Consider the following 288,358-nt stretch of genomic DNA (forward strand, 5'->3'; position numbering starts at 1 on the left):
TTGATTTTTGGGGCAGGGGGGGCACAACATGTTGATGACCCTGAAACGCAGTGTCAGCAGTAAAATTAACTTACAAGAATATTTATAATAATAAGTTGACAATGAGGGTTTTTTGTTTCCCATCATTCTTGAAGGGAATTCTGAATCAGGTTGCTTAGGCAATACTTTTCGCCAAGATCGTCAACCATTGAATATTGTACGCCCGCTGGTGTCATGCTAAAGTAGTTACTCCAGACAAAAATTATATCCCCCTGGGCGGAGCCATATGGAGGTAGATGTGTGTCTTTATTATTCAATCAAAAAATGATTGCTTCAATAAAAAAAGTTGCTTCAATCAAAATATATATTTTCAATAAAAAAAAGTCGTTTCAATAAAAAAAAAAAAAAAAAGTGTTTGAATGCAAAAATAAATTTGAATCTCAAAAAAATGCATGTAAAACCCTTTTTCTTTTTTATTATTATTATTTTTTTATTGGAGTCAAGTTTTTTTGATTGAAGCAACTTTTTTGATTGAAGTAATGTTGATTTGTGTTTGGGCCACATTTTGGCTAGGATGTTTTTGTCTTTATTATTCAATCAAAAAAATAAGTTGCTTAAAAATATATATATATTTTAAAAGAAAAATCACTTCAATCCAAAAAAAAAAAAGAAAAATTTCAATCATAGAAGACGTTTTTGAATGCGAAAAAATATTTGAAATCGAAAAATTTGCATTTTAACACTTAATTTTTCATCGTAAAAGTTTTCTTTGATTGAAGCAATTCTTTTGTGTTTGGGCCATTTATGGATAGGACATTTGTGTCTGAATCATTCAATCCCCAAAAAAGTTGCTTCAACCCAAAAAAATATTTTCAATCAAAGAAAAAAAAACATTTGAAAAATAAAATTGCCCTCCCCCAATTTTTGGGGGGGAACATTATATGCAAAGCAAATGACCGTCTAATTTGCTAGTCACATGATCTGTTCGAAAAATAATTTTGACCTATTATAAAAATATATATTTTTTGTTCATTTAATTCATTTTTGTTTCAGTTTTATTGCTTTAGAACATTTATATATATAGGAAAGTCAATTTCATGCAATGACACTTTTCGGCCACCGGGTGGGGGGGCTGGCCCCCAGCCCCCCCCCTTAAAATCCGCTAATGGTAGGGACGATATAACAGCATAACCTGGCCTGGCCCCCCATTAAAATCCGCTTATGGTAGAGACGATATAACAGCATAACCTACATGTAAACTTTTTGCTAGGGACGGGACATTAATAAGACCAAACAGACTGGGTGAACGGGGGCTACATTTCTCACAAATATGAACCTAATTAATTGATAGGCTAAATTAACACAAAACAAATCTGTACTGAGTTATACTAACTTTCAAGTGTATTGGTAATTAGATTCAAACCTTTTTTTTCAAAAACTACTAAAGAAACATTTCTTAAAAATGCCAGAATAAATCATTGGATATTATTGACAAATTTAAATTGCAATATTTGAACATAAATTATATTAACATACATTTGTTAATAATCTCAACTATCCAGGAATGCAAAAAACAACATTTGTGTTAAGACAACTCAACATTGTTTAAATAAAGAAATTAAATATAACTGGAAAAACTTCTTAGTCAGGGAATAACAAAAATAAAAGTTTAGTAGTTCAAATTAACGTTAACATTAGAAAACACATACAAGAGGACATGTCTTTCTAAGCGGCTTCCTATTCAAGTTTGCAGTCTAGCAAATTCATACAGTTTAATGTTATGCTAACTCTGAGGTCAGACTTTCAATAACAAAATTAGTGGTGTGTTCCCCACCTACACAACATTGATGTCTTTTTACATACAGTGGCTGCTGCTGCTCGTCGAAAAAAACTTCGAAGTGGGCAGAGGAGGCGGCATTGTTGTTGATATGTTGTATTTCTTTCAGGGCTGTGAGTGCTTTTGTTGATGGGGTCAAGTCATCAGCCAAGCAAACGTGCGTTTGAGGAAAAAAAATGGACTGGCAAGTCAATAGATGTAAATGTACTGTAAATCTGAACATAATGAAAATAATTCACTTAATATTGGTAGGGTCAGTTCTATCCTTACAACATATGGGAAGACATTCTAAATTACCCATACAACTGAAGTCATATCAATGCAGATAAGGTTACTTAAAAGTTGGTGGGGACAATTTAAGTATCCTGAAAAGTCTGTAGTGTTATGTCTCTACCGTCCCTATGCAAACCCACGCCCTTGCTCAGAGGTGTATTCCATGCATACATGGAGAGCAAATTTTCCACAAATGGGACTGTGTTATTGAAAATGGTAGTCATTGTGAGGTAAACTTGATCAACAAAAAAATAAACAAGCAACGCTAACCCAGATCTTGAAGAGTTTGTGTACATCATCTCTCTCCAAAATTAGCCTTTACGGGAGAGGCAGCATAGGCGGAGTTTTGACCTTTGTGGTGGTGGTGGGGGGGACATCTTGATGACCCCAAACACGGTGTCAGCAATAAAATTAACTTGCAAGATATATGCTTGGTTAGTAGCTTAGCCCATGCTCGTAAATACAGGCATCCAGGATATGTGTGTGTGGTTGTGCGTGCGTGTGTGAGCGCGTGTTTTTCTGTGGAGAAATTGATGCCGTTTTTTGCGTTCCGCGGAGATATCCAACTTAAAGTCAAGTTTTTCCAGTCTATCACCCATGCGAGACAAATCTTCACCGTGGTGAGTTTGAAAATGGCGAAAACAGAGAACAGGAGCAAGAGCAAAACAGGAGACAGCATCCTTTTTGACTGAATATTCCAGCCAGGAATATCTATAATCATAATTTGAAAATGAACGTTTTTTTTGTTTCCCATCATTTTTTAGGGGAATTCTAAATCAGGCTGCTGAGGACAGCTATGCTTTTGGCCAAGGATGTCGCCCATTGAATATGGTACACCCGATTGTGGCTCTGTTGTACAATTAGCGTCTTAAGTGGGACAAACTGAAACTCCGTTCACCAATTTGGTGGTGCTCTCTGGCGTTTCATGGTCCACATCATCAATCCTTGGATCTCGCTGAGTACTTATTGTCGCTTTTGAAAGCTTAGGTTCGAAAAAAATTACGTTTATCCATCTTGTGTCTTCTGTCCTCAGGTGGTTTTGGCTAAGCAAAGCAAATGCTGTCTCCAAGGTGCTAGTCACATGATCCGTGCGAAAATTGATTTTGACCCATTATAAAAATGTATATTTTTTGTTCATTCCATTCATTTTTGTTGGTGGTTTGATTGCTTTACAACTTTTATAGACAACATTTTACAGGCAAACTCTTAATTTTAAATTCATATCTTGGAAAGTCGATTGCATGCAATGATATTTTCGGCCACTAGGTGGGTCTATTTCCCCCCCCAAATCCCCCATAATCTCCGTGTATGAAAGGCAGGCGAGAGGCTGGGTGCTGGGTGGGCACGCCCTGCCCTGCCCCGGATCGCTTGCCGTCCAGACTTCTGCTTCTCCAACTTTTAGTAAAAATCCCAAGTAACGTAGCAACTGACATTAAAAAACATTAGCCAGAAAAAAACGGTAATTTTTAAAAACTCATCTTAAATATTGCAACATCTATCTAAATACATTTGAAAATCATTAACGTCCTTCCAACTCCGTTATAACATCAAATAGACTGGACTGCACAAAAATGTTTGTTTTTTTTGCAACTTGACCGATTCTTTGGCTTAGCGCTAGAGGCACTTGGGCTTGTGTCCAGTCCGAGATTTATTTTGGAATGCGAAAGGACAACGCCGGCTTTTTTGCCATGTACATACGCTTTGCTCTCGGAACGGTGTGGACGTACATACCTTGACTATCTGGTGGTTCATTATGGCCCGGCCCACGAAGATGAGGATGAAGCCAGACAGTGCCGTTGCTGCCCCGGCCACCATGAAGCACAAAGCCACTTTGGACTTGTCTACAGCCATTTCGGGAGGAGGGATGGCTTCGTCTCCTCTGCTTTTTCTCCTCGGTTGGTGTCGACAGGGAGGGAGACGCCGGTTTGCGAGGGAGGTCGCGCGGGCGTCCCTCCGACCGACCTTTATACGCGCGCACGACAGGCCTCTCCCCCGACATCCTGCGAGGAGGGATCAACCGCACGTGTTCTTCTGCAGCTTCCCCTCCGGCAGATGTTGCGCCAATGACGCGCTTGCCGTCAACTACGTTTGACTTGAATCATAGAAAGGATGTCCTTTTTTCTGGCAAGAAAGCATCGAGAATGCTGGTGCCTGAAAATGAAAAGGTTAAAAAAGCAGGAATGTCAGGGCCCAAAAATGAAAAGAAAGAAAAACAACAAAGCTCTAGTGTAACCTTTGGATCGATCAGCAGCGACCCCAACTCGAATTGACGTTACACACGTCACGACACGTTAGCCGGTACCGGCCTTAATGGACTCTTTTATCAGATAGCGTCAGGGACGGCCCAGCCTGTACGCAGACTATGCAGCTGCTTAGGGCCCCTGACCACTAGGGGGCCCCCAATCTGGCAATTGTTTAATTTATATTCTATTTTCTTTACTACAGTTTGCTTTATTTGACTTTTGTGAATTTTGATACTTGATTACAAGCTTTAAAAAATAAAAGTTCTTCCTTAACTTCTTTCTTTCCTCTTTTAGAAAAAGGTTTGGCGCTATCTACTGTAAGTACTGACAATCATTTGGGGTGAGAAGTTTGAAGTATGCAGTGCAACAAAATCTGATTAATATACAAAATATGGACGTATGTATGGGTTTCACATTACACTGTGACGAAATGGTGGGCCAAAAATATGGGCCCCTTTGCATTATTTTGCTTAGGGTCCCCAAATGGCCTGGGCCGGCCCTGGATAGCGTAATGTTCTTTTCAACAGGAAAGCAAAGAGCGTCGCCGTATTGCGAGGACAGACGGCTCGGGGGACGCTCGACGTGCCCGCCCTGCGACACTTTGTGTGGCGCTTCCTTCTTGTGAGGCTAAGTGCAAACAACAACTTGTCATCTGACTTCAAAGTAAAGCAAAAGGAAGCCACATTTTCAAGGGACTGAATCCAAATTCGGGGCAGACCGCTGCCTTACAGGAAGCGCTTTAAGAACATATAGCCAGCAATTGTTTTTGTTTTTGCGGTCCCCCTCGCGGAGGGTTTTGCCCCGGGTCCCGGCCTTCTCGTGTGGTGTTTGCACGTTTACTCCGGCCAGCTTTGACCCCAAAAGGTGCTTGCGCGGCCGACGAAATGCTTGAAATTCTCCACTAGTGCCGAACCTCGTTTATTTAGGCGTGCCTGGCCATTAGCCGAGAACTGGTTCAAAGCGTACCCCGCTTCCTGCCCATAGTTTGCTGAGATAGGCTTCGGCACCCTCATGAGGATAAGATTAATGAATGTGTTTCAAGTAAACTGAAACGTCGTCATGAGTTTGAAGCACTATATCTCTGTCTGACATCCACACTTTATTCACGACCAAAAACACGCAAAGCACACTCTTATGTGGGAAGGATGTGGTGAAACGTGTCGCGGTCCTAAATTTGCCCACAGGGCCAAAAAAAAAAAAGAAAACTTGCCCTTTTTCTATTTTGTGGAACTTTCTTGACGAAAACCAAGGAAGTCACGTTGAAGTCATATGACAACCAATTTCTCATTTTTAAACCACACGATGCGATTATTCAATAATGCCGCGACCGCGCGACGATGTCCTTGGTCGAGGCCGGCCGCCACACAGCTTGATGACGGCTTCTCTGTGAGATGGTACGACGAGATGGTAAGGGTTATCTTGATGAAATGAAAACAAAGCACGCTGACGGAAAGAAGCCACGACCAGGGCCTGACCCCCCCGATTGACCTCCCTCTCTCCCATCTTACAAAACACAGTCCGAGAGCAAACGCAGGAGCGGGCGAACACTACGGGTGGCGTCGACCGCACCGTGTCCGGTTCTTTTTTTTACGGGACGCGGCCGACGACGCTACGAGCGTGGCTCGATCCCAATGATCTTGCGTGACGACGGTACGCGACGATGCAGCGATCAGTGTTGTTAATATCGGCGTTAGAGTATAACGGCGTTACTAATGGCGTTATTTTTTTCAGTACTTAGTACTCTAATTAGTTCATTTTCCCATCTTTGTAACGCCGTTACCGTTACTGAGGATGTAAAGGGGCGTTACTACAATTTGGTTGAATGAACCGCTTGTTGTCTGATTTTGTTACAGCTGCCTGGCAAGTAACAGAGTGAGATGGAGGAGGAGGGAAATGGGTGGTGACGCCTTTGCAAACCCGATGCTAGGCTCTAAGCGTAAGCATAGCATTTGTGTTCCTGTAAGCATTAGCATTTATCGTGGCGAGCGCCATTTGAAAACTCTCGGGCACTCATTTTTTTTGGATACAGTTCATGGCATCCAGGTGGGTACAATTAAATCGAAAATAATTTACTGTTTTCCTGTTGATTATGCATTATCATCAACAAGTTGGCGTTGTCCTTGTAGATGACACAATATAATAATACATATTTTAATTACCAAATATAGTCACTTGCCCTAAACCTTTCTTAAGTGACGTATCCATGAACCTTGTGTGATGTTTTTTAATCAAAACAACTAGAGCAAATACAGGCGATGCAGGATATTCAGAAACTCACCTGCATGTTAAAAACTATATATATGGCGGAAAACACAGACAAGACTGAAAAAGCAGTTTCTGCTCTTGCACTCCTCTTTAAAAGAAACTGCTGTATTTTAAGCCAAAACAACTGTTGTGTTTGATAGAACAATATGTCTATATGCTGCCATAGCAGATTCATGGCACATTAAGCCCCCAAACTATTTTTAATTTGTCCATTTTACCCCAGAAACCCCCGTTTACAGACATCGCGCAACCGCTTTTGTTTCAACCCAGCCATAAAACGAAGGTAATTAATGATATGTATTATTCAAAACGTCTGTCGTTTTTAGCTTAGAATCATTAATTGACGTCTAATATTTCGTTTTAAAAAAAACTACTTTAAAAAATTATTCACATATTTTAAACTTTTAAACAAATTATGTCACAATGAAAAAAATGGTGTAAAAAGTCAAATATCTACCTCATAACTATCGCTTAATTGTATTTTTTTCGTTACTGTTGCATTTCCCCCGATGTTAGATGATAAATAATCGATCCAAACAAAGAAAAGTTGGAAAAAAAAAAACATTTTAAAGCAAATATATGAAAAAGAAAATCTCGACGCCTCTTGATGTCTGCGATTTCTGCATCGCGACCCTTGTTATAATACTAAATTGGGGTCTCAGAGTGGAACTTTAAGTCACCTGAGTGTTTTCCGCCATATTCATTAGGTGTGTGACGATACACATAATTGCGAGCTCAGTACAAATGGAAAAACAAAAAGTTTTTTTTTTTCTCACAGCATTTGAAAGTTAGTCGTAAAGTTATTGTATACCATTACACTCTTAAATAGGTGATTTTTTTAAAAATGTGACTTATGTTTTTTTTAATGATAAAATTAGTCCAATTCAATCAGTTAATATAAACATATTTGATGTGAAAGATGTTATAGAATGTAACATGTAATAACGTGTAGAACATGAAAAGTAATGTCATTTACTTTGCTAAGTAACTAATTACTCTTACACTGAGGTAACTGAGTTACTAAATCAATGGCGTACCGCACGCATGCTATTTTTAGACCGTGACGTCGCATCGTAAAGCGGAAGTAAAGCCGAAGTGGGACATTATAGACCCGCCCTCGCATAGAAACGACGTAATTTGTGCTATTTTTCACCGGTAATCTTTCAAAAACAAACATGCCGATCACGCATTGCTTTTTTGGAACTTGTAAAAACGACTCTAGACATTACGACACATGAAGGATGTTTTCTTCATACGTTTCCGGAAACCAAAAACCCGGGAGGAAAAAATGTGAAGAACGAATCAACTTGCGCTGACTTTAACACCAGCTCGGTGAATCCATTCACGTTTCGTATGCAGTAAACATTATGTTGGGTTGGCATGGTCTTTCAGAGGACAAAGAGGTAAGCCATTTTTATATTTTTAACTTATTTTTTTTAGCGTAACGTTGTGCCGTACTGCTTCTGTCTGACAATGAATGACCTGAAAAGAATTACAATGGTATCTGACTGCCACTGTTACCGTATATATATAAAACAACTTTAGTAAGGGGGCAGTGTAAATAAGTTATAGAATTGAGATTTGTTAACAATGAAAAAATTAAAAGTGTTCGTTGGCTGTCACTGAGTAGCATTTGCGATTGCTACACAAAGCTAACTAAATTACCCCCAAGAACGGTCAGAGACGTAGGACAACCAGAGGGTATATAAGAAAGACAGGGCTGATGGTAAAGGATAGCTTGTTGAAACAGGAGAATCTCATTGTCAGTCGCGCCGATAAAAAAGCTAAGGCTATGCTTAGGTCGGCTCGGTTTTTTTTTCTCGTCTTTTTCAGCCTTCGACACTCAAGCCATCTGTTTAACTGAACATTTTTATGTTCTTCCACATCTTTGCCAGTGAATTTGGCACCAGGCACATCATTTTTGGAGACAATTGGTAGGTTTAGCTCTGTAAACATCTGCTTCGTACACGATTTCCATTCATTTCCTATTGGGGACAAACGGTGGCTTGTCCCTACTTAGCAACAGTAGCTAATGTCATGAATATTAATGAGCGGAAGTGACGTGTTGCTTGCAGTACGCCATTACTTTTTGGGAGGAGTAATTTGTAACTGTAACTAATTACTTTTTCAAGGTAAGATTAACAACACTGGCAGCGATGCGGCTGGGCGATCCGACAACAGACGTCAAGGCGTGAAGCCGCTACGATAAAGCGGACTACACGGTCATCATTCCGAAAAGTCAGGGCTGTACGGACCTTAAAAGAGGCGGGGCATAACGGTGCTCACATGTCCGCCGCTGGCCAATCGGCCGGAAGACACACATGTGTACAAAAGGTCCGAGTGTGTGTAAATGGGGGCGGGCCACCTCGTAGTCTTTCTCCACGGACGCGGCGCATTAGAGATGAACAGCTCCTCTTTTGGCGAGCGCGCACATGACGCCGGCCGCGGTTGCTCATCTGACTCGCCCCTTCGTACGTTCCTTTCTTCCTTCCTCTCTGCTGATGAAGGATAGAGGGCCCTAAAAAAAGAAAAGGGAACAACATTTGACCTAATATCGCCTTTCTAGCATAAGCGCAAACTAGGCCTGGAAAAAAAAAAAAAATCTTTCTGCGTGCACTGCAAGTGTTGCATGCGCTACACCGACGGCCCACTCGGAATACAGGTTTCAGATGATTTCACGAGCCGAATGAAAGTTATTTTGGGGCCGGAAAGCGTCGAGTGACAGTACTTGCTCGGGTGTGTTCTTCAATAATTCAAGTCAATTGATTTTGACTACTGAGAGTCAGGCCCACCTCTGGTACCCCGCCATACCATGGCAGAGGTCAACAGGTGAAGAAGCTGCGTGTTTTTCTCAAGCAGCGCAGTCCCCCCTCCAACAGGTGGTGTAGGCCGATTATGGAGATAAAATAGTGCCAAAAGAAGTGAAGTTGTAAAATGAAAACTTCCCCTGTAGTATAAAATGACAAATTTTAACTTGTAAAACAAACAAAAAAACCTTGTATTCCCAAATTTTGCGTTGTAAAATAAGCATGAAAAAATTCAATGTAATACATTTTTCTACAAGTTTTCCTCTGCTTGCAAGGGATTTTTTTGTTTTACGGGTGTTTTTTTTTTTTTTTTTTTTTTGCTAAAAATGACCAATTACAATTGCACAAGTTTTGTCACATTCTTGTTGAGTTTTTGGAGCCAAAAAGTTACTTGTAACCTAGTTGTAAAAAGAAAACTTTCCCTTTAAAATGACAAATTTTAACATGTTAAAAAAAACAACAACAACCTTGCAGAACAATGTATTGCTTTGTGGTTTTTTATATTTATTTTAAAATACAACATTTTCAAAAGTTTTTTTGTTTTGTTTTACAAGTTAAAATTTGTCATTTTAAGGCAAGATTTTCACTTTGCAACTTCACTTCTTTTGGCGCTTTTCTATCTTTATAGCCGACCTCCATGTGCTCAATTAGTCAACAAGCTTATTTAAAGACGAGGCTGCGGCCAGCTGGTGGCCATCAGCCAGCGCCAGCTAAAGACCCTGCGCCGCCATGTTGCTGCTGCTCTTTGCCGCACTTTTCTGCTGCTACTTCCTTCGATCAGGTAAAGGTGGCTGTGGTGGCCCTGTTTGACTCAAGAGCTTTTCTTTTTGTCTGACGGATGGAGGCATTTTGTTTTAGGCCACTGCTCTCCTACGCTGCTTCGGAACCAAGGTAATGTGAACGAATGTTAACCGCTTGCCTCACCTGGCTTGGCTCAGCTGGGCTGTCTTTATTGATCACTTGTCAACAATCCAACGCAGACGTGCTGGTCAAAGCGATGGAGTACATCAAGGAGAACCCAGAGACTCTCGCAGGCCAGTGAACGACGCTCCTCTCCTTTTAAAAATTCTTCATGTTCTGATCCACAATACTTGTCTTTTTTAAATCAATCGCTTGACAAAGTAGATGTAATTTCTAGAGAAATTGCACGGAATTGTTTTACGCTCTCCCAATGGTCACTTCTGTAGATTTTTGTTCACTTCCTATTCATTTTTGGGCATTTTTAGGTCACTTCCTTGTTAAAGCAACACTAGGTAACTTTTCAACCTTTATAAAATATTTTCACAACTTTTGTGATAAGTCGACTGACAACTAGTTGAATGACACCTATTTCATATCTTGAGGGGGGGGTCTGTATCACTTTCACCGGCACAACTTTGAAGAGGGTGGCAGGAACCCTGCCACAAAAAAAAATAAAATAAAAATGTGCTGACTGCTTTACGGCATACGTCACTTCCCCTTTCCCAATTCAATTTAAAGACTGAAGTCTGCTGACTCGTTTGCGCGAATTCTGCAAAGATGGCTGAGCAACGGACACTGTTTTGTCTGGGAAGGAAAAACGGCGGCTACCAGCTTATACAGAATAAACATTGGCCTGGCTTTCACTCGCTGGAGTGCCTGAAAAGTTACCAAGTGTTGCTTTAAGTCATTACTAGACGTCCTATCCATTTTGACTGACCCTCCCTCAAAACATTGCTGTCAATGGCGCTGAAACATGAGCATTCTTAGCAGCCAATCCTATCAGTTTATATGAATTGGACAGCTATCGTTGTCAACAGAAAGCAATCTTGGGTCGCTTTTGTAAATTTTAGGGTACTAATAAGTCATCCTGTTTATCCGAGGGTATTTCCGGGTCACTACTTGTACGTTTTGGAGCTTTTTCAGTCACCCACCCCGTTGATATAGGTCGACATTTTTTCCCCCCAGTGGATATAAATTGTAATGTTTTCACAATTTGGTGCAACTGTACATTTTGGACAAAAATCATACCACTTTCATGCACCTGGATTCCGCGATTGTTTTTGTGTAAATCATGTGAACTGGATAAAAAAATGAGATGCATTTTGCAATTTGAACATTTGAATGTTTGCGCCATCGGAAATGAATGGAGCAGTTTTGTTTTTTGGGATGTGAAAAAACATTGCATAAATGTGTCGACAGGCTTGATGGACGATGAGGTGGCGGAGGGCGACATGCTCCTTCTGGTGAGTCTCCGTTCTTCATCTCAAGGCACGCAATTTTTGGCGAAAGCGCAAAGGTTGAGATTGGCACACCACGCAGAGTGATCGCAACGCGGTGGACAGACGTTGGCCTTCCATCAAGATCCCGTATCTGATCGACTACACGTTGGGTGGGTGAGAAAAGGCGGGGACGTTTAACAGATGACTAAACACTAATTTGCTGCAGAATACCGCAGAGCTGACATCGAGACGGCGCTGAAGATGATCTCCTTGCAAACCTGCTTGTCCTTCTACCAGCGCAGCCATGAGCCAGACTACATCTTCTTCAAAAGCGGATTCGGGTGCGACCGACGGACTTTTTTTGCTCAGTTGTAAAGTTTTCCACCACTTGCGGGCCACTGTACTAAGAAGGCTAACCTGTAGACTTTTGTAGGGGTCTCGTCCCCAGTCAGGGCTCACCGCTAGTCGGGGCCCACGAGGCAGGGTTAGCGGTCAGGGAGGGTACCAGTTCAGAAATCCTACGTCTAAATGGTGACTACGGGAAATGGTAAAGTGGGCCGAGGCCAGACCCTTGATGTATGCCTCTTCCGATGTCCTAAAAGCAATGTAAATACTCCTAGATGTAGTAGGTTTCAAAAGTGACCTCAATAGCTCTCTTAAAAGTTACTGTGTCTTTACATGATAAAACCAATCCACTCAAGTTTCAGTGATTTCCGGCGTACTGCGAGATAGCCTGCTTGAACTATCTGCTTAGCTGTTAGGCACGGTCGCTCGATTGCTTTCGGAGGACTCCTACGTCCGCCAGGTGTTGGCAGAGGGCTAGGAAAGTTTGTGCTTTGGTGCCTTACGGAGTGCTCGCTTGTTAGTGTTACTTTTGCTGCCTGATTTTTGCCCCGTTTTGATGACTAGCTTTGCTCAGGTGCGCGTCGTACGTGGGCTTTGTGGGGGGCAAGCAGGAAGTGCACGTGGACACCACCTGCCAGGTGGGCAACATCGTCCACGAGGTCCTCCACGCGCTGGGCTTTTACCACGAGCACACGCGGAAGGACCGCTACAAATACATCACCATAGTGCACAGCAACATCATGGAAGGTGCGCAAAGATGGCATGCTTGACACTTGTTGCTTTCTGGTGATACAGGATTTCTAATAATGCCCCCCCCCCCCCCCAATCAAGGGCATCAAAAGAACTTCAGGATGCAAATGGGAAAAACCTTTGATCTCCCGTACGACATTCCTTCCATCATGCACTACGGCAGGTAAGCTAGGCTCACGGCGCCGGCCGGTCGAGTGCCTCGACTGACGTCACGCGACAGCAATTTCTTTTCGGCCAACGGGCAGCCCACCATCGTGGCAAAAGTCAAGAACAACCGGATGGGCCAGCGTGTGGCCATGACACCCATCGACGTCCAAAGAGTTCGTCTGCTCTACCAATGCGGTGGGCTTTTTCTTCCGGCTGTTTCGCGGAACAAATGTTCTGGACGTTAATGCTGGTCTCTTTTGCCACCCTCGTCAGACCGAGCGGACGGTATCGAGGAGCCTCAGGGGTGGAAACCTGTGGCCACGCCCGGGCATTTCTCGCATTAGCGAGAGGCTGGCGTCAGTGGATCCCCCGCAAGGGTGCGTGCTCGCCGTCGGAAGGCGCTAGAAACGGCAGCTCCACAGAAGCCCGCGTTTGAATAAAATCCCAACGTGGCAACTTTGTCTCACGATCGAGTCTTCTTCGGGCATATAGGCGGGAAGCGTCTGACGTTAATGCTTTACGCCATCTCTGGTTGTGCTTGTGACAGAACTTCCCTGGACCAGATGAGAGTGAGACTTTTGGAGTCCAGACTTCAATGAGATCAGATTGAATAATTGATACCACCTTTGAGAAGAAAATGATCAAATTCTCTTCCATGCACCAAATGGTCAACTCCCTTTTGGCAAGCTAGAACTCCTGGGTAAAAAAAAAATTAAATGGAGAAAGTTAAACTTTAAAAAAAAAAAAAAAAAATTTTTTTAAAATTTTTAGTCTGGAAAGATTTCTGGAAATCTGTGGATCCAGAAGCCGGCATAATGTCCAGGGGTGAAAGTGGGCCGGAATGGCCCGAAATGCCGTTCCAGTTTTTAATCTTGGGGTGGAATGATGTTTTGATCCTGTAAATATGATGGCAACTGTGAAACCTTCATGTTTATATAAAAAAAAAAAAAAAAAAAAAAAAAAAAATACTGCCAAGCTGCCACCGATGCATCTCAAAACAAGCCTAATAAAGTGCTTGTTTTGTCATCCGTTTCCAATATATTTCTTCCACTTCTCCCAGCATCTGACGAGTCGAGTCAATGCACGCAGCTAACCACCCTCCCTGGCATAGGGTCCATTTGGCTGTTCAATTGGCTGATGTGATCAGCATGTATAGTTAACTCCGAGTGGTTCAAATGCACAAGTTTTCTGGGACATAAAAAAAAAAAGGTTGCTTAATGCAATAAAAGGCAATGCAATGGAAAATTGATCTTTATGAGAGTTGAAACATATTCTATTTTCTCTGAAGGGGAGGTTCAGAACCTCTGTTAACCCTATAGTCTGATCCCAGAAATAGTTAACAAATTTTATTTGAAAGCCTTATGTGGTTCTTATGCATGATCAAGTTTTTTTAAATTTAAAAATCTAATTTGTATCACGATACATTAAGCATAACATGCAGTTCTCGTGGTAAAACTATAAAATGAGATTGAACACAATAAGGTTTTACATTTTTTTTTTTTTTTTTACTGCAATGAGGTCCAGAAATGTTTGTCTCAAATGTGATACATTTGACAATACAGTACTTTGAGTAGAGCACCTGAATTTGTCGCCAGTATGGGGAAACGCCACATACAAGTAACCACTTTGAAGTGGATCACGGTCACGTGATCGAAATCTCACGTGCCGATTGAAAAGACCTTCGTATTTAAAAAGGGTATACCCACCTTAACATGAAACCCGATGTGAGGCGCCTGCCCACTTCCTATTATCTTCTAATGTTTAGTTTTTGGAAACGAACGGGGGCCTGAAATTATACATTGGGAGGCAGGATTTTTGGGATAGTAAATGTTATAACAAAGTTATCAGGAAATTATTGATAAATTAATGTTATGCGAATCCAATTAAGAGGATATGTTTTGAAATTATTTGAGATTGATAAGATTAAAAGTATACGGAAAAATTGTTTCATTTCTGGTGCCTCCTAAAGCTAAGGTGGTCCAGTTCCAAATTTTAAATGAAATTTACACACCGAAAGAATTTTTAAGATTGAAATTTGGTTTTGAAGCGAATAACTGTACTTTTTTTCGATGTGGATTTAGAAAATTTAAGTCATATATTTTTTCACTGCAATGTTCATTCCTTCTGGAGTCAGTTAAACGAATGGTTTCAATCTAAGAATATTGATGTACCCCTGACAGAAGAAACAATTTTATTTGGTGTTTATCTAAAGGATAAAACAATTAGAATTTGTTTTAAATGTAATATTGCTTATGAGGAAATTTTTTTGTTCATAAGTGTAGGTTTTTTGAAACCAAACTGTATGGCTCACTGGAGAAATTATTTCTCTATATATTGCAAAGTCTTGAATGTGATCGATGGGAAGGCCCATCATTTGTTTTCTTTATTCAAACATTTTAAGTTGATTTAGTAAGTACTCTCGCAAAAGAAAAAAGTTGATTTTTTGTTTACTTTTGTGTTTGTTGTGTTGGTTGTTGTTGTCGTTGCTATTGGTTGTTCGGGTATGCTCAATCTATAATATTGTATTCAGGGGTGAAAGTGGCAAGAATTTCTTGCCGGAACTCCCCGATGCGAAGGTTACCACGAGAAATAAAAAAAAAAAAAATTCTTTCTTTTCATTTTATTTTCTTTGGGGGGGGGGGGGGGTCAAACCTCTTACACTACTGAAATGCAAAGAAAACTGTTTTAGCACAGTTATTTCTATAACACATACAAAAACGGATTTTCAATCAAAATTGTATTTTTTTCAACAAAAACAGCAGTAACCCCAACCTCCAGCTCCTAATTTTTATTTTCCCTCATTTCCTCACATACTAAATGCCAAATCTCAATTTACCTACTTAAGAACATAGACTGTATATTAATGTTGAAGTTAATGTAAACATTTACTTTTTGGTTGTTTTTAATAACAAAGATGAGCAACATACATTTAGAAAAGTAAGTACAAATGACATATTATGCAGTGAAATGGAATATATTTTGAAGATCGCGCAAACATTGACTCTTTTAAATCATAAGGAAATGAATAAATAGCCTAACATAAACGAACAAATTTAAATCCAAAGAGCACATTGACAGCTCCGATGTTATGAACCTCCCAATCAGAGCAAATAAAACTAAATATGATAAGTAAGCCTCCTCATGTCTTTCGTTGCTCTTAAAGATTTGAGCCATTTAAGTTGCATTGGCCTTTTTTGTCACATCAATTTTCTTTGCCGCTCCAGAAAACATGCACATTTGAATCAATTGTCGTTCAACCAGCCAATTGAACGGATAAATGAGTCCAGGCGTTTTGCTTTGCTGCATGTATTCGCACATTGACGTGACTCATCATCGTCAGACTCAGAAAACTGCAGCACCTGGGGAAATCTCCATGCCGTTCGTGGAATAAAATAAATAATAAATATAGGTGGAAACAGATTACGCTACACAAGCACTTATTATGTTTGTTGTTAACACTTGTGTATATAAATCTGATGTTGGTAGATTGTTTTCTTCTTGGAAATGAAATGTACGTGTAGCAGCTCACCATTAATTTTTTTTTTTTTTTTAACATAGCGTTTTGACAGTTGCCTTCATATTTTCGGAATCAAAGCAACGTGTACCGGAACAGCATTCTGGCCCTGTATCTTATACCGGAACTGTGTTCCTGACCGTTCTGGCCCATTTTCACCCCTGATTGTATTTGATGTAGATACTGGAGTACTTTGTTTTGTGTGTATATTGTTCAATTAAAAAAACAAAAAACAAAAAATAAAAATAAAAAAACGAACGGGGCGTCACACTCGGGAAACTGGAGGCACGGTGCTACACGCTCTTGTACAGTAGGTGGCAGTATGCACCTGATCGTGGCTTGCAATCCGCCGAAGGAAGAATGTGACGTCACCTACTGTAGGCAAAACAAAGCGTCCTGTGGCGTCTTGTTGTTCAACTCAAGACGACGAAGACGTACAGTCAGAGACTTTAAGGCATTAAAAAAAAAAAAAAACCAAAAAAAAACTTTTTTATTATTATTTGTATGCTGACTGTTGACTAGCTAAGGCTTTCTTGTTGAGTGTAGCTTGGCGAGCGGCTAGTCAGCCAGCCGAATTGCGACATGTCCAAGCAGAGAGGAGTCAACAGCCTGCAGTTCAACCAGGACCACAGTAAGTTACTTTTCCTTTCTGCATGGCTAGCTGACAGACAGACAGCAGCGTTAATTGTTGGGAAACGATATTGGTGTGACGAGTCTGTCGCTGTCAACATTGTCATAGAGCTAAATGCTAATCCGTTCGCCTCGATGTGGGGCGACGGCAGGTAACTTGAAGTGATCTACTTGCACTGGTGCCATTAACATAGGGTGACCATATACTCGAGATATTTAAATTTACTAGAAGTTCAAAGATGCCTTATCACTTTAATACATATCAAGTGTGCCTCCTCGAACTGGATAGAAAATTCAGTTTTATAACTATATAATTCAAATCCCAGAGGTTCCTCAACACGCTTTATTATTCTAAAATAGAATAGTAACGTAAAAAAACACGAATGAAATGATAAAAAAAAGCCTCTTCTATATAGCAAATCGTCCTTGAAAAAAAGTCTTTTCAAACCTTACTGTACAAATAAACTGAAATGTTCTAAATATATCTTCTGTAGAAAATCCAGTTTGAACAAAATGCTCATTTCTGTTAATGTAAATCAAACCGTAGTCTCACAACAATACTAATAAACTTTACACTTTAGTTTTTTGGGGTTTCAGCACTTTGGGGGACTATAGAACACTGCTCCGATGTCTGTTTTCCTCTGTTAGTGAGCACATTAGAGCCAACCGCTGGGCAGGCTCCTAATTTTGGCAAAATTCCACATTCACTGTACCAAATTTTCATGTTTTTGGAAAAATGTTTGAATTATACATGGACGATTTAAGTCTCTCCTTCAACATCAAGGCTATAAGGAACAAGAACAAACAATATAGCTTGTTTTGAAAAAAAAAAAAAAATCCCCGACCTTTTGTTTGATATCTGTATTTGTTGTGAATAAAGTTTAAAGAAAAAACAAAACAAAACTGCGCTCTTTGCACAGGCTTTCTGGTAACACATCACAGGCAGCACAGTACCGTATTATTCGGTGCAAAGTGTCAGTCAATTTCAACAATTTATTTGGTCCCGTGAAAAATAATGAAAACTGGAAATTTTAATGAATATATAAAACCCCGCCGGAAGCCCCGGATAGGATGTAAAAAGTGGGCATGTCTGGGCAAAAGACGTTTGGTGACCCTACACTGACAACACCCACAAGTTGGAACGTGGCAGAGGAAGACCAACTGATGGAGCCCTGACATGGCGTGCCATCCAAATTCCCGTCTTGCACTTTTTTTAAAAAAAAATTTGGTAATTTCAACATTTTTGCTTGACATTTTTAAGAACATGATTTCACCACAAATGTGATTGGCAGATATGTGAAAAGAGGCGGGACTATACACTCATGTAACTCTTGCAAGTAAACAGAATTGGCAGAAAATTCCGTCTACGGTATGAGCGTTTCTGCATTAGTAATCATGGCATTGATCAAATATTTAATTAGCAACTAAATTCTGGTGCCCCCAAACAATGCTCTAATTGGGTTAGTTTGGAGCCGTGAAATGACATTTTATTTTCAAAATGAAACCAATTGTAAATAAAGGCAATAAGCCCCACCCCCTCCCCGAAATTTAAAAAATGACTCCAGGCCCTGTAAATAAAAGTGAGATTCCTTTGACGTGATAATTTAAGTGATTCCATGAAGGAATGCATTTTTGAGCCAGATGATGAGCGTGGCTCGTGTCGGGGAACCCGGACAAGTGAAGTTTGCGGAGTGCGCTCATAGATATTTGGCTGGGGGTTTTTTTTTTTCCTTTCCCCGAGTTCAACAAAACAGTTTGTCCAAGGCTCAGGCTTCTGTCGTCTCCTTTTGCAGGTTGTTTCTGCTGCTCCATGGAGTCGGGCGTCAGGATCTACAACGTGGAACCACTCATGGAGAAAGGACATCTGGGTGAGCGCCGGGCTGTTCGGTGGATCCGCCAAACAGCCCGCTGACCGGCTCCGCTGTCTCCTTGGCAGATCGCGAGCAGGTGGGTGGCGTGGCGTTGTGCTCCATGCTGCATCGCTCCAACCTGTTGGCCTTGGTCGGGGGTGGCGTCAACCCCAAGTTCTCAGACATATCAGGTGAGTGGCTTTTCGAGACGACACGGACGAGGACGCTGACGGCGTTTTGCCACAGTGCTGATCTGGGACGATGCGCGGGAGTGTCGGGAGGCCAAAGACAAGCTTGTGCTGGAGTTCACCTTTACTAAGCCGGTGCTGGCCGTCCGCATGCGACACGACAAGTGAGCAGGAAACCTGCTGGTGCAGTACCGCTGGCTATTTTCGTTCCCTCCTAATTGCAGGCCTCCCGACAGGATCGTCATCGTGTTGAAGAACAGGATCTACGTGTACACATTTCCCGACAAACCGCAGAAGCTGTTTGAGTTCGATACGAGAGACAACCCTAAAGGTCCGAGCCGTCTTGTCCCGAGCGGGGTCCTTCTCTGACGGCCACCAATTCTCCCTTAGGTCTGTGCGACTTATGTCCTGGCGCAGACAAACAGCTGCTGCTCTTCCCTGGACACAAGTGCGGAAGTCTGCAGCTGGCGGTGAGTCACTGGTGTTCGTCTGTCAGTCTCGAGGCTAAAAAAGCTCCGTTTCCCTCAGGATCTTTCCAACACCAAACCGGGAACGTCGTCGGCGCCGTTCACCATCAACGCGCACCAGAGTGAGATCGCCTGCGTGGCGCTCAACCAACCGGGCAGTGTGGCCGCTTCTGCCTCACGCAAGGGGACGCTCATCCGACTCTTTGACACTAGCAGCCGCGACAAACTGGTGGAGCTTCGGCGAGGCACAGACCCAGCCACGCTCTACTGGTAAGCCGCCGCCGCCACCCTATTCCCATCAGCTGCCGGACCATTCTCGACACTTCACCCGCTCTGTTTCCCGAGAGCAGCATCAACTTCAGTCACGATTCCTCGTTCTTGTGCGCATCAAGCGACAAAGGGACGGTCCACATCTTTGCCCTGAAAGACACAAAACTCAACCGGCGCTCAGCGTAAGACCGTTGCGGGCCGCTTCGTCCGCCGCCCGCCTTGACCATGTCCGTTTGTGGCAGGTTGGCACGCGTGGGCAAGGTGGGCCCCGTGATCGGTCAGTATGTGGACAGCCAGTGGTCGCTGGCCAGTTTCACCGTGCCCGCCGAGTGCGCTTGCATTTGCGCCTTTGGGAAGAACACATCCAAGAACGTCAACTCCGTCATCGGTGGGACGCGCCGCTCGCCGTTGCCCCTTCCCGAGCTTTGCCCGGCTAACCTTTGTCGCCCCCCGCAGCCATCTGCGTGGACGGCACCTTCCACAAGTACGTCTTCACGCCCGACGGCAACTGCAACCGAGAGGCCTTCGACGTCTACTTGGACATTTGCGACGATGACGACTTCTGAGTCCCGCCTTTCCCGCCAGCTTGACGTGTTGTTTCCATCTAAGCGCCCACCCCCCAATGGTCAGCCGCAAGGCCGGCCCAGGCCATTTGGGGGCTCTAAGCAAAATAATGCAAAGGGGCCCATATTTTTGGCCCACCATTTCGTCACAGTGTACTGTGAAACCCATACATGCAATCCAACCCATACGTCCATATTTTGTATATTAATCAGATTTTGTTGCACTGCATATTTTGAATTTCTCACCCTAAATGATTGTCAGTACTTACCGTAGATAGTGTGAAACCTTTTTCTAAAAGAGGAAAGAAAGAAGTTAAGGAAGAACTTTTATTTTTTTTAAGCTTCTAATCAAGTATCAAAACTCACAAAAGTCAAATAAAGCAAACTGTAGTAACCAAAATAGAATATAAATTGAACAATTGCCAGATTAGGGGCCCCCTAGTGGCCAGGGGCCCTAAGCCGCTGCATAGTCTGCGTATAGGCTGGGCCGGCCCTGGTCAGCCGTGAACAAAATAGCTGGCGCTTGACAAATAACACCGGGCCCTTTTGATTTCACGCAAAGAAAACAAAACACTCACAACGTCCAATGATTAGACTACGCGAGTGGAGACGGAGAAAGAATAATGACGTAACAGGGCCCGACAATGGATTTGATTTAATGGTTGCCTATCTGAAAATTTTGCAACCTGCACCCCCCCCCGGTCACGGGAAACTTTGGCGAGCAAGCGCTATGTTGGTGCCGTTCTGTCCATGCTCCAGATGTTGGTGCAAACATACGTTTGCATGTAAGAAAGCTATTCGTTTTTTTCCAAGTTGGCTCTTTCTGCATACAAATTCCTCTTTTGAAAGTCATTTAACAGCAGATCCCTGTTCTGACAAAGTGGCCAAAAATTAAACATTATTGTTTAGTATTATCAGTGCTCACTTTTTTTTTTTAAATTTAAATTTCTTTGTCATTCATTCATTCATTTTCCATGCCTAAATTGCCTCTCTTAACAGTCACCAGGGTGGTTATGATTACCGTTGCCTTGATGTAGGAGTTGACCTTTCTCTGATTGCAAGCCAAAATCTGGGTGCCATGCATTTCATCTGTTTCCAAGCCCCCCAAAGTGTTAAAAAAAAAAAAAAAACCTTGCGTTTTACAAAAACATTATTTCAAAGAAAGTATCAAAAGACTAGTAAAGGCCTGTGTCATATGTGGCTTTCAGCGCCACCGGGAGCAAACGACAGCGTGAGGGATGGCCTACTGTAGCTCCTTGCCCTGGCAGTCTTATTTTGCCGCACGCAAGTTGCACGAAATGTCGCTAGACCGTTCGTATGAAAGGCCTGAGCGAAGGTATCGCCGCATCACAGACTGATCGCCAATCAAAGATACTGCCACGGTGTCCGATCCGCTTTTAAAAATGGGTGGGATCCTCTCCTTCTGGTTCCTCTGTGGGAAACATCTGCAGGGTCTCCAGCACCAGGCCCAGGTGCTCCAGGAAGGAGTTGACGGAAACGCGTAGGGCGCGAGCTTCGTCGGCGTTCCATCTCCTGAAAGAAAATCGGCAGAGATCATCGGCGGGCAGGGGGACGGAGAAGGCGGCGGGCGAGGTTTCTCACGCTGTCAAAACGCTCCCGTGGAGCACGAGACACTTGTGCACACTGTTTCGTCGCGGCTCGCGGTCGGCACCAAGTGACCGCAGGGCCACGGTGGCCTCTCGCGCTGACGGAAAGGGCACATTCAAGGAGCTCATCGCCGACTTGCGTCAAGGAAACTTCTTGGAACGCGACCAATTTCCGTGTGTCATGTTGGGCCTGATTTTGTGGTCCAAAAAGTTTTTTTTTTTTCACCCCAATGAACATGGATAAGAACCTATTGCTAAAAGCAGGAACCTAATTTGAAAGCATTGATTTAACATAGTACAGGACCAGTTGTTTTGCTTTGAACAGTTTTGATTTCCATCCGTCCGTTCAGTTGCACGTCAATCCAGAGTGTAACTGTGCTAACTCTCACGGAATATTGAATTGAAATCTATTTGCCCACGTTGTGTCGATTTGGACTCCACGTTCGTTATTGACGTCAGTCAAGAAATTTCCGTGTTTTCCTGCATTCGTCATTGCTTACATGTGTTACTGGTCCATAGTTACTAGAAAATAAATACAATTTATAAATAAGACTCACTTGTAGCCATGAGTGTCGCCAGACATTTTACTGGGGCACGTACCCCAGTATAAATGTTGCCAGAAAAAAAAAAACTTTTAAGTCGACATAGCATAACCTACAGAATGAACCTATTTAATATGGTCATATTACTCTATTCACTCCATAAACACAATCTGCACGATTTATGCATTGAACTTTGGCTGTGACAGGCATATGAGTTGACACTTCCGCAAAGCACCTTCGGGAGTTAAGCTGCGTTCAAGTGTGTCGGGAAGTTTGAGTTGGAAAATCGTTCTGATGTGTTGTTAAGTCGTCATGTGGGATAAAAACATGATTACTACAAAGAAGAGTAGCCTATTTTAATGCTCCAACGATACATCCCAAGGTGAGAGACTGGCGCTTTTTATAGACACTATGTAATAGAATATTTTTTCGATTACTCCAATAACACGTGAATGTAACATCAATATTACAGTGCAAATGACATCTTCCCACCTGCTTTACAGGGTAGTACCAGATAAACTGCCCATCATCTTGTTTTTACCTGTGTGATGTTTGTTTGGTCGCCTATTTCCATTAATAGTAAACTACCCCGGTCGCAAATTGAAGCAGATTTGCCGCAGTCGTTTAGCTAACTGGCTATGAATACAATAACAATCCAATTCGATTTGGTGAGAGGCTCTCAAAAGCTTTGTCTAATATTGTGTTAATACGATATGTGGTACTTTAACTGTATCAATATTGATGCTATTTATTGATATTTGTAAATATGACCAAAATGAATACAATCAATCTGCATGAATTAATTGCCCATGTTTGGGATATAACCTCTAACCATTTTGTATGTGTGCTCATCATCATTTCCAGCTTTTTTACAAGCATTTTGTTACTACAGTCCCTGTAATCTGTAACAAGATGTATTATTTTTTAATTTCTATTTGACTCAAACAGCATTACTTTTGCAAATGGATATTAATAGTTATTTGCTCGCAGCAAGGAGGAATGAGAGGTAAGCTAGGTAACCCACCTAGGAAACATAATTGTATAACAGTTGTAGTGCTAGATCTCCCTTTCTGTCCAGACAATGTTGAGCAACAGAGGTGAAGGAGAGATGGAAGTTGAGGAGCATGAGCACAGGTGACTTGACTATCAACAAGGGATGTCCCAATTTTGACTGGCTGAAAAAAAAAAAAATGCCACTTTTTTTTTTTTTTAAACAGAACACGTATTCTGGTTTGATTATACATAGTTTGATTCACTATTTATGACTTTTTATTATAGATAAGTGCAATTTTTTTGCTGTCTCACCAGTGCCCCGGTATTGTATTAGGTCTAGTCTAGTGACGCCCCTGCTTGTAGCAACGACGTCGGATCAAAATCGTAATTCATATCGATGGACATCAATTATTGAACGAGGAGACGAAATAGACAGCTGCTGAGAGTTCCACTTTTGTTCAAAAAAGTGCACTGCAACAGGGGTCGCGTTTGTTGGCTTGCCTCACCGGTTAGTGGACGACATAAGCCAAACGGAAGAGACACGTTCGAAATCCCGTTTGTTGTTTTTCTTCAGGGGTTTAACGAACATGCTCCAAACCAAGGGCGTAGGTTTAGTCTCAACATTGGTAGGGACGATATCACAGCATAACCTGCATGTACATTTTTTAAACGGGATGGGACATTAACAAGAACAAACAGATTGGGTTATCGGGGGTCAGGGCTACATTTCTCAGGAATACGAACCTCAAAATGAAGGAAAAAAAGTAGCAGCTTATTGTCAGAAAATTACGGTGCATAGCAGGGGTCCGCTAGCTAAAATGCTATAAAAAGCTAACTTTTTTTTTTTTTTACAACCCTCCTAACAAATGGTTCAAACACATATTCCCAAAAGATATTAACCAGTAACACTTCATTTGACAGCGGCATCATATGACTGTCATAAGACCAAACAAACCCCCATGTGGCTTTGAACCAATTGGCTGCAAAGTTTCATTGCTTCAAGAAGCTTCATTTGGCCATCACTATTCCCTTGGGGAGAAAGTCAACGTCTGCTGCCAACTGCTGTCAACACTGTTGTTGTCCAACATGCCTCCTCGCATGCATTGCAGCGCTACAGTTGTAAATAACAATCAAAATTCATGTTCTGTTCTCATTCAGTTACTATTGAAGTTGTTTTGTTACTAGTTACGGTATCTGGTAACACTATTTAATAGTGGCGCCATAAGACTGTCATTAGATAATCATAAGTATGACATTACACTGTCATGAGCATTAATGAATGTTAATGCAATAAACCGCAAGATTCAAAATGGAGAAAAGCGGTTAATAGTCCGAAAATTACGGTAAGTCTGAACATAATGAAAATAATTAACTTAATAATGGGTGTATTCTGTCCTTACAATATATGGGAAGAGTATCTAAATGACCTATGTAACTGAAGTCATTATAGAATGCAAATAAGGTTGCTTAAAAGATAGTGGGGACAATTTGAGCATCTTGAAAAGTTGGTAGTGTTACGTCCCTACCGTCCCTATGCAAACCTACGCATTTGCTCCAAACATAAGAGACTTTTGAAGCACGTTCCTTGTGCGAGGCTTCAACGACGTACGCCACCCTCGTGCTACTTGGTTGAACCAAGGAAGAAAAGGCTCCACTTAACGCCGTATTGTCATCACCACCGAGTTGAAGGGAAGAGTACGCTAATGCTCGTCTTCTTCTTCTTCTTTTTGTTTATTGGCAGTTTACCCCTCGGTGCCGTGGGGCATTACCGCCACCTACTGGACCGACGGTTTAGCACGAGATCTGGCAGTTACAGACTAAAAGTAATCCCTCCTGACAACCAGTGAAACACACCCAGAGTGTAGATAAAACCCGAGCCAAAAAATTGGATAAATGACATACTAACAACCGAATTAAATACTAATGAATAACCCTCTTCCTATATCCTGTCCAACGACCCTGTGTCCCTGAGAAACTTTATTAGCCCTTTTTGAATATTGGCCCTTTTCATCTGCAGAACATTTCCCATCAAAATGTCTCTTCTGCCTGGTGCAGCACCATTCTGAACCGATCCCTCTGCTCTCCATACTTCCCGCATACCATTAGAATGTGTTCAACAGTTTCACGCTCCCCACAGTGTTTACATTTCCCATCTTTGTGTTTTCCTATCCTATGCAACGAATCATTTAGCCCCGTGTGTCCTATCCTCATTCGACTCAACACCACCTCCTCCCTTCTGCTTCTCCCCAATCTCCTTCCCACACCCACCTGTGACAGTATTGAGAAAAAATGTCTCCCCGTTTCTTGTGCTTCCCAATACTCTTGCCACCTCTTTTGTATGTAGCCCCCAATAATGGATTTCCCTTCCGCTCTACCCAGGACGCCCCGTCTTTCTATCCCCAGTGCTCTCAGCGATTGCTTGGCCAGGATGTCCACTACCTCATTTCCCTCAATCCCCACGTGCGCCGGGACCCACACAAATTCCACCCTGAGCCCACCTTTCTGTGCAATTCAAATACTAAGTCAAGTCTACTGGACTTCATGGTTAAAATACTCGTGAGCGCCGACCAACTGTCCGAAGCAATCACTGCCAATTTTATCCCATTTGTTTGAACCCAACCAAGTGCCATTATAATTGCTGTTACTTCCACTGCATAAACAGACAAGTGATCTGTACACCTCGTCTAAAGCTCGTCCTTTCCAAACTAATGCTGAAGACTGAATGAAAAGGATACAAGTCCAGTCGGCTGGCTTGCCTGTCGCTTTGGGGCGCCGCCATGTTGCTGCTTCCGGGGGGCGGTGCCGTGTTTAGCGTTGGTAAGCTCTCTGTCCTGGTCTGCGCATGTGCAAACCTTTAGCCGATACGCTCTTAACATATGTCACGTACTAACCAAAGGAAAAAAAAAAATCGAGATGCCCTTGATGAAATGTAAAATGTATTTGTACTTAATTCGTTACCCTAAAAGGAAGATGAGCATTATTTCAAAATAATAGTACATATGTAAAATTGTGAGTTGTAAAAACTGTTTACAATGTATTGGTGTTTTTAAACACTCAAAACACACTTTGGATTCACCAAAACACAAATGTTATTTTTCAGAATACGCCACCGTAACAGCCATTTTCTCATTTATTTTATCTCGCTATATTACCGCTCTCGTATGCTCTCACGAGCTCTTGAGTGTGCATTTCAACTAACCTAGGAATTTCCATTGATTACAAATGCCTCTTTTTTAACAATGGTATTTCTTCCCCCTGCACAATGTCATCTCTATAGGCGGCTATTAATTGACTTTACTATAGGCTATGACATGACACTATTAGACCAAAAGATACACAAAAGTCATGGAATTTTGCCTAGAAATATATACAGAAATGAAACATCACCCATCCAAATAGCATGAGTACCACAACCATTTATTTAAAGAGTTTTACAAGTTTTATAGTCTATTCTTGCATATGCATCACTGTAGTGTTGGTGCTTAACGTAAGAGCAAAATTAAAGTGGCCGTTGTGCTTCGTGTTATTTGGAACAGAATCCACTTGGATTCTCAAGAGGTACTGTCATACGCAGCTGTGCGTCCAGACATTTCCCCGCTCGTTTCCGACCGTCAGTTTTTGTGCCTGTTTGAACAGCTGGGTTTCAAAGCCCCCAACCAAACCTTTCCAGACATCGCGAGTTGTGTGGTAAGGTAAGGCTGCTCTATCTTCCTCTTTCCAAATTGGTTATGCAGTACATGCAGTACCAGGCATGTGCAGGGGGGGTCGTAGGGTGCTTGAGCACCTGTCCCTTTTCCCGTATATGTCCAAAGTGCCCCTTTTGACTGGGCTTTTTTTTGTGCGTATGTGTGTGGTGGCCGACTGTGCAGACACGGCACTGAGTACTTTACTTGAACACTGAAAACATCTGTGTGCCGCTAAATCGCCACATAATCCCCCCCGCACGTTGTTCCTCCTTAAGAGTCTGAGTTCTAAGATCATGCCAGCCTGTTCAATCACATGGCGTCTTTAAAGCACCGTAAAAAATGTAGTATTTGACATAGTGCGCTGCCTTCAACTTGACTCGAAAGCGCGGATTTTAACCTTGCTCCCAGTTTTTATTCGGAAAACCGGAGATATGATACTTTTAATTTCATAATACTAACTATGAAGGAACTAATCACTATTAGAACTAGGAACTATTTTCTCCACTAGAGGGCACTCATGTTCTTTGGACGATGAAAATGCCATTGTTTAAAAAAAAAAAACAAAGACGTAAGCCATTACTTACAATGTTACTCATTGCTTGAGTATGGATTTTGTCATTTTTTTCCATCCGTGACAATAGATCAAGCACTGCAATCAATGATTCTGGAGGCAGCCTTAGAGTCATTGTATTTAGGGATGTCCTGATTGCATATTTTTGCACCTGAGTCTGAGTCACCTGACTTTGAGTATCTGCCGATACAGAGTCCCGATTCGTTATGGAAAATAATGTTTTTTTTGTTGTTTTTTTAAAAAATATGAACAAACATTCCAAACATGTTACAGTACTATACTTTTTAGAGCACTTCTTCTTCCGTTTTTTTCTGGGAGTGTTGCGGAGTATAAAACATATATATTTTTGTATCTTTTGACAATGCCATTGTATTTCTGGATTACCTTTTAGCCCTAAAAAAATAAAAAAGAAATTAGTCAATCATTGATAACTTTAAATACCAAACATAAGCTGCACTGGACAATTTGGTCGCACTGCTTAGTGTGGCGCTGTATGAGCATGAAGCAGAAAAACATGAATTTACTGTATTTTTTAAATTAAAACCCTGATCCTTTTCACCTGATTCCGATCATCTGAAAAATGACGAGATCGGCCCGATTTCTGATCACGTGGTCTGATTGGGACATCCCTAATTGTATTTGTCCATTTTCCCTGCTAGCACGCGTGTCGATGGCGGTGCCGAAGCCAGGTGGCGGCCTGCTGTGCGACCTGCAGGCGGCATTGCGGCTGAAGATCGAGGAGCTGATGGAGCGAGACGCGTTGATCGATGAGCTGGAGTCTGAGCTGGACGCCAAAGACCTCCTGATCGGTAGTCTGCGGACCGAGCTGGAGCGCCGTCACGGCACCGCCTCCGTCGTAGGTGTGTACGGCCTCATCAAATATAACACGGAATAGTCGATGTGAAAACGTGATCTCTCCCATGATGATTTTTCAAGTCTCCGAGAGAGTGGACCTCCGTCGCCAAATTCGACCCTTTTCTGACCTTTAACCTCATCCCAAAATTCAATCTTTTCTGTTTCATTTTATATACAGTGGGGCAAATAAGTATTTAGTCAACCACCAATTGTGCAAGTTCTCCGACCTGAAAAGATTAGAGAGGCCTGTAATTGTCAACATGGGTAAACCTCAACCATGAGAGACAGAATGTGGAAAAAACAACAGAAAATCACAGAAGAAATTTAAGAATTCAGAATTTATTTCCAAATTAGAGTGGAAAATAAGTATTTGGTCACCTACAAACAAGCAAGATGTCTAGCTGTCAAAAAGGTCTAACTTCTTCTAACGAGGTCTAACGAGGCTCCACTCGTTACCTGTATTAATGGCACCTGTTTTCACTCATTATTGGTATAAAAGACACCTGTCCCCAACCTCAGTCAGTCACACTCCAAACTCCACTATGGCCAAGACCAAAGAGCTGTCAAAGGACACCAGAGACAAAATTGTAGACCTGCACCAGGCTGGGAAGACTGAATGTGCAATAGGTAAAATGCTTGGTGTAAAGAAATCAACTGTGGGAGCAATTATTAGAAAATGGAAGACATACAAGACCACCGATAATCTCCATCAATCTGGGGCTCCATGCAAGATCTCACCCCGTGGCGTCAAAATGATAACAAGAACGGTGAGCAAAAATCCCAGAACCGCACGGGGGACCTAGTTAATGACCTACAGAGAGCTGGGACCACAGTAACAAAGGCTACTATCAGTAACATAATGCGCCGCCAGGGACTCAAATCCTGCACTGCCAGACGTGTCCCCCTGCTAAAGCCAGTACACTTCCAGGCCCGTCTGTGGTTCGCTAGAGAGCATTTGGATGATCCAGAAGAGGACTGGGAGAATGTGTTATGGTCAGATGAAACCAAAATAGAACTTTTTGGTAGAAACACAGGTCCTCGTGTTTGGAGGAGAAAGAATACTGAATTGCATCTGAAGAACACCATACCCACTGTGAAGCATGGGGGTGGAAACATCATGCTTTGGGGCTGTTTTTCTGCAAAGGGACCAGGACGACTGATCAATGTAAAGGAAAGAATGAATGGGGCCATGTATCGAGAGATTTTGAGTGAAAATCTCCTTCAATCAGCAAGGGCATTGAAGATGAGATGTAGCTGTGTCTTTCAGCATGACAATGATCCCAAACACACAGCCAGGGCAACAAAGGAGTGGCTTCGTAAGAAGCATTTCAAGGTCCTGGAGTGGCCTAGCCAGTCTCCAGATCTCAACCCCATAGAAAATCTGTGGAGGGAGTTGAAAGTCCGTGTTGCCCAAAGACAGCCCCAAAGCATCACTGCTCTAGAGGAGATCTGCATGGAGGAATGGGCCAAAATACCAGCAACAGTGTGTGAAAAGCTTGTGAAGAGTTACAGAAAACGTTTGGCCTCCGTTATTGCCAACAAAGGGTACATAACAAAGTATTGAGATGAACTTTTGGTATTGACCAAATACTTATTTTCCATCACGATTTGCAAATAAATTCTTTAAAAATCAAACAATGTGATTTTCTGTTTTTTTTCCACATTCTGTCCCTCATGGTTGAGGTTTAACCATGTTGACACTTACAGGCCTCTCTAACATTTTCAAGTGGGAGAACTTGCACGATTAGTGGTTGACTAAATACTTATTTGCTCCACTGTACATATCCTGTAGGTTTGATATTAAGCCTATAATTCTTTCTTGGGTTATATTACAGGCAGAAAGACAGACAAACAGACAGACACAGACAAACAAACAAACAAACAAACAAACAAACAAACAAACAAACAAACAAACAAACAAACAAACAAACAAACAAACAAACAAACACACAGACACGTCAGCGAATACTAAACCTCTGCCTTCTGTCGGTAACAAATCTAGCATTCCACACTTTTGGCATTGATGATGGGTTCATGCCCATCTTTTCCTAATTTTTTTTTAAAGAGATGGGAGATGCGCGGCAATGTTTTTAGATAAGTACATTTTTGCAATCCTGTTTGGGAGAAGGAAAATGGAAAAGAGCGGCCCAATGGCCTGGAATGTGCGTAGTAGATCGCAACGCGCAATTTGGCATCCCGCAGGCATCGCTCCGGCAGCAACAACGACATCGTTGTCGTCAGACGAGCCCCAGCGAACCAAGAGACAGGCCATCTCGGCAGAACCCAGCGCTCTGGACCCGTCCCGGCTGACTGACGTCGCGCTCACCAGCTACCGCAAGAGCAAAGAGTAAGGAAACGCCGCCTCCTTTTGTAAGGAATGTTGTTACATTAGAAAAACACTTAGACTGAGAGTTTCAGATTGGGAGTATCAAAAGCCTTAGCAGTACAGTCCTTAAAGGAAGGAAAGCCTGTTTTCTGCTTGCATGCGTTTGCCTGCTTTTTGTGACTCATGCTGGTGCGCAGATCCAGCGAACTGATCCAGCGAGCACTAATGGATAATGACTTCATGAAGCACCTGGAACACGGACAGGTGAGAAGCAGCAAAGTCCCCCATCCCGCCCGTCCTCTCTGACGTCCCGGGGTTCCAGATCATGACCATCCTGGACTGCATGCGGCCCGCCGTCTTGGACAAAGGCTGTCGCGTCATCAGGGAGGGCGACGACGGCTCCAGCGTCTACGTCCTTGAGGGTAAGACCCGTGTTCTTCTTCACGGCCGGTGGCGCGGGACACCCCACGACTCTAAGTGCGTGGCGGCCAAATGATTGGTTTGAAAAATACAGTGGGAAAATTGCAATTCAAATCAAGTCTGCTTCCGTTTAGGGGACGTGCAAATGTTGGTGACCAGCTTCTAACAAATTTCAATTTGTGTTAACAGAGGGCACGGTGGAGGTCAGTAAAGAAGGAAAAAAGTTGTGCACCATCGGACCCGGTAAAGTCTTCGGAGAACTGGCTATTCTATACAACTGCACGCGCACGGCCACGGTGACAGGTACTCACGGACACACTAATAACACATGAATACTCCACGGTGTGCGTCAGTCTGGCAGGCCGGCCGCCTCCAGAAACTGTCTGTGTGTGTGTGCAGCGCTGACCGACATCAAGCTGTGGGCAATAGACCGTCAGGGCTTCCAAACCATCATGATGCGGACCGGCCTCATCAAACATTCGCAATACACCGACTTCCTGAGGAGGTAACCTTCACGTCACCTTCCTTACAGTAAAAGTCCCGTCTGGCAAGCCGAGGTTTGTCCAAGAGGATGCCAAAAGATGCTCCCTTCCTCCCACGAGTCCTTTATTTGCTCTTCTGGTGGAAAGCCTTTGTCCAGACGCGTATGAATTCAAAGCACCCCACTTGAAATCACTTCATCAAGAGTGCTGATGAGAGATGCATAGAATGGCTGCGTGTGACCCGCTGTGTGTCTCTGCGACGGCACCTTATATTTTTTGACATCACGGTCTCCTCCACACATGCAAATCTGATATTTTTTTTGTCATGTTTTAATCTGTTGCTTTTGTGCCCACATTTTCCCCCAATTTCACATTCCCTGTGAAAGCATTATGTGGGAGTTGTCCCCCCTCCACGGGTTTTTTTTCTTCTCCCTAGCCAGCCAGCCCTGTAATGCCAGTTGTGTGGGTAGGTTGGAAATTAAACGAACAAGGAATTCCTCGGTTGTTTGTAATATACTACTATTATATACACTCACCGGCCACTTTATTAGGTACACCTGTCCAACTGCTCGTTAACACTTAATTTCTAATCAGCCAATCACATGGCAGCAATTCAGTGCATTTAGGCATGTAGACATGGTTTAAGACAATCTCCTGCAGTTCAAACCGAGCATCAGTATGGGGAAGAAAGGTGATTTGAGTGACTTTGAACGTGGCATGATTGTTAGTGCCAGAAGGGCTGGCCTGAGTATTTCAGAAACTGCTGATCTACTGGGACAACGCACAACCATCTCTAGGGTTTACAGAGAATGGTCCGAAAAAGAAAAAATATCCAGTGAGCGGCAGTTCTGTGGGTAGAAATGCCTTCTTGATGCCAGAGGTCAGAGGAGACTGGCCAGACTGGTTCGAGCTGATAGAAAGGCAACAGTGACTCAAATAATCACCCGTTACAACCAAGGTAGGCAGAAGAGCATCTCTGAACGCACAGTACGTCGAAATTTGAGGCAGATGGGCTACAGCAGTAGAGGACCACGCCGAGTGCCACTCCTTTCAGCTAAGAACAGGAAACTGAGACTACAATTTGCACAAGCTCATCGAAATTGGACAATAGAAGATTGGAAAAACGTTGCCTGGTCTGATGAGTCTCGATTTCTGCTGTGGCATTCGGATGGTAGGGTCAGTTTTTGGCGTCAACAACATTAAAGCATGGATCCATCCTGCCTTGTATCAACGGTTCAGGCTGGTGGTGGTGTAATGGTGTGGGGAATATTTTCTTGGCACTCCTTGGGCCCCTTGATACCAATTGAGCATCGTTGGAACGCCACAGCCTACCTGAGTATTGTTGCTGACCATGTCCATCCCTTTATGACCACAATGTACGCAACTTCTGATGGCTACTTTCAGCAGGATAATGCGCCATGCCACAAAACTGGAATCATCTCAGACTGGTGTCTTGAACATGACAATGAGTTCACTGTACTCAAATGGCCTCCACAGTCACCAGATCTCAATCCAAAATAGCATGTTTGGGATGTGGTGGAACGGTAGATTCGCATCATGGTTGTGCAGCCGACAAATCTGCACCAACTGTGTAATGCCATCATGTCAATATGGACCAAACTCTCTGAGGAATGCTTCCAGCACCTTGTTGAATCTATGCCACGAAGAATTGAGGCAGTTCTGAAGGCAAAAGGGGGTCCAACCCGTTACTAGCATGGTGTACCTAATAAAGTGGCCGGTGAGTGTATACTATTTGAATATACTACTATACAAATGCGGTTCTCGTGTTGTTCGACTTTCTTAAACATGAGAGTAGCCTTAACATGAGCCTTGTCGCCCCGTCGCTAGCGTTCCGTCCTTCCAGGCCCTTCCTGAAGACGTTCTCAGCAAGTTGGCTGACACTCTGGAGGAGGTGAGAGCAGAGCAGAGCGCCTGTCAAATATCAATTGAAAGCATCTCACGTCAAGTCACCTGTGTCCTATCAGACTCACTACAATGACGGCGATTACATCATCCGGCAGGGTGCTACCGGGGACACCTTCTTCATTGTCAGCGAAGGTCAGGTGAGGTAAGGGGGAGTGTCCCCACGCACCTATGTCCCAGCCAGCCTGAAGAAATCCTGCAAAATGCTGAAGTGTTGCAACGCAGGTGATCGTGTCGCAACAAAGCGCCTCCAGTGGCGAACAGGTGCCGCCCAAGACGCTGTCTACGGGCGATTGGTTTGGAGAGCGGGCACTGAAAGGGTCAGAAGCGCAGCTAGCTAGCTCTACCCGGCATCTCACGCTCACACTTTCCCGCCGTCTGCCTTTCGGTATCTCACAGGGAAGACGTGCGCACGGCCAGCGTGACTGCAGTGGGCGCCGTCACTTGTCTGGTGGTGGACAGAGAGTGAGTAAGCCTTTTGCTTTTTCATGCAAATGCATGGCATGTCTATCTGACGACCAAAAAATCCTAACTTGAAATGAAATGATGGTCCATCATTCAATTATTCTTATTCATTTTTGACAAAAAATACAATGAACTGAAATAAGTCCTTTCTTCATTCTTCTTTAGTCAAAAAGACAAAACGTTGATGTGTCACTGTCACTGAGGAACAAACTACAAAAAACAACAACAACAAAAAAACAGTGATATAGTCAACTTGGAACCATCAGTGAAGATGGCGGGTTGGACTGTTCACCAAAATAAATGGTAGACGGGTCAAATGAACCCTTTTACCCCGTTGGTTTTTTTTCATATCTCCACTCATCATCTGTTTTAGGGTTCATGTTGAATGAAGCCCCCCCCGTCCTCCCCGGTCCAACGCATATGTGTCGCTTTTAGTCCGTTGTCGATGTTTTCTGGAATGAAGGCCCCTGTTTAAAGTGTGTCACTCTCAGGCCGTCGTCATTTGCATTCAGGATTCACATGTGTTTTGCGCCCACCAGCCCCCATCCGACCGATGCGTGCACATGTGCGGCCTTCGCTTCACGCTGCAATGTCGCGCAGGTCCTTCAAGCAGTTGATCGGCGGCTTGGAGGAAGTCAACGACCAGCAGAGTGACGACGACGACGACTCGAAAGCCAAGTGAGTGCGTGGCGGAGGCATGCTGACAAGCGGCAACATATAAGCTAACACGCGCGGACGGGCGTGCAGACGTCTGGCGGACGACAACTTCTTCTCCAGACTGACGCTGGATGACTTCGACGTGGTCTGCACCTTGGGCGTGGGGGGCTTCAGTCGCGTGGAGTTGGTGGGCTGGCCAGCTGGCGGGTCAAGGTGAGCTCATCCGCCTGCCTGTGTTAACGTATGGCCGTCCCGCATTCCTTTAGGTGCGCCTGAAGAGCGACGGTGTGCGCTCCTTCGCCCTCAAAGTCTTGAAGAAGCGCCACATCCTGGACACCAGGCAGCAGGAACACATTCTGTCGGAACGGCGCATCATGATGGAGCTCCACAGCCCCTTTGTCATCAGGTCACGCGCGCGAACATGATTGCTCCTCTTGTCACACCGTCACTGTCTGTAATCCAAGTAAAAAGTCAAAGGAGATAGCAGAAAACCCATAGTATTTGTTTGACAGCCGATTTTAAATGACAGGATATGTGCCCGCCCGACACAGGTTGTATCGGACCTTCCGGGACCCAAAGTATTTGTACATGCTGCTGGAGGTTTGTCTCGGCGGCGAGCTCTGGACGCTTCTCCGAGACAGGTGAGCGCCGGCCACGGCCGTCCGAATCTGCGATCCCGCTTTTCTCGAGGAGCACCAAGCTTTCGCCAGCTGCCGTCGTGTTTTTTTTGTCAAAGACGACTGTATCCCGGCATGTTCATGTCGAGTCAAAGCTCCATCCGTCGCTCAAGATTCATCTAGGCGTCCAGAAGGACCGTCAAACGACAGTTCTCACGGTTTTTCTGTTTCTATGTGTCTGACGGACGGCCAGGGGCTCCTTTGACGACGGAAACACCAGATTCTACGCGGCTTGTGTGTTGGAGGCCCTGGCAGAACTCCACTGTAAGGGCATCATCTACCGTGACCTCAAGCCGGAGAACATCATCCTGGATCACCGAGGCTACGCCAAGCTGGTGAGTCTCTGGGGAGGGAGAGAGGGAGGTCAGCGGTCCAGCGTCCGACACTGACGGGAAGTGCCTGCCACCCGCTGTCAGGTGGACTTTGGCTTCGCTAAGAAGGTGGGCCTAGGGAAGAAGACCTGGACCTTCTGCGGGACTCCCGAGTATGTGGCCCCGGAGATCATCCTCAATAAAGGTCACGACAGCTCGGCCGATTGCTGGTCCCTGGGGATTCTGATCTTTGAACTCCTAAGCGGAAGGTCAGAGCGGCGTGCCGGCCGACCTTCCACCGCTTAGTTTAAACGTTCGGGCTTGACGGCCTTCTCTGTCTCCTCGGCCCCGCAGTCCGCCGTTTTCTGGCTCCGACCCCATGAAGACATACAATGATATCCTGAGGGGCATTGACATGGTGGAGTTCCCCAAAAAGATTACCAAGAGCGCCGCCAGCCTCATCAAGAGGCTCTGCAGGTTTACTTTTCAGAAAACAACAATTTACAGATGACTCATACTTACTTTCTTTCAAGTATTCTACGTCGTAAATAATGGAATTTACGTATGACGGCCACATTTGGACTGTTATTCAAAGTCTGGTTATGTTGATGGCTGGCTGGCTGCCTAATGTAAGGTCACATTTGTGCCTTGAACTAAGGACCACCGTCTGTTATTTTCAACGCATTCTAGTTTGGGTGGGAGGGGTTAAACCTCTTATCAATCAAACAACTGGGAAATAACCAAATTTTCAAGAAATGTTATGATATAGTTCACTTGAAGGTTGAGTTTTTCCCATGTATCTATTCCACATGAAAAATAATGTTCATCATCATCTATTTTAAGCACTAATAATAATAATAATAATAAAGTCTGTAGTCATTCAAAAGAGGCTAACCAATAGCCGGCCGGCGCCAGATATGGGACTATTTCCAAATGGAAGTGCCAGCCAGAACAGCCACTGCTCATTTCAGGGACAACCCTTCGGAGCGATTGGGGAACCAGAAGAACGGCGTCAAGGACATCCAGAAGCACAAGTGAGGAACGCGCTTTCCCCGCATCACTTCGTTTACGGGTGTACCTTCTCCTACTCCTCTGGTCAGGTGGTTCGAGGGCTTCAACTGGGACGGCCTGCGCCAGGGAACCGTGGATTCTCCCTTCATGCCGACGGTGAGTGCCGGCCAAAGTGTGTGGCACGTCGACCGTCGCGTCGGTCGCCGGGCGCGATGCTGTCATGCTGCCGTCTTTCCAGGAGTTTTGGATTTGCTATTACATCTGCGACCACAAGCTGTCAATTTCACAGGTTTAATGAACTGACTTTGCATTCAAGTCAGCATCCGAGTCACAGCGCCATCAAATAGGGAAGTGGCATTACTGTTTAAAGAGCATACGACAGGAGAAAAAAAGTCTTAAATAGCATTATTATGTGAATTAGAATCATATTTTGAGACGATTCGACTATATACAACAATTTAGCAAAGCGCAGATGACGAGAAATTAGTTTTTTAATCTGCCGGTTAGTCACGCCTACCATTATAGGGCTCTAGCGTCGCCAACAGGTGGATGACGTCAGCGGGAGAATGGGCTCATCGGTTTTACTATTCAGCCCATTGAGGGGAATTATTCAGAACGAGTAAAACGCGACGAAGAGCCGCAAAATGTCATTGTTTCAGTCTCTCTACTCCAATATTTTTACAGGATATTCTTTTTATCCAAGTATTTTCCCCAATTGCTAAATAAATGGCATGGTCATGACAAATAACAGTCTTGTGCTAAATGGAATATGAAATAATAAAAATGCACTTATTCAGGACGACATGGCAAAATTACTCCATAATGGTCAAAACTGTCGACTTCACCTTTACTGTCGCACCTCCTGAACGATATTTTATGACACCTAAATCGGACATATGTCATTTCCCTTCCCCGGCTTCGGAGAATGTAAATAAACCAAGAGGCGTGACAGCTAGGAGACATGCTAACCCGAACCCAAAGTCTTCGAAGCAGAAAATCACACATAACTAGCCCGGATTATTTGACATGACGACTGGGTTGTCGATCGTCTTCGCGGATCGGCAAACCGCCCGGCGGAGAGCAATTTACAGTTCGTTCCCCGGAGGAGGGCGGCTGCAGTTGTTGTGCAACTAACGTGCAGCTAATGTGCACGAGGAGAGCTTTTTACATGCCTATCAATGATCAAACGTAAGTAGTCCTTTATTTAAAGAAAGTTTGTAGTGTTTACTTTGTAATCGCTGTATTAATATTTGACATAATACAAAACAAGATGTTTACTCACTTCCTCGTAAGTCCAATGGTCTGACATTAGTAGGGCTTGGCCAATATCCAGGGTGAATGGGAACCTTTTGAAACTCCAAAAAGGCGCACACGCCTCTCCCTCATAAAGCAAGATTTTTCTGCACCCGATTGGCTGGCGTGATGCGAAAAATAAACGTATTAATCCGCAAAATCAGCTGAATCCTTAGTCCTCATACACAACAGTACGGCTGTTTAGTGAAGAGGACGCCTTCTCCCGTACACGTCACAGCGCCCTCCTCCTCAATGCAAGACTGAAGCTGGAAGTCACTCATTTTCATGGCGCGGGATGAAAAAAACTAACTAAATAAAGCGATCGCTTCCACCCACATCCAAGCGGTCCATATCATTCAGGAGCATAAAATATCGCGTGTATTATAAAATAAACATGCTTTTTCCTGTCACATGCACTTTAAGGCGTGTGGACTTGACACCGCTGTCCCTAACAATAACTTTGACATTGAAAGCGTGTCGCATCGTGTGGGTTTGACGCCATCATCTGAAATGTGTGCGCGGGTGTGCTTTTCTCACTAGGTGGATGGGCCACTGGACAACAGCAACTTTGATGATTTTCCTGCGGATACGGAGGACCCACCCCCAGATGACGAGTCGGGCTGGGACCAGGAGTTCTGACGACCACTCTGCCCACCGCCATGTGCCACCAAACCTGGATGACAAAAATCATGGATTGCCTTTCCTTTTCTTGTGAAATAAAGTTTCTGTAGTGGAAAATGAGCTGAGCTATTGCATTTACAGGGAAATATTTCCACAGGGAAGGTAGCAGGAGCTATATTTGTGAAGTCACATCAGTGTTGAAATTTGTAAGTGCATGACATAGACGAGAGACGGCTGTATTTTGTCGCTATATTTTTCTACGTACAGAGTGACACAGTCTCATCAGTTTGTGACCATTTACCACCATCTAATCCTGCATTCGAGGAAGGTGGGAAGTCACACTAACAAAGATGGCTGATCGTGTCAAGTTGTTTTTTATTTTGACAATCAAAAGACATTTTGACCTCTCGCAAACCTGCCTTACCGTAAGAGATCAAATAGTGGAGGAAAAACGACGGCTGAGGTACCCTGAAAAAATACATGGAGTCTGTACAGATAAACTTATTTTAACTTCATTATTGTGTCATCAATACATTGTTGAGCGCTTTTTTGTCGGGTGATGTCAGATTAGAGCAACTCCTGAAGTCGGGTACTTTTTTTCCCGGGACTAGGACCTCCCAGTTCGAGTGGCGTTCCAGTAACATTTTTTCCTGGTCGAAGGTTGGAAAGATTTGACTTCCCACCTCTCAACACTTAAAATTTGATCAAGGTTTGAGCAAACTGGTGCAGGAAAGGTCATGGCCTCCTGATCAAAAATGCATGATTATTGTCCACACTGGATTGCTCACTGATGGCACAAAGTGTAAGCCACAACTACAAAACTGATATTGTTAAAAAGGTGAGAGAGTGTACGCTTTGATTTGATATGAAACACTTTAATTTTGATTAAAGTCTAAACAAATTGGAGAAAGAATGTTTTGGATTCTGACTCCCAATCAAAAGGCCAATATTGTCAACACTAGATGACGTATTGGTGGCACATAGTTTTGAGCCACAAGAATTTGCTTTATATTGTAAATATGGTTTTAGCCACAACCAGAGGCGTAGCAAGGGTCCCCGGGGGCCCCAGGCAACAAGCAACATGGGGCCCTTCGAGCGTGTGCAAGTAAGGGGGACAGTTGGACTTGGAGCAATAGCATATTTAATAAATGTCTAATCACGCCTTGCTCTCATAGAGCGCTTTTTAGGACACTCAAAGTGCCCCCCCCATTGCCGCCCACTCTCACTCTGAGTCACGTGACACGCTTACATACTCGCGCACTATAATGAACACAAAGGTGGGGGGGGGGTGCAAGTGCGTGTTGCGTGCATCTTGGCCATAAAAGTGGCGAAAACTAAACACTTTACACTGACTCATATGGAAGTACTTACATTCGTTCATGGATGCACATATTTTAACAGGTGGCTGTCCTCTGCTCGAAATTCTCACCTTACGCCTATTCTCGCTCCCAGAATACACAGCGCTTGTGATGTAGGACAATAACAGGACTGGTTGCTATGGGAACGTACGCATACCCAAGGAACCTTGCTAAAAGGAGTATTAAAATTGCTAATAAAATCGTTTAGGATTACTTTAGATGCATATATGTTATATTTTTCTTCTAGAGTATTCGACAAGGAATACGATAGACCCATTAACAGACTTTTTTGGAAAAAAAATCACCATTTCTTTAAGCGGTCACATGAATAATGAGGTGGCCTGTGAAAATCATCGTAAAATGACTCGGCAAGGACTTTCCAGAGAGTATTTGGTGAGTCACTCTTTAAACAATCATGTGGTATTAATAGCTGATTGGACTTTCTTAAACATGTATAATCTACATGACATGGTTAGTGCTGATTGGGATTGATAAAAGAATCGTTAGATAATCTGCCAAATCATTTCATGGTATTGAAACACTCCCTACACTTGTCGCTGCATCAGTGCAGTAAAACTATGTGTGCTAAATCCGTTGGCCCTCTGGGGGCCCCTGCTAGCTGAGGACCCTAGGCAATTGCCTTGTTTGCCTAATGAGACGCGACGCCTCTGGCCACAACTACAAGATTGATATCGTTTTAAAGGTAAGACTAAGCTTTAATTTGATGTATAACACATTGAATTATTATGTTTTTAAAAGCAGGAGGCGTGAATGTTTTGACCTGCGAACTGTGTCTAAAAGTGCATAAATATTGTCCACACTAGATTTGCACACTGTTTGCACATGGTTGAAGTTACAACAAAAAAAATTGATATCGATTTATATCGGGGTGAGACTTAAGGGAGAAACAAGCAACAATAATGTACGAAATTTTAAATGATCGCGCTAATACGTTCAACACTCATATAATACTAGTTTATGTCGCAAAAAAACACGATACTGTATAGTTGAGGTGCAACAATTAATTGATTAATCAACACCTAATCGATTAGCAAATTAATCGACAACTATTTTGATAATCAATTAATCGTTTAGGGCCTTCTTTACCTTAAACCGTTCAAATTCTTGAAATTATAACATGTATATAACTTTTCGGTTGCAAATATATTATTACAGATTTCTACATTATATTCTTGTTAAGTCAAAGTACGATATGAACAAAAATCTGGTTTTGCTACGGATAACAACAATTCACATTTTTGCCAATTTTCGGAAATTTAACTATATGAACTAGCTTCTTAATAAAGCTGCAACAACTAATCGATTAAATCGATTAATAAATTAGTTACCAACGAATTTGATCATCGATACAGTTGATGGAAATTGTCATCCATTTTGTCTTTGTTGTGAAGGTATTTGAAAGAAGTGACATTTATACGATTAAGCGTTTAATTAATCATTTCATTAATCGCCCGATTTATCGATTATGATAATAATTGTTAGTTGCAGCTCTACTGTATAGTTTATTTCAGTGTTTTTCAGCCTTTTTTGAGCCACGGGACAGTTTTTTTTCTCTCAAACAATTCCAAACCGCGCCAATAGCAAAAAATATAAAAATCAATTTCTGTATACTATATTAACAATATAAAGTGTATTGAGTGGGAATCAAAGAAACACAGAGAAAAACACATTTTATAATCATTTTTTACTCACAAAGTGTAATACCTGGGTCCATATATTGGAGTAATATAATATATTTCCATTGAAAGTCAAGCATGCTAGCAGGCATGCAAGTATTTGATACACTGCCAATAGGTTTTCCCATTGTGAGTGTATCAAATACTTGTTCTCCCCACTATATGTTCAGTTCTTCTTTATGTTCTAGCATAAATCCCAATGACCTACCTTTTGCTTATTGCCTTACACCAGAGACTCTACGAAAGGAAATTGTCTTTCCTTCCTTTACACTGCTATTCAAATTTTTTTGTCCAGTTCTGAGTTTGCATTTGTCTTTTAAAAACTTTTACCATCGCTGTTACCATTATAGTTTCGCTAGCTAGCCGCTACCGCTAGCTCCAATGCCACTGTACCATCTTACACTGCAAAAACACACTTCATTAAAACTAGTTAAATTCCCTTGGTTTCAGTGAAAATCTACTAGAAAAAAGTGAAATTATCTGCCAGTGCTTCAGGTACATTTTACTCTCTTAGATATCTTGAAATATGAAAAATAGCTAGCTGAAAATAAGCTTAACAGCCTTATTTTAAACAATAAATTAGTATATCTAATAATAAAAAACCAGCTTATTTTTTTGTCAGAAATGTTCTTAATTCAAGAATAGGGCGGAAAACACAGACAAGGCTGAAAAAGCAGTTTCTGCTCTTGCACCCCTCCTTAAAAGAAACTGCTGTATTTTAAGCCAAAACAACTGTTGTGCTTGACAGAACAATATGTCTATATGCTGCCATAGCAGATTCATGGTGCATTAAGCCCCTGAACTATTTTTAATTTGTCCGTTTTAACCTGGAAACCCCTGTTTACGGACGTCGCGCAACCGCTTTTCTTTCAACCTAGCCATAAAAAGAAGGTAAGTAATCTTATTTATTTTTCAAAATGTCTGACATTTTTAGCTTAGAATCATTAATTGATGTCTAATATTTAATTTAAAAAGTAAAAAACGACTTTAAAAATTATTCACTTGCATATTTTAAACTTTTAAACAAATTACGTCACAATGGAAAAATTGGCGTCTGTAAAAAAGTCACGGATATCTACCCCATAAGTATTGCTTAATTGTATTTTTTTCATTACTGTTGCATTTTCCCCAATATTTTAGATGATAAATAATCGATCCAAACAAAGAAAAAAAAACTTTTAAAAGGGTAAATATATGAATAAGAACATCTCGACCACTCCTCGATGTCTGCGATTTCTGCATCGCGAACCGTGTTATATAACTATGTTTCACCCATAAAATCCCCCCCAAAATCCGGCTCTGGCCTTTCACATCTGTGTCTTGACACTCAGTGATACATGCTACATTGAGTTTTTGGATTGAAACAAGGTAAGTATGTGATAATATCTCATTAAAATCGTGGCATCTTTAATTCTGCTCTCGCGTGTTCTCATCTCCAGTTAGGGTTTTTGCTGTTTATTATTATTTTTTCTTTTAAATGCCCTCCAGTTCAAATTTTTTCTTCCCCCAGAAAATTGAGACTTTAAGATTTCCAAAGATGTATCTATCGGACAATTTTGAAATTTGGCCAAATTGGGGGTCTCAGACCGGAAAATCAAGTCACCTGAGTGTTTTCCGCAATAGATATTTTTCAGAATACTATTTGAAAACATTTTTTTCTCTTCTTGATTTAGGTGAAAAATACCAAGTTTTGGATGTGTGGGTTTAATAAGAACAAATACTACTACTACTAGTAGTACTTAAAGTAAGTGGATTAATCTGACACGTTAATCTGTTAACTACTTTTTAATGCCCAAAACAAAATGGAGAACATTATTTGACTAGATTTAAGAAAAAAAAGAAAAGAAAAAAAAATATGTAGACATTATGAATTAACACATCACTAAACAAAGTAATTAGCTACTACTGATATGGAAGAGAATTCCATGATTACCGACCATTGGACAGCAAAATTAATTTTCCAAAAACATTTATACATCAATTAGGTGAAAGTGGATGATTTTCCACGGCACAACAGTTACTACGCCAAAGCACAGTAGTGTGCTACGGCGCAGTGCTTGAAAAACACTGGTTTAGATAACGAATGGGGGAAGGACTGTTGAATGACGTATCCCGCGTCGATTGGGTCAACCGTCCTCGTTCAGGTCCGCAGTGCTCTTACAAATGCGATTCTCTCTTACGTGCTGCGTTAGACTATACCGTGAATAGTTACACAGCGTAGTAGCCACACTCATCATGTCAGGTAGAGGCAAAGGCGGTAAGGGACTCGGGAAAGGAGGCGCGAAGCGTCACCGCAAAGTACTCCGTGATAACATCCAGGGTATCACGAAACCAGCTATCCGTCGTTTGGCCCGGCGCGGTGGCGTTAAGCGTATCTCTGGGCTGATTTACGAGGAAACTCGCGGCGTCCTGAAGGTTTTCCTGGAAAACGTCATTCGTGACGCTGTCACCTACACCGAGCACGCCAAGAGAAAGACCGTCACGGCCATGGATGTGGTGTACGCCCTCAAGAGGCAAGGGCGTACACTCTACGGCTTTGGTGGTTAAAGCTCCTGTCGTGGAAAGATTGCATCGCCCAAAAGGTCCTTTTAAGGACCGCACAATTATTCTACATAGAGCTCTTGTTCTGTAGTGACGACTAGGGATGGGCTGATCGATACCAAAATATCGATATTTCGATCCCCAATCGAAAGTATTGATATCTGGAATTAATATGTATTTTCTTTATCAATTTTTGGGTATATTTTTATGCACACTTTTTGTACTACTTTTCCCTTTCGCATTCTACATAGTGTTGGGCGATACCAGTGATTTTAGATTCAATCTGATACCAAGGCCAAATATTGCGATACCGATCCGATATCGATACCGGAAGTTCATATTTTATATAATATATATATATATATATATATATATGTGTGTATATAGACCCTACCCACCGACGTCACAAAACCACGTGCTCGCTGTATGGTTCCGCCCACTTGTCCGTCATTTTGTCTCTGTATTAGCATTGGTTTCAATTGATCGAGGAATTTAAAATGCATTTCATGGAAGACCCGGTGCTTTCTGATGCCGTAAACTCACTGGATGTGTTGCATAAAAGGCGTTATGTGGAAAAGCTTCGTTCTATACAGTCGCCAGATCCATATTTGATGCCCAAATCGATGTTTTTCGACCCACTGTCTTCGCCCTGTCTGCCTGACATCTGCTACGCTGATATTTACAATTATCTTGTCCACACAAAATCAGCCTATTCTCACGAAAATTTGAAAAACTTCAAGAGCTTGGAGGCTTTTAAATACTTCGTTGCTGGTTGGGTGAAACAGGTCCTCGTCCACGAAAATTCGGCAGGAATCTATCTTGCGCTTGGAAAGGTGAGTTACGAAATTTTCAATTCAAAATCTTTTGTTATTGCTAACATCCACTGTCAAGTCTAATGTATTTCATGTCGTTTGTCAATGGAGTTAAGGCTTTTAATGTTTATATGGTTTAGTGAAAGCACTCTCACTACATACATACGTGTATGTTGTTGGCGATTAGCCTAGCAATGATCTTAATTTTGGTTATTTGTCAGCCCAAAACCCTCTAATCATCTTAAATGCATCTTACCGGATATAAAATGACTACTACATAGTCTGTGGTGATTTTTTGGTGCCCAGTTTTCACGTCGAATTGCAGCCGTCCATTTCGCTCTCCTCTTTGGATCCCTCGGAATACGGTAAAACTTCAAGTCTCTCCTTCCATCTTCTCTGTTAGTGCAACCAACAGCTACACACGCCTTCACCATTTTGATTATTAATGTTAAGGAGCAGAAAAACACGCCGTAAATAGGAGGAATGTACGTAGCCGTAACAGGTTAACACTATGTTTTGACGGACAATTGGGCGGTACCATTCAGGAGAGCGGAGTTGTGACGTCACGTGGGTAGGGTCTATACAACCCTGCAGAGTTCTCAGCCATTCTGATGATATCAAATGTACAACAACAGCAAGCACTCAAAAACTAATAAGTCTCTTTGTGTCAAACATGCATTGCAATGGAAAAACTGCTGCTTTTAATAACTAGCAAAGCAGTTTCCCTACAAAATCACTAACCAATCCATCAACAACAAAATCTGATTAGTCAGTCTCACTCTTTAAACATGACCCTTAAATTCATATGCACAGAAAATTTCCCTGCTACACGTTGTATTTGATCAAATATTAATCTACCTAAGTTAAATATTTTCAATCTAATTAAAGAAAGAATTAATAGTAGCATGTTACCGCCCTCTAATGATAGATCATTAAAAACAAATCCAATAAACAATAATCACTTGCAATTAAAAAAAAAAAAAAAAAAAAAAAAGAATAATAGCTAATGTTAGAAATACAGTAAGGGGAGACGTGTGTATTTAAAATGTTAAGTAATAATTCATATATTTTTTTTATACCCAACTTGCTTGCTTGTAGTTCACTTGACTATCCTATGGAATGTGATGTGGGCTGATTTGTCCTCATTGTATCAAAAACTAATAAAATGGAGACTCACATTTAGGTTACAGTAATACTTCACTGTTGAATATGTCACTATGGTCATTTTACTTTTTTTTATATAATGCGGTATGAACTTTGCTTTTCACAAACAAGATGTAGCTATAACTTGCCATTACAAAGCATATTCAATAGTGCTGCAAAGTTCTTTTTATGTGAGATGACAAAAACGCCATATTTATCATTTCATATTGCACATCAGCCACTAATGCTTATATCGTCTCTATCTATTAGCACCTGCGTTACCTGGATAAGTCCTGCCTTTCGCAATCGCCGCTTCTAAAGTACTTTGCTTTGCTTCGGCGGCGTGCTCTTGTCTTTTCTCGTGTGCTCCTCGGCTTGAGCGGCTTGTTTTTCATTTAATTCGTCGTGTGCTTTGGGATGCATGTTTCTTAAGTGTTTCGTGAGGCTTTTGGTATAACCAGAATATCTGACAGTTTCGGCACAAACTGTGCACTTAGCCTCGTTGCTATTTATTGAAATGAAATATGTCCAAACCAGACTTCTTTTACGTTCCGTCATCAATGCCGCAGCCATATGCTACCAGCCTACCAGCTTCCAAATGTTTGTTGTGGCTGTGTTGGTGCCTCGTAAGAGTGGCGGAGGAAAAGCATGCTGATCGATACACAGGATAGGGACGTAAATGGGGGCGGGAGCAGACGCCGATGCACTGCTTATGTGCGTGCATTGCTTACGTGCGTGTAGAACGCGAAAGGGAAAAGTAGTACATAAAGTGTGCACAAAAATATAGCCAAAAAATAGACAAAGAAAATAATAATACTGTATATTAATTCCAAATATCGATACTTTTGCTTGGGGATCGATAGCCAAAACTTAACGCGCTGGATTGAAATATCGATATTTTGGTATCGATCCGCCCATCATTAATTCTACACGCACATAAGCAGTGCACTCACATAAGCAGTGCACCGGCGTGTGCTCCCGCCCCCATTCATGTCCCTATCCTGTGTCGAACAGCATGCTTTTCCTCCGCCCCTCTCACGCCTAATTTCTTACTGAACATTATTATTTCTTATTCATTTATTGTGAATTTGTTTCATATTTTTATTTTTTCATGAAATGTTTTTCCATATTTTTTTTATGTTACAAACAATTAAATGCTTGATTTGTTATGTTTTGTTGCTACTTATTTTTATTTTGTTAAAGGTCTGTTTCAATTATTTCAAGATCTGTTTTTTAAAATTTATTTTTATTATTATTATTTTTTTTTAAATTTCAAAATCTGTTTGAAAATTGTGTTAGTAAAATAAAATTCAAAAACGGCAAGTGACTATTGATTATTGGATTTGTTTTTAGTGATCAACCATTTGAGGGCGGTAACATGCTACTATTAATTCGTTCTTTAATTTCAACAAAAATATTTAATTTAGGTAGATTAAAATTTGATCCAATACAACGTGTAGCAGGGAAATGTGCTGTGCATATGAATTTAAGGGTCATGGTTAAAGAGTGAGACTGACTAATCAGAGTTTGTTGTTGATGGATTGGTTTGTGAGTTTGAGGGAAACTGCTTTGCTCGTTATTAAAAGCAGCAGTTTTCCATTGCAAAGCATATTTGACACAAAGAGACTTAATAGTTTTTGAGTGCTTGATGTAGTTGTACATTAGATATCATCAGAAAGGCTGAGAACACTGCAGGGTTGTTATATATGTATAGAATATGAACTTCCGCTATCGATATCGCATCGGGATAGCAATATTTGGCCTTGGTATTACTTGGTATCGGATCAAATCCAAAATCACTGGTATCGCCCATTACTAGTGACGACAATGTAATATTAATAAGTAGATCAATGCCTTCCACGTAGGCAAAGAGCTACGTAAATGTTCCTCCACAGAAAGTATCTAAATCCACAGTAGTTTCCAGACAGGATAGTGGCGGGAAATGAAAGTTCTATTACCCCTTTTGTTATTCATTCATGTCCCTCTTTTGTCTCTGACTCAAGTTAACACTGGTTTTATCTGGTTTGAGCAAGTTTTGGGGTTAGTAATGGACGGGGGGAGAAGGAGCCGAAACCAAAGATATGTTACAAGTGAAAATACTCCTAAAATGTACCCGGGGTCTATTTAAACTGATTTCTAACTTCTTTGTTCCTAATATTTAAACATTGTGCTGGTGTTTGGCATGAGCTAATGACTTATTAAGTCTTTTTGGATAAAAATTGGTTACATTTTCAAACTATTTAAATTTTTCCCCCCTTGTCCTAATATCCACGTTACAATACTTTGTGTCAAGAACCGCTCAAAATCTGAGAATCTCATCTTTTCACTTGTACATGAACTTTAAGTCTAGAAAAATAGCTTGTTCTTGTGTGCAAATCGTGGTTCATATTTGTGGGACATGTAGTATCTTGAAATAAAAATATTCCTTATGAAATTAAAGACGTTTTTTCAACAAATATTGTTGAGTTGAGAATTATGCTCGCCTGGATACCAATATCGCTACTAAGACAGCACTCAACAATGATAATGTAAATTGGCAGACAATATATTGTTTAAGAAATAAAATGGATATTCTTTTTCCTCTATCACTTAAATTTACATTTGAAAGTAATAACGTGAAAAATTATGAAGCATTTCTTTTGATTAAGCAAATGTTTTGAAGACAAATACTGGTATTTTATAATGTTTAAAAATAACAGCTAAATGAAGTACAACAAATGTGCTTCTAAATTTCGAACAAGGACTGTTCAAGCCATCTGTCCTTTCAGGTCAGTCTCTGCATAGGCGCGAAAAGGACTTCGACAGCTGGTTCTTTGTCTGAGTTTGCTGAGCGGGAATGCTGCCAGCCAATCAAAGGGTCGCATTGACACAGCCTGAGATGCTGTCAGCCAATCATATGATCGCGTTGGTACACTGCTCTTTTGCTCGGGCCTTATATAAATACCACTGGCTCACGAGTCTACCATCACCTCAGTTAAATTTCAGATTTAACAGCAATGCCTGAGCCAGCAAAGACCGCGCCCAAGAAGGGCTCCAAGAAAGCCGTCGCCAAGAGCGTCAGCAAGTCCGGAAAGAAGAAGAGAAGGACTAGGAAGGAAAGCTATGCCATCTACGTCTACAAGGTGTTGAAACAGGTTCACCCCGACACCGGTATCTCGTCGAAGGCAATGAGCATCATGAATTCGTTCGTCAACGACATCTTCGAACGAATTGCCTCAGAGGCGTCCAGGCTGGCGCACTACAACAAACGCTCTACCATCACCTCTCGGGAGATTCAAACCGCCGTGCGCCTCCTGCTTCCCGGAGAGCTGGCCAAGCACGCCGTCTCAGAGGGCACTAAAGCCGTTACCAAGTACACCAGCTCAAAGTAAATTCGGTGTACATACAGCAATCCAACGGCTCTTTTAAGAGCCACCTACACCATCTTAAGAGCCAGCCAGTATATACTAAACCACGTCTGCGACAACGGTTAGAGGAAAAAATAGATTCTTGTGCGTAAATACAGCGCGTGTGTGTATATTATTGCCAACTCCCCATTAAGGATAGTAGCAATCTTAAAAAACAAAAAAAAAAACTTTATTCAGTACAAATATGGGTGAAGATGAATTATTCACACACACACACACACACACACACACACACACACACACACACACACACACACACACACACACACACACACACACACACACACACACACACACACACACACACACACACACACACACACACACACACATATAATAAACATAAAACACTTAAAATGAAGTAAGGGTTATTTGTGTTTGGGCCATATTTTGGCTGGGACGTTTTTTCTTTTAATATTCAATCAAAAAATAAGTGGCATAAAAAATACTCAAAAAGAAAAATCACTTCAATCGAAAAAAGCATTTTCAATCAAAGAAAATCATTTGAAAAATTTGCCCCTAATTAAAAAAAAAAAAAAAATTATATGCAAAGCAAATGACCGTCTAAGGTGCTAGTCACATGATCTGTTCAAAAAATAATTTCTACCCATTTAAAAAAATATATATTTTTTGTTCATTTCATTCATTTTTGTTGCAGTTTTATCGCTTTACACTTGTATGTATATATATTTATTAGGGCTGTCAAACGATTAAAATTTTTAATCGAGTTAATTACAGCTTAAAAATTAATTAATCGTAATTAATCGCAATTAATCGCAATTCAAACCATCTATAAAATATGCCATATTTTTCTGTAAATTATTGTTGGAATGGAAAGATAAGATGGATATATACATTCAACATACGGTACATAAGGACTGTATTTGTTTATTATAACAATAAATCAACAAGATGGCATTAACATTATTAACATTCTGTTAAAGCGATCCATGGATAGGAAGACTTGTAGTTCTTAAAAGATGAATATTAGTACAAGTTATAGAAATGTTATATTAAAACGCCTCTTAATGTTTTCGTTTTAATAAAATTTGTAAAATTTTCAATCAAAAAATAAACTAGTAGCCCTGTCCTCAATGTGTGTGAGCACACAAATTGACGGATAGCGAACATAAGTTCCAAAAAGAAATCAGACGGTGTGGCAAAGTTGCATGGGCTTTAATGAAGTCATCTCTTTTTGACAGGAGCACGTTTCTTGTATTTTTGTAAAACTGAAAATAACAAGGCAATGTGTCAATAACTTGCATAAATCACAAAATAACATAAAATGTACACACACGTGTCCATTTGAGCAGTAGACCTAGCCGATTAGCTCACAAGCATCTAACAATGTAACTGCATTTCACCATATATGTGAACAAATTCAAATGCACATCATCAATAACTATCTAATGCTCATGAATATAAACAAAGGAGGAATATTACTCACAAGCGATGCATGTATTAGACACAAACAGTGTGATGGGGCTATGAGAAGTGCCACTGAATACTGGATGCGGACGTTAGCTGGTCTGAATAGCACTGTCTATTAGTGTGAGTTCGCGTCGACATATAATCACGTCAGAAAAGCGCGCCGAAACCCAAATAATCAGCTGCACTGAATCGCCAGCAGAAGGCGACATTACGCCACATAACATATGCAAGTCACACCCAAGCGCCAGCAGAGGGCGGAAAAACTCCATAAAACACAATTAACAAGTTGGCCTTTCACTGTACTGACATTTAAATCTGTCTGAGCGGGCCTAGTGCGTTAATTGCGTCAAATATTTTAACGTGATTAATTAAAAAAATTAATTAACGCCCGTTAACGCGATAATTTTGACAGCCCTAATATTTATACATAGCGTAAAACAGACAAGACTGAAAAAGCACTTTCTGGTCTTGCACCCCTCTTTAAAAGAAACGGCTGTATTTTAAGCCAAAACAACTGTTGTGTTTGATAGAACAATATGTCTATAGACCCTACTCACCTACGTCACAAAATGACGTGTCGCTGTATCCGGCCGCCATATTGTACCTATTTTTTAGACCTATTCTCATTGTTTTCAATTAGTTGTGCAAGTTATAGAGCAATTCATGGAAGCCCCGGTGTTATCTGACGCTGTAAACTCATTGGATGTGTTGCATAAAAGGCGTTACGTGGAAAAGCTTCAGTTTATCCATTCGCCAGATCCATATTTGATGCCTAAATCGATGTTTTTCGACCCGCTGTCTTTGCCGTCTTTGCCTGACCCTGATATTTACAACTATCTTCATCCATCCATCCATTATCTTCCGCTTGTTCCGGGGTCGGGTCGCGGGGGCAGCAGCTTTAACAGGGAAGCCCAGACTTCCCTCTCCCCAGCCACTTCAACCAGCTCCTCCGGCGGGATCCCAAGGCGTTCCCAGGCCAGCCGAGAGACATAGTCTCTCCAGCGTGTCCTGGGTCGTCCCCGGGGCCTCCCGCCGGTGGGACATGCCCGGAACACCTCTCCAGGAAGGCGTCCGGGAGGCATCCGAACCAGATGCCCGAGCCACCTCAGCTGGCTCCTCTCTACGCGGGGGAGTAGTGGCTCGACGCCGAGTCCCTCCCGGATGACCGAGCTTCTCACCCTATCTCTAAGGGAGAGCCCGGACACCCTGCGGAGGAAACTCATTTCGGCCGCTTGTATCTGGGATCTTGTTCTTTCGGTCACGACCCAAAGCTCGTGACCATAGGTGAGGGTAGGAACGTAGATCGACTGGTAAATCGAGAGCTTTGCCTTTCGGCTCAGCTCCTTCTTCACCACTACGGACCGGTGCAGAGTCCGCATTACTGCAGACGCCGCACCGATTCGCCTGTCGATCTCCCGCAACTATCTTGTCCACACAAAATCAGCCTATTTTCACGAAAGTTTGAAAAACTTTAAGAGCTTGGAGGCTTATAAATGCTACGTTGCTGGTTGGGTGAAACAGGTCCTCGTACACGAAAATTCGGCAGGAATCTTGTGCTCGGGAAGGTGAGTTATGAAATTTTCAATTCAAAATCTTTTGTTCTTGCTAACATCCACTGTCAAGTCTAATGTATTTCATGTCATTTGTCAATGGAGCTAGGGCTTTGAATGTTTATATGGTTTAGCGATAGCACTCTCACTACATACATACGTGTATGTTGTCGGCGATTAGCCTAGCAATGATCTTAATTGTGGTTGTCAGCCCAAAACCCTCTAAATATATATTAAATGCATCTTACCAGATATAAAATGACTACTACATAATCTGTGGTAATCGTTTGGAGCCCAGTTTTCTCGTTGAATTGCAGCAGCCCATCTAGCTGTCCTCTCCGGGTCTCTCGGAATCCGGTAGAACTTCAAGTCTCTCCGTCTATCTTCTCTGTTATTGCAACCGACCGCCACACACGCCTTCACCATTTTGATTATTAATGTTAACGAGCAGAAAAACATGCCGCAAATAGGAGGAATGTACGTAGCCGTAACAGGTAAACACGAGGTGTTGACGGACAATTGGGCGGCACCAGTCAGGAGGGCGGAGTTGTGACGTCACTTGGGTAGGGTCTATTCCCCTGTTGCCGCATTGAATAATTTTATCTGTCATTGGCTCATCAAACTCAGTGGCGGGCATGAACTAGGCGGGGTTTAGGTTGAGTGAATCAAGCTACATGACACTGTAGTCAAGCTGTTACTCCTTCCGTCCCAGTGTGGCAGCAATTGCGGAGATTCTGCAGTACCTCTCTCTCGCGATAAACCGCTGTTTTGTAAGCCACGTGCTCAGGGTCCAAATTTCCTGCTTCAACATGGTCTGCCAAGTCTAACATGTCCCTTATTAATTCACGAGAAAGCTAATGAAGACAATGGTTGATTCTAGTTTTTGCTGCTGGCTGTGGTCACGGCAGTATGAGATTTAGGGGCAATTATATACTTTTTCACACACCAAATTTTAATACTATTTTCCCCCTTGATAATTAAAATCCCAACTGCATTTTATGGTGGCTGTGTCGCAGTTGATAGCTCGAGTTGTCCTGGGACTGAAGAGTCACTGGTTTGATTTATGACTACGACTGCCCACTGTCGAAATGCCCTTAGCTAAATTACTGAACCCTGTCTTGCCCCAGTAGGTTGGCAGCACCTTGCATGAACGTGCACATGAATCGTGAATGTGAGCGAATGCAAAGTACTTTGGGCACAGCAAAAACATGCAGATAAGTAAGCTAAACAAACAATATGGCAAAGCAGATGCATTGCTTTCAAGAACTTTAATAAATGTGTTAATTCTTTACACTTTTCCATAACTTTTAAGTACATAGCATTACAAAAAACAAGCCTGATTAAACCTGCTCAGATGAGAGGCAATGCAATCTGTCAAGTAAGACAACCACAACAGTTCTGTTGCAATCAAGTAATGCATGGGGTTCAAGCATCTTCATTTTAATGTCATGTTTCAGTGACCACCCCTATTGTAACCAACACACTTGTGTCTCTTAATCTTGCCTTTCTGGTAGAATCTTTCACCACAATTAAGGCAGGCATAGGGTTTATCTCCAGTGTGGGTTCTTGCGTGAGTTGTTAAGGTTCCCTTCTGAGAGAATTTTTGACCACAAATTGAGCAGGAAAAAGGCTTCTCGCCAGTGTGTGTTCTTGTGTGACTTGTCAAAGTTCCCTTCTGAGAGAATTTTTGACCACAAATTGAGCAAGCAAAAGGTTTTTCCCCAGTATGTGTTCTTGTGTGACTTTGAATGGATGCCTTTTTTGAGAATCTTTGGCCACAAACTGTGCAGGCAAAAGGTTTCTCGCCAGAGTGTGTTCTTGTGTGTGTTGTCAAAACATGTCTGCGAGAGAATTTTTGGCCACAAACTGAGCAAGTAAAAGGCTTCTCTCCAGTGTGCGATCTTGTGTGTGTAGTTAGAGCGTGTTTACGAGAAAATGTTTGACCGCATATTGAGCAGACAAAAGGTTTATCTCCTGAGTGGGTTCTTAGGTGGATTCTTAAGTTTCCGTTATGAGAGAATTTTTGGCCGCAGACTGAACACGTGAAAGGTTTCTCCCCAGTATGTGTTCTTGCGTGATATTTTAAGGCTCCTTTCTGGGTGAATCTTTGACCACAAACTGAGCAGGTAAAAGGCTTTTCACCAGTGTGGGTTCTTGTGTGTATTCTTAATTTGTCCTTTTCAGGGAATCTCTGACCACAAAATGAGCAGGTAAAAGGCTTTTCCCCAGTATGTGTTCTTGTGTGATATATTAGAGCTCCCTTCTGAGTGAACCTTTGATCACACATTGTGCAGGCAAAAGGTTTTTCACCAGTGTGCGTTCTGGTGTGTCTCCTTAAATTACCCTTTTCAGAGAATCCTTGCCCGCAAACTGAACAGGTGAAAGGTTTTTCCCCAGTGTGGCTAATCATATGATTTTTCAAACGACTCTTAAAACTAAAAGTTTTCCCACACTGAGAACATTTCCAACATTTGCTGTCAGCGTAACATTTCATATAACCCTCTTCGTAATCCTCCTCATTGTCATGAACATATGACGTTGAATCATCATGGTCTGATAATGGTGCTATGAGGCCATCTGCTTGTGATCTCCCACTGTTGTCCTCATCATCTTCTGGTATCACGTGTTGACCTGTGCTGCTGCTGCTGGGATGCTCTGCATTTCTGTTTTCCTCACTTTGACTATCATCTTCACTCTTCAAAGGGAAACCAGTCAGTAGAACCTCAATGATATCCTCCTCCTCCTCTTTCATGTAGAGATGATCCAGCTTCAATTTGTCTGTCATATGAGGGAACTCAGGCTCTCGCTGCTCAGGACTAAGATCATCACCGATCTCTGCAAGACACAAAAAGTCAAACACACATTGATTTTAATTTCTTGATTTGCTCGCAACCTTCTTGATCCTCATTTTACATGTTAGGGCCTCCTTCCTAGGATCACATTTGGGACACGGTGATAACAAAAGCACAGCAATAAGCGAAAATAAAGATGTAGAAATGAAACTTCTCTCTTTTCATTTAAATTAGGGATGCAAAAACATTAACTCATCACAAATGTATCATCTTGATGTTTTAAATTAACATCACATCATGTTAACATAAAAAGATTAGAGTCGTCCCGACTAGTCGAGGTGGTCGATGACTTAAATGAGTCGACTAGCGCAACATACCGATGGCTTTTCATGACTGAAATACAGTGCCCTCCATAATGATTGGATTCATAATAATTATGTGTTTTTTAGCTTCTAATATATATGTTTTTTCTAAATAATATGGGACCTTAATGGAAAAAAAGAGAAAAATCCAACGTTCAATACAAGTGCATTTATTCAGTGGGGAAAAAATCCCACATAAAGAAATAATTATTTGACATCCAATAATGTGTGTCACAATCATTAGCACCCCTGGAGTTAATACTTTGTACAACCCCCTTTTGCCAACAAAACAGCACCTAATCTTCTCCTATAATGTTTCACAAGATGGGAAAAGACAGAAAGTGGGATCTTCAAACATTCCCCTTTGCAGAATCTCTCTAAATCATCCAGAGACCTGGGTCCTCTCCTCTGTACTCTCGTCTTCAGCTCACCCCACAGGTTTTCAATGGGGTTGAGGTCTGGGGACTGAGATGGCCATGGGAGGAGCTTGATTTTGTGTCTGGTGAACCATTTCTGTGTAGATTTGGCCATATGTTTAGGGTCATTGTCTTGCTGAAAGACCCAGTGACGACCCATCTTCAGCTTTCGGGCAGAGGGCAACAGATTTTGATTTAAAATGTCCTGGTATTTCAAAGCATTCATGATGCCATGCACCCTAACAAGGTTCCCAGGGCCTTTGGAAGAGAAACAGCCCCACAGCATCACTGATCAACCCCCATACTTCACAGTGGGTATGAGGTGCTGTCTACACGCTAACAAGCTGTTTGGGAGGCATGCACGGAGAAAACCTTTCCTCACTCACAATCATAAACGCAAATGTCTGCAGTTTGCCAAGCGGTATTGGGGCTTCAACTGGGACCGTGTGCTTTGGTCAGATGAGACCAAGATTGAGCTTTTTGGCAACAAAACCTCTAAGTGGGTCTGGCGTGCCACGAAAGATGCGCATGCTGAAAAGCACCTCATACCCATGGGTCATCGCTGGGTCTTTCAGCAATACAATGACCCTAAACATATGGCCAAATCTACACAGAAATGGTTCACCAGACACAAAATCAAGCTCCTCCCATGGCCATCTCAGTCCCCAGACCTCAATCCAATTGAAAACCTGTGGGGTGAGCTGAATAGGAGAGTGCAGAGGAGAGGACCCAGGTCTCTGGATGATTTAGAGAGATTCTGCAAAGAGGAATGGCTGAAGATCCCTCTTTCTATCTTTTCCCATCTTGTGAAACATTATAGGAGAAGATTAGGTGCTGTTTTGTTGGCAAAAGGGGGTTGCACAAAGTATTAACACCAGGGGTGCTAATAATTGTGACACACATTATTTGATGTCAAATAATTATTTCTTTATGTGGGATTTTTTCACCACTGAATAAATGCACTTGTATTGAAGGTTGGATTTTTCTTTTTTTCCATTAAGGTCCTATATGATTTAGAAAAAAAAATATTAGAAGCTAAAAAACACATTATTATTATACATCCAATAATTATGGAGGGCACTGTACATCGACACCATACAGTCAGTTGAAAACACGCTTGTACAGCTGAAATGGCCAGCCTAGGGATACCAGGATTTCGAGCGAGGAATAAGATAGCTGCACAATTAAAATGCTGATATAGTGTATCATGATCATTTCCTGGCAATGTTCATCCACCTACTAACCAGTCACCCGTTTGGGCTGCACAGCCACAGAGGAGGGTAAAGGCAAGAACCTCTGCTAAGAGACACTTCAAGGCAGGCGGCAACAGTTAAGCTTGAGGTTTGCTTGTTTTGCTATAATGGTAAGAATTTTTTTTCTTGGCAAGAACGAATATGCAATGTTGCTTTAACGTTTTTAGGTGTTTAATGAGTGATCACTGCTCTGTAAATATAACTCATAGGGTAGTATAGCTTTACCGTAAGCATCAGGATGTTGAGCCTTCTCTTGACTCTTTCTTTACATATTGTCGTGATATCGAGTGACTTTAATTAATTTAAAAGAATGTACTGTTCCTGTATAATCATAAATGTAAGTGCTGTGTTTGCTTGTTTGGACACACCTAGCAGTAGACCAAATTAATCCTTTACATCTCAGATCATCATCGTAAAATGAGAAGCCGTTCTCAAATGATTTTACCTGTTCATTTAATAGGCAAAAAGAAAAACAATATTGACTACATATTTCTTGTCTGTAATTCATTAACAACTAAATAGTACCATTAATATTGCAAAACAAATTACTCATTTAATTCATTGTTTGCAATTGACGTTGCTAGACTTACAATCCATTTGAGCTTTTTAGTTAATAATTTGTTCACACTATTCTCCATACACACTTACAATTTGTATTAATATTAACAATTTGTTTTCATTTTTTTTGTATGCATTGGATGCACAAAAAGAGAATCCAGTTGTATTCTATGAAAACAATTGTCAAATAAGCCTTGAGATACATACAATATGTGAAAAAGTTAGTAAAATGTCCTTGTTTAATAAGATACCAAGCTATGTGTGGACATGACCTCAGATCCGATGCATAATTGGCAAGGTCTTTACTGGTGCTGAAGTTCATCCCCTCGTTTTGATTTTTAATTCTATAAAGTCAAAAAATTGTAAGTTCAGCCAATTACATGTAGTGTTTTGAAGCACACTTGCATTAACTAAGCCGCTTTTTATGTTTGGGGTCTCCTGAACCTTGATGTTAATTAGAGACCTATTGATACACTGATTTTTTTTTTTGGTAAGCCATAACAATTTAGATTTGACTGGTATGCCCCACCCCGCACACATAAAATATGATCTCATCCAAGGAGGTCAAAGACAAATGGTAATTATATTTTTGAAAAAGTAAGGTGCACGAATCACACTGAAATTAAAATGTAAGGAGGTAAATGTTACACACACATACAAAACAAGAAATTATTACTTAAAAGTACAGTAAATGTGGACTTTATTACTTACCACCTAGCATGAGCAAAAACATTCAGACACCCCCCCCCCCACACACACACACACACACACACAAAACAACAACATGAATTCACGTGGTCTTGGGTGATTTTGATTCCCCATCACAGACATACACAGATGAATGACTACATATGTGTTATTGAATGTCACACGGCGTCTTTAAATAATCACAACAATCTAAAAATCTTAATCTAATTTTGAAAATGGAATGTATTCCCGAACAAGCGAATAAATAAAGAAAAAACCTGCTGTGTGTTGTCGGCGTAGTCCTTCGTTTTCATCACTAGTTTCACAAACTTCCTCCTCGTAGTATGCTGTGCTTGTAGAACACATGTTCACAAAATCACGGCACTTGTCACGATCACCATGCTAATATAAACTAGGCTAGGCCAGGTAGCGAAGCCAAGTTAATGCAGAAACCAACTTGAAACGAGTTGTAATTTTACTCAATTGAAACACTGATAGACGTCTTGTGTGAAGGCTAGCGCATGTTTGGTGATGTTTCAAGAAAAAATGCGTATGGCGAGGTTGATAATTTCGTAAAAAGATGACTTTTGAGGGGCCGGTGCAAACATTGATAACACATATATGGGCCTAGATGCGAAGGTTGGAGTCGGTGTTGTCAGTAAATGGCGACCATCTTAAAGCAGTGGAATCATCTGGAAGGCTGTACTGCAGAGAATGTGAATTATCTACTTAAATACTCTTAACTCGGTGAAATAATTACAAATTGTCAAACGCTTTGGTTTACAACAAACCACATTAATGTGGCTTTGAGTCACGGACTGGATACTGAGAAAAAACAACAAATTTAAGTAGGTATTCGTGTGTATGTGTAGTCAATTTATTCTATAAATCATGTTTATGAAAACACAAGTTTGAAAACTTGTGCAATATATAGCTTTTTAAAATACATGCTCTCTCCGTATGTTTAACGAATAGCACTGGCACAAAATGGCCGATCCGATTGGCTCACAGTGCACATTTTGCATCTACTTCTACACGATGATATCTATGGGGAGTTGGGTCGTTGAAGGAAGTGACGGCACAGGACATGAATTATGTCATAAAATTAATTTTTGAGTAAAAAAAAAAATATGGCAGAGGAGGAAAAAGGGTTGCAGGAAAAATGGAGACCTTTTTATTAGCTTAAAAACAATATAAATGTTAGTAATAATTGACAGAAAAGAGCGCCACCATGTAAACAATTTACAAAGACGAAGTATTTTTCATAATTGTGTTTTTTCCTGTAGCTGTCACATTATTGACAGATCAAAACCAAACCAAAAGAAAAGAAAAGAAAAGAAAAGAAAAGAAAAGAAAAACAGACGTACTCTGTAACTCTTTTACCGTTTCCCATCATATTTTAATTTCATATTTCAAAATTCCAATACAATCTTTTTTACAGTGGAGTACTTGATAGGGTGTCCTTAATTCAAATTAGAAAAACACTGAGAAAATATAAAAGTCACTAAGTACACTGTACAAAATAAATAAAATACAATTTTCTGAAACCCCTAAACACATTGAAAAGCCTTTGACTCCTCTATCACAACTCAATTTGGCACCTCAAAACGAGTGATGCTTTGTTAAAAATGAATGAATGTATGGATGAAACTAGGCCATATTGTTGGCAAAAACGTTTATTGTGAATGCATTTCGGCAAGACAATTTCGTCATTGTCAACCTGTTGCCTGTCATCATCATCAGGCTCAAAATAAAGTACACAGGGGAGCTATTTGTCATATGTGGAAATGTGATAATATAGGCAAAAGATAGTAATTGGGTGTAATGTTTAAGTACAATTCCATCAGCACTGGTTTTATACAGTAGTCCTGATGTTTTTTTTTTTTAAGAGAAACGTTTTAGATCGTAAACTAGAGTAGTAATAAATGACGAGCTGTGGGTGGCGGTAATGTTTAGATTCAGTAAAAATTCAGTGTGAAGAAGTACGAAGAAGGAAAGCGAGACATAAGAACAAGGGTACAACGCATCTACATTAAATCTTCGCATATTACTGTAGTGCTGAACGCTACTTTACTGGACAAAACACAATTCGTGAAAACTTCGTGCCCAATCGAAAGCGTATTACTGCTTGTTGAAGCTTCTCTGTCTGGTGGATCTGAGCTTCTTTTAGTTTAGCTTAGGTTGGCTTGTTAGCCCGTCGAAAGAAATGAGCTTGTTTTCCACTGATCTCAGCATAGAAGTCAACTGTGCGTCAAATGTTATGAATGTCTCGTCAAAATGTTTGCAATGAGGGTAGCTGAGTTTGATGAGAGACTTTGTGGAAAAAAAGAAGATATCGAGCGACTACGTCAAGCACTGGACACTGCAGGTTGGTTCACTTAGCTTTCACTTGTTTTGGATATTTTCCTTTTTACCTCTTATTCCTGGGTTTATTTGCGGTCAGTGCGTGCTGTTAAATTAAATATAATGGAAGTGATCATCTCCAATAATCAAGGATTGCGAATTGTTATTTAAATTTGACCGTATGCCATTCATGATTTTGTGCATCCCAAGCCAGAATTTCACAACTAATTACATTGCTTGTTTGGAGAAAATGTGTGGCAGTTATGCTTGAAGGTGTTTTTGTGTAAGTGCAGTCAGTCATAAGTCAGAAATTGAGCAATGTTTTCGAGATGTTTTTCATATGCACAGTAAATTTCAACATTAACACTGACCAATGAAATGTATTATAGCTAGACCAGTAATGTAACATGATAAAAATGTAAAAAGAAACAAAGACCAATTGAGTTCAGTGAATTTTTGTTACTGCAGTGGGTTTAATAGAGGGGTACCAACACTTTTGATCCTGTATGTTTGCTATTTATACACTGAACTTTAAAATCGACATTGGACATGGACAGAAGTACCAGTAAATATTTGCCGGTATATGGAAGGGCAGATGCATCCCCAAATAGCAGACCGACGTTGAAAAGATGTTGGATCAACATTCCGCTGTCGATCTTATATCGTTGGATCAACATCACCTTTGCACCAATGTTGATTCAATGTTGAAATCATTACAAAACCTAAACAACATTTCAATTATTAATAACATTGATTCAGCGTTGTTTCAATGTTATGTTTTCGACCAAAACGCCCTCTCATTCATATTTCAATGACTTTTCAATCATACTTCCCTGTCAATCATAAATCAACTATTTGTCAACATTAGTTCATCAACTATAAAACAATGTTAACCCAACCATCTCCTGACATACCATAGAACAACGTTGTTTCAACGTCATTTGACGCCGAAAATTTCGATTTCAACCATACTGATGATTTTGATGGAAAATCAACGTTTATTCAATGTCGGTCTGCTATCTGGGTCCATTTTTGTTTAAATGTGTTTTGGACCATCTTGTGTCATGGATCATGTTTTATTTGTGAAACGTTTGGAAGTGTCAAAAGTGGAGTCGATTCAAGAGAATTACTGCCTTTTAGTAACATTAGTTATTGGAAGCAATAAAGAGGTTTTACATGTTAAATACGATTGGACTTTTGTCTGTACTGTGATACACATCGGAAAGGTTTAGCATGTGTGCCCCTCTATACTCCAAAATAGATTTTTTGGGGAAAGGCTATATATTTGAGGGTAAGCGGTTCAGAAGATAAATGCTTGTGGTGTTAACAGAAATGAAACTGATTTGGTGTTAACAAAATATAGTGATATACTTCAAATATTAGAATGATTTACCGTATTTTTCGGACTATAAGTCGCAGTTTTTTTTCATAGTTTGGGTGGGGGTGCGACTTATACTCAGGAGCGACTTATGTGTGAAATTATTAACACATTATGATATCATTTCACATGTTATTTTGGTGTTTTGAAGTGACACTGATGGTTTGGTAAACTTGTTAGCATGTTCTTTATGCTATAGTTATCTGAATAACTCTTAATAGCTATGGCCACGTTTGCGTTCTGCCTTTGGAAATGTGTGTTCAATTGTATTATTGACTTGTTCATATTGAAATGCATGCTTTTAGTTTGTGGCGCTTTCATGCCGACGTGAGGGCTCACTCGCACTTGTTTACGTGAAGACCGCTTACACGCCAGAAGAAGACTGACAACCACGCAGCTTGAGTGAGTGGGCGAGTTAGCGAGAGAGAAACACTGCTGCGAACCTACGTTCATTGTTTATGCTTGTAAAATATCTCTACAGAGGAAATGCCTGTGTGTATCATCTTTTCTGTTGTTGTGTGTTTTACACATGCTAACCGTTTGTGTCATTGCTTTAAAGGCACCTAATTATCGTTTATTTACGTTGATGCAAACCTGTTTGGTATTGAGGACGAAATTTATTCCGCAAATTATACGGATGTCAAGCATCGCCATTTGGGAGTTTAGCTCGCTGTATAGCCAGGACCGAGCCGTAGCGTCCTGGTGAGGACAGTATGTTTGCATTTCGTTGTTCATTACTGTACACTTATTCAGCATGTTGTTCTCTATTGTATTTTTATATTAAATTGCCTCTCGAGATGACAGATTTGTTCTATGTGTTGGATTTTATCAAGTAAATGTCCCCCAAAATGCGACTTATACTCCGGTGCAACTTATATATGTTATTTTTCTCTTCGTTGGGCATTTTATGGCTGGTGCGACTTATACTCAGGTGCGACTTGTAATCCGGAAAATACGGTAAATATAGTGTAAATAAATAATACACCATTACCATTAGTGACATTGCCTAACCATGTTTGATTTCTCTTCTTGTGTCTTGCAGATGTCAATGAAGATGTTTGTCCTGAGTGGCAGGAGACAGAGCCCCCTCCACTTAAAGAGGAAATAGGGGATGAAGAGGTGCCCTATATTAAAGAAGAAGAGCCCGAGACCCTGAGTATTAAACAAGAAGAGGAGCCAGAGTATCACAACGTTAAAGAGGAAGAACGGCTGGAAAAAGAGACAGGATGCACCAATATAAAAGAGGAGGAGGAGGATTTCCCCAACTTGCCTTCGACTGTTGTCCTTTTTGAAATTACAGATAATGGTGCAAGCGAACCATTTGGCGCCATTGGGGCGGAGCCTTCAGACACACTCTTAGCTCCACTATCCAATAATGACGACACTTCACAGTCTACTGATGGGGATGAAAACTCTGAACATCATACTACATGTAACTCTGATAACAAACCCTGTGAATGTTCTCAGTGTGGGAAAACTTTTGTCTATAAGTGGGATTTGAAAAGACACATGAGAATACACACAGGAGAAAAACCTTTTGCCTGTACAGTTTGTGGTAAAACGTTCTCTCAGAAAGGATCATTGAATAGTCACGCAAGACAACACACTGGAGAGAAACCTTTTGTTTGTTTAGTTTGTGGCAAAAGATTCTCACAACAAAGTCATTTGAAAAGACACAAAATGACACACACTGGTGAGAAACCTTATGTTTGCTCAGTTTGTGGTAAAAGATTCCCTGAAATGGTAAACCTAAGAGTACATTTAAGAAGACACTCTGGTGAGAAACCTTTTGCATGTTCAATTTGTGGTCAGAGTTTCACACACAAAAGAAGTTTAAGTATACACAGAAGAATACATACTGGTGAGAAACCTTTTACCTGCCTAGTTTGTGGTCAAAGATTCACTCACAAGGGAAGTTTAAGAAAACACTCAAGAACACACACAGTCGAAAAGCCCTTTGTCTGCTCAGTTTGTGGGCAAAGATTCGTACATAAGGGTAGCTTAATAAGACATGAAAGAACCCATGCTGGAGATAAATGGTTGTCATGTTTAGTTTGTGGTGAAAGGTTCACCAAAGAAAGACCTTTAAGAAAACACACTAGGACTCACCCAGGTAAAATAGTTTTTGCCTGCTCAGTTTGTGGTCAAAAATTTCCCTGTAAGGAAAGCTTAATGCATCACACAAAAACACATGTTGGTGAAAATCCTTTTGACTGCTCAGTTTGTGATCAAAGATTCTCTGATGAGGGAAGCTTGAGAAAACACACAAGACAACATACTGGTGAGAAACCATTTCCCTGTTCAATCTGTGGTCAAAGATTCACGTTCAAGGGAAGTTTAAAATCGCACTTAAGAACACACACTGGTGAAAAATATGTTGATCATTTCCAGGCCTCATAAGTCTGATGCTGGAGATAGCAAATGTGGATGCAAAAATGCTAACTTTTCTTTTTTTCTTTGTTTTTATAATATTCTGTGATATTTATTATTATTATTTTTAAACGCAAACAATTTCTATCACTGAGTATCTTTAAACTTACATTTTGTCCTTTATATTGTTAAAAATCATTGAGAAAATCAATGTATGTCTTGACAGTTTGTTGGCTTGGGGAAAATATTGGCTAGGAAGAGTTCAGTTATTTTAGTTTCACACCTCTAGAATGATTGTTTTATTGACCAAATATTAAATACATTTTAAGAGGATGGATGAGGGACATGTCTTCAAAAAAAAACATTTTTAGTTCTTGCGTGGATCAACAAAAAGATCTCGAGCATGTCTCTTCTTTCTTCACCTGATTGGTAGATAAATATTTTTTTTACTGATTTAATGGCAAGAATAAAACTCACCTGAATTGGATTCTTTGTAGCTGTTGTCTAATTCATCATGAAGTTTGAGCTATTTGTGATCTTTAACTTATATCTTCCTAAGCTACTCATGATTTGCTTCATCTCGTCCGCCTTTGTCGTCTTCTTCGATTCCTTCGGGCAAATCATATCACATTTTGTAATTGTCAGTGATTGTCAATGATACCGATGATGATGACAATAAAATTCCATTCCATTCCATTCCATTCATTTTCTTCATTTCAAGTAATTTATGAAGCAAATAATTGTTTTGAGAGCTAAAGTCTTGTTATTTACATAAAAACAACAACTCTTGAGCTATGTTTAAATACTTCATATACAAAAATACCAGATTCTTGATGAACTTATTTTTCTTTATTGATTTGACTCATTTTAAAACCGTAGTTTTGTAGTTACTGATGTTTGATCTTAGAGCTTTTTATCATCTTAGGCCTTTCTAACACTATTTGACAAATATCATTAGCAGATTTTGTGACCAATACAAAAGCCATGGCAAACATCGCCATTAAAAGTAAATCTATGCTCAAAATAAGGAAGTTCCAAAATAAAGCCAAATGGTAAATTTAAACCTATTAAAAACTAGGCCACATAATTTTATCAACAAAAATAAGATAAGCAAAGAAAATAACACGCTTTATTGTCATTTTCAACGTTAAACAACAGTGAATGTTTATTAGACAAGTCAATAGCGAGAATTAATTTAAGTGCTATAATATAAATATTTAATAAATAAGAGACTGTCGTTTTCTCGAACATTCATTATTAATTTAAAAGATTAAACGTTTATATGGATGGCATGTAGTTTCAGATATTTTGGCCGGGATGTGGGTAATTGGTGTGGAAATTAACTTCTAGTGCAAAGCTGTGGATAATAAAAACACAAATCTCATTGTGCTTAAAAACGAAACTAAGAAATAAAAAGGCTATTGTGTAAAAACCATGATGAAAAGAAAAAAAAAGTTCGTGAATAATGCTTTTTGTTTTGTAAAGTCTTTTTCATAACAGGCCCGGATCTAGGATTACCCACCAGAGTGGGCACTAAGAAATCTTGAGGGGGCACCCCCAATGCAGGCTTTTTTTTTTACCCTCTGTATTTCTCCGGGCTTGGGACTGGCACAAGTAGGACACTGGCTTGTGTCACGTTGAGGCTGCATTAATTTTTGGGGGGTTTATTTGTTTTTTTTTCATTCATCTATCTACTTATTCTCGCGGTCGGCGTAATGTCACGATGATGTCATCTCGCATAGCAAAGTGTCGCCATTTTGAGATGGGGGCACACACAGGTAAACATCCGTAGACAAACGTCTGAAATTAATATATTTCAGCTGTGTTTTGCGTCTTTTTTTCATAAAAACGTCTTAAACAGGACTTATTATTATCACGAGTCACTGCCGATAGACGCGAGGAGGCGATACAACTTAAAATAAGCGTGTATTGGCCTGCAAATCTGCCCATACAAAGTCGCAGCTGATAACTGGGTAAACAATCCAAAGGAATTGCCTGCAGTGGAGTTTGGAAACATCTACAACTACCTCATTAAGTCACCCAGTAAGTTGACCTTCATCACTTACGTGGAATATGTACTGTGTGGAACTAAGAAAACTGGTAGTATACACGGAGTGATTATTTCTGCCGTAACCGGTAATTCCCCTCCAAGCATTACTGTATTTAGCCGTGAACACGTCACGGCAAAATAACCAATTCCCACCAGGCCAATAATATACCAATTGACCGATCAGAGCAGATCACGGCAGAAAAAAAATAACGGTTTGCAAGTCATCGGTTACGGTAATAATAACCACTGCCTAGTCTATTGAATCCTAGCAGCTAATTGGGGCAAAAAATAAAAAAATCGATTAAAGTTTACTCACCAGTAATAAAATGTTGGCTGCAAATGTAATTGTGCCTGGATTTAGGTTCCCACTGGCGAGAATGGTCCACGGAACAGTCTTCTTTTACTGTTCCTCGATTGATTGCTTTCAGCCATTTGCTTGTCCTTTTTTTCTCACGAGGAAGAATGAGAACTTCAAATGCGGCTCTAAACTCTTCCTTGTGTTACAACCCGCAACACGGCAACTTTTAGTCATTCCGACGGGAAAAATAAAGACCGTAAATAAGACAAAAGTTCAACGCGTTTGTACTACAATGCACGACAGAGCAACTGCTCGTGACTCGTGTTTTTGCCCCCATATCAATATGGCGACGCTTTGTTGTGGCTGGTGAGATCATTAATGCCCGGATGTCCGACTGCGAGAATGTGTCTGGAGGAGTGAGAGGAAGAGCGCGGATAACAAACGAGGTTGGAAAAACAGCTTGTTTTGGTGATTGCTTGTTCGATGTGTGTGAGAATTTGGGGGTCGCTGACAATATTGCCAGCTGAATATAATTGACCTAATCCTCCGGTCAGAGAAGATGCAGCAACTTCAGTTGGTTTGATGAAATTAAATTACAGTTTTTTCATTCCTTTGAGCAGTTTGAATGCATTTGGACATTAATTTGAAAATGTGTGGTTTGTGTATCAAAAAGAAATAAAGAAAAACATCAATAAACGTATTATAGTGAAATAACATGTACAATTCACAATAAAATGAATTGAATGAATTCCAGCCTAAACTGAACTAGGCGTTATCCAAAAAATGACCACTAGATGTCCACATTGGACAGGCAATGAACCATCGATAATAAATGTCAATTCCCACAAACAAGAGGGCTGCTATAGCTGCAAGCTAAGCACTCGGTAGCTCAATGAATCAGAAAACTACCATCACAATGGACAGCGATCTCAAATCTGAACATTGAATGGGATTAATTTCGGATGTACCCTTAGCGATCCAATACAGTGCAACTTGTACATATATTATCACGCTCTAGGCGCTACGTTAGCAATAGAATGCTACGTTAGCAATGGGATGCTACGAGCGGAGCTAACGTGCTACGAACTACAAACAATAATAAAGAGTACTGAAACAAGCACAAGCATCACATATATGATTGCAGTATACGTGGAGAACATTATAACTTACTTATCGGCCGAGGACGAACTTTTTTTCCTCAACTGCGGTCTTTTTAGAATACTCTGCGCATGTGCAACAACACAGTTGTCCCAAAGCGAGGCAGTTAGCTGTCCAGCCCTCACAGCAGGGAATTCACAACAGCGTGGTTGCGGCCAACGGTAACCGTTAATCGTGCAATAAAAACTAGGTGAGACCAACTCTCCGTGCGTTCTCTATATCCAGTGTGAAGCTATAATAGATATTCCCGACATTTCTATTGGGTGGGCACGACTCACGTCTGGGTGGGCCGTGCCCACCCCGGCCCCCCCCATACATCCGGCCCCGTTTCATAATAACAATATTACCTTATTGTGTTGATCGCGTTAATTTACAGTCATACCGTTCCACCACTAAGGGGCTGTACTTGTTAAGACATTATAATGCAGAAGTAGAAAAGCTGTTGTTCAGGGCTGCGCAGCACCCACGTTGATGAACCCACGTCTCTGTTTTTATCTTTTCACTAAAACATAACACATATTTTACAATTTAAGGGTCATATTACATAATTTGTGTGTTATTTACCAAAATTGTATTTGTTTTCCAAATTTTGTTTTTATTTAATTATGACTCTTTTGGGTTTCTGTAGCCTGAAACATACTGCTGATCCGGTTTGTTGTAAACCAAACAATATAAAAATCCGTCCAGATATTTTTTAATGAATATATTCGCTAACCTCAGGTTCGGTGCAAAAGACCCTACCCAAGAAGTGTACTGCTTCAAGAAGGCAACCAGTAATTGACGCCGCCGTCTCACGCTACTCGCATCTAGCACTATATATGCGATATCTACAATGAAGCAGTTTCCGATGCGAATTTTTTCCCCACGCGTTTTGTTTTACCCCAGTCCCTCTCGCTTTACGAAACTTACGCGAATTAGCCTTGGTGAAACATAAGCTTCGACACGTGCAGCACTACTTTAGTGAGTTAAACATAATTCAGCGAATCTTAAAATCTTCTCGGTGCTCGTTGAAGCAGCGCAGCCTATCTTAGCCTAGCCTAGTCGCTAACAACGAGAGCAAAGGGTCGTCATCAATACTCCCGCAAGCGGACATCAAGTGTGGAAAATGTGCGCGAGAAGGACACCTTGAGAAGAAAAGTTCCAGGAAGAACTGTGTTGAACATTAGAGGAACCTTCAGGTTACCAAAACGCGACGGTTTCCGAGATAATTCAAGCTAAAGTTCTTCACAGGCTCGAAGGTTGGGTTACTTTTGACGTTCGTTTGTTTATATATAGGGGTCATTGTGCAGTTAGTCAATTAATGTTTGGAGGTCGGGATTAGCCATAAGGATATTTGGACAGATGTACAGAGGGTTGGGCATGTTTTTTCCATGATCAGAGTAACTTCTATTACTATGGGCAAAGCTAACCAAAAATATACTGCCCAAGTAAGAATTTCATTTTATCCATTCAAGTTATTGGTGATTTATGTGGACATCTTTGTTCTGTACTTCCTTAATCTAAGTACATGTAAGGCCGAGACATGCATGGAACAACACTTCTTTATTCAGTGTGCTTCTCAGCATATATATCACCGAAACATCACAGAAATTCCTTTTATACTGTAATACTACACCCACAGGAAGTGCACACTATGGCAACAACAGTGTGACATAAGTATGTAACGATCTTCAAATTTGACATTTTTCATCAAACATATGCAAACTGATATTATTCCCATTGTCCAAGGTCTAAATTAACTAAAAATACCAGTTACTGTGATCTTGGACCTTGGCTATGCCAGCCTCAAGAGCAGGGGTGGGCAATTAATTCCACAAAGGGCCGCAGTGGGTGCGGGTTTTTGTTCATACCCATCATGAGGACAGCCTTTCACCAATCTGGTTTCTTACAAGCGCAATCAGTTGATCGCAGTCAGGTGCTCCTTGTTTCCACTGAAACCTCATTGGTTATACTGTGTGTGCTGAATCAGTTGAAACAAAGACCAGGACCCACTGCGGCCCTCGAGGACCGGTTTGCCCACCCCTGCTCAAGAGTCTTGTTGAGTGTTGTGGACGTTTTGCAAAAAGTAGTACAAAATTCCTGTCCTTGTTTTCATTGTAGCTTCCCAAAGGTTAGTGCTATATATAGCATTGAAAGTGGTACCAAATGAAAGCTAAAAAAGTCTTATATGGCGGTAAACACTGAAACACATGCACACCTGTGTAAATTATAAATAATTTTAATGCACAAACATACATATTTTTAATGCTTGGGAGGGCTGGCATCATATGTTAAAGTAGTATCCCAAAAATGTTCACATAACAATAATTATGTTTTATGTCAATTTCAGATTGCCAGTTAAGATTGATTTGTTAAGATTTGGGAACTGTTGACATCACGGCATCTGGAAGACCACTATGCAACGGGAAACTGGTCAGTGATACAAGTGAACGGGATGAACCAACTGAGAAGAGAAGAAAGGTGGCAACTACTGCCACAAGGTCATTCAGTGACTAACATCAGTGACTCTCAACTTCCTACTAATAGGCATTCCAGGTGTGCCAGTATTTCCTACACTTGAGGAATGAGAATCCTAACAGTGACAATAGGTCTCTAGCCCATGATACAGTGGATGTCACTTTGCCATTCTGGAGAATGACAAGTATTAAAACACTAACTAGGCCAAATGCAGTCAACCGCTTCATGATCATCCATGAAAAGTAAAGGAAAATGGTCAAAAACAAGGGAATAGACAACAAACCAGAAGAAGCAAAACGAACTGACTTTTTGAAAGACTTAGACAAGTTGGTTGATATTGGATCAAATAGATGCTGTGGAGGAAATAAGAACCAACAGGCTTCTTAAAAAGGAGGCCGAGAAAGACGATGTCTATTTCTATATGGACGAACAGACTACTGGCCAGGCACACATTTCGGGTCATGACAAGGTGTTTGAGATGAAGTCTAGAGAGAAAAGCTTCCGAGAAGAGAGAACATCATCAGTGACTGCTGCAGCAGCAGAGGTTGGGGAAATTTCAAACTATGAAGATCCAGAGAACAGTCAAGGCAAGTAGGGCTGTCTCGAGCAATCATTTTTGTCCAACTAATCTATCAACTATCATTATGATTTGTTTAACTATGTTTAATTTTTTTTTTTCTTTTATAAACTTTTTTTTTTTTAACTTTTAGGGCAATTATTTTTTGAGCGATTTTTACTGACTAAAAGCAGCCACCTCCACACAAAGCATTATTATTTTGGGGGCGGCTGGTTGAGAATTCATTTATTTATGTATTAATGTTAAAAAAAAATTCACGTGATTTTTTTCCATTAAATGTTCGTATTAATGTAATTGAAGTAAAATATTTTTCAGAATTAAATATTTTTGTATCGAATCGTGATATAAATTATATTGTGAATTTTGTATCGGTACAGCCCTAGTTTTAGACTACACAATGGTGAATGTACACATGATCATTGCTAACGTAAATATCTAGTTTGTTAGCCTCTGTCTTTTCAGATTTAAATGGAACATTGGTATAATAACGTACTGTAGCATAATTCTTAACTTTGAAGTGGTTATCTGCAAACCCAAAGGGAAGGGATGTGAGCATCAATATTTTGATCATGGTTGAAGTACCATTTTTGGTCACCAGTCTTACATAATGCTCCTTCAATATTAGTGACATTGCCAAACTTTATTTGTTTTCTCTTCTTGTGTTTTTCAGATGTCAATAAAGAAGTTTGTCCAGAGTGGCAGGAGCCTGAGATCCCCCAACTAAAAAAGGAAGTGGGAGATGAAGAGGTCCCCCACATTAAAGAAGAGCCGGAGACCCTGAGTATTAAACAAGAGGAGGAGCTGGAGACCCTGTGTACTAAACAAGAAGAGGAGATGGAGACCCTGAGTATTAAACAAGAGGAGGAGCTACAGTATCACCACGTTAAAGAGGAAAGATGGCCGGAAAAAGAGACGGGATGCACCAATATAAAAGAGGAGGTGGAGGATTTCCCCAACTTGCCATCGATTGTAGTCCCTTTGAAAATTATAGATGAAGGCCAAAGTGAACCATTGGGTGCCAGTGAGGCGGAGCCTCCAGACACCCTCTTAGCGCCACTATCCGAAGATGACAACACTTCACAGTGTGCTGATGGGGCTGGACAGTCTGAAAGTCATATTACATGTAACACTGATAACAAACCCTGGGAATGTTCTCAGTGTGGGAAAACATTTGTCTATAAGTGGGATTTGAAAAGACATATGAGAATACACACTGGAGACAAACCTTTCGTTTGTTTAGATTGTGACAAAAGATTCTCGCAACAAAGTCATTTGAGAAGACACACAATGACACACACTGGCGAGAAACCTTTCGTTTGCTCAGTGTGTGGGAAGAAATTCCCTGAAATAGTGAATCTGAGAATACATTTAAGAAGACACTATGGTGAGAAACCTTTTGCATGCTCAATTTGTGATCAAAGTTTCACACACAAAAGAAGCTTGAGTATCCACAGAAGAATACATACTGGTGAGAAACATTTTACCTGCGCAGTTTGTGGCCAAACATTCACTCACAAGGGAAGCTTGACAATACACGCAAGAATTCACACAGTCAAAAAGCCCTTTGCCTGCTCAGTTTGTGGTCAAAGATTCGTACATATGGGTAGCTTAACAAGACATGAAACAACACATGGTATAATTAAATCGTTTTCATGTCTAGTTTGTGGTGAAAGATTCACTAAGGAGGGCGATTTAAGAAAACACACAAGGACCCACCCTGGTAAAATAGTTTTTGCCTGCTCAGTTTGTGGTCACAAATTCCCCTGTAAGGAAAGCTTAATGCATCACTCAAATACACACACCGGTGAAAATCCTTTTGACTGCTCAGTTTGTGATCAAAGATTCTCTGATGAGGGAAGCTTGAGAAAACACACAAGACGACACACTGGAGACAAACCATTTCCCTGTTCAACTTGTGGTCAAAGATTCACATTTAAAAGTAGTTTAAAATCACACTTGAAAACACACACACAGGGGCATTACTAGACCTACTACAATACTGGAGCACAGCGGGGCACTGCACTGGCGAGTGAGCACTTTTTTTTTAAGCAATCATCATAAAAAGTAAGAAATAGTGTTACTTCACATTAATTCCATAATCTTTTTGTACTTTAATGTTTGTTTCTTAATTTAATTCCATTTTTTAATTTACTGTTTGTAAGTTTGATCTTAGAGCTTTTTCGTTGTCTACGGTCATTCTAACGCAATTTGACAAATTTCATTTGCAGTTTTCATGGCCAGAGAAATAGCCACCATTTTTTCTTTAAAAAAAAAAAAAAAAAAAAAAGTCTATGCTTGGAATGAAGAAGTTCCAAAAAAGGACAAATGTTAAATTAAAAAATAAATAAGACAAAGTAACATGCTCAATTTTCGTTTTTTAATGTTGAACTGGAAATGTTTTTCGGAAATGTGACTAGGGCAAAATAATTTTTTTCACCAAAATAAGCAAATAAAATGACACACTTTATTCTCATTGTAATTGTTAAACAACAATGTTTAGAGACATGACTGAATCAGTAGTGAGAGAATGTAAGTTCTATGATATAAATATTTAAAAATCAAAACTCATCACATTGATATTAGAAAATAAGCAAAATCTTGTTTTGAAATTTCTGTGAACATTAATTGGTCATTGTGTATAGTAATACAACCCTGTTTCATTAATTTTTATATCTTTCAGTGCTATCAATTTTGAAAGAAAACTTTGGAGTTCCAGCTGATTTAATGCATTCTGACTGGGGCTCCAGGTCCATGGAATACAGACACATTAAATAACACTTAGAATATCATGGAAAACTTAATTGATTTGCACAATTTCATTAAAAAAAGGCACTTTCATAGATTAGTTTCAGGGCCCACAATTTAAGTGATTTCAAGGATTTATTTATTTCACATATTTTGAGTGTCCATCTGCTAAAATCCACGAAAACAAGATTATTGTTATTATTTAAATGTTGTTAAAAAAAAAAAAAATCAGTCAAGATTTTGCAGGGCATGATTTTTTAAAAAGTGAGTGTGGTCTACTAAACTGAAATCACCTGCACATGTTTCCCCAGGTTTCATTAGATTGCTTCAATTTAGTTGAATTGTTTCAGTTTGGTTTAACATGGGCTAGACTGAAGACAACAGACCAGAAGAACAATATTGATACTTTCCATAGGATGGATGAATATCTGGAAGAGATACAGAAAGCGTGAGATTAGGTGAAATCCACATCTTAAAAAATTAACCACATTCAGAGGCGTCCGGGAGATGGGCTACGCAAGTCGGGTTCCCCGGGTCAAACCCCTTCTGAGCCTGAGCCATCATGGCTCGTGTTTCACCTGGGCCAACTCGCTGGGCTTTAACCCAGTAGAGAATTTATGGAGTATTATCGAGGAAAATGAGGGACACTAGACCCAAAAACAAAAAAGAGCTGACAGCAAGGTTATCTGGACTTTAATAACCCCCGGGCAATACAACAGGCTGGTTGCCTCGGCGCATGGAGGTAGTTATGGCAAAGGGTATTGAAGACTGACATATCTTTTTGAAAGTACAATATTTTTGATTGATTTTGATGTAACCTTATTTCTTTTTCTATGAGAGGTAAATGTGTTTTCTTCACAGTATTCTCATTCTCTTCTTTTTGTTATCCTGGAAAATACAAATAAATACTTGAACCTGCTGTGATCCTTCAATTGTTAGTCAATGAAAGTTTTTTTTTTTTTAATGGAATTATGGAAATAAACTTTTCCGTAATATTTGAATTTTTGAAAATGGGTCTGTCTGTATTGTTTTGTATGAAAAACAGGGTGACTAACAAATGCAAAGTTACTCCATTATAAAAAATGTGTGTTTCCACATTGTTTTTTTAGTAATTTGTAGTGGAACATAGTTTGGTCTTGCACAACTGTTTTGGGACATGTTATGAAGACAACTCGCTTTATGTGAGATATATATATATTTTATACACATTGACAGTGAACGATATTTTTTCCCCCACTTTAGTGACGAGCTGATTTTTGAAAAATGAAATGCCAGTTCTTTTGGAGTTTATCTTGAATTATGCAATGTACAAACCCTGTTGCATATTGAAAAAACAGGTTTTTGACTCATTCCTTTATTCTATCAAAAACATTTTCTCATAACTATGCCAATCACGTCGAACTGATTGTGCATTTTTCTTGAGTAGAACTGTCTTTTTGAGGTGGTATAGGGTGTGGAGGTGAACTCAATGTTTTTTTCCCTTATCTTACATAGCTTGGTTCATTTCACTTATAGAAGAAAGAAGAAAAATAATCATAACTGTTTTTTTTTTTTTTGTCTCTAAACTCAATCAACAGGTGAAATGTGTCCACGAGGGTTCTTCATTTAATTTGCAGGTTGGTTTCATCAGACAGCTTAACTGTGCAGTCATGATACAAACTATTTAACACAGACGAGTTCATAGTGCAGTGTAAACATATTCTTATTTATTCTACGGATTCTTATTTGGAGAGGTATAATGTACTACCACCACCACTACAACTACTACTGAATATTTTTCCTGTTTTGTGTAATGGTGGTTTGCAGATTAAATACAGCATTACCACAACTACTTGTGTTGTAGTGATGAACGCTTTAGATTACAAAAATGAAGTGAATATACAGTATATTTTTAAGTTTACACACATTATTGTATTACATTTCTTCACAGCTTTCCTGACATGCCACACTTCATAACTATTAAATCTAAATGTCTACTTGACCATGTGAAGGGCATTACATAATTTTATCCTGGATAATTAATATATTCAAGTATTATTTGTCCATTTTTTTTTTGCTCTTGTAAATTTGTCCATAGTTCGTCACCCATGTGTTCCATAATTATTTGTTACTTTAATGCCAGCAATGTGAAGCAATTATCAGAGAATCCCAAAATTTGAAAAATAAGGTCCTAATGAACCCCCCCCAAATTTGTAAAAAGAAAAGTCAAAATGAATATGTGTAATAAGCGCTCAGATATCTATAAATCTAGATATCAGATATCTAAATCCTGTTTGTTTTTCTCATGAAACCTGTATATGCATGTGTTGACTTGCATCCATCATTTTTTTTCAAAAAGAAATGTCAAAATTCTGAATTAGTCTCAAAATCATGAAATTTTAGGTGTATTGAATGTGATACATTTGGCAATATAGGGTTAAAGTAGCACTTTATCAGAATAACCATGATTTGATGTATTACGATGTAATTTCCTTTAAATCTAGTTACATTCGTTTTTGTTACCGAATTTCTAATTAATTTTCTACTGTTCCCCATTTCCTGAAGTAACTCCAGCATTAATTGGTTATTACGACTGTAAGCAATTCTGATATAAGCATGATTCTACATTGTATGTAGTTAATACTAAAAATCATCATCATCAGTCATATCAACACAAAATGTGTATTGCCACCCCACGTCATAATATCAGGATGATGGTTAATTATATCGTTTGCCGTTAAATTTGAAATCGAGAAGTCCTGCTCTCAATGAAATATCTTAAAATGCATACACGTATGCATTGTTCATAAAAAATGTAGAAATATCAATTTAATTTTCAAAAGCGTGTATGTTTGTATATATAAATTTCCATGGTAATTCGGCAAAAATGGTATATTCTTCTCATAGTAAGATTTACAAACATATTTCCCACATTTGAAATAATATAAGTGCAGTTTGAAGACAAGAGCATTGTGTTGTGATGCCAACAGACACAAATCCGAGCTGTGTTTGCTGCCCTCAGAAAACGTTGTCCTGTTCCAAAACTATCGTCAATACACGCATGTATAGAGTTTAAGTCTTTTGGTGAACATGTTATTACCCATGTAAAACACTTTTTGCCAAATTCAAAGTTATTTTACGTCATTTAATCGAAGAAAAAACAGAGGAAACTCGCTGAAAGGTGCCGAACACGCTTGCGAATAGGTGGAATTGAGAAGCTCTGTGAAAAAAATGCAGGACGGATACGACTTTTAAGCAACTTCAATGTGTAGCAGCACAAGTGTGCTGTGTGTAAAAATCTTGTGGGGCTTTTAAAATAATTTCTATTGTGGTTTTACACACTTTGAAGTGAGCGGAGAAAACACAAGTGCGGAACGTTTGTCGGCGCTCCATGGAGCAAACTGCCTCGTTGAGTCTCTATGGTTCTCACGATGCGTTTATATGCAGCCCCCTGCGAGACGGCACAATATAAGTCCATTCAGACCTACGGTAGCAAACATGGCAGAAGTAGCTCCAGCTCCAACCACTCCGGCGAAAGCGGCCAAGAAGAAGGCAGCCAAATCTACAAAGAGGCCCGGACCTAGCGTCAGTGAACTCATCGTCAAGGCAGTAGCCGCGTCCAAAGAGCGCAATGGTGTCTCCTTGGCTTTCCTCAAGAAGTCGCTAGCCGCCTCCGGTTACGACGTGGACAAGAACAAGTCTCGCGTCAAGACCGCCGTCGTATCCCTTGTGAACAAGGGGGCCATTGTTCAAACTAAAGGCACCGGTGCCTCCGGCTCCTTCAAACTGAACAAAAAGGCCGAGGGTAAAGCTAAGGCTCCAGCCAAGGCAGCCAAGAAGACTCCAACAAAAGCTAAGAAGCCGGCAGCGAAAAAGGTCACTTCAAGCAAGAAGCCCAAAACCGCTGCGGCAAAGAAGGCGGTGGTCAAGAAGACCACAAAGAAGGCCGCCAAATCCACGACGCCCAAGAAGGCAGCTAAAAAGGCCACAAAGAGCCCTAAAAAGGCGGGAGCGGTAAAAAAGGCTCCCGTGGCAAAGAAGGCTGCAGCCAAGAAGAGTCCAGCCAAGAGGGTGGCCAAGCCTAAAACCGTCAAGAAGGCAGCACCCAAGAAGAAGTAGATATCTTATCTTCTCACAAAACGGCTCTTTTAAGAGCCACCACCTAGTCCACTATGAGCAATGTTTTCCAATAAGTACTTTAACTAGTATCAAATTTGTAAATTCTACGATGTATATTCCCTAATATTTGATTAATTTAATTTTCAGGTTTAATTGTTAGACGGCTACATTACTTTTTACTTATCATTTACTTATATTTCCTAATTTAATTGTTAGATGGCTACATGACTTTTTACTTATCACTTACTTATATTTCCTAATTTAATTGTTAGATGGCTACATGACTTTTTACTTATCATTTACTTATATTTCCTAATTTAGTTGTTAGATGGCTACATGACTTTGCTTATCATTTACTTATATTTCCTAATTTAATTGTTAGACGGCTACATGACTTTTTGCTTATCATTTAATTTTATTTCATGATTTAATTGTTGGATGGCTACATGACTTTACTTATCATTTACTTTTATTTCTTAATTTAATTGTTAGATGGCTACATGACTTTTTGCTTATCATTTACTTTTGTTTCGGAATTTAATTGTTAGATGGCTACATGACTTTTTGCTTATTATTTACTTTTATTTCCTGATTTGATTTGACTGTCTTGATTATCCTTGTATCAATTTTCATTAATTCGTTTTTTGTATTTTTATGTGACGTTATTACTTTGTATTGAGATGTGCTACACATTTGTCTCACCAAATAGCAACATTATAAAAAAAAAGTTTTCAGAATACTTTGTTAAAAAACTCAATTGTATAACCAATAAAGAACATCACTAAACAAATATTTGTATAGGTAATTTGTGGAGATAATGTGATTAAATTATATTAAGTTTATGCGAAAATTGAGTTGTCTGCCCTTCACCTTGAGACATGCCCTAGCCTTACTAAAATTTTTAAACTTGTCTAAAACTTATTACTCCTTGGCCTTTTAGCAGAGCAACAGCTAACTATTTTAGGGCTCATTTTATTGAACTATATATTGTTTTTATGTTCACTGTATAGCACTTTGAATTCCACTCTTATTTTCATGTGCTTTATGAATTGAGTTAAAGGGCAAAATAAGAAGTTTGTTCATTTAATCCCACTTGTAACAGTTGACGGCAATTCTTAAATTATTCTTCATAAATGGAATCATGTGCAATTCTTTTGAGTTTGATAACATGTTAGGAACTTTTCAAAAAAATAAATATAGTTTACAAGTAATAACCATTTTAAAGGAAAACTCTTTAAGAAGGAGTGTGTGGCTCTTAAAAGAGCCGTTTGGTGATTTCGTCAACGCCTGCATCTTTACTTGGACTTTGCAGCCTTTTCGGTCTTCTTGGGCAGAAGCACGGCCTGGATGTTGGGCAACACACCGCCCTGAGCGATGGTCACTCCACCCAGGAGTTTGTTAAGCTCTTCGTCGTTACGGACGGCCAACTGTAAATGGCGAGGGATGATTCTAGTCTTCTTGTTATCGCGGGCGGCGTTGCCGGCCAATTCCAGAATCTCAGCGGTCAAGTACTCAAGCACAGCCGCCAAGTAGACGGGAGCGCCAGCACCAACGCGCTGAGCATAGTTGCCTTTGCGGAGCAGTCTGTGGACACGACCGACCGGGAACTGCAGTCCAGCACGGGATGATCGAGTCTTTGCCTTTGCTCTGGCCTTGCCGCCGGTTTTTCCTCTTCCGCTCATTTTGCTTCGTCTGCTCTAGGTTGAAACTGAGAAACGTATGACTTGCAGTGGTCAAAGTCCTCCTTTAATAACTGGTAAATGCGCGGGACTTTTGAGCCAGTCCAACCAGGAGAAAGACTTTCAGCGCGGAGAGCGGCTATTGGGTTTTGCACTTGGGAGGGTCAGTTTGAATAGACTCCCCCCAATTGGCAGCGAGCCTCATCTCTCTTCAAGGCGGGGCTTAGCAGTCCACCAATCAGGTTACACCGGCGCAAGGGAACGTCATTAATTCGCAGCCGAACGAAGCGTTTAAAAGCAACCCGCGAACACGTTGGACTTCACTCCAAATTCTAGCGAAAGAGAACCATGGCAAGAACCAAGCAAACAGCTCGTAAATCCACCGGCGGCAAAGCTCCCAGGAAGCAGCTCGCCACCAAGGCTGCCCGCAAGAGTGCCCCAGCCACTGGCGGTGTTAAGAAACCTCACCGTTATAGGCCCGGCACCGTGGCTCTCCGCGAGATCCGACGTTACCAGAAGTCCACCGAGCTTCTCATTCGCAAACTCCCCTTCCAGCGCCTGGTGAGGGAGATCGCCCAGGACTTCAAAACTGATCTGCGCTTCCAGAGCTCGGCCGTCATGGCTCTGCAGGAGGCTAGCGAGGCTTATCTGGTTGGTCTGTTCGAGGACACCAACCTGTGCGCTATCCACGCCAAGAGGGTTACTATCATGCCCAAGGACATCCAGTTGGCTCGTCGTATCCGTGGAGAGAGAGCGTAAATGCTTGACTTTTGAACAAATCAACGGCTCTTTTAAGAGCCACCACATTTTCGACAAAGAGTACATTCCATTTGATGTAATACATGCGTCTAAATCATGCATATTGCTATAATTAATCATCAAAGTTATCACATTTAATTTTATACATGTGTCTGGAATATGCACATTGTAATTGTCAATACAGCGCTGCATTTACCAGCAAAAAACAGGGAGGAAAATGGCAAGTAATGATTGGACAACGATAGAGCAACTTCAACTAGCCAATCGATGAGTTCAAGCTACAGACACTGTACTAGCGCCGGTTTGTGATTGGCTAAAAATATTTCGCATGGAGCTGCTCGGATCCTGTCGAAGTTGGTCAGGCGTATTTGAATTTCCGTTTGACGACCTGAAAGAGAACTGCTGGCCAATTCATCCCGCAGCCCTCTACATTGAATGACCGAGACAGTACCTTATTTATACATTTGATAAATGACCACAAGATATTTTTGCGACTTTCATGTCAAATAGTATCGGACCTATATGACAAATTAACTGTAACGGTTCCCCAGTATTTAATGTTTAAGATTTCCAAACACCAGACAAAGGAAATACAAGTAAATAATACCATTTACAAATTTGATACTTTCCAGTTTTCTTACAAATGTGTTGCATTCAAACGCCTCATTCTCTTGGCGGCCAAGTCTTGATCCAAAGTTTCAAATAACCATGGTGTGAGATTGAGCTGTTTTAGTCACTGCGTCAAGGTGTGTTCATTGCTTCCACCGCCAACGGTTATAATATCAATGAACCCCACCTCCAAGAGAAACTAGCGTTTTGTCAAATGTTTACGGTTATTTTTTGTTGTTCGCAGCGAATTAATCATCGTTACGTAACCGAGGAACAACATCTAAAGCTTGCCTTATAATTGATAAATGACTCAGTTGCGATAATTACAGGTAAATGCCCAAATTCGTAACGCGTTCAACACCTCTATCACATAGGTAGATGCCAAATGCGCAATGTCAGACAACCTGGCTGGCTATTATCACTTGTCGGCCATTTTGTGTAAAAAAAAAAACTATACATTTCTAAATTTTCAACCAAATTTCAAACACTGGTTCTTCCAAAATGTCACTTTCCAGTAAATTAGCCACCTACATTAAAATATTTTTTCAACACTCGGCCTGAAACATAGCCACTTACCCTAAGATTTATTTGCAAAAGAAGTCACCGCTTCAAGATGCCGGTTACTAACGCCAAAGACTATTACATCTAGCTCCATATACATGATATCTACTGCGCCGCATATTCCGACGCAAATTTCTTTTCACCCGCTTTTAGTTTGTCCTCAATCGCACGCGTTTCACTAAAAGTGCGTGTATAAGCCTTGGCGAAACGTATTCCTCGACACGAGCAGCAGTATTTTATAGAGTCAAAAATAATTTGGCCAATCTTCAAGTCTTTTCGGTGCTCGTTGAAGCTTTGTGGCCTATTATAGCCTAGCCTAGCCGCTTACAAAGAGAACGAGGGGTCGTCATCAGTACTCGTCATGCAAGCGGACATAAAGTGGGGAAAATGTGTGCGAATAGGACACCAGCTGAAGCCAAGTTCCACGAAGAACTCTGCGGAGCAATAGAGGAACCTCCACGTCACCAAAGCTCGACCGTTTGCAAAATAATTCAAGCTAAAGTTATTTTTCACAGACTACAAGGTTGGTCCACTTTTGACGTTCGTTTGTTTATACATAGCGGTCATGACAGAATTTAACATTTTATTGCGCACCCTTAAAATGCTAAATAATCATCACACATTATACCAAAAACATGCAGTTTCTGAATGACTGTACTGGTCTTGATACAAAATCTAAAGAAACTAAGAGAAAACAATGCTTTAAAATATTAGGTATTATTATAAATAGGCCAACATGTTTGAAGTACCTCATAAAATCCAACTTTCTGTCAGTACCGCATGGGTGCAAGAGGGCTTGTTTCCATTCCATGCAAATAAATTGGTATGGTTCATTTATTCGAGGCCCCCCTTCTGCTACATTAAAATCAGTTATATTAAAATGCTAACTACAGAGCCAGATGCTTTTGCTGTGACGGGAAATGCATGGAAACTCACTTCTTCGCTGTAATGAGATTAAACCGCAAAACTGCAAGTAACAAAGAAGTGTTGATGTCCTCACTCCCAAAAAGCAATGTTGTCTGCAATGTTTGGAGGTCGAGATTAGCCATAAGCATATCAGTACATATTTATCGAGGGTTGGGAATGTTTTTCCATTTCCAGAGTAACTTCTTCTACTGGGGCAAAGCTAACCGAAATTTTAAATCTGCTGCCCAAGGAGGTTTTAAAATTTCATCTCGTCCATTCAGGTTATTTGGGATATACGTAGACCTCTTCAAATCTTTGAAAACACTGAACAATCTTGTGGCAGGATTTGCAATTTTTCTTTCTTCTCAGTTGGTTCATATCTTTCGCGTGTATTGCTTACCACTTTCCCACTGTGTAATTGTCTTCCAGGTGCCATAATGTCAGCAGGGTAACAATTTTTAGATAGTTATATATCATATGATGCTATCCTTTTCAAGCATTAAAAATATGTATTTTTGTCCATTAAAGTTGGTTAAAATTTATATAGATGTTCATGTGTTTACCACTATATGCAAGAAAATGTTATTAGGTTTTATTTAGTACAACTTTCAATGCTATTGCATCAATCTTTGGGAAGATATAGTGTCCTTGTTTGTCATTCTATTTCAAAATTTGCAGCGTTTTTGCAAAACGACAACAATAAATCTACATGGCCCTTGAGACAGGCATAGCCAAGGTACAAGATCAAATTATATATATTTGTATTTATACTAGGGCTGTCAAAATTATCGCGTTAACGGGCGGTAATTATTTTTTAAAATTAATCACGTTAAAATATTTGACGCAATTAACGCACATGTCCCGCTCAGACAGTATTCTGCCTTTTGGTAAGTTTTACAGCAAGGGTTTTTGTGCTGTGTAACAGCGAACTCCTGTGGTCGCTTTGCGACATGGTTTATTGTTTTCTTGCCAGTTCAATATGGCTGTACGACGTCTCGGGCTGATGCCTACGTTGTAATGTTGTGCTTATATGATCCTTGGACAAGATTTGTCCGTAAGTATGGTTGTTGTAAAGAATGTACATATTATTTTAGTAAGCTAAATGTTATATTTTTTGTATGAGACGCTTTTTGTTTATGTTTAGTGAACCTGTATAGCGTGCTAAGCTAACGTTGTTGCTAATGCAATGCATGTGTACTTTTTTTTTTGTAGTTTTACGACGGTCTAAAGAGGACAATGGTTTGAGGTCATTTTATTAATAAATCAGATGAAAAAGGAAGAAGTCTGATTATTAAGGCGTCATTCACTAGCTGTCTAGCTTTGGAAAAAGTAGACGCTTTGGAGTGAGGACAGCATAGACAGATTTAAATGACAGTAGAGTGAAATGCCCACTGCAGTCCTTATGTACCGTATGTTGAATGTATATATCCATCTTGTGTCTTATCTTTCCATTTCAACAATTTATTTTACAGAATATATATATAATTTACAGAAAAATATGGCATATTTTATAGATGTTTGAATTGCGATTAATTGCAATTAATTAGGATTAATTAATTTTTAAGCTGTAATTAACTCGATTAAAAATTTTAATCGTTTGACAGCCCTAATTTATACATTTAGTTAATTTAGACCTTGGAAAAATGGTATATCAGTTTGCATGTTTGTTGAATAAGGTCAAATTTAAAGAAGCAGGAGGTCTAATGTATCATTTCAAATCATTTATCTTCTTCTATCTTGTAGACGTCGGAGAAGATTTTTGTCTTAAGCAGCATGAGCCAAAGTCTCCTTGTATTAAGGAGGAAGTGGAGGCCCTGCAAATCAAAGAGGGGGAATCAATACGTCCTCACCAACAAAAGACGGAAGAGGAACTTCACATCAAAAAGGAGGCAAAACAGATACAGGACATTAAAAAAGAGGAAGATGATATTGACAACACCAGGTTGACTGGAGTCCCATTGAAGAGTAAAGATGAAGGGCCTTGTGAGGCAAGCAGAGGGGCAAGACCTGCAAATAACAGCTCAATAGAAGGATCACCTTTCATTTGCTCAGTTTGTGGGGAAGCATTTTCTAATAAGGTATACTTAAGAACTCACACAAGAAGGCACACTAGAGAGAAACCTTTTGCGTGCACAGTTTGTGGTAAAAGATTCTTTGTGAAGCAGACTCTGAGTATGCACACAAGAACACACACTGGAGAAAAACCTTTTGCATGCTCAGTTTGTGACCTAAGATTTGCTCAGAAGTGCAGTTTGAAAAGTCACACCTTAACCCACACTGGAGAGAAGCCTTTCATCTGCGCAGACTGTGGCCAAAGATTCACTCAGAAGGGAGCCTTAACGCGTCACAGAAGAAGACATACTGGTGAAAAACCTTATGCTTGCACAGTTTGTGGGCAACGATTTGCAGACATGGGACACTTGAAAAGACACTCAAGAATACACACTGGTGAGAAGCCTTTTTCTTGCTCACATTGTGGTCGAACATTCACTCATAGGGGAACTTTAAAAAAACACACAAGAACCCACACTGGTGAAAAACCTTTTGCATGCTCAATTTGTGGTCAAACTTTCACTAACAACGAATCCATAAAAATGCACAGAAGAATCCATTCTGGCGAGAAAGCGTTTTCCTGCTCAGATTGTGGGCTAACATTCACTCTTAAGGGAAACTTGAAAAAACACTCAAGAATCCACACAGGTGAGAAACCTTTCTCCTGCTCCGATTGCAGTCAAAGATTTGCTTGGAAGAGACAATTAGCAAGACACACCAAAACACACACTGGGAAGAAATCTTTATTTTATTGAGTTTATGGTCAAAGCTTCTCTTGGAAGTATCTCAAGTTACGAGAGCTGTGAGAGGGGTGTTTATTCGAAAATGAGTGAACAATGACGGTTTTGCCAATCCTCCTAGTTGGCCTTATTGTTTTCATGCAGGACCATTGTTATTCTGTGGACCTCCTACCATACCTTGCTTCTATGGTTGGAAGCATCCTCTGTCTGAGTGTAACGCCAGAGTTGTGAATTCTATCAACTTATCCTTGCTCGCGCTCACTCACGAACACACACACACTCAGGTTAATTCCACACTACGATGGATAGGTGCTCATAAAAGTCTGTCGTCAATACAAACCTACATCTACTCCAAAATATGCACGAGGTAGGTAGCCGTCCACGCAGGAATAATCAAGTAAATTCACAAATCTTTCTTATATGTCACGTGGTTGCAAGAAATATTAACTGATGCTAGATCATTTTATCATGTTGAATGAACAAATTTGAATGTCAACATAAGTTTATCCCGATTGAGCTAAAATATTTATGGCAAACATTTGATGTACAAAATCCTGTCCAGTCATTAAATCATTTTTTTTTTGTATTGTGTGACCAAGTTTGCTTCCTACAAATTGTTGGCAGATAGGAAGTCACGTTATCCAGCATCATCACCTGCAGCTTTTAGATATAAACACTGAATAGAGGCCGATAACAGGAACAACCATGTCCTTGCTGCTCCTCTTCCATGTGCAGGTGCTTTTAAAGATTACGCAGGACTACATTTGTTGTACCGATTGGGGAAATTTTGGATGCGTAGTGGCAACATATCAATGTTGGACAGCGGTTTTGCAATACTTGAACGGCAATGGACTTCAACAAGAGTGACCTACCATATTTTGGGTTTGTTTGTTTTGCACTTCATTATTACTGTGGATCTTTGAATGAGCCACTAAATGTACAATCTTTTAAGTTCTACTGAGAATTTCAGCACCCAAGTTGAAGCCTCCTTTTCTCAATTTAAAAATTATATTCAGCCATTTTTAGACTCAGGTAATGTTTATTTTGCACAAGAGAACTTTTGGATGTCCAAGTAAGCTTTGCTTCGATTTTCCAAAAGCCTCTGTCCATTTGTAGAAGAGATGTCAACATGTACGCTCCCGTGGATGCACTCTAAAAGGTACATAATGTGTACTGACCAGTTTTGACCCGTAAATAAGTTTTATTTAAATAGGTCATTTTAATATTACTGTTAATTATTGTTGAACACATTCATTAAAGATTTTATTCTGTTATAAAGCTCTGTGATGATTCACTGCTGTGACAAGAGAAAGTCATATGATCTCGCCAAGGGCGTAGGTTTGGTCTCCACATTGGTACGGACGATATAACAGGATAGCCTGCATTTCCACCTTTTGTTGTGGGCGGGACATTAATAAGACTAGATTGGGCGAACGGGGGGTAAGGGCTCCATTTCTCAGGAATTTGAACATAATCAACTGGTAGGCTAAATGATCAATGCAAAATAAATCTATTTTGGCTTATACTAACTTTCATGTGTATTGGTTAAGGTGATACACCATTCGATTCAAACCCTTAGTTGTTTTTTCTTTCAACAAAGAAACATTTTGATAACTTCCAGAATAAATGTATGGATTTTATTAGCAATCATAATATATAATAATAATTCACATAATAATGGTAAGGTTGATTCTATCCTTAAAATATATGGGAAGATATTCTAAATTATCTAGATAACTGAACTCATTATATAATGCAAATAAGGTTGGTTAAAAGTTGGTGGGGACAATTTAAGCATCCTGAAAAGTTGGTAGTTTTGCCACTACCGTCCATATGCGAACATATGCCCTTGGACGTTGCCAAATCCAGGCTCGTAAATTCACAAGTACCACTCTGTCGTACTTGATATTGCGAAAGGACCTTCTTTGCGAATTATACTTGAACAAACCAAAGCCTCGACACATCTAGCATTACATAAGTACTGAATGGGTGCTAAGAAACTGAAAACATTTACTAGTGTTATTTTAACTTTTAAAAATGTAATTTGTAATTGTATTTCTTATTCATTTTACTTTTAAGTTAAAAAATAGGGGAATTCATTTGCTCACATTTTGAAACCCATTAAAGTTTTTGTTCATTTTACAATTGCACAATGACAATAAAGGCATTCATTCACTTTCTAGTTAAAATTATAATTCTGTATTTGGAAAAATAATGCTTACTTTTCAGTTTTACAATGTATAAATTAACAACCAGTGATTGTATTTTCAATTCTTTTTTTCCTACATCATCTTAGAACAGCAAATAAAATGCAAAACATTAAAGAAATATAAAAACTTTACTGTTCATTTTGTACAACAATCGTGAAGTTTATTATTTTGACATTTTTAAAAGGACACGACAACAACGGCTATCAAGTACATTTTAGACGTCAGACGTATTGAGCTTGAATGAAAATGAACGGCCGAGTGGGTACAGCAGATGGGCGGAGCTTCCGGGCGGCAGCAGAACAGATCAGAAACAGATGGCCATCAGATGCCACGTCAGACTCACCATACACTCACTGGTGATGATAGTGATGAAAATCTGAAGGTTAAAGACAAATCGGTGATACCAATGTCCGGATATGCTGTCAGAGTGGGGAGGAGAGAGAGAGAGAAAAAAAATAAAGCATGCTGTGCAGCCACACTGGTGTGAAACCTTTCCTTTGCTTATATGATGCTGTACAAAAATTTTCGTGGCTACACGTCCAAACAAGTGAACAACACAGGCTTTCATGACATTTTCTGTGTAGCTGACCAAAATGAATTGTTTCAAACGTTGAAAGACATTCTGGGGTAATAGGCCCATATTAAGATATGGAACTGCTACAGTATCATCAGAGGATAGCTCTATAGATAAATTGTGTGGCCCTTAAAAGGGCCTTTGTTGATGGGTCAAAATGAGTTCTTAACCGCCGAAGCCGTACAGAGTACGTCCTTGTCTCTTGAGAGCATAGACCACATCCATGGCGGTGACGGTCTTCCTCTTAGCGTGCTCGGTGTAAGTAACAGCGTCGCGGATAACGTTCTCCAAGAACACCTTGAGAACACCACGAGTTTCTTCGTAGATCAGACCAGAAATACGCTTCACACCGCCACGGCGAGCCAGACGACGGATTGCAGGCTTAGTAATACCCTGGATGTTGTCACGGAGAACCTTACGGTGACGCTTAGCGCCTCCTTTCCCCAGTCCCTTACCGCCTTTTCCTCTGCCAGACATGATTACTATTTGCGCCTTAAGATAAGTTCGAGAGTGTCCCTTGCAGGGCGAGTAGTCTGTCTTTATTAGAGCACTGCGGACCTGAAAGAGGACAGCTGACCCCATTCGGCAAGAGGAACGTCACTTCGCAGCTCTTCCCCCATGTGTTGACGAAACCCAAATCATTTTCTTATTGGTAGCGACAGTCAGAATTGCGGTATTAATCATTAAATTACTTTAACGGATGTCAAATAAATGTTTCATTTTACCCTTACATCGTTTAGTTTATTACTCCGTTCATACAGAATTTGCCGTCTGTAGTTTCAAAACGAACAACGAAACAACAATGCCTTTATTGTAAACTGGACTACTCACATTAACTGTTTGCCATGTAAATAACAGCACAGATTATTGTTTTACTTCCTATGTGTGCTGCTTATTTATTTTTGTTTTGTATGACCAGTCCACATTCCCAAACAGCATAAAGCAAATTGAATTACATAATTTCTAGTTATATTTTGTTTTTAAGATATCCACCATTATATATTGTGCACAACACTAAACGATTCATTTAAAATGATAGCGACGCGTTGTTCGTGTTACAGAATGAAAATAATTTCGAACATCATTAGTTACCCATCGCAGTTGTAAACATTTGATCGACACCTTCTTTTAAAAGTCATTGCTCATTATGAAAAGTGCGTGGCTCTTAAAAGAGCCGTTGTGGGTATTGTGGCTTTTGACGTTTTTACTTTGACTTCGTTGCCTTCTCGGTCTTCTTAGGCAGAAGCACGGCCTGAATGTTGGGCAACACGCCACCCTGGGCGATGGTCACTCCGCCCAAGAGCTTGTTGAGCTCCTCATCGTTGCGTACAGCAAGTTGGAGATGACGAGGGATGATCCTGGTCTTCTTGTTGTCGCGGGCGGCATTGCCGGCCAACTCTAGAATTTCAGCGGTCAGATATTCGAGGACAGCCGCCAAGTAGACGGGGGCGCCAGCGCCGACACGTTCGCCATAGTTGCCTTTACGAAGCAGCCTATGGACACGGCCGACTGGGAACTGCAACCCGGCACGAGATGATCGAGTCTTAGCCTTGGCACGGGCTTTGCCACCAGTCTTTCCTCTTCCACTCATTTCGACGGATGTATTAACTTGTTCGACGTATGCGATACTCAACCTCACCGGGGAAAAGTCTTTATATACAGATCCTTGCTAGTGTCTGATTGGTCAACTAGTTTTTAGTCTGATTGACCAATCAGAAAATAGTTGGTATAATCGCTGTTGCTTCGCTTTGTTCTCGCATTTGTCTACCCTCTTCCATATTCGAAATATATATTGTCTTAAAAAACATAAACCATACACACATGTGCACTTATTTTGTTAAAAGAAAACAGCATGATTAAAAAATATATATCGAAGGTCTTTAGCGTGAGATACAACCAGAAAAAATACGAGGAAAAATGGGCGGAAAAAACATTTACTCGCTTTGTGTCTATGCGCGGCTTTGTAATTTTATTATATTATCAATTAATAATAATAATAAAAAAAAGTGCAAGTCATCTACCTTAAAACGTTTTCAGTGCCTTTTCAGGCTTCAGAATACAGTGTACGAATGCATCCAAATTCAATAATAACAAAATTGATCATTTTTTAAAAACTACTCTTTTTTTATATTTTGATTAAATACATCAAATTGATTTCGACCAAAGTATACACGACCATGTAGGTCGATTCCATCAGTGAAATACATATTACAACTACAGAGTACTGAAATAAAATTTCTTAAAAATGATTTTTAACACTGAGAAACATAACAGATTAGCTCCAATAGATCCTAAATTTGATATTTAAGTCGTCTTGGTTAGGCCTAGCGGTCCTGTTTATTTACTGTAAGAAAATGTTCTGTGGTTTTCACAAACCACCAAAACCAATCTTACGACAGGACCACTGTGCCTGAGGCAGTTTTGGGGTTTTATTTAATACCCTAATAGTTAATGTTCATTTTCAAACGGGCATTGTCATGTCAGAAAGGTTTAATATATGTCGCACATCCAACTGCGCGGTAATTAATATTGTACTATATTCTGGGTGCAATTTTTGCGGGTGTCTGAGCAATTTAATGATGCGTCAAGATGTTGTATCGTACGAATAGATTTAGCATTTATTGCAGTTCTATGTAAGATTTAGTCACAGACTACTTTGTCACATAGGAATATACATTCTTTCCGAGGAAGTAGGTGGCTCTTAAAAGAGCCGTTGGATTGAATTGAAGTAGCGTCTACTTGGAGCTGGTGTATTTGGTGACGGCCTTTGTACCCTCGGAAACGGCGTGTTTTGCCAGTTCACCGGGAAGCAACAGTCGAACAGCTGTTTGAATTTCTCTTGATGTAATAGTAGAACGCTTGTTGTAGTGCGCCAAACGTGAGGCCTCAGATGCAATTCGTTCGAAGATGTCATTGACGAAAGAGTTCATGATGCTCATCGCCTTGGATGAAATCCCAGTATCGGGATGGACTTGCTTCAGGACCTTGTACACGTAGATTGCATAGCTCTCCTTCCTGGATCGCTTTCTCTTCTTCCCAGCTTTACTTGCAGTCTTGGTAACGGCTTTCTTGGAGCCCTTCTTGGGCGCGGTCTTCGCTGGCTCAGGCATTTGGAAATATGTAGTGACCGAAACCACTGCAATACTGGTCGAACGGTAATGCCAATGTTCTTATAGGACCTTAATGCAAATATCGCTGCGCAAGCGCTTCTTTCTGATTGGCTTACACATCTCAAGCTAAAGCGTGTGGTCTTTTCTTTTCTCTGATTGGCTTACACATCTCAAGCCAAAGCGTGTGGTCCAGAGCGTGTGGTTTTTTCAGGTGGACAATTTGCGGACGTAAAAGAGGATACGTGACGTAACTTTACAGGGTAAAGTAGCATAGCCCCCCCCCCATAGTTTCTCTGCAGAATATTTTACAATTCTAGCGAAATTGAGGGCATTTATTTACGTGATTATATCTCGATAGTACAGTATCGTTATTTAGAAATGTCCATTATTCTCCCCCACAAACAACGAGGTTTAAAATAGTGTTAATATTAGGCCCACTCTTATTTGCTCTTAATTACTATAATTAAAGCCTAAAAAATAACGGAGTCAGTGAAGGCAGGGAAAAACTTGTAAAAGTGTTTATTAGTTCTCTAATGTTCATCTATATTTATATAAATATATATAAATATTCATCTTTTTTCCATTTTTCATAATTTTTTAACAATTAAAAATTCAATAGACATAATAAATAAAATTACAGACTCATTATGAATTTATTAGTCTTCATTCCGAGATGTTTATTGGGAGGTTGGGCAAGACGCTTGTCCAAAAATGTACGTAACGCATCCTCATCTTCTGTCGTACATAGTTCTTATCCATACTGTGGTTGATCTCCAGATATTGGTGTCCATTAGTAAATCTAGGCCAGGTGGTAGGAACGCTCAAGTCTCCTTTGTTGGGGTCTCTGTAAACATGAAGAAACCAGCACAATAGCAAATAAATGAAGGTAATCTTTCAGTGTTGAATTTTCATGAGCTTTCTTTGTATATTGAGTCTACTAATTATACCCAGTTTTCGCAAAGTTGGTCCAATAGGCAATCATGTAGCGAGCAAGATCACGGTGGCGAGGCCAGTATCCCAGCGGTGAGGTAAGAGGCTTTCCAAAGACATACTGCAGGTCATCAGCGTGGTCCGCTCCCATCCAGCTGGGATACGGCCGACCAATACCGCCCATGCGGTTTGGCTCAGAAAACAGATAGGAGTAGGTGCGACCAGATCTTTAATGAGAAAACAACCACAGAAGTGTAAAAATGTTGTGTGTATATAGAATACGGTTATCCATCCATCAACAATGTTGCTTTGGGATAAGAGCAACTTGACTTTTGTGTTTTGAGAGCATTAAGCTGTTCTTCAAACCTTTATTATTTTTTCTGCTTGGAGTTGCAAACAAACAAACAAACAAACAAACAAACAAATAAATACATTGGGAAATGGTTAATGTAACAATGAACTCAACTTGCTTCACACACAGCAAGCTGTATTTTGAATAAGTCTTCTAAAAAAGCTTCAAGATCATTATTATCCCTCCCAGTTGATGTTTACTGTCAAACTAAAAGTTAAAGGAAATGGCAGAGGGTAGTATGAATGAGCTAAAAGAAATCACAAACTTCCCAGACCTAAGATAACAGGGAAAATGATGTTTAAACACAATAAATGACACCGCTTGCGAGCACAACCATTGCGTGACAAGTCTGTTACACCAATGCTGATACACTCGAAACAAGTAAAAAGTAGCTCAGAAAATAGGCACACACTCTTTAGAGTTGTTGTACCTTTTCAATATGTTTGTAGCTTTCCCCTTTCTCTGTGTGAGACTCAGGTGAAGCCCACCTAACTCCCTGGCTCTATTAAAAGTTTGTTACCCTATTAAGCCAGCACACTACATTTGGTAGCCAATATGTGACGATTATCCCATTCAGCGTAGTGTATGCTGAAGGTATTTACATGACGGGGCACATGTAGACAAACAAGCTTTCGCAGTCACACGTGCAATAAACACATTGCAAATATAATTTAAAATAATAAGGGTATCGAAAAATGCTATCCTTACGTGGCATTAGCAGCATGAAGGTAAAGGGCAGCCTGTGTAGGGACCAAGAAGATGTAATCTGTTCCAACATCTACAATTGTTCTCTTAATGTCCTCCTTGCTAGGACTGGCTGCCCATGTTGAAGTGTACGTGGCGTATGCGTTATCCAAACCCAGCTTGCCCTGGTCTTTAGTATATGTAGCCAGCAGCCTCTTCATGTCATCACTACGACATTGAAAAAAGGACATTTGACAAAAAGTTAAAAGATGGCAACATTTTAAATCTACAAATCAAATGACTGCCTTAAATCAATGGGGTTCTTGGCAAATTATTTAACACCTTACGCTATATTAATAACCGGAGCTAAAACTTACATGGGTGTGTCCACTAGGTGGGAGTTGATTGAAGGGACATCAATTGCAGTGAAAAAATGTCCATCCATGTCATTGACTCCAGCAATGTAGTCGATAGCAGCAGCATTGTGGAACAATTTTGAAGGCTCATCAGGCAGGAAATCACCATCAATTACAGCTGATAGGACCAAGTTGTTTACAAGTGGGGCTGAAGGAGGGATAAACACTTAAAACACTTTGTTTCATGTCTACTGAAGATTGATAGTAACTTTCTAATCTGGGAAATTTAAATATACACAGATAGTTTAAGAAGTGTTGCATTTAGTTTTAAATTATTTTCTTAAGAACCTCAATGATTTCTTTTAATCTTTCATTAAATTATTTTTTTCTGTGGATGCTTCAACTACCTGGCCCTTCTGGGTGCATATTTAAATTAAGTGAAGTGTATAAAACTTGCACCTTTAGCTTGATTTTCAAAGCACCATTAAACAGAACATTACTGAAATTAAAAGTGTGTAGGTTTGGTGGCCTTCACAATGAAATAAATATGGTTATATTAGAATATGGAAAACACAGACAAGACTGAAAAAGCAGTTTCTGCTCTTGCACTCCTCTTTAAAATAAACTGCTGTATTTTAAGTCAAAAGAACTATTGTGTTTGATAGAACAATATAACTATATGCTGCCATAGCAGATTCTTGGCGCATTAAGCACCCAAACTATTTTTAATTAGTCCGTTTAACCCTGGAGATCCCTGTTTACAGAAGTCGGGCAACTGCTTTTGTTTCAACCCAGCCATAAAAAGAAGTAATTATATTTATTATTCGAAATATCTATCACTTTTAAAATCCTTTATTGGTGTCTAATATTTACTTAAAAAAACAAACAAACAAACAAACAAAAAAAAACACTTAAAAAAAAAACATTTACAGACGTCGTGCAATCGCTTTTGTTTCAACCTAGCCATTAAAAGAAGGTAAGTAATCGTATTTATTATTCAAAATGTCGGTCATTTTTAGCTTAGAATCATTAATTGATGTCTAATATTTAGTTAAAAAAAAAAAAAAAACTTTAAAAATTTTTCCCTCCCATATTTTAAACTTTTAAACAAATCATGTCACAATGAAAAAATTGTCATCTGTAAATACGTCACGGATATCTACCTCATTGCTATCGCTTAACTGTATTTTTTTCCTTACTGTTGCATTTTCCCCAATATTTTAGATAATCGATCCAAACCAAGCAAAATGGAAAAAAAAAAGTTAAAAAGGGTAAATATATGAAAATGAAAATCCCCCCAAAATCCGGCTGTAGCCATTTAAATTTGGGTCTTGACACTCAGTGAGACAAGCTACGTGGAGTTTTTGGATTGAAACAAGGTAAGTACGCTATAATATCTCAATAAAATTCTGGCGTCTTTAATTCTGCTCTCCCGTGCTCTCACCTGCAGTTAGGGTTTTGCTGTTTAAATTTTTTTTTTTTTTTTTTAAATGCCCTCATGTTCAAAAATTTTCTTCCCCCAGAAAATCGAGATTTGAAGCTTTCCAATGATGTATCACACATGCATAGAGGACAATTTTGAAATTTGGCCAAATTGGGGGTCTCAGAGCGGAACTTCAAGTCACTGAGTGTTTTCCGCCATATGTTTTAAGTTTGCAAAATTATCCACCTCTGTAGTAAGACAGAACATGGCAAGACACTGTGAATAAACATGAGTGATGCGAGTTGGATTGTTTACCATCAGGTGAGCTGGACAAGTTGAGAGCGCCTGCTTTTGTGAGCAACACTGGATCAGTCATCTTTAAACAAGCTGCCATTCTCGCATCCGTGGGGCATTTGACCTTAATTGCAATCTGAGCAGAGTAAAAATCGTTTGTCACCATTTTATAGCGATAACAAATGAGCAAAAGCAATGCCTAAATGTTTCACTACATTATAAAGACAAGTCAAAACAATTTCTGTATACCTCCTCTGCGATCTTGCGGGGGTTCTTGATGATACCCCAAGGGCAAAGGGCGACACCACTCTGGGAGATGGCTCTCTTGATCATTCCCTTGTTGTGGGGAGTGAGCGTCTGTGGGTAGACATATATATATATATGCAACATTTTTTAATATGTCCTTTAGGTGCGGGGATTTGTTAACAAGTGAGTAAAAATACAATCCATGTTTTTAGTCTTTATGAGAGCTGTCATTTTCTCTCCACACTCAGGAAATCAGTTGCTGTTCCAAGTGCCACTCTAAAGTTGGTCCAAAGTCTTACAGGTGGGTGGTTAGTAACCTCAAAAGGGCTGATTTTCAATTAACCCCCAAAAAGTATGAAGTGTTCTATAATTCTTTCTTTATTGTGTTTTTTTTGATGAAAGTATGCCATGAGACCAAGATACGATTAAATATGAAGGAATGCCTAATGTTTCCTTTAACTCTTTGGCTGCCATTGATGGCGAAAGACATGATCATTCATCACTGCCTGCCCTCCATTCAAAATGGATTGGACATTTATCGACATTAATAAGTGATTTTAATATAAATGTTACTAGTTACTATAACATACAATCTGTGAATACTATACATACACCTGGATTTCTTTGAGTAAATATGGTGATGTAATCATAAAAAATGTAGTTAATTTGTAAATAAGTACTGTAGTTACAATAAAAGTAAAATCATTATTGAAACATGAATAAAACAATGTGTGGAGTGCCGATTTAAAGATGATTATTTTAGTGAGATTAAAACTGAATTTTTAACAAGTGACTTTTTGTCTTCTTTTTTAAATTTATTATTTTTAAGTCTGTATCTGTTCATTTCAATGGTGGCAAATAATATTTTTCACTCCACTGTTTTGCTAGCCACAACCACTGGAAATTATTTGTTAAAATTTCCAAACAAATAAGCATCCCACCTGAAAGCTCACACTAGCACCACCTGCAGACTCTCCAAAGACCGTGATGTTGTCCGGGTCTCCTCCAAATGAGCGGATGTTTCTGTGAACCCAGGCAATAGCGGCCTGCTGATCCCAAAGACCGTAGTTCCCTGTTAAAAGAAAAACAGCTCAAACACCATTTGACGCTCTCGGATATAACATAATTTTATTTTCTACTCTCGTATCTGTTGCTCAAACAACAAAAAAACCTACAGTACAGTAGTACCTGGTAAACTTGAGTCTCCTGTGCTGAGGAAGCCTAGTGTTCCGACACGGTATCCTAGCGTCACCACTATGACATTTCCTCTGGCTGCAATCTCTTGCCCATCGTAGAGATAATTATCCAGAAAGTTAGCACCCATCGAACCTCCAGCCAGGAAGCCACCACCGTAGATCCAGACCATGACCGGTAGATTGGTGGACACTAAGGAGGAAAAAATTGTTATTATTCATTTGTGTCATCTACCTAATTCTTCAGGGGTGTCAAGTACCCAAGTACGTACAGTACATGGCCTTCTCTCATTTACCTGATCGGCCATGAGGAACCCAGATATTTAGGTAAAGACAGTCCTCACTTCCTCTCGTGTCAGTCATGATCACGTTCAACTGAAGACACCTCTTTCTGTATTCAGTTGCCTTCAGAATACCTGATGATAGAGATATGTAACAAGTTTGATCAGTTATCTAAAAAGTGTAGAAGTGTGTATCCTTAATGTTTTTTTCCCCCAGGTGACTCACCATCCCAACCAGGGTGACGGTGCGGTTTCTCAAACCTTCCAGGAATGTCGGCAAATGGAACCCCTTTGAAAATGTCCATGTGGTGACGGAACCCAAGACGGATATTTTCACCCTCTACCATGCCGCCTTCCGTGTAGACCACCCCAAGCTAAAGACAAATGACAGTTAGGTATTGATATATTGTGGAAGTTCATCAATGGAGTTACTTGAAAGGAATGCACATTTTATGACTTACAGAGGCGGCAGACACCGTCTCCAGAAACACTGCAACAGCAACCAAGATCCCCAGCTTCTCCATCATGACCACACTGAGATCCTCAATGACTGGCCACTGCACTTTTATAAAGCAGACCCTCCCCCTGACCCACCTATGAACATGTGATTTGTTTTCTCTGCTTTTGTAGTAATGTGCGGCATGGGAAATTGACACAGCTGTGTTTTTAACTCAAAGTCACACTGCAAAGTTAATAATCACTCTTATTTTTATCAGAGATTAACAACATCTCTTCCCCTGACACATTTCTTTCAGATTAAATTATTTTGATTAGTTCAGCAAAAATAATTCGGGAAAAGACAGCAATTCTTCAAGTTGGACAAAAAGATTTTACAGGGTTTGTTTACATTGATTTTGAGCCTCTGACTGCCACTTTGTGATTTGATAAAAAAATAAAAACAAAAATTGAATGTGAAATCATAAAAGAGGCTCAATCTCAATTTGCTAAATTATGTGGTGCTTTGCTGAATTTGATCTCTGCAGAGTACAATCAAAACCCAAGACTAAAATTTAAGGAGCAAAATGTGCAGCTCAATAAAACAATACCCAAGGAGGTGAAACCCAGACTACACACAGCTGGAACAGTTCGCTTAAGAGGAGGGGGGGGGGGCAAAACAATCTGTTTGAGTAGCAGTAATCATATGTTCTGATACCTCTCAAGGTTGCGCAACAGGTAATGTAATTTTTATCAAGGCCTGTTTAATATGTTGTCTTTCAAACAATATTAAAGTACAGTAATTTTGTTGTATTTATCGTAAAACATTTTAATCATACATATCCATCACAGCATATCTCACAGACCCAATGAAAGTGATACTTTAAAGCTACACATTTATTTACATTCAGAAACAAATACAGAGAAATATCAACATTTGTCACATGTAATCCAGTATTTCTGTCTCCATCTCATTTTCGCTTCCATCTGATGGTTGATATTCATCTTCCTCATTGTCATCCTCATAATCATTGTCTTCTTCATCTTCCTCATCTTCGGCATCCCCATTAGAACGCCGGGCTGTACGTCTCTGTTGCATCGCTAGGAGAAAAATACTCTTTTTATATTAGACCTCACATCAATGCTGTTGTGAAACCACAACAGCAGAACATAGCGGCATTAGGAATTTGCTTTAAATTTGTTCAAAATCTCCTTACGCAATTTTTGTGCTTTGATAACCTTTTTGATCATTGTTGAGATCACGTTTCTCAGCTTGTCAGTGGTGCCGACAGGACACCAGCCATCCCGTTCATTGCACACTTCCTCTGCACCGCTGTTCTGCTCAATAATTTCTTGGATACTGGAGACAGCAAAAAAATAAAGGACCCCACTCTTGGCTATTTTATAGTATGATACAACATTAGCATGTGCCAACACAAAATTTAATGACCCAAAACTGATTCAGGGACCTTCATCTACAGTAGCTATCATCTCCCACAAACTGTCAATCACTAATCTGACAGAGCTTCCGTTTGATTTTGTTGTTGTTGTTGCTGTATACTGTATGGCGGAAAACAGACAAGGCTGAAAAAGCAGTTTCTCCTCTTGCACCCCTCTTTAAAATAAACTGCTGTATTTTAAGCCAAAAGAACTGTTGTGTTCGATAGAACATGTCTATATGCTGCCTTAGCAGATTCATGGCGCATTAAGCCCCCAAACTATTTTTTATTTGTCCGTTTTACCCTGGAGACCCCCGTTTACAGATGTCGCGCAACCGCTTTTGTGTCAATCCAGCCATAAAAAAAGGTTTTTAAAATCATTTATTGACGTCTAATATTTCCTAAAAAAAAAAAAAAAAAAAAAAAAAAAAAAAAAAAAGGACTTCAAAAAAATTACTCTCGCATATTTTAAACTTTTAAACAAATTACGTCACAATGAAAAAAATGGTGTCTGTAAATAAGTCACGGATATCTACCTCATAACTATCGCTTCATTTGTTGTTGTTTCTGTCGCATTTTCTCCAATAATTTAGAAAAATAATCGACCCTCCCACAAAAAAGTTTAAAAGGTTAAATGAAAAAGAAAATCTCTGCATCGCGACCCTTGTTATACTACCATGTTTCACCCATAAAATCCCCCCAAAATACGGCTGTGGCCATTCACAGCTGTGTCTTGACACTCGGTGATACATGCTACATGGAGGTTTTGGATCGAAAAGAGTTAAGTACGTGTTAATATTTCGCTAAAATCATTGCATCTTTAATTATGCTCTCACCTCCAGTTAGGGTTTTACTGTTTAATTTTTTTTTTTTTAAATGCCCTCCTGTTCAAAAATTTTCTTCCCCCAGAAAATTGAGATTTTAAGCTTTCCAATGATGTATCACACACACATATAGGACAATTTTGAAATTGTGCCAACTTGGGGGTGTCAGAGCAGAACTGAAAGTTACCTGAGTGTTTTCCGCCATACATAAACAGATCTAGGTGTTCTTCCAAGATTAACAAAGGATACGTTCCCAAATACAAAACTTGTATACCGGTAATTGGTGAACTTGTGGATGCTGAACCTCAAAAACGCAGGATTCAACTCTCCTCTAAATTAGTCGAACCAAACCTTCTTCCCACCACTGACCGGATTAATGTATGCGTTATTATTACAGACAAGCATTCAAGGTATGACAGAAAAACACAGCAGCAGTAATATTTAAGGACCCGCATAAAATCAAATGTTAAGTGAATAAAGCCAACTCGACATAATGCTGAATCAATGCGACCTCTTCTTCAATGAGACTCAACAACCCTGGCTTAATTTGTGAAGGACAGTGACTTATTAATTCTCTTCAACAAGTTGTGTCTTAACATCCACAATGCTTTCAGTGTATGGAGACCACTGCATTTAAGTATAGTATAAGGCCATCATAGAATGGCGAGCATAAACTCTGAATGCACAGAACTGTAGTTTACCCCGGCACATGCAGGTCACACAGCTGGTAAAACATCTGCCGGTGAGGTGGTAGCATTCCCTCTCTGAAAATATAGGATGAGTCCTATGAACATAAAATTTAAACAATTAGTATAAACGTTTTAATTAAACATCTAATTCATTTTCTACCTATCACAAGTAAAAACATTATCAAACGATGATGTAAAAGATATGAAACAATACAATAACTTTATGTCGACAAAACGAAATATCTCTTCAAAATGAGAATGGGTTTAATCCATCTAAATTGCAATGGTCACTTACACCATACACAAGTATGACCAACTGACCTTTAACTGATAAGAAGTTTGGACTGGATCTCGACTGGTGCTTGAACCATCCTGGGTGGGAAGGTCTGTCACACTAGCTGGAATTGGAGCTGGACACAAGTTTCAAGGAAAACTAATCATGCTTTTTTCCAAGAGCGAAGTGTATTTTTATTTTTGACTGCATATTAGTTCATAGGAAAGGGTGTGTGTATTTTTTTGACTGCATATTAGTTGAGAAGAAAGGGTATAGACCCTACCCACCTACGTCACAAAACCACGTGCTCGCTGTATGGTTCCGCCCACTTGTCCGTCATTTTGACTCTGTATTAGCATTGTTTTCAATTGATGGCGGAATTTAAAATGCTTTTCATGGAAGACCCGGTGCTTTCTGATGCCGCAAACTCACTGGATCTGTTGCATAAAAGGCGTTATGAGGAAAAGCTTCGTTCTATACAGTCGCCAGATCCATATTTGATGCCCAAATCGATGTTTTTCGACCCACTGTCTTCGCCCTGTCTGCCTGACATCTGCTACGCAGATATTTACAATTATCTTGTCCACACTAAATCAGCCTATTCTCACGAAAATATGAAAAACTTCAAGAGCTTGGAAGCATATAAATACTTCGTTGCTGGTTGGGTGAAACAGGTCCTCGTCCACGAAAATTCGGCAGGAATCTATCTTGTGCTTGGAAAGGTGAGTTACGAAATTTTCAATTCAAAATCTTTTGTTCTTGCTAACATCCACAGTCAAGTCTAATGTATTTCATGTCATTTGTCAATGGAGTTAAGGCTTTTAATGTTTATATGGTTTAGCGATAGCACTCTCACTACATACATACGTGTATGTTGTCGGCGATTAGCCTAGCAATGATCTTAATTGTGGTTATTTGTCAGCCCCGTAGACGAGGCCAGTTTCTTTCACTTGGTACCAGCTAAATATTATTCAAAAAATAACGATGGTGGAAGAAAGGGAAGTCACAAACATCTTGAATTTGAAACTATGTCGTACTACGTCGTATGTTGTCGGCGATTAGCCTCGCAATGATCTTAATTGTGGTTATTTGTCAGCCCCGTAGACGAGGCCAGTTTCTTTCACTTGGTACCAGCTAAATATTATTAAAAAAATAACGATGGTGGAAGAAAGGGAAGTCACAAACATCTTGAATTTGAAACTATGTCGTACTACGTCGTATGTTGTCGGCGATTAGCCTAGCAATAATCTTAATTGTGGTTGTCAGGCCAAAACCCTCTAAATATATATTAAATGCATCTTACCGGATATAAAATGACTACTACATAGTCTGTGGTGATTTTTTGGTGTCCAGTTTTCACGTCGAATTGCAGCCGTCCATTTCGCTCTCCTCTTTGGATCCCTCGGAATACGGTAAAACTTCAAGTCTCTCCTTCCATCTTCTCTGTTAGTGCAACCAACAGCCACACACGCCTTCACCATTTTGATTATTAATGTTAAGGAGCAGAAAAACACGCCGTAAATAGGAGAAATGTACGTAGCCGTAACAGGTTAACACTATGTTTTGACGGACAAGTGGGCGGTACCATTCAGGAGAGGGGAGTTGTGACGTCACGTGGGTAGGGTCTATAGTACTGTTGAGAATTAAGTGATACATTAGATCTACAAAAACAATTCCCTTAATCAAACAGGTATCACTTGCTTTGTAAGGTGAATGGCCATAACAAGACATGACATGTAAATACTAGCACATTCTAATTTGACTGCATTTGTTTTTTGTTTTTTTGAACAAAGCAAATATGGTAACAATACTATGTGCTTTTCAAAAGGCAAATCCCCATTAAGTGACTATTCAATTTGCCTGTCAACCTTAAATCTACAATATTTCTTTTCAAACTGTAATGAAAACCTTCACTTGAATGGATGCAATCACTGACCGGTCTTGTTGACTGTAATTGGCAGGGTGTATTTCAGGGTGCTCCTCTTGGGTTTCACCACTAGGTTATTTATGAAATAGGCTAAACACACAAGACACAAGGAGACAAAAGTCAATATATTATCAAAAAGGATAATTGCGTTTTCATACCGTGACTCAGTAAGATGCTGTAATATTAGTAATATTTTGTAGAGAAATAAATTTGCCTTGCCTTCACTAATAAGTAAGACCTACGTAAGGGCGGAGGTTATGCATTCAGTTTTGTATGTCTGTATTTTACTGTTCAAGAATAGATAACTCAAGAACAAATTAAGGACTTCTCAAACATACAAGATATGTTTGTAATATGGCAATGCTTTTAATTTTGCTGCTGAGGCTGAGGCCTGCTCTCTCAGTTCTCCTCTAGTTAACATTATAACGTGTCTAAATGTGTTGCCACAAAATTTGTTAAAATATCTGTTGCTTTTATAACCGCAAACCTGCAGCATGTCAATGGTTTTTTGCACTGTGTTAGCATTAAGATTAGTGCCTATTCCTAAATCAAAGAAATGTATAATTACAAATGATTGTTTTATGCTTAATGTGACAATAAACCTTAACAATTAGAAAGCCTCTTTATTGATGAACTGTTCAATATTTGCCAAACTGCTGCTAAAGTGCTTCAAGAACGTTGATTGAGCCAGTAAATAATCTCATTCATTTAGTTCATAAGGCAGTGAATTGATTTTAAATTGACTGTTCTGGTTGTCATAATTAATGTTTTGTCTTTCATTCGAGTTGTCCTTATACTACTGTCATATCTTGTCCTAACTAATTATTGTTGCATGTACTGATGAAGCCTGCTTGGATGACAAGACAAGCAGACTAGCTGCAATTGATTAAATGCCTAGAAGTATGATGAGTTCACTGCCACGGTGCCATCATGCGGCGTTTTTATCTTAAATTCGCAAGTGGCCAAAGAAAATATACAACTGTCGGTATCTCGAAAAACTCCTGAGTCGGGTCATTTATAATCCTTAAAGCATAACTGTACTCGATTTAATTTGAATATAATCTCTAAAACAAGGCAATGCTTCAAAAGCTTTAACATTTGCAGGGCAGCAAAAGTGTTTCCTCTACTGATCGAATCGGTTTCTTATTCCATCTTTTTTGTTACCACTTTTGGTGCTACAGCGCATCCTGTAGTCAAGCAGCTGGTACTTCTTGGAATCAACTGTCTTTCGGGGATCATAACCTAACTTTACCCACAGACTTCTCCATGGTCCCGTGACCTAGGGGGGAAAAAATGGTTGGAATTTTATTCCATCACATTATTATGCAAGCATAGTATTTGCACTACTACTGTAGGATTGCATCATGTAAGACTAGTTTACATAAAGAAAAGCAGACACATGAAATATTGGCGATTGGTTGGCAACCAATTCAGTGTGTACCAGGCTTCTGGCTCACTGTAAAATGGGACTTGCTCCAGCACCTCGTGCCTTTCGTGAGGATAAGTGGTATGAAAAAATCAGGCATGAAAATGGGTCAGGGGTTAAAAAGGTGAGAAGAGTGTGGAAGAAATATGTTCCGGTGGGGCTTTCCGAAACGACTAATTTTCTCCCGAATAATCAGCCGACTATTCTTACAATTAGTCGACTAATAATTTTTTTTTTTTTAAACTAATTTAGCAATGAAATTTTTGTTGACGCTTATTATTTCACAAAAGTATTTTGGAACACTTAAATTCTTTATTAAAGTACAAATAAACATGTAAATAACAATAATTAATCACACATGAACAATGAGGTCAAATGCTGATAGTAAGCCTGAACGATATTGGAAAAAACTATCATTGCCATTTTTGGGGAGTTTGCAATATTATATTGCGATATTAAAACGAGAAAATTTTCACCAAATAACTTGAATAGCTCCATTTGGGATAGCTGCACTGTTGACGAAGAAAAACAGTTTGGTCGCGCTGCCTAGCAGGAGGGAGAGTGAGACGCTGTGGTGCTGTATGAGTGTATATAATATATAGTATACTACTATTTATAATAGTATTATAATAAGTATAATATTAATTGCAATCATATTTTTTAAAAAGGGTGTCATTTTAAAGTTATTCTTCTGAATTCTGTAGTATTATAGTATTTATTTGTCAGTAATAGATGTTTTTCATTTTTTCGTTAGCAAATGCTGTTAAAAAGCGATTTTTCATGTTTGAAGTGTCACCTTTTAACAGCAAGAAAAGTAAAGAAAAGGAAAAGAGCTGTCTTTTTCCCCCACTTAGTCTCAGTGTAGCAATGCTAACGTTTACAGTGTTTAATAATAATGCGTTTCCTTGTTTTGTATGTGTGAACTGTAATTCTACGGCGTGTTGTTGACCAATAAACATCTGGACACAACAATTGGAGTCTCATATGTCATCTACACGCACGCACAAATGCACGCACGCACGCACGCGGTGATAAAACGCAGCCGTGAAAATTACTGCCCTCATTTTTATTTACCTCGCGATAAATGGACTCATTGCATATCGCGACAGGCTTAGCAACTTCAATAAAACATGTCGTTAGTTGGATGGACTTACAACCCCCCCCCCCCCCAAAAAAAAAAATTCTCCTCAGATCTACACAATTCACGTAGGTCACCCTTTTTGACTTCAAAACAGCGAATTTCGCCTGAAAAATATTGAACGAATTTGAAATATTCCAAACATGTCTTACAATGCCACAAACAAAATACCACAGCTTGTGCCACATTAAATGGGAGGTGTCTATAGCACCGTAATTAAGGTGAATGCTGATAAACTGACACTGGCCTAAAATGCTTTTGAATGAATTGAAATATTGATATGTAGAAAGAGTTGACTTGAAAGTGTTTTAGTTCGTTCATGAGTGTAAATCTAGAGACAAATATTTAAAAATGTCTTCATTTTGAAGCATCATTTTTATTTCACAGTGAAGGCTCACAAACAGGTGACAGAGGAAATACTACTCAAGTACCAAACATACAAACACTCCCACAGAATGCTTTGATTTTCAGATGAATGAAAAAAAAAAAAAAAAAAAAAAGAAATAGTGCATATAAGTGAATAAGAAAAAGCTTATACAGAAGGTATTTTGTTGTTTAACTAAGGTGGCTGTGGGAGTAAAAAAATGAATGTGCAAAAAATACAATGTTTGTTCTTTATCAAGCACACTGTGTGCTTTAAACTTACCATGTAATATGCCAAGACAGGCAGGAGCATTTTGAGTTTATCCGGGTGGATGTTAATGTTGGCCTTGAGAGCATTCCGTGACCAGATGGGGCGGCTCTCAAACATCTAAGAACAAAATTTGGCTTAAAGATAAGATAAAAGCACAGGAGAATTATGGAAAGTTATATCTGCCTGACTTTATATAATATTACAACTAAATCAAGGTCAGTGATGGTGCCGCCGTGCACTCGGCTGGCTTTTATGCAGTGTGAAATCACACTCGATGGCAATGTGAATGTAAGTGTTAATAGTTGCGTTTTTACAGTACATTATAGAGGATGTGCCCTTCCATAGGATGGGAACCAGTCTATGGTGGACAACATCAACTCAACCTCAACCACAGTAAAATGTCATGGAAACCCAAGCTAATTTGTCCCTTCTTCAATTTTGGTACCAGCAGATTCTCAAAATCAGGCGACTCAGGCTCGGGTGCAAAGATATGCGATTGGGACATTCCTACTTATAATTGCTTTAAATTAAAGAAAGCATAATCAGTATTTTTTGTTAGACATTTTGGGGCCTAAATTTTCTACGGCCGCCAAATAATAAGAATGCTTCTGTCGAATGCTAATGTACGTGGCGGGTCTCTCTCTCTCTCTCTTTTTTTTTTTAAACTTTACCCTGCCCATTGAGATTCTCTGCCTGACACTCAGTATTAATGCTCAACTTCTGCAACAGAAGTTGAGACGGACGGAATACACTGTATGTTTGTTCCTTATAATCAGAAAGCAGATGAAAAATGTAATTTCAAGTATACCGCAACAAGTCTTTCCTCAGCTTGCTTGTCATGCGCCCTCACACCGATTCTAGCCCAGTGAGTCTTAGCTGCCTCCAGTGCCTCGGTAGGAACACTAGGATCAGTGTAGCTGACGAAAATGGCGTTGTGAGGTCGACGGGGTCTGCTCATACCAATAAAATTTGTCTTGCTCTGGACATCTGCTTGCCTATACAAACATATGAGGAAAGCAAAAGTGAGCTGATTCCTATTAATCATTTAATCAACTACTAAATGATTAACAGATCAATTATTAAAATGTGGAATAATTGCTCCCTTGAAGAGGTAAATTCAACCACATAAAGCACTTACAGCTTTTGTGCAACATCAGGTCTATAGAAATAATCCACTGGCGTGTCAAGGCGTGAGAAGATGGCTGGGGGAAGGAAATATGGCGTTGGCTGTTTAAAAAATTCTTGTTTCTCAGGTTTCTGAAGGATGATTTTGTTGTATAGAGATGTTTGTTTCCCATCTTGGCAGTGCACGGCAAGACATTGATAGTCTGCCATCCCTGGAAGAGACAAGCATAATTTACTGAATATATGAACGTAAAATATAGACAGGGTAGTAATTTTGACTGACGTTGTCTAAGAGGGTTGAATATAATTGTATTCATTGTAAAGGATGTAGTTTCTCGTGGTGTACAACTGTGTTGTAAATAAATTGAATAAACTGTATAGTTAGCTAACCTGATTCAACAATAATTGCATTGATAAACATTTAATTCGCTCTCAGACGTTCAGTTAAAAAATCCTTTAATGTCTTCTGATTTGAAAAAAAAAAAAAAAAAGTCAAAAATTTAGAATCAAACCTTGAAATTTATATGTTGTTCCAATGACTCCAAGTATTTCCGTATTGAGCTCAGCAACTTTGGCATCTCTTTTTCGTATTCTCCTTCTCACACGGAGGAGAAGGTTGTTGGAAGAGAAGCGGTTTCCGCACAGAAAGTGACAGAAAGGATCCTGAGGTCGATAGCGCAGCTCTAATCGTAGGTTCGGATTGGAGTATGTCTAAGGAATGAAACAAAAACAATTAGCTAACCACCAAAACATAAAAAAAGTTTTTAATTTGCCATAAATCATGCCACATTTTTAAGTGCATACCTACCACAGAAATAAAACACAACTTGACCATAATGATGTTTATTTTAAAAAGTTACAGAACTTCCAATCTACCAAGAGGTAATGGAGGCAAGACCCCAATACCCCTGCTACCAAAGTACTAAAGCGACCTTATGTTTAATGGTATAACACTAACGGTTTGTGCTTGCTGTGTGGAATTGCGATAAGTTGGATGCAGAGAAGAGGTTATAGGTCAATCTGCATTCAAAAGAATGATATTTTTGATGAATGTTAGCACCTTAAATAGCGTACCGCACGAATGCTATTTTTAGACAGCAAGGCTGCGTGACGTCACGATCGTAAACCGGAAGAGGGTCAAAATAGAAGTGCACTAGCATACAACTCATGCTGGTACTGCTTGTTTTCTGCCGGTAATCTTCCCAAAAAAGAACATGCCGAGTAAACACTGCTGCTATGGAACTTGTAGAAACGACTCTAGACATTACGACATATGAAGGATGTTTTCTTCATACGTTTCCCGAAGCCAAAAAAGAGGGAAAAATGTCAACAATGGATCAACTTGTGCGAACGTCCAAAAGACCAGTTTAACGCCAGCAAGGTGAAGCCATTCACTTTCATATGCAGTAAACATTTTGTTGGGGGCCATGGTCCTACAGATGACAATACTGATCAATTGCCTGCCACGAAGAGGTAAGCCATTTTGATATTTTAACTTATTTTTAGTGTGGCATTTTGCCTGGCTGGTTCTGTCTGACAATGAATGACCTAAAAAAAATTAAAATAGTATCTGACTGCCACTGTTATCTTTTCTGTTGTTAAGAAACAACTTTAGTAAGGGGGACGTGTAAATGAATTAATGAAAAAATTAAGTGTTTGTTGGCTGTTACTGAGTAGCATCTGCTATCACTACACATAAATAGCAATATAAATTACCCCCAAGAACGGTCAGAGACACAAGACAACCAGAGGATATAATTTATAAGAAAGACAGGGCATATGATAGTAAAGGATAGCTTGTTGAAATAGGAGAATGTCATTGTCAGTGGCGTAAGGCAATGCACACAAGAAAAAGGTGTCGATAAAAAAGCTACCTCTGGATGAGGTCGGCTCTTTTTCTGTCTTTTTCAGCTCTCGACACTTAAGCCATGTCTTTAACTGAACATTTGTATGTTCTTCTACATCTTCACCAGTGCATTTGGCACCAGGGACATCATTTTCGGACAGAGTTGGTAGGTTTAGCTCAGTAAACATCTCGTTCGTATATTATTTACATGCATCTAGCATGAGGGACAAACGCGAGTTTGACCACCCTAGCAACCGTTGCTAACGTCATGAATATTAATGAGCAAAGGTGACGTGTTACGTGCGGGACACCACTGGCCAATATGTTTTTTTTTCAATTAGAAAAAATGTTCCCGTAGGCATGTATTGAAAAAAAAAGTAGTGCATTGTCTGATCAAAATGCATTGATGAAAGCAGGGTTGTCCAAACGGCAGCCCGCTGCTCAGTTTTTATTGGCCCGCAGCAAATTATAAAAAATATCACTGAATATGGCTGGCACATGAAGTTTATCTGCTATACTTGATTTTTAACACGAGATGGCGCTAGTTTACTTAAAACAGTTCTCCATTAGCCAAGGGGTCCAGACCTGCCAACATGTTGAGAGTAATGTAAGAAACTATATAACTTCTGTATTTAAATGTGTTTAACATGAATAAAGTTATATGAAAAATAATCCAATGTTTTAAATTGAGCTATCTTGGTTGTGCGTGTGTTTTTTTTTTTTTTTTTTTTAACTGCTGCTGCATGCTGGAAATTTTGTTTTGGTTCTGCAAACTATGTTTTATTAGTGAAAATATGTATATTTTGCAACATCCTTACAACTCTGGATTATTTTTTTCGCTTGTAGCCCTTTATTCATTCACTGCTATTGACAGTTCTAGACATCAAATCCATTCTAACTGGGCAGGCTTGTATTGAGTGATCATGTTTTACTGCCCAATCCATTTTGACTGGGAGGCCCCAGTCGCATTTGATTGGTTGTCTATCGCCATCAATGGCAGCCAATAAGTTAATATTTAAATAAAATATGAAAAAATGAATGAATTTGGAAGGCGTTCGATTTTTCTGAAATCGTCCCTCAGAGAAAAAATTTAGACACCCATGGATTAAAGGAATGGTTATTCTATTCCTTAATCTGCGATAAAGTTTGAATAATCCTGACAGGAGTGAAAGGCCTGAATGATTTTAACACGGACCTTTGTCTTTAGTCTGACCATATAAATTCAAACTCTAATGGCATCAAAGCCATATTGTTTGCATCACAAACTACTTGATGGCTTAATGCTTCATGTTAATTCTCTTACTTGAGACAGTGTTTGTTCACCGCCAAGAGTCTCCAGCATCTTGTCCACGCTAGAAATGATCGCTGGATACTCCACACAAACCAGTTTGTCATCATGCAGCTCCAATGTGGTCGAGTTGCGAGACGCTTCGTCCTGTTCATTCAAACCAGAAAACGTCAGTTCTTTCAGTGTAAACCCCAACTTCAAATCTTCCTCCATTGGAAATATAACAATTCTATTGCAGTTACGCCGCAAACCAAAGGAGAACGTGTCGGAATATTAAAAAAATGTTGAGGGGGAGCAAAATATTTCCGGATAGAAACACTTATGGTCACATAAAGTTCCGCTGCATGTTTTGACCTTTTACAGTCGAAGGTTTAAACAAACCACTACAAAACATTATTTAACGAGTACGTGTGCCAATTTTTTTTTATATGTATTTGTATGGTACTATGTTTTTTCCCCCACCGGATTATTCAAAAATCTCAACGCAAAACAGTTAAATCGAGTCACTAAAGTTACAATAAGGTCCTTTGTTATGTATTCGACTCCTCTATTAATTTTCCAGTCATTATAAAATATGTATATACTGTATATAGAATTGAAATGTGACAGTGATCGGTTAAATATTTATGTATAAAACAGATATTTCATTTAAAACGACATAATCGCCAAAGAATTAGCCACACGATGGCGTTGCAGGACGCTGTCCAATAATTGCATTCAACGGTGTCAATTACTATGATTATTTTCATTGTTTTGTATCACACGTCATAAATTAACTACAGTACATGTATTTTATGATGCCGTGTCTTTCACAATAAAGCTAAAATATAAAATTGCATGATTTGGAGACAGTTTACAACAAGAAGAAAACAAAAGAGAATAACAATCCAGGCGAATTTTAGAGGAGTAAATAAATCATTAATAAATAAATAAATAAATAAATAAATAAATAAATAAATAAATAAATAAATAAATAAATAAATAAACACTGTTGGTTTATTTGACCTATTTTAGTGTTGGCTATTCTTACTTTAATTCAATTTACTCCTGCGTTGGCCTGAAGTTAGCTTTCTTTATTGAAAGTATTTTAAAAAAGAGGATTTGTGGTCTGTCGTTCACGAATTTGTCATCACTCACATCGCTTAAAAGAAGAAAGGAAACAGTTGTGACTATGTTTGCCAAATTAGTAAAATGTTCCTGATATAGAGGGGCAATTATTTTAGCTGCATGTTTGCCTTCTTTCAAGTTAGACTTCTTTTAATTGCCCGGGGTTGTACAGCATAACACTTTGGGAAAATACACAGTATATCACTTGTTCAAGATCCTCTCTATCACTATCTTGAATGATTTTGATGAAGGCACTGTGTCAAATTCAAGGCCAATTGCCTTGTTTAGTTGGCCAAATCATAATTACATATTTAATATTGCTTGCTAGAATGTACCAGGATTTCATTAATGTTTTCACTTTTGAAGATGTCCATATGTACAGTGGGGCAAGTAAGTATTTAGTCAACCACTAATTGTGAAAGTTCTCCCACTTGGAAATATTAGAGAGACCTGTAATTGTCAACATGGGTAAACCTCAACCATGAGAGACAGAATGTGAAAAAAAACACACACAAAAAAACAGAAAATCACATTGTTTGATTGTTAAAAAATTTATTTGCAAATCATGGTGGAAAATAAGTATTTGGTCAATACCAAAAGTTCATCTGAATTTTTTTTTTGTTATGTACCCTTTGTTGGCAATAACAGAGGCCAAATGTTTTCTGTAACTCTTCACAAGCTTTTCACACACTGTTGCTGGTATTTTGGGCCATTCCTTCATGCAGATCTCCTCTAGAGCTGTGATGTTTTGGGGCTGTCGTTGGGCAACACGGACTTTCAACTCCCTCCACACCCCGTGGCGTCAAAATGGTGACAAGAACAGTGAGCAAAAAACCCAGAACCACACGAGGGGACCTAGTGAATGACCTACAGAGAGCTGGGACCACAGTAACAAAGGCTACTATCAGTAACACACTGCGCCGCCAGGGACTCAAATCCTGCGCTGCAAGACGTATCCCCCTGCTGAAGAAAGTACATGTCCAGGCCCGTCTGCTCTGCGGTTCGCTAGAGAGCATTTGGATGATCCAGAAGAGTACTGGGAGAATGTGTTATGGTCAGATGAAACCAAAATAGAACTTTTTGGTAGAAACACAGGTTCTCGTGTTTGGAGGAAAAAGAATCCTGAATTGCACCATACCCACTTTGATGCATGGGGGTGGAAACATCATGCTTTGGGGCTGTTTTTCTGCAAAGGGACCAGGACGACTGATCTGTGTGAAGGAAAGAATGAATGGGGCCATATATCGAGAGATTTTGAGTGAAAATCTCCTTCCATCAGCAAGGGCATTGAAGATGAGACGTGGCCGGGTCTCTCAGCATGACAATGATCCCAAACACACAGTCAGGGCAACAAAGGAGAGGCTTTGTAAGAAGCATTTCAAGGTCTTGGAGTGGACTAGCCAGTCTCCAGATCTCAACCCCGTAGAAAATCTGTGGAGGGAGTTGAAAGTCCGTGTTGCCCAACGACAGCCCCAAAATATCACTGCTCTAGAGGAGATCTGCATAGATGAATGGGTCAAAATACCAGCAACAGTGTGTGAAAAGCTTGTGAAGAGTTACAGAAAACGTTTGGCCTCCGTTATTGCCAACAAAAGGTACATAACAAAGTATTGAGATGAACTTTTGGCATTGATCAAATACTTATTTTCCACCATGATTTGCAAATAAATTCTTTAAAAAATCAAATAATGTGATTTTCTGTTTTTTTTTTCCACATTCTGTCTCTCATGGTTGAGGTTTACCCATGTTGACAATTACAGGCCTCTCTAATATTTTAAAGTGGGAGAACTTGCACAATTAGTGGTTGACTAAATACTTATTTGTCCCACTGTATATATATTTTTTAATTGTTCAACATACCCCTTTAGAAAATGACTAAATATTTCATCTATTTTTTGTGACTTTTTAACTTTATTATGAGTGGAATAAACATGATATAGATTCAGCATCAACAGCCTTCTGACCGAAATCATAATGTACTAAGTCTAAGCATAATTATAACTATTTGAGTGTTATGGTCAAATCCAATAAATCTAAACTAAATTAGAGTAACATATACCACAGCAGCAATTATACATTAAGTGTAATATTTGTGATGATCATCATGGCATATTCAGAAAAAGTTTCATGAGTAAATACTGTAAGTCATAATATACTACAGTTGTTATAGGGGGATACAATTTGACACTTTAGTTTTATTTTAATACAAAATATTTCATGATTCAGAGACAGAGATGTTGCAATTAAGTGCCTGAATTGAGGGACGGGGGCATGATTGGTCAAGAGGGGACCAAAGGCACTGACTGACAATCAGTTGTGTGCTGTGGTGACATGTTGACTTTTTTTAGTTTAGTTTACAAGGAAATGTTTGACACTCCTACGTCTTTTGGTGCTATCTCACCTAAAGCCTTGTCCACTCCTCCCTGCCTCTTAGCTGGCCTGGTCTAACCGTTGAAATGTGTTGAGGCTATGATAGCATTATCAGGCACTCTTTGCTGTCGGGGTTTCACTGGAAAAGCCTGTTGCACTCAGATTTCATGTTTTTTTTTTTCTTTTGCCAACCCTTGCTTCGCAATTAGCACACTCCCCTATGGCTTGTCTCAGCTTTTGCGAGGCCAGCCTCTGAACCTGCAGCTGGCTGTTCGACAGTTGGGAAAGTAAAATGTTGTAAATCTGCCCATATTTGGCATGTAAGATCAGTCAGACAAATTGGGTCTCTTTCTATATTGCAGTGTTTCTAAACCTTTATTGAACCAAAACGTCAATTTCATAGGGGGAAAAACTCTCATGACAAACATTCATTCATTGATCCTAACAAAAAAGTAACTAATTTTACATATACAGAAATAATCACTTGACCCTTTCAAAGAAAAGCCATCTTGAAAACAGATCAATGGACATCAGGCCAGTAATTATGATGGTTATATCAATTGTCATGCTTTGGAACCTGGAAGACTACTGGGAAATAGTTTTCTCGTAAATATGCGTCAATAATTAATGCTCATTTTTATCCCAAAATATTTACATGAATTTCTGGTTTTACACGGTTATGTTGAACGTCTTCTGTGGTGACTAAACAGGAAACTTGCCTTCAGTGTCGTCACTCTTGTAATGACACTGCAGCAGTGTCCATAAGCATTGTCATTGTTGCACTTATCTGTGGACATGCTGGACCACAACACAGTGACACTGGCAATCAAACAGTATCACAGCAACAACAGCAGACATGTCCGTACAGCAACTTCCTTGTCTAGTCATATGGAGGAAATCTGGTGACAATTTCTATTTGTATTCACAAGACTGATAATTAGAAATTCCTCTCCGGCCCCAAATGTGTAGAAGTAACATAAAGTCTATTTTAGATCCAGATATCTAGCAACATTTTAAACTGTCATTTAATGAGTCTATCTTTGGAATGATAACCTTTCTCTCAAATTACCTGCTCTGCATTCCATGAATTTGCCACCCCTTGGGACATGTGGTTTCACAAACCGGACACCGTTCATTTGCATGGAAAACATTTGCATGACAAATCTGCATCTATGCTCCAACGCCTTGTTGCCTTTGTTTTTGGGGGACATTAGAACACTTACAGCTGGTCCAATTTTACAAAGTGTTTTATGTGTCAAGAAAAAAATGGTGTCTTTCTTTCTCTTGTTGTTGTAATAATTGTTTACTTCTTTCAGATTTATTTAAAAATGCTAACACTTTTAATTATACAGTACAACTGTTTTAAAAACTGATAGAAACTTTGAAAATGTTTCTCTTTTCTGCAGCTTTATAACTGAACCTTTCAGTGACAGGCAGCTGCACAGTTAGAAAGCAAATCAAGTACACTATATTTGCAACTTTTACAACACCTGGGCAAATATGCAAATATAAAGGGGTGTACATGTAAATTAACAACTTTAAATTAGGCTAAGTTAGTCTGATTTATCCAGCAGAAAGTCACAATTATATTTGTAAAAAGGCTTTTAAACCAGCTTCATGTTTCTAGTGCACGCTGCACATCTTTTACCTTTTTCTCCCGTTTTTCCTGAGGCTATACGTAACCCCTCCCCTATTCACAACCTCTGTCCTGTTTGCACACCACACCCACAATGATCCTCTTCTTCTTTTTACTGTTGGTTTACATGTGTTGGATTTTGATTAGCTCAGTCCCACTCGAACCAGGATGCCGCCGCAGGCCTGTAACTGTTACTCAGACACAGAGGGTCTTGTTTCCTCTGTGATATCCACAGGTTTTGCATAAAGACCTCAGATTTGTTTGCGAGACAGTAAACGTTCACATCTTCTCTGTTGCCTACGCAGACACTGATTTCTGAGGAACTATAAATCAAATGCTCCCCCCCCCCCTTTCACTATTTTAATTAAACAACATAATATTCTTTTATTGGATGGGACCAGCAATATACATATTTATATCAAATATATCAACAATGATTTACAAGTCTAATCATATTACACTACTAACTGTGTGCACCAGTTCATTGCGAGTCTTTTTGGTTGTTGTTCTACTTTTTGTTTTTTGCATTAAAAAAAAAAAAAAAAAAAAAACATGCATGAAAGTAGCTGGTGGTTAATCGCATGTACTGTTCCAATCTTGCAAAAGTGCTTCATCCTGTTTCTGAAATTAAATAAACCCTGGTGATGATCAGATTTGCCTGAAGCATCTTAAAGTGCTAACTGGTTTGGTGTTTGAGGAAGGTGGTGAGTTTTCCTTAAAGATTATTTGTTAAAGTAAATCCAATGTGCTGGATGGGTGTGGTGACAGTTGACTAAGCAATCAATCCCTCACAGCCTATTTGTTAATCCCCACATCCCAGTCAGTAACCTCAGTGAACTCCTAAAACCAAGCAGGAACAGTGATCGTATGGGTGCGTACGTGCGTGCATGTGGATGTGTATGCATTTGTGTGTATGTGCGTGCGTGTGTCCAAAGTTTAATAAAGCCTCACCTGATGGTTTGTGTAATTCTGATTTCCAGCTGTGATTACAGTTGTAGCTGTCAAATTTTGGAGGATATGTTGCTTTTTGATTTTTTCAATTCTTGGCTATTTATGTAACATTTAATGAAGGATCATCAGCAACATAATTCGTTTATCTTCCGTGCAATTATCCGCAGAACACTGTTTGGGGTGCTGGAGCTTATCGCAGCTAAAGGACAGTTGGCAGGGTGCACCCTGAATTGGTTGCAGGGCTATCGCAGGGCACAAAGAGACAAAAAAACTTCCACACACACTCTCTTTCCGAGGACCAATTTAGAGTGTTCAAGAAGCCTACGATGCATGTTTTCGGGATGTGGGTTGCCACTGGAGTATCTGCAGTAAACATATGCAGGCCGAGGAGGAACATGATTACTCCTCACAGGAAGGCCAAGGCCCAGGATTTGAACCATTGATCTCAGAATTGTGAAGAGGTCATGCTAAATCCTCAGCCACCGGGCAGCAATTCTTAACGTCATCTTTTGTTAAATTGACTTTAATTTTAAAATGATATATCATTACAATGGATCTTTTTTTCTTTTTTTTAAATCGTTTCAAGTGCTCTTCCTTCAAGGGTCGGTTATTGTTTTTAATATTTTGCCATCCTCCCTTAAATATGGTGACCAAAAATAATGTCAAATACCTCTCAGTATGCAATCCAAAACTAAAAAACCTGTCATTACTTAGTTTATGATTAAGTGTCACTTTTTTCAGTTTCAATTTAAAGGAGGGGAACCTTTTCTAGGGTGATAGAGTGACCTAAAAAGACTGAGAAAAAAAAAAAAACAGAATGAGCTGGAAGAATTTTATTGACAGAGTCAAGTCATTTTACTAGACTAACAGTCTGCACACATGCTCTTATCCTTGCAGGGAAGAGGACAGAACAACCACAGCTTCAGCTCGGTCTTAATTTTCATAGATCATGTAATACTTCATTCAGACAATTTCCATTTTTCACATTACATTCATATGTAGTTTAAATGTGATAGCAAAAAAAAATATATATATACATAAATGGTATTATTCTGGGACTCAAAAGACAACAACACACCTCCCACCAAGTCCACATATCTTGAAAGCAAATAACTTATAATTCATTAACTTAATGCAGCGCTAATTCGAATGCATATTATATTTATTTATCTATTTATTATCATTAGAAAATGTAGAAGTAGGAGTTGTAGTATCACAACTAAACATTGACTTCTAAGAATGCATAATAAAACAAATAAAATGTGCTTTTAATTTAAGTTAAAAGCATTTTCATTATAAACTGAACATGGCAGTTTGTATCTAATTCAAACACAGAATAGACTGCAGCAGTTTCACACAGTTGTGCGCTGCTTTTCCGTTGGCAGCAAACGTCATCTATTTGAACAAAGAGTTGGTAGATTTTATGACACACAGTGTGTTATTTGGATTTTGAAATTCTAGATTAATCTCTGATAGACCTAAATTCAAAGGCCTGCATGTGATTTAAGATATTTGGCAGCACAATTGTGATTGTCTAGTTCAGGGGTGCCCAAATCCGGTCCTCGAGAGCCCCTATCCAGCTTGTTTTCCATGTCTCCATCCTTGAACACACCTGAATCAAATGATCACCTCATCAGCAAGCTCTGCAGGAGCCTCATAATGATCCTGATTATTTGAGTCAGGTGTGTTGGAGGAGGGAGAAATGGAAAACAAGCTGGATAGGCGCTCTTGAGGACTGGACTTGGGCACCCCTGGTCTAGTTGATATTCCTCAGTCAGCGAGTTCCCAAAAATAGGATATGAGCTTTACCTGTCACCATATTGTCATCAGTTTCTGTATACTAAACAAAAACTATTTGGAGCAAGTTATTTGAAAATCATCTTGATCATGTATATTATATTACCATGATCAAAATGAAAATTTTACCTCCTTCAATTTACAATTCACCCTGTCATGGCTGGGTTAAAAAAATGATAAAATAAAAAAAGATAAAAGGATGGTGATACCAATTTGAATTATGGTTAGCATGTGGTTTTTAATGGAGGCTGAAACACTGGATTATAAAATAAATAATTTCACTTTTTTTCCCCACAAAATTTCCATTCATATGTATTTGCTAGGTATATAGCGTTCCGTCAAAGTGAAATAAGAACAATATAAAAATCTATATAACGTATTTTTCGGACTATAAATCGCAGTTTTTTTAATAGTTTGGCTGGGAGTGCGACTTATACTCTGGAGCGACTTATGTGTGAAATTTTTAACATATCATTATATCATTTCACATGTTATTTTGATGTTTTGGAGTGACACTGATGGTTTGGTAAACTTGCTAGCATGTTGTTTATTCTATAGTTATCTGAATAACTCTCAATAGCTATGTTACTTTAACATACCGCCCATGTTCACATTTCGTTGTTCATGCATAAAGTAACATTATCATACTGTACACATAGTCAGCATGTTGTTCTCTATTGTATTTTTATTTTAAATTGTCTTTCAAGATGACATATCTGTTCTATGTGTTGGATTTTATCAAGTAAATTTCCCCCAAAAATGCAACTTATACTCCGGTGCGACTTATATGTTTTCTTTTCCCTATTCATTGCGCATTTTTGGGCTGGTACGACTTATACTCAGGTGCGTCTTATAGTCCGAAAAATACGGTAAGTATATTTATTAAATATAAATTAGCTTGTTAAATGAATAATGTTGCCAGATTCAGGTATTTTTGATAAGTAAACAGTAGCCTTTCCCTCCAAAAGTGACCAACCTGTCAGAAAGCTCAAACATTTACACTGCTGTTATCAAATACATTTGATGTTTATAGTTAATTTAAAAAAAGAAAGGATGTACATACATGACTAATTTGCACTCTGATGTATTATAATCTACTCAATTAATTGGCTGCCATTGACGATGACTGATCATGGATGCCTGTCACCAAAAATCGCAGTCAGTAAGTTAATACTTTGTATATGAAGTTCATTAGAAACTCAACTACTGGAGCGTGAAATTGAGAACTAGAAAAGACAACGTGCTGAGGCAATAATTCAATAAATACAATGTCAAGTCAGGTTTCATCAACTAAAGGGTCCAGCCCAAAACAGGTGTATTTTATTGAAGCCTGATGTTATAATTCCTTTAAAATTAGCTTAAAAAACTACGGCAATTAACACAAACTAACTCAGGCTTATTGTAAAGATTACCATTAGATTGCAATGTGCTGTTCTGATTTGTGGGGATGAGCACCCTTAAAGTTCATAGCTTAGGCCCGCACCTGGACAGGTAGTGGGACTGGTCGCCTTCGACACATCACTTGATGCTGTGCTGACTTTCATGGTGCCTGCGAAGGTCCACTTTGCGTTGAAAGCCCTTGGAACATATGTCACATCCAAATGGTTTGAACCCCGTGTGTTTTCTACTGTGGGTGATCAGGTTGGAGCTCTGGCTGAATGCTTTGCCACACACTTGGCACTTATGGGGCTTCTCACCTGTAAAAGATGATTCAACATACAGAAGAACTGCTGAAATAAAAAAAAAAACCTGGCACCATAAAATCTTTGATTCTTTTCTAAATATTTGTTTTAAGATGCTGCCTGCTTTATACAAATCACTCTGTCTCTGGAAAATCTGGTTTTGTCACAACACCTAAGGTGGAAGGAACAGACTGTACACTCTAGATAAAAGTTTCTACGTATGCTTTTTTTTTCAACCAGAATTATTGTGAAGAGCTATATTTTGTTTTTAGATATTTTTTTGATTCATCTGTTATATCAGTCTTGGATAAATTATTGTACGATCATAACAGCAGCATGATTAATTAATAGCATTATACTGTACACATGTGTCCATGTAACAAAGTCATACCTGTGTGAATATATGTATGTTTCTTCATGTCAGACTTCTGGTGAAATCTCTTGCCACAGAACTGACATGGGTATGGTCTCGTGTCAGAGTGGATGAGGAGATGTGTGGAGAGTGTGGATGAGCGCTTGAAGGACTTTCCGCACATTTTACACTCGAAACTTTTTTCCTGGGAAAAAAAAAGGAAAAAACCTACAATGTCACACATTTGTTGTAACTGTTTAATATGAAATAAATGTGAGATGTCATTGGCCAAAAACCCCCAAAACATTTTGAAACATTTATTGAAAAACTGGAAAAGAAAAAAACACATTAATTTGTCCAGCAACTGAATTAATGCAATCTTTATGGTGTGCCAGCATGCAATGAAATTATTTCAAGTGTTGTAAGTCGCTTATAAAGATTTGTGATCTGACATATCCTGTACCATATAATATAATGTGTGTGTGATAGTTCATGTCTTAAAATTTTGTGCAATAGTTCAGGAATTGTACCTGAGAGTGTACATTCATGTGTTGCTCGAGACTGACGGCGTGGCCAAAGGTTTTTCTACAGATGCTACAGCCAAAAGGTCTCGTTCCACTGTGGGACCTCCTGACATGAACCTCCAGGCCGTGAGATGTTGAGAACACCTGAAGCACAGTTCATATGATCAATTCAGGATGCTGTACACATACACTACTATAAAGTTTTAAGTCTTAACGGAAAATGTTTATAGAATGATCTTTAACGGGTTTGCAACTGCATGTACATTCTTAATGAAGATTCAATCAATTTTCAGCTAGCTAAGAAAAGTATGTGACCAACTGGTTGCCAAATAATAACAATAATCATGATAATAATGCTGTCCAACACACAACATGAAAGACAGTTGTCAAATAGTTATGCCATTCTTACTGTTGTAACCTGTTAACATAACAAACCATACCTTATCACAAGTGATACAGTGGTAGGTGTTGGAGCTTGGAGAGTAGTGTGTACTACAGTCCAGGGGCTGCTGGTGTTGCGGGCTGCGGCTGATGTGTGTGTTGTACAGACTGGCGGCATGCTGCAGTACCGTGGGGCTGAAACCCAACTGATAAGGAGAGGGAACCTGATCCCAAGAATATGTCGGTTTATAGTAAGGAGGGAATTCTACCATCTGGGGATCTGACAAGCACAGAAAAAGTCTGTCAGAAAGGTTCAAGGGTGGGTGAAACAAAAGATTTCAAATTCATGCGTTCCTCACCTGTAGGGAAGTACGACTTTGTGGGAATCACTGGGGGTCTGATAGGCTCAGCATGTACAGGCAGGGGACTTTGCAACTCTGTCTCTTTTTTTTCTATTGCTCTGTGGTCTGTTTGTGGATTCAGGCTCCTAGATTGAGGCTTGTCTGAAGAGTCTGTGCTCTGGGGTGAGACACCTGCAAATCCACAAGAATTTGGTTGACTTAAGTCTTCCAGACCATATCGGTAATAAGTAAAAAATAAATTAATACAGATTAAAATAGAAGTGTTAACTTCAGAGTAATTATTGAAAGATTTGAAATCTTTGTCCGTGAATTGCGGAATTATTAAAACAGAGTTAATGTATTGATCTTACCTGTCTCATCTTCATACAATCTATGCATATTAAAAGATGTGCTTCGTTTGTTTTTCACCAGGAATGATCGGGGCATGGTGACTCTAAAAGCACAAATTAAAGTGTTGCTTTAATGTTAAAAAGCAGTCGAAAGCTCGTTTCAAATTTCTCAACACATAAATTGTCAAAATACAAAATTATAAAAAGTTTCACAAATGATTTTAGCAGAATATTTATATAAATCGATGTAAATATTGAGAAAAAAATAATGATTTAATAGCATTTATATTCATTTAATAAAATACAGCTTTAAATATCATATTTTAGAAAAATAAAATAAAACTAGAACTAGAAGTGTTTGACCTTCTCTGGCTGTAAAAGCAACTCACCTTTATCTCAACAAGATCCAATATATAAAATACAAAATCCTTATTCAGACTTCACCTCTGTTTCTCAGAAGAAATCCTTTCCTTCAAGTCCCAAAAGCAAACCAACGTAAAAGCATCGACTTGTTGCTCTTTCTTTGTCTGCCCTCCCTGATTTCCAATCAGATAATTTCGCCGGGGATTCTGACTCTGCTTTCAACCAATGGAAGAGCCGACCTGCAAAAGGCAATTTGCGTATATGACACACGGGGCCTCCTGCTTGCACAGTTACACTAAACACACAGCTGAAGGGGAAAATATTAAATAAAAACTTAAGTTGTGTAAACCTTTCTAAGTTTAATACAGAGGCAATATAATGAGTCATGGTAGATGCGTTTGTGTCAATATATACTTACATTTCATTGATGTAGACTGTCTTTTTTTGACAGCACAAATAAATTGCACACACCTCATATACATACGAAATTTAAAAAATATTATTAAAATCTACTGCTTTATATTATTATTATTAATTCAATATTTGATTGACAAAACGTCACAACTCTCCATGAGTCTTGCACTTGTGATTTACAGTAAATGGTGATAAGGTCACTCCGAAGCACCTCCAAAGATACACACACCAAACCAGTCTGTTAGAATGTGTTGACTTTTAAATTCTCTATTTACTGGTGTAAACACTATATAATAATAATAATCAATTGCGACAGATTTCCTCGCACGCCAGGGTAGTTCAGTGTCCAATATACAATAAACAAGGATGGAATTAAGATGTAGCATTCCCTTTAACAAAAATAATAACATGAACATTTTTGGTGGCTGTACTAACTTTTCATATGTGACAATAAATCCAATACTTATTTAGGAAACGTGCAACTATATTGGCGCTTGAGGCTGACATCTGAGAAAGTAAAAGGGCGACATCTTGTGGAGAACGTCGTTAATATGTATTTTAGTCCGCTACTACGGAACTCGATTTTGCTGGGCTTGGAGGGGTCAACGAATAAATCATCATCATCATCATCATCATCATCATCATCATCATCATCATCATCATCATCATCATCATCATCATCATCATCATCATCATCATCATCATCATATTTTTTTAAATGAAAATTTAAAAGTGTTTGGTAAAAGAAATAAGATTAATTGACTTGGAGAAGCATAATAAATACATTAAGTTATTTTGTCTGTTGCTCTGGTATGCCGTCTCAGTTCATATGTTGACTTTTCCTGCTCTGAGACCGGCAATTTGGAAAAATTTCAAAACTGTCCAATATGCATGTGTGTTACATCATTGGAAAGCTTAACATCTCAATTTTCTGGGGGTAGAAAAATTTTGAACAGGAGGGAATTTTAGAAAAAAAAAAAATTTAAACAGCAAAACCCTAACTGGAGGTGAGAGCACGCGAGAGCATAATTAAAGACGTCATGATTTTAATTAGATGTTACTAACCTACTAACCGTACTTACCTTGTTTCAATCCAAAAACTCCATGTAGCATGTATCATCGAGTGTCAAGACACAGATGTGAATAGCACCAGCTGGATTTTGGGGGGATTTTATGTGGGAAACGTGGTCGTATAACAAGGGTCGCAATGCAGAAATCGCAGACATGGAAGAGTGGTCGAGATGTTCTTTTTCATATATTTACCCTTCTAAACATCCCCCCCCCCAATTTTTCTTTGTTTGGATCGATTATTTATCATCTAACATCGGAAAAAATGCGACAGTAACAAAAAAAAAAAAAAAACAATTAAGCGATAGTTATGAGGTAGATATCCATGAATTTTTTACAGATGCCATTTTTTTCATTGTGACATAATTTGTTTAAAAGTTTAAAATATGCGAGTTTAAAGTCTCTTTTTTTTAAAACGAAATATTACACATAAATTAATGATTCTAAGCTAAAAATGAGAGACATTTTGAATAATAAATATAGATAATTACCTTAGTTTTATGGCTAGGTTGAAACAAAAGCGGTTGCGCGACGTCTTTAAACGGGGGTTTCCAGGCTAAAACGGACAAATTAAAAATAGTTCGGGGGCATATTGTTCTATATAACACAACACTTCTTTTGGCTTAAAATACAGCGGTTTATTTTAAAGAGGGGTGCAATAGCAGAAACTGCAATTTCAGCCTTGCCTGTGTTTTCCGCCATATATATTTGTTTTCACCAGAGTCCCAGCCAGGCTGGATAGCATATAACGCTGTTATGCATGATCTTTCAGATACTTGTGAAGTTGTAAATTTCTAAATTGAGTTCCCACATGTCAGAGCACAATGTGCAAACCCATAACAGAATGATCTGACCAGAAAAATGGACCCTGCAAGAAAGGAGGCTGCCACCCGACCCATCTCCGACAGCACAGGGCCTGAGGCCAAAAGTTGCCCTCATTCTGCTGGTGCCTGTCGAACGACCACCAACCAGCCTTTTTCTGGCGGTGTGAATCTTTCGGCCGTATCCGACTCCAAACCAGCGGTGTATGTCCAGCTGCCGACATGCACCAAGTTGTGTCCCAGTGGGGCCCATCCAGTGCATGACAGCTATAGTACGTGCCTAGTTCCCAGTGGCACCCATCCAGTGGCTGCCATCTTCTTAGTCTTAGTTACCCACCATCATTTATAGCAGAGATGTGAAACTCATTTTTTCGTAGGCCACATAATAGTTATGATTTCTGGGGTATTATGATTGTGAACCAAGATGAGACACTTTAAAAACAGAAGCAGTAGTTGTAGAAATAGCTTATGAATGAATACGGAATAAATACATCTGACTTTTTTGTCTAAATACTTTGTCAAATTAGATAAACTAGTGCACCTCCTCGGAGCTGTGCGCACAGTCCTGTCCCATCGGCTGCAGCATTACGGCCACACACAAATAATCTTTATAACCGAGACGTCTATGATTTATAAACCATGACAGGCATCGAATTATCACTGACAAAATTTGTGCATACTTTCCACTACAATTGTTAATCCAAATGCAATAAAAATCATTGGATGGTTCCTGAGGAGATAGTGACTCCTGGTGGGTGCAAGATTGGAGAACAAAAAATTTGTTGCATTGATGCAAATACCAGACCGCAAGATGAACAGTCATACTAAGTTTTGTTGACTGTGCTTCTGAATATAGCTGGACTGAGAGATTTGTTGTGGTGAATTAGGATGGACTGATTCTGATGAAATATGATAGAATTTTTGAACTTCAGAAGTTCATGTCTTTTTACATGATACAGTGCTTTTACAATGGAACTTTTTGGAGCAGGCAACATCTAAAATCACTGCACGGATGGAGAACATCTTGCTTCTTTGAAAGTAATGGTGTCAACATAATGCTTACTCATTTACTGCGCTTAACATCGCGATTGACACAGTTTTTATCCGCTTTTATGACTAAGATCTTGTTCTGACCTCAAATGACTTGACTTTTCTACATCATGTCCTCAACAGCGAATGTTAGAAAAGTAAGAAGTTTATTTTCACAAAGAAGTTGCCTACAGTACATGTCGATTTATATTTTCTTAACATTTTTTTTTTAAATTTGCAACTATATAGGTATCATTTTTACAAAAATTATATATCATAAATTATTTCACTGCCAAACAAATTGTGGCCACTTCATTTCCAAAAGACATGATCAAGTGTCTGCGCGTGCGCTGTCAACATGTGGGTCACGCGAAACCGCATCACACAAACTTTAGACATCCGCCAGTGAGCAAATGGGAAAAACACTTGCGACCTGGCAGGAGGAATAATACTCATATTGAGTAAAGATTGAAAAAAAAATGGACCACGACGAATATTATTCACTGTCACCTGTTAAACTGAAACTTTCAGTATATGAGAGAAGTAGTTTCGGTGGTGGGATTTCTGGGCGCTAATTTGTGGGATTAATTTGCAATGCAGCCTTTCAGCGGAAGCCTACAGTGGTGGGATGGGCTGTGAGGTGTTCAAGATGGCGGCGCCCTGTGGAGTGAAGCTACTCTAACAGGTAAACAGCTGCAAATATTTTACTTCAGGCTTACGCCAATACAAAGAATCTCAACGCGTTTGTGTTGTGGTATAAACGGATGTTTTTATGGCACGCTTTCAGTCGCGTTACAGTGTCTGTCATGGCAGATTAAATTCGGACTCAGTCTGGGTCGCTGCTGCCAGCTAACGTTAGCTCTTGGCGGTGGGACTGACTTGTTTTTTTAAAGAACAGTGGTAATGGCATTTCACCAGTGGTTGACCCTTCACATATTTCGTGTTACTTTCCCAGCGTGTAGTGTCGGGTTTGAAGCTAGGCTCGCTTTGCGGAGCCCTGGTGGCTACATATTTGTATAATCGGATGAAGTAAACCCAACCCTGGCCATTGTTCTCTGCGAGTTGTTTACGACAAGCAGCAGCAGGCAGTGGTCAGTACTCTGAACACCTAGTCAAACATGCTTTGGCATATTTTTTTTGCAAAACGCAGTTTAGCCTAACCACATGTATATCTCTTAAAATGTGCGTCTATATTGGTTTCCGGCGTGTACATTCAACCGCTTGTTTGCTGCACCTCACTCCGATATAGCACGCATGGCCATGCGTCATTACTGTGATGTTTTAGGTCTGCTCATAATTATCTTGACAGTTGATCCTCAGTCTGTATTAGAGATGCAGCGGTGTGAATAGCATTGACCAAAATGGTATAAGTACAAAAGTAAATGTTTTCACAATAGTGCTGAGATTTGATTGTGACTTTAGATACTCAAGAAATGCTCTCATTTTGTTTAAAAATTGCCGTCTATTACTACTTTTAATTGTCAGTTAACTTTCCTTGAGCCATACAAAAAACATGCATAGAAATCCATTATGAAATGTGTTATATTCAGTGAGTTTATAGTCTAAACTTCATTTCGCTGTATATCACCAACTCCAGAGTCTTGCTTTTTACCCCTTTGTATTTAGATTTTGTCCACTTAAATCGATCAAGTCTTTCTACTGCACCCTGTTCACCTGCCATCAATCTTTGAATGCCAGCCAGGATAAGAATACTGTACAGTGACGTGAAATAGATTGGGTAAAAACAGTACACAAACTTTTGCATGCCGCTATATGTTCCCATTGGTCTCCTGTCCAAGTATAAAATATAGATGCAAAAGTTTAGGCACCTTAGGTATTCCCAAAAGCATTTAGCTTTTGAGACTATAAGGGCAAGCAACTCAAAAATAATGGTCCAGCATTATTCCATTCAAGAAACCACATTACCATTTCATTTCGATTGGGTGATTCATGTTTTCGTTGACATTGAACCCTACTCCTGTAGCTTACTTCAAATATCACTTAACTTTATTCTTCTGTTGTGTCATTCCATAAATACAGTACAACTGCCACTACATTATTGTATCTTATTTAAAAAATGCATTGCCAAGACATGTTACTGAAGAAATTAAAAATGAAAACTGAAACAAAAAAATGTCGGCAATTAATATTCTGTCAGAACTACTCAAAGAGACGTTTTTGAGAAAGTCATTGAAGCACATTATTATCTTGGCATATGTCATGAATGTGTTGGGCAGTGCCCATTGAGGGGTTACCACAATTTGACCCATGGTGGTCTCAGTCAGAAAGGCTTAACGCCAGAGCCTATTAAGAATAGTCCGGACATGTACAAGCTGCTAAATTGAGCTTTTCAATGTATGCTTTTAGTCACAGTTATTTCAAGGGGGACAAATACCTTTTCACACAGGTCCAATTTTACATTTGTTTGAAAATTAAAGTGAACTGCAAGAATTTCAGTGAGGATAAAAAACGATTCACGTTTGTGCTCACATTCACATCTATCAAAAATGTCGAGTCTTTTATTTATTTATTTTTATTTATTATTTTTTATAAAATGTCATTTGGGTAGTGGGAAAACTTGACAGCACTTGCAAAGAATGGCGAAAAGGACAGTAAGTGACTACTTTCTTAACAAACCCGCTGGCACTGTTTCAAAGGAGGCAGATGGGGGGAATAAGTGCGACTCAGAGGCTCGACACGCGAGGCGATGAGCGATGGCGAAATGCGAAAGTTATCGCCATTCAGCTGAAAGCGAACACATGGGTGCGATGCAACCGCAGCGGCAAGCTACAGCGACACGCACCGCCTGATTAGCTATGAATTTGGAGGGCATTTGAAAATTTCCGGTCTTTTCTGAGTGCCAACAACTTCCCATACTGCTGCTTTTTTATTTATTTCCCAGAAATTATGCCGAGAGGTATCATAAAGTATGTGCTGGTCGCACATTGCTATAATGATACGCTCCATGTTGACAAAGTGTGGCGTGTGGAACTGTGGATGTCAATTTCCAGGTTAGCCTGTGTCCTCACAGGTGATTTGTCGATCAATAAATCCGTTGCTGATTGGTTGTAGTGCCAACTGATAGAACAAAATTTCCATGTTAACCTAATTTCTAAGCAGTATACTGGTTGATGTAAAAACTGATAGAGAATAAAATATAGATTCAGAAGTTTGTAGTTTTTTTTTGCATTTATTATTAAAGTATTTATCGGTTAAACAGTGAGAAGTAGAGGAAAACTTTGCATGTCGATTTACAGTGCGCGCCACTGAATCTTCTGCTTGCGCCCCTAAAATTTTGAGTTAGTGGCCACTGTTCTCCTAGTAGCTCCAAGTAGGAGCCCTGTCCCAGGGAAAAATGCGATATTACGATATACTATATTGTAGTGCAGTATTAAATGTCTACTGTAAGCCTTTCCTCAGCTTTTTTTGCACCATAGCCCAGTTTCTGTTAAAGCGATACTTTGACGGACTGGCATGGAAACAAATCAAAACAAAGTATTAAATACTTGAAAGTCAGCATTGAGATGGATGTTGTTGTGATTAGTTGGAAAAAAACATTATTTTGTGTGTGACATAGTAGCTAATGACTTGCAACCTGGTGTTTTGGGGTCACTGCCATTTGATTTAACATTTCCACGGTCTATAGTAGGGGTCTCCGAACTATTCCACATAGGGCTGCAGGTGGTGCACAACTTCATTTCTACCAAAAAAGACATCTTTTCGCCAATTTGGTGTCTTCCAAGTGTAATCATTTGATTGCAGTCAGGTGCTGCTTTTTTTTTTTTTTTTTTGGTTTTCTTGCACAAACCTCATTGGTTAAACTGTCGGTGCTTGATCTGTTGGATCAAAAACTGCCCTTAATGCTGACTCGCCACTTTTGGTTTCGGAGCGTTTAGTCACTCTGGAGCTCCTTACCACCTGAACTTCCCAATATAACTTCTCTTTTAAAATCCACATTTAAAACACATCTGTTCAATTTGTTTTACCCACCTTCATCCTCAGCTCAGTTTTGTTTAGTCTCTTCTTCTTAATTCTCTGTTACTTTTATCTTGTTCTTAATCTGTGTTTGTAAGACAAGTTGTACAAGTTTAATTAAAATGGTTAACTGTATAAGATTAATTACAGTGAGCGCACACCCAATCAGGTCGCGTTCTATTTTCTACTAAGGTTGTAGAGTCCGATGCAGCAAGCAATGTGTGGCATAAGCAGCTCGACCTCGTCTAAGGCTAGGTTCATACTGCCGGTATTTATTTACGATTTTATTCGTGTTTTTCCGGAAAAGTCTGATAGAAGTGGACCATTTCAAATCCGATATGGTCACTTTTGTATGTGATTTAAATCCCAACTGGGCCAGATTTTTCCAGAATGTGGCGGCGGTCTGAACTGTCAAGTCTCCCAAATTGGAATTCATGCAGCATATACGTCAGCAAAGAGCGAGAGAGACGGGTCGCTACGGTAGCGTTGCAGCTGTGCATTAGCGCCTAGTTCGAATGGGGCTTTTGGGGAGTGGGCTTGAAAACAGTCATAAAAAATAAAATGGGTTGAGGATAAGCCTGAGAATGCTTGGTTTTCACCCTGCTCCAAATAAGCAATATTTTAAGATTGCTTACACGGCTGGGAGTTGGCGCAAACTGTCAGTATGTGTGTGTGTGCGTGATGTGTAGTCATTTGTTTTGATGCTCCTGCGCATGCGGGTCAGTTTGCTCAATGCGTCTCGGACTGCGAATTAGTGAGCATGCGTGATACTTGAACGGGCTCGATGGACAAAGGAAGTCTGAATGGGCATGCCAAAAAACAAATATGACAAAAAAATCGGAATTGTGCATTAAGACCAGCGGTATGAACCTAGCCTAAGTTGCTGAAATCAAGCTCTAAATAAGCTCCATAAGTCACATCAACTTACCTCTTTGTTCACTAACCAAAGTGTTCTACGGTTTGTATATGATTTAAAAGTAATACTACAGTAGCCATCAGTAAAACAAAAACTCTTGTTTCTCCAATTGTTAACAAGCCGGCATACTAAGTGTACCTTTTTCACCATCCACCAGCATTGATGGTAGGTACAGCATCTTATTTATTTTATTAATATAACGCATAATGCATGATTTTGGATAGTTTTGAAATTTAGGGTGTATTTAGGGGTATGTAGAGGGGTTAATTCCGACCTACGCAAAAATTCGAACTACTTCGCCAGTAGGCATGTGTCTTTTACCGGTTTCACGGTTTACCGTGGTATGAAAACGTTGCGGTTTCAAAACCACTTAAATTTTCCGTCATACTCCAGTACGGTATTCGCTATTTTTCATGTCCCAAAAATTCAGCCAGAAGTGGTTTGGCGCAGCAGTGCTCACCCCTTCCCCTGTTTGCTGCTGTGTGTGTCAGTGACGCTATTCTGCTAAACAGCCAACGAACCCAAAACCAAACACTCCCAACACAATACGTACTTTTCTTCAATTTATTGAGCTCTCAAATAGTGGTTAGTGAAATCTACAAAATGAATACATTTAAAACATTGTACGATTGTATTTTTCCACGTATGAGTGGCTTCAACAGGGTAGCACCATGAAAAAGTTCGCAAAAAACAAAACACACATTTTCCTTTCAACTTTAATATACAAACTAACTAAAAACTTACAAACTTTGTTAGGCTAGGCTTAGCTGGGAGAGCAACTTCGTCGAGGTTTTAAGTCTCACAGCCGCTGGGTGAGAAACAAGCTTGAATGAAGGGGAAAAAAAGGAGAGCGTCAAAGATCGCTAATTGAGAAAGATGAGAAGAGGTCTCATTCCCAATGTTTTTTTTTTTTTTTTTTTTTTTTTTTTTAGATGAAACCTTTCCACAACGATATTTACATTTTAACTAACTTATACATTTTTAACTAATTAACTAATTCTTTATGTTCTTTATAACACAAAGGCATGACATCATGTGATCATGTGCATGACTAGAGTTGACACAGTGGCTGAAAATGGCGAAACTCACCGGCCACTTTGTTAGGTACATCTGTCCAACTGCTTGCCAACACTTAATTTCTAATCAGCCAATCACATGGCGGCAACTCAGTGCATTTTGTCATAGACATGGTTTAAGACAATCTCTTGCAGTTCAAACCGAGCATCAGTATGGGGTAAAAAGGTGATTTGAATGACTTTGAACGTGGCATGGTTGTTGGTGCCAGAAGGGCTGGTCTTAGTATTTCAGAAACTGCTGATCTACTGGGATTTTCCTGCACAACCATCTCTAGAGTTTACAGAGAATGGTCCGAAAAAGAAAAAATATCCAGTGAGCGGCAATTCTGTGGGCGGAAATGCCTTGTTGATGCCAGAGGTCAGAGGAGAATGGGCAGACTGGTTCGAGCTGATAGAAAGGCAACAGTGACTCAAATAACCACCCGTTACAACCAAGGTAGGCAGAAGAGCATCTCTGAACGCACAGTATGTCGAACTTTGAGGCAGATGGGCTACAGTAGCAGAGGACCACGCCGGGTGCCACTCCTTTCAGGTAAGAACAGGAAACTGAGGCTACAATTTGCACAAGCTCATCGAAATTGGACAATAGAAGATTGGAAAAACGTTGCCTGGTCTGATGAGTCTCGATTTCTGCTGCGACATTTGGATGGTAGGGTCAGAATTAGGCGTCAACAACATGAAAGCATGGATCCATCCTGCCTTGTATCAACGGTTCAGGCTGTGGTGGTGGTGTAATGGTGTGGGGAATATTTTCTTGGCACTCTTTGGGCCCCTTGGTACCAATTGAGCATCGTTGGAACGCCACAGCCTACCTGAGTATTGTTGCTGACCATGTCCATCCCTTTATGACCACAATGTACCCAACTTCTGATGGCTACTTTCAGCAGGATAATGTGCCATGTCCTAAAGCTGGAATCATCTCAGACTGGTTTTTTGAACATGTCAATGAGTTCACTGTACTCAAATGGCCTCCACAGTCACCAGATCTCAATCCAATAGAGCATCTTTGGGATGTGGTGGAACAGGAGATTCACATCATGGATGTGCAGCCGACAAATCTGCACCAACTGTGTGATGCCATCATGTCAATATGGACCAAACTCTCTGAGGAATGCTTCCAGCACCTTGTTGAATCATCTATGCCACGAAGAATTGAGGCAGTTCTGAAGGCAAAAGGGGGTCCAACCCGTTACTAGCATGGTGTACCTAATAAAGTGGCCGGTGAGTGTATCTATATATTATTTAGAAGTGGTTTTACTTTTTTATAGCAATTATTTTGTTTTTGCTATAATCTTGAGCAACTTGAGCTGTGGCTGTGGGTGTAGTCTATAAGTTCTATTTATTTTAGTTTTATTTAAAATATTTGTTATTTTGTGTTAATTTAATATATTTTAACATTATATTCATGTTCCAATTTGCAAATATGTTCTGAAAAAAAAAATCCTGTTCAATGGAAAAAAGGTTTTATTTTTTTGTTTAACCAATACATCTCAAAATAACACATTTTGGAGCTATAATTGCGTGAAACCATGGTATTTTTGCTCACGGTTATCATACCGTCAAAATCTCATACTGGCACATGCCTAGTTGCCAGTGAAGAAACGGAACTCATTCGTTACCAGGGAATTACCTGTAATGACAATGTGTGCTATATTCTGCTGACAGAGGAATTCTGTTTATAAGCGCTTTTAGATAAAGGAATATACTTCTCAATAAAGGGAATTTAAATTTATCCTGATATCACCTTAAGTGAATTTTAATTTTTCTCCTCTTCATCAAACAATACAACAAAATTAGGCAGCATAGCGCTATGCATGAGTTTAGCCTGTAAGAATTGAGTAGTAGAAGAAGAAAATGGAGGTGAAGAAGATGACTGACAGCAAGGCTACCCAATAGAGGCACAGAATAAATTTTATCTGTGGATTAAACATGCTGTAGAGCAAGCTAGCTTGGGGCTCAGTCGCCACGGATACTTGTCCAGAATCTGATGTGAATGGAATCATGCTGCTTTTGTGCAACCAATTTGAGGTTTAGATCATCAGGATTTACCAATAATAATAATAATAATAAAATTATCACAAACTTGGGAGTTACAACAAGTACAATCAAAATTCTCATGGCACAAAAATATTTTTGGGTACAGTTTTAAGCATTAATATTACTTGGACACAATATTCAAGACAATTTACGTGAGAACCATCTTCAGGAGTACCTCGACATACGTTCGCTTCGACAGACGATCTTTTCGACATCCGACTTAAAATTTGTCTCAACATTTGTTCCTACATCCGACGACATGCTCTAAATACGATGATCTATGACAGCACCACAGTTTCCTTGTTTTCCCGGAAGACGGACTCATGGCAGATTTTCTTGAGAAAAATCAACATGGGTTCCAACCATGTTAGTGCAGGTGGTGAAAAAAAAAAAGAAAAAAGATGATGCTTGCTTACCGTTACAATTGACATGAAGATAGATATGATAAAAAAATATGCGCGTGGGGTGCGCATCCGTGATATCGCTCGCTCAACAATACAGCTGCAGACTGTCTATGACGGTCCTCCTCTGTTCGCTAGTCTTTATAAGTTAAGGTGGCAATTGTTATTGTGGTAACATCGCCAAAGAAATCGCCAGCTTTGTCAGGTTATTGTCATGTATTTGTTTTGCTCTTTGTAATTGATATTTGCAATAGTAACATCAGTAGTTATTGAGAATTTAGTGTAGGTTTTCGGGCTGTGGAACGAATTAATGGAATTATAATGTATTCTTATGGGTAAATCCTGCTCAACATACGACCATTTTGACTTGCAAACAAGGTCCTGGAACTAATTAACTTCCTATGTAGAGGTACCACTGTATTAGGAAAAAAACAAAACTGTAGCCTTGTGAGATGTTATGTTAGTGCAGGAGCAAAGGCAGTTGTTACAAACAGCTCACACCCACCCAAATGTAATTTGGAAGCCCTGGTGCTGTATAAAGGACCGTTGTGTATTCTGAGCATTCCTAGGCTGTTCGAGATCACAGCAAGGGCATCTCTTGTTGGTTGTACTGAACTCTCCCTGCTGGTTGTTCATTCACATGTTTCAAAGTAAGCATGACGGGCAATTCCTTCCTTTAATGACCAACCCATAACTAGGCATGTGCCGGTATGAGATTCTGACGGTATGATAACCTTAAACCAAAATATAACGGTTTCACGGTACCATGGTATTGCAATTATACCTCTAAAATGTGTTACTTTGAGATACCTGGATTTTTATTTTCAAAACATATTAGCAAATTGGAACATAAGTATAGTACTTACCATATGCTGAACTTGACTGCAAAAATCCTTGATTGCAGGCGCGATGAGTTCTTCTCCAATCGTGAAAGGTTTCTTGGCTATAGCAATATGGTTTGCCACGTGGTATGTTGCTTTCAGTGCATTCGGGGATGGTGTGGCTCAGTGGTAGAGTAGTTGTCCCCCAACTCAGAGGTTGTGGGTTCGATTCTCTGCCCTGATGAACTGTCCTAAGTATCCTTGAGCAAGATACTGAACCTCACAGTGCTCCTGGTGCTGCGTCACCAGTAGGTGGATGGCGATGTAGTGTAAAGCGCTCAGAGCGACTTGAAAGGTGGAAAAGCGCTATACAAGTATAACACCATTTTTTCCCTCGTAAAAAGCTGTCCAAAGACATATTTTTCAGTCATCTTCGCTAACGTGAGGGCTTATTATATCTAGGAACAAATCTGATGTGCCTATCATTATCGAGGACAAACGCACATAGTATAAAAAATAGATAATAGATGCTAGCCCTAATGGATTACAATGACGACTTCCTATCCAGTTTTATCATATCTATTGACGAATCCGAGCAAAATGACCGGAAGTACGCTGTCCACCATTTCTGCCGCCCGCAGCACACAGTCAACAGCAGCTAACATTGGTGTTTACATTGACTGACACTGAGGTGCTATAGGTGTGCAAACATCCCAGTAATGGCGACCAACCACTGGAGGACGACGGACACAAATCTCTACTCGAATTAGTCATATGTCAAGAGGCACAGGCCAGATTGCGGTCGTTAATAAATTATTATTTTTCTGCGGCCTTGTAGCAACTGCACCATGGACCGGTACCGCTCCCCGGCCCGGTGGTTGGTGATCTATATGAACTGTTTTTACTACACTACAGAGCTGTCCCGAGTAGTTGACATAGTCAAAATAAATAAATAAATATGTCAGCCAGTACAACATACTGTCGAATGTCGATGACATAAATACATTGACACATGCATACCATCAGTTGTAAACAAGTACGCACAGCTGAAATGGCAGAGGCTCGGAATCCCTGCATTTCGGCTGTGGAAAAGGACAGAGGCACCATGAAGCAGCCAAAAAGCGGTCAAGAAGGTCCAAAGTACGGACATATTTCTTAGACAAAAAAACAAGGCAGTCGTCTCTAGTCTTTGTAAAAGCCAAGTTGGCATCCCACAGCAGCACATCAGCGATGAACGATCACCTGAAGGGCCATCACCCAGGTTTAATGCTGGAAGACGACAGAAAGCAAAAAGCTGGAGGATCAGTCCATCTAACATGACACGGTTTTACTGAAGTTGCTGTAATGTGCTATGTATTAATGTGCCTCATTTAGTTTCATTTCTCGAAGCAGTGCGTTGCAGTTTAAGTTACAGTGTTGATTTTCAGCTTTTTTGTGCATTATGCAGGTAACATTAATGGAGCTGTTTCACTCCAGTCAAATTGTGTAAGGGCTTATAGGTAACAGTTCTAGTCCCGCTTCTTTATGTACCAATAAACAGTACGCTTCAGATCTATGTATCTACTCCACTGCTGCTTTTAATGTCTTCAGCATTTGACCATTAGTCTTTGTATTTAAGAGTTATTTATATTTTAGTTGCACTTACAACTGTGCTTACACATTGTTTTACATTAATGCATTAACATACATATTACAAAATGAGCTTTGCAGTAAAAAAACTACTGTGCCTGAATGTTGTTGATGCATGAAAAAGAACTAGTCTTACTGAATGGTAATGACGCATGTAAACAAACTTATGTAAACAGGCATGAAAATCTCTCACCTTTCGGCGAAATTCGCCGTTTTGAAGTCAAAAAGGGCGACCTACGTGAATTGCGTAGATCCGAGGAGAAATTCTTTTTGGGAGGAGGGGGGGGGCAGCTTCTTTTACGTCTCACAGCCGCTGAGTGAGAGAAAAGCTTGAATGAAGGGGGGAAAGAAAAAGAATCGGGTCAAAGATCGCTAATTGGGAGAGGAGGTCTCACTCCTCACTTTTTTTTTGTTTTTGTTTTTGTTTGATGAAACCTTTCCTCAACAATATTTACATTTTAACTAATTTATAAAACTAACTTATACATTTTTAACTAACTTATTAACTTATGAATTCTTTGTTCTTTTTAACACAAAGGCATGGCATCATGTAGACTAGAGTTGACACAGTGGCTGAAAATGGAGAAACTTCACTTGAGCTTCCCCCCTCAAAAAAAAGTCACACAGTATATATTTTTAATTTTATTTAGAAGTGTTTTTACTTTTTATAGCAATTATTTTGTTCTTACTCTAATATTGAGCAACTTGAGCTGTGGCTGTGGGTATAGTCTAGGTTCTATTTATTTTAATTTTATATAATATTTGTTATTTTTTGTTAATTTATTTATTTTCACATTATATTCATGTTCCAATTTGCAAATATGTTTTGAAAAAATCCTGTTCAACGGATTTTTTTTTTTTTTTTAAACCCATACATCTCAAAATTTTGGAGCTATAATTGCAATACCGTGATACCGTGAAACCGCGGTATTTTTGCTCACGGTTATCGTACCGTGAAAATCTCATACCGGCACATGCCTAGTGCAAAGTTTTTCTTTTTATATATATTTTTTTGTTTGAAGCAACTTATTTGATTGAATAATAAAGACACAAATGTCCTAGCCAAAATGTGGCCCAAACGCAAAACATTACTTAAATGGAAAAATTTGTTTCAATCAAGAAAAATAGTTCTCAAATGCTTTTTTTTTGTCTCAAATTTATTATTGCAATCAAAAACATTTTTTTTCTTTTATTGAAGCTACTTTTTGAGATTAAAAGTATATACTGTATTTTGATTGAAGCAACTTTGTTTTTGATAGAAGTAACTTTGTTTTTTGATTGAATAATAAAAACAAATCTAACTCCATCGTTATTGAGTGAGAAAGAAATTAAAAAAGCTTTAAAACTAAAAGCTACCGGGGAGTCTGTTTGTTTTTTTAAATATTTATATTTCATTACATAGACATGCGTCGTAGGGAAGGGAGATTGAGGGATAAAAAAAGGAGTTAGATGAGGCTGCTAAAGGCAGTGGATACCTCATCAGCTGGGTGAATAGCAGACCTGGTAAGAACAAGTTTGCAAGGATAGTCGGGTATTAAATCCAATTATAAACACAATTACAATGTTATTTTTCTATAAGATTTTTATGTCATTGCTTTATTAATCATTAGGTGCTAGAGTTGTTAAGTATGGATAATAATGAAATAATAGTTTTAAGAAAACTGTGCTGTTGGTGGCTCAGTGACCATTTGATGTGGTTTTTTCTCAGATGAACAAGTTGAGGAAGGAAGTTTTGATACAGAGGTTGAAGGAAGAAAAGAGGCAGACTGACTGAGTCACAGCCAGAAAGTGTTGATGACAGTTTTGATTTCTATTCACTGTTGCCCCCTCCCAATTAAAGTATGTCACAGTCGCAGCCAATTATTATCTAAAGCTGGTTAAAATTTATGTTGTTTTAAGGTGTATTAAATACTTGTTCATGTGCCCCTTTTGATCTACGAGCACCCACCCCTCCACCGGTCTCTGCATGGCCCTGCTGAAACACAGTGTGGGTCGACAGAGCTCAATATTTTGTTGGGGTGTACAATACAGTGTACTGGAACATATTTCCTCCACACCCTTCTCACCTTTTTAACCCCGGACCCAATCTCATGCCTGTGTAAAGAAGCACACATGTGTTAGGGCTTCTGCACCTTCCCCCTGACCTTGGCCAACCTCGGGCAGGTTTGCGTGTTTTATCCGATTACAGGTTGGACGTCAGACAGGTGGAACTGCCACAGGTGCAGGTTGTCTCGCCACCAGCCACCTTTAAAAGCCGTGGATGCCTCACCTCGTTGCCAGAACAACTTGTCGAGTTCCGCTGTCAGCTGCATCACGCCTTGTTTGCATTTTTTCTACAATTCTCGGCTCATGATTTTTACTCTCATCCCAGGACCTGTCTCTGCACTCCTCCCGTAGGATCCTTGAGGTTGTGTCTTCCGTGAGCCTTGTCTGCCTCTCGCCGGTCTGAATGCCCCAGGCTATATTCTTGCAACAATTAAACGTTTGTTGATCACAGTCTGTCGTACCGTTGTCTGCCTTTGGATTCCCTCAGTTCCCCAAACCATAACAGTTTCATCATGGATCCTGCAGACAACACCACCGGTTCACTGAAACCGCCTGCTTTCCTCCGAGACCACCACCAAGCCATAGCAGTTCTCTTCAACAAGGTAACTGACATTTCTCAAGCACTCCAATCCCTCAAGGCGCAACTCACTCCTTCCTAGGCACAAACGGCCCCGTCACTCCCTTGCTATGTGAGCATTACAAACCCGGCATGTTCGGCTTCCAAGAGCCTCACTTTCCCGTACCGGCGCCTTACGATGGCAACTTGTCCTGCCTTTCTTTTGCAATGTAGCCTTGTGTTTGAGCAACAGCCATCCACATACCACGGCGATAGAACGAAGATCGCTTACCTCATTGGTTGCTTGTGGGGTGCTGCGCTTGTTCACCCCTTCTCTTAATGAGTCCTTTAAAGATAAATTGGCAACTCAAAATAAACCCGCTTCTCTGGACGGTCTCATAAATCTCGCCATTCATATTGCTAACTGGCTGCGTGAGCTCTGGAGCAAACAACCGGTCACCCTGCCTCCTTGCTCCACTGTCTTCCGGCGCACTGCTCCATGACCACAAGGCCCGTTTTACTTCGGCACCTGTAGTAGTCCGCCGTAACCTGTCTCTTCAATTCATTGTGGAGATCAACGCTTCAGAGATAGGGTGCTGTGTTGTCACAACAGTGGCCCGCCAATGGCAAGGTGCACCCATGTGCATTCTTATTCCTGCTGAGCGTAATTACAACATTGGAGACTGCGAACTCTGGGCTTTTAAGATGGCCTTGGAAGAATAGCACCACCATGTGGAGGGAATACCACAGCCCTTTCTTTGTGCGGAACACAAGAACCTAGAATACCTCAAGTCTGCCTGGAGACTAAACCCACAACAAGTTGGCTGCGCCATGTTTTCTGCTGCTTTAATTTTACTGTCTTACGTTCCAGGCTGAAAAAAAAAAAAACAGCAAGACCTGCTTCCTTGCCTCGATAGAGTAGGAGATTGAAGGGAATTTGAAGGAAGCCCGTGGTGAGCACCCGGAACCTCGAGAGCGTCCTTAATCCTGACATTTTTGTTCACAAGTCCCACCGTTCCCAGGTGGTGGAACGGGCTCACTCGTCCCGCCTGTTCTGCCACCCCAGCATCAAAAAGGACGCTGGCTGTGCTGCTTCAGTGGTTCTGGTGGTCTTCCATATCAGAAGACATCATCAGATCATTTGTCCTTACCTGTACAGTTTGTGCCCGTAGCAAGACATCCACCAAGCCCAGCTCTGGTCTCCTCTGACCCTTACCCATTTCGAGCCGCTCTTGGTCACAAATTGCTTTGGATTTTGTCACAGGTCTCCCTGCTTTCAGGTACCACAGTCATTGTCACCGTGGTTGACAGATTCTCAGTGGCAGCCCATTTCATCCCCCTTCGCAAGCATCCTTCGGCTAAGGAAACAGCAGACTTACTCACCCACCACGGTATATGGTATCCCGGTGGATAGTCTTTGACCGAGGACCGCAGGTCTGGAGGGCTTTCTGCGCAGCTCTTGGTATCAGTGTGAATCTTCAGGGCACCACCCGCAAACTAATGATCAGGACGACCGTACCAACCAGCAGCTCGAAGCAGCCTTCCGCTGTACCACACAGGACCGTCCAAACACCTGGAGCGACTAGCTTCCTTGGATTGAATATGCACACAACCCTCTGCTAAACGCCTCCTCTGGTATGTCCCCGTTTCTTTGCTCCTTGGGTTACCAACCACTTTTGTTTCCCTCGCAGGACCACGATATTGCAGTTCCATTCGTCCAGAAGCACGTAGAAGGGGGACGTCCGGTTAGGGCCACTGCTCTCTCCTCCTGAGACCTGCGCCAACCTCGGGTAGATGTGTGTTTTTAATCGGATTATAGGTTGGACATCAAATGAGTGTAGTGGCCACAGGTGCAAGCTTTCACCATCAGGTACCTCTAAGGCCAGTGGACGCCTCACCTCGTCACCAGATCAACTCGTCTTGTCCTGTCTCTGTCTCTCTGTCCCCCCTTTGGATCCTCAAGTCTGTGTCTTCCCTGAGCCTTGTCTGCTTCTCGTCGGTCTGAATGCCCCAGGCTGGATACTCGCAACAATAAACGTTTGTTGATCCCAGACTGTCGTGCTGTTGTCTGTATTTGAATTCCCTCAGTTCCACAAACAATAATCGTTTATTATAATATTTTATCGAATCTGGGGGGGAAAAAAAGTACCTATTTTAATTACTGAACGGCATATTGTTTCAATTAGATCGACGGGCCTATTTACACTTGATGTGGAGTACGGCATTTTGTTGCATCACAGCATCAGCCTTAGATTAGTTTTAAACTGGGTTACTTCTAATGGGATATGCTGACCCTGGGAACTTCCCAGGTATATTTTGTTTTTGTGTGAACGGGAGACAACGATAAGTGAAAGATTAACATCTCAGCTAAGCTAAGATGTTGGAAACCATTACTTTTGAAAACATTTGGGTAGGCATATATGATGATAGGTGTATGTCAATGATTAGTCATGATATATTTAACAACTTAAACATGATCGAATTGCTATGACAGATCGGGGCCGGCTCTACGCTGGGGCAAGAGGCGGCAGTGCTCCGTCAAATTAATGTCTTGCCCCCTCAAATCAAAATTTAGAAGTGCCCCACATATGATGCCCCCTACACGTTTGTCTGCCCCTCTCATACATGCCTGCCTACAAGGGGCCGGCTCTACGCAGGGAAAAGAGGGGGCAGTGCTCCCTCAAATTAATGTCTTGCCCCCTCAAATCAAATTTTTAGAAGTGCCCCACATATCATGCCCACTACACATTTCTGACTGCCACCCTCATACATGCCTGTGGAAGATAGTAAACAATCCTTCGAAAACATTCCAATATTGATAGTTTTTAAGACATTTATATATTGACATATAATATTTATAAAACACTTGTTGAGGTAAACCACTGTAAACATAATAAAAACTACACATGCTGTGCAACAGAAAATTGATGGAAGGCATATTTTATTATTTGCTGTCGCAAATTCAAAATGTGCTTTGCACTTCCCCCTTCCATTCTTGGCCATTCCTATTTACTCTCATGTTCCAAGCGGTTAATTGTTTCTAAATTGCATACAGGTGTAAATAGTTGACTATATGTGCTTTACGATTGGCTAACAACGCTCCCAGGATGTTCCCTGCCATTGATTTAGACATTGTCAAGGAAAACACCTTGAAGCTTTGTTTTTGTCACTAGGCAATATGATGCATTAGTAATTTTATACTCTTGTGTCTTGACAAATTTGCAACGTTTTTGGCACCATTTTTGTGATTTAGAGGTGCCTGGAGACTGAATTGGCGGGTGGCCCCAAGAGAAGTCTTCCAGGCAGGAAGGAAGGTAGAGACACAACACTGCCTCCACCACTGCCACCATGGCGAGGGAGCAGCCCAGCATGGGGGACCTCCTCCTGCTTCTGGAGACCTCAGACCTCCAGCAGCTTGAAGAGATCAGAGGCCTTATTAATGAGCAACTCAGCACTGGTATAATGACTTTTAATGAATATCATTATAAACCTCTATCTGTAAGTCTAACTGTGCCAACTGTGTGGTCTTTCTATAGAACGAGGGTCTGTCCTGCTCAACGGGTTGGTGGACTACTTTTTAGAAACAAACTCATCAGAGGCCATACATATCCTTTGTTCAGTCAGAGAGCCACATGACAAGGTGAGAAAAGTAGCATATTCTTTCACTCAAGTCTATTCGGTAGAAGAAAGAGGAAGCAATTGCATAATGTTACATGTTTACAAATGTGTTTCTTGTATATCCTTCGCTCCCTATTTGCCCTTATAGCACCTTCTAGACAAGATGAACGAGTGTATGACCAAACAGGCCTGTCGGCTGCCCACCCTCACCATGCTGGGCCACGTCATCCGCAAGCAGCCATCCTGGATCCACAAGATTGCCCGATACCCTCTTCTGCTGTCGCTGCTCAAATGCCTAAAGGTAAGATGTGTAAGATGGTGTCATTACTACATATTTCTCAGTAAGATGTCATAGAAGACACTGAAGAACTAAAAATGTACTTGTATTAACAACTGCTGTATTTGATGTTACTATTTAAAAAGAAACATAAGCATCTGGCTAAAACAATCAGAAATTGGTCTTAAATTGTTTTTAAGCATTAAGAAAAAGTAAATATGAAAACTAAAATGGCTGACAGTGCAACAATGGTGGGCACAACCCAGTGAACTACTTTACTTGACTAAGAATTGTTACTTGTAGAGTATGAAAGACTCAAAATAAACAACCCTCATGGAGATGGGGAAGATGTAAACATGATAATTTTCAAAATATTATGATACATGGTGTGTTAATATGATTTCTCCTTGTAAATATTTTACACAAAAAAGTTGTTCATGTTCAATATTTAAAACTAGTACATTTAATATTAGCATATTTTATTTAATATTACAATATTTTATTTATGTGGTCTACATGTAATATAATCAAACTAACTTTGTCACTTCATTTTCCTCTTGGCAGACTGATACGGATGTCGTGGTGTTGATAACTGGGGTTCTGGTGCTGATCACACTTCTTCCCATGATTCCTCAAGCGGGAAAGCAACACCTGTGGGAGTACTTTGACATTTTTGGCCGCTTGGCATCCTGGAACCTAAAAAATCCTGGTGAGATATGGATTCAGTGTCCTTCAAAACTGTGTAATTATTTGGTCCTTTGTTCTTTTGCAAACACAACCTGTACAAACAGTGAACATTTTCAGTGCAAAATTAAAAATGACTGACATTAAACCATTTCTTATCAGTGACATTGGAAAACACCCATCTTCTTGACAAATTGCTTGAGATTTAAAATTGGGTTGCCACTTCTTGCATTGAGCTCATGATTCCTTATTTTTGTTCATCAGGGCACATTTCAGAGGTTTACTTGATCCACCTTCACGCCAGCGTCTATTCGCTCTTCCACCGTCTATATGGCATGTACCCTTGCAACTTTGTCTCCTATCTACGCTCTCACTACAGCATGAAGGAAAACATGGAAACATTTGAGGTGGTGGTCAAGGTATGGCACAACCATCCACTGCTGTAAAGTAGAAGATTTTGCTTTTTTTTTTCATATTGATAAGAATTTCTCATTCTATTCAGCCGATGCTTGAACACGTCCGAATTCACCCTGAACTGGTGACAGGAACCAAGGATCATGAGCTGGACCCTACCAGGCAAGTCGAACACCATATTTCCAGTTTTTCCCAGCCATGACCCCTGCTTGGTGGGGATTCATGATTACATTTTTTTTGCCGTAGGTGGAAAAAGTACGAAATCCACGATATCGTCATTGAATGTGCCAAAGTGTCTCTAGATCCGAAGGAAGCCTCCTGCGAGGAGGGATACACCACCATGCCTGAAAACTTTTGCCCTCAGATGCATCTGCGACCACAAGACTGCACTTCCAGCCCCTACACAGAACTCTACAGCAGCCATGGTTAGTTATGTATCGGATAACAGTGATTTTATGGTACAGTGCTTGCCAATATATTGGCGCTACAACCTGATGTAAGGGTTTTGCCGCAAGCCCAGATAATGAAGTAATGCAATATTTATTCTTTAGCCTAAATGTTTCCTTCTGACTGGGCAAATTATGCTTATCATAAGTTATCAGCTTTGAAAAAGACCCAGTTGCTTGAATCACATAATTTTTAATTAAAAAAAAAAAAAAAAGTTTATTTGATTGTTTTTTTTCTCTTCTAAAAGTCATATATAGTAGGGCTGCAGCTATCGAATATTTGAGTAATCGAGTAATCGACTGAAAATTCTATCGATTAATCGAGTAATCGGATAAAACAAATATATTTTTAGGTGAAGAGCAATTATAGATATACATGAGAAAACAAGACATTTTATCATTTTCAGTCGATCAATGTCTTTATTTTTGATGTATATCGTTAAAAACAGCCAGCAATTGCATCTCAGATGTAACTAGAATTTTAAAAAATGACTAATTCACTGTTTTCACTCAAAAAACCTTTAGATCTTATTTTTAAAAAGTGTATATATATATAAACACACCTAAAAATGCCTTTACGCTTGATAACACACATCACTTAAAAGTTAGGATTTTTTCCCACGTTTTTCAATTAAATATCTATTTGTGTCAAGCCATTTTTAAGTTCTAGTTAAGTTTTAAGTTAGTCTAAACTGTAAGTCCTGATAGGATTTTGAGTTTTTGCACTGTTCAAAATAAATGTATGATACAGGCTGTATTGGAGCACATTAGGGACTAGTGCTACTTGGTGTTTTATCCAGCAATGACTACTGAGCTAAAATTGATAGTTAGCATTATTGAGTTTTTATTTGACACCCTCATCACTCCACAACGCTATGTTATGTTAAAGCCTGTATGAAAGACACGTTAGCCACGCATCGAAAGCGGTCTTAATTAATTGAAACCTAGCCCTCCGCAGTGCTAACATAAGGTGAGCTAGTAGTGACAGTAACGTTAATCTTATATATTAGCGCTTAGCGCTCTTTATTAGCGCTTAGCGCTCTACTGCTTTAAGATGGCGGCTGTTTGCTAACGCTGCCCAGACGCGGCCTAGTCTTTCACTGTGCATCTAGTTCAACATACATGTGATCTCTATGAGACGCACCAGATGCTACCTGTTACCAATGTAGCATTGTGCGGGCTAGTATTTAGCAACGTCGGCGTCGTTTGTGGCGGCTGTCGGCTGCGGTAAGTTTTTTTTTTTTTTTCCCCTTCTTCCTCTCCGCACGTGACAGCGCGTTGTCCCGCATTAAAAGTAGTCCTAGCAAAACGTGATGCTTAGAGCTGTCAAATTAAACGATTACTCGAGGTGAATAAAATTACTCGGATCAGTTTTTAAACTCGAGTTACTCGAGTTGCTCGAGTATTCGTTTCAGCTCTAATATATAGTATTGAAAATTGTATGTAGTACTACTGCTGTACATGTCGTTTTCTTCCCTCCATAGAAATAGTTCTATTTCAGTGATGCCTTTTGGTTAGTAAACAATCAATGAGTACTGACATATGATGAGAAACATGACAAAAATTGAAGGCGTTTTGTCTTCTTGACAACAGGAAGCTCCTCATCAACCCCGTTCTCCACTCCACGACAGCCGCTGCCGCCGCCTCTGTCTTTTCCCCCCTTCTCAGGAACACAGTCAACCAACCGTAGCCCCCAGACTACCAAACGACAGGTAAAACAGCTTTTAGTATTCCATATTTTGAGACCGCATAGAGAAGGCTCATAATCCTTAAGAGTGGACAGGTCTTCATGTGTCTGTCTGATAATGTCTCTGCCAGCACGAGCAGATAATGTTGTTCTTGTTTTATTAATCAAGAAAATTGTTTAATTCAATTATCCCCGCATTTTCTTTTAAAAACTCAGTCTTATAAATCAACACCGCTTTCGAATACAGCCACAAAAATTATAATCGGTTCATGAAAACTCTGACAGTGTCAGCATTATTATTGAACAACATCTTGTAATTTGAGAGGACAGCATGAAAGACGGACTTCCTTTTGTTTGATATGTGATGGGAATAAATCCAGACAACAATGAGTGCGTCTTGTTCAAAGAACCTACATGACTGCAGGAGCGAGAAAGTTTGTCAGACTATATTCCTCCATTCACATTATTTGGGCGCCAGAGGTGGGTGTTACAGTTACTTGAGTAACTTTTTGACCACGCTATGCTTGAGTAGATGTGTAAAGAAGAAACACTACTCCACTACTTTGGGCTACACTAAAGTTGTTACTTATTTTCCTCCTTATTTTACATTAAATTTACTTTATTTCTGCCAGAGATGACCACAGTTGCTCTGTTTCACCAATCTGACTTTACAAACACTAATCCCATGACTACATTATACCAATCAGACGTATCAATGCAGTTACAATACCACACACAAGCCCGCAGTCGTAAGTCACCCTCATAGTCCTATGATCACGTTGATTTGATCAGTCACATGGTGTCTTGGCAAAAATAGAAAATAAATTCACAAAGAGCGATGCGGTCAAATTAATCGAAAGTGCGAATTTCTCTCTTCCAGTTTATTTGGCACAGAGAGACCACAGAAAATCGGAGATTTAAACGATTTAATTTGATGGTAGAAAATGTTTAGCCGTGCATGAGTGCGCACGAGTGAGCGCTATGTGATAGGTTATAGTGTAATAATAACAGTTCGTATGGATGATGTTCTGCTGACAAAAACTATACCAAGCAAGATACCCAGGGAATGTTAAATATATATGTATCTAAAACAAAATAAAAAAAAAAACAGCCTTAAAAGGCTCAGGATCTTATGAGTAAAACATATTTGGAAAATAGTAGATGGAACTTTCTCCAATGTCGAAATAAAAAATAATGAACACCAGTGGCCTCATATAAAAATTATTTTTCGCTAACACACTGTGTGAAAGACTAGCTAAACAATGCAATGTCTGTTGTGTCTGCCAAAACAAGCCGACATTTTGTCAAACTCTAAAATGTTCCGTAATGTGTGTGTTTTTTTTTTTTTTTTTTTTTGTAAAGCCCTATATCACAACAAGGTTGTCTCAAAGAGCTGTGTAGAGGCAATATGATATACAGAAACAGCAGATGAAATAAATGAAGATGAAATAAATTAAATACTCGAATTTTCAGTTTTGTTTTTGTCTCTAACTACATAAAAAAAATAAAAATAAATCGGACATTATAAGCAGTTACTCAATATTTGAATATTTTTTCCAACGAATACTGTTTTACTTGAGTCATTTTTGGGATGACTACTTTAATTACTAGTAATTGAGTAACATTAATTTCAAGTTACGTTACTTGTACTTGAAATTGCTCTATCCACCTCTGTTGGGCGCTGAGCTACGGTGCCCCATTTCTTTTTGTTGTACAGAACTCCACCTGTGAACCAAACTCCTCCTATGGCGGGAAGGACCCACTGTGGAGTCCTTCCTCTTTGTGCGGTATGGCTACGCCCCCCTCATCAAGAGGCATGTCGCCCAATTTAGAGCTCTCCCATAGTGCCTCACACCTTCCAAGCCGCTTCCACTGCACTTCAGGTGAGTTAATTGACAATGTGAAAAGTGTACTGAAGCCTTTAAAAGCCTTAAAAAAATACTCTTGAAGTGACACGTAAAACCACAAATAAAACAAGAGACAAAAAATCAAATTCATTATGAAACTTTTATGGGGAAAAAAAAAAAAAAACATTTCCTGGGAAAAAGGAAACAAGCTGTATTATGATGTTATAGGAAATAATTTGGACATCGAGTTAGTAGTGGGGTTTCCATCCACCTATTTTTATTCTTTTTTAATTTTTTTAAATATTGAAACTAAACATTAAGGAAAACAGCTATGGAAAATAAAAGATTTTTTTTTCTATTCTTGGCACCTAACCATCACGGCATGTTCTTTTGCTACACTGCCCCGCCAAAATGCCCAGGAATGTTTCAAACCTTTGGTCCCTTAAAAAGTGGAAGGCACATATAATGTGCAAATGGCTCTAATTCATGTACTGTACACCTGATTTGATTGTAAATGCCCCAACATTCAATCTTAGCATCTGAATTAGAGCATATCATTTTGTGTTTGGTTTCACTTCCTTGGTGGTGGATTGTGTTGATGTCCCAATGTTAATAAATCTGAATGTTTGTTAATGTGCACAGGAGGGAAAGGAACATCTGCCTCTAGTACTCCAGCCACCTCATCACCACCACCCACCCTGTCGGATGATTTTCCTATAATCTCTTTACCAGCTAACACAGTCCAATCCAGTCCACCTAGAAAGGTAAGATGATATACGTGTGGATATAAAATATAAAACTTTTTGTAAATTGTTCATGCATGCCATCAAAAGTAAAAACTGAAATGGTTCATTGTTATTCAGTAACTAGGACAAACAAATCAACACCTTCTTGTTTGCAAATATTATTTTTCTGCCTATATTTTGATCTGTCATCAAAAGTAAACACGTCTTGATACAAACTAAAGTGTTTACCCGCATTCCTGTAATATCATCAAATAGGCTTGCATGCAGTTTGAAGTAACATGTATTCATCTCATAATTTTGCCCCCACTTGGCAATGGTTCTCATAGGGGGAGCCCTTGTCAAGGTTTTTCCTTTTCCTTAATTTTTATTTTATTTTTTCCTCTATGTCAAGCCTCTCAACCAGGAGATGTGATTAATCTCTTTAAACTGTGAGCTTGAAAAGCCCAGTTTGAGTCTTTTCTAATTAACAATATCAATAAAAGTAAACATGCAATGTTTGTACTGTATTCAAAAACAAATTCTGGGACTTTTCAGGAACGCAGACATGTAGACAGTAGTAAGCCTGCACTGGTGAGACAGGAACCTGTGAAAGACTCGGAAAAAAGTGGAGCCACAAACAGAGGTTTGTTATGATGCATCACACTATTGCCTGTTGTTGAAGAAGGCTCAGTGTTGTCAGAGCCATTTTGTTTTCCATTGGTATATATATATATATATATATATATTTTTAAACTTTAGTATATTAAGATGAGTAAGCAATGGTAATACATACATACATAGCTAACTGCACAATACAAGGGGTAAAAGTGACTAGAATTTCTTGCCGGAACTGCCTGACATAAAGGTCGGCACGGAGCCTAATTTTTTAAAAATCCGGCCCTGATTTTTTTACCGGAACTGCGTTCCGGACCGTTCCAGCCCACTTTCGCCCCTGAAAATTACATACTAGCTGTTAGCATGTATGCATCATAATTGAGAGGTTGTGCACTCTGATTAACATGTGAGCAGTCCAACATCTCTCTTCCAAAGTCAGCTGGGATAAGCTCCAGCTCGTCTACATTACTAATGAGGACAAATGGTATAGAGAATGGATGGATGACTAAGTAATTTTAAATAGCTCTGAGAGTCATCTCGCATCCACAGGTAATTTCGCATCCTGTGCTGAGTCAGAGACTTTAATGGACATAGACTGAAATCAGGGTTCATGTCATTCCTGGTATTAGTGCTGTCAAATTAAGTTTTAATTGTCGTATTCTGTCATGTCTGAAACGACCACCTTTTATAATATTAATAACATATTTGTTTCTGTTGAAACTGTCATGTCAATGGTAATACTTAGATAAATTTTATTAGATGCTGCAGATGCTGCGAATGTGTCCATGACTTTGACGGAGCTCTCGGTTTTCATGAGAAGACAGGAGTTGGAGCTTCAGCTGAGAACGGAAAAGGAAAAAGAAGATGGTAAGAATGAACCTTTTTGTGCTTTTCAGAACCACAACCAATCTTATGTTCTATGTATGGTTTGGGGGAAAAATAATACGAACATAGGCAAGCCGAGAAAGCTGAGTTTCGCTGTGTGGTTGCGAAAGATTCCTGGCATCTACTTTCTGGCTTTGCTCAAACTTTTTCCATATTCTGTCTTTTAAAAAAATTGTGTAGCTGCTATCGCAGAGGAGCTGCTCAAAATCACAGAGGATAAGCAAGAGCTGTCAGGTCTGCGGGGTTTCGACTCACCTTTCTACCGTACCACTGAGACTCTGACTGGCTGTCAGACACAAGACAAAATTGTCACAAATAGCCAAATTGGAGGGCCCATATCCGACACACACAATGTAGTGTCAACACCAGACAAAGTTGACAACACTGCAAGCACCAGCGATGTTGGGAGTGAACAATGTGGGGGAGTTGGAGACAACAGGAGTTTAGTCATCGGCCTCGATCAGTCCTGGCCGTTACTGTCAGGTTTCACCCCTATTGATCACCACCTGCACCGGAGCCCCTCTGCCCCAGAAGATGAGGTGGGAAAATTTGGGATGCTCTCACCAAGTCCATGCAACAAGACCCCTGCCCCTGTGCCATATGAGGTGTTCTTTGACCTGGCTTTGCCCAGGGCAGCCTCTCTTTATGTAGGCCAGAAGACATCTGAGGCTGTGCACAAAGCAGCACTGGAGAGACTCTCAAGACGAGAAGAGGGGTTGGAGGATGGGGAAGAAGAAGGGGTTATGACTGCTTCACCACTGGAGGTGCTGGATCGCCTTGTTCAGCAGGGGAGCGACACCCATGATAAAGTCCTAAAGAGGTGAGATTGCTTAACTTTTTAGTTATCTGCTTTTTGAGACCATAAATTAAGTTGTTGTAGACCAATTATGAGATCACCCTCATTTATTGACAAAATGGTGTGACTGTAGCTTATTAATTAAATTGATTCAACTTCCTATTTAACAGCTAGTACAAAAAAATATAATTCCCACTATTCTCTGTTTGGTAACACTGGTATACAAAATTTTGGAAAATACAGTGATCTCTCGCTACGTTGCACTTCAAACTTCAGTCCATTGTGGATTTTTTCCCCAATTAAAAAACAAACAAACAAATAAATAAACAATAGTATTTTATAGAGGTGTGCAAAATTTCCGATTCTTAGATTATTCGCGATTCGGCCGTGGAAGATTCGAGAACGATTCACAAACATCCAAATTCCGATTATTGAAATATGCCAAGTAAAGCGGAAGTACAACACACTCAGCGCGCCGCGCGGACTTCGGGACAGAACGGAGCGGGAGTAGCTAAACATTATGCTTCTCATTAACCGGCCCCACGGGTAATGCCAACGCTCAACTCACGGCTCTAGCTCAACTCATGCCACGAGATAAAAAAACACAACAACATACCTGACTGGTGCCGAAAAGCTGCTACAAGTACAGCTAAGCTACATAATGTTACGGTAGATATCATTTATATAGGACTAGATGGATTATAGACTCGGTAGCGGTAAGAGCACATCTGCAAAAAGCTAGATGCGGGCGTTAGTAAACGGCCGCCATCTTAAAGCAGTAAACCTCCCTGCAATGCTGTTGTAGCGAACCTTCCAAGCAAACCTAATTAACTTTTTATCTAAAATACTCCTAAATCGGTAAAATATTGACTTGAATCTATCTTTAAAATAGTTTTAAAACTTTCACATGTCAAAAGTAGACAAAACAGAAATTATGGAATAACGGGAGCAATTTTAACAACTTTAACGGTTGATTCACAACATTAAATTAATTGAATGTAGTTTAAAGCTGCTGATACAGAATGGGGACTGGAGTTTTTTTATTTAATGTTATTTTTGTATATTTGTTTACTGCTATATGTTAACTTGATACTGAAATAGTAGTTTGGTTTAGCCTGAGTATTTTTGAACAATTTTGGAACTAATGTACAAAAATTTAAAAAAATAAATAAATAAATTAAAAAAAAAAAAAAAAAAAGGAGGGGGGTGCATCAATAATCGTTTTATAATCGAATCGGAGCCTCTGAATCGTAATCGCAATCGAATCGTTAGGTGCCCAAAGATTCCCAGCTCTAGTATTTTATAGAGATCCCGATCCGATCGCGTACAGCCTTTCACTTTCTGCCACCTGCTGCTTTTCTTGCTCAGCAGGCAGCTGGCGTTTGCTTGTTAAAGGTAGCAATGAGACAGAGAAGCTTGGGAGCGCTACCTTCAAAAGCCCTGAGTCGTTTAGGTTGTTAAACACTTGTGGTAGTGTGCTATGGCAACTCGTTATGTGTGTGTAAGTGAGCAGAGTGGGCATGAATGAAGCATTAAATTAAGACAAGCATTTTTCTATGTCATTCTTGTTTAAAAATAATTTGGTGGGATAGTAACATGTTTAAAACTTATCATAATCGTTACATTTGAAGTGCTTAAAAACTATTTATTAAAATGAATATGTACATAAAAGTTTTATTTTTTTTTTTGTAGTTGGGGAAAAAAAGGGAAAAACATATACAAACTTGTTTGTATCCCTTTCCAATGCTAAACCTGAATAAATACATTGAACACTTAAAAAAGCTCCGCCTCTACTTAGCTAATTTTTGATTATCCCCCATTAACCGCGAAAAACGGGGGTCACTGTATCTGTTTCGGAGATAAATCACACTTGCTGTGGTGACCTGGATTGGAAAATAAACCATTTTATTGCTGGTTGGCTGAAGTATTATAGATATTTAATTTACCTAAATATAATATTCACCTAATTTGTCTGGATTATAAACATTTTGGCCAGATACTGTATCTCAAAATCTATCGTTAATTGATACTTTTGACCTCATTTTTCTTCTTTTTAGTGACCCAAATTTAGTAAGGTCTCACTACTTTTTTCCAGGAAGCATTTTGTATGTGGACCGGTGTAACCATAGCATGACTGAAATGATTAGAATTCCAGAAGAGACAAACATCTCAGGAAATGTTTTCCTTTCATTCTCTCCTCCTACAGATTACCTTTACCAAGTAAGTCAGCTGACTGGACACACTTTGGAGGTAATGCCCTCACTCTTCTACACTGTGTTGCCAACTGATAAAAGGCTATTGTGAATGCTGCACATTACGTATTATTCTGCATGCCCAGTGATGCATCACAACTCAAAAGTGTTGGAATGTGTGCAGCAAATAAAAATTCATAATAATTTGCAGTAAATACTGTAACTGCTTTGTAAAAACTGATGTCAAATGTTGAGACTTTGCCAAATATCATATGGGATGGTCTATTGTGGTCCTAAACAGGATTAGTGATAAAGAAATTGATGAATGGCTAGATGAAACATAAACAGTTAAATCATTCTTGTTTAATTACTTGGTTCTGTGAGTGCAGAATGTTGCTTACACCAAAATGCAAAGATCTAGACAAGAGCTGATAAAGGTTTATTAGAAGCCAATTACATCTAGCAACCCTGGCCCAAATGGAAGTGCTCGACCTGAGATTATGAATAATTTGTATTTGCCTGGCGTATGACCGTGTTTTTGTTGTATCATTATTATGGTGTTGTCATCAGGTTCAGCTCCATCTGATGAGCTTCACACACTGCGGAGCCAGCTGCTCCTGCTGCACAACCAGCTGCTGTATGAGCGCTACAAGAGAGAGCAACACGCTGTCCGCAATAGACGCCTCCTGCGACGCATCATCAATGCTACTGCACTCGAAGAGCAGAATAATGCCATGGTGAGTGTGCATGGATCGAAATAGCGCCCTCTAATAAACACTGTGTCATTTAATTCCTGTGTGTTTTGTCCCTTAACACATACAGTGGGGTAAATAAGTATTTAGTCAACCACTAATTGTGCAAGTTCTCCCACTTGAAAATATTAGAGAGGCCTGTAATTGTCAACACAGGTAAACCTCAACCATGAGAGACAGAATGTGGAAAAAACCCCCAGAAAATCACATTGTTTGATTTTTAAAGAATTTATTTGCAAATCATGGTGGAAAATAAGTATTTGGTCTATACCAAAAGTTCATCTCAATACTTTGTTATGTACCCTTTGTTGGCAATAATGGAGGCCAAACGTTTTCTGTAACTCTTCACAAGCTTTTCAAACACTGTTGCTGGTATTTTGACCCATTCCTCCATGCAAATCTCCTCTAGAGCAGTGATGTTTTGGGGCTGTCGTTGGGCAACATGGACTTTCAACTCCCTCCTCACCCCGTGGCGTCAAAACGATAACAAGAACGGGGAGCAAAAATCCCAGTGAATGACCTACAGAGAGCTGAGACCATAGTAACAAAGGCTACTATCAGTTACACAATGCGCCGCCAGGGACTCAAATCATGCACTGCCAGACGTGTCCCCCTGCTGAAGAAAGTACATGTCCAGGCCCGTCTGCGGTTCGCTAGAGAGCATTTGGATGATCCAGAAGAGGACTGGGAGAATGAGTTATGGTCAGATGAAACCAAAATAGAACTTTTTGGTAGAAACACAGGTTCTCGTGTTTGGAGGAAAAAGAATACTGAATTGCACCTTACCCACTGTGAAGCATGGGGGTGGAAACCTCATGCTTTGGGGCTGTTTTTCTGCAAAGGGATTAGGACGACTGATCTGTGTGAAGGAAAGAATAATTGGGGCCATGTATCGAGAGATTTTGAGTGAAAATCTTCCATCAGGAAGGGCATTGAAGATGAGACGTGGCTGGGTCTTTTAGCATGACAATGATCCCAAACACACAGCCAGGGCAACAAAGGAGTGGCCTCGTAAGAAGCATTTCAAGGTCCTGGAGTGGCCTAGCCAGTTTCCAGGTCTCAACCCCATAGAAAATCTGCGAGGGAGTTGAAAGTCCGTGTTGCCCAACGACAGCCCCAAAACATCACTGCTCTAGAGGAGATCTGAATGGAGGAATGTGCCAAAATACCAGCAACAGTGTGTGAAAAGCTTGTGAAGAGTTACAGAAAACGCTTGGCATCCGTTATTGCCAACAAAGGGTCCATAACAAAGTTTTGAGATGGACTTTTGGTATTGACCAAATACTTCTTTTCCACCATGATTTGCAAATAAATTCTTTAAAAATCAAACAATGTGATTTTCTGCTTTTTTTTTTCTCTCCACATTCTGTCTCTCATGGTTGAGGTTTAACCATGTTGACAATTACAGGCCTCTCTAATATTTTCAAGTGGGAGAACTTGCACAATTAGTGGTTGACGAAATACTTATTTGCCCCACTGTAAATGCCTCTTACCAAGTAATTTTGTATTTGAAAATATAGTTGGCGCATTAAAGTATTTAAAAAAATATATATATATATTTGATGTGAGTTGCCTCTTGGATTTTCAACACAAATACAGTTTGAGTGTGTAGTTGTACAGTAAATAAACAAAAATCAGTATCAAACTGATATGAATAAACCCTATCATGAATTTGTCACGTTTGTAGGCAGGCTAACATCTAAAGCGGTCATAGTCCAGTGCATGTCTCGTTAAATTAATTGGGAACATTATTGAGGGGTTTTGCTTAGGTCTGACATGTGAGTGATGACTGAAGTGGGACTGCATTCAAATCTAGCTAGCAGCTTGATAAATGCAAAACTCTCCTTAGATTTTAATATGGAAACGAGCATTGCTATGAATTTCAGGTCTACTTCATAGAAAATGTATATACTGTCCATTGCACATGTGGTTGGTTGTTGACCTACATATGTCTTTTATTAACTGTTGTTCATCTAACCAACTAGCACCTATATCTGCAGAAAGACCAGCTAAACCTGCAGAATGTGGACATCTCGTCCCTGAGGGAGAGTTTGCAAGTGGAGCAGCAGCGCTACAGACAGCTGTGGGATGACCGAGAGACTGTAGTGACCCGTCTACACACTCAAATCAGACAGCTACAGCAAGGGCGAGATGACTACTACACAAAGAACCAAGAGCTCCATGTACATGTTGTTATACAGATGAGAGCCGTTGAAATTAGAACTTTGAGAATTCTTGACCAATTCTTCATTTTGTGCTTCTGTAGAGCAAGTTACAAGAGTGTCTGAAAAGGATAGGTGAATTGGAGGCAGAGCTTCAGGGGTCAAATAACAGAGTCTGTCAAACTGGGCACCTGCTCAAACAGATGACCGTCAAGGTAAACATTTGCAGTGTGTTGTTGAATGCCGCTGACATCACGTATATGATATGTTTGTGTTAGAACTCCCACCTATCAGCATTTGCATGCAGTTTCCTTGTTTTTCCAGGGACATGTTTAGGATGCAGGAAATCATCATAAAAAGAAAGTAAAGCAAAAAGTTTCCTTTGTTGCTCAATTGTAAACTAATACACAAGTCCCGAGCTGAATTTTTTTTAAGTCAATGATGTAGTATTGCCATTTTTTTAATACCAATCTTTGGGAGGCAGAAAAAATATTTTAAAATACCTAATATAGCTATACAATATATTTTGCATTTGTTGTGTTTTGGGTATGTGCTAATTTCTGTTATTCAAACTAAAGGATGTCGAAAGAATGTAAAGCAGTTCACATGGTCACTGAATGGTATGAATAAGACAAAACTATTAATCACAGTTGTCTAAAATTATTGATGCTGTAAGCATTTTGATAAAAGAATACCACCAACATGCTATTCAGACACATTGGAAGCCTTAAATTGTGGGGTTAATGAAGGATGTCTCATTTTAAAATTAGCTTTCCTTCTACCAGCAGACACTCAATGATGGTGTGTTTCATAGCTCTTAAGATCGGGTTGCATTCACCAATACAACCAATGTCTTTTGACACAATTAGTGTTTAATTTTTGTTCTATATATTTTTTTTTAATCTCATGCATTCTTCAGTTAAGCAACAGTGAGAGCACTCAGCAGCAAATGAGCATCCTGAACAAACAGCTGCTTCTCCTTGGAGAGGCACATAAACTGTCCATGCAGGAACTGCAGTATGTTGGTGCAGATAATACCAAGGTATAAAGGAGAAGTGTCGTGGATAATTACTACAAGGCATTGATTGCTGTCATTTATTTCCTACCTCGCACATTTCCTTTGCTGTGTAGCGACCCATCACCAAGGAGGCTCGGATGCTGCAAATGTCCTACAGGAAGGAGATGGAAGCCCTGAGACAGAACCTGCTGGTTCAGGGTCAAAAACTTGAGGCAGCACACCAGAGAGCCGCTGAGTTGGAGACCCTCCTCTCCAAGAAGGAACACCTCATTGCAGAACAGAAGAAGTTTCTTGAAGATGTCAAATGTCAAGCAAAGTAAGTGTCAGTTTACTTAAAATCTAAATCTACACATAAAATTCTAAAATCATTAAATGCATTTTCGCAAGTCCGCCATCTTTCTGCATAATTTATTTACCATCTTTTGATTTTTATTTTGTATATATATATATATTTTTTTGTATTATTTTGATTTTGTATTAGTTCATCTCATTGCTCTTAAACTGTGTTATGTCTTCTGTATTTTTTCATCAGGGCAGAGCTGCAGGCCTCAGATGGCCGGTATCAGACTCAGAAGAGAATCACCCAACTACTGCAGACTGAAATCTTGCAGCTTTACAGCAAAGTGGAGATGGAGTGTCTAGGAAGTAGTACCTGCCTGCCACCAGGAGTTAAATCTGACCGACACGTGCCAGCTGACTCTAGGTTTGGGAGTGTTGTTCATTACAACGAAGCATACTCTAATAGACCACCTACGTAAGCCCATATACTTATAATTCACAAGAGATGCAAGTATTTTTAATCAGAATTTAAGAGATCTTGTGACTCAGGAGGAAATTAATTTTTCAGTGGTTAAAACCGATTTGGGTTTCAAGCTAAATACATACACAAATAGAGATACATAAAGCCTGTGTACTGATCAACTTGCATATTTTAAATCAAAGCAATTTTCTGGTTTGAATCCTTATTTAAAACCCTTTTGTTTAAAGTTAAATTTTCTCCTCTCCAGCATCCTAGTGCCAGATGGGCCAAGTAAAACATGCAACGATGAGGAGGGGGACAAAAGACCACCACACGACTCACTTTGCGGCAACGGCAGCACTTTATCACCAGGGCAACTAAATGCAAGCAACTCTTCCAAAACCTCTGTCAACGGTAGGAAGGAGTCGGGCCCATCTTTAAAAGTGGACTCCCCCCTCTCCTGTCCGCACACCAACCTGCTTGCAACTCTGACACCCTCTGATGCACCACTTACTGTGGGCTCCTACCCCAGTGCCAAGAGTTTCCTTGGCATGAGAGCACGCGAGCTGTTTCGCAACAAAAGCGAGAGTCAATGTGGCGGCGGCGATGAGGAGGAAGAAGAGGAGCATCTGCAGCCGCCACATCTCGCCGGCCTTGCACAAAGCCTCAAGACTGAGCTGTGCACAGAGCTGGGCTCCGTTGCCCACCCCACCCCTAGGTTGGCTGCTCCGATCATCGTAGCCACCAAGGATTCCTCCGAGCCCGTGCAGCAGGCCCCGAGTCAGGAAAACTTTCCCAGGAAGATAGGCCGTAGCTCGTTGGGGACGGGCCGCCCCCGACAGCAACAGCTAAAGATCATGGACTACAATGAAACGCATCATGAGCACAGTTAAGGGACACAACTGAACCGGGAAGACCGAAGCTAATGTCTGCAAAGATTTACAAATCAGTCAAAGAGTATTGTGTCAGCCTCTCTTTGAAAATCAGTATTATTTGTTCCATTCCTCTGAGTGGACAACAGGATTTATTTAAAAAAAAAAAAAAAAATCTATCGAGACATGTAGACAAAACTTTGTTTCGGCACTGGTGATACTGAACATGAATGTGGTTATGACCAGGATGCTTTAAGACAGGGGTCCCCAAACTTTTTTCAGTGAGGGCCGCATAACCCTTCCCTTCTCTGATGAGGGCCCGGGGTCAGTTTGTAACAGAAAGTGTGACGATTGCAGGAGTGCCTAAATGTAAAAATTTAGGCACCATTGTTTTTCAGAAAGCCACAATCAAATAACCCTTTCTGGATTCTTCACGCAACAAAAGTAAATGAAATAAAAGATAATATAATATAATAGAATAGAATAATAGATAATAATAACACTATTAATTAAATGGATAATAACCAAATAACCCTCTCTGGGTTCTTCACAGAAAAAAGCCAAGAAATAAATTACCCTTTGGGGGGGGGGGGGGGGGGGGGGGAGGGAATCCCTCCACCCCCCGCCCAAATTTTTTTGTTTTTTTTTTTTGTTTTGTTTAGGGGGCCGGACCAAATGTGGCTGCGGGCTGGAGTTTGGGGACCCCTGCTTTAAGATAACATGAGCAGAATGTGTGCAGAAAATTTAACTTTTGTTAGACCCTCGGGAGTGGAATTCCACACTGCGCAAATTTTAATTTTCCCTCTTGGAGGCCTCTTTGCTTTTAGTTGAGCTGGGTGTTAAAACCTGCTTAGCTCTTGTCACCACATCCTCTTGTACATGGAAAACAATTGGATTTAAAGTATGAGCTTTGCAGATTACCTTGATTGTGCCATCTGTTAACATGTTTTTTTCCCCACAAAGATTTTTTTTTTCTTGTTAAAAGATAATTACTTTTTCTTCAAGAAAACCTGACCATATCATCGTTGGGAATCAATCATAATTTCATGAATGATTACAATGAGTTTTGTGTTCAAAATCTGTCTGAAAGTGTGTTTGTTCGCACTTGTGTGTAAGGAACATATTCATTCTTCGATATCCTGAAGACTGCAAAATTAAAAATGTATGAGATTAAGAAACATAACTATTTATGCATTTTATAGATATACAGCACCACATTCTTAATTATTTTTATTTAAACAGTTGTGAAGGATGCAAGTATAAATCCGAATGAGATGACGGCTTTTCCCTTCATGTCTTCTTTAACTACATTCATAAACCTCCTCTTTGGTTGTGTAATATGGTTGCCAGGAATTTTTACTGTGACAAAATTAACACTCCTCTCAGCAGAAGTGTTTTTCCCCCTTAGATTGGTACCAAATTGCTCTCTGTACCTGCTTCATCAATACTCAGTCCTCTTTCTAAATCCTGTTGTCCACCAAGGTCTCCTACTGTCATGTCCTTCTGCTGCGCTATCTAAAGCATGTTCAATGATCCACTTAAATGCCAACCGTAGTAATTACAGCAACCTAAGACGGAAGGTACAATCTGCACAAACTAAAGAAACCAGGACTCTTGAATAGATGAAATGGCAAAAATGGAAGTTCTTAAAGCTTGTGTTTAACTGTGAACAATAAAGGTCGTCTTCGATGTTTTGCACAACAGTGAGTGTTTTGCTCTTTTGCCCCTTGAATGTGTATCAAATATACTGTATATTCTGCCATCAGGTACATATATTTTAGTAATGCGTCTATCCGTCTGATCCCTGCTAAGTGGTTGAAAGTTTGGGTTTTCTTGATTGGGTGTGGGCTAACCACATGATACAGTAGGCCTATGTATGAACTAACGGCAACAACAACCGTTGGATTAACAATTGCACCTATTCAACTCAGCAGCATGATTTTGGAAGGAATCAGGAATACCCGGAGAGAAAAATAGCCCCCATACAAACCTATCAGCCCTAAATTTGAACTCTAAACCCGGTTACGTACACCATCAACTCGGCCTTCACAGTTCAAATGATCGGAAATCTGGCTGATTGAACCAATTTTTAGAGGATCGGAATCGAGTGACTAGGATCGGGTTTTCGCTTAAAAAAATATATTTACGTTTTTCTGCCTCATGCTCATACAGCCTCTCGCACTCACTGCTGCGGCTTTTCTTGGTCAGCAGTTTAGTAGCTCAAAGGCGCAAATGTGTCAATCATCGTCTAGCTTGTTACACACTAGCGGTGGTGTGCTATGGCAACTCATTGTGTAAGTGAGAGGCTGTTCTCAGCAGCATGAGCGGATTTGAGTGGAATCACTCAATGAAGCATTTGAACCCCTTCAGACCTGCATTTTTTTCTGCTAGGCAAAAAAAAAATCTTTGCTGATTTTTACTCAAACACCTGAAGAAAGTGCAATTTTTTGGTCGGGGATATTTCATGCTTTTATTGGTTATTTTTTGTGTTCATGTGTTTTTAATGAGAAATGAGCACTTTACGATATACTTTTTGAAGTTGCGTTTGGTCAATCAGCCATTTTCAAAGAGCCAAAAATAACAAAGGGTAAATTTTCATCTAATCATCTCTCAGAAGTGGCAATAGTGTATTTATTGGTTTAGGGACACAAATGCGTCATGTCCTTCAGCAGCTTGCTAACGTATGAAGGGGTTAATAAAGACAAGATTAAAAAAAAAAAATTATTACGTGATTCTCATTTAAGAATAATTCACATTATGAAGGCGGCACGGTGGGACAATAACATGTTTAAACCTTTGTTTAAAAAAAAAAAAAAAAAAAAAGAAAACTTTGGGTAACGAATCGGGACACGGTATCAGCATATTCCCAAAATCAGGGGACTCGGACTTGGGTGCAAAAATCCCTCTCTCTAATACATATTTTAAAGATGTCCTGATTGCATGTTTTTGCACCCCGGTCCGAGTCACCTGATTTTATGCATACACATGTGGATAAATATATGTATATGGAGAGGGATGCTGAGGACATCATCAACATCACGAAAATGGCCCCGAAAGATAAACTGCTTAGTGAATGTCTCAGGCAGCAGACCCCATTAGAGTGCAGGAGAGAAAGAGCAAACAACCTGGACGCACAAGCCCCTAGATGGATTGTACCACCGACAAGTTGAAGAAGTGGCTAACTTTAAGAATCCCTAACAGTCGCTGGAATATGCTGAACTGACAGACAGCACAGAGGCCATAAGAAAGCCCGCTCGTCTCATCAGACCATAGAACATGGTTTCAGTAATCCATGTGCTTTATTGACATGTCTTCAGCAAACTGTTTGCGTGCTTTATTGCTTACAGTCTTCAGAATAGGCTTCCTCCTGGGGTGACAGCCATGCACACCAATTTGATGTACAGTGCAGCGTATGGTCTGAGAACTAACAGGCTGACCCCCCCACCTCTTCAATCTCTGCAGCAATTCTGACAGCACTCCTGTAACGAGTCACATTACATTTTGGGGGGAAAATGACAAGCAGTACTCAATTTGAACATTTAGGGATGTACGTAGTTTCTATGGGGCGTACTCACTTTTGTTGCCAGGTTTGGATATTAATGGCTATATTTTGAGTTATTTTGAGAGGGAAATAAATTAACTCTATTATATAAGCTGCACACAGACTACTTTTCATTGTGTCAAAGTGTCATTTTGTCAATGTTGTCCCATGAAAAGATATACTTAAATATCTGCAGAAATGCGAGGGGTGTACTCACTTTTGTGATACACTGTATATGTGTGTGTGTGTGCCACTGTTGATTTGTGTTTTTTACTTTGTGTTTTCCCTAACTCTTCAGATAAAATTTCTATTAACAACAGGGATTTGTATTTTTCCAAATTTTTAAGTTTAAGACAATTTATTTTGCACATTTAAAGCCATAAATGTTCTGCATTGTGACTGTGCAGTCTTTACTTTCTTAGAGGGATGCATTGACACAATACAAATTCTCTCAACAAAGAAAATAATACAAATGTTACCTACTCATTGGCGTAAATCATTGTACAGCGTATCAAAGATAAATTGTTTTGTGAGTGTTGTGATGGACAGCGTGTCTAAGAATTACTGTATTATGAGCGAGTAAGCTTGTATTTGATGTTGAGATTTTTGTTTCCTCACTAAATGCCACAAAGTGTCCTTTTTTTGTGTTCTAGAAACGACCACCATAACAATACAATATCCCTTTCCATCTTCAGTTTTTTTCCTTTTTTTGTTTTATTTTAATTTTTATTTTTTTTTTACATTTCCAGCAGAGGGCACTGTAGCTTCATAAACACACGCAAAACCGTGGCCAGCCAGACGTGAGCAACAGGTTTAGTTAGACAGGTAAATACTGTATGACATTGAGCCCATAATGGCTGAAAATTATTTTAATCCCAAAACTGTGGATTATTTTAAATTTAATATTCAACAGCATTATTTCGTATACATAGAGGGTGGTGTAATTTTACATATAATAATGACTCATCCTTGTTTATTTTACTTATCATAGGAAAAATGCAACAATTAAAATCATCATTGCTAAAAAATAAAAGTCTTAAAATATTTTGAACACTCCATCCCTACCTCCCACACCACATCTTCTTTTTCTTGTTCCCATGTCTTTTTTTTTTTTTTTTTAAACCATCTTGCAAATCCCAATTAGGCCTAGTCGGTACACTCATTCTGCTATTGAGATGAAATATAAATTATTTTTTGTGAGCACAACCAAGTATGATTACTTTATCAAACGCCTGCATATGTGTTTTATGAGAGTCCAAAAAAGTGCTATGATTAATTTACCAGCATTCCACCAGGTCAAGAAAATTGATGCAGGATAATTGGGCACATAGGGAATCCATGGCAATTTGTGCTTTCAGACAGTACTTGAGAAATTAGATGTCAGTGCAAATGTGAAATTGCTTCTCAATGTTCTCAAAGATTCCATGAAAATTTAAATATAAATCTAAAGTACTTCCCAGCAAAGGTTTTTTTTTTCCTTTTTAGTGTTTGCCAACTTGAAATGAAGCCCTGTGAAAATGATCTGAATGAAATAAAAATACAGTGTATGAGGTGCTGAAAAAGACATCCATCTTGTGTAAAGTTGGGGCTGTGAAACATTGCGGGCGTTGGTGCTCATGCTCTTGGTAAAACCCTCATGCAAGAATTCATTAGATTCTTTTTGAGTGGAAGTAAAGTTCTGAATCCATTTGAAGATATGTAGTTTTAATATTGAATATTCTGTAGATACACCTATGATGCAAAAATATAAATCGAGCATCACCATATAACCTACTTTTTTCCCCCTTTTAACTCTGTGTAGAAATTAGGAATATACTTCACATATGTTCCTATGAATAAGAATTAGTTACACATGCTTAAATATTTGATTAAACACAGAATATATTTTGTGAGATTGAGGGGTTGGTTTGTATTTTTTTTAAAGTTCAGAAAAAATTGGAACATTTATAATGTCAAAAGCTGGGACCAAATTCCTACAGTGGTCAACCATTAAAAACATCACAACTTAGCTTTCCTTACGATAATTACTGACAATTAATAAATCATCAGTATCATTGCATCATCTCATTAAAAGTTGTGAGGGCGTTTATATTAATGCAAGCTTGAGATAAACTGATCTCCTCGATAATACTACTGTGTATTTAAATGTTAGTGTTTATTCCTCACGGACGCCCGGTGCAGAAGAAAATGCTAAACAAGAATATTTTTGGTAAGCATACTACATACTGACATGCTGGAAAACGGCTTCATTTGTCCTCATTAAAAGCTTAAAAGTTCATGAATAAATAATCATTAGAGCAAAGCATATTTCTTCCCATTTTTAATCTTTAGGCTTTTGCTGAATACTCAGACACGCTTTATAAAGTATACTTAGAATTTCTGTCTCCATTTTCCAAGTGTTGTGATGCACACAAACCTATAAGATCAGGTCCTAACACATTGGAGTGAGAGACCACAAAAGAAAGAAAGAAAAAAAAAAGGACCTCCGAGAGTCAACTGAATGCATTTAAGTGAGGATGATGAGTCTGTTTCTCTCTTGAGTAAGCAAGCCAGGCAGAATCCAAAGTTAAAGGAAGAAGAAAAGAAAGAAGCTAGAGACTAGCTATGCTCAGTCCGGTCCCAGCGGTTTAATTATTTTAATTATCTCTCCTCTTTCAGCTTTCCTAAAAAAAAGAGGCCATTAAAGGATGCCCGTTTGGGTTAATCTGATTAAAAAAACAAGATGGAGGGAAAGATGAAAGACTGCAGATGTCATTGCTAATCAGGGAGTTAAAACTGCTATTTGTGAAATGGGACAGTTGTTAAAATGCATTGAAAAGGTCTGCACTGCAATGTTTTCTTTATTTATTTTTTTATTCATTTATTATTTTTTATAATATGCTGTTGCCTTACTTCAAAACACTTCTTTTCAGTAGATAAACCCCCTCTCATGCTCTTCTTTAAGCTACCGCCAAGTTTAATTCTCTCACGGTGTGGCTGCTGGCCAGCATACGAACAACTGTAAAAGGTAAACACAATTTTAGCTTTAGTCATTTTTCTTGAAAGCGAGCGAAGGCACGTTTAGCAAAGAGCAGTCCTTCACCTAATAATGTAAATTAATTAAAGAAATGTTCATTTGCAATTGGTGTACAGTATATTCAGTAACATCATAGAGACTCTATTGTGAATTTCCACTAATGTTACTGGTGGGCATGGCTACAGAGGAACATGTTAATTGTGTTAAATGTTATTGTGCAATAGAATCAGAAAATAATAATATCAATATTTAGATACATGATTTTTTCCCCCTTGGAAATGTTCAATATTTCTTCAACCGCTTATCCTAGCGGGGTGCTGGAGCCTATCCCAGCTGACTTTAGGTGAAAGGCAGACTACACCCATAGGCGGAGTTTGACTTTTTGGCCAGGGGGGGCACAACATGTTGATGACCCCAAAACGCAGTGTCAGCAATAAAATTAACTTACAAGAATATTTATAATAATAAGTTGAAGATGACCGTTTTTTTTTTTTGTTTCCCATCATTCTTGAGGGGAATTCTAAATCGGGCTGCTAAGTACAGCAATAATTTTCACCAAGATCGTCATCAATTGAATATGGTACGCCTGCCGGTGTTGTGCCTATGTAGTTACCCCAGTCAAATATTGTGTCCCCTGCGCGGAGCCATATGGATGTAGATTTGTGTCTTCATAATTCGATCAAAAAAAAAAAAGTGTTTGAATGCAAAAATAAATTTGAAACAAAAAAAAAAAAACGCATTTGAAAGCTATTTTTCTTTGAATTTTGGGGGGGATTTAAGTGAATTTTTTTGATTGAAGCAATTGATTGAAGTAATGTTGTTTTGCATTTGGTCCACAGTTTGGCTAGGACATTTGTGTCTTTAATATTCAATCCAAAAATAAGTTGCTTCAAACAAAAAATATATATTTTCAAACGAAAAAAATCACTTCAATCATAAAAAAAAAAAAAAAAAAAAAAAAAAAAAAAAAATTCAATCATAGAAAAAAAAGTTTTTGAATGCAAAAAATATTAGAGACTCAAATATTTGCATTTGAACACATTTAATTTTTAATTAAAAAGATTTTAGCAATCCTTTTTGTGTAGGGGCCATATTACGGGTAGGACATAGGTGTCTAAGTCATTAAATCCCCCCAAAAGTTGCTGCAATCAAAAAAAAAAAAAAAAAAAAACATTTCAAACAAAGATAAAAATCATTTGAAAAATAAAATTGCCCTCCCCGAATTTTTTTTCTTTTTTAAAAATAATATGGAAAACAAATGACCATCTAAGGTGCTAGTCACATGATCTGTTCGAAAAAATTATTTTGACCCATTATAAAAATATATTTTTTGTTAATTAACAAATTTTTGTTGTATCCTTTAATGCTTTGCAACTTTTATATATATGTATAGGAAAGTCAATTACATGCAATGACACTTTTCGGCTATTAGGGGGGGCCTGTCTCCCCTGCCCCCCTTAAACTCCGCTTATGACTACACCCTAAACTAGTATTTCTTTAATTATGTACCATACACGTAATGACTACCTATGGGCATTTTACATGTATATAGCGAGAACCAAAATAAACAATTGATGAAACTGACAGAATAAGTAAATAATTCATAAACATGTACACCATAGAAGCAAGTACAGTGGTACCTCTATTTATGAGCATCTCTACATACAGAATTTTCAGGTTAAGACACGCCCCAATGGGAAAATATTGCCTCTTGTTATGGAAGGAATTTCAGGATACAAAAGGCAACAATACAGTATGGCTGGTACTCGCAGCTCCCAGAGTTTACTAAATGTAACATACCTATAGTTGCTCTGCCATTGGCTATTGCCTAGCATTGAGAGGGACCTCTACTGTATGTGTATTTGTGTATCCTAGCGTCCTCTTCATTCGCCTTTCGTGTTCCGACGGTCTTACGTGAGTGTGTCAACTTTTATTCTTTATTCTTGTGTTTTTTTTTTTACATAATGCACAACTCTTTTTTTTGTTTATTGTGCAATAATGTAATTGTAAAATGTATTTGTTACATGTTTTGATGCATCTTTATGCATTATAAAAGATTTATGTCTGAATTTTGGGGGGCTTGGAACGGATTAGGGCATTTACATGGAAAACAACTATCTACATACAGAATTGTAAAGTTACGAAACTACTTTCAGAACCAATTAATTTCGTAAGTAGAGGTACCACTGTATTGCAGAATTGGGTTCAATGTGGAGTAATGGTGCAAATAACGTGATATTTTGTGCAAAACATCATGGAAGAGAATAATTGAATAAAGTAAATATCCAAATATATGGGCACTCCTATCCCACTTTTTTCTTTAACTTAATTAAATAAATATTATTTTGTCTTTTGCCTGATTTAAAGCACCCACAACTTTGGGGAGAAAGCGTTTTCAATGTTTTGTTTAATTGAATGCAGACCAGCTATGGTACAATAGCATTTCTGTTCTTGGCTTAAGTAGCCATGTGCCAGGCCCACTGCAGCACTGTCAGCTGCCATAATGCAGCGGGTTGCTAAAGTTCCTCTGACTGCAGAGGTTGACATTTGTTCAGGCAAGAATGAGCACAAAACCAGCACAGGTGTTGAGCCGCTCCATGGCGAGAGGAGGGGTTGGAGAAAAAAAACAACAACAAAGATCTACTTTCAAACTAAATCAAGCAGAAGGAATGTCCTAAGTGTGTAGAGAGATGGACGGAAGCCCATGCAATATTAAAGCACCGTGTCTGGCGATGCCAAGCATGCCACTCCTCTCCGCCGCTCCCGCCCTCCTAGCTTCCCGGCCATCGGCTCTTCCCTCAAGGTGACACTTCAAAGCGGGCACGCAGACGCGCGGGCCTAGCTGTCGGCATCAAGCCAGCATCAACCTACCCTCCCTCCTTGTTCCCAGCACCCATACCCTCCTCCCCTGTCCTATCAATACCACCTCAAAGCCACATAGTCCCTATCCCCGCTGGGCCAGGTCAGCGGCAAGATCCGCACTGCTCATAGCCTCGGGAGCCCCTGTCAAAAAATTGCACCCCTCCAGCTTAATTAATAACTGGCCTTTCTTAATGCAAACCTTTTGAATCCTTCTCATTCTGTTGGTGACTTGGGAGGCCTCAACAAAAGGCAGGCAAGAAGAGGCAGCTTTCAAATAATTTGAATTCCGATGATTGGATTCCACATGCATTATTCTGTATTCTGTATTTTCTGTGTTCCGCCTGTCTGCCGAGGTGTTTCTTCAGAGATGTCTCTCTTCCACAGATGATTGGAGAGACTTGAACTAAACAACGTGGGTCTGCTTTCCTTGGCCTGTCTGACAGGTGGGTTATGAAAAACCCAAATGTGCACACACATAAACACATACACACGCACACGGTCTGCACCAACCGGGTCCTGAGGTTTGTAATCACCTCCCAAACCCGGTGGGAGGATTTTACGTGCCGTGATCGATATTTGCTGATCTGTCTGCCCACATCAACCTCAAATAAAAGTAGATAGCAGGAGACAAGGTGGCGCTGGCAGGTCATTGGGGGGTCTGCGCCGTCGACATTTGATGTCTGCCAAAGCACTCATCAGTGTGTAGAACCAGCCTCATCCCGGCATGCCGGGTCACTGCAACCTCACCCTGAGTAGCGCACGGCTGATTGTCTCTCTGTCAGGGTGAGCGGGGTTGTTGTTTTTCCCGAGGTGAGACGATGGATCTTGTCCGACTAGCTGGGCTTCAGTTTTTTAATAGGGCTTCAGCTTTGGCACCTGGCAGGCCCACTCACAACTCGCACCGCCTCTCCTCATCCCAACAGTCCTGAACTCGTGTTGTTATGGTATTTTTTATTCAATACACTGAATCTTCCACACATCCTTTGCATCCTGAATGGGTGAAGCAGGAACAAGTGCGGTCTAATAACTTTTAGTTTATTTCCAAAGTGATCATTTCAGTTAAAAGATTAAAACCTGATGTGATTTGTCTTTTCACATTAGACTCACTAGTTACAAAGAAGATACAGCTGCATGCATAAAAAATAATAAATTTTATGCAGGTGCAATCCTAGTTGCACCTGGAATGGAATTTGGCAGATTGTTCTGCACAAAGCTAGGGTCCTTGAAAAAGCGCCCAGCGAATTGTCAATTTGGTGGTAAAAAAGTCAGTAAAGAGTATACACCATCTCCTTTCTTAGGCGCTGGTGGTGTAATCGTGGTTTTGGTCAATTTAAACAGACATGCAGACAGATCCTTACCTCTGCGGACATGTACATGGTTTTCTGATACATTTTATTCTTAATATTACTTCTGTGTATATCAAACCAATTAATTAAAAATGTTAGGAATATTATTATCACTAGGGTTGTTCCGATCATGTTTTTTTGCTCCCGATCCGATCCCGATCATTTTAGTTTGAGTATCTGCCGATCCCGATATTTTACCGATCCGATTGCTTTTTTATTTGCTCCCGATTCAATTCCAATCATTCCCGATAATTTTTCCCGATCATATACATTTTGGCAATGCATTAAGAAAAAAAATGAATAAAACTCGGACGAATATATACATTCAACATACAGTAAATAAGTACTGTATTTGTTTATTATGACAATAAATACTCAAGATGGCATTTACATTATTAACATCCTTTCTGTGAGAGGGATCCACGGATAGAAAAACTTCTAATTCTTAAAGGATAAATGTGACTTGGATATTGTGACTAAATACTGCCATCTAGTGTATTTGTTGAGCTTTCAGTAAATGATTCTGTAGCCATGCCCATATGCATGATGGGAAGTGCTTCCCCACATTGTTGCGCACATTTCCACAATCATAGGGGGAGGGATTGTAATGCTTTAGCCAATTAAAAAGGGCTCCAAAGGCTGCCAAAATTCACTCTACTCATTTGATGCTGCCTTTTAGCGATCTATATAAGTAAAATGGCGCCATTACAGATTGAACGCGACAATGCGTGAGTGGGTCGTGCAGCGCATGCATTAATTGCGTTAAATATTATAACGTGATACATTAAAAAAAAAAAATTAATTACCGCCGTTATCGGGATAAATTTGATAACCCTTCCTTAGGACTAAACTATAGACTCTGGATGAGTGTAACATATTATGTCTGTAATGTTAAATACAATTAGAAAACGATTTAATTACAAAAATAAATAAAAAAAAAAAAAATAAAGGCATGTCCGATAATTTTTTTGCCGATTCTGATACTCTGAAAATGACGTGATGAAAGTGACGAGATGTCCCGATCGATCGGGATGCCGATCGATCGGGACATCTCTAACTATCACCGTTATTGTTTTAAATCATACTACACACTAGATCGTAAGTGGCAATAAGTACTTCACATTCAGGCAGCAGACATAGTCACTAGGGGTAATAACTTGCTAAATAACATTGTCGTCATTTAATCTGCCTGCATGTGAACGCAGCACATTTAAAGGGAATGAGAGAAGCCGCTTTGATTATACTGGGGAATGTAATTGGTGTGCTCAAGCCTAGAGCAAACTCCCTTTCAAATGCACTTACATTGGTACCTCAACATACGAACTCATCGACATGCGATTCTTTCGACATATGACATAAAATTAGACTTGTCAACTACCTCGATATATAACGACATGCTCGAAAAACAACGACTTACGACAGGGTCGCAATTTTATTGTTTTCTCGCAAGACGGCAGCACGTTGGATTTTCTTGTGAGAGAAATCAGCCTGGGTCCCAAGAAGGTATGTGCAAGTGGTAGCAGTGGTGAAAAAAGGAAGAAGGTTACGCTTAACATTGAAATGAAGAAAGAAATCATTGAAAAATATAAGTGTCGTGTGCCTGTGAGTAAACCTGAACTGGAATTAGACAGAAAACGTATCCTCCTCTACCTCCACACCGGCTGTTTCCTCTGACCTCCGTTCGCCAGGAAGTTAAGGTGACAATAAAAAGGTTTTTAAATTTCTTATATAATCATAATATGTTTGTTTTACATGTGCCTAATTTAATGCATTTGCTAAATTAGAACATGAGTCACCGTATCCTTCTCCACCTCCACACCCGCTGTCTCCTCCAACCTCCGTTCACCAGTCTGTATAAGTTAAGGCGACAATGAAAACACATTTTATTTCCGATTTCTTTATTTATTATTTGTCTTGCTATGTGTAATTGCTATTTGGTAATTGTACTTGCATTATTTTTCAAGGATTTATAGTTGATTTTTGGGCTGAGGAACAAATAAATCAAATTATAATGTATTCCTCTCGGTAAATCCATCTCAACATGTGACCCTTTCGACATACAAACCAGGTCCTGGAACGAATTAAATTCGTATGGCAAGGTGCAACTGTACATGCATGTGTCTGCCAAATAAACAACCCTTGGTCTAACACACATTTGACTGGATTTGAGTTAGGCATGAAAATAAATCCAATGGCATCTATGTCTTAGGTCGATAAAATGTGTCGTGAAAACAACAATTAAATTAAATTAGGAGATGTCTGTTTTTAGACTGCTGGTAAGCTTTTAATTGAGCTTAACTTTAATTACTGCTGCCACCCTGGTAGATATTAGCTGATCGCTTAAACAAAGCTTCTGAAGTCCATGGAAACAAGTTAGCGTGAGACTGCAGGTCTGCCTGTGAGTGCAAGACAAATGATTGACACATCATCAGTCACAGCTTTTGTTTCCTATTGGTTGTTTTATTCCGAGCAAAGTGGTTCTGTAAAATTCAGATTAAAGGTACCAGAGAGGGAGGGGTTTTTTTTTGTTTCACAGATCTTTTTGCCGACACAAAACTGACAGTTTTTTTTAAGGATGACAAAAAAGTTATTTTAAGAGGAATATGACACTGTAAATAAAAGGAAGCAATGTTGTTTCGAAATGCAGCATTTTATGGCCTTTATTTTTTTGCAAATACATAAATATATTTTATTACAGGCAGATGATAGTTAATTTAAAAACATCAACTTCTTCAATCATTCAACTCTCAAAAGTCAATTTTTAGAGGTTGCATATCGACTCAAACGCATGTGTGATTTTGAACAGGGTAAATGACAATTTGACACTGGAACATATTATTTATATTTCCAGTTGTGCAGCTCTTACAGAAAAAAAATTCATTTCTGAACACATCAGATTTCATCCAACATCTCTAAGTTCACTTTGTTCCACTGGAGCAGTTCAACTATAATATGGTAAACAATTCTTATTTTATACGTCGTTAACTTTGCAATTATTGATCGGAAAATGCAACTGTACCAAACAGAACTAACAGTAGCATTGCTTTAAAAAAATACACGGTGGAAAAAAAAGTCTCAACCCTTAGAACATTATGGCATTTAGGGCAAGTAGCTGGTTAGCTGACACACTGATATAATGAGGTCGTAATAAATAAAAAAGGCGATAGGGAGTGAGAGTGTTTCTCAACTATGGCCATTAGACGAAACCACATAGGATGCTTCTAATGAAAAAAAGTCACCTGCCTGCCTGGATATACGCACACTTTCTCTTTTTCCAGCTCAGCCTCATGCACATTTATCTAGTGCCCTACTTACATAGTATTTTTCTGTGTTAAACCCAGGAATCTTTGACCCTTAAAATAAATAAATAAATAAATGAATAAATTAGGGCTTTCAAAATTATCGCTTTAATTAATTTTTTAAATTAATCACGTTAAAATATTTGACGCGATTAACGCACATGCCACGCTCAGACAGATTTAAATGACAGTACAGTGAAATGCCCACTTGTTAATTGTGTTTTATGGAGTTTTGCCGCCCTCTGCTGGCGCTTGGGTGCGACTGATTTTATAGGCTTCAGCACCCATGAGCATTGTGTAAGTAATTATTGACATCAACAATGGCGCTCGACTAGTTTATTATTTGATTGAACATTTTACAAGTTTTATTAAAACGAAAACATTAAGAGGGGTTTTAATATAAAATTTCTATAACTTGTACTAACATTTATCTTTTAAGAACTACAAGTCTTTCTATCCATGGATCGCTTTAAGAGAATGTTAATAATGTTAATGCCATCTTATTGATTTATTACTATAATAAACAAATACAGTCCTTATGTACCATATGTTGAAGGTATACTGTATATCCATCTTGTGTCTTATCTTTCCATTCCAACAATAATTTACTGAAAAATATGGCATATTTTATAGATGGTTTGAATTGTGATTAATTGCGATTAATTAATATTTAAGCTGTAATTAACTCGATTAAAAATTGTAATCGTTTGACAGCCCTAGAATAAATACATGGGATTATTATTGCCTTAAAACAAAATTAGTACATTATCTCTTCAGCAATAGCAGGTCAGAAAGTAGCCACCGCTCTAAAATGTTTCTATTCCAAAGAAAAGTCTTATCAACAATACCTACAATAATTACCAGCATTAATTTTCCTTTCTCTGTTAGCTTTGCAAAAATAAGGAAGGCCTTTTCGGTCTCTGTTTAGAAAATAAATTTTCATGTCAAAATCAATAATTTTTGTCTGTTTCATCTCCACCAATGTTGCTGCATTTTACCCTAACTGCTGTATATCTTTGCGACAGGCAATGTGTATGAGCGGGTTGTAATGAGTCAGGCATTGGGTTTTAATAAGCAGAGCTTTACCCACGGATCCCTCTGTGATTTGCATCCATGTCGGACACGAGGCGTAAAGCGCTCTGATTGATTCATGGCTCTTCCCATATTGCAGCAAAGGAGGGGAGAGAAAGATAGAGGTAGGCTGTAGATTTATTATCAAGCTCAGCGACAAAAGGAAGGAAGAGAGTGTGCATATGTTAATCCGCTGGCTGAACGATGATCAAAGACTGGAACAAGCTGAGCCCTGCTGATCGCCTCGGGGCAAATGATGCTCTCCAAGCAGCTGGGAAAGCGTGCAGATCAGGAGTAAACAGATACCTCGTAAAATCAATAAGTTCGGGACATGGTTTGGTGTGGAGGTCAAATAAGGAAGAAATCATAGATGCAGGGAGGACTGCATGAGAGCCATTGGATGCTTTTTGGCCAATTTTAGCGGGATTAGGTCTTTACAACCAAATTGTATTCAATCTTGGGAGGTTCAATCCAAGGTTAAAAACACATAATGAAAAAACATACTTGTTAGTTCAAACATTTCAGCATTTGATTCATGGGCAGTGGCATGTGTATGGAGAGACGGCCTCACATTTGCTCATTTGGATTTCAAATCAAGTGGGAATTTCTTTTTCATGTCGAAAACACCCGTATGGGTCCCGCTTGTTCTTTATCTATTATCCCACCTTTTTCTGTGGAGTGACCCAAAGTATCCCCCAAGGTAGCTGAGAGAATATGTGTCTTGCCAGTGATCTGGTCCCAGTGGCTCATTTGTCGTTGGGAAATTCAAAATCTACATCCTGGTGTACATGTGATTCACCCACATGTCACCGTGTAAAAAATGTGGAAAGACAAGTACTTTCTCTTTGATCAAAACAGTCAGCGTTCCTTGTCATAATGGAGAATATCTGCAAAAAATATCATCTGTCACTATTCTGTTGATTATGAATTCATGTCTTTGTTTTCCAGTAGCTAAATAATTACAATTACTTAGCTCTTTACCCTCAGGCTTTGGCATCTTTTGACTTCCTCTACTTCAGTAGCGGATTGTTTTTCTGATTAGTCACTTTGTTTAATCTACTAACGATGGCATCCCCTCAGGCTAAATGCCTGATTCGGCTTACCGGTTTATTTATTCATTTGTACTTTTGACGTGTTAATCTGCATAAATGGTGCAGAGCTCCATCAGGACACCAGCAGGTCTCTCTGCACCTGTCAATTACAACAAATTTGAGACTGCAGGAATCAGCCACCCTGGACTCTGCACCTTGATCGAGGTAGAAGTCAGCTTGTCATTCTACTCAGAGATGCTCTAAATTGTCAGCATGACATTGATATACAGCCTTTCATCACTGCCCACAGTCTGCAATGATAATTGAATACAACTGCTGCTAATTGAGATTGATTGAGAATATGCATCACTGAATATAAATAGACTACGCCGGGTGATGAATTGTGACACTCATCACTGGTGGCAAAGGAAATCATAACTTGTAAACTGTACTTTCCCATTGTATATATACAGTCACCGGCCACTTTATTAGGTACACCTGTCCAACTGCTCGTTAACACTTATTTTCTAATCAGCCAATCACATGGCGGCAACTCAGTGCATTTAGGCATGTAGACATGGTTTAAGACAATCTCCTGCAGTTCAAACCGAGCATCAGTATGGGGAAGAAAGGTGATTTGAGTGACTTTGAACGTGGCATGGTTGTTGGTGCCAGAAGGGCTGGTCTGAGTATTTCAGAAACTGCTGATCTACTGGGATTTTCACGCACAACCATCTCTAGGGTTTACAGAGAATGGTCCGAAAAAGAAAAAATATCCAGTGAGCGGCACTTCTGTGGACGGAAATGCTTGTTGATGCCAGAGGTCAGAGGAGAATGGCCAGACTGGTTTGAGCTGATAGAAAGGCAACAGTGACTCAAATAACCACCCGTTACAACCAAGGTAGGCAGAAGAACATCTCTGAATGCACAGTACGTTTAAGTTTGAGGCAGATGGGCTACAGCAGCAGACGACCACGCCAGATGTCACTCCTTTCAGCTAAGAACAGGAAACTGAGGCTACAATTTGCCCAAGCTCATCAAAATTGGACAATAGAAGATGGGAAAAACGTTGCCTGGTCTGATGGGTCTCGATTTCTGCTGCGACATTCGGATGGTAGGGTCAGAATTTGTTCCGCTTTGAGACCCCCAGTTTAGCCAACTTTCAAAATTGTCCGATATGCATGTGTGATACATCATTGGAAAGCTTAAAATCTAAATTTTCTGGGGGAAGAAAAATATTGAGCAGGAGGGCATTTAAAAAAAAAAAAAAAATTTTTTTTTAAACAGCAAACCCTATCTGGAGGTGAGAGCACGCGAGAATAGAATTACAGATGCCATGACTTTAATGAGATATTATCGCGTACTTACTTTGTTTCAATCCAAAAACTCCATGTAGCATGTATCACTGAGTGTCAAGACATAGCTGTGAATGACCACAGCTGGATTTTGGGGTGATTTTATGGGTGAAACATGGTAATATAACAAGGGTCGCGATGCAGAAAACGCAGACATCAAGGAGTGGTCGAGATTTTCTTTTTCATATATTTACCCTTTTAAACGTATTTTTCAACTTTTTTTGTTTGGATCAAGTATTTATCATCTAACATATCGGAGAAAATGCGACAGTAACAAAAAAAAAAAAAAAAAAAATACAATTAAGCGATAGTTATGAGGTAGATATCCATGACTTTTTTACAGACGCCATTTTTTTCATTGTGACATAATTTGTTTAAAAGTTTAAAATATGTGAGTGAATAATTTTTTAGGTGTTTTTTTTTTATTTTTTAAATGAAATATGAGACATCAATGAATGATTCTAAGCTAAAAACGACAGACATTTTGAATAATAAATATAAATAATTACCTTCGTTTTATGGCTGGGTTGAAACAAAAGCGGTTGCGTGATGTCTGTAAACGGTGGTTTTCAGAGTAAAATGGACAAATTAAAAATAGTTCAGGGGCTTCATGTGCCATGAATCTGCTATGGCAGCATATAGACGTATTGTTCTATCAAACACAACAATTGTATATATATACAGGGTATACCTCAATTTTTGGTGTAAATCAGGGGTCATTTATTAAAAATCCTCTGGGTCCGAAATTAAAAAAATACAACAATCTCGGGTCCGGAAATATTTTTAATGCTTCTTTTTTTCCCAAAAATACAAACGTATCTTTACGCGGCTATGCTGATAATTACAACATTCAAAAATGTAAATAAAATATAAAAAATACATTTATAGTAAGTAATAAATAGTATTTAATAGTAATCAATTAGTAATAAATAATAAAGCGATCATATTGAGCCCTTAATTCAGCTATTTTTTGAGAACTGATGGCAGAGTTCATAGGGAAACTTTGCGAAAAAGCTGCGTGCTTCGTCTCATAGTGCCTTTTCAAATTGCTTTTTACAAGCGCTACCGTTGTTCGGCCATTCCTTACTACGCGGCGAAACTTCTACAAAACGCTCAGCGCGCTTGCGCAAGCATCCGAACGCATGCGCACATCGGTCAGAAGCGGCGAGTACTCACTATTTTTGTTTTTATTTTGGTTTTTAGAACCTTTTCATTGCCACAAAAATACTTTTTGCATGTAGTACCCTCTCATACTTTTAACCATTGTGGTTTTTTGTGTTAGCTTTGAAGAAGTTGCCCACATTAGTCACGTAGCGTATTAAACCGTCCTTCTTTGGTATAACTGCATTTAAGCATTTTCTTAAGGCATTTTTAGTATGTTCTGCCTGTATGCATAAAAAAAAAAAACAAGTTTAGCGCGCACGGTAGTACTTTGGGTGTCAAATTCGACTAATGTAGGACGTTTCGCCGATGTAGCAGATTTTGGCAGAACACCGTCTCTGAACAGATGAGGCATAGCTGTCTTGTGCTGCCGCCAGGTAAAATGAACAAAAATGTGTTGGTCCACTCCTCCTTAAACACTGTTTTCTGCATCAATCATGCGTAGTTTTGAGCACGCCATTTGCCGTACCTTTTGGCCTCTTCCTCCAACTTTATTCAGCTGAGTTTTTGGCTGTCACTCCGCGGAGTCTGGAAAGCGAGTGTGAGACATGCTGTTCTAAAAATAACTTTCAAATGCTTCACTCCCATTGACTGGCTCACGCGCGTCACCGCTAAGGTTTTGTTTGTTGCCCACCTCCGCTCTGCAAACCCGCAGAAAAAAACGATTTTTGTTGTTGCAACGTGTATTAGTCCGGACAGCTCTAGATCCGGTCCAGACGGCTTGGGGGTCCAGAACCGGACCGAGGTCCGCGGTTCCGTGACCTCTGGTGTAAATAGTCAAAGCTGCAATTTACTGGAGGGGATTTGTCCACAAGCCTACACATTTGAGGCTGAAAATAGTTTGTCTTGGGCGGCAATGAGAGTGGCTTAAAGCAGTAATGTGAAGTAAGGTTGGCCAACCATGTCTAAACCAGGCTAAACAGTTATAAGCATATTTTCATTATTTTTTTAACGCAACCCTTCCAGATTCTTTGTTTAACCCATAGCAACGCCTTTGACAACGAAAATGCTTTTCTTCGGCAATCTTCGGAAATTACGTCACACCTAGAAGTGTGAGGGAAGTCCGCCATAGTACAGTATTGTTTGTTGCATTGCTTCTCGGTAAGTTACCACAGCGGTGTGTGGCGATGTTTTGTTCTCACTTAAATAAAAGTTGTATGAGTGGCCAAAGGATAGCAGGGCACGTAAATGGACATCTTTCGTTCGCACGAACCGAATGAATTTCACGCCATCATCGAGTAGTGTTCTCTGCTGCAAACACTTCAAAGATGCCTGCTTCCTTAACGGGTCTGCTTATGATCAAGGATTTGCCTAAAAGTAAGTGTGATTTTTGGATAGATGACTGATGACTTTGTCAAAGCATAGCTGCCTACTGTTGTGGAATGAACAGTATAAGCTAGCGACGTGAGCCATTGCATTGCATTTGTACTGCTCGGTGTTTCTTTCACGGAGATCGCTTGATAGCCTTCTAGTTTGTTTCGCGAGAGCCGTTGACAGGTGACAATTTAGCGTGTTGGCATTGAGTCAATCTCGCAGCGAATCGGCGAGCGCGCAGGTCACGCAGTGAATCATGGGAAATGTAGTCTCAGGACAACACTGAAGTGGTGCTTTGTAATCTGTTCGCTTGTGTGAAAAAACTACATTTCCTCACGCCATTAGACGCCACTTCCTGCTGAGAGCTGTGCCGAGCTGTGTTCTTACTTTTCCATAAGAACTGCTCCATGTGTTAATAAAGAGACAAGGTTGTCAGCACGTCGTGTGTTCGATACATTTGTAAACAAAAAGCTCATAACAAGACACTATGCACGATCCGTTTAAGAGACGCTGGAGTAGGAGGCGAGGAGGAGATCAGCGAGAAGCAAAACTTCGTGGTCGAATGTGGCGGCAGTCCGCTATTATTTTGTTTACTTATTGTTGCCACAATAAAGTGGAGAAAGCCATCGACGACTCATCTCCTTCTTTCCCCCTAACGTGTTTATATTATTATTTTATATGCACGAGAGCTGCCGGATCTGCCAAAATGAAGTCTGATTATTATTTTTTTAACAATGTCATCATATAGACAAAAACATAAAATGTGCAAATTCCTGCATCTTGAAATCATGAAGATAATAACAGCCTATATCTTACCAATGTTGTAATCTCGATGGGTCTTGCATCCATTCCATGTCAGGTAGTCTAGGCACATTGTTTGCATCCTGATTAGCATCTGGCTAATACATGTTTGGTCCAACATAAAATTCCAAGCTCCTCTTCTTCCTCCAACTCTTCAAAAACTTGGATCTCCTCCCTTGCGCTCAATCTATCGCTTATATCACTGTTTGAATCATTGTTTGAAGGGCTTTGTATGGCGGCCGTATGTAGCTATGGAGCTGCCATCGCTGTTCCCGGTGTGACGTATCACTTCCGGGTTCGTCCCCTTTCAGGCTTGAACTTCGGAAACGCGATTATTTTGTCCAATATACAACATATAAATTATTTTTTCATGCTTTATTTGTTGGACAATGTTTAATTACTTTACTTGTGACCCTATTTGGCATGTGAAGAAATTACTTCACATTACTGCTTTAAAGTACCTGGATGTCCAGAGATGTAGTTTTACGCAAAAATACTCCAAAACGCTAATGGATTGACATGCCTGGCATTCGTCACCCTGCCTGAACCATTGCCATTTTGGTCATTAAAGCCAAAAACTTTAAAAAAGTTTTGCGTTATAGGCACGATTTCAGCCTGTCTCTACAGGCCAACGTGGCAGAAAATGGTAAACGGTGTTATACTTATATAGCGCTTTTCCACCTTTCAAGGCGCTCAAAGCGCTTTACACTATCTCGCCATCCACCTACTGGTGATGGAGCACCAGGAGTCTGTCTTTGGGGGCCACAAGAGAAGTGGTAACTGTCTGAAGATCTGAAGGTGTATTATCATCTATAAATGCATGAAAAAGACCAGAATGGGTCACATCAAGCAGCCAGGCAGGTTCTTGCTCTTGACCCCACTTCAACGTGCCCCATTTTAGCCATTATAGTCCAAAATTAGGTTTCCTGTGGTGCGCTGTACAGGTGCTCCTCAAGTCACATTTTACCAGTGCATGGAGTGTTAGGATATTCGTGCACCTTGAATGACGAGGGCTTTCAATTCAATCGCTTATTGATTGGAAAGTTCCACAGGTTGGCTCTATCCGGTAATCAAATTTATTTTTTTTTTTTTTAAAAATCCGATGTCATTACTGTATTGGATCGGCCCCATCATTTGTATGCATTTAATGCTCTTGTATTCTTTTACAAACAAAATGATGTAGGCTTACTGTGGTGAGAAAAATGTCTTAAAACATAATTGTCTCATTACACAGACTCAGCTAGCATATTGCTGGTGGTTTGGAGAGTATAAAGTCATAGCTTTGTAATATAGGAAAATGGGACTAAGATACAGTAAATCTTTGTGTGTGTGGTGTGTGTGTGTGTGTTGCGGTGTGTGTGTGTGTGTGGGAGGGTGTGTGTGTGGATGTAGCCTGCCCTCTTAAAAAGTTTTCTTTCTAGATCAGTCAAACAGAATGTCATCAACTTTGATGGATTCCCTCCCCCCAAATGATTACCGTACACTAGAGGAAATTCTTTATATTACTGAAATCTGTGTAGAATGGTGTAAAGACCACCACTTTATGATAAAGTTACATCGTTATTTCCAAGGAATCTGTGTTAAAAACTGAAAATGTTGGCCCATCCTGTATGCCTTGTTGTCCATACAGGTATTACTGCAGTGGAAACACTTAAACTCAAACACAACAATCCTTTCCTACTACATGTATCGAGAGATTTTGAGTGAAAATCTCCTTCCATCAGCAAGGGCATTGAAGATGAGACGTGGCTGGATCTTTCAGCATGACAATGATCCCAAGCACACAGCCAGGGCAGCAAAGGAGTAGCTTCGTAAGAAGCATTTCAAGGTCCTGGAGTGGCCTAGCTAGTCTCTAGATTTCAACCCCATAGACAATCTGTGGAGGGAGTTGAAAGTCAGTATTGCCCAACGACAGCCCCAAAACATCACTGCTCTAAGAGAGCCCTGCATGAAGGAATGGGCCAAAATACCAGCAACAGTGTGTGAAAAGCTTGTGAAGAGTTACAGAAAACCTTTGGCCTCCGTTATTACCAACGAAGGGTACATAACAAAGTACTGAGATGAACTTCTGGTATTGACCAAATACTTATTTTCCACCATGATTTGCAAATAAATTATTTAAAAATCAAACAATGTGATTTTCTGTTTTTTTTTCTCCATATTCTGTCTCTCATGGTTGAGGTTTACCCATGTTGACAATTACAGGCCTCTCTAATATTTGCAAGTGGGAGAACTTGCACAATTGCTGGCTGACTAAATACTTATTTGCCCCACTGTACAACCTAAAGAGGTTCTAAATGAGATATTCCACTGTCCACATATTATTTGTCTGAGCCTATAGTGCATTATTTCCTGTAACATTGCTTGCATAGTTAATGCCACGTTTTGCTTAACCAGCTCAGCTCAAAGGACCATTGTTATGTAGCTCTGTAGGTGTCTTTGGGGAAAAATGTTTTGGGTATGGAGTTACAGCATTTGTTTCAAGGTGCACTATAATTAAAACAGGTGTTACATGACACTTAATGTCAAACTTTCCCCGAATTGGCAGTAAAAAGAAAAATTGTGGTTTGGAGCGTTCAAAGCCTCTTGCGCTGTATCAAAGTTCTCACACAGGAATCATTAACCGTGTGCTCATGGAGGTGAGTTGACAGATGTCAAAAACATCCAGCTGATCCCTCATCGTGCAGTCTGGCCATTAGCTCATCCTCAGTAAAATAAATAGTTGGACAGTGGCAGCTTTATCATTTACAGCAGCGCAAACCAGTTAGCCCTGCAGAAGTCCTCTGGAATTCTGATGCACATGCTCCCAAATGTAACGAACAGGGAAATATCAACAAGCTCTGAGTAATTGCGGCTGATAAAAAATGCATGGAGGTTGTTGTACAGCACTCGCTTCCCACAGATGCTCGGAAGTTATCCCTCATTACTCGCACTGTGATAAAGTGCGGTGACTTTGCTGTCAACTAAAGCAATGCATTCAGTTCAACTAATAAAGTCGACTGCCTAGTATGCACTTGCCAGTGATTCATTTGCAGCAGTTTGTTACAGGAGAAATATTGTTACTGTCTGTGACTATTAATTGTTTCTTTTTCTGAATTGACACTTGTCTTTGTAGTTAAAAATCCCTGACATCAAATTTGGATGTTTTTATTCATGCGGAGATTTAATTCATGTACAAATATCAACGTGCATTTTTTGAGTGTTCCACGCTAACAGCCCCTATAGCACACTTAAAAAGAAATTGTCCTGTTCTTCATTGGTACACTGTCAGTTTAAAGCACTATGGCATCCTTCTCACTGTTCAAGCTTCACTATAATTCAAGACTGTTTTGAATTTTTCTGTCACCTGAAAATCAGCAGTGTGGACGGGCTGGTGATTCAATGTGACGTGCGAAACAGCTGTTTGGCTCCAAGAAATCTGAATAATAAAGATGACGACACGACAGCTGTCAGTGGCGGGCGCAGCAGGGGAGTCAAACTCCACAAACCAAAAACACGGGACTAAATTATGATGGCTGTTTCATGGCAAAAAGCAGTTTTTCCAGGTGCCGTAATACATGTTTCATGAGTATTCGAGATATGTGTCGTAGGGATAGAAGAAAAATAATAGCGGAAAATTTACTGTGTCTCAATGGCCACTTGAAAGACTGATTTTAAAAGAGTAGAAGATATGTATATTATTTAGATTTCTTTTCATTATCTTCGTGGCTTTGTACCATACCAAGGAACTATTTATTATTATTTTTCCTGTGACCCAAAAAATGATCATTTTTATGGAGAACTGATGAAGAAGTGGATGGCTAACTTTTTTAATTTGACGAGTATATTTAAATATGCCCTTTTGCTACAAACTTGCTCAGTAACACAATGGATAACATTGGTTTGCACTAGGGTTGTTCCGATCACGTTTTTTTGCTCCCGATCCGATCCCGATCGTTTTAGTTTGAGTATCTGCCGATCCCGATATTTCCCGATCCGATTGCTTTTTTTTTTTGCTCCCAATTCAATTCCAATCATTCCCGATAATTTTTCCCGATCATATACATTTTGGCAATGCATTAAGAAAAAAAATGAATAAAACTCGGACGAATATATACATTCAACATACTGTATTAATTTATTATGACAATAAATCCTCAAGATGGCATTTACATTATTAACATTCTTTCTGTGAGAGGGATCCACTGATAGAAAGACTTGTAATTCTTAAGGGATAAATGTGACTTTGTATATTGTGACTAAATATTGCCATCTAGTGTATTTGTTGAGCTTTCAGTAAAGGATACTGTAGCCATTTAACTTCTGCCCAAATGAATGATGGGAAGTGCAACCATGACTGTGCGTCGTGGTACCAATTGATATATTCTCTGCGTTAGGAAATAACATAGGGTGTTAAGAAAAAGATCAACTATTACCTTTTCCCCCACATTGCTTCCCACGATTATTCTAATCGTTGGGAGAGTGATTGTAAGGCTTTAGCCATTTAAAAAAAGGCTCCAAAGGCTGCCAAAATTCACTCTACTCATTTTACGCTACCTTTTAGCTCTGTATACTGTATGAGTAAAACGTCGCCATTATAGATTGAACGCGACAATGCGTGAGTAGGTCATGCAGTGCATGCTTAATTGCGTTAAATAATGTAACGTGATAAACATAAAAAAATATTAATTCTTGCCGTTAACGCGATAAATTTGATAACCCTACCTTAAGCTTAAACTAAAGACTCTGGAAGAGTGTAACACATTATGTCTGTAACATTAAATACAATTAGAAAACGATTTAATTAAAAAAAAAAAAAAATAAAATATATATATATATATATATATATATATATATATATATATATATATATATATATATATATATATATATATATATATATATATATATATATATATATATATATATATATTAAAAAAAGGCATGTCCGATATTTTTTTGCCGATTCCGATACTTTGAAAATGACGTGATCGGGCCCGATCGATCGGCATCGGGACATCTCTAGTTTGCACTGTGGCAATAAACATATCAACAGATGGTCTTTTTTTTTTTCATCCATAGTCTTCTTTCCTTGGCACATTCACTATGTGCGGCACTGGTTTGTTCAAATGAATAGCAGTAAAATGTCTTCATGTAGCTCTGAGGAGAGATCTGCAATGATTGAATGAAACATGCAACAAGTAATTGTTGTTCAATGACTTGCTCAATGTTTCAAAATCGTCTTTGAAAAACTCTAAAAATAAGAGAAACACCACAATTGGATGACAAATATTAGACCTTAGAAATGTGCATGATGTCCATGCAGATGAAAGGACCATTAGAAATTCAGGAAGAAAAAAAACTTCACTTTTCAATAGGGGTTAATGCTTGTGGCAGTGAACTGACGTCAACATCTGTTCTCAAACAAGCCCTTTGATGACTCATTGACAGCGGAAGCTCCCGATTGCCACGTTCACTAACTGGGGTAATGTCAGCATCTGTGCTCTGCTCAGACTGATCACAGTCCCTCTGCTGCTTCCGCCTGCCAGAAGGAGCCAGTGATGAAATACCTCCTGTGTTAATGGATGTGAAAGAAACAGTGACCCTCTCCAAAGAGCAGGTTCTCTCTCGCCATTAAAAAAGGTCCTTGCTTTAGTCTGGATCAGAGCCTTGGTTCTCTTCGTGCCACTGGGACTAGCCAGACAAAGGTAATTGTTCACCTCCCTTGCACCTCTGCCTCTTCGTCAGCACTCCGGGGAGTGCCTGGAAAGGACACTGATTATTAAATGTATGAAAAACACACATAGGCAAGTAATGATTAGGTTATTAACACCAAGCTGGCTAATTATCTTGTTGTACCGTCAAACAAGGAGCATGTGGGAGCTGTGGTGCAAGGTCAGGAGAGGTAGAGTGTTCGGAAAGACTTTGGTTCATCTCTTTTCTCCTCCTTCCCCAGGCTGGGCCGCAGGGGTGGCTCCCTCGCTTCGGCTCTTTCCCTGCGGCTTACCCCCCAAACCTGCTGTTCAGGTCCTAGTGACATCTGCTCGTAGCATGCCTCGTCCTCCCCGCGTACCGTCCTCTGAGGCCAAAGTCCCCCCACGCATACATACGCATACCCCCGCACGTCTCCTCGTGCAGATGTTGCGGTCCCTGGGTCCTGCCCGCGCGGAGAGCGTCAAGCGTGTTTGATGTGTGATGAAACAGAATCGAGCGAGCCACTCTGGGGCTCAGGGAGCAGAGGAGGTGAGGAAAGGATACCGGGAAATATGGGAAAAAGGGGGGAGGCAAAGTAATGGAAGGTTGGAATGTTGTGATGAGTCTCATTACAATATCAATCAGAGCCTGAACACAAAGTGCAAGGAAACAGCGTCCCTGCACTGGAGGTCAGAAACCCCAAGAGTAGGGCGATAAGGATGGAGGTACTAAATATTAAAGGGAGCGAGTCCCAGTGACGCATGTAGTGGATAAACACTAGTGGTTGTAGACAGTATTATTGCGTTGGCTACCATTGACAACGATAAACGCCCTATCCCTTTGTACTGGGAGTTCAAATGGATTGGACACTTCTTGGAGTCAATAGCAGAAGAGTTAAAAGAATAAAAGACAAGAATGAAAATGCATGAAAAGATGACGGTCTGACTGCACACAGTTTAGTTGAGAAACATCCAGTGTGGGCCATTTAAAAAACACTTACAAAGGACATCCTCAGACCTAAGAAATGAGAACTAGATAATTGAATGTACGTAATAATGTTCGGACCTGCGCTGCCGTTGAAAACAGATCATCACCGTGATCATTATCATGTGCAACGATGACATACGAAATTGTGAAATTAATCAACCAAATAAATAAAAAGCCTTTATCTCAAAACGCGCCAGCAAGCAGACTGAAATGGGCCCATTCCATTAAGAGTAAAAAAATAAAGCTCACACCATGTTCTTATTCCTTGGGATATTTTGACAAATACATGACAGAAATAAGGGCAAGTTTTTAAAATTTGGAAAACAATCAAACATGAATAATTCGAATCCTAAAAGCCAGAGGTGGGTAGTAACGCGCTTCATTACTCCATTATATTTACTTGAGTAACTTTTTGAGAAAAATGCACTTCTCAGAGTAGTTTTACCACACAATAGGTTTTACTTTTACTTGAGTAGATCTGTGAAGAAACACTACTCTTATTCAGCTACTTTGGGCTACACTAGTTAGAATTTTCTCTTTGTTCTACATATTGACTTCATTTTTTTCCAGAAATGCCAACCGCAGCTGTCTCAGTTTCACCAATTGAACGTCCCAACAATAACCACATGGCTCCATTATATCAAACAGAGGAAACAATGTCTTTCTCAACTCGAAGGCACTCATGCACTTTGGATGGGTGATGTTCCATAGTGATGTTCTGGTCTGAATTTGACGATTTCTTTAGTCATCTTTTTGGTCCAATATGGTCCTGTAATAAGTTATAGCCCAGTATAATAATAACAGTTCATGGAGATGAAGTTGTGCTGAAAAAAATGCCATTATTTAAAAAAAATCAGACATTGTAAGCAGTTTCTCATAATGTTACTCTTTACTTGAGTATTCTTTTCAACGAATACTTTTTTACTTGTACTAGAGTAGATTTTTGGATGACTACTTTTACTTGGGTAATACAGGGTGAAGCAGAGCAACTTGCTTATTTAATTTTGGCGCCCTGAAGCGATGGTTGCTCTCAGGATGGTAAGGATGGACTTATTTGAGAGGGTGGGGCTTAAAGTTTGGTTCTTAATGTGCGTTATATATTTTTTTTCAGGAACCCCAGTGAGCATCATGGAGTGTACGAAGTTGTAACGCGCTTTCACTGCTGACGCTTTTTTTTTTTTTTTTTTTGAGCGGTTGCTCAATCGTTGCAACGCAGCGTGCGTTCCATAGACATTTCAATATTGCCCCCCGTGGTCGTGTTTCTGGCCAGCAATCGATTGTTACATGGGTAGACAACTTCAGGGAAACCGGTGATGTAAAGAAAAAGAAACTTGGCCTTCCATGAACAGCAAGGACACCCCAAAACATTGACGCGGTGAGACAATCTGTTTTGAGATCTCCCCGACGGTCTGCTCGCAAACATGCATCCACCCTTGGGTTGTCAGCTCGTTCTGTGAAACGAATCCTGCCTGAAGAATTGAAATTTCATCCCTACAAATTAGCTATGGTACAGGAACTTAATGCGTGCAATTTTATTGCTCGTGAAAATGCAGGTGAGGCACTTTTGGGCTTGCCTGAAGACACACTTATTTTCTTCAGTGATGAGGCTCACTTCCATCATTCGGGATCTGTAAATAAGCAAAATATGCACTATTTGAGTCCTGAAAGCCCCAGAGAACATCATCAACGTCCTCTACACGCACTACGTGTAACTGTTTGGTGTGCACTATCGCAAGTTGGCATAATTGGACCATGTTTTTTCTTTTAAGAAAACGAACAGGCAGTATCAGTGAAATGACACCTTTATGTCAACATGATCAATACGGTGAGGAACATGACCACGGGGGGCAATATTAAAATGTCTACGAAATGCCTCAACAGCAAAGGCGCCTTCCAACTTCGTCCACTCCATTATGCTCACTGGGGTCCGTGAAAAATAAACACAAAATAAATAACGCACGTAAAGAACAAAACTTTAAGCCCCACCGATTCAAATAGGTCCATCCCTACCATCCTCAGAGCAACTATCGCTTCAGGGCGCCAAATCTGAAAAAGCAAATTGCTCTGCCCCACCCTGTATTATTTAGAAGTAATGCAACTCTTACTTGAGTAAACCTCTGTTAAAAAGCATAAACCAATAAGAAACAGTTAAAAACGGTGGTCACTGGAATGATGCTGAAGTTACTGCCATTTCACCTTATGGCTGGAAAAGTTAAACCAAAATGAACAAAACGATATATATTTTTTTGAACTATGATTAAAACAAAATCAAAGACAAATTAACAAAAAGTCGAGACTGAACTCTGAAAACATCAAAAGTAAAGTAAAGAGACAACGTGGTTAGAAAAAAAGTAGAGGGCATAGGAAGAAGTACTGAAAATACAAGTATATTAATGAGGAAGAGAAAGAATAATGGGATGGAAAAACATGGAGAAAAGGGAAAAAATCTGAGTGAGAGAGTGGATGAGATGCTTGGCGCTTTCTCTTTTCTTTCCGTCTTCCTCTGAGATGGCTTCCTCCCCGCTATTCCCTAATTTACTCTTGCATCCTGCCGCCTAATCTCGCCCCCTGTGCAGTATGTTAATTATTGTTGTGAAAGAACAGCAAAAGACTAACAATGCAGAGGAGGGTGATGATGATGCGATTATGATTACCACTTAGAGCGGGCAGTGCTTGGTGCACCTTGCGTGAGGAAGTTTTAAAAGGAGGAAGTGGGAGAGCGAGCGCTAACGGGGGATCAGGTGACGTGATGGATAGGTTAGCAGTTAAAGATCAAAGTGAAAAACAAAGGCAGATTTCAAACGAGCCCAGAGAGCTTGGCAAGAGACCCGCGGTTCCTCTGATAATACTTAGATCTATAAATGTTTCGTCTTTTATTTATTTATTTTCTTATTTATTTTTAAAATTATTCATCGCCATAATAATTTGGGCCTAACAAGCACTTGAGGGAGACGGCTTCCTTTTGCATCTTTCTCCCCCATTTCTTTAGTTCCCGGCTCCGTGGTGCACAGAGCTTGGGGATTTGGGGGCACTATTAGAGAGAATTTCTTTTATTTGCTGCTAATGAATGATATGCATGATACTATTTTTCTTTTTTCTTGTGTACTTTGTGGGGGTAACAGCGAGGATTGGGGCAGGAGCTAGAGAATTGTACTCTTTTTCAAGGCTTTGTTCATTTAACCCTCTTCTTGCCTTCTGAGTGCGTGTACTCAGTTGTTATTGTTGCTTTGCAGGATTTCCAATTCAAATATGCTATCATACTTCACTTGACACTCGCAATATGGCAAAGTTTGACTTTGTTTTGCTGTCTTCAGTGCCCTCTGTGTCTAAGAAATATGGGTTAATTGGATTGTAAATATGAGAGCTGCACTGCAGGTCTGTAAACATCTCTGAAAAAAACAACTGCACAGTCATTGTGCTTTATTGTTCTTATCGGACTGTTTCCTTAACGGCCACAAGCTGCCACATTAAAGCAGTTATAATTTACAATGCATTTTTCAATCAACCTGCAATACTAAAATGGGATTCTCACTGTACTCTCCTTTTGCTCAAGCACTGACGTTGGGTTGAAACATTCATAATGGATATAATAGTGCAGGTAGTCCCTGGGTTACGAACGAGTTCCGTTCCTACGATGGCGGCGTAACCCGAATATCGACGTAAGTCGGAATAAACACTTTTAGTACTTAAATACCCCCTAAATCTCAAAATAACTATCCAAAAACATGTATAATATTAACTAATTTGCTCCCAAAAGGTATAAATACATTCTATTTTAAAATGTTTCAGTGTCCCAAAAACGTATTTATACGTCTTTTACTTTTTTTTTTTTGAGAAGAGGCATCTCTAGGTTCTGTTGCCTGTTGCACCTAAAATGCAATGCACAATGCTCAAAACTCATTTTAAAGCAATAAAACTGGCCACTGGAGGGCAGTAGCGCATTTGGTAAGAAGTCGTCTCGTACCAAGAAAGGAAGTGAAGAAAAATAGTCAGGAAACGGAAGTTGGAGGGATCTTGTGAACACGCGTGAGAATTTGAGAAAAATGTGGAGAACGATCGAAAAAAAAAGGCAAACGACACTGGAGGAGTGTTTTGAAAGAAAACGAAACCATCGTCAAAGAAGGATTCAAAAAGATCAATCTTGATGAGACAGACGGTGACGGCCACAATAGCGTCAGGTTCCACATGCGTTCTGCAAAGCTCACGTTGCGTTACTCCTGAGCCCGAGGTGGAAACCAACGATGAAGATGATGAAAAAAGTGAGACCGATCTTGATCCGGATCCATCAGATTACTGGGAGCCACCTCATTCAACCGGGAGCAGCCGAGAGCCTTCCCCGTTGTTATGTGCGCAAATAGTTCACCAGTTTAATAGTTTAGTTATGTGAAGATAAATTGTTACTTTGCGAACAAAAGCTCTATTTGTCTTGTTGTTTATGTTATTTTGTAGTACTAAAACATTATTCAGATGTTTGGGATGTCACAAAAGCGAAAAATAGCTGTGTTAAAGTCAAAGTTATGTTTGAAATGTATGCTTTTACAAAAAGCTCAATTTCTCAGTTTTTTCATCAGAAATAGGAAAATTGCTCAAACTAAGCTATTTTCCAATGCTGATTTCTAAAGAATGGAAAAAGATATGAACTAAATTTTTTTTTTGCTGAAAGAAGAGAGTCTAATCTTACTTTTGGTGGGTTCCATGTTTATATAGCAATAGAACAGAATTTTCTGTGGGCCTTGCAAAATCAGTCGAAATCCGGTAAAACGGCCGGGAGCGAAGGGCCTTGCTCCAGTGAAAATGGCTGGGAGTGAATGAGTTAATAAAATAAAGTAAAAAATGTTGACAAAATGGTGGACGAGACACTAATATGAGACTAGTCGAAATCACATAAGTCGGGCACATCGTAACCCGTGGACTTCCTGTATATACAATTCGGATTATGACTGTGACTGTATGATTAAAAATGAATAATAAATGATGATTAAATCCTAAAAGCTAAAATTAAGCAGGACTGGTGTAGCTATGAAATTTTGATTATTTGGGACATAAATCACACTTTTCATGCCGATACAATATTATTTCTTTGGACGCACTTGGAAGCACTTTGATCACTTTTATTCAATGTTATCAACACATTTTACACAATCAGTTCCATTTAAACTAAATTAAAAAAAGCCAAATTGATTTTTTTTTTTTTTTGGGGGGGGGGGGGGGTTGATAATGAACAATTAATTTTACTGCAAAAATGTAATCATGTATACAGTACATAAATACAGTGTTATTTAAATCTATACATGTGCATATGCTGTTATTTAGTACTTTTGTTGCTAAACCAGTTAATGTGTATGTCACTATTTTTCCCCTGACTGCCACCCCCCGCGCTGTTCTGAGTCTAGCCCGCCGAAAGGCACTTATCTCGGCTTGCGTGTCGGCAAAAGTTGGTCTACTCACTTGGTGACCGATCAACTTTTTTTTTTCCTATCTCCTGCACGTCGCCTCTGGACACATGCAAGACAACAATAACCTCCAGCTTTGACGCACGGTGTGAGTGTGTGGGCGTCAAGTGAGTGAATGTTTTCATTAAGGAGAAATATAGAATATCTAAGCATTTTGGAAGCAAGAAGCCTCCTGACTTAAATACGCCTTTCTATGCACAAGCATGCACAGAAGCACAGAATCTTGCTGAAACGGGAGTGTGAAATGAATATTTTATTTTTGTGTAATTTTTAAATAGTGAAGCTTAGTGTCATTGAATAGCGATTGTAGTTCGCGTCTCCGCTATGTGTAAAAGTCACCACGCGCATTGCCAACGCTCATGAGCTTCCCAACGACACACTCACTCCACCGATGTCCAATCAGAGCAAATAATTAAAATTCAAATAATGAAAATTCAAAGTCAGCTGGTCAACTGCATATTACTGAGAAACCGCACATCTGCAGAAAGCCCCAAAACACCCAACTAAAGTAGGTACAGTAGGTAGGTTAGTTAGTTAGTTAGTTAGTTAGTTAGTTAGTTAGTTAGTTAGTTAGTTAGTTAGTTAGTTAGTTAGTTAGTTAGTTAGTTAGTTAGTTAGTTAGTTAGTTAGTTAGTTAGTTAGTTAGTTAGGGTAGGTAAGAAGGAAGCAAGGAAGGACTCCTAAGGTCCCAGTAGTGCACATGTTAATTTTTTGGATTTGTCCTATCAGAATTCAGTATCTATGTGTGGCCATATTAATGTTATCTCCCCTCGCCCTTCAATGCTGTATTTGCTTTGCCTGGTATACCAGACTCACCGTTGTTCCAGCGATTGAATCTGGCGACCGTCCGGCAGATCAAATTCCGAGGGCGGAGCAAGCCACAGGAAACAGACAGCGGAGTGAACCAATCAGCGACGGGGAGACGTGACGTTGTTAAAGCGACAAGTAATTAGCGTGAGCGGAGAATGGAGAAGTTTATTCAACATGGCTAGCGCGAGCCACGTTGACTGTTGTCAATGACTTGTTTCGATGTGTTTTTGGTAATTTGGAACATATTCTCAGCTCATTCGCCATCTGTGTTGTTGTAGACACGATTTTCGGCGCGCAAGAGTGACGTTACTCGTTAAGAACACGTCACGCAAATAAACAAATCTGATTGGACGATTGATTTTATACCTTGCTCGAGAGGCCGTTAATGGTCTGGGTCCCACACTATTTCTCACAGTGTTTGAAGTATTGAAGGCAAGTATTTGCTGCTCCATACAAACTATTAAAAGTGGATGTTTCATTCATTTTTGATTGAAGGCAAACAAAAAAACTCATTGTGACATTGACACTTTTTATGTGGTTGATTGGTTGAGATAAATAATTTTGCTATCTGGAGTCAAATAGACTTTCTCTGTGCACTCCTCTGATTAGTTGAGCTAATTTTGTGCACCAAAGATTTAATTGGTTTATGGAAGACTTAATTTTCAAGGCGGACCCCTATACTTTCTTTTCTTGCTCATGTTAGAAATTTTTTATATTTTCAGGAACGACTGATCTTCCCCTCTCTCTGCGCAAAATTTGCAACAGTCGGTTTATAAGAATATCCAGACATGTATTTTATAGAAGCACATACATTTAGACACAAACACTACATACGCATCAAGAAGCAGAACACATACTTTTAAGTGTGCTCTTTGTCGGTGTAAACATGGCCTTATAATGACCTCCCTACTGACTGACGAGAGCTTCTCCTCCTCGTCTGTCCCTCCTGTCTCCTTTTCTTCTTCCTCGGTGTGATGTGTGCATTGGGCCAGGCCCCTGGAAACTTTGAAGTTGCTTTCCTGCCACCTTCGGCCTAAACCAGTGGCTTCAGATGGGAGTTGATGGAGGCATGATTGCCTCCCTTTGGAATGTGTTGCAGGTGTGGTCGTGTGATGAAGAGATGATAAAGCTGCGCTTCACATGCTGAGAGTTACGCCAAAGGCTTTACGCCTTACCGGTCAGGAGTGGACGAGTCAGACCACAGTGATCTTTACCTCCTTCGATGGGCTTTTTAGATTGGAAGATTGGGACACCGCAGGTCTTGAGGTTGACTTTGTATGGACAAAATATATGCTGTTACTTACGAGTATTTTTATATATACAATATATATATTACTGGTGACAAATAAGCAAACTAATTGATATTCAATTAATTATGATATGTTACTAATACTAATCTACACAACACAGTACTCTGTTTTATGGATGTTTTTTTTTTAATCTAATTGAAGTGGCTTGTTATGCTGAAGGCTGATTTTAAAACTACTGCACACGACTCAATTAGACCAACACAGGCGACGATCGCTCTCAGGTGTAACTTGGTAATATGGAATCCTTGTGTTTATGTGCTGCTGCACAGCTTGTTAACAGTCCCCTTCAACCCAACCCCGAACCCTGAACATCTGTGCAGAGGGAGGGGCTGATGGCATGCCACATGGGGAGGCTCTCCTCACCCTCAGTCTGCCAGCCCACCTGACTGCTGCTGTGGCAGCGCTGCCCAAGGCAAGACCACAGGCTAGGGCCTCTTGTGGCCCCCCCAGCAGGGCCTGCCATTCTCCTAGAGCCCATTAGAGCACCCTCCTCCCACCCTGGCCTGAGTGATTCCCCCCAACCCAAACCAACCCAGCAGCCCTCTAACCCAAGATCCCATTGCTCTGCATCCAGTCCTATGCTTAAATAACTGTTGTCGATCATAAGTTTGCAATTGACCTATTGCTAAGCCCTGCCTCTTTGGAAAACTCAGACAACCCATAGATAGCTCTGTCAAATTCTCTCAGTGACAATGATTGAGTGAAAGAACGATTTATGGATGATAGCGGGCGTTCAAATTTCTGAATGTGCGCTACCACAGCAGGCAATAGACCTGTTTTTTAAAAAATGTATTTATTTAAAATTTTTAAATGATTTTTGTCTAAAAGCAGACAGGTTGGAGATGGTTGCAGAATGCAGTGGAGTGGTATGTCCATTGTAATAGACTTTACAGAGAGGAGACCATTATTATAATCGAGGCGAAATGCTACCACTCGCAACTTAAAAACGAGAAACCCCACAGGCTGAATATCTAGCTAGCTATAACGTTAGCTACTTTGTAATGTTATGTCATGTGTTCTGTCAGATTTTTCTCCCTTATCAGAATTTTCTCCCAAAGCTTTTGTGGCGATGAATAAGCCGTTTTTTACATTCAGTTGGATTCTCAATATTATCCAGAGGTGCAAAATAAATAACTTGAACAAGGTGTAAATAAATGCTTAAGAGAAACGGTGAGAGAATACCCTCATGCACCTGTATTTGAGTGTATCAGTGTTTATGTTCGTAAGTAGAGATGCCGATCGATCGGGTCCGATCACGTCATTTTCAAAGTATCGGAATCGGCAAAAAAATATCGGCCATGCCTTTTTTTAATATAAATATATATTTTAACTAAATCATTTTCTAATTGTATTTAACGTTACAGACATAATATGTTACACTCATCCAGAGTCTTTAGTTTAGGCTTAAGGTAGGGTTATCAAATTTATCCCGATAACGGCGGTAATTAATTTTTTAAAACATGTATCACATTAAAATATTTAACGCAATTAATGCAGCGTGGCACGACTCACTCACGCATTGTCGCGCTCAATCTGTCATGGCGCCATTTTACCTATATAAAGAGATAAAAGGCAGCATAAAATGAGTAGAGTGACTTTTGGCAGCCTTCGGAGCCTTTTTTTAATTGGCTAAAGCCTTACAATCCCTCTCCCTACGATTAGAAATATCATGGGAAGCAATGTGGGGAAGCAAGGAAGCAACTGATCTTTTTCTTAACAACTTATGTTATTTCCCAACGCAGAGAAGATATATCAATTCGTAGCACTACGCACAGTCATGGTTCCTCTTCCCATCATGCATTTGGGCCTGGCTACAGTATCATTTACTGAAAGCTCAACAAATACACTAGATGGCAATATATAGTCACAATATACAAAGTCACAAGTCTTTCTATCCGTGGACCCCTCTCACAGAAAGAATGTTAAGAATGTAAATGCCATCTTGAGGATTTATTGTCATAATAAACAAATACAGTACTTATGTACTGTATATTGAATGTATATATTCGTCCGGGTTTTATTCATTTTTTTCTTAATGCATTGCCAAAATGTATATGATCGGGAAAAATTATCGAGAATGATTGGAATTGAATCGGGAGCAAAAAAAAAGCAAGCAGACCGGGAAATATCGGGATCGGCAGATACTCAAACTAAAACGATCGGGATCAGATCGGGAGCAAAAAAACATGATCGGAACAACCCTATACGTAAGTATGACTGACATAACTGTTTTCGCCGCTATCAGAGGTCTTAGGGGCAGTATACATGGTGACGGTCCGAGACTACGACAAATTTCATATTTGCATTTAAATGGTTGTCTCCATTCGAACGATGTTGCAATCCTGCATGAAAACGATGTAGTATTCATTCCAGGCCCAAGGGGGCAGTGCAGATTTACAAGGCAACAGCCAATGATGCACTTTGACACCAACAACCTCCTCAGCCCGGTAGACAACATACCCGCTCACTCCAAGCAATGACATCTTTCTTTTGCTCCAAAAGGCCCAAAAATGGAAACATTAAACATATTTAAGTTAAAAATGTTATAAAAACAGTAAATTAAAGCCGACTTACCGCCATGTTCACTGTTTTTAATGTTTAGTTGCAGCGCTTTGCATGCCCAAAGTGATGTGTGCGAGTGCTGACATCATTGGTGCGAGAGCTTCCATTTATATGGTTGCAGAGTCTTTGCCTTCCGTTTTCACTGATACCATATAAAGGCGAGGCCATTCCGCAACATGACCATTGCGTCTTGGTGTCGCAGAGTCGCTATGTAAACTGCCTCTTAGCTATGCGCGATTTGCATACTTGAATACTTTGAGCAACCGTCAATACTAGGAAATTCTCTCTCCTTTAAAATATCATTTCAGCATCGAGGCACTTCCCAATAAATTTAACTCAAGAAATGTTAAGTCTGGAAACAAGAAACAAGAGAAAATACCCACAATAAGTGATAGTCAACAGATGAGTCTAAGATTGCCAGAGTTAGTCTGAAATAGTGTGAAATAGACTGAAAGTGTTCTGTGATCTCACATTCTGAAATCTCTTTTATTTATTTTTTTTAATGAAAAAAAAAAATGGTTACAGACTGGCCCAACACTACATTTGCAATCATTCGCTGATTTGACATGTGAGCTGCAGAAATATCAGGAGAGCAAGTTGTTGAACCGCAGTCGCGGATGTAATTTGTGAACGTGAGTTGCGAAGCGTGTTGTAATGATTCAATTCATAATTAATCATATTTGATTTGCCAGATTGCCATAAAATTGAGTAGTGAAATTCTGTGGGCATTGGGAATTTTTTGAAGCATTAAGAATTTATGATACTTGATGCATATGTAAACTGTGGTAAATCTATTGCCTTGAATATTGATTATCCTAAATTAAAAATGCAGTTTGATAAGAGCGTTTGTAGCTATTTCTGGTCAGTCTCCCTCTGTGCTACAACTTATTTCTTAAATTTGTGACCTCCATGCAGTGTTTCACAGCATGCAACTCTGAATACTAATTAGAGAGCTGTGGAGCCCTTTAATGAGTAGGTCATTAGCTCTGATTAGGATGTGCTTAATCAGGAGGTATTAAAAGGCAAAACCTATCATGCTGTAAAATGGTGATGTTAAGCCTCAATGAAAGGAGCTAGTTACTCTCCTGAGAGTGTCAAGCTGTAAACAAATAATCCACGGAGCACACTTCCTCACACATGAACACACATTGCAATATAAAACATAAAAAGCCCGAGTCACAAGAATCAGTATATTTTCAAAGTTTTCATCCAGGATTACATGATATATCTTGGTCACCTTATTGTTTTTTCAGCTCCTTAATGTGCCTGTAAACCATAGAACAGTACACACATTTATACAAGCTCCTTCCAGCAAATATTAAAAGGTCAGCTCCTCTTTAGTTAGTGAAAAAGTGTCTAGAGATATCATATTGGAGGGCTAGCCGCACATAGCATGGTTCAGAAGTACACTATTTTTGTACTCTATCCATACCTGTCAACCCGAGGTCGTTGGCAATCTTACAAATAGTGACGTATGCCCTTACAAATTGGTGACTAATCTTACAATGTCGTATTTAGCGTGCAACATGAAACAAAAATGAAACTCCATTTATAAAATAATAAGAATTTATTGGTAATATTGTAACATATAACCTGGTGCAATCAAAGAACAGTCAATATCTTCAGCTACATCATGATTATTAAAATTTAACAGTGACTTTTGTTATAATTGTATGTGGCACTTTAGGCGATTTCTATCATGTCTTTTGATGGCTGCACTTCATGGCACTTCAGCTCGCAATTAAGTTTGACTTGAAGGTAGTTCATTAGTGTGTCCAATTATAAATTAAAAAGGTCAATTGATAAAATTAACTTACTGATTCAATCTTTGAGTCAGGGAACATTTCTTTTGCTAATTCTGAGAAGTGATCAGCAATAGTTGCGGGCAAATTGTGTTCGGCAACAAATTGGCAGAATAATATCTCCACTTTCGTCACTTTTCATTCTGCAGACTTCATCTTTATGACTAGTGTTGTTAATCCTACTTTTAAAAAGTAATTAATTACAGTCACAAATTACTTCTCCCAAAAAGTTATGCAGTTAGTAACTCAGTTACCTGAGTGTAAGAGTAATTAGTTACTTGGCAAAGTAACTGGTGTTACCTTTCATGTTTTTTTTTTTTTCATTTTTCAAAAAAAACAAAAAACAAAAAATAAAACATAGTAACCTTTGCTATGTTTGGAAGTCATTAAATGTTGTGAATCAACCATTACAGTTGGTAAAATTGCTCCTATTTTTGCATTGGTTCCCTTCTGTCTACTTTCGACGTGAAAGTTTTAAAACTGTTTAATCATTCAAAGATAGATTCAAGTCAAAATTTTGCCGATTTAGGAGTATTTTGGATAAAAAGTTACTTAGGTTAGCTAGGATGGTTCACTACAACAGAGCCTTTCTGAGAAGTCTACTGCTTTAAAACGGTGGCTGTTTACCAACGCCGCCGAGTCTGTCATTTCGCATGTAGTTCTATATGCATGTGATATCTAGGCGTAGATTGTAGGCTGTCGGCTACAGTCAGGAAATATTGGAGCCACCTCGCCCAGCATGGCGTTTGCTACAGCGTCACAACAAACAATCTTCTCACTCCGTGTCTCTGACTTTTCTCGCATCATTCAACCAATGTAACACATAGTAACGCACATTGTCTCGTTGCCGAAACGGTGACAAAATCCGAACTGAGAAAAAAAACGTAATTAGAGATGTCCCGTCATTTTCAAAGTATCGGAATCGGCAAAAAAATATCGGCTATGCCTTTTTTAAATACATATACTGTATATTTTTTAATTAAAAGGTTTTCTAATTGTATTTAACGTTACAGACATAATATGTTCACTCATCCAGAGTCTTTAGTTTTGGCTTAAGGTAGGGTTATCAATTTTATACCAATAACGGCGGTAATAAGTTTTTTTAAAAATGTATCACGTTAAAAAAATTAACGCAATTAACGCATGCGTTGCACGACTCACTCACGCATTGTCGCGCTCAGTCTGTAATGGCGCCATTTTACCTATATAGAGAGATAAAAGGCAGCATGAAATAAGTAGAGTGAATTTTGGCAGCCTTTGGAGGCTTATTTTAATTGGCTAAAGCCTTACAATCCCTCTCCCTACAATAAGAAATATCATGGGAAGCAATGTGGGGAAGCAAGGTCGCATTTGATCTTTTTCTTAACACCTTATTTTATTTCCCAACGCAGAGAAAATATATCAATTGCTAGCACTACGCACAGTCATGGTTCCACTTCCCATCATGGTTCTACTTCTCATCGTGCATTGGGGCATGGCTGCAGTATCATTAACTGAAAGCTCAACAAATACACTAGATGGCAATATTTAGTCACAATATACAAAGTCACAAGTCTTTCTATCCGTGGATCCCTCTCACAGAAAGAATGTTAATAATGTAAATGCCATCTTGAGGATTTATTGTCATAATAAACAAAAACAGTACTTATGTACTGTATGTTGAATGTATATATTCATCCGAGTTTTATTCATTTTTTTCTTAATGCTTTGCCAAAATGTATATGATCGGGAAAAATTATCGGGAATGATTGGAATTGAATCGGGAGCAAAAAAAAGCAATCGGATTGGGAAATCTCGGGATCGGCAGATACTCAAACTAAAATGATCGGGATCGGATCGGGAGCAAAAAAACATAATCAGAACAACCCTAAACGTAATGCACGAAAAACGTACAGATTTTGAACGGACAGTGTACACATTTAAAAATCAGTGCTCACTTGCACAAATTACGCCGAAACCTTACAAGTTGACAGGTAGGTCTGTCGTTTAAAGATCTCCATGTGTACCCCTACAGTTTTTATTATGTCACTTTAAAGTTTGCCTTGTTCTGATAGTGACAATCATGTCAGTTTACGTTGTCCAATCACAACGGCTGACTGGCGTAAACATCTAATATGGCGGCCGCCGCGAGTTGAGCTCGAGTTACATTTGTCTCCTATGCTTTTTTTTGGGGGGTGGTTGCAAATGAGCCGTGAATCGTAAGGCTTCAAGGAGATGGTGATGGGGAAATGCTGAAGGGTTTTCTTTCGTACGCTGGAAGAAATTTCATCAGGGTGCCTCGAAATGGATGCTTTTAGCTCGCCAGCAGGCTATGCACAGACACGCACAGAAATGGAACACAATTTCGAAAATAAAATTTCATCGCAGACACAACTATCAGCAATTGAACTTCAGTGTTATCACATCTGAGTTTAGCTCGGGTCGTATTTCTCCCCTTTGTTTGCTATGTTTGGATCCGAAACTGAGTCATGAATGCACAATGCATCAAATTTGAATTATGTTGATGGGGAAACGCTGAAGGTTTTTCTATCATCTGCTGGTAGAAATTTAGTCAGAGTGCCTCATCTAGGGTGAATACAAGCGGGCCATGCCTGATGGCCTATAAGGGGTTCGGTAAAGGTGAAGACATGCACTCGATATGGGAGTGAACACTGGCGATTGGTTTGCACCCAATTCACAGGCACCATTCCAGTTCCTTTAAGTGCTAGGCTCTAGCTGACACAAGGAAATACTGGTTTGCTCAGTGGAAGGTTTACAGTGTATCACAGAAGTAAGTACACCCCTCGTATTTCTGCAGATATTTGAGTATTTCTTTTCATGGGACAACACTGACAAAATGACACATTGACACAATGAAAAGTAGTCTGTTTTAAGCTTACATAATAGAGTTAATTTATTTTCCTCTCAAAATAACTCAAAATATAGCCATTATATCTAAACCCCTGGCAACAAAAGTGAGTAAACCCCTGGTTTAAAGTTGTCAATATTAGCATTCAACATGTCAACTGTCAATATTTTGTGTGGCCACCACTATTATCCAGAACTGCCTTTACTCGCCTGGGCATGGAGTTGACCAGAGCTTCACAGTTTTCCAGCCACTGGAATGCTCTTCCACTCCTCCATGACGACGTTGCGGAGCTGCCAGATATTTGAAACTTTGCACACCTCCACCTTCCGCTTGAGGATCCCCCAAAGATGTTCTATTGGGTTCAAGTCTGGAGACATGCTTTGACGCAGCCTCACTGCAGCATTACACTTGCATCGGTGCAAATCCAAATTCCAACATACACTGCTGGCCAAAAGTATTGGCACCCCTGCAATTCTTTCAGACAATGCCCAATTTCTCCCAGAAAATGATTGCAATTACAAATGCTTTGGTAGTAATATCTTCATTTATTTTGCTGGCAATGACAAAAACAAACAAACAAACAAACAAACAAACAAACAAACAAACAAACAAAAAAAAAAAACAAAAAACAAAAGAGAATGGAGAAAAAAAAAATCATTATCATTTTACACAAAACTCAACAAAAATGGGCCGGACAAAAGTATTGGCGCCCTAAGCCTAATACTTAGTAGCACAACCTTTATAGACAAAATAACTGTGAGCAACCGCTTCCAGTATCCATCAGTAAGTTTATTACAATGCTCTGCTGGAATTTTAGACCATTCTTCTTTGGCCAACTGCTCCAGGTCTCTGAGATTTGAATGGGGCCTTCTCCAAACTGCCATTTTCAGATCTCTCCACAGTTGTTCTATTGGATTCAGATCTGGACTCATTGCTGGAGATTGTTGAAATTATGAATTAAAAAAAATAGTAATAAAGCAAATGTGACACACAGAAGGGCTTGCTAAAATTTGTTTAAATATATTGTTCTATGTAATTTGCCAAGGTAGCCCCCCACATTTTTACCACACCGAATCTGGCCCCCTTTGCAAAAAGTTTGGACACCCGTTTAACTGATGATCCGTAGACGAGGCCAGCTTCTTTCACTTGGTACCAGCTAAATATTATTCAAAAAATAATGATGGCGGAAGAAATAAACATCTTGAATTTGAAACTGTATGTTGTCGGCGATTAGCCTCGCAATGATCTTAATTGTGGTTTTCAGTCCAAAACCCTGTAAATATATATTAAATGCATCCTACCAGCTACTACATAGTCTGTGGTGATCGTTTGGTGCCCAGTTTTCTCGTCGAATTGCAGCAGTCCATCTCGCTCTCCTCTTCGGGTCTCTCGGAATATGGTTGAACTTCAAGTCCAACCGCCACACACGCCTTCACCATTTTGATTATTAATGTTGACGAGCAGAAAAACACGCCGCAGTAGGAGGCATGTACATAGCGGTAACGTGTAAACACGACGAGCTGACGGACAATATGGCGGCTCCAGTCAGGGGGGCGGAGTTGTGACGTCATGTGATTGGGGTCTATACCTTTGTTACAAAAAAGCACAAAACAAAACACCTTTCTCTGCCTCTTACCTCTCAAGTGCGTCATTGTAATCTGTTTGAGGCAATGCAAGAGCGGGTCATTCCGCACATGCGTTAAATGCGTCAAATATTTTAACGTGATTAATTTAAAAAATTAGTTACCGTCCGTTAACGTGATAAATTTGACAGCACTAAAAATAAAACAAGTTAATGAAACATACAGTGCCTTGCAAAAGTATTCGGCCCCCTTGAATCTTGCAACCTTTCGCCACATTTCAGGCTTCAAACATAAAGATATGAAATGTAATTTTTTTGTCAAGAATCAACAACAAGTGGGACACAATCGTGAAGTGGAACAAGATTTATTGGATAATTTAAACTTTTTTAACAAATAAAAAACTGAAAAGTGGGGCGTGCAATATTATTCGGCCCCTTTACTTTCAGTGCAGCAAACTCACTCCAGAAGTTCAGTGAGGATCTCTGAATGATCCAATGTTGCCCTAAATGACTGATGATGATAAATAGAATCCACCTGTGTGTAATCAAGTCTCCGTATAAATGCACCTGCTCTGTGATAGTCTCAGGGTTCTGTTTAAAGTGCAGAGAGCATCATGAAAACCAAGGAACACACCAGGCAGGTCCGAGATACTGTTGTGGAGAAGTTTAAAGCTGGATTTGGATACAAAAAGATTTCCCAAGCTTTAAACATCTCAAGGAGCACTGTGCAAGCCATCATATTGAAATGGAAGGAGCATCAGACCACTGCAAATCTACCAAGACCCGGCCGTCCTTCCAAACTTTCTTCTCAAACAAGGAGAAAACTGATCAGAGATGCAGCCAAGAGGCCCATGATCACTCTGGATGAACTGCAGAGATCTACAGCTGAGGTGGGAGAGTCTGTCCATAGGACAACAATCAGTCGTACACTGCACAAATTTGGCCTTTATGGAAGAGTGGCAAGAAGAAAGCCATTTCTCAAAGATATCCATAAAAAGTCTCGTTTAAAGTTTGCCACAAGTCACCTGGGAGACACAGCAAACATGTGGAAGAAGGTGCTCTGGTCAGATGAAACCAAAATTGAACTTTTTGGCCACAATGCAAAACGATATGTTTGGGGTAAAAGCAACACAGCTCATCACCCTGAACACACCATCCCCACTGTCAAACATGGTGGTGGCAGCATCATGGTTTGGGCCTGCTTTTCTTCAGCAGGGACAGGGAAGATGGTTAAAATTGACGGGAAGATGGATGCAGCCAAATACAGGAACATTCCGGAAGAAAACCTGTTGTTATCTGCACAAGACCTGAGACTGGGACGGAGATTTATCTTCCAACAGGACAATGATCCAAAACATAAAGCCAAATCTACAATGGAATGGTTGAAAAATAAACGTATCCAGGTGTTAGAATGGCCAAGTCAAAGTCCAGACCTGAATCCAATCGAGAATCTGTGGAAAGAGCTGAAGACTGCTGTTCACAAACACTCTCCATCCAACCTCACTGAGCTCGAGCTGTTTTGCAAGGAAGAATGGGCAAGAATGTCAGTCTCTCGATGTGCAAAACTGATAAAAACATACCCCAAGCGACTTGCAGCTGTAATTGGAGCAAAAGGTGGCGCTACAAAGTATTAACGGAAGGCGGCCGAATAATATTGCACGTCCCACTTTTCAGTTTTTTATTTGTTAAAAAAGTTTAAATTATCCAATAAATTTTGTTCCACTTCACGATTGTGTCCCACTTGTTGTTGATTCTTGACAAAAAATTAAAATTTTATATCTTTATGTTTGAAGCCTGAAATGTGGCGAAAGGTTGCAAGGTTCAAGGGGGCCGAATACTTTTGCAAGGCACTGTAAGCAAACTAAAAAGTATTCTAAAGTTTTCAACTGGTTTATACAAACTTTTTATCTGTGAAAACAGGCTGGTTTTGGACTGCTCAAGTCCATTTTAAGCCTGCTGAGTCACTTATTTATTCATTGTACGATTTAAGCACATACTGGAGAATCAGTTGGGATGAAACCTCTATTCTACACAGTTAGAAATTAGGCTTTTTCGAAAAGACTGTGTCAGTGAAAGCCTTATCTTTTAACAGCTCTTTAACTGTTGAACTAAAACATCGTTTTCAGCCATTTATCTTGACGCTATCTGACATTTCCTTTGTAGGGGAAGTTGTTGAATGCAAATAGAGGATCTGAATCTCCTTTTCCACAAGTTGAAATAGTTGTCAGAAAGATTTTTTTTTTTTTTTTTGCTAATGTGCGCGCCGGGAAAAAGGAACAGGAGGGAGGAAGATGGTAGGGCGGTGGGGTGTTGTGCAGGTGCATAGGGAACATGACAGAAAGGTACACAGATGGAAATGGAGTGGTATGAAACGCAGGAAGAGAGAAGATAAAGAGGAAGAAGGAAATCATCGAGAGAGACTCGAATTGTGAGTCGCGGGTCTTGGTATAAATCGTTGTAGATTACGGAGCCTGTGGAGATCTTTCGACTTGTGTTCCTCCTCTTCCTGCTATCTGTTTGACATGAGAGTGAGTGAGGTAATGCACAACGTTCAGGGGTACACATGCGCTGCTCCCATCTGGGCTTTGAACCTTTTGCTCACCTCTTGCTCTGTCTCCTGTGTGGAGTCTTACATTGGAGCACGTCAGACAAAGAAATTAGAGATGGCAGTTTACAGGGAAACACTTGGCGCTTTTGGTAATGCAGACGAAGCTGACAAATTGATTTAAAAGGATGAAATACATTCCCCATCCCACAAAAGTATTCCCTGTCACCTTTTAAAACATATTTACCTCTCCATCTGTTCCCCTTTTGTCACTTCGGGAACGTTTTCATACGGCGCACGTTTGTCTGTTTGCATATTGTAGTTACACTCATTCATTTTTCATACTGCATTAGAGATTTTTGCTACTATTGCCATCAATGAGGGGTATTTTTTTTCTTGTTTGCATGAGCGATTATGCAGAGCTGCATGGAATATGAGTGTTTTTGAAAGTGCTCTGCTTGCCGTGTGTGTTTTCAAAAGCAAGGCTGCGACTGTTCCTTTGTTGCTCACAGCTGTCCCACATTTGGGATCAGCCACAATTCCCCAGGCACTAAAGGGTTTTCAGAAGGACTGCTAATTGGCTATAATCTCCCTTTTAAACTTGAAAGCCAGCAAGCTTCCATCCTGGCAGTTTAAAAGCAATTAATTCAAGAAACACCAATATTTCTGGTCACGACTGGGTGTACGCTTGTATGTGTCCTCTTCCTGTGGTTTCCTCTTGTCTGAGCTCTCATCCTTTTCGCAGGCGGATTTGACTCCTCCTGCATGGTAGGCCCTGGTGTAAACAGCTACTCAGTAGTGTGGCCTTCTGGGGACGAGGCGTAACGGGGGGATTTGGTCTGAATCTTGAAGTGTCCGTGGGGATGGTGGCGGGGTTCGGGGAAAGAAGGGGTTTGCTTCATAGGCACTGATGAAATAATAATGCTCCGAGTTGGCGAGGCTGAAATTTGCACATGAAAATCCTTTCCCTTCGCACTGCTTGCATCTAATGCGCCGCCGATGACAATCCCTGCCTCTCACAGTTTATATGCAAATAAGTTCTCTCAGCTTTCACCTCCTCAGAGAGTCATCCAGCCGAGCCGAGTGATAGAGAAGGAAAGCGGAAGAAACATAGTGGGGCTTTTTTGTTATGTTTTGTTTGTGTTTGTCTTGTTTATTTTTAAAAGGATTTTTAAAAGATGATAATATATTTTAATTTTTCCCTTTGTTTTTTTCTTCCTGAAAGTCAGTATGCAGATTTCTCAGAAGAGTTTGAAATGCCAGAGTATTTCTATTGAGTTTAATTGGAACAAAATAACAGTAGTCTAAGTGTTTGTGTGAAGTCAGAAATGGTTGTATAATGGCTAACAAAAGTGACTCATCTTTCCCACAAGAGTCTCCTCTGCGCCTGCCTGATTAATATTCTTTTTCGCTATAAAGCTTCTCTCATCTGCATGGTTCATGCCTTTCTTGACAAATTTGGGAGTTAACTTTAGAAGCTTTTTGTTTGTGAGACAAAGTGAATTGAAAATACTTTCCCCTAACAATCTAAGTCATTTTAAGTAATGGCAGAGTCTACCAATTTGGGCTTGAACATGGAAAAGATAGTACAGGGCCACCCGATTCTTAACCCAAACATAACTCACCATCTTTGTGCATGTGCAAGGTGTTCACTATAGTAAAAATGACCACTTGACCACTAAACTAAACATAATATTGAGTGTAACGTTCAAAGGATTCCTTACCTATTCATGAGCAACTTGGAACTGACCTCATAACCCACTGAACTGTGGTTTAGTGAGAAATCTCCAGTCAAGTCACACAAAAATAAAACCATTCGGATCTATAAGAACATTCCCTATGTCAGACTGGGCTTCTCAGTCACGGACAGTTAGTTAAAGCAAAGGCATTCAGGACCCAGGAGAAAAGGCAGGATATAGGAACATGCCAATCACGGCCGAGCGCTGGGCACTTGCGTGTACAGCTTTTAATTAATTCAATAAACATCCCACAGAGACAGAACAGCGTGGACAATTCCACTCTCTAAGCTGCACCACCCAACCCTCACGAATAAATAAACCAATAAAAATTGTGCCTTGCCTCACACACAAATTTATAGAAATTATGTGAACAATTCCTTTAACACATTGGTGTCTAAAACATTTTGATTCACAGGTCAAATTCATTGTAATTAGCTCTCAAGATGGCCAAGCGAGTACATTTTTTGGCCTAATAAGTTATAAATGATAATTAGAAGCATTTCTCCCATCCATTTTCTAAATAGATAAATACATACAGTGCTGGCCAAAAGTATTGGCACCCCTGCAATTCTGTCAGATAATGTTAAATTTATCCCAGAAAATGATTGCGATTACAAATTCTTTGGTAGATTTATTTTGCTTGCATTGAAAAAACACAAAAGAGAATGAAAAAAAACATTAAATCATTATAATTTTACACAAAACTCCAAAAACGGGCCGGACAAAAGTATTGGCACCCTCAGCGTAATACTTGGTAGCACAACCTTTAGACAAAATAACTGTGAACAATTGCTTCCGGTATCCATCATTGAGTTTCTTACAATGCTCTGCTGGAATTTTAGACATTCCTCTTTGGACAACTGTTCCAGGTCTTTGAGATTTGAAGGTTGCTTTCTCCAAACTGCCATTTTCAGATCTCTCCACAGGTGTTGTTTGGGATTCAGATCTGGACTCATCACTACATGGCCACTTTAGAAGTCTCCTGTGCTTTCTCTCAAACCATTTTCTAGTGCTTTTTGAAGTTTGTTTTGGGTCATTGTCCTGCTGGTAGACCTCTAAAGAAGAGCCAGCTTTTTCACACTGGGCCCTACATTATACTGCAAAATTTGTTGGTAGTCTTCAGACTTCATAATGCCATGCACACAATCAAGCAGTCCAGTGCCAGAGGTAGCAAAGCAACCACAAAACATCATTTTCTTTGAAGGCCTCGGTTTTTTCCCCCCCTGTAAACTCTATGTTGATGCCTTTTCCCAAAAAGCTCTACTTTTGTCTCATCTGACCAGAGAACGTTCTTCCAAACCGTTTTTTGGCTATTTCAGGTAAATTTTGGCAAACTCCAGCCTGTTTTTTTTTTTTTATGTGTCTGGCTCAGGAGTGGGGTCGTCCTGGGTATCGTACCATAGAGTCCCTTTTCATTCAGACGCCGACTGATAGTGCACCATTGTACCCTCGAACAGCAGGACAGCTTGAACTATTTTGGATGTTCGTCGAGGTTCTTTATCCACCATCCGCTCAATCTTTCGTTAAATCTCGTCAATTTTTCTTTTCCGTCCACATCTAGGGAGCTTAGCCACAGTGCCATGGGCTTTACACTTATTAATGACACTGCGCACGGTAGACACAGGAACATTCAGGTCTTTGGAGATGGGGCCTTGAGATTGCCAATGCTTCCTCATGATTTTGCTTCCCAAGTCCTCAGACAGTTCTTTGGTCTTCTTTCTTTCCTCCATGCTCAATGTGGTACACACAAGGACACAGGACAGAGATTGAGTCAACTTTAAACCATTTTAACTGGCACTGAAAGTGTGATTTAGTTATTGCCACCACCTGTTATGTGCCACAGGTAAGTAAATGTGCTGTTAATTACACAAATTAGAGAAGCATCACATGCTTTTTCAAAGGGGGCCAATACTTTTGTCCGGCCCATTTTTGCAGTTTTGTATAAAATGATAATGATTTAATTTTTTTTTCATTCTTTTTTGTGTTTTTTATTGCAAGCAAAATAAATGAAGATATTACTGCCATAGCATTATTAGTTGCAATCATTTTCTGGGAGAAATTGAGCCTATCTGACAGAATTGCAGGGGTGCCAAAACTTTTGGCCAGCACTGTTTTTTATGTACGATATTCACAAAAATAAATATTCAAATTCACTTATTGCATCTTTTTGCAAATCTTTTCTCAAATCGCCACAACACACTTAACAGAAATTAGTGCAAAACCAAGGCTTCTAACCAATTTTGAACATTTTGACTCATCTTTCAAGGCCAACAGAACATTGTTTGTTATGACCATGTAGACACAGAAGCTATCATAGGAAATATTGAATTCGGATCTTTCATCAGAAAAAAAGTAATGGTCTATCTTCAGCCATTCTTTGGTAATCGCTATCAGAAAATGGGTTAGATTTTTCATCGTTTGCAATGAAATTAGCAATACGACATACTGTACGTTCGCTTAGACACACAAGCTTTTCAACATCCGACGTAAAATTTGACTCGCCATTTGTTTGTACATCCGATGGCACGCTCGAAATACGACGATTTACGACAGTGCTGCAGTTTCTTTGTTTTCCCACAAGACGTGTGCACGGCATGATTTTCTTGTGGGAGAAATCGACATGGGTTTGCAGAATGTTAGTGCAGGTGGTGAAAAAAGGAAAAAGGTGAGGCTTACCATTGAAATGAAGATGGAAATGATAGAAAAATATGAGCGTGGTTTGCACATCCGTGAACTGGCTTGACAATACGGCAGTGGAATGTCTACGATATCGACAGTCCTCCTCTGACCTCCGTTCGCCAGTCTTTATCAGTTAAGGTAACAATTATTATGGTTGTAAGATCGTCATAAAATTGCCAGCTTCGTCAGGTTTTTAATCATTTATTCCAAAACTTGCGCAACACAATATGCCTACTGTCCGCCACAGCTGAACAGGACAAGTGAAAGTAAAAAATCCTCTCTCACTCTGTTATGTCAGCCATGCTGTTGAGGTACACCACGCAAAACACATTTGCTACATTAGAACCTGATTCGTTACATTATTACAGGTATTATTATTATTATTACTGTTATTATATCGTTATTCCTATATTTATTCATAATATATTTGTTTTGCTCTTTGTAACTGCTATTTGCAATAGTACCGGCAGTATTTATTATCAATTTAGTGTAGGTTTTCGTGCTGAGGAACGAATTAATGGAATTATAATGTATTCTTATGGGAAAATCCTGCTCGACATACGACCATTTTGACTTACAAACAAGGTATTATTAATGATTATGAATGGTCTTGTATGTCTTCCATTTTCTAATAATTGCTCCCACAGTTGAATTCTTTACACCAAGCGTTTTAGATTCAGATTCAGTCTTCCCAGCCTGGTGCAGGTCTACAATTTTGTCTCTGGTGTCCTTCGACAGCGCTTTGGTCTTGGCCATAGTGGAGTTTGGAGTCTGACTGACTGAGGTTGTAGACAGGTGTCTTTTATGCCGTAATCTTTTCAAGAAGGACAACTTGGACATTTGGTGGTTGACTAAATAATTATTTGCCCCACAGTAAGTATCATACTTTTCAGCAAGTGACACACTACATGAGGAAAGTCTTGCAGTTTTGACTATGAAAGGGACAACAAGAGTAGAGGATTTATTCAAGTCCTTCACTGAGTTTGCTAAAGAAAAAAAAAAAATCTACCGAAGGATAAACTTGATTCTTGAACATGAAAGGAGATGCAGCCTAAGTTTCTCAAAGCCTGCGTGAAGCTTAACCCCACCAAGAATCAACCAGACTACAAAACCATCAGCAAAACCATGCAGCACCAAAAGTAACATTGATGGTAAGAAATATTCATCATGGATTAGCAACAGCATAACAATGTTATTAAAAAGAATTCAGAGACTTGTCCTTTAAGAGTGTTGAAATTACATAAAATGCACACATTACTTGTATTTTTAGTTTTAAACATATTGTATGGCTCTCACAGAATTACATTTAAATATACACTCACCGGCCACTTTATTAGGCACACCTGTCCAACTGCGCGTTAACACTTAATTTCTAATCAGCCAATCACATGGCGGCCACTCAGACCAACTAGGCATGTAGACATGGTTTAAGACAATCTCCTGCAGTTCAAACCGAGCATCAGTATGGGGAAGAAAGGTGATTTGAGTGACTTTGAACGTGGCATGGTTGTTGGTGCCAGAAGGGCTGGACTGAGTATTTCAGAAACTGCTGATCTACTGGGATTTTCACGCACAACCATCTCTCGGGTTTACAGAGAATGGTCCAAAAAAGAAAAAATATCCAGTGAGCGGCAGTTCTGTGGGCGGAAATGCCTTGTTGATGCCAGAGGTCAGAGGAGAATGGCCAAACTGGTTCAAGCTGATAGAAAGGCAACAGTGACTCAAAGAACCACCCGTTACAACCAAGGTAGGCAGAAGAGCATCTCTGAACGCACAGTACGTCGAACTTTGAGGCAGATGGGCTACAGCGGCAGAAGACCATGCCGGGTGCCACTCCTTTCAGCTAAGAACAGGAAACTGAGGCTACAATTTGCACAAGCTCATCGAAATTGGACAATAGAAGATTGGAAAAACTTTGCCTGGTCTGATGAGTCTCGATTTCTGCTGTGACATTTGGATGGTAGCGTCAACAACATGAAAGCATGGATCCATCCTGCCTTGTATCAACGGTTCAGGCTGGTGGTGGTGGTGTAACGGTGTGGGGGATATTTTCTTGGCACTCTTTGGGCCCCTTGGTACCAATTGTGCATCGTTGGAACGCCACAGCCTACCTGAGTATTGTTGCTGACCATGTCCATCCCTTTATCACCACAATGTACCCAACTTCTGATGGCTACTTTCAGCAGGATAATGCGCCATGCCACAAAACTGGAATCATCTCAGACTGGTGTCTTGAACATGACAATGAGTTCACTGTACTCAAATGGCCTCCACAGTCACCAGATCTCAATCCAAAATAGCATGTTTGGGATGTGGTGGAACGGTAGATTCGCATCATGGTTGTGCAGCCGACAAATCTGCACCAACTGTGTAATGCCATCATGTCAATATGGACCAAACTCTCTGAGGAATGCTTCCAGCACCTTGTTGAATCTATGCCACGGAGAATTGAGGCAGTTCTGAAGGCAAAAGGGGGGTCCAACCCGTTACTAGCATGGTGTACCTAATAAAGTGGCCGGTGATTGTATGTTGTGTTCATGGCTCTCACAGCCAAAAAGGTTCCTGACTCCTGCTTTAAGGTGTTTCTGGCACACCTTCTACATAACGGAAGACAAAACAGGCTTGGTGGAATTGAAGGTCATAACCCACTTTGTATGAAAAACTACAAGCCATGCTCAAACACAGATTGTGTGAAGTTTGCTAGGTTGGGGAGATCACAGATCTGCGCTGTGAAATGAGCATCCGGCTGTCACCCTGATTGCTTGTGCCCGTGTACATTTGTGTGCGACTCATGCGACAACGCAGCTACTGGGATGATTCAAAATATATCTCGGGTCTAAGTTTTTTGTCTAATATGAAAAAGCACAGCTCAGCCTAGATCATACCAAATTACACATTCCTTGAAGTTACTCTGGTTGCATCAGCAGTAGTTCTATATGTACTGTATCGTGAAATTATCATGTCGTTGACTGTGTATCAAGATGCAGTACGTGTCGAATTTGAATTAAGAGACATGCGCACATCCAAACTAATTAGTATACAGATTCTTCCTTATTTCTGCTTCAGGGACTTAATGTTAAAAAAGCCTACCTTCATGTCTAGTCTGTCCCCAAGAATTTCATTTGATTCAAGTTCATCATGACTCTTTGGTCTGTGCGCATTTCACCTGTGGTCTGAGTGAGAGCAAAAAACATGAAATCCTAATGATCTCACTTTCTCAGTGGTTACTTTCTGCCCCTGTTACTTATGTTCGCCGTCAGTGTCAATGGGAGTCATTAGGCAGGCTGAGCTTGCCTCTCAACTGATGAGGAGAGGCTGCGGGAGGAGGAACCAGAGGAAGAAAGGCTGAAGTATTCTCACAAACATCATCATCATCACCATGGCCACGTATACCTACTGCTCACGGGAGACGCTGCCTCCTGTCAAATAGTAGAGCCCTGACGTGTGTGAGTTTGTGTGCGCGCGCATTGTGCTGTCTACATAATCCCCCTCCACTTTCCCCCGACCTCCCTACAGTCTCGGCTTACTGTTTCTTTTCCTTCACCTCAGCCTCTGTCTTCCCCTTGCTGCTATCCTCACTGTTACACTCCATATATTCATGAATGCCTGTTTATCATGAAAACTTATGCATTAAAATAGCGGATGGGATGGGGGAAAACAACAACAAAACAAACAGGGTGAATGCTGATGGGGGTTTTGTCTCGTCTGGGTGCAGCACTAGGCAACCCAGTCCTCAAGGGACGTATGCAAGAAGGCCCTGAATCCTCCTCGCTTTTCTTTTTATTTGTTTTTTCTTTTTATTCCTTTTCCTCACCCACCATCCCGCTCCCCTCGTTCTTTTTCGTCATTCATCTCCCCTTTTGCTTGGGCCTTCACTTCCCCCTCACCCGCTGCCTTTCTCTTCTGTCTCCCCTTCACAGTGTCAAAACCAGTTACAGGCAGAGGAGCTCTCCTTCTTAAATAATTCACAAGTTGATTAATAGACTCACAAGGGTATAATTAGGCAGGGGAGAGACAGTGGCTAGTGTAACCAGTACAGTGCTTAGGGGAATTAGAGAGCGGGGTTATTGAGGAAATGGAAAGTACCAGTTTAAAAAAAAAAGAAGGAAAGAAAGAAGAAAGAGGGGAAAAAGTGGCAGCCAGCGGTGGACTCATGGAAGGATGAAGCAGCAGGGGGAGGATGAGGAGGAAGACGAGGTGGTGGTTATGGAAGGGTGGTGGGGTGGGGGAGACTACCTCTTTCTGAAGCTATGTGTTAGAAATGAGGCAGCCTCTCCAGGAGCATGGAGCCCGGCGTTTGTTTGATGTGGAAATTGGACAGTTTGAATCCGTCTCCTTTAATTTTTCACAACTAACACGGACCCCATGGGCACCTCACATTCTTCTTATAGGATATAAATTATACTTGTGTGTATGTGTGCGTGTGTTCTTTCAATTTTTAAACCTCCTTTTTGTCTTTAAATTTTACAAATAAACCAGGTACCCCGCTGAAAGGAGTTGCAGTTTTTCACCCGATGTTTGTCACGCAGGCAGTCATCAGCATAAAACTTCACTTATGTTGCCTCTAAGGCATCTTTTGTATTCTGAAAGGGATGTGCTATGTGCTGCCAGACCGGTCTTCAAAACAAACAAACAGAACAATGGATCAACAGATCTCTCCTCTCAGTTCAGACAACATATTTCTGTTGTGGTGATCTCTGTCTGCCTTGCTTTTGCTGTTAAAATAAAATGAAAAGAGCCAACAGAAACGCACCACGACAGGTACAACACTCTGCTTCTGCAGCGTGTGTTTTTCTTTCCCGCTCCTTTCTCTGTGAGTTAAAGCAGTCGTATTGGGTACACAGTGCTTCTATCTTTTGGTTTGCTCTATTTATTTCACTGTTGATGCCTCAGATTGCTTCCCGTGGTCCTCCATCTGCTGTGTGTTTTATCGCACATTGGATTCCCTGGTATCCAAACATACTAATTTTTCCATCCATGTGCCCCGTATACTGTATCTGCTTGTGCAGTATGCCAATGTGTCAGATATAATGCAACCTCGTCTTACTTACTTACCATCTAAATTGATATGTTTCCAAAAATATCAGATGTATAGAAAATTCAATTCAGACAGCTGGAGGAGTTTCAGTCCAGTTCAGCGAGCTCAAACCTTTCATCCACTCAGTGTTCAGCTCAACTCAAACAAAACAGTGCGTATTGGCTAAACCACTTCATTTCTCATCTATATTTTGTAATGATGATCATTTATGTAACACGCAATTGTCCTCCCTTTGTTGTCCCTAGCAGACGACTAATGACTTCTTGAGATCTTTTCTGAATCTCTTGGCTGTGCAGATACCCTGCCACCAGGAGGTGCTGAAAAGAGCGGGACCCCTCTGTGTTGATTTATTTATCTGTGTCTGGATTAAAGCCCGTATACCTGATGAAGGGGATGTCAGAGGAGCTTTGACAGCCACAGAGGCAGCAGAGTGTGTGCGATTTGGTTGCTGCACCGGCAGAAACAAGGAGTGTCGATGGCATCTTTGAAGTCTTGACAGACGAGAGCCTCTGAACATCCCCTTAATCTTGCCTTCCCTCAGAAAGGCGTGCAAGCAGGAAGGTTCTGAGCGTGCTCGGCTCCCTGTTTGCCTTATTCTCTTAATGACACAAACCATTCATCGACCACGCATGATAGCATTTCATCTGGTATAATGTACGCTGGCTGCTGACTTCAAACACCCGAGCACCTCCCTGCATTAAACTAGCTAGAGACGGCAAGAGTTGGGACACGAACACACAAGGCTTTTACGATAGCGGCTTGATGGGATGTCTGTGTAGTGTGCGCTGTTTGATTGTGCTGATTGTTTTCGTGAGCCCACCAAAAGCAAATACAAAGAATCTGCCGTGTATGATTGTCTGGAAATCAGATCACTGGCGAGGGAGATATATTTCGTACCTGAATGCACAGACTGCCTCAAATTATTCACAGTGCTTTTATTGACCCTTGAACCTTGAACTGTTGCCATTATGTTCCATGCTGCAGAATTTGTTTGAACATACTAAAGACTAAACAATTTACTGGAGGTGCAGGATAATCCAGAAGTTCAATAAAAATTCTAGACTACAAAAATTAAAGTCAACTAGACTAAATAAAGACAATCCTACTTCGGACCAGCCTTGTTCGACAGCAATTTTATTCCGAAATATAACTGCGGTACCCATGACCAAGGCACCCTTGCTCACAACTTTTCACTAGCCACTGTTAAAAAAAAGGGTGGGAGGGGGGACAATAAGAAAAATCTATTTTTTAATATGGATTTTTTTTAGATTCTAGAGTTAGGGTGTTTTATTCTCGGAAGGGTTTTAGAGTTATTAATATATGATTAATATATATATACAGTACTGTGCAAAAGTTTTAGGCAGGACACCTGCCTAAAACTTTTGCACAGTACTGTATATATATATATTTTAATTATTAAATTTATTAGGATCATGGAAGCTTCCACTTGGGGAAAATATATACATGCAGTATATCCGGTATACACATAATATAATAAAAATATACATATATATATATATATATGAGCCGGCCCTCAACGGCTTCCATACGCTTTTGCGTACCGATGGCTGACCACTGTATTTGCGGCGGACACGAGAAAATCACTTCTCAAAATGTCAAAGAGGCAGGCTCCACTGAGTAATTATTAACGTGTTCCCCCACCCCCGTCAAAAGACAGACGACAGAGACGTCACCGGAGCTACCGGAAAAAACGACTTTTGCTGAAAAGTGGCTGCAGGAGGTACCATGGCTAGAAGCAAATGATGCTCGCACGGAAATGTGGTACAAAATTTGCCGTGAGAATCCCAATGTCGCTGATAAGAGCAGTGCATTTTATGTAGGGTCAAAGAATTTCAGCCATCCAAATTTCGAAAAGCAAGAAAAAAACAGCATATGGCAATTAAGCAAACTATCGATGTCAGACAGAACCCCACTCGCCCTACGGACAAGTGGCGGAATAAAATTAATGAAGAACAGCGCCATGCACTGACAAACGTGTTTTTGCTCGCATTTCACAAAGCTAAACATGCACGTTCAATGAGCTCTTATGAGGAGGACATCCCACTTTTAAAAAGGCTTGGAGTTAATGTGGGGGCCGCATAATGCCCTTTATTTTGATTTAGTGCTTTTAAGTTTGTTTCTTTACATTTCACTTCAAAGTAATGGCAATTTTGTTGTGCCAGTTGATGTTAATAAAGCATTCATTGTTAATATAGTTAATCAAAGGTAATTGGCTCTAAGTAAAGCCTGTCATAATTTTATCGCATCAGGCGAGTCGGCTCTCAAGCTCAATGAGGACCAAGTCACAACTCCAGGTCCTCCTCTGAGAACCTGGCAAAAAAAATATGTGCACCCCTGTATATGCGTATATATATATATATATATATATATATATATATATATATATATATATATATATATATATATATATATATATATATATATATATATATATATATATACATACATATATATTTATAGTAATATATGAGTATTGTATGTATACATGCAGGCAAACAAACAGTAATGGGTGTCCTAACTCGAAAAAGTAATTACTGTATTTTTCGGACTGTAAGTCGCACCGGAGTATAAGTAACATTTTTGAGGGAAATTCATTTGATAAAATCCAACACCAAGAACAGACAGGTAATCTTGAAAGCCAATTTAAGATAAAAATAGAACAGAGGACTTCAGGCTGAATAAGTGTACGGTATGCTAACATTACATGACGCATTAACAACGAACTGCGAACGTGCCCGCTATTTTAATGTAACATAGATATGGAGAACTATAGCATAAAGAACAAGCTAACAAGTTTACCAAACCATCAGTGCTTGTTGTTATAAGTTACGACCAATGTTTAACACAGGTCTTGAGCAAATCTTGCGTTTTAGGATGAGTGATTTCCAGGGTCTTTATTATTCCTATGTTGGGGCTCATTACTCAGAAAGTAATGTATCATACATCTAGGTATGTTGCTGCTGTTACAATATGTTTCATAGGGGCAAGTGAAATTTTAGCAGCTAAGTTGTCACATAACTGCTCCTAACATAACAGGCGCCAACTTGCACTCCATGTAGCCTTTAAGCAGCGATGTGGTCACCAGTTGACAGCTGGGTCCCAGACCCCACAGCCACAATAGAACACGCTGGGCTATGTGCCGCTTGAAGCTCTCGCGTTCCGGTTGAGCTCTGGTTGGCCTCAGATGGACTTTACCGGGCCGCCGCACTGCTGCATCAACTGATCGCTGGCTGCCAGCACGGGAGCATATATCTGTAGTTACAGCACTCATGTAAGATCCAATGTTCTATCTACTTCACGCATGGCCACCATGCCCCCCAAGAGTTATTACAGGTCAAAACTGTTATGGTCCACTGCGAAATACAAGATTGGATCCAAGAACAGACAACAATAGAGGGGATGCGTACAAGGGTTTATTAATACAAACAAAACAAACACGCGATCTCGGAAAAGGGGGAATAACAAAAAGGGTTCATGACAAGAGGTCAACAGGGATCAAATAACACTATACTAAGCGGTGGGCAGAGAGCCAATAAGATAACAAAAAAACCCACACTCAATACCTGCACAAGGTAGAGGAATCGCAAAACAAAGAACAGCTGACGAATATATGCACAAAAACATCGAAATTGAACATTAACGATATTACGAGATATTACGAGTGTTACGCTGGTATCAACAACGAGGAGCCTACTTAGACAAGGGAGCCCAAATCAACAGAACACTACAATCAAATGTTGATGACGGTTAGCAAATAAAAGTGTTAGCCAGTAGGCACACATATGACACTGTGATGCAAATCACCACTACTGTGCACTTACAAACTGACAAGTCGGCCCTGATTGGGTTGGAAAAGCAGCCGTCGTCGAGAGGAGGTGCTTTCGAGAGAAACGTAATACATTTTTAAAGTGATGGGATTCAGTCGTGGTGACGGAGGTACTCAAGCAATGTAACGCATGTAGCGAGCTTGTAAAACTATAATATTATTACTTTTTTCCTGGTTACTGGAAAAAAGTAATATCATAACAATAATGCGTTACACCCATAAGCGGATTTTAAGGGGGGGGGGGGGCAGGCCCCCCCGGTGGCCAAAAAGTGTTATTGCATGTAATTGACTGTCCTATATATAAAAAAATAGCAAAGTAATAAAACTGCAACAAAAATGAATGAAATGAACAAAAAAAAATTCAAAGTCAAAATTATTTTTCAAACCGATTATATGACTAACACCTTTGACATTCATGTGCTCTGCATATAATTTTCATTTAAAAAAAAAAATAAAAAATTAGGGGAAGGCAATTTTATTTTTCAAATGATTTTTTTCTTTGAGTGAAAATATACATTTTTTTTCCCCGAAGCAACTTTTTCAGGGTTTGAATGATTGAGACACAAATGTCTTACCCTTAATATGGCCCAAACACAAAAGCGATTGCTTCATTCAAAGAAAACTTTTTCAATGAAAAATGAAGTGTTCAAATGCAAATTTTTCAATCTCAAATATTTTTTCGCATTCAAAACTTTTTCTATGATTGAATTGTTTCTTTTTTTGATTGAAGTGATTTTTCTTTTTAAACATATATTTATTCTTAAGGAACTTATTTTTTGATTGAATAATAAAGACAAAAATGTCCTAGCCAAAATGTAGCCCAAACGTAAATCAACATTACTTTAATCAAAAAAGTTGCTTCAATCAAAAAAAAAAAAAAAAACGACTTCAATCCCTCCCAAAAAAATCAAAGAAAAATAGCTTACACGTTTTTTTTTTTTTTTTTTTTTTTTTTAATTTTTTAAATTTTTTTTTTTTTGAGTTTTTTTGAGTTTCAAATTTATTTTTACATTCAAACACTTTTTTTTTTTTTTTTTTTTTTTTTTTTTTTTATTGAAGCAATTTTTTGGGGGTTGAAATCATATATTTTGATTGAAGCAACTTTTTTTTTTTGATTGAATAATAAAGACACAAATCTACCTACATATGGCTCCGGTCATGGGATACAATTTTTGACGGTGACATTGGCATGACACCAGCGGGCATACCATATTCATTGGATGACAATCTCGGCGAAAGGTATTGCCTAAGCAGCCTGATTTAGAATTCCCCTCAAGAATGATGGGAAACAAAAAAAAAACGCTCATTGTCAACTTATTATTATAAATATTCCTTTAAGTTCATTTTATTGGTGACACTGCGTTTCAAGGTCATCAAAATGTTGTGCCCCCCCTGCCCCAAAAGTCAAACTCCGCCTATGGTTACACCCCGCACTGCTTGTAAGACAACAGATGGATAAATAGGTATCGTCTTGTTGGGTTGGAATGAAATCCTGCACCCACTGGTGCTCTTTGTGGAATAGCCCCCATCTTTAAATAAACCCGTCAATAAAACAGTAAAGCAAATAATAAATACCTTAATAAATAAATCAATACCATTTGAAAAACAATTTAACTTGCAAATGGAATTGCATAAATTCATTCAACTTCTGTCCTGCTTCTCCTCACATGTGTCACGGGCCTATTTAAGCTAACGATAGGCAGTGGGAAGGTCACCCCCCTAAATTGGTTACTACCCAGTCACAGAGCACAATGAGACAACCAATCACACATGCAAACACTCATAATTAGAGACTATTGAGGTGGTCAATCAGCCTACCATGCCTGTTTTTGTGAATTTGGCAGGAAACCGGAGTACCCGAAGAAAACCCACACAGGCACAGGGAGAACATGCAAACTCCACACAGGACGGCCAGAGCCCGGGGTTCAACATTTGATCTGAGAACTGTGAGGTGGCCGTGCTCACCACTCACTCGCTGCATAGTCTGACGCGATTGCAATCAAATAAAAAAATACAACAAAAAAAAACACAGATAACACACTTCAACTAGGGCACTGTTTAACAAACAGTTTAAAATATTGGAAAATGACTTTTGTGCCTCGATAAAGTCTGCAAAATACAGTGACTAATCGATTATATTTGAGTGGAGAGAAAGGAAAAGGTTTTAAAATGCTGCTTTAATGATCTCATCTAAGAAGATTTTATTGAAGCCCACACCAACCTTGATTGGTTTTAAAATATTTCCAACTTGTTTCATGTGCAGAGAACAGGTCGCAGTCATATATACATATGTATATTAAATGTAATAAATAAATAATATTAAATCATCATTTGTATTTGGTATGCTTAAAATAGCACCACAAAAACATATCATCTGCAATTTTACCAATTAATGGAGCGTTTCTCATGGTTTTGAAGGGTGTCATCAGTTTGTACTAACAGTGCATGTGACTATGCATGAGGAAAATACAGATTACTAGATTTATATATCGTGGCAAAAATAAAAACTATGCAGCAATGAAGGTGTAAAATATGGAAAGCCTTTATAGTTAAAACCAGAGCTGCCGGGCAGGAGAGGCCACCTAGGTTAATTACTCTATTACCGACCGGCTTAGTCAGGAGCTGTTTAAACAAGCCCCAGTCAGCAGGGGATTAGGCCTCATTACTCCAGCTAAAGTTGCACCCACGACCCTTCCCCACTGCATTTCACTGTGGGTATGTCAGGAATTATGGGGAATATTCATATGCAGTAAGGGAAGGATATAGGAGAGGGAAAAGCGATTAATACTAAGCAATTGAGGTAGGACATAGGAGAGGAAAAAGAGCAAACCGATGTGAACGACTGAGCTTATCTCCTGTATCTCACCTGAGCTCAGCCGACGCTACAGTTATCCGCCAAAATGTCAGAGAGTAGTCAGATTATCATCACTGCTCAGGTTACCCTCCTTCCCATCAAAGTGAACCTCCCTCCTTCAGACATCCTCAGCCAGCGCCTCACTAGCGTGCTCGTCCTCCCGGTGTCTGATGGCACTCCGATAATGACGGTGCTCTCGTTTGCAGCAATCATGAGATGATTGAAAATTAGGTCGATGTTAGTATGACCAGAGTGCCATGGGTCAATTTACCGGGTCTGCAGGGCATGAAATACTTAAGGGTTACAATGACATGTAGTCAGTCAAGCTGTTAGAGATAACGTTATCCACATCAAGTGGATGATGTATTGTCTCTATGTGTTTGAGAATGATCAAATAGTCCAATATACACTACATAAATGTTAAAACAAAATGGTGTCCTGTATTTAGACCGCCCCGGAGGGATGTCTCAAGTTGTTGCACAATTTGTTCTTGCTCTTCTTCTTGGTGAGGGCCAATGTTCCCTCTAAGCTCTAAGCTGAGCGCGTGCGCAATTGCGCACTGCTTGAACATACTCTGCGCACAAGAAAATCTATGCAGCGCACAAAATAAAAATCAACATAAACGTATTATAGCGTCACTACTACTGTCAGCGCTGCAGTAGCGTGTCAGCGGGACACTCCTAATGGTGTGTTCGATACAGCAATGTGACGCTCCTATTGGTGCATTCGATATGGCAACGCGACTTTGACAACTGTCGGCGCTACTTTAATGTGTCAGTGCGATACTCCTACTGGTGCGTTCGATACCGCAGCGTGACGCTCCCATTGGTGGTGAAAAGAGGGCTAAACTCCTGTGCTAATTTACTGAAGCAACATGCCGCTGCCAATCTTTCCAAGCGCTACAGTATAAATTAATATCTAATTTTAGAACTGATATAATCGACTTAATTAGACCAACAAAATTGTTTACTGTACCATTTTGCAACGTAACTCAATGAGCAACAGGTGTCTACCCAAAAATAAGATACAGTTCACTTCACTTACGTTACGCAGCCAATCATAGCATTGACAGTGTTGTGCACATGTGCTCTGTGCATACGAACCGTGCAGGTTGGCTTGCTAACAACAGTGCAGCTAAGACACAAAATGCATACCCTTTATCATGGCGAAAGGAACGGGCAGCGATACTACACTCATCAGCCAATGTAAAAAAGAAATGCGGTTGTTCTAAGATGGAATGGCTGTCTGAGTTTGTGCAATCAGAAGCACAAGTGGTCATTTTTTCTGTACTTTTTGTTCATCATTATTATCATTTTTTAAACATATCCTGTTTTCCAATTACTTGAAGTAAATATTACTATTTGTTCTTATTAAGCCCTTACATCTAAAAGTTAGTAATTTTTCACATAAATTAAGAAAAATTAGCTTTCAAATAATGTTTTGAACAATATCTATTCTTGAATTTCTGACATACAAACTTATTTTAAGATTATATATACTAACTTTTTGCTCAAAATAAGTATTAAGAAAAATAGCTGGCTGAAAATAATTTTATTTCAAGATATCTAAGTGAGTAAAATTTGGCTGATAATTTCATGTACAGTGTATCACAAAAGTGAGTACACTCCTCAAATTTCTTCAGATATTGAAGTATATTTTTTCATGGGACAACACTGACAAAATGACACTTTGACACAATGAAAAGTAGTCTGTGTGCAGCTTATATAATAGAGTTAATTCATTTACCCCTCAAAATAACTCAAAATATAGCCATTAATATCTAAACCCCTGGCAACAAAAGTGAGTACACCCCTTAGAAACTACGTACATCCCTAAATGTCCAAATTGAGTACTGCTTGCCATTTTCCCTCCAAAATATCATGTGACTTGTTACAGGAGTTACATCAAATTGGTGTGCATGGCTGTCATCCCAGGAGGAAGCCTCTACTGAAGACGGTACACAAGAAAGCCCGCAAACAGTTTGCTGAAGACATGTCAACAAAGCTCATGGATTACTAAACCATGTCCTATGGTCTGATGAGACGAACGGGATAAGCTGCACACAGACTATCTTCCATTGTGTCAAAGTGTCCTTTTGTCAGTGTTGTCCCATGAAAAGCTATCTGCAGAAATGCGAGGGGTGTACTCACTTTTGTGATTCACTGTATTACTAGTAGATTTACACTGAAAACAAGGAAATTGAACTAGTTTTAAGGAGGTTTGTTTTTGTAGTGTGGCTGCTCAAACACTGAGAATAGGAATCTTGATTGTCCTTATTGTCTGAACAGTTTCAATGTGTGAGTTTGTTATACTGTACTCCCATCGTGGTTGTTCATTATGTTTTATTTATTAACTCATCGATGCCACAACTTTGACCTTACCCAGGCCATAGCAGGATTTTTCCTATGTTTAAAGCAGGACTCTCACATATAACATACTACACATCTCATAAACAAGAGTATAGTCTTTTTCTTTTTATGTGGGCCAATCAATTATATTAAAAGTAAACTAATTAAAATTGCTGATGTAGTTTCTTTCTTTTAATAGGCCATGTAACTATGATCCAGGGTTTTGAACAGTTGTGATACTTATGTGTGGCCCAAGGGTACACATCTGATGTTGCTCACCGTGGTCCGCAGTGTGCTCAGGGAGCTTGTGTGTCTACTCAGACACATGAAAAATTAGAGGGAACATTGGAGAGGGCACTAACTAAAATTGCTTTATCCGTGGATAGCTCAAAATTAAAATAGTAGGTAAATTCTCCATTTAGATTTTTTCCAATGTAAAAACGTGCCGTGACTCAGAAAAGGTCAAAAAACGCTGCTCTAGAGTAGTAACATTTTACTTCAAGCCCAAATGATGATGGATTGATCATAACTTTAGATTAATGTGAAATTATTTTGCAGCTCTTTTTTCCTACCCCATAAAACATTTCTTCAACATTTCTGGCGGGACAGTGACAAAATAGAAGTAAAAAATGGCTTGTGGAATTTAAATGAATATATTAGTCCTTTCTGTTATAGTCTAATGCATGTCTAGTTTTTCTTCAATTCACAGTGATACTTGAAACCTGCAGAAAACAAATCACAACAATAATGGGTTTCCTATTGATAATCCTAGCAGAACAAAGACGTTATGGGTGTCAGTCATTGCGAATGGATGACTTCCAGTTAGAAGAGTCAATGTTTTAAAAAAGCAAGAATCATAGCAGGGTTATTTATTTTTTGACGTTTGACAGTTTGAGTTGTACACTTGCAGAAACACAGGTTTTGTGTCAATTGCAATGCCCATTTGTCTTAAAGCCAATCAACTGGAACAATAAAAGATAAAACAAGACACACACTTTGAGCATGTTGTCGTAAAGCACACCTCTCCAGAGGGGTTGCCAAAATAGTCGATGAAACACAGATTTCATATGAGTGAAAATACTTTCTTGATTTATAGGGCATGCTCACAAAACTGTGATTTGAGTTCAAATCCAGAACAGTGATTCCATTATATAATTGAGGGCAGGAAGGAAAAAAAAAATCGATGAACGCAGCAGGATGTGGCCGGTGCAGCTCACATCCATATTGAGAGTGTACCGTCTTCGATCTGTGTCTGGGTTATGCTCAGGTTCAGCAGCCTAATCACACAAGTAGCAGGTCGATTGCAAGACTTAGCCAGTGGCGTTTCTGGACCTATCACGTGATATATGTTTACACAAGCCTTCTTTTTTCCTTGGAATGAAAAAAAGAAAAAAACCATGCACCTGAGATCCTTGGTCGCTCAAAGCTTTAAAAAGGTTTAAGGGTGGGTTGGTGGGGGAGGGATTATTTTAAACATAGCCTGAGGTTAAAGTGAGATTCTCTGCTCTGGTTATCCGAGCGAGCTGGAGGTGCCGCTAAGTACAAGAGAGGCAAACAGGATATTTATCTTATTGATTTTCTGAAGTTGAAACAAGAAGATTTAGAGGGGCTTGACTCATAAAATTCCCAAGGAGCTGCCAACCCTTCAGCTTCATTGCCATGAACCCCCCCCCCCCAGACACACACACGCGCGCACAGACAAAACATCTTGGCAATGAGGTTTAAGGGCCCTGAGCTGCTGCAAAGTTGTGGTGTGCCGCAGAATGATGTGGCCCAATGTGTGTCAGAGGGATCATTAAAGCTAATGTGAGCCTGCCTATGCTGGATGTGTGCTAAGGTGTGAGTCAAGTAGCTAGATGTGTGGGCAGACAATAGACAGGAGGGTTCAATGCATTATGGGGATCTGGATTTTTTTTATCTGAGCTCCTGAAACGGGAAAAAAAAAATGCACACCAAAAAAACAAATGAAATGTGAAAGAAAATGTGTGGGACTGTGACTCAGCACAGTGAAACATCTCCTTGAAATCTACAGTAGATGTAAGGCTCAGGGTGTAAGATCCAATGCACACATTATTTAAAAATAAATAAATAAAAAAAAAAAAAAAAAAAAAGGACTGTTGTTTGGTTCCGTGACACCACTGAATTAAAAAACGGTACCTGAGCCAGGAATATGAAAAAGCAATCGTCGAATCAAAACTTTCTGATTATTATATGAACTAAATGAATATTGTTGTGTGTACGTATAAGAGACAGAAATATGAATGAATGAATGAACGAATGAATGTGTGAAAATGGCACTCAAGATGAATCACGCTTACATTGACAATGCAGGCAACCATATTCAGAGATTCGTTCGGACTCGAGTTAAAACATGATTTGCTGATTGCTTTACCATACTTACTCGAGCCCCAATTCAAATCACCACCAATGGCGTACCGCACGCAGGCTATTTTTAGACCGTGACGTCGCATCGTAAAGCGGAAGTAAAGCCGAAGTGTGACATTATAGACCCGCCCTCGCATATACCCAACGTAATTAGTGCTACTTTTCTCGGTAGTCTTTCAAAAACGAACATGGCAATCACGCATTGCTTTTTTTGGAACTTGTAGAAACGACTCTAGACATTATGACACATGAAGGATGTTTTCTTCATACGTTTCCGGAAACCAAAAACTCGGGAGGAAAAAATGTGAAGACCGAATCAACTTGCGCGGACTTTAACACCAGCTCGGCGAATCCATTCACGTTTCATATGCTGTAAACATTATGTTGGGTTGGCATGGTCTTTCAGAGGACAAAGAGGTAAGCCATTTTTATATTTTTAACTTATTTTTTTAGCGTAACGTTGTGCTGTACTGCTTCTTTCTGACAATGAATGACCTGAAAAGAATTACAATGGTATCTGACTGCCACTGTTACCGTTTCTGTTATAATAAACAACTTTAGTAAGGGGGAAGTGTAAATAAATTATAGGATTAAGATGTGTTATCAATGAAAAAATTAAAAGTGTTCGTTGGCTGTCACTGAGTAGCATTTGCGATCGCTACACAAAGCTAACTAAATTACCCCAAAGAATGGTAAGAGACGTAGGACAACCAGAGGATATATAAGAAAGACAGGGCTGATGGTAAAGGATAGCTTGTTGAAACAGGAGAATGTCATTGTCAGTCGCGTCGATAAAAAAGCTAAAGCTATGCTTAGGTCGGCTCGTTTTTTTTCCGTCTTTTTCAGCCTTCGACACTAAAGCCATCTCTTTAACTGAACATTTTTATGTTCTTCCACATCTTTGCCAGTCAATTTGGCACCAGGTACATCATTTTCGGAGAGAATTGGTAGGTTTAGCTCTGTAAACATCTCCTTCGTACACGATTTCCATTCATTTCCTAATAGGGACAAACGGTGGCTTGTCCCTACTTAGCAACAGTAGCTAATGTCATGAATATTAATGAGCGGAAGTGACGTGTTGCTTGTGGTACGCCATTCGTTCATTGCCTAATATTGTTTTGTTATCTACTGACTTATGTCAGAGTGTGTTCCACTGCTGGCAGTAAATTGGAGTCAAGTGTAGTAAGGATTGGACGCCACAAACTCTTTGCTACTGACTTAGGTCGTAACCTTTATGGACAGAATTTCTAGGTGCAGTTGAAGAAGTAAGGGGAGCCGGTCTGGCATTGTCATTAGAGTATTTTGACTTTTTGCTGAATATGTAGTTCTGTTTGCTTCATTAAGCCGAAATCAGCAACTCTCACAGGAATTATTTGAGTACCATATACTATACTCGAGTATAGGTCTACATCTTTTAAACATTTTGCCCAAAATTGGGGGTGCGACCTATACACCCGATATGCTGTTCTGTTCTTTTTTTTTTTTTTTTTTTTTTTTTAAACCTGTCCCGTTCAGCTGCTTTGACACAGGGAATGTGAATCTGAGTGTCCTTATGGTCTGAACAGTTTAAATGTATCACATGGGGGTAGAGCCGGGCGGTTTACCGAGAATTGGATGACCGACGTAATTTGGACCATATCGGAAAATTCGTTTTTTTAATGACACGAGAAAAAATAGTCTTTTTAAGTCCGCTTTGACTATGTGTTGTTCAGCTATGCATATTCCCCTTCAAGAAAGCAGCTAGTGTGCTTATGTGTGAAGTCACGCGGCTATCAGGAAATCAAACATACAGAAGCACGTTGCTATCAGCCAGTACGCTAACGCTACATGTGAATGTGATGGAGTCGGATAATAGTGAAACGGCTACCGGTAGCCAGGCCACAGGCATTTTGAGTATAGCATTAGTCGACGCGCATAATGTGGTGTTGGTGCCAAGAAAGAACTCGACGTTGGGTGCATTTTGAGAAAGACGAACCATGGAGCCTGACATCAGTTCGACGTTCCATTTCATAGACAAGTGGGAGGGGTGCTGGTTACAGCCTATTTCTTGGACAAACACACGGGTGAAATGAATGCTCAGGCTCAGAAACAAATGCTCTCTGCGTGGGACGTGAAGTCGCCATCCCCACTGACAATGGCTCTAACGTTGTCAAAGCGGCTGAACTCAATGAGTTGATGCAGGAGCTGTGCTTTGGGCACATGTAACCGGTCTGCATGGAGCCACGCCACCCCTTCAGCGCGTCCAGCACGGCAGGCGAGCACGCTAGGCTTTAGCTGCCAGTGCACCCTCTAGAAGGCATTGGGAGGGAGGTTTCAATACACCGTACACAACGGACCCGCGTGCACCTAGCAATCAGTATGTCGTGTTATTTTGTATTATATCTATGCGTGTGTGTGACTTCTCTGATAGTTTTTATGATGGTAAAATTTACAATGGACCAGCTCAGCATTCCGCATAAAGTATAATCCAAGAGTGTAGCCTATGATATAACCGTTTAATGGCCATGGCTATTTTTTTTTTTGTATGTGGTTGCTTTGTTCTGTATCATTACTGCCATCAAAATTGTCTGATACTCAGTCCTCTGAAGTGCACTGTTCAAGCCCCTCTTGCAGTAGGTCATTTGTGTTGCAATGACATTTTTGCACAGTCGCCATCACAATATTTATAATGTTGTACATCGTTGATGTCATACAAGCCATTTAGAATTTTTATACTTGAATGACTACTGTTTACAAGAGATTTTTATACTGTATACTTACCATTTACACTGAATTCACAATTGTTAAATGAAAGCTGGTAAATAACTGACAAATGGTTCATTTGTATTTCATGCATTTATTCAGATTTTCAAAATGATATGTCCGCTTCGCGAATTTATCGTCATTTATCATTATCGAGGTAAATCTGCTCAATTTACCGTGATAAGTACATAAGGCCATATATACTCCCATTATTCATTGTATTTCGTTTATTAGGAGAAACCAGCTAGCAGGAAGGGGCTGTGGGGGGACAGAAAGGAAAATACTAGAGGAGAGACAGAAAAGGAGAAAAACAAACAACAACATGAAATACATTCAAATCGCATACGCAATTGCAATAAAAGAAAAAAAAAAAAATACAAAAAAAAAAATATGCTGAAACTAACACGCTTCAACCTGGGCACACTCTCATTTCAATGTATGTCATACATGAAACAGTTTAAAATTTTGGAAAATTACTCTTGTACCTCCCTAAAAATATATGCAGTTTATGCAGTATATACTTACAGTATATAGCACTTTTCAAGACACCTCCAAGGTGCTGTGCTATTCATGCCTCATGTTAATTGCCTTCCTTACCAGATATGATAAAGAGAAAGGACTTGGCTGCTGTCGCATGTCTGAGCCCCCCAGCTGCTGCTGTCCCACCTCCAGGGTCAACATGCAGGCCCAACTCACTGTCCCACCCTGTGACTCCTCAGTCATGTCCGCACCAATTACTCATCAGTCGGGAGGGGTTGCCGCCGTAATTGTTCCTGGAGTGGCCCGATTACTCCATTAACAGCCCCTCTTGATGAGGCTAATGGCGAGAGACCTCGTTTTCATGGCATTATCTTAATTGAGCCCGAGGCCTGGCATGAACACAAGACCGAGATTATGTTACTGATGGATGGTGGCAATGGTCCGGCAGGAACCATTTATCCGACAGCTATATTAATTAACAGCTATCTCCTTACATGTGCTTTAACAGTGATAAATAAGTTAACATGGTGACGATGTCTGTGAGAGAGCTCCTGGTTTATTTGTGCGCTCCTAATTGAAGAGTGTTTTGATAGGAATGCAAAAGAAGGCCTGGTATGAGATACCTGTATTATAATCTATTTCCGAAAGGAAGAAACTTAGTCAATAATTTCTACTTCATGATTGAAATAAATCACCGCACAAAGCCAAGTACTAATACTAAGTTCTTATACTTTTAACCTAGCATTAGTTATACATACTTATGAAAAGAAGACCCATACATGCACCAAGATGAACTCCTAATCGCATATTTATTTCCAGATATGACGTCATAAATTGAGCCAAACAAAGAGATGATCTCAAATGTGGTATCTGTGAATCAGAATGGCGTTTTAGATGGAGGTCAGCCAGGTCCGTCTTTTGTTATGTAAAGATCTGCCACACGATCCAGCAGAATAAAAAGGGGAGAGAAAAAGAAACCGTTCAGATAAGCTTCCCTTCATCAGATAATTAAGGATCCCTTTGCTCCAGTTTCCCCTTCGTTGTATGAGTGTCTGATCATCTTTCAAAGAGCTCATCAGTCAGAGTTGCTCCAGGATCGGCGCTCTCTGAAGGGGGCACACCCTGTACGAACTGATTGTAAACTGTCAATTTCTCAACTCAATACCCAACCAACCAAATGCCAAACACAATGTTGTATACTATTCACAGTGGCCTGATTTAATCATTTTAAAGAAGTTACATGAATTAAACCTGACAATTGAAGGCTTGAAAACTATGTCAAGTGAGTGCAGTAAGGCCAGGAATTGTGATTAAAAGCTGCACTTATTTGTATCCCTTCATAGATTTCCACCTCACACGATTAACCTTTGGCACAGCTGGTAGAGCGATAGATTCCTGTAACCAGGTCTCTAGTTGGATCCCGGCACCAACTTGAGTGCCCACAATCGATGTGTCTTTGAGCTAGATACTGTACTTAACCCAAATTATTTCCATGGACATGACAACACCTTGCATGGAAGCTACATCGCCTACTGGTGTATGAGTGTTTGCATGAATGGATGAATGTGAATCGTTCTGTACTTTGAATAATAATACAGCAGTACCTCGACATATGATTGCTTCGACACACGATCTTTTCAACATCCGACGTAAAATTTGACTCGCCGTTTGTTTCTACATCCGACGACCATGCTCGAAATACGACATGACAGCAACGCAGACTAACGCACCACGGATTTTCTTGTGTGAGAAATCAACACAGATTTCAAAAAGGTCTGTACATGTGGTGAAACAAGGAAAAAGGTGACACTTACCTTCTAAATGAAGATGCAAATTATAGAAAATTGTGAGCGTGGGGTGCGCATCCGTGAACTGGCTCAACAATACATCTTCACGGTCCTCCTCCGACCACCGTTCGTCAGTCTTTATAAGTTAAGCTAACAATTATAATTGTGGTACTATCGCCAAAGAAATCGCCAGCTTTGTCACGTTTTTATCATTTATTTCACAACTTATTCAACACAAAATGCCTCCTGACTGCCAAAGTTGACGGTGTTCTCAAGAAAACATTGAAAGTGAAACTCTCAAGTTCACCGCTCTCGGGTTGCGGTGCGTTCAGGTACAGCAAAAAACGTCCGCCACATTAGAACCAGATTCGTCACATTATTACAGGAATTATTATTATTATTATTATTATTCCGATTTTTATTTATAATTTATTAGTTTTGCAATGTGTAATTGCCATTTGTAATAGTACCAGCAGTATTTATTAATGATTTAGTGTAGGTTTTTGGGCTGTGGAATGAATTAATGAAATTATAATGTACTCCCATGGGAAAATCCTGCTCGACATACGACCATTTCGACTTACAAACAAGGTCCTGGAACGAATTAACTTTGTATGTAGAGGTACCACTGTAAATCTAGAACAGGGGTGCCCAAGTCCGGTCCTCGAGAGCCCTATCCAGCTTGTTATCCATGTCTCCCTCCTTGAACACACCTGAATCAAAATATCAGCTCATCAGCAAGCTCTGCAGGAGCCTGATAATGATGCTGATTATTTGAGTCAGATGTGTTGGAGGATGGAAAACAAGCTGGATAGGGGCTCTCGAGGACTGGACTTGGGCACCCCTGATCTAGAATGATAACATGTTGTGGTCTGCAGTCCGGAGAAGATAATGTGCAAATATTGGGGTTAGTTCAAGATAATGTGCAAATATTGGGGTTAGTTTTAACTTTGAAAACTGTTAGACACTGAATTCATATTCCGTTATTGCCTGATTGACTACAGTATATTCACCCATCAGTGTTTTTGGCTTGTCTTTCAATGTCGAATCATCATCTCCAGAACCCCTAAACACGGTAGAACTTAGCAGGGAGGCGAAAGACTGTTATCTGCTCTCTCCAGAGTCTCACACATCAAAAGGGTCCAATAGTACTCATTTATCAGTTTGGTGACATTCCACACTGCAGGAGTCCACCAACCGGTTCAGGCACCAGCCACCTTATGGCCACCCCTTCGGACAGCTGACTCAACAATGGGGGCACAGAGCATGTACTGTATGTCTCTGTCTTCATTGTCCCTCAACTTACCAGGAGTTGAAACTCCTTCTGACAGACTTTGCGGGTGTTCTTCTTAATCATGCCCTTCCAGGTTTCACTGTCATCACCCACATGCCACTCACTGTGGGCAATCCGGAATAAATAGACCCATCACTGATGTGGCCATTGGCTTAGCATAAAGCCTCACCTTTAGGAAACGCTCTAGTCAGGGCCATCTATGAAAAAAAAAAATTCAAACGCTTTATATTCTATCACATGAGGTGTGTGCTGCCATGCTTTCTTATCCCTAACCTTTAAACTATTTGCCTCAGGTGCCCTTACAACTGTGAATACATTTACACAGACTAGTTGGTCAACCAATGTTTTGGAACAAATTTCGTTTAGCTGTACTTTAGCACAGTGTGCCACCAATGAGAATTCAATATTAGAATAGTCGTAAGGACATGCTGGGATACAGGCAAAAAAATAGTATAGTCCCATTAATTGTTGTTCGAGCTGTCTTTTAATTACAGTCCCTGTATGAAACAACCCCTTATTTTCTGGTGAATGTTTTCCACTTTGACACACCTTTGCTATTCGTCAAAACTTTTCCACTACCTGCCACAGTGTCTGAGTTTTGCCCCCCTCCCCCCCCCCCCGCCTCCTCGCCCCCCTTCTACACACCACCATGCACCCTCTCCCTGTATCCCCTGCTGCCAGTTTTTAACTACACTCCACTCTGGCCTCTGCTCTACTTGTTACAGCCCCAACACGAGTGCAAACAATCAAAGTGTTTGGGAACGCTAAAATATGCATGGCTATCCATGACAGACAGATAAAGCAGGGCAATTAGCCACGTAATCCTAGAGCAATGTGCGGAATAGGCCGCCTCAGCTGTCCTCCCACCCCTCCTTCCCTTTACTCTCTTGGTCTCCATTAGTTAAATGTACACTGTGTGTCGTCTCCCCATCAAATCAAGTAACACTTCGCCTAATTGGCTTATAAATAATACAGCAGGGCCTACATTATAATTTCATCAGTGGTAAACATTGCAGGGGCAGTTGGTAAAGAACCTATCCCTCATTAATTTCTTAATTTGGGAAGTGAGGGAATGAAATGTAGGGAAGGAGAGGAATGGAACAAGAGACTTGAGGTGAAAAGAGAGAAAAAGTGCAAGGGATGGAAGGAAACAAAACAAGGCGTGTCAGATATTGAATCTGAGGAGTTTGTCAGTACCCCTGAGCAAGAGGTGATGAGTGCCCCATCGCCCTCATTTTACACAAACACGCAAATAAACTCACATTTTTCCTTCGTAGCCCCCAATTGGCTGTTCTTTTTTTATTCCAACTTAATGAATATTTCATAACAAGCAACATAAATATGCATTCTAATGGTTTTGCACATAGTTATTACCGGTATTTTCTTCTTCTTCCCCCTCAAACAAAAATACTCATTTCAAATTCTGCATAACTGGGCTCTGAAACCATTTCTCCTCCCCAAGAAGACACACAGAGGAAGGCAGGAGATTTATCCAGATCAACTACTTAAAGAGTCATTCCAACTACAGTGTAAAATAATACAGTTGCTTTTTAGCAGCTTTAACTTGTTAAAATGCATTTATCCGTGAGTGAGGCACATTCATTTCTAATTTCAGTCAACAGCGACAACTGAGGTCTCCTGCATGATGAAATCCTTTTAGCAAAAGGCAGCAGGTACCCCCTCCTTGGCAGGTAAACGTCACTCAAAACTACTATTATATTGCATAATGCACTTTTAAGGGAATTTTACATGTCCTGTGATAGACGTTTTGAAATATGAGGTGTGAATATATGACTCTGATCTTCGAAAGATAGATATTAAAGCAACCTCTCAAATGAGCCATTTCCCCACCCCCGCTCTCCACTTTTACTTCTCGCTGAAATGTGGCATATAAGGAAGAAAAAAAAAAAGACACCGAGAGCCCTTCCGCCTTCAAAAGGAAAGTTAAGCGTAGCACGTTCTCGGCGAGATTTTGAAAAGTGAGCCACCTGAAGGCAATCTGTCTCGGCTGGAACCTCACTTGTCACAGTCACCGAGAGCTGTCACTTGACGGTGCTGCGTTGATGGAGACAGACATCCATCATCTGCCGCTTCCACGTTGCACGTCATGTGATGTCTAGCAAGCCTGCTGAGAAGTGTGTTTCACTTAAGATGTGCTTAGGCGCATTCTGGTAGACTTGCAAAAAGCCTTTTTGTTCTCATATCCCTCTCATCTTAAGGTTGAAAAACATTTATTAAAAAATAAACTTTTACCATCCATATGCAATGAAGACATAACTGTCCATCAATCCCTCTCAGAGCCACATCAAACAGTCTTAGCAAAACGAGACTTAACAGAAAAGGTATCACTAAGACCTTGATTTAGTATTTCAGAATCAACTGTTAACTGTTCCTGTTAGAGATTTAAAGTGGCCACGCTATGCCCCATTTTAGCACAATAGCTGTATTCTTGCACTCTCGAAATCGTCATGCTGCTCATTTTCATCGCGGGTCAGATGGTTATGGTTTACCTAAGAGGAAGATTATGACATAGAAAATGATGCAGTGTACAGTTAATGCATAATTAATCACCTAATCATACTACTACATACACTGCTGGCCAAAAGTCTTGGCACCCCTGCAATTCTGTCAGATAATGCTCAATTTCTCCCAGGGAATGACTGCAATTACAAATGCTTTGGTAGAAATATCTTAATTTATTTTGAAATAAAAAAGTACAAAAGAGAATGGGAATTTTCTTTAAATCATTATCTTTGTACACAAAACTCCAAAAATTGGCTGGAGAAAAGTATTGGCACCCTTTGAAAAATCATGTGATGCTTCTCTAATTTGTGTAATTAACAGCACCTGTTACTTACCTGTGGCACATAACAGGTGGTGGCAATAACTAAAACACACTTGCAGCCAGTTAAAAAGTTGACTCAACCCCTGTTCCGTGTCCTTGTGTGTACCACATTGAGTATGGAGAAAAGAAAGAAGACCAAAGACATGTCTGAGGACTTGAGAAGAAAAAATTTGAGGAAGCATGGGCAATGTTAAGGCTACAAGTCCATCTCCAAAGACTTGAATGTTCCTGTGTCTACCGTGCGCAGTGTAATCAATAAGTGTGAAGCCCAAGGCAGTATGGCTAACCTCCCTAGATGTGGACGGAAAAGAAAAATTGACGAGGGATTTCAACAAAAGATTATGCTGATGGTGGATAAAGAACCTCGACTAACATCCAAACAAGTTCAAGCTGTCCTGCAGTCTGAGGGTACAAGTGTCAACTCGTAATATCTGCTGGCGTCTGAATGAAAAGGGACTCTATGGTAAGGTACCCAGGAAGACTCCAATTCTGACTAAGAGACATAAAAAAGCCAGGCTGGAGTTTGCCAAAACCTACCTGCGAAAGCCAAAAATGTTTTGGAAGAATGTTTTCTGGTCAGATGAGACAAAATTAGAGCTTTTTGTGAAAAGGCATCAACATTGAGTTTACAGGAAAAAAAAAAAAACGAGGCCTTCAAAGAAAAGAACACGGTCCCCTCAGTCAAACATGGCGGAGGTTCCCTGATGTTTTGGGGCTTTGCAACCTCTGGCACTGGACTGCTTGACCGTGTGTATGGCATTATGAAGTCTGAAGACTACCAACAAATTTGGCAGCATAATGTAGGGCCCAGTGTGAGAAAGCTGGGTCTCCCTCAGAGGTCATTGGTCTTCCAGCAGGACAATGACCCAAAACACAGTTCAAAAAGCACTAGAAAATGGTTTGGGAGAAAACACTTGAGACTTCTAAAGTGGCCAGCAATGAGTCGAGACCTGAATCCCATTTGGAGTTTGGAGACGGCACCTTTCAAATCTCAAAGACCTAGAGCAGTTGGCCAAAGAAGAATGGTCTAAAATTCCAACAGAGCATTGTAAGAAACTCATTGATGGATACCGGAAGCAGCTGTTCGCAGTTATTTTATCTAAAGCTTGTGCTACCAAGTATTAGGCTGAGGGTGCCAATAGTTTTGTCCCGCCCATTTTTGGAGTTTTGTGTAAAATGATAATAATTTATTTTGTGTTTTCTGTGTTTTCATTGCAAGCAAAATAAATGAAGACATTAGTACCAAAGCATTTGTAATTGCAATCATTTTCTGGGAGAAATTGAGCATTATCTGACAGAATTGCAGGGGCGCCAATACTTTTGGCCAGCAGTGTATACACATTTCCCCTGCATTTCATTGTTAATACTAGTACATACATTTTAACAGCACCCTGAAGATAAATCTGAAGTCATGTGAAATAATAGTTCACAATATTTACAAATATAACTCATGTTCAATGAATTATAGTCAAGTTTGGACTCTCAGTTCAACAAACAGAAATAACCTGATGTGGCAAAAAATAAAACAAGGAGATCACACAGGTAAAGCCGTAAATCCCCATCCATAAGAAAGCTTTAACAAACGTACATATTCGATTTTTTCTTTTTTAGATAAGAGGAAAAATTACTCATTTCACTTTTTCAGGAACCACATTTGAACAATCTGATCAGACACTTCAAGACCTTAGCCTCAATGCCATTCCATCATTGCTTTTCGCTCCATAATTACGTCTAAAGGTAATTAGCTGATGATGGGAAAACGTGATGGAATCATGCAGTTGTTGAAAAGTTTGCATTTTGGAATTATGATAAAGCCTAAGCTAGTTGAAACATAAACTGCAAAATATCTCAAATCAAGTGAAAGCTAAAACACTATTTGATTAAATGTAGCGCCTTCAAAAAATGAGGCGTTTTTAAATATTAGAGTTGAAGGTGGCTGTACCCCACACTTAATTAAAGCAGAACAAGAAGAGACAGGAAGCATGTTAAGAGAGAGCTTAATTAATGTAGCAGTAAAAAGTGGCCCTCCCTCTCCATGTCCTTTCTGCTGTTCAGTATTAGTTCCACTTCAGTGCTCTCCAAGCTACAGACAAATCGGGACTCTAATGATGGGACACACAAGCGCCCCCTCAGCCCTTGTCGGGTCACTGACCGCCCTCCCTCCTCTTCCCCAGGGATGGCAGAACAGGAAAGTCAACCAGTTAGACAACCATGTTCACCCCATCAGCGCCACAGTGCAAAAAGACAACCTTGCATATTGACTTCATTAACACTGACATGCTGGGTGTGTGTGTCTAATTTCATGCAACACAAGACTGTAGTATGCGTCTACACCACAACATTGGAGTACTACAACAAACAAACAACATAATGGAAGTCAAAAAACCAAAAACAACAACAACAAAAAGGAAATTTTGGGTTAAGAGTTCCAAGAATCTTTATACATGCAAAAAAATGGGTGAATTTGATTGCTTATGCCAACACACAAGGAATCTGATCTACCAAATGGAGGCACCCAGGACTGCTTCAGCCAAACGCGCAAAATCGCTGCGCAATATATTTTGAGCATTCTAGGAAGAGTGCAGTACGTATATGCAAAAACAAACAAACAAAAAAAACAACAACATGAATTTAGCACGTTCAATGTCATCCAGGGGCGGACTGGGACTAAAAAGCAGCCCTGGACTTTGACTCAGCCCAGCCCATAAGAATCGCTATACGAAGGGAAACACAGACCCCATAGGGGGGTCCGGGAACATGCCCCTCCCGGGGGAATTTTTTTTTTTTTTTTTTTTTTTACATTTTATTGTAAAATGCACCAATTTCGTGCACTTTGAGAGAAAAATGAAGAAAATGTGTCTAGACTGTGACTGTCTGACTACGGGCGCTCAAAGTACTGCAAGGCTGAACTGGAGTTGGATTCATTTTCTGTACTAGCTCTATGATCAACCTGAATAAACAAATGAAAGAATTTATTTTTCAAAGCAAGTTTTACGTATCCAATTGATTATAATATATCTCTATAGATCTCTGTCTATAAAATGACTTCATTGTTTATGCCATAATTCAGTGGTCTCCAAACTATTCCACATAGGGCTGCGGCGGGCGCAGGATTTCATTCCAACAAAACAAGACAAAACCTCTGCAACAATCTGGTGTCTTACAAGTGTAATCAGTTGATTGCAGTCAGGTGCTGCTTGTTTTAGCAGAAACTTCATTGGTTAAACTGTCGGTACTCGATCGGTTAAAACAAAAACCAGGCCCCACAGCGGCCCTTGAGGACCGGTTTGGAGACCCCTGCCATAATTAATCTTGCCATACAAATAATAAATTTCAATGAAAATACAATACACATTTCAAGACAAATCCTGTATACATAAACTTCATTGGAAAGTATTAACCAGAAAACAAAACGATATATAAATGATTAATAATGTATATAACATCAATTTAACTACCTAAACTTTAAAGTAAAACCATTCATTTTATTAATATTTTGTTATATTTCTTCTGAATTAATATTGCTATGCTGCGTGTGCATACATTGTTTTACGGCTAAAATATTTTTTCTTAGGAGAGGGATAGTAGGACTAGCATACTGTAACTTGACACGATTGCAAACGGGTACATCGACTAGCTAGCACTAACCCTTTAATTGTCATTTATTTGATTTAAAATGTAGCTACCTGATGGATAACAATTGCCAGTTTACAGAGCAAGTAACCCTCTTCATCCCAATTTACTTGCCCTGCGCTTGTCTGGGGAACTTCCAACAGTTTATCGTTGCCCCCTCCCTCTTCTTTTCTCTCTCCCAGCACCGTCTGCACGTCAGAGCGGCTGCAGCTCCCTCTCACCATCGCCGGGAGCTGAGCTGTTGTTACCCGACGTGGCCGTTGCAGTCAGACTGCTGCTTGCGAAAATATTTGTCGATTTATGACATTTTAATGCTTCACTCTCCAGTTTCTTTAATTTTTTCTCTCTAACCTTCTCCGCGCCACCCTGCTCTTTTCAGTTTTTTTGCCACCACCATCCATATTGTGCACTAACACTCGTCGCTATTTTGCTTCCACAAGGAAGGAACCAATGAAGGCTACTCTGTGCTTTCGTCGTTCCTAGTCTATCAGATTGGCGGTGAAAAGCCAGGCGCATTGCTGCCACCTGTCGGATTGGATGCGAACTGTAGATAATCAGAGGATGGGGGGATAAAAACAGTGATGCATAATGAATGGCGGCCGCCGGCCGTCCAGGGCACCGGCCGTTCTGTGATCCTCCAGAACCCACAGATTACCAGTCCGCCCCTGATGTCATCTAACAAGCCTGAGAAAAATTGTGATGGCTGATTCAAATAGCAGGTTTTAGGATCATGAATCAGGACCTTAATAATAGGTCCATGGTTTTGAAAGCTTTTAAATGACGAGAAAAAATTGTCCCCGAGAAACAGTCTTAAAGAAATGCACATTTTCGATTAAGCTATTGAAAAGTCAGGGAGGGCAAATAATAGCAGAAAACAGAGCTGGAAATTAACATTCCCACACAATACAGAGTAGGGGTGTAACGGTACACAAAAATCTCGGTTCGGTACGTACCTTGGTTTCTAGGTCACGGTTCGGTTCATTTTCGGTACAGTAAAAAAACAAAATGCAAAATATAAATGTACTAGTTGTTTATTACACACTTTTGTGCTTTCAACAATAGGAACATTAGCCTATACAAAACTAGAATTCTGCTCAAAAAGTAGCGGGTATTTAAAGATAATCCAACAACAATTTGCCTTTCAGACCCCGCGTATTGGTCAGCTTTCTTTCTGAAAGAAAGAAGTCCTGTGCTAAAGAGAAAAGCAATCCCAATGACAAAGATTTTAACATGTATTTTACAAATGAAATGCCTCAATGAAACATTTTTTTTTCTTATGAACGGTTTTCAAAAGCTTTATTGGTGGATTTTCTCAAGTTAAAGCGCCACACAGAAATTAATAAATGTAATTGTGTAAGCAGGATGTGTGTATTATTCTTATTATTTAATTACAGGTGTTTTAGCTCGTTTCAATTTATTTTATTTAAATAGGCTATTATTTATTTTATTATGTTTTTATTATATTTTACAAATGTGATGTAGTATTCATTTATATCGTATATTTTATGTTGTATAACTTTAGTTCCTATATGAAAATTAGTTCCTACTTGTTTTGTTGTGGTAGGAGGGTTTTGTATCGAACACGAGGCCGTGTTGGTTATTATTATAGCAGAGAAGACAGCAGTAAATCAACAAAGACAAGTCAACTGTGCCCCGATCTACCACTCAAGAGATCTGATGGACTAAAAAAGTAGGTTACGATTGCATATTAGTTTGAAAATCGACCTGATCCACCGTATTATTACACGAGTGACTTCCGGCCCGATCCTAGCTAGTAGTATTGACGCAGGAGGGCCGTGTCGCGCATCAAATAATAAACTCTGCTGTTCTTTTCGCGTGCGTCGCGTTGAGCCGCTTCTGGGAAGCGTCTAACACGCGGCCGCACTGCAACTGGTGTGCATTGGCTGATTGACTCTAACGCGCGCGTTTCACTGCGTTCTCGTCGCGGCTACATTGTCGCACCGTTGACGTTTCTTTATACTGTCCTACCGTGTTGGTCCTCATTATAGTAGAGAAGACGGAGTAAATATAATCTACACAAAGAAACTGTAACCCGATCGACTCACAGCCTCGAAAAGTAAGGGTTACATTACGTCAGAAATTCGTTCGGTACGCGTCCGTTCCGAACCGACTACCATGTACCGAAACGGTTTAATACTATTACATGTACCGTTAATACACCCTTAATACAGAGTACAGTATCTGAAAACACCATAACATTCTGCATTTACAAATACAATAATTTCCAGTTTTGAATGTCACTCTCACATTGAAATATTAACTGAATCACTGCCCTCTACACCGTTAGACATCTAATCCGTGTTAGTTGGGATTGCTGGCATTGAATAATCATGTTTCAGTGCCATTGATGATTATGGACACCCAATCCGTTTGGACTGGAAGGGCTGGCAAATAGTTAACCTATCATATTAAATGGCAGCCATTGTTATTTTATAAACGTAACAATCAAGCCGTTTTTACAGTAGGAAGGCTATTGATCTGTTTCCTTTTTTTTTGTGTGTGTGTGTGTTTTAAGGTACTAATATACCAAAGTTTCTGTGTGGTCAATGTAAAAACAGTTTGTGTTTAAAGCATGTTTGGTTGTCTATCACCATTAATGTCAGTGAATTAGGTAATTGTTTATTATTGTGTTTAAAACTGCACTGCATATTACATCATCATATCAAATATGACAACTAGCAAAATGGCAATGATGCAGATTACAAAATCGATAATAAACCTATTGTTTATCTGTTCATGTATTCGTGTATTATGAAAACTGAACTTAGTCGGAAAAATCAAAACCTAATATCTTCTATGGCAGCTGGTTTGCATTTTTCCAACCAGACCCCTGTGAACAGAGAACACTGAAAAGCATCATTATCGCATCAGGCGATGCAGGCTGTGCTTTATTGGCATAAACTGAATGCGACGGAACGAACTGATACTCTTGAGACAATACAGCAGGGAGGATCATGTTCCAAATCAAGTCTAAACAAAAGGAATATCACATGGAATTAAGGTGTGAAAAGGTTCCGCTAGTGATCTTCACCATCCTGACACTAACATAAAGGGTATAAATATTGTATAAAAAGAACAAAAAAAACCCGTTTGATGCCGTGGTAGAGGAGACAGTGGGTGAGATGGGAGGAGAAGGAGGTAATTACTGGAGGAGATGCTCTATGACTGTTTATTGTGCAAGTAGGAGGATCAACCAAAAACATCCACCCTCTGTCTGTCGCTACAGTTCTGTCACATGAGCCTCAACATCAGATCACACCACACAAACAGTACAAAAACCTTGACCTACGTAAATGGGATATTTGAAGTTGTTTAGTACACTCTTTGCAGAAATAAATATATATTAGTCTTACATCTTGTTCACGGTCGCAGCTGGAGCTTATCCCAGCTGACGTGGGCTGAGAGGCACGCTACACCCTGGTGGATCACCATTCAAATCAACCGCAGCTGCGAACGAAGCTTTGAGTGGGAAACGATTCCACACCAGCTGCACCAAAGACATCTACAGGTGCATGTCAGTAAATTACAACATTGTGGAAAAGTCCGTATATCTTTGAAGTTTAATTAAAAAGTGAAACTTACTGGAAGATACTTTACAGTAAGCAATCCAGACCTAACACACACACACATATATATATATATATATATATATATACATATACATATATAATCATTTTATGTCTTACTCAAATTGTTTGTGATGGGGATATTGGAGTTTTCGTCAGCTACTTGCAGCTATAATCATCAAAATTATGAAAATATATGTATATTTTTTGCAACACATAGTGAATTTGGAATTGAATTACTGCAATAAATTGTCATGAAATAATTGTTCCATATATAGTTCCAATAATAGTTCCATTATGACTGAAAACTAGTCGTAACATTGGGAGGATCTATTATATGGACATAGAACACATACTTTTTTATGCATCGTAGATAAAAGTAGATCCAGGATTCCTTCTTCCATATTTCCTAACAGTGTGATGTTAAATAAATAATAATATTGTAATAATAATAATAATAGTTAAAAAAAAAAAAAAACTATACCAGTCCAGGGTTTTCCCAGCTCACGCCAGAATGAGTTAGGAAAGGATCCAATGTGTAAGCCATTTGTGGGAATGGTTTAAAAACATAAAAAGTTTCCATACATACATACAGTTAAGTTGGGCAACACTTGGTAGACTGAAAAAAAAAAAACTGGTGGATGCACTTTTATTGAGTAAATTTTACTGCTTGTAATATTAAGTTCAGTTCACAAGCAGTAAAATTTACTTAATAGAAGTGCAAATTACAGTGGTACAATGATTTTATCGAGTAAATCCACCAGTTATGTTTTTCAGTGTACAGTTGTCAGCTCAGGTTTAATTCTAAAAACCTTCATTTTTTGTAGCAGACAACCCAATTTTCCACATGGCATGAATCAACCACTGTTTAAGTCTGATTATCAACTACAGCGACACCAATAAACCAACTCCATTTCTGCCAGGCTGGGGGCGTGCTTATGACCCACTCTCTCAGGCCCACCTTCCACTTTGATCCAAAGACTCCAATACATCGCACCACAAGGAAATGGACCCAAAAGAGGGATGAGAACATGCCACCAACAATGTTTCTAGTCCCCAAATTTGGAAAAAAGCTTTAAATTGTATTTAACAATATGCTCACACGCCCTTGCTACCACCCACCCCTACTTGATTAGAATTAGAATCACATCTGGCACCATGTTCTGTCCCTCATTACTGCTGAATCTCATTACAAGATGTTCCCATGGGAGGGAGCACGCCAGGTTTTTAAGCACACTTTTCACTTTCTTCCTGCCTCTTGCTCATCTCATCTGCCTCGCCGTTTCTTCTATTCTGCGTTTACATTAGCGGAAGTCCTCATCTGAGAGAATGACTGAGCACTACCGCCCTCCTCCTCCTCCCAAAGCATGGAAATTGTTTTACGCTGCCAATTAAAGTAGGTACGCTGAGATTTTTTTCCAAGACAATGTTTTATTCAGAATGTATTATTTGTTGCACTCAAAAAAGAAAGAAAAAGTATAAAATTACTAAAATAGGTCTAGCAGTAAGTAAGTTCCACTTACTTGCAATAAAACTACACCAAAGGTTTGGAAATACAGGAGAAATGTGTGTGTGTGTGGGGGGGGGTGAGGCAACTTATTTATGGTGCCCTCAAGTTCTACTGAATAATGAAAGCCTCCAGATATAACCACATTTCAAACTTGTCTTTGTATCTTTGTGCAAACACTATCTGAGTGGGACTTTTTGGGTAGAGCTAGAAAATACAGTGTAAAGTTTTGAGTCCACAATGTTTTACCTCATTAAAAAACTAATTCAAAGTCTCAGCATCTTAATTTACTGGCTCAGCTAGTCAAGAAATACAAGACTCAACATATCTTCAAAGACTTTTATTTCCAAATTTAAGACAAATATAAATATGATATAATTAAGAGACATGTTGCAGTAGTTGTAAAACTGGCACTTGCGAGAATTTGCTTCAATCCCAGCGGTTGTTCGGCCCTTTTACATCATCGGCGAGTCGCAGAGCAAGCATGGCGCCTGGAGTATCTTCTTTATCCACTGTGGGTCTAAGGGAAAGAAATCAATAATAGGAACAAGCTATGTGAGAATATTACCTTTTCATTTGTATCAAAAAAAGGCTGTTCAATTACTGTTCATCTGTGAGACTTCTGGAATGTATTTCTCCATCACTTATGCTGAACTCAAAATACACGATTTAAGCCCAAAACTGGGCTTAAATTGGGCCGACAGACACTTCGTGGACAAAATATCTGTCATGGCCGACGTCTCACGTTTGCAGGTGTGGCGCGACATGTTCAGAGACCACCGATCTAACGTCTAGGAAAACCACCATGCAGAAAGTCTAGTGTGGCTTAATTAAATAACATTTCATCGAAAAAAAACTAAACGAAGACGAAAACATTTTAAAATCACTAAAATAGGACTAACAAGTATTTTCGTCCAAAAGATTAAAGGCTGGTTTATGCTTTGGCGGCGGACATACGCAGTCATGGCAGACCTGATTTTCGACCCTCTGCCATAGCCTGACGTGAACCTCCACACAATCCTGACTACGCGTCACGTCAATGCGTGGTGACATGACGCAAATGGACTGTGATTGGTCTGCTCAGACTGTTGTTTCCGGTTTAGCGCGAAATCACGGCATTTACAAACATTCTTGCGCTACACTCAAAAATGGACCAAGCCGACGAGAGGATCATCGAAGAGGTCCGCAAGTTTGACTATCTGTACAATGTTTCGTCGAGGCATTATAAAGATTGCCAAATGGCAAGCAATTCGTGGAATAAGATTGCTGAAAATACGGGGCTGAAGTTCAGTGAATGCATATAAAAATGGAAGAACCTACGAGACAAGTATGTGTGTGTTCAGAAGGAAATGGCCACACGAAGCGGTGACCCAGCTGTCCAAAAACTGCCAGCTTTTTATAACTTTATATTGTGTTTTTGGTTGGTGCACTTTATCATTTATTTTTACATATGTTTGCTGTGAGTCTGTGACTGATTTACATTTTACACTTCAAGTATATGAAGAATAAAGCACAGGTTTGGTGTCAAAAGAGGTGTTTCGATGTTTAATTTTCCTTTTTTTTTTTTCCTCTTTATAATTTTTTTATTTTCAATTTCCACACAAAAACACTGACACGACACTCCCCACAACAAAGCAAACACCAACACCAAACATAAAAGAAAAATATAACTAGTTGTTTAATTTTCAACAACAAACAGTTCACACACTTGATACATCATCACTGATTGAGAGTGCCTTGGTGCTTTTATGATAACATGTTTACCATCAAGGCTTCCAACGCAATTTGGGGAAGTTCCATAGCCGCCAGAAATCTGCTATGGCTTCCCACTGGCTGGTTGTAGGACACGGCAAAGAAATCGGACAAAACACTGGACAACGCAGCTTGCTGGCTTCCACCTGATGCTACAATTCGTAATGTGACTGCCAGTCTCTGTGCGGCATCAACAGTCGGACAGACCACCTCCGCAACCTTCTTCTGCATCGCCTGCGCCTCAACATTTTTATGATCAACATTTGTTGATGAGCTGAAGATCCACATTGAAGCGTTCAATCTCTGTTGCCATTGTTGTCTAACCGGAAAAAAACTCAAGGAATTCGACAAGAGTCCCCCCAAACCGCACAAACACAACGCAACACCCCTCTTGTTGCTTGGCGGTGAATTACAGTGCAACACGTTCCTTGACGCAGAACTTCAAATGCTCGTTGATCACGTAGTGTCTACGCCGTCGCTACTCCGTCACAGCAACGCAGAAGCATAATTTCGGTTTAAGACTAGGAAAAAAATTAAAAGGGCTGCCAACAACAACGCTGGTTATGTTACATAGATCGGAACTGTGAGATCAAAAACTACTTGGCCAATTTGTTTTCCATTTCAAGTTGTGTCAGATGTCCAAGTGCACCTAATTTCCACTACTTAAATTGCATGTAATTGTGCAAATCAAGGATGGCTTAAATATTGTGTGCAATAAAAATGCTGTTAATCCAAAGCAGAAATTGCATATATACAGTGCTGCAATGATTAATCGATTAACTCCAGCAAATTAATTAGAAAAAAAGATTCAAATTCAATTCAGCTGCTTCGAGTATTCGTTTAATTAATGGGGCATTGTCATGGTTAGTTTGGAAAGTGTTTGCATTTAGTTTTATAGATTTGGGTGGATACGCTGCTCTCTAGTGGCAACAGTGAATATGACATAACTTTTTTTAATGCATTCCTAGTTTAGATTAGGTATATAGAGTCTACCCACGCACCACGTGTTCGCTGTAGGGTTCCGCCCACTTGTCCGTCAAAACATAGTGTTAACCTATTACGGCTACGTACATTTCTCCTATTTACGGCGTGTTTTTCTGCTCCTTAACATTAATAATCAAAATGGTGAAGGCGTGTGTGGCTGTTGGTTGCACTAACAGAGAAGATGGAAGGAGAGACTTGAAATTTTACCGTATTCCGAGGGATCCAAATAGAAGAGCGAAATGGACGGCTGCAATTCGACGTGAAAATTGGACACCAAAAAATCACCACAGACTATGTAGTAGTCATTTTATATCCGGTAAGATGCATTTAATATATATTTAGAGGGTTTTGGCCTGACAACCACAATTAAGATCATTGCTAGGCTAATCGCCGACAACATACGACGTAGTACGACATAGTTTCAAATTCAAGATGTTTGTGACTTCCCTTTCTTCCACCATCGTTATTTTTTGAATAATATTTAGCTGGTACCAAGTGAGGGAAACTGGCCTCGTCTACGTGGCTGACAAATAACCACAATTAAGATCATTGCTAGGCTAATCGCCGACAACATACACGTATGTATGTAGTGCGTGCTATCGCTAAACCATATAAACATTAAAAGCCTTAACTCCATTGACAAACGACATGAAATACATTAGACTTGACAGTGGATGTTAGCAATAACAAAAGAATTCGAATTGAAAATTTCGTAACTCACCTTTCCAAGCACAAGATAGATTCCTGCCAAACGACGACCTGTTTCACCCAACCAGCAACGAAGTATTTATAAGCGTCCAAGCTCTTGAAGTTTTTCGTGAGAATAGGCTGATTTTGTGTGGACAAGATCATTTTAAATATCAGCGTAGCAGATGTCAGGCAGACAGGGCGAAGACAGTGGGTCGAAAAACATCGATTTGGGCATCAAATATGGATCTGGCGACTGTATAGAACGAAGCTTTTCCTCATAACGCCTTTTATGGAACAGATCCAGTGAGTTTGCGGCATCAGAAAGCACCGGGTCTTCCATGAAATGCATTTTAAATTGCGCCATCAATTGAAAACAATGCAAATACAGAGTCAAAATGACGGACTAGTGGGCGGAACCCTACAGCGAACACGTGGTGCGTGGGTAGACTCTATTTAGCGTGTTTGTGTGGATGTATGTGAACGATTCGTTAAGACCATTGTAAAATAAAGCTATAGCATTTAAGCTAGCGAACTATTGCTATGTAAGTTAGCCAATTGTTCTTCTGTTGTACTTAGATCCTCATTTATTTATTGTTTAATACCATTTGAGGCTCAGCTCATGTATTTTATGTTTTATGTTCCTTATCCGATTACTCGATTATTTAAACTAACTAGTTCATTAATTCAGTGTTTTTCAACCTTGTCTGAGTCTAGACACGTTTTTACATTGGAAAAAATCTCACGGCACACCACAGACCAAAAATGTTCCAAAATGACTTTCTGTACCAAAATTAGTTTCTGTACAGTATATTTATTTATAAAATAGTTTCTCAATATTTATACTTACTTAGTGTAAAACTCGAGCCTGTTTAGATGAACCCAAAGCTGATATCCTGGTAGGAATCTTCATCAGCAGCTCTCAGTCTCTGTTTTTAGTTTTTATAGCAGTTAAGCTTGAAAAGCTCAGAATTATCCGACAGACGGACTTTAACAATGTCTTTAACCGCATCGGGACCGAGCAGCTCGCTGACAATAGCTTTGCAGGCAGGTAGTATTATGGTCTCAGCCACAGTGTGAGACTTTGGATTTAGCAACAAGTTCAGCAACAAGGTACAGTGATACCTCAGGTCACGAACGCTTAAGCTCACGAACTTTTCGCCTCAAGAACATTAAATTCGCGAGCATATAGTCTCTGCTGACGAACTAGTTTTCGGCGGACGAACCAATTCATGCGGTCGAAAAGCGCCACGAGAAGCTGACGCACGCTCACGGCGTCCCAGTTCGTCCCCTCACTTTCGTTGAGTGCGGACGTGGTTTGTGTTTGATAGACATTTTGGACCATATTGAGTGTACTTTTGCTATTATGGGACCGAAAAAGAGTTACCTACAGTCCTTATGGAAGGTGACTCGTGTTACCAATTCGCCCTCGACTGGTAATTGGCGGTGCTTTCAGCTTCCCACCATAGTGAGAAGTGGACCGGCGAGTCACGTTGGCTCGTTGTCGTCGGTTGTCTTCGGTTCGCCCGATTTCCTCTCCAGAAAGGTGGCGGCGTGCATACAAACACCCAGAGGCGTCGGATGGCTTTTTGTGGGCACTTTTATTAACAACCAAAAGCATGTGGGGGGCACAGCAGTGGAGTCTACGCTAACTGCGCACTTTGCCAGTAACACTCTCCTTCCAAACAGTAACTCCCTCCCTCCCTCCTCCTCCCACTCCATTCCATCAAGCCATCAACTACCATCACAAAGGTAAATAAAACGACTTTATTATACAGTACAGTTTATTTCTTTAATTATAATACAATAGCACGTTTATTATACATAAAATAAGGTATATTTTTGTGTAGTTTTAAGGCTTATTTAGTAGCAAATTATGTTTTATGGGGACCTGGGAACGGATTATTCTCATTTTAATGGTTTCTTATGGGAAATAAATGTTCGGAAGACGAACTTTTCGCCTTACACACACTTTCTGGGAACCAATTATGTTCGTGAGCTGAGGTATCACTGTACTGGCTTTGGGGTCTTTCTCATTTACCTTTGTAGCTTTTCTCAAAAAAGTTTTCTGTTTCTCTGTGTTTTCACAAAGGCGAACAAAATAGTCCATCGACTTATTTTAAAGTGACGGGTGTTTCATTTGGGGATGACGTTTAGGAAAGCTGCTCGTGTCGCGTTCATGAACTGCTCACATTTCTAGCCGTCAGCCAGCTTGCTGCCCTTGACAATGTGTTGGAATAAAACACAGGGGGAGGATTGACTGTCGTCACATATGGATAAAATGGAAAGGACACTTTCGTGAATATTGACTCTTGATGAGTCTAATCAAATGATGTACAGTAGACGTGCTAAGGTTCACATTGTCGCGGACAGCAAGGTAGCGGATGGCTAGGAATCCGAGCAGTGATTGAATGTGGCAAGAGCAATACCTCGCTCATCTGCACACGACCGCAACTTTCTACCTGCAAACTGCAAATCCGCCCGACGTCGTAAAAAAATAAATAAAATAAAAATGCGATATGGGTATATTTCTCACGGCACTCTCGTGTGCAGCGGCACACCGGTTGAAAAACACTGCATTAATTTATCGACTAATGAAATAATCAATATCTGCAGCCCTACATCTATATTTTTCTCCATTTTCCCCCCGTATCATCAAAAACATCGTGATATGATTTTGAAGCTATATATCGCCCGCCCCTCCTTTTCACACTAATTCCAATTACAAATATAATAAGATTGGAAGTGCATCTTACCGTCAGGGTCTGGAATTCCAGAGATGCTATCCTGCAAGAGACAGCGTCTGAACGTCAAAGCCTGACACGCCTGATAGGACAAAACACACCTAGATAAGACAATAGGAAAAAAAAACATTTTAGCTCATGGGGAGGATGTCACACAACAAGTGGGTTACATGTGTAAATATCAAAAAAGAAGAGAGGACATTATTGTAGCTTGCAACATTCACTTTAGGTTGACTGGCGAGTTAATACCTGAGCCACATGTGACCGTTTTCGCACAATGCTTGTTTGTGGTCCGTGAAGGGAAGCACTTCTTGACACAGGCTGCAGCACTCCGGGAACGTCTGCTTGTTCAGCTTTTTCTTGATGTGACCAATTAAGACCTAAGAGCCCAAAGATAAGAATGAGGAAATATTTGATCAAAGAATCCTTGAGCAATTTGAATGTTCTACTTTCTTTGAGGTGAAAGGGAACTATGTGGCTTTTATTTCATTAGTGGCATGAACACTACATTTCTATTATGTGAGTGGAGGCTGTACAGTTCGGAATTAGACTACCATGCGACCCTGATGGATGGACGCAAGAATTTAGTTCAAATTGGCTCAAAGGATTAACTCATACAGAAGAGGAATACAGCCAGTGAAGAAAAAAAAATGGTCAGAATTCTCACTTTAGAGTCAGAATTCTGAACTTTTCTTCACTGGCCCTAATCCTGCTGTGTAAACTCAAGCCTGGTATTTAGCTTTTTAATTTTTCACTTTAAAGTTTTTATTAAGAAAGCTTGTGCTTCCAGTTAAGAAGCTAAAATGTATGATTACAAATGCTGGTTAAGATTGTGTTACCTCTGTGTTTTTGTCACCAGAGTCCTTTAAGAGGTGCTCAGCCAACCCAATAGTGGGAATGCATGTCTTCTGTGTTTTCTGGGTGTTGAGGTACACCTCACCAAGCAACTTCTTCATGTTCTCTTTCACAAGATGGGTCTCCACTAAATTGATCCTTGCCTGCAACTCCTTCATCTGCTCCTTTGGATTCTTCCGTTTTCCCGCTTTACTTTCGTTGGTCGCATCACACAAACCATTGTCCTCTTCTCCATCCTTTTCCTCCTCATCTTGCGTGAGTGCATTGGCGATCTCTTCAGAAGGTTTCCAGTGGTGGTCTGTTAACGGTGTCTGAAGTGACTGGTGCAGAAAACGAACTAAAAAAAGCTTTAGGCGCCAAAAGTATGTAGAGTCAATCTCCTGGATCTTCTGATCTAGCTCCTGCTGCAGCGCTTCAGGAATGCATTTGTTTTTTAAGATGCTCCACCTCACAAGGTCTAGTAGGTCGGCTTGCTTGTATAGGTTCTGTGACTGGGAGTTCAGCATGAGCCCAGCTGCTGTTTCTGGTAATTTTAAAGCTATAAAATTGACCTGGTAGGTCCTGAGAGTTGAGTGAAATGAATTAACCATACCTTGTGTGCTGACTAGTGCAATGTACGCTTCATTGTGGCTCACCGCAATCCCACGCAAGCGCCGGTTTGTCAAACTTTCTGGACACAACATGCTCTCTTGATTGAAAGTCAAAGTGCTTTCAGTGAATTTTGGCATCAGCTTTTTGATCCATCCATTGGTGGAGCAAGTGTACACAACACCGCTTTGGCTGAGTGCAAGCGACATCACGGGGAGCGAGTGAAGGCCCACCACGTGTGAGTTGTGCACCTTTAGTCCAGTTGGCTTAATCATGAGCAAACACCAGAAGATGTACGAACCGCGAGAAGCCACGATGAGGCTGCAGCTGGATTTGAGAAGCGGGTGGACAAGCGAGACGCATTTGAGGTTCTCGACGGCAATATGGTCACACTCTTTCCAGAGGATGATGGGGTGTCGGAGAGTGAAGTAACCCTTTACGCCCACCAAGCTGACTGGCATGATTTTAATAGGGCCTAACTCACTACCGACGATCAAGCCGCTCATTTGCCGATTTGCATTTTCGTACTCCCACCACGCAAAATCACTGGGTCTGCTCACACCTGACTCAATGGCATCGAAAAAAACAACATCTGTGCCGTTCTCAAAGGGCAACTCAAACTTCCACAAAACAAGGTCGCCATTTTCCATCAAGACGGCAAGAAGGACCATCTCTACATCGAGGCAGGAGTTGTCAGACTGCACTTGTTTGACCGTGTAAATACTTGACCATTCCATCTTCACAGGGGTCTGCATCTGATACCGCCGTTGAAGCTCCTCAAAGTCCAAGAGATTTTTCCCGGGCAGCTGGCCATCTTTTTTGGCATAGTCTCGTTTTTGTAGCACCTCACCGTACTTATCGCTGAGATCGACCAGCGTCTTCCATACAAGACGCTTCTGGGTCTGTTGGATGGTGAGTCTGTGGTCAAGCGTTAAGCACGCCAGCAAGCAGCGCCCACTGGAATCACAACCAAATGGTGACCAACTAGCATATTTAATTCCTTTGTGTTCTCCAACGAGATTCATTGCTCTATCCAGCAGAAACTCTTGCATTGTGGGGCAATCAGGATGTGTGTTAAAGTGGTTCATTGCCTCAGCCTGCTCTGTTGGAGGTCCAACCTTGACAGTCGACAACAACAAAAGCAAAAATTATAAGTGGAAATTCAACATACAATTTCTATGAAAAGTCATCAAAAAGATTAGCAATTTGTAAATCATTCAATTTGAATTACCCATCTGGTCTTTTTATTTTATTTGTATTGCTTTTTGATTGTCATAGATGTATTCTGGACACTTCACACCCTCTGTCATATAGTAGATAATCTCTGTGTTGTGTGCTGACATATATATAAGGCAATCTTCCTAATAGTTTTCAAAGTTCCAGCCTTGTTTACACAGTTAGTTACACATTAGCATACCAAACCTCATTTTGATAGTTAATGTCTGGCAGTCTTGTAATGCAGTTCTAGACCTCTGTGAACTACAACCATTATAATAACCATTCTGTCAAAGCACTTTTATAGACTAATCCGAGCAAAACGACCGGAAGTACCAAGTCCGCCATTGCTGGGGTGTGCTGCCCGCAGCTCACACAGCCAGCAGATGCTAGAGTTGCCAACCGTCCATTGAAATACGGAATAGTCCCGTATTCAGAAACAAAAGCACGCTTCCCATATTAAGCTTACAAGTGACGCGCTCTGTTCTGTAATGTCATGAAAATAAAAAATAGTGTTTTATTTGTAGAACGAACTAATACTGGTATGGTGCTTTCCAAGAATAAGTAGGGGAACGCATTTCCCTGCCTCTCCTGTTTTCTGACCAATGAGCTGACAGAAAAACAAAAATCCCGCTCATCTCATTGGTCGAGAAAAACGCTGAAAAACGACATTAAGAAATAAAAAGGCCATTGCGGAAAAAGGCATTATGAAATGAAATTCTTTGCGAAAAACACTTTTCGTTATGTAAAATCACATTGTGCTGAAAATAACATTGTGAAATAAAAAAGGTTATTGTGAAAAAAGGTATGAAATAAAAAAAAACAATACTTTGTGAAAAATGCTTCTTTTTCATAATAATATTACCTTATCTTACAATTTAAGGGCCATATTAGACAATTTGTTATTTATCGAAGTGGTATTTATTTCAAAATGATGTTTTTATTTATGTATTTAATTTGGACCCTTTTGGGGTTCCATAAAAGAAACTACATTTATTCCCCCCACCATGCCCTCTCTCTGGTGTCACCTCTGTGTCCACACTCACTCGTATAATGTAAACAGGTTTTTTTAACCTTCAAGTTTACATAATTTTTAATGCCTCAAACATTTAGTTCAATGCTTTTTAAGGCTTGAATTTTCACTAAATCTATTTAATGACGTTTAATGCTTTTTAATGACCCACATTAACCCTGCATTAAAAGAACAGTGACGGAATGTGATCAAGTACAAGTATTTTGTTACTGCAAAGGAAAACATGAAGAATTAGTTCCTTAACTGTACTTTTTAAAGGAGAACTGTTTGATGTTGACAACAAGAATAATTTGAAACGAATGTGTTCCCATGCTAAAAGAAGCTCCAACCTGAAACCATTTGTAAGCACACAAGATTAGCCATTGCTAACATGCTTTGATGCAAATAATATTGTATTTTCTACACATTAAGAGAACTGTGAAATTTAAAGGAAGTCAATTTATGAGCGCTGACATTTGTTTTCTCCCCTCTAACAAGTTAACTAAATAGGTATTAAATAGAATTGATAGTACATTTTATTTGTCTTACGTTGAGATTAGGCTGTATTTTTTACTTTTAATGAGTTAAAACACGTTCAGTGCTTAGTGAAACATGCATGATGTTTAAGTATAGCTTGTGGTAAGTGTTCCCATATAACCCTGAAGCTTTCGAACCTAAAGACGCCCGGTTGTCAAAAACGATCAAAGTTAAGGTATACTTACTCGCATTTTGAAACTCTTATTGGGGACGGGAATTGAAGTCCTGTTCAGTATCAACTCCTGTTCGCTTGTGTGAACGTCGCAGACTAGCTCCATTACTGCCAATGAGCTGGCCGTACACACTGCAAGCCGGTGATCCTGCGACCAAACAACCGGCTGTGCACCAGTCAGCGGGGACAAGAGCGTGATTGTCGGATCCCGTCTCACCGGCACATCCTCCGTACTTGCGACAACATCATTGCCGGACTGAAAGTCCATCTCCGTTATGTCATTTGTTGGCTCAATATCACCAATACTAGACGACAGATCGATAGCGGCAGCCATATTTGTTGCTTGTGGAAGTGACGTCAACGAGCCGACGTCACTTCCTTTTTTTTTTTTTTTAAATGCAATTTTATCTTTAATAATATTTGATTCATTTTTATTTTGTGTAACTCTTTACATTGATTGCTATTTTTTGTTTACTATTTTGCTCACATGAATTGTCTACTCAAAAGTTTTCCCTTAGAGCTGGGATAGGCTCCAGCACCTCCGCGACCCTCGTGAGGAAAAGCAGCATGGAAAATGAATGAATGAATGAATGCTGTCACAAAGCTCCTGCCCTAATTATATATTTGAAACAAGGGCGTAGGTTTGGTCTCAATATTGCCAGGGACGATATAACAGCATAACCTGCATGTACACTTTTTGCTAGGACATTAATAGACCAAGCAGATCGGGTGAACGGGGGTCAGGGCTACATTTCTCACGAATATAAACCTAATTAATTGATAGGATAAATAATCAATGCAGAATACATCTGTAATGACAAATACTAACTTTCATATGTATTTGTTCAGGTGATACACTGGTCCATTCAAACCTTTGCTTTCAAAAACTACTAAGGAAACAGTTTGAAAACTTCCAGAATAAATGTCTGGATTTAATTAGCAAATTTGTATTTCAATATTTGAACATAACTCAAATAATACTAAAATACACAATAAATACAAACTTCTTCATAATCTCTCAACTATCCAGTGTTGGAATTCGCCCCCCCCGGCTAAGGCGCACGGAAAGAGCGACAGCCTTTCAAAGTGCCGCTCTGCCGATGCTGCTCCCACGCGCACCACCAGGGAAGGCGGAACTCCGCCCGTTCATCTCTGATGTTAACTCTTTGTCCTGACTCCATGTTCCAAAAGTTTGAAAAAGACTCGCCGAAAGCAGGTTGACAATTTATTCGTCGACAATGGTCAAAAACAAGGTAAAAAAACAGACGACGGAGGGACAATTCTGGATCCAAAACAAGGCTATATGTTTCCGAGTAGCAAAATCTGTGTTATCTCAGTGTCCAGTGTTTTTTAAGTCCGTGGGCCGGAAAAAAAAACCTCTTGGTCTGGGAATAACAAAAATAAATTAAAATTCAGCCTTCCTTCAGGTAAGACACTATTGCTTTTATACACAAGCACGGCCAAAGTCAACAAAAAATGAAAGCCCCTTTGGGCTGCTTTAAAACCACATAAATAAAATAAAAATGAAAATTGGGGAGAAAGGGATAAGCCTTGGTTCATTACATTTCTCACAGTTTAATTAATGTTAACAGTCGAAAATACATGCAGGAGGACACTTCTCTCTAAGCAGCTTCCTACTCAAATTTAGCAGGTTAGCAAATTCACAGTTTAATGTTATGCTAACGCTGATACAGGTCGGACTTTCAGTAGCAAAATTAGTGGTGGGTACCCCACCTCCACAACACTGACACACACTGTCTTTTTACATTAAATACAGTGGCTGCTGCTGGCCGAAAAACGACCTTTAATATCCCTCCTCTTCGAAGGGGGCGGAGGAGGCGGCATGTGGCTGGGGCTGTGAGTGCTTGTGTGTGTGTGGGGGGGGGGGGGGGGGGGGGGGGGTGAAGTCATCAACCAATCAAACGTTCATTTGAGGGGACTGGTACACTCAGCAGTGAAAAGGGGTAAATGTAAGTCTGTATATAATGAAAATAATTCACTTAGTAATGGTAGAGTCAGTTCTATCCTTGCAACATATGGGGAGACAATCTAAATTACCTATATGAATCAAGTCATTATATAATGCCAATAAGGTCGCTTAAAAGTTGGTGTGGACAATTTGAGGATCCTGAAAAGTTTGTAGTGTTATGTCTCTACCGTCTCTATGCAAACCTATGTCCTTGATTTGAAAAGCAAATACTTTTATAAAAAATGTCTAGTGATGTGTACGTTAAACTAGAAGATATGATTGAATTGGGATTTTTAATATGAGTCAAATGTGCATTGCTTTTTAAGAAATTGACACGATAGCCCTCCATAACACTTCATTACGCCATGCTAATTGCAAAACATTTTCATCCTTGTCAGAAATACAGAAAATTTCGATCAAATTGATGATTTAAAAAATGATGCCGTAAAGAGATTTCCAAATAACGTAATCTACTAGTAGAATGAAATTTTCCTTCCTCGTGAAACAATGACAAATGCATCGTTGATGGGCTGCTTCTAAAAAAAAAAAAAAATTGGCCATCCTTCACCGTCATATGGTGGCTAGTTAGCTGGATTTTGCGACATACTTTAGATGCTACAACTAATGTACAGTGGATATAAAAAGTCTACCCAATGTTAAATGCCATAATATAGTGATATAAAAATGTGACCAATATAAAGCATTTTAAAACCTGTTAACCACTGTGACCTATATATGACCTGTACAATGAATTCAGCCATCCATTCTTTTCACAACTGAATCTAAAACAAATAGGATGGAAAGTAAATGTAAACACCTTAGTGTGAATTTTACTCTCCATTTTTTAAAGTTCAGTCCAATTTTATTCTGGTTTCAAGTGTCCTTGTTAGTTTTTCTTTTTTTTTAAAAAAAAATTACATTTAGTCAATCTCATCCTGTTTTTATTTAATCAAGTTTTAGTTGACTAAATGACAAGGTTTTTAGTGTTTATCTTAGTAAAAAAAAAAAAATTTTTTTTTTTGTTAATCGAGTTTAATTGACAAAAGCTCAGGATATTTGTCAAGTTTTAGTCAGGACAAGAGTTTAACTGTCGACTTTTTGTCAGTAAATAATACAGCAAAAAAAACAAAAAAAAAAACCATTTTATGTCGTCCTTTGATATACTGTATACTAAAATAAATAGAACAAATTAAAAAAAAAAAAAAGTGTGCGGAACAGTGGATGAGGGTCAGCACATCTGCATCAACGGTCTTCCTGTAAAGTCTCCCAGTGCATTTGTGGGTTTTCTCTAGGTACTCCATTTTCCTACCACATCCCAAAATATGTGCGTGGTAGTCTGATTGAACACACCCAATTGTCCATGAGTGTGAATCGTTGTTTGTGTCTTTGAACAACACCCCATGACCCTTGCGAAGATAAGTTGCTCATGAGATCAATTAATAAAGTGCCTTCAATAACAAAAACTGAGGTCAGTGTTAAGAAAATTAACAACAACAAAAAAAAACACTCGTGACCATAACACAAAATGTCACCTACTTTACATACCGTTGGCAGTTTTTTTTAAATTGCAAATGAAAACTAGACATGTATTTTAGATCAGAGTTTAATATGTTTTAACAATTAAGCTTCAAAAACTTGACAAGAACTCACACAGACAAATACTGTCCCAATTGGTACCAACATTAGTCCTAAGAGTCAGCGTTATACTTAACGTGTACAAATAAAGATGCGTGTAATGTGTGTGTGTATGTATGTACGGCGATAAAGCATATATGAACCATTTACTGTAAAAAATAGTAATGATCACATGCTATTTGGGGAACTGTGATTTGTGAAATCGTCAGCTACAAATGTTTGCGAAATCGTCAGTTACAAATGTTTGCAGTCATGTTTACTTGTCCAATATGTGTCTTGTGCATTTTAGATTTGTTTGTCCGCTTTAAACCAATCTACTATCTACTGTATCATCATTTCAACTATACACACAATTGTCTCAAGAAGTAACGATGGTTCCTACATGCAAAATTACTTGGCTGTCACTACCAGATGTGTATTGGCATTGCCAGTATGCAAAGAAGCTAGCAAGAGCTAGCATTAGTGTGGCATCAGTTTAACGTTATTGTCAACCTGTCATGCAACACCATGCTGCTGATACGTTATAAAAACTAAACGTTTTGCTAAGGCACTTGAATCTTTTTCTGGTGAACGGTGACATGTCCCTTCAGGTTTTTCTTACGTATTTTGTGTCCGTATTGCTCTCTTTCGACTTTGGTTTTGTTCTCCCTGTCCAGGTAGTGTATGGTTGACGAACATATTTTGTCTAGTTTTCATTAATAAAATGAACACCAAAGCACCTGAAGCAGTTTGGTTGTGTAAGTGTGCACACCTTTTTATAACTATGGATATGTCTATATTCAGAATGAAATTAACCAATTGCATCCTATCTCCTGCTATGTGGAAATCAGCGTACAGTACTTGTACTTGTGCATTTAAACGGCCACTGATTAATTGCAAGTTATACAAAGATGGTTTTGTGAAGTTTTACAGGCTTTAGTTAGCAATGATAGTGAAAAAAATATGGAAAATATATGTCTTAGTATCATTTTTCTCAAAGGACACAAACCTGGGTTTTGAACAGAGGTCTGATTACTTTAAATCCACTTTAAAATTATCACCATTTACTGTAATCTTTAGTTTCTCACGAATAAGAACTCTTCATTTGCCTCCAGCATTGCTCACTTACTAGAAAAAGACAAATGAAAATTGGGTGAAAAATCTTTAATGCCTATTGGCACAGATCCTCAGCTCAAAGTGAGATTATAAAAACACACACAGATTGTATAAACATGTTCTTCAAATTGAGAACATGAGTGAAAATTCCACAAATTTATTACAGAAGGGAGGTGTAAATTCAGAAACATGGTGAAAGTCAACTGTATGACAAGTGAAGTAGACTACACTAAGCCTAAACCTAAATACTGCAGATACGTTATTTATTTAATTTGCCTAGTTTTCTATTTGCACGTATTTACCAAAATTGCACTGCTTGAGCTGTCAAGGATATCAGAAAAAATACCACACTATTAAACTTCCTACAATATGTAGGTTTCAATTTGCAATGGGCTTTCAAAAATAGACTGGATGTTGATAACCTTTGGCGAGAACAAAGCTTAAACAAAACAGGCCAAATGAAAAATGTCTGGCCTTTTCCAAACAGCTTTTATCCACTGCTCCCTAGATGGCTTTACAAGGGAATAGGTTGTAAACAGCCAATTTAGTTTATGTCACAGCTGTCATACCTGAGTATGCGTCAAATAACAAAAAAAAAAAAAAATGGAATAACAGTGGTCATGAGTACATCTTGCTGCCATAAACAGAAGCGGTGATCAAGTGTGAGGAGGAGACAAACGTTAATGGCGACACGTTCATGTGACTCGACAAGGAAGAAAAGGTTTTCTGCACTTTAATGTGACAATGTAAAACAGATGTACCATTTTTATGCACAAGGTGATTGTTGCAGAATTTTGACCCACCAGCTGTCAGAGCTGGAACTGATCAAATGTGGAAAACGCATGCTTGATCTCTGAGATGTTGTCCCTTTGAACTCATGGCTTCACTTAAATGCCAATCACATTACCCGGCAGAGGGCCTTATGGACAAAATGAAAGGTTTATGCATGCAAAACTTTGCAGAACTTAACGGTGCATACAAATGCACTTTTTTATTTATTTATTATTATTTTTTTTACTTCTTCAACTAACTTTTAACCAGGCGTGAAAGTGGGCCAGAATGGTCAGGAACGCAGTTCTGGTATAAGATTCAGGGCTGGAATGCTGTTCCGGTACATGGCACTTTGATTCCAAAAATATGACAGCCACTGTCAAAACGCTATGTTAAAAACAAAACAAAAAAATGCTAAGCTGCCACACATGCATTTCATCTCCAAGAAGAAAACAATCTACCAACATCAGATTTACATACACAAGTGTTAACAACAAGCATAATAAAATACTTGTGTAGCGTAATCCGTTTCCACCTATTATTTATTTTATTCCACGGACGGCATGGAGGTTTCCCCAGCTGCTGCAATTATCTGAGTCTGACGATGATGAGTCACGTCAATGTGCAAATGCACTCAGCAAAGCAAAACGCCTGGATTCATTTATCCGTTCAATTGGCTGACATACTGACATGTGATCAGCAGAGATAGATAGCTCTGATTGGTTCAAATGTGCATGTTTTCTGGAACAGCAAAAAAAAAAAAAAAAGTTGAATTGATGTGACAAAAAAAGGGCAATGCAACAGAAAATGGATCAAATCTTTAAGAGCAAGGAAAGAGTTGAGGAGACTTATTTATCATATTTAGTTTTATTAGCTCTGATGGGGAGGTTCAGAACATCTTAGCTGTCAATGTGCACTTTCGACTTATATTTGTTCATTTATGTTAGGCTTCTTATTCATTTCCATATGATTAAAAAAAAGTCAATGTTTGCGCGATCTTCAAAATATATTCCATTTCCCTCTGCATAGTATAAGTCATTTGTACTTATTTTTCTGAAGTACGTTGCTTATATCTCTATTATTAAAAAAGAAAAAAAAAAAAAAAGAAAGCAAAAGTAAATGTTTACATTAACTACAATTTGAATATACATCCTATGTTCTTAAGTAGTTAAAATAGAGATCTGGCATTTAGTATGTGAGGAAATGAGGGAAAATAAAAATTAGGAGATGGAGGTTAGGGTTATTGCTGTTTTTGTTCATTTTTATTTTGCAAATCATTGAAAAAATACCATTTTGAATGAAAATCAGTTTTTGTATCATTGAAATAACTGTGCCAAAACAGTTTTCTTTGCATTTCAGGCTCCGTTGCAACCTTCACGTCGGGGAATTCCGCCAAGAAATTCTAGCCACTTTCACCCCTGCTTTTAACCCTAACATTAGTACAGTGGTGCCCCAAGGTATGAAATGCATTCATTCTGAAGTGGCTTTCTTAGCATGATTTTTTCGTACAATGAATCGAGATTTACATGTAAATGACCTAATTAGTTCTTAGCTATACCGAAACACTCAATTAAATTTGCTGTTATGTCCTCTGATTGCCTGTCTTTATTAGTAACGCTTTTTCACCCCCTAGCAGTGTTTAAGTGTAGCCAGTTTGTTAGGGTCCAGCTCATTCTGCAGATGTTATCACATGACTACTCCAGCTCATAGCAAACACGGAGTACTAAAAGATGAGCTAACTTCAGCAGCCATTACTTCCTATTGCATTTCGCTGCTTGTGCCTTGATAAAGCATCACTTGTAATTTATTTTCTTCTTTTGTTTCATATACTGTACATCAGCATTGTGTAGCAGTGGGTGTGTTTATTTAATTTGTTTACAATTATAGGCAAACGTATTTAGATTATTGCATTGCTGCAAGCGGGAATTATCTATTGCAGTATGAATTATCTTCTGTATGATGAATTATTTTTCTGAAGCGAAAAAAGCCTTGAAAATTTTTTCATGCAATAAATTTCTCGTATATTGTAGCGTTCGTGTCTCAAGTTACCACTGTACTTTTTACTTTCCTTGTCACCAATTGCAATGGGTTTGTCCTTATCCCATGCGACCCACTACTACTATTTCCTGTTGTGTGTGTTGTGAAAAAGGTTATCAAAACACCAAAGCCAGTGTTGGCAAGGCGGCATACTATCTTGTATATGATGCTCGGTCATTACTCATTCACCAACAACTATCAAAATGTGGATAGTGTGTGTGAGTGAAGAACAATCTGCAATATTTTGTTTTGCAATATTACATTGGCTTCCCTGAAAAGGACTATTGACCTCAAAACTGTTACTTGAAATGTCACATGGCTACATTTTGTTTGTTTTATGACTTTGTCAAAGCCCTGATGCGGCCAGACAATATAGCTTTGGACAGTGTGTCAAGGGCTTGCACATTCTTGTTTTAATTAAATGAGATTAGATGAAACTTTAATGATCTCCACTGGGAAATTTCATAATCTACATGACAGATCCATTCATAGAGGCGGGGTCTATACTGAAAAGGCACTGACACTCCACAGTGACATAGCCATCACTTTGTGAGGGAAAGATAACAGATTCCATCCCTGGAAGGCACGACATCTGTCACTTTATCCGTCTCCTATCACTCAGCACAGTTGACAGATCATTCACTGTCATATTTCAGTGATAATTAATACAAATAGGAACACTGATCAGTACATGGGTCGAACATTAATCAGAATGCTAAATGTGATGAGTTAGCAGATGTTCCAGGACAGTTCAGGGGTCAAACTGCTGCACTGGCATGCAGAGCTGAAGAGTCTCAGGCAAGCATTTGTCACAGCCTGCAACATAAACGCTGCCTGACTCCCGGCAAGATGACAGCAGGATTTCAGCAGACAGAGTTATTTGTCACAAAACAAATGGTTACAAATCGGTAAGACAAATATAGAATAGCACGCCCACTTTGTTTTAATCGCTTCTTCGTTTTCTGTCTTTTGTTTCAATAATCGAAATGAATACATGAAAGGGGACCGTGATATGTTTCATTGTTAATGAAGCGTGTCGTGAATGAATATTTCACACACCTGCTGTGTGTCTTTGGTGAGTTTTGACTGGGGACCAAATCCCAGTTTGCCATGTATGAATGTAGGATTAAACATTCATCAAATACTGTCACAAAACTTTATCCTCGCCTTTCCAGCCACACAGAAACAGGCCAATGCTTACACATAGGGCGGAGAAGACCAGCTTTAAACTGCTTTTGGTATACTAACAGCGGATGAGTAGCTGAAATCAAGTCATGACTAAAGGATTTGTGGATACAGATGAGGTCAGTTCAGGTCAATCCTACTGCATTGCAGACTGCATGCTTGTGATTACCAGGAGGTTCTTCATCAGCCTCAGTGGAGCACAGTCTCTGCTGTTGGCTGCTTACCACTGTCAGTGGAGCTGCTTACACGTATCTTGTATGAAAGCCCGCAGGGACGTTTTGATGCATGCTTCATCATACATGTTTTAATCATTGAGTCTTTCATACGCATCCCGGGATTGCGCTGCTCCAGCACATTACCCACAACACAGAATTAGCAATAGAATCATGATGACGATAATGAAATGTATTTAGAGCATATCAGCATGCTTCATTCTTCTGTTTAGGGGGATATTAGGAAGGATGTGGTCCCCTGATGAGTCTCTGCGTGTAGGCTTATGTCCCCCACTTTCTGTTGTTCTGATGCGCCGGGGCCTAGCAGGTCATCACGTCAGAGATTAGCGCCACAAGCAGTCAACTCGAAAGACGCACCTGACAGGTGCTGCTCTCAATCAGTGCTTTCGCTTTCCTCCCATGTGGTTTTCGGGCTGATGAGTTGTGGTGGTAAAGCCCTTCCCCCAACCCGTTTTTTACACATACAGTACTGTGACAGTGTCTAACTGGCCATGCTCTGAGATGAAGAGAGCTTCATGGAGCAGCGAGGCAAATCCCCCTCTCTACAAGATACCAATTGATATCACATCACTGATATCAGTAGGAAACACAGTGATGGCCTTTTGTTTAGCTTCCTTCAGGGATGTTCATTCACCTGTTAAAGGTCAAGGTGATGGGTTGTCAGGATTAGAGAAAAAGCTGCTGTGAAGGAATAACATGCTGTGAATTGCTGTAACACTGCAGGCCAGATGGACTCTAATAATTATCAGTTACTAGTTACCGTACATCCTTGATTCAGCACCTGTTGACAAAAAATAATTACATGTACTCCAGTTAAAAACAGATTGGTTAGCATTTGGGATTTTCGAAAATCTTTAAAGATGAGGTATAACAATGGGTGGTCGGTTTTGTTTTGAAATAGGTGCATGTTGTTCATACAGAAGAAAGTGAAATCTTTCTTTCTGACCTCTCACAGTTCAATGTGAAGAAAGCAGGAATGAACTGTAAAACAGACGTAAACAAAGAACTTCTATGTACAATACAGTCATTTGTATGTATTTTCTTCAATCATTCACATATCAAGTTACTCTGCAATTACTTTTTAATGTGTTGTTTGGCTCAAAGCCTCTCTCTTGCCTTATAACCCCCCCTCCACCCCCCATTATTTTTCTTTTATATGAACCAACAAGTATTAGCTATTGATTCACACTCAGTCAAAAATTTGGGAGATTAAAATAAGATAAATCTTTAATACAAATTTAGATGTGTTTTTGCTCCGTCTACTCAGAGTCTGATCATGAAAGGGTCTGTAAGTGGTGTTAAATGTTGACGTAATGATGATGTAACCTGAGGATATGTATCTTTAGACTATTAAAGTACACTAGGAGTACTGGTACTTATTACACCACCTTGAAGACCCAGCTGGGTTAACTAAAATTCCCAATTACAGGCAGTAAATGTCATGTTCTCTCTCACAGATTCAGCTGAAGGTTGATGATCATATAGTTATATGGTTTACTGTTAAGTTCTAAGCCTTACTGAACTTAGATTGCACAGACGACCAAAGTTGCTGGTGAATTTGCCGAAGACAGTCTGTTGTTTAAATTTCCTTGCAAGATCCGTCACATTGATGGATTGTATCTTAGTGTACTGAGCAGCAGGTTGCTGCCAAACCCAGGTAGCCAGCGGCTGTTGTTTCTTTTGACCCAGTGCGGGCAGCTGGCGGTGGGCAGGGCATGCCCTGTGGCAGTGCCAGGGGAAGGCCAGGAGGGCTGGGACCCAGTCTTGCTCCCGTTCTCTTTGCAGCTCTTGCTAATGGAATGGGGCTTGGTCGTCCATATGGCACTTGTAAATAGACTTGGAAGAAGGCTCTGAAGGTTGACAATGCTGAACCACCAGACAGTCTCCCATTAGATATCGAACAGGACAGGACCAGACTTTAGAACACCCAGTGCCTGGCCCATATCGCAGACATGTTTACTTATAGGACAGGATGTACATCTGCATTACCGGCCTGCCGGGATAGGGATTGCTTTTTGTGACTCAAACGTCCCTACATTTATGTTTCTCGGGATAGGCTCCAGCACCCTTCGACCATTGTAAGGATAACCAGTACGGAAAATGAATGAATGAATGAATGTTCAAACTCATTTGATATTTCAGCTCAAATAGGAATGGCACAAAGTGTTTGTAGTGATTGGCCAGCATGGTTCACAGAGGAATGACTGTATTAGCATACGCTGGGCTCAATCATCAAAGAAGTTCTCATGAATAAATTAACAAACAATCGCACACTCTAAAATTGAATGTACATCTTTAAAGAAGAGAGCACTGTTATAGCTACTGCCATCTTTCTTCATGGGAAAACAAAGTATCCTCTTGTTGGAGGTAGTCATGTTCCGATTACCGGTTTCAAGGTATACCGTGGTATGAAAACGTTACGGCTTCAAAAGGCACGAAAATTTTCCATTATACCTTCCCTACGGTGTTAGCTATTTTTTATGTCCCAAAAATGCAGGGAGAACTCCCTCGCTTACAGCTGCAAGGCTCAACCCTCCCCCACTGGGTGTTGCTCAGTGTCAGTGAGTCAGCTGTGCCTGGAGGAGGTGAGACGCTGGCTGAACTTTTTCCCCCGTCGAAGAAAACAAAATCACTGGTATGGGAATACTTTGTCTACAGAAAAGTTACAGATGGCAGCGCTCAGCGGAGGAGGTGTCGACTGACATGTAAAACATGTTTGCGGAGGGTGGCTGCCGAGGAGGCAATACCTTCAATTTGATTTCGCATTTTTACAAAATTAAAGGTTAGCAAACACTATCGTTAAGGTTTCCCACGAGCTACGAGAGTTAACTCCTGCGTGTTTAGTGTATCTAGCGGTGGTAAAACGTGTTTAAAAAAAAAAAAAAAAATTTAATCTTTGGCAACTGTCTGTGTTGAGAAAGAATGTGTGTGTATAATGTAAACATGGTACGAGTCATACACACGTGTTTTTTTTATGGAAAGTATTTCAATTATTTTTGTTCTGACGGTAATAGTGTTGAGCTGTAGCTGTGGGTTTACGCTCACCTAAAGGACTGCATTTATTTTTATTTTGTTTAGAATAATTCAGTTATTTTTTTGTATTTTTTTTATTTATTTCAACTTAACATTTATGTTCCAATTTGCTAACACGTTTTGAAAAATAAAAATCCTGTTCAATGGATTCATTTATTTATTTTCTTAATGTCTCCAAGTACGTAGTACATTTTAGACCTTTAATTGCAATACTGTGATACCGTGAAACCGTGACATTTTTTGCTTAAGGTTATTATACGGTCAGAATCTCATATTGGCACATGCGTAGTTGGAGGTCAAGGGCATATTGCCCTGCCAAGATTTGCAGAGTTAAACCTCCAGGAAAGGGTGCTGACCAGACAACCTGTGTGTTAGGCAATGAGGCAGATGCAGGATTAAGTGATGACAAACATTGTTGTGTTAAAGCAAACTATCTACACAAACTACGAGAAAATGCTTAGCCTCTGCAATATCTCCCTGTCAACTGCACCACATAGGCAAATGGCACTGAAATTACCATTTCAGGGTGACACTGGCAATTTGTCCAGCAGAGCTAAAAATGAAAACAGTAAGGATAATTACAGTCAGCACAAACATGCAGTATGAAGTTGGCCTGCGTTGACTTTCCTTTTAATGCTCAATTAAAAAGTGAGGCAGACTTTTAAACAGGTCACTCTAGCTACTAAGTACCCCTTAGTCCTTTACGTCCTACCTTTTACCATCCTCCTCTCTGGATTGGGAACAAAAGCCACCTCTGGTCTTGCCCCCTACCCCCTCCATCTCCCGCATTTCAGTTTTTATTGGTGACATCTGCTGCAAAACAAACTCGCTTAGCAAGAGAAATGATGTGTCAGTGGAAGGTACTTTAGCCCGCGCTGCTAATCTGTCACACGCTGCTCGTTGTTTATCGTTTCCTCCCGTGCGCCGACTGGCCGGGTGGATGCACTGTGCAGTAATGGCGACAGATGCTGTCCCACAGAAGTGTGAATCTTGCCGAGTTTTCCCTCCTGCGAACCTGTAAATTACAGCTATCGGGAGTAATTAGACCCAATAAAAGTCTTCCCCTTGATAACCTCATACATGAACACACAGCTCTGGATGGTCAATCCTTTGAAATTGATCAGTTTTGGTCTCTATCGTCAAATTGTTAATTATATGCAGTGTATTCCAAATTAATGGATCATAGCAGATTTAAATAAAAAAGTGAGTTTTGTTTTCTTGAGGACATTTGTTTCTCCTACAGTTGTGTTTAAAATGGATGGAGCACAACGTAGATGTCACGCTAAGACTTTCTGTACTGTGCGTCAACTCCTAGAAGTGTCTATATATATGGTTTGAAGTCAAATTTTTTGAACAGCCTCCAGCTTCAAAGCGCCAGTGACGATCTACCTCGCCATACGACTTAAATCGAAACCAGCTGCAAACAAGAAGTGTGGAATCACAAAGATGTGATTTAAACCTAAGAACATATCTAAAAGATTTGATGATTGTTTTTATTACTTCGTTGCTCATTCGTGGTCAAAATTCTAACAACCTGTCAGCCTGAGTTGACGTGAGGTGTAGATTAATACGCCGGCCAAAATGATGTGAAATTACAAATAATTTGCCGAATGCTGAAGGGCTGACACGGATTTTGGTGTTACAAGGAAATATTAAAAGGTATGTACATATATAAACAAAAGTAGTATGTCATTCTTTTCTATTGCCGATATTAATCACAGTAAAACATTTGGGGAACATGATTCCATTTCTTGTTATATTTAAAACGATTGGTGCATGTGCAAAACAGGTCAATAAATCACAATTTATAAAATTATGAGAAAAATAGCATACGAGAATGTGATATCAGACAGCAGAGCTCCGGAGCCTTGCCAAAATTTCACCCGACATTACGGAGACCCTCGGTGGCCTCCAGATGGGCTTTCTTCCGCTGTCCTCAGTAATTCCAGCTCCAATAGCGTATCTTAAAGTTACTGCAGTTAAAAAGCTCATAGTTGGATCTCGGGATCGAGCTGGCCGTCCGCCTGGACGCGAGCCACCGTCTCCCAGCCCCAGCCTCTCGACCGCCCCTGGGTAGAACGCACATAGTCTCGATATATGTCCATGCACGTACAGTAAGTGTTGTTGTGAGGCACATCAACTTGTCTTCCTTTGCCTAACAGCGTTTTCAACCTGTAAACAAACGAACAAAAACCTTATAACACTTGCATTTAGGCGAGACATAATTGTGCCATTCAGCACGTACTGATTAGCAATAGGCTACAGATACAGTAGTTGTTAGGGATGGGAATCGAAATCCGATTCCAATTCGGAACCGGTTCCGAGTGTTTTGAGGCCTCGACATCATAATGAAAAAGCCTTAACGATCCCTTTAACGATCCCTAAAGACGCATATTGCGTCGTGACGTGTCTTGTTGTCCAGACGCATCAAACTAGCATGGCGCCAAGAACCACTCACTCCAAAGTTTGGCTACACTTCACCAGGAAAAAGGGTGAAAATGAAAGGTTGCGATAGTTTAGCACGAGCATTGCCGCTGTAAACATAACAATGACAGCACGTAGGTTGGAACGCTCGAAAGTGTGTCTTCACTTCACGTCCTCACCGAGACGCTAAGGCTCAGTCCTGGCTGTACAGCTAGATAAACTCCCAAATGACGATGCAGAAGACGTTGGTATAATTTGCTGACTTTATTCAACCATCACTTGAAACTAAAAATAGAAATGAAACAAATCAATTTCGTCCCCAATAACAAACAGGTTTGCATCAGCGTGAATCAGTGATGATTAGTTGCTAACACAGTAATACCAAACAGTTAGCATGCGTTCGCTAGCATTAGCACAGCATTTAAACCACTACACAACTGGATTTAAGTGTCTGATCGCGAGTGGAAACACACAACAACAACACAGAAGATGATACATACAGGCGTTGGCTCTGTAGATATTTTACAAACATTAACAAAGAACCTAGGCTCGTGGCAGTGTTTCCGTTTCTCACTAACTCGCTCACTCGCTTGGATGTGCATTTCTTCTTCTTCGCGTGTAAGCGCGCTCTTCTTCACGTGAGCGCGTTCTTCTTCGCGTGAGGAAGCGCAAGGGCGCCACCACTTGAGCGTGAAAGCACCATAAAAACTAATAGGCATGCATTTCAATATACTGGTAAATAAAAACAGGAGTCCCCAAACTACGGCCCTATTATATTATTATTTTTATTTTATTTACTTTTGCTCCGTGAAGAATCCACAGAGGGTTATTTGATTGTGGCTTTCTGAAAAACAATATTTTTTTTACATTTACGCACTTCTGCAATCGTCACACTTTTTCTGTAACAAACTGACCCCGGCCTCTCATCAGAGAAGGGAAAAGTTATGTGGCCCTCACAGGAAAAAGTTTGGGGACATTGCCAAAGGCAGAACAACGACCTATATGCCAAAATATACCAATATTTTTTATTTCTATTAGAAAAATTTTTCAGTAAAACTTACTGCCACAGTTAACATTGAGGCTTTGGGCCTCTTTTGACCTCGTTGTGAGTTTGTAAGGTTTTGACTTCTGATTAAACAAACTTGATGCCAATCAAAATGTTTGTTCTTCTTTTTCCCGAAATTAGAATCAATAAGAGAATCGATAAAGAATCGAATCGTTAAGCAATATCGACAATGGAATCGGAATCGCAAAAATCGTATCAATTCCCATCCCTAGTAGTTGTAGTAAATAATATTAAAGATCATCAGAATTACAATCATCATCGTAATCACAATATCAAAAGCAACAAGTCGCATGAAGCTTAAGTATTTTTTAAGCACTGGACACTTGAAAATGCAGGGATAGGAAGAACATACCTTCCATGACACAGCGGCAACATGGCTACGAAAACACCCGGTCTTTGTGGTGGCACGACCTTGGTTCCACATCTGCCTTCATGAACATGTTGTCCTCCCCTGTCGTGACGATGGCAGATGTTTGCGGGATTTCCAAATTGTCTTTTTTAAGGGATTTTGATTAGTAATGTTACTCCAGCTCCACTGTTGTTTTGGATGGAGAAATTCTAAAACGAAAGTACCTCGGAAACTTGTCTATACATTCCTCATACATTTAATTGTACATTACAATTCGGGGGAATTTTTATTATCGCCGCTAAAAGCCTTGCTCTTGACACATTTACTGTAATAGGTATCCATAAGTTATATTTCTAGATTCCGTGCCTAATATGTCTGCAAGTTTTCTCAAAGTGCTTACTGTTTTTGTTCATGGTTATTCCTCATTACAGCCTCTTTCTTTGTGTTATTGATTCAGATTTTATTCTGTCTTTGTACTTGTCATGTTACTGCCCTTACTTTTGTTGTACTTTGCAACCGACCTTTTATCACAGCGCTGTAATTTATTATCCAAACATTTTTTGCATACAATTGCATGTTCTTTACCGCTCCCTTATCTGTGTCTGGTTTGGGATCTTCTTACATATCTGGGCTATACTGTAAGAGTCAGATTACCTAAAATGTTAAGATAACATATTAAAGGGATGTATATTATCGCATTTCAAAGCGTTTTTGTGGAATACACGCTCTTTCCTTTGGATATTTTTTAAAACATTTCCTCTGAAATAAAGACAAAGACTAAAAATGTGATCGTAATAATTTTGGAAACACTAGGTAAGTAAACATAAATGTGATACGTCCGCTGTCGTCAACATAAAACGGCCATTTCAAATTTCTTCACAAACTTCTATGGGCATTTTTGGAGGTCGATTCTGACCTTTAGGCATTCTGCCCGCTCATTTTGGATCTGGGCCTTAACTCCTTCCTCAAACTCAGTGATGACTTTGAAGAGTCTGAGATCGATGTTTAAAGTGCTTCTGAAGTCAGTGAGGTTATTTAACATGGCTCGCCATCCACTAATTATCCTCACTAAGGATCTGAAGGGTCCTGCACACACATGGGCAACTCTGCATCAGGGGCCACCTCCTCTTGCCCTGGCATCCCTGTCAGGAATGTAACCAACTGTCAGGGTTATTCAGGAAATACTAGGTTTATTTACACCTATCATCGAGCAATAAAATACCAGCAGGAAATGAATGTTCTTTTTGGTTGATAGCCCCAAAACAACTCTAGACCAGCTACAGGCTTACAGACTTCAAGTTGCTTTGCGACCCCCTTTTGTTGAGGGGACAGGGGAAAGGACAGAGGAGGACAAAGGTGGGGGCAGGCAACCAAATTAACATGAGCCCCTTTCACAAACATATTACAGCAAATTCCAGTGCAAGGTGACGCGGGATTTCCTCGCGTTAATGCTTTTACGCATGTACAGTAGATACTGTATATCCCGGGAATGACGCGGGTTGGACACTTTCACAGACTTGTCCTGTGTTGCCCACTTGCGCTCTATGTGCAGGGAAGGCTGCTGGCGCGATTTTCTAACCCGGACATTACGTCATTTTTGGTCGCCATCGGCTGTCACGATGTTGGTCAAATTTTGGTTTTGTTACAGAGCCGGTTGTGGAAGCGTTTCCGACGTCGTAACTGCTGACTGCAGTTTCATTCAAGCGCATCAAGACTGCATTCAAGCCCAGGCGATCCAAGAGAAGGGTGCCGAGATATTACCTTGCTGGGCGCCATTTGACACCTTGTACTGTTGAATTTTGTGCATTTGCTAGCTTGTTTGTCTGCCGCCCTTGTTTTGAAATCCCCTACATTCTGCTGGTATTTGAGTGTATTTGTTTTGTTGTCTTATCTCTGCCTACCGCTTAGGTTAGTATTATTGACTCCCGTTGACCTACTGTCACGGACCCATTGTTTTATTCCCCCTTTTCCACGATCGCATTTATTTTCGTTTGTATTCAACTCTTGAACGCTTCCCTCCGTTGTTTTCTGCTTTGAGATACAACATTGTTTCCGTAGTTGCGATCCCTAACAATGGCAACAAAATAAACCACACATTTCCAGTGATGGATGATGTACGATCCAGTAGCTTTTTAATTTTGTTATGTTTTCTGTTTAATATACTGTAGCTGGGGTTTTCCCATTGGCAGTGTATCAAATACTTGTTCTCCCCACTGTATTTCCAACTTGCTATGTTGATAATTGCGATGTTGTTTACCGCTTTTCGTCTTACTGCGAAGAAAGAGGAAGTGACGATCGGCCCGCCATGATATTTACGTCATCAGTCAATGTGCTGTGACCCGGGAATTTAACGCTTGCTTTCACATACACCTCGACCTGGGTAAGTGCCGGACATTATACTAAAACGCGACCCGTTAAATGTTCACGTAATCCCTGTGTCAGTCGACCTGGGAAATTGCGTTCACATACACGATCCACCCGTTTAAATCCTGGGATTTATATGGTGGTCTGGTGTATGTGAAAGGGACTATGAAATACAGGAATGCTTCAAAGCCCAAGACAAGAAAGACTGGCTAAAAAGATTATCCTATCTGATCACTGTGTGTAGAATAAAGGCCGAGTTATGCTTATGCGTCAGACCTGCGCCGTCAAGGAAGACTCGATTTACGACCCTGCGCCGTAGCCTCTCTGGGTCCTTCTTTTTTTTCTGACTTCGCGTATGGTCGGCGCATGTGACGTGGTGGAAATGGACTATGATTGGTCCGCTCAGACTGTTGTTTCCGGTTCAGTGCGAAATCACCGCCATTCTCAAACATTATTTTTCTACACGCAAAAATGGACCAAGCCGACAAGACTATCAACGAAGAGCAAGTACGACAACTTCTACACTGTCTCGTCAAGACATTATGAAGATTGCCAAATGGCAAGCAATTCGTGGGAGGAGATTGCTGAAAATACGGGGCTGGAGGTCAGCCAGCGGTTGAATAAAAAAATGGAAGAACCACCGAGACAAGTACAGTATGTGTGTGTTCGGAATCGAATGGCCACACGAAGTGGTGATCCAGTCGGCCAAAAATTGCCAGGCTTTTTATCACTTTATGTTGTATTTTTGGTTGGTGCACTTCATCATTTATTGTGTACATATGTTTGGTGTGTGTCTGTGACTTATTTACGTATCACACTTCAGTATATGAAGAATAAAGCACAGCTTTGATGTCAAAAGAGTTGTTTTGATGTTTAATTTTCAACAACAGACAGTTCATACACGATACATCATCACTAATTGAGAGTGCCTCGGTGCTTTTATGATAACGTTAACATCAAGGCTTCCAATGCAGTTTGGGAAATTCAATAGACACCAGAAATCTGCTATGGCTTCCCACTGGCTGGTTGTAGGACACGGCAAACAAATCGGGCTGGAGGGCTTTGCAGACCTCGGACAAAACGCTGGACGCAGTGCTCGACGCCAGTTTGAAGCTAGCCGCTACAGCTAACTGGTTTCCACCCGAGGCTAGAACTCTCTATGCGGCATCAAAAGTTGGACAGACTGCCTCAAAACCGTCTTCTGCGTCGCCTGTGCCTCAACGTTTGTATGATCAACATTTATTCAATGTTGATGAGCTGAAGATCCACATTCAAGCGTTCCATCTTGCATCGTTTATTTTTTTTCTCTGTTAAATTAGACAAGAGGAAGTCAACAAGCATGCCCCAAAACCGTACAAACATAATGCCCCACCCCTCTAGTGGCTTGGCTGTGAATTGCAGAGCAACGCGTCACCTGGCCGGAGAACCATCGAATGTAAAATGACGCAGTAGTCGCTGCGCATTAACCACAACTTGGGGGCATAACTCAGGCTTTAGAAAGCATAAATGTGTGCATAATTATTCCGACACCAACAGAGCGGCAGCCACGGCTAATCATGCCCTATAAAGTAGGGCCCACGCCTTTTCAAGCAAATCACGCTATACCAGAAAGTCACACAGCCTGGTCTTATCATCTATACTACCTTCTCCGCCTCTCCTTTCCAACCCTCAGCATTCACTTCCGGACCAACGGAGGCAATCCGCTGTCCATGCTTTACTTTCTCCCCCAACAAGGCAGAGCTGCAATCTGTCACTGGGCACTATGAGATGCCACCCTGCCGTCCGCCTTCCGTATACTGCGGTAATGGCTTCTGGCAGACCAAGAAAGATAAGTAACAGGCAAAAGGGAGGACCGCAGGAGGAATGAGGAGACTATCTCACATCCAAGATGTCCCCGTTCCGCCACTGTTTGACCCTCCGCTCCCCCTTTTCCCTCACCCCAGTTTGGCCCGGTCGCTTTGCACGATACTTCAGTGAATAAATGAGTCGTTTTAATCCGACTGACAAGCTGGCATTGCCCAGCCCTGCCCTCCATCTGTACTGGCGACCAGCGCAGCAGCAGGCCCCAGGCTGCTTGTGTGCCAATCCAACACACAGCTTATCCTGGCTGTAGCTTCACGGACAGAAGGGTTAGAGCTCTATGTGGCAGCTACCCTCTCCACCAAATGAGCTATTTATAAAAGAAAGGGATTAGCTGGTGGAAGCTTTGATGAACTGGAAAAAATCATGAATTTGCTCACGTCTTGCTCTTGTGCACGTTTGAATTCCTCGTCTTTGTAAATGAAAAGCACTGCCTTCTGCAAATCAAGTGTGGGGGCTTGAGGTGAATTTGTCACACGTTCTCACAATATGATCAGGAAAGTCTCAACCTTTCATCAAAGAACAATAATAGGTGTACATCCCTTGGGCACAAATCTACCGGAGCGGTTAATTTGTGATTGGCTATCACACTGAGTGGTGACATGTACCATGTCCAAACCAAAAAAACCTTCAGGGAGAGAAAACACTCTGCCACAGGAGGTGCAAAACCCTCTGTTCCATTTCCACTCCCCACAAGCTTCCTTCTACTCCCACTCTTTAGCCATGTGTCACCTCCAAGTCATTTTGGGAAGGGACCTGGTAGCGTTTGAGTGGCCAATTAAGCGTGGGGTCTCAGTCCTGGCACCTGTCTGGGTTACATTCAGGCCCATCACCAATGTGCATCTTGCCACACATACACACACAGTCATTTAGGTCCACATTAACTCCCACCGTTTTATTCCTTTTTGTGCGTAAATCCCATGTCTGTCCTGTTTTTTTTTTTTTTTTTGTCCAAGCAAATATTAAGGATCCTCACTGATGTGCTTTCAGTTTATATTAAGAACAGGAGGTTATGTCTGTTAGATCCATGGTCAGAGAACCTCTTTGCAAGTCTCATTGGGAGCATGGGTGATACCTTTTTCCTTTTAACTAGGTACCTCTGTGATTTAGGCTTTTTGCACCCTCTGTTTTGCTACTTATCCTGAAAGATTAAGCACTGTTTTCCTAAATTAGCCTGGAAAACTTTAAACACCCACATAAAAGGGAAATATTATTATCCTCAAGGTCGAACAGGCACTCATTATCACCCAGATTGAATAATTACTGAACTTAAGAAGTGTAGGGAATTAAAACTCGAGCCTTTTGAAGTGTTAAAGGAGTGCTTATTCCCTTAACTGGAGTGAAAGAGCATCGCTGGATAATTTAGGTTACAGGCTTGGTGGTGACAGCTGGGCAGCATTGAATGCCAACCAAATAGACATACATCGTTGAGCTTTTTTTTTTTTTTTTTTTTTTAATTAAGTAGGTTAATATCTCAGAATGGTGTTTAATGTTTTATTCAGTACATAGACAGCATGGACAGTGTAAAGGGACGGAAAGTGTTTTTGAATGCAGATGGGAGGTGGAAGGTTTATGGCGGTTTGGCATTTCCCGCAGGCCGCCTTTGAGTCTGCCGTCCCGTTAAAGGTCTGCTGGAATGATCCCCGCTCCTCTGGAGGCCTCTTCATATTAAACAAGTGCTTTGTTAGTGTGCCATCGTTATTATTCATTACAAATAAATACTTAAGCACTATGAGCTTAGCACCCTGCTGCTTACTTACTGACTTTTTCCAGTAACTTTTTTCTCTTTTTTTAGTGTCCCTGCCCTCACTGCCTCTCATTCTCGTCATTGTTACAGTGCCCTTCAACTCGGTAGAATGCTGTGAGGTAGCCAGTGGCTTGTGCCCATGTGCCAAAGCTCCCTGCCTTGTGTCCCAAATTCTCTGCCCTCACCTGAAGCCCAACAGAGCCTTTGTTGTGTTCCCCAGGATGACACCCTTCCATCTGAACTCCCCTTACATCTTTATTTGTTTATTTTTTTCACCCAGACAAACAAACACTCCCACACAAACACACTCAAGTTCAAACGAGCACTCCTGCCCAAGGCATTCAGGTAAAAGTCTGGCCCATTTCCCGTCCTCTACAGTAGACATTTGGAAGGTGATTTGATTCTTTTTTTTCCTTCTCTTCCTTGGCGGGTTGGCTGGCTGGCTGACTCCGCTGCAACGCGGCATGCGCTCTATCGAGCTGGAGGCAATGCGCTCCATAACTGATGAATTGCAGGCAAGATGCAGGCCGGCAGCCGGCAAGAAACGGCGGCGAGCGGCCAACGTGCGCTATCACTGGCTGCTTATGTGAAGGGGGAAATCAGAGAGACAGTGCTGACAAGTCTATTTAACACAAAACCTGGAGGAAGCCAGCGTGCCACTGTGCTCTAGATTATTGATATTGTTGCCATCAGACCACATTTCGACCCACCTTGTGCCTGCAACTGCTGAGCTCAAATTTATTCACATCAGCAGTTGTACTTTAACTTGTTTAAATGATTTTTCATTCAACACATACGGTAAGAAAAAGAGTTTATATTGTTGACAAATAAATAATTCTTTAATCCCTTTTATATGTTCATTGATCATTCTATTCAGCACCCAGAGGAACAGGAGCCTATGATAACTTCAGCAATCTTAACCCAGGACTAGTTGCCATTCGATAACGAGGTTCATAGAGAAACAGAAGTATTCACGCTCACATATACAAAGTCACCGGGAAGAAACTGAACTGAACTGTTCTGTTGTCTGAATGGAAGTTAGGCAAGTGAATCATTGCATAAGTGGTGACAACATAAATATGACTGTCTTTATCATTGTAACACTTTGAATCAGTACTGTGACTTACATGTGACCCAATTTGCCCCTACCCATTCTTCATTTTATTGTTTAATGTACTTAAGGCAAGCTACCTTGTTCTGATCTATGATTGATTTTACTTGTAGATATAAGCCTGCTGTAGCTTAATTAACTCTCTTACTGTGTGGTACTTGATCCCAAATAAATTACATACATATATTTATGAATTCCCCTGAGTTGTTATTTCTTTCTGCATTGCTTATTCAGCTCTTATATGAAAGCCAAATGTAACACAATTACAGAATGAGGGGGTGAGGGGAGTTAATTTAGCTTGCTAGCATGTGCTAGCATTTCCTCTTGTTAACTGTCCAATTGTTTTCTTTACTAAATGATAGTATAATGATAAATCTAGACATGAATATTATTTATCGTTTAATAGAATTTCCCCAATTAATCTCATCAATATGTACTTCTGTCAATTTTCAAGACTGATTTGAGTTATGGTTTTGTCTAAAGTGGGGATTGACAATCCGTGTTTTGAGAGCTGCATGTGGCTCTTTAGCGCTGCCCTAGTGGCTCCCTTGAGCATTTTCAAAAATGTTTGAAAATGGACAAAGATGTTTGAGGAAAATATATTTTTTGTTTTTATATGGTTTATGAGGAGGACAAAAATGACACAAACATTCTTAATGTTTTCCAATGTTGTAAAAATTTGTAGAATGAATATTAAATTTCAACTTTTCTGTCAATGAAGATTTGTGTCATAGCCTGCGACCAGTGTTGGGCACGTTACTTTAAAAAAGTAATGAATTATAGTTACTCACTACTTCTTTCAAGAAGTAACTGAGTTAGTAACTGAATTTCTCTATATTAAAAGTAACTAGTTACTAGGGAAAGTAACTCTTTCCGTTACTTTAAAAAGAAGTTGTTGTATGTCAAAGAATTTAAAATTTTCTGAGCAGTATTTGAGTCAGTTGAATAGAGAAGAACAGACAGGTAATTGTGTTATAGAACCTTGTAAAATTTATTGCACCTCACCAGCAACAGATTTATCCTACACCTTAAGTGCAACAAAAAGAAACAGATTTGAATTGCTTACCACAGATGTTGACAGAAGCTTTGAATGAATGAGCAGGGACAAACAGCCTGGAGTCATAAGAAGTACGTGCACTTTTAGGCGCGAGCGGATACGTCACAGAATGGGGGATCACGTGAGATTTGACAACAACGCAGCAATATTGGAAGCAGGTCTGGCTCGCTGACATTAAACTTTAACTTGCCAGTTCGATAAAGAGACAAACTCGTTACTAAGGCGAAGAACAGATATGTGATCAAACTTAAGGATCTGAACAATGTTGACCCTTACGAGCAAGCCGAAGACAAATGGAGTAGAGATGTCGACGGGCTTCCACAATTACGCAAAATGGACATTCTGTTGTATTTATTGTTTGGTGTATGTTACTAAACTCATCAGCGATTCCGAAATTACAAATCGCTACAAAGCTACGAACAGTTTTGCTGCGGATGGATGCAGGACCTGCACATTATGACCGTATCAAACTGCAACTCCATCGTTCTTGCAAATGTAGACTATGTGTATTTACTATTTTCATTGCCATGAACCTGAACGCACCCCAAGTCTTGGATGACAAATAAACGAGCAAACTCGCTACAGCTGGTAGTTTCTTCAATTTATTCAGAGTAAGTAATGCACCGCTTTTGACCGTTAGTAACGGTAACGGCGTTGTAACGGCGGAAAAAATAATTAGTTAGATTACCCCGTTACTGAAAAAATAACGCCGTTATGTAACTGCCTTATTTATAACGGCGTTATTACCAACACTGCCTGCGACACACGTTTCTGTCAGCAGGGTAGGATGCCAGGCAGATGGCTATTGTAAACAAACACAGCCGAGTACCCAGTTGGGAGTAAGAGAAAAAGTGCGATTCCATTACTTCTGAAGAACTTAGGCTAGGTTCATACCGCAGGTCTTAATGCACGAATCCGGATTTTTTCATGTTTTTCCGACTCGACTGAGGCATTAACTTGACGGTCTGAACGGGGCAAGTCGCATAGAAGTGGACCATTTCAAATCCGATTTCAAATTTCAAATCGGTTTTCTTCTCTGCTCCATATGAGCAATATTTCAAGATTGCCTACATGGCCGAGAGTCGGGGCAAACTATCCGTATATGTGTGTGTCATGCACGGACAGTGCGTGCATGCTATTGATCCATATAAACTTTGAATATAAGACTAAACGGTGATTATTTATTTTTGGTATTTATGTCCTCTTTGGTATTTATGTCCTCTTTTTCGAAATCAAAATATGATCACCTTTGAATGATGTTGAGCCAGCATGTGTGGTCATTTATTTTGATGCTTCTGCGCATGCGGGTCAATTTTTTCAGCGCATCTTGGACTGCCAGTTAGTGCGCATGCATGGTACTTGAACGGGCTAAATGGGCAAAGGCAGTCTGAACGGGCACGCCAAAAAAAAACCCAGATATGACAAAAAATCGGATTTGTGCATTAAGACTTGCGGTACGAACCTAGCCTTAGAGGAGCGCAAAAAATAGAAGAAGTGCAGTGCATCGTCAAACTCCACTACTGCTGGATGTTTTGTTGCAACCCGGGGATAATAAAGCATGGAAAACCGTTCACAGATGGTGAATACATGAAGGAGACATTCTTTAACAAAACCTACTGCCTATTTGCAGACTTCAAAAACAACACCGAGATAATAAAGAAAGTCAAAGACATGCCCAGATAAGGGGCATGTTATGCACGTTCCATTTTTGTGGTTTTCCAAAGATTTCTTTATTGCATTTCTATAATTTTATAAAAGCAATGAAACAATTCATTAATATTATAATGAAGTTAAACTTGAGGTGGCATCATACAACGGAGTAATTACGTTGTGCGTTGGATGCACTGCAGGGAAAATCATGAAGGCTCATTATGTATTTTTAGCAGGGCTGTCAAAATTAACGCGTTAACGGGCGGTAATTAATTTTTTAATTTATAATATTTGACGCAATTAACGCACATGTCCCACTCAGACAGTATTCTGCCTTTTGGTAAGTTTTACAGCAAGGCTTTTTGTGCTGTCTAACAGCGAACTCTTGTGGTCGCTTTGCGACATGGTTTATTGTTTTCTTGCCAGTTCAGTATGGCTGCACGACGTCTTGGGCTGACGCCTACGTTGTAATGTTGTGCTTATATGATCCTTGGACAACATTTGTCCGTAAGTATGGTTGTTGTAAAGAATGTACATATTACGTTAGTAAGCGAAATGTTATATTTTTTGTATGAGACGCTTTTTGTTTATGTTTAGTGAACCTGTATAGCGTGCTAAGCTAATGTTGTTGCTAATGCAATGCTTGTGTACTTTTTTTTGTAGTTTTACGACGGTCTAAAGAGGACAATGGTTTGAGGCCGTTTTATTGATAAATCAGATGAAAAAGAAAGAAGTCTGATTATTAAGGCGTCGTTCACTGGCTGTCTAGCTTTGGAAAAAGTAGACGCTTCGGAGAGAGGACAGCATAGACAGATTTAAATGACAGTAGAGTGAAATGCCCACTACAGTCCTTATGTACCGTATGTTGAATGTATATATCCATCTTATGTCTTATCTTTCCATTCCAACAATTTATTTTACAGAATATATATATAATTTACAGAAAAATATGGCATATTTTATAGATGGTTTGAATTGCGATTAATTGCGATTAATTACGATGAATTAATTTTTAAGCTGTAATTAACTCGATTAAAAATTTTAATCGTTTGACAGCCCTAATTCTTAGCCGACTTAGTCATTTTGATAGTAGGCTAATATAGCTAATACAGATCAAACAGCATGTGTTGCCTTCATTATTAGGCTCATTAAAGGCTTTTATTTTTTGCGACTCCAGATATATATATTTTTTTGGGTCCAAAATTGCTCTTTCAACATTTTGATTTGCCGACCCCTGGTTTAAAGGAAGCACAAACATTGTGTCCAATGATTTCCGCTGAATGCATCGGTGAATTATAGTCTCCTTGAGCCTCACCAGTGGGTGATAGCGGGGGACTCTCACCGCCTGGATTTCTGTCACAGGCTGGTGGGGGCCTGTGAGTGGGAGCCCTGTTGACTGGTAATGCCTATTAATTACAGATACAAACTGCTAATTAGTAGACCAAACACTGGCGTCCGTACAGTTTGTTTCCCCTGCAGCAATTATATTGAGTTCTAACACAATGAGACAGTAAAGCCAAGCTGCCTGATGTGCATCCCAATCACAGACACCTTGCTGTGGCGCGTCTGCATGCCAGCAGCATCATGCAATACAGATAAAAAAAAAAAGAAAAGAGCAAATTAAGTGTCTTGAGAATGAACTTAGATTTTGCCAGTCAGTACAGGAGCAAAATTATTTATTTGTGAAGCTTTAAGTGGGTTGTGGTTTTGAATTGTATTTATCTGCAGTTTGCAATTTACATTGTCTTTTCTTGTGTTCAAACACAATTTATTTAGTACTTCTGGAGCAATACATGTTTAATTTTGTCTGAATGGTTCAAGAAAAACCTTATTTTATGTTTGTTACTCGTGAAATATTTGCGTTGTGGGCATATAAAGTACACATATAGTCTCAATCAGTTTGGTCTTTATTGAAAACTTGCAGACAAAAATGTATCTTTTCATTTATGACTTTAGTTTATAAAATTGAATTTTCCCACACAGTCCCACAATGACACAATGAGGAATCATTATGAGTGGCAAACATTTTCAAATTATTTGTCTTTGTCTCAATTTCAAATCACTAATATCTAGGACACTAAAAAGATTCTGTAGTTATTCTCATTAAATATGACGGAAAACACTCAGTTGACTTGAAGTTCTGCTCTGACACCCCCAATTTGGCCAGATTTCAAATTGTCCTATATGCATGTGTCATCATTGGAAAGTTTAAAATCTCAATTTTCTAGGGGAAGAGAAATTTTGAACAGGAGGGCATTAAAAAAAATATATATGTATATATATTTTAAACAGCGAAACCCTAACTGTAGGTGAGAGCGTGAGAGGGTATAATTAAAGACGCCATGGTTTTAACGCCATATTGTCAAATACTTACCTTGTTTCGATCCCAAAACTCCTTGTAGCATGTATCACCAAGTGTCAAGACACAGCTGTGAATGGCCACAGCCGGATTTTGGTGGGATTTTATGGGTGAAACATGGTAATATAACAGAGGTCTCGATGCAGAAATTGCAGACATCAAGCAGTGGTCGACATTTTCTCTTTCATATATTCACCCTATGAAACGTTTTTATGTTGTTTTTTTCCCCCAATTTTTATTTGTTTGGATTGATTATGTATCATCTGAAATATTAGGGAAAATGCGACAGTAACAAAAAAAAAAAAATACAATTAAGCGATAGTTATGAGGTAGATATCTGTTACATATTTACAGACACTATTTTTGTCATTGTGATGTAATTTGTTTAAAAGTTTAAAATATGCGAGTGAATAATTTTTAAAGTAACTTTTTTTTTTAAACTGAATATTAGACATCAATTAATGATTCTAAGCTAAAAATGATAGACATTTCAAATAATAAATACAATTACTTAGCTTCTTTTTATAACTGGGTTAAAACAAAAGGTGTCTGTAAACAGGAGTCTTCAGGGTAAAACAGACAAATTAAAAATAGTTTGGGGGCTTAATGTGCCATGAAAGTGCTATGGTTGCATATAGACATATTGGTTTTATCAAACACAACAGTTCTTTTGGCTTAAAATACAGCAGTTTATTTTGAAGAGGGGTGCAAGAGCAGAAACTGCTTTTTCAGCCTTGTCTGTGTTTTCCCCCATATACTGTAACACAATTCTAACCTTTCCCCGACCTTTGCCGTAGATACAACCAACATCCTTACCAAGCTCCACCCCACCCAGCCACACCATCCTCCTCGCACAGACACACACAAAAATAAGGAAGTGGCCACAAAGTGTCCGTCAGCCTTAATCCCCTTTTAATTTCCTTGTGGGGCCTGCGCCAAGGCTCTGGCTGCAGAGCAGAGCTGGCCCCTGATGGCGGGATGGCCATGGCGACAGGCAGCGCAGGCCTGGAGATCTTTAGTTGGATCCGAGCAAAGAAAATACAATAACCACACACCACCAACACTGTTTGCCTTACACTTGAGTGGGATTTAGCTTTGCCGAGCACTCTGTCACAAGAATGTGAACACAGGGCCCCGTAGACACACACATACATACACACCCACCCACACACCAGGACTGTCAGTTACCCAGCTTGTATTCCGGACATGTGAATGCTCCTTTCCCTCAGAGAACGCACACACCTATGTGCATATATTAAACATGTTCTGCAGCACTCAAGCACAACCTTAGATGAGGCTATTTATATCTTAATTTATACAGGTTGCTCTCAGCTTAGCAGTGATCGCCACGCAGCTGCCCCATCCTGCAATGCCAGGAGTATTATCTCCTTTTGAACAGCAATTTATTTTCCTCCCACCTCACCGCTGTTGGAAAGTAAAGGTCCCGTCATTAAAATGTATGCTCTCTCTATGAATCCACGCAGGAAAAGGGCAGCAGCAGGCACTTCCCATTCACATAATGAACGTGCAAAAGGAGGCGTAAGGTTGGACGGTGCACATCTTTGTAGCATGATCGCCCAAAAGGTGGGTTTCAGCTGAACAAAATGGAGAAGCAGAGCGTTATTGTTGCAGACTAAGGAATTTTTCATGACATTTACACACACAGCTGGGATTTAGCTCCCGGAGCAGCTTCATAACATTCAACTAGGCAGGAGATGAGCTCTGGTGTATGTATTAAGTGTACAAAATATGCCTCTTTGCACCAGTAAGCACATGTTACTTGGTGCACACACTCAGTACGATTAGTCTTGAATTTGCATCAATTGCAGTTCAAATGTATAAGAAAATTAATTTGGAGCTGTTTTTATTACTATTGTTATTATTGTTATTAAACAGTATGTTTTTCATTTAAAAAATGTAGAATTTGAAGATATGTACTACAGTATATAGCTAAACATGATTGAACTATTAACTATTACAGGGTTATTACTAACTATTATACGTCCCTCAGCAATAAAATATAATTTAGGTACCATAATATAGTTTTGCTCATTCATTTAAAGCAGACATTTCCAAAGTGCGGCCCGCGGGCCAAATGCGGCCCGTGGTCTAATTTCATCCGGCCCCCAGCCTCTGTCATAAAATCAATAACGTCTGGCCAGCACACAGACTTAATAAATTGGTCAGCAGTACTGCTTCCAGCATATGAAGTAGCTTACACACTGAATGCTGCTCCTCATTTACCCACTAAAAGGCAGCAGCACTCTATGCAACATTACCCCGTGTGACCCTTGACTTCCAATTTTCTAAAATGGCGACAATCAACAACAACAACAAAAAGTTGACTGCGACGGCTGATGCTTCAAGGATAGGTGGAAATTGGACTAAACCTTCTCTAAAATACGCAACAATTGTGTCTGCCTCATTTGCAAAGAGACAGTAGCTGTTTTTAAAGAGTTCAATGTGAGGCGATATTACCAAACAAGACATGCTGACATGTACGACAAGATTACAGGGAAGATACGCAGCGAGAAATTGAAGCAACTTGAAGCTAGTTTAATTTCAGACAAGCAGTAGTTCGCAAGAGCCCAAGAGTCAAAAGAGAACGGCACAAAGGCTTGTTGCGAGATTGTTGAAATTATCAATTAAAAAAAAATAATGAAGCAAATGTGACACACAGAATGGCTTGCTAAAATTTGCTTATATTGTTCCACGTAAAGGACGTCAGCCAAGGTCTGCCCCCCACATTTTTACCACACCACATCTGGCCCCCGTTGCAAAAAGTTTGGACACCCCTGATTTAGAGTGTCAATAATAAAAAATGGATCAGTAATACATGATGACTTTAGAGGGTTTGGATCAGTTTTAATTGGGCAGTATTCATGGTTTATCGGGTAAAATATATACGTCTTTATTTTTTAATAGTGATTAAACTGGCAGAAAACTGTATTTAACAAGTGAATGAATGACCAGAAATAGTTGCAGGTCAGAGTCAAGATGGTCTTTCCATACCAAGTGCGTAGGTTTGCATAGGAACAATAGGGACATAACACTACCAACTTTTCAGGATGCTCAAATTGTCCTCATCAACCTTTAAGCAATCTCATTTACATCGGTAATTTAGATTATCTTCCCAAATGTTGTAAGGATAGAATTGACCCTACTATTATTAAGTACATTATTTTCCTTATGTTCAGACTTATATTTTCACTTGCTGAATGTGCCGGTCTATTTTTCCTTATTTCTATTTTACCCTTTTACCCCTCAAACGCACATTTGATTGGCTGATGACTAAAATCCCTGCCCCACACAATCACGCTCACACAGCCAAGACAGAAATACAACATGTCGACAACATGCACCACCCTTCGAAGAGGAGGGATATTATAAGTTTTTTTTTTTTCAACCAGCAGCAGCAACAGTCAAGGTAAATAATGTAAAGAGATGTCATGAAAATAACTATTTTAACTTTTTTCATTTTTAAGTAGGAAACACATCAGCATATTCTTGAAAAATGTAGCCCTGATCCCTTTTCACTTTATCTGTCCCGTCCCGAGCAAAATGTGTATATGCTGTTTATGCTATTATAGCTTCCCTACCAATGTTTTAGTTAGTGGCACCTTAAATGACGATTTTTTAAAATATAAATTTCAAGATGAGGTCGTTGTTGTTGTTGATAATAGATATCAAAAATAGTTTATTAACAAAACCCAACAGATCTGCACCCCCCCACAAAATCTGATAATCTCATTGAATACATACCTATGCTTTTCATCACTCTGTTCATATTAAAGCTGTGTTGATTGATTATGCATAGATCGTTCTTAGTGGGGAAAAAAGAGAATATTAAATCCACTTTCAGTCGAAAACTGTTATCCTAAGCGCCATTCCACCCTGCGAAGGTCTTTATGGCAACATAAGGAGTTCGCCCACGATCTCAGGCCGTTCTCATTTAAGGCTAATTCCTGTGTGGCTCCGGATGTTTTATCCCGTTGCCCATCTGAAGTAATTAAAGGGTTATTAGTAAACAGATATTCACGCTCGCTCACTCTTGCCAACTGTTTCATGCCATCTGCTGCCGCCGGCGCACGTGCTTTGACATTGGAAGGATGCTCCTGAATGGGCCGCGCTTTCATCAAGTCTAAACACAGTCAAACAGTGTCATCTTTGGGTCTGCATGACAGAAAATAAAAGAATGTATTAATCTCCTGGTGAAATTCAAAATCATATTATCACATGCTCGATTCAAATCGGTCATTATTTTAAAGGGTTTTACTTTAAGCAGATGACCATCTCTATCTCCCGATTTCTTTCTTTCTCTTTCTTGTGCCACCATTTCCTCCCCCCAGCCTCCCGCCCTCTCACTGTAGCTCTGCCCTGATGCCTGTTTTTATCCTTTTTTATTTTCAGTAATATAGAAAGGATTAACCCTGCTGGCCCCTCGATGGTTACTGTTTCATTTTATTCTTATTAAAATCTTAAGAACCTACTTTATTATTCCTTTTTGATACAACCTCAATAATCCTCTGCCTGCCCGTGAGTGAGGCGCGCCTGTGTGCGTGCGCGTGTGTGTGTTCAGTTGCATGATCGCATATGTGTGTGACAATCACAGAAGACCCCAGTAAGTGTGTGATGGATGCTTGCTTGAGTTTTGACTGGTTGCAGGGGCGTGGGAAGTGGGGTACTGAGGGTGCCACAGCACCTCCTGGTGTTGGGGAGAAAAAAAGTGTTTTGGTAGATTTGTTATTTTTTAGTGTGTGTGTTAAAAATATATCAATAAATAAAACATTTGAAACAATAGCATATTCAACTTTGGGGAATAAATATATATGTTGAAACGTTTTTTTTTTTTTTTTTTTAATAACATGGTCACCACCTGACACCTTGTTTGCCACTAGGTCATGTTGGATAAGGCACTATTGGAACAGAAAAGTTAGCTGTTGACAAAGGAGGCGTTAATATGGTGCAAAAACAAATTAGCGTTTTTTTTCTCTTTACACAAACAGCAACATTATCTAAAATTCAATTCTTGGTTGAAAATGAAGATGATTGTGATAGTTTATAATAGTGCCCAGCGAGGAAAAGATAGCTGCAGATTTAGACCGTGGAGAAATTCAAATAGCTTGCATTGCAGGCATATTATTGTTTGTTGTTGCTGTTGAGCTGCCGCTGTGCAGAGCGTTGTTGGATATTTGTGTGCAATTTTAGTGTTGTGAAAAGTGGGTGTTAAACTGAGGCTTACTGGACCTTTTAGGACCAGTAAGCCTATGTGGACCAATAATACACGGGCACTTTTATTTCCAATACAAAAACTCCAACACACACTGTAGGTCAAATAGAACGCTGTCTTTTTTGTAGCCTAGTACTTAAACTATCTAGCATGCGTGTGTACTGCCACTGGGCACGGAGAAAAGGCGCGAGCATGACAAATTTGGACCAAAACGACTGTTTTTGGATGCGAAAAACTACATAAGATTCTCAGCACCACCTTCTGTGAGTGACTTCCAGCGCCCCTGCTGGTTGGACATCCACCTCACATTTATTCTCTCAAGAGTCAGAATCTACTAGCAAGTCTGAAATCCAGAGGTTTATTCACATTTAAGACTTAACTCGACCAAGAACAGCATCAGGAAAAGACGTGCTGTACACTTCAGCTCATTGTCTCATGTGTTTTCGTCTCTACAGCTGTAATTTTCCGTTTCTGACAGATATGTTTTTTCTTCCCTCTCCTTGTCGGGAAGGCTATTACTGCTGATGGGTCTCTGGTGTTTGCTGTGATCTTTCTTACAGCATGATGCATTGATTTTGTGAAACCTCTGATAAATCTCAGAGAAGAACCAGACAGGAGCAAAGCTTCCTCGGATCACGTCATGCTTTCTCCTACTGTTTGGCTGACCCAGGGAACGCTTTATTTTGATAAGTGGCAGCAGTAAGACGCAGCATGATGCTGTTTGTGCATGTTGGATTAAAATACATGCAATTGAGCTTTTTGCCCCCATGTTTTACATTAAAGACAGCTGTGGAGTATACTTACAGTACTCCACTTAGAGATGCATCGATCCAAAGTATGAGTACTTACAAGTCCTTATATTGTGTACACACCAATAACAAGTGCTGATTCTTGATAA

General features: G+C 39.8%; 21 protein-coding genes across 24 annotated transcripts; 11 read left to right on the forward strand and 10 right to left on the reverse strand.

Moving 5' to 3' along the window:
- The first annotated feature begins 10,058 nt into the window (after positions 1-10,058).
- On the forward strand, positions 10,059-13,735 carry LOC130905597 (zinc metalloproteinase nas-4). Of its 3 annotated transcripts, XM_057819144.1 has the most exons (11): positions 10,060-10,185; positions 10,263-10,295; positions 10,385-10,438; positions 11,565-11,608; positions 11,685-11,754; positions 11,811-11,925; positions 12,504-12,676; positions 12,761-12,842; positions 12,900-13,021; positions 13,100-13,203; positions 13,374-13,728. In XM_057819144.1, exons 1-10 carry the CDS (start codon positions 10,134-10,136, stop codon positions 13,168-13,170), a joined length of 816 nt encoding a protein of 271 aa, XP_057675127.1. In that variant the 5' UTR covers positions 10,060-10,133; the 3' UTR covers positions 13,171-13,203; positions 13,374-13,728. The 3 variants fall into 3 exon arrangements, with proteins under 3 accessions (XP_057675128.1, XP_057675127.1, XP_057675126.1); XM_057819145.1 differs by having other exon boundaries at positions 10,059-10,185; positions 12,925-13,021; positions 13,100-13,735; XM_057819143.1 differs by having other exon boundaries at positions 13,100-13,730.
- Positions 13,736-16,685: 2,950 nt separating this feature from the next.
- On the forward strand, positions 16,686-23,630 carry wdr45 (WD repeat domain 45). Its single transcript, XM_057819129.1, has 10 exons — positions 16,686-16,971; positions 18,764-18,838; positions 18,907-19,011; positions 19,067-19,172; positions 19,245-19,339; positions 19,399-19,478; positions 19,537-19,745; positions 19,826-19,927; positions 19,988-20,133; positions 20,202-23,630. The coding sequence occupies exons 1-10, from the start codon at positions 16,923-16,925 to the stop codon at positions 20,309-20,311; spliced, it is 1,077 nt and encodes a 358-aa protein (XP_057675112.1). The 5' UTR covers positions 16,686-16,922; the 3' UTR covers positions 20,312-23,630.
- LOC130905613 (uncharacterized) lies at positions 18,192-26,244 on the reverse strand. The gene is made up of 3 exons (XM_057819170.1): positions 26,186-26,244; positions 21,911-22,039; positions 18,192-21,841 (listed from the first exon to the last, which is right to left on the reverse strand). Exons 1-3 carry the CDS (start codon positions 26,227-26,229, stop codon positions 21,706-21,708), a joined length of 309 nt encoding a protein of 102 aa, XP_057675153.1. The 5' UTR covers positions 26,230-26,244; the 3' UTR covers positions 18,192-21,705.
- Positions 26,245-26,949: 705 nt separating this feature from the next.
- On the forward strand, positions 26,950-38,814 carry LOC130905589 (cGMP-dependent protein kinase 1-like). The gene is made up of 22 exons (XM_057819128.1): positions 26,950-27,142; positions 28,367-28,538; positions 28,603-28,664; positions 30,804-30,909; positions 31,086-31,152; positions 31,211-31,310; positions 31,498-31,611; positions 31,708-31,813; positions 33,639-33,702; positions 33,776-33,853; positions 33,939-34,033; positions 34,113-34,178; positions 34,779-34,856; positions 34,926-35,022; positions 35,102-35,241; positions 35,387-35,476; positions 35,706-35,847; positions 35,929-36,092; positions 36,178-36,300; positions 36,795-36,857; positions 36,924-36,990; positions 38,668-38,814. Exons 2-22 carry the CDS (start codon positions 28,378-28,380, stop codon positions 38,764-38,766), a joined length of 2,082 nt encoding a protein of 693 aa, XP_057675111.1. The 5' UTR covers positions 26,950-27,142; positions 28,367-28,377; the 3' UTR covers positions 38,767-38,814.
- Positions 38,815-44,009: 5,195 nt separating this feature from the next.
- On the forward strand, positions 44,010-44,373 carry LOC130905612 (histone H4). The gene has a single exon (XM_057819169.1). The coding sequence runs from the start codon at positions 44,039-44,041 to the stop codon at positions 44,348-44,350; it is 312 nt and encodes a 103-aa protein (XP_057675152.1). The 5' UTR covers positions 44,010-44,038; the 3' UTR covers positions 44,351-44,373.
- Positions 44,374-48,267: 3,894 nt separating this feature from the next.
- LOC130905615 (histone H2B 1/2-like) lies at positions 48,268-49,670 on the forward strand. The gene is made up of 2 exons (XM_057819171.1): positions 48,268-48,277; positions 49,294-49,670. Exon 2 carries the CDS (start codon positions 49,296-49,298, stop codon positions 49,668-49,670), a length of 375 nt encoding a protein of 124 aa, XP_057675154.1. The 5' UTR covers positions 48,268-48,277; positions 49,294-49,295.
- A 4,279-nt stretch (positions 49,671-53,949) lies between these two features.
- On the reverse strand, positions 53,950-59,362 carry LOC130905577 (gastrula zinc finger protein XlCGF57.1-like). Its single transcript, XM_057819112.1, has 2 exons — positions 59,034-59,362; positions 53,950-55,522 (listed from the first exon to the last, which is right to left on the reverse strand). The coding sequence occupies exons 1-2, from the start codon at positions 59,119-59,121 to the stop codon at positions 54,141-54,143; spliced, it is 1,470 nt and encodes a 489-aa protein (XP_057675095.1). The 5' UTR covers positions 59,122-59,362; the 3' UTR covers positions 53,950-54,140.
- A 1,381-nt stretch (positions 59,363-60,743) lies between these two features.
- LOC130905579 (gastrula zinc finger protein XlCGF26.1-like) lies at positions 60,744-65,528 on the forward strand. Its single transcript, XM_057819115.1, has 2 exons — positions 60,744-61,123; positions 63,519-65,528. The coding sequence occupies exons 1-2, from the start codon at positions 61,033-61,035 to the stop codon at positions 64,874-64,876; spliced, it is 1,449 nt and encodes a 482-aa protein (XP_057675098.1). The 5' UTR covers positions 60,744-61,032; the 3' UTR covers positions 64,877-65,528.
- A 3,652-nt stretch (positions 65,529-69,180) lies between these two features.
- Positions 69,181-75,349, forward strand: LOC130905574 (zinc finger protein OZF-like). Its single transcript, XM_057819108.1, has 3 exons — positions 69,181-69,590; positions 70,682-71,396; positions 72,057-75,349. Exons 2-3 carry the CDS (start codon positions 71,231-71,233, stop codon positions 73,370-73,372), a joined length of 1,482 nt encoding a protein of 493 aa, XP_057675091.1. The 5' UTR covers positions 69,181-69,590; positions 70,682-71,230; the 3' UTR covers positions 73,373-75,349.
- A 2,189-nt stretch (positions 75,350-77,538) lies between these two features.
- Positions 77,539-79,037, forward strand: LOC130905601 (histone H1-like). Its single transcript, XM_057819154.1, has one exon. The coding sequence runs from the start codon at positions 77,552-77,554 to the stop codon at positions 78,227-78,229; it is 678 nt and encodes a 225-aa protein (XP_057675137.1). The 5' UTR covers positions 77,539-77,551; the 3' UTR covers positions 78,230-79,037.
- A 476-nt stretch (positions 79,038-79,513) lies between these two features.
- Positions 79,514-79,911, reverse strand: LOC130905611 (histone H2A-like). Its single transcript, XM_057819168.1, has one exon. The coding sequence runs from the start codon at positions 79,909-79,911 to the stop codon at positions 79,525-79,527; it is 387 nt and encodes a 128-aa protein (XP_057675151.1). The 3' UTR covers positions 79,514-79,524.
- Positions 79,912-80,248: 337 nt separating this feature from the next.
- On the forward strand, positions 80,249-80,667 carry LOC130905610 (histone H3). The gene has a single exon (XM_057819167.1). The coding sequence runs from the start codon at positions 80,257-80,259 to the stop codon at positions 80,665-80,667; it is 411 nt and encodes a 136-aa protein (XP_057675150.1). The 5' UTR covers positions 80,249-80,256.
- A 1,274-nt stretch (positions 80,668-81,941) lies between these two features.
- Positions 81,942-86,931, forward strand: LOC130905287 (gastrula zinc finger protein XlCGF52.1-like). The gene is made up of 2 exons (XM_057818518.1): positions 81,942-82,360; positions 84,487-86,931. The coding sequence occupies exons 1-2, from the start codon at positions 82,225-82,227 to the stop codon at positions 85,548-85,550; spliced, it is 1,200 nt and encodes a 399-aa protein (XP_057674501.1). The 5' UTR covers positions 81,942-82,224; the 3' UTR covers positions 85,551-86,931.
- A 975-nt stretch (positions 86,932-87,906) lies between these two features.
- LOC130905289 (histone H4) lies at positions 87,907-88,840 on the reverse strand. The gene has a single exon (XM_057818520.1). The coding sequence runs from the start codon at positions 88,794-88,796 to the stop codon at positions 88,485-88,487; it is 312 nt and encodes a 103-aa protein (XP_057674503.1). The 5' UTR covers positions 88,797-88,840; the 3' UTR covers positions 87,907-88,484.
- Positions 88,841-89,229: 389 nt separating this feature from the next.
- On the reverse strand, positions 89,230-89,932 carry LOC130905288 (histone H2A-like). The gene has a single exon (XM_057818519.1). The coding sequence runs from the start codon at positions 89,908-89,910 to the stop codon at positions 89,524-89,526; it is 387 nt and encodes a 128-aa protein (XP_057674502.1). The 5' UTR covers positions 89,911-89,932; the 3' UTR covers positions 89,230-89,523.
- Positions 89,933-90,651: 719 nt separating this feature from the next.
- On the reverse strand, positions 90,652-91,447 carry LOC130905290 (histone H2B). Its single transcript, XM_057818521.1, has one exon. It carries the CDS (start codon positions 91,427-91,429, stop codon positions 91,055-91,057), a length of 375 nt encoding a protein of 124 aa, XP_057674504.1. The 5' UTR covers positions 91,430-91,447; the 3' UTR covers positions 90,652-91,054.
- Positions 91,448-92,081: 634 nt separating this feature from the next.
- On the reverse strand, positions 92,082-97,745 carry LOC130905285 (bile salt-activated lipase-like). The gene is made up of 11 exons (XM_057818516.1): positions 97,650-97,745; positions 97,415-97,562; positions 97,204-97,323; positions 96,903-97,100; positions 96,656-96,786; positions 95,718-95,825; positions 95,490-95,604; positions 93,773-93,959; positions 93,420-93,623; positions 92,377-92,586; positions 92,082-92,273 (listed from the first exon to the last, which is right to left on the reverse strand). The coding sequence occupies exons 1-11, from the start codon at positions 97,713-97,715 to the stop codon at positions 92,093-92,095; spliced, it is 1,668 nt and encodes a 555-aa protein (XP_057674499.1). The 5' UTR covers positions 97,716-97,745; the 3' UTR covers positions 92,082-92,092.
- A 681-nt stretch (positions 97,746-98,426) lies between these two features.
- gtf3c5 (general transcription factor IIIC, polypeptide 5) lies at positions 98,427-110,535 on the reverse strand. Its single transcript, XM_057818517.1, has 11 exons — positions 110,249-110,535; positions 107,612-107,810; positions 107,113-107,311; positions 106,783-106,969; positions 105,987-106,091; positions 103,941-104,055; positions 102,786-102,866; positions 100,897-100,985; positions 100,588-100,670; positions 98,841-98,983; positions 98,427-98,724 (listed from the first exon to the last, which is right to left on the reverse strand). The coding sequence occupies exons 1-11, from the start codon at positions 110,444-110,446 to the stop codon at positions 98,564-98,566; spliced, it is 1,560 nt and encodes a 519-aa protein (XP_057674500.1). The 5' UTR covers positions 110,447-110,535; the 3' UTR covers positions 98,427-98,563.
- Positions 110,536-117,210: 6,675 nt separating this feature from the next.
- Positions 117,211-122,250, reverse strand: gfi1b (growth factor independent 1B transcription repressor). The gene is made up of 7 exons (XM_057819353.1): positions 122,114-122,250; positions 121,746-121,828; positions 121,393-121,566; positions 121,093-121,313; positions 120,659-120,796; positions 120,168-120,333; positions 117,211-119,791 (listed from the first exon to the last, which is right to left on the reverse strand). Exons 2-7 carry the CDS (start codon positions 121,819-121,821, stop codon positions 119,613-119,615), a joined length of 954 nt encoding a protein of 317 aa, XP_057675336.1. The 5' UTR covers positions 121,822-121,828; positions 122,114-122,250; the 3' UTR covers positions 117,211-119,612.
- Positions 122,251-125,950: 3,700 nt separating this feature from the next.
- On the forward strand, positions 125,951-160,699 carry tsc1b (TSC complex subunit 1b). Of its 2 annotated transcripts, none has more exons than XM_057819377.1 (22): positions 125,951-126,104; positions 142,130-142,333; positions 142,413-142,516; positions 142,643-142,795; positions 143,336-143,480; positions 143,720-143,874; positions 143,958-144,031; positions 144,116-144,294; positions 145,909-146,027; positions 147,720-147,885; positions 148,492-148,613; positions 149,130-149,217; positions 149,949-150,056; positions 150,255-150,894; positions 153,077-153,120; positions 153,633-153,799; positions 155,815-155,997; positions 156,081-156,191; positions 156,896-157,018; positions 157,108-157,310; positions 157,527-157,748; positions 158,002-160,699. In XM_057819377.1, exons 2-22 carry the CDS (start codon positions 142,225-142,227, stop codon positions 158,624-158,626), a joined length of 3,840 nt encoding a protein of 1,279 aa, XP_057675360.1. In that variant the 5' UTR covers positions 125,951-126,104; positions 142,130-142,224; the 3' UTR covers positions 158,627-160,699. The 2 variants fall into 2 exon arrangements, with proteins under 2 accessions (XP_057675360.1, XP_057675361.1); XM_057819378.1 differs by having other exon boundaries at positions 157,527-157,697; positions 158,002-160,692.
- An 82,359-nt stretch (positions 160,700-243,058) lies between these two features.
- Positions 243,059-254,635, reverse strand: gtf3c4 (general transcription factor IIIC, polypeptide 4). The gene is made up of 5 exons (XM_057819928.1): positions 254,299-254,635; positions 250,746-252,467; positions 250,156-250,286; positions 249,919-250,007; positions 243,059-244,259 (listed from the first exon to the last, which is right to left on the reverse strand). Exons 1-5 carry the CDS (start codon positions 254,617-254,619, stop codon positions 244,195-244,197), a joined length of 2,328 nt encoding a protein of 775 aa, XP_057675911.1. The 5' UTR covers positions 254,620-254,635; the 3' UTR covers positions 243,059-244,194.
- Positions 254,636-288,358: the final 33,723 nt, after the last annotated feature.

Source organism: Corythoichthys intestinalis, chromosome 17 (assembly GCF_030265065.1).
Source record: "Corythoichthys intestinalis isolate RoL2023-P3 chromosome 17, ASM3026506v1, whole genome shotgun sequence".
Taxonomy (NCBI): domain Eukaryota; kingdom Metazoa; phylum Chordata; class Actinopteri; order Syngnathiformes; family Syngnathidae; genus Corythoichthys; species Corythoichthys intestinalis.

Excerpts from the sequence above, each read along its gene's own strand:
- LOC130905597 (XM_057819143.1), top strand. The coding sequence starts at position 10,134 with ATGTTGCTGCTGCTCTTTGCCGCACTTTTCTGCTGCTACTTCCTTCGA. Across the intron at positions 11,609-11,684 it reads AGGGCGACATGCTCCTTCTG|AGTGATCGCAACGCGGTGGA; the intron begins GTGAGTCTCCGT and ends CACACCACGCAG. Across the intron at positions 13,022-13,099 it reads TCGTCTGCTCTACCAATGCG|ACCGAGCGGACGGTATCGAG; the intron begins GTGGGCTTTTTC and ends CACCCTCGTCAG.
- wdr45 (XM_057819129.1), top strand. The coding sequence starts at position 16,923 with ATGTCCAAGCAGAGAGGAGTCAACAGCCTGCAGTTCAACCAGGACCAC. Across the intron at positions 16,972-18,763 it reads GCAGTTCAACCAGGACCACA|GTTGTTTCTGCTGCTCCATG; the intron begins GTAAGTTACTTT and ends CTCCTTTTGCAG. Across the intron at positions 18,839-18,906 it reads CATGGAGAAAGGACATCTGG|ATCGCGAGCAGGTGGGTGGC; the intron begins GTGAGCGCCGGG and ends TCTCCTTGGCAG.
- LOC130905613 (XM_057819170.1), bottom strand. The coding sequence starts at position 26,229 with ATGGCGGCGCCCCAAAGCGACAGGCAAGCCAGCCGACTGGACTT. Across the intron at positions 22,040-26,185 it reads CAAGCCAGCCGACTGGACTT|CTCCTTGAATGTGCCCTTTC; the intron begins GTATCCTTTTCA and ends GTCGGCGATGAG. Across the intron at positions 21,842-21,910 it reads CACGGGAGCGTTTTGACAGC|GAGATGGAACGCCGACGAAG; the intron begins GTGAGAAACCTC and ends ATTTTCTTTCAG.
- LOC130905589 (XM_057819128.1), top strand. The coding sequence starts at position 28,378 with ATGGCGGTGCCGAAGCCAGGTGGCGGCCTGCTGTGCGACCTGCAGGCG. Across the intron at positions 31,612-31,707 it reads GCGCACGGCCACGGTGACAG|CGCTGACCGACATCAAGCTG; the intron begins GTACTCACGGAC and ends GTGTGTGTGCAG. Across the intron at positions 35,023-35,101 it reads GCTTCAGTCGCGTGGAGTTG|GTGCGCCTGAAGAGCGACGG; the intron begins GTGGGCTGGCCA and ends GCATTCCTTTAG.
- LOC130905612 (XM_057819169.1), top strand. The coding sequence starts at position 44,039 with ATGTCAGGTAGAGGCAAAGGCGGTAAGGGACTCGGGAAAGGAGGCGCG.
- LOC130905615 (XM_057819171.1), top strand. The coding sequence starts at position 49,296 with ATGCCTGAGCCAGCAAAGACCGCGCCCAAGAAGGGCTCCAAGAAAGCC.
- LOC130905577 (XM_057819112.1), bottom strand. The coding sequence starts at position 59,121 with ATGTGTTCTACAAGCACAGCATACTACGAGGAGGAAGTTTGTGAAACT. Across the intron at positions 55,523-59,033 it reads ACGCCGACAACACACAGCAG|AGATCGGTGATGATCTTAGT; the intron begins GTTTTTTCTTTA and ends TGTGTCTTGCAG.
- LOC130905579 (XM_057819115.1), top strand. The coding sequence starts at position 61,033 with ATGTTTGCAATGAGGGTAGCTGAGTTTGATGAGAGACTTTGTGGAAAA. Across the intron at positions 61,124-63,518 it reads TCAAGCACTGGACACTGCAG|ATGTCAATGAAGATGTTTGT; the intron begins GTTGGTTCACTT and ends TGTGTCTTGCAG.
- LOC130905574 (XM_057819108.1), top strand. The coding sequence starts at position 71,231 with ATGGACGAACAGACTACTGGCCAGGCACACATTTCGGGTCATGACAAG. Across the intron at positions 71,397-72,056 it reads AGATCCAGAGAACAGTCAAG|ATGTCAATAAAGAAGTTTGT; the intron begins GCAAGTAGGGCT and ends TGTGTTTTTCAG.
- LOC130905601 (XM_057819154.1), top strand. The coding sequence starts at position 77,552 with ATGCAGCCCCCTGCGAGACGGCACAATATAAGTCCATTCAGACCTACG.
- LOC130905611 (XM_057819168.1), bottom strand. The coding sequence starts at position 79,911 with ATGAGCGGAAGAGGAAAAACCGGCGGCAAGGCCAGAGCAAAGGCAAAG.
- LOC130905610 (XM_057819167.1), top strand. The coding sequence starts at position 80,257 with ATGGCAAGAACCAAGCAAACAGCTCGTAAATCCACCGGCGGCAAAGCT.
- LOC130905287 (XM_057818518.1), top strand. The coding sequence starts at position 82,225 with ATGTGTGCGAATAGGACACCAGCTGAAGCCAAGTTCCACGAAGAACTC. Across the intron at positions 82,361-84,486 it reads TATTTTTCACAGACTACAAG|ACGTCGGAGAAGATTTTTGT; the intron begins GTTGGTCCACTT and ends TCTATCTTGTAG.
- LOC130905289 (XM_057818520.1), bottom strand. The coding sequence starts at position 88,796 with ATGTCTGGCAGAGGAAAAGGCGGTAAGGGACTGGGGAAAGGAGGCGCT.
- LOC130905288 (XM_057818519.1), bottom strand. The coding sequence starts at position 89,910 with ATGAGTGGAAGAGGAAAGACTGGTGGCAAAGCCCGTGCCAAGGCTAAG.
- LOC130905290 (XM_057818521.1), bottom strand. The coding sequence starts at position 91,429 with ATGCCTGAGCCAGCGAAGACCGCGCCCAAGAAGGGCTCCAAGAAAGCC.
- LOC130905285 (XM_057818516.1), bottom strand. The coding sequence starts at position 97,715 with ATGATGGAGAAGCTGGGGATCTTGGTTGCTGTTGCAGTGTTTCTGGAG. Across the intron at positions 97,563-97,649 it reads AGACGGTGTCTGCCGCCTCT|CTTGGGGTGGTCTACACGGA; the intron begins GTAAGTCATAAA and ends ATTTGTCTTTAG. Across the intron at positions 97,324-97,414 it reads CCGTCACCCTGGTTGGGATG|GTATTCTGAAGGCAACTGAA; the intron begins GTGAGTCACCTG and ends CTCTATCATCAG.
- gtf3c5 (XM_057818517.1), bottom strand. The coding sequence starts at position 110,446 with ATGGAGGAAGATTTGAAGTTGGGGTTTACACTGAAAGAACTGACGTTT. Across the intron at positions 104,056-105,986 it reads CTGTCTTGGCATATTACATG|GTCACGGGACCATGGAGAAG; the intron begins GTAAGTTTAAAG and ends TTTCCCCCCTAG. Across the intron at positions 100,671-100,896 it reads AAACTTCTTATCAGTTAAAG|GACTCATCCTATATTTTCAG; the intron begins GTCAGTTGGTCA and ends TTATGTTCATAG.
- gfi1b (XM_057819353.1), bottom strand. The coding sequence starts at position 121,821 with ATGCCCCGATCATTCCTGGTGAAAAACAAACGAAGCACATCTTTTAAT. Across the intron at positions 121,567-121,745 it reads ATTGTATGAAGATGAGACAG|GTGTCTCACCCCAGAGCACA; the intron begins GTAAGATCAATA and ends GTGGATTTGCAG. Across the intron at positions 120,334-120,658 it reads ACATGAATGTACACTCTCAG|GAAAAAAGTTTCGAGTGTAA; the intron begins GTACAATTCCTG and ends TTTTTTTCCCAG.
- tsc1b (XM_057819377.1), top strand. The coding sequence starts at position 142,225 with ATGGCGAGGGAGCAGCCCAGCATGGGGGACCTCCTCCTGCTTCTGGAG. Across the intron at positions 149,218-149,948 it reads AAGTGGAGCCACAAACAGAG|ATGCTGCAGATGCTGCGAAT; the intron begins GTTTGTTATGAT and ends AAATTTTATTAG. Across the intron at positions 157,749-158,001 it reads TACTCTAATAGACCACCTAC|CATCCTAGTGCCAGATGGGC; the intron begins GTAAGCCCATAT and ends TCTCCTCTCCAG.
- gtf3c4 (XM_057819928.1), bottom strand. The coding sequence starts at position 254,619 with ATGGCTGCCGCTATCGATCTGTCGTCTAGTATTGGTGATATTGAGCCA. Across the intron at positions 252,468-254,298 it reads ATAAGAGTTTCAAAATGCGA|GTTGGACCTCCAACAGAGCA; the intron begins GTAAGTATACCT and ends TCGACTGTCAAG. Across the intron at positions 244,260-249,918 it reads TGGAATTCCAGACCCTGACG|ACCCACAGTGGATAAAGAAG; the intron begins GTAAGATGCACT and ends TCTTTCCCTTAG.